A 205,944-nucleotide genomic window follows, 5' to 3' on the forward strand; every position below is an offset into this window, starting at 1 on the left:
AGGGAAATTGCATACTTTTTATAAACAGTATGCTGATATACTACAGTAAACACTTAGTACCGCAATATACTTTTTTCCGCTTAAAATTCAGTTTATACACTACAAAATGACTCCCAAAAGCCCAAAAGTCTCCCGAGTTTCGCGGGCTAAAAAATACCGCCCCCACTAATCTTTGGCCGTGACGTCATAGTTCAGTAGGAGTCCAAGATCCAAGTCCAGTGTCTGCAGGTTTGGACGAGCCACGTTGCGTTTAAAGGAGAACATGGGTGAAGTAAGGAAAAATTACAAGTGGTGCATTGTTCCTCTGTGCAATAACACCCCAGAAAAATTTTCGTCTGCATTCCCACGGAGGAAATTAGAAGAAAAGCCTCGATGTATGCCGTCTGTCGGGATGAGCGTTACGGAAAAATAAGAGTATAATAATCGGAATGATATACCCGTGTGCTATGTGAGCGAAGATAACTTTAATATAAATGATATTTCCATATTTAATTGACTGAATAACTTGAAACTGAGATTTTTCGATAATTCGGCCGCCGTAGAATAAAAACTCAACTTCCCAACAAAAATCGAGATAGGCGTTTCTCGATGGACTAATTATTTATGGCACTTGTTCAATTTCAATTACGGAAGGACATAGAAAATTCCATGATGCTTAAAATCAAGGGAGGAAATATGAAAATATAGAGCAACGTTGATCCTCATGCATTCGAGTGCTAGCCAAGAAGACAGCGTTTTCTTCTACTGTCGGCGTCAAAATGATGTGCCGCTGTACTTTGCAAATTTATATCCTGGCTTCACTGCATGCTATAATAATGAACTATACGTCATTTTAAAGGAAATTTTATCCTAAATTCTGATTTATTTTATTACAAAAAAATTGAAAAATGTAGACACGGTCAGTGCAATAAATGACTCCGCGCACCGAAAAATTAGCCGTTTTGTCAACTTCATGAACTTTGCAACTCAACCTAAGGAAAACTACTACGTTTACAGCATTCATCTTCCACATTAATTTACACTCATCAGTGCGGATTAATAAAATGGCTTTTGGGTATTTTTCGAACTTATATTTTGTTATAAATTAATGAAAATATTTAAACATTATCTTGTCCCACGGTTTACCCCGAAAGATAAAGGAAGTTGTAGATGGAAAAAGAATGGAATCCAGAGGTGGTCACAAAAAATGAATCGCAGCATTCTTTGATTTTATTCTACGCCGTTGCTTGCTTTCCAGAAAAAGTTGAGTCACAAGAGGAATGTTCCGCGGCCCTTGATTTGGAAACTGTGGAGATAGAGGAAGACGTGTGGATCAGCAATTTCCATTTAGTTGGTTGTCAGGATAAACCAAGGATCCATTTAAAGGTTGTCAGGCCATCATATGAAGATAGGACTAATGTGCACCATAGGGGAAATGGGGTGTTTGAGGGAAAGTCAAACCCAAAGTTGCCCAAAGAATGTGCAGTTCTATGTTGCTCTTTCCCCAGTTAAAACCAAATAGAAATTGGATTGGGATGATATTTTCACCACGGGTTCCAGTGATAGTGAGAGTGCAGGTGATCATGGTCATCGTCGAAGGTCATCCCTCTAGGATTTCCGATACGGAATTTTTAAGTGACAACCGATCGCAATGACGATGAGCTCGCCTTTAGAGTAGGTTTCAGATATCGTGAGAAAAGCTCCCAAAATGTATTAAAGACTCTGTTTGGAAAACATTCAAATTTTAATGCTAATTTAGGAATGATTTCATTACAAAAGTAACTTATTAACACCTGAAGACGTTGCGTTTATTATATTGATCGAAGTGCGATTGACCGATTCTTTCTGCAGAATAGGAAGTGGCTTCGGGGTTTTTGAGTCACAAGATGGTAGATTGTGTTGGAAGTTCGTCTATATTATCGCTACTAAATTGAAGCATTAATATTCTGGCTTCCTGTCGCCCTCCAGGCAAGGTATTTTTAAGTTGAAAGTATCATCGACAGCTTCGAGGTGGAAATAAGTTCACCATAAGACTCTACCGGACTGCCAAAAGAATACACATTTCACATGAGTATACGCTTTCGCCAATATTATACGCAAGTCTCACTTTGTTATGAACTATAAAACATTTCAGATGCACATCAGCTACCTTTCCATTTCTCGACATCGACTTTCCGCGCCGACGAAGTCTACAGTTTCACTAAAATACCCTGTTATATGGTTATTCTTAGTCTGATCCTAGCAAGCTTCCTGTTACTGATTCCATCATGATAACAGGGTATTTTAGGAATAACGTGGACATAAGGAAGTGGAATAACGTGGACACACGAGTTGGGCAAAAGAATGTATAGGGAACTTAATAATCGATGACAGCGTGAAACTAAGAGGGCAAGGGAGGAAGAGGCAGCGTGAGGAAATGACGTTCCAGAAGGAAGGATAGGTAGGCGCGTTGTACCCCAAAGTTAAGTCGCTATCGGGCGGCAAAACAGGACAAGCTATGTCAAAAATTAAGGCTGAAGATTCTAACCGAGCGAGAAGAGGTACAGAGTAGATGGAAGGAATACGTGGAAGATCTGTGTGACGGAAGAAACATGCTGGAGAGATTGATTTTGAAGGAGGAAAGTGCAGTGGAGGAGGACGATCTTGGGCCGGGGATATTAGATTCGGAAATAGGGAGAGCACTTCGTGTTATGAAGGCTAGGAAAGCAGTGGTCGTGGAATATATCCCGTGTGAGCTCCCAAAGAATCAAGGGAAGGATATGGTCAGAAAAGGTTTATCGATCTAGTACGCAGGATCTATGAGTAGGGATGCTGGCCGGAGGATATCGTGAAGACGGTTTTAATTCCGCTTCCGAAAAAGAAGAAAGCTGTGGAATGCGGAGAGTATAGGGCTATTAATCTAATAACGCACGCGGCGAAAGTGGTACTGCGGATATTGAACGGACGAATGGAGGCGAGGGCAAACGAGTATTTGGGCGAAGATCAGTTTGGTTTTAGAAAAGGGAAGTCAACTCGTGACGCAATAGCAATGATGAGGTCCCTCGTGGAGATGAACCTAATTTGACTAAGTCATGTGTGCCTGTTTCGTGGATTTTGAAAATGCATTTGATTGGGTGAACTGGGTAAATTTAATGGATATACTCAGGAGAATAGGTGTAGATTGGAGGAATAGGCGATAGGAAGGAACTTCTGAGAAGTAGGTTATGTACGAGTTCAAAGAAAAGGTTAGTGAAGAGTTTGCTCTGGAGTGTAGCTCTCTACGGCGCAGAAACGTGGACACTGAGGAAAGAAGACGAGAGAAGATTGGAGGCATTCGAGATGTGGGTATGGAGAAGAATGGAGAGGGTGAAATGGACGGAGAGGAAAAGGAACGACGAAGTGCTGGACATGGTGGGTGAGGAGAGGCAGCTATTGAATGAGATACGGAGGAGACAGGAGGTATACATGGAGCGAGTACTTAGAGGGGAGGGGATGTTGAAAACGGTGCTAGAGGGTAGAATGTTGGGTAAACGGGGGAGGGGAAGAATAGAATAGGATTTTTAGATAAATTGAAAGGGAGTAGGCCTTACAGTGAATTGAAGAGGGCAGTACTGAAAGGAAAGGGAGGCTCCCAGAATACATCTTGAATACTCTATGGAGTTTTTTAATTATAGTATTCTACCTTAATCGGTAGAATGCTATAATTAAAAAAAAATTAAATCGTCTGGACTTCGAGTAAATGATACGGTTTTCTCAGCTTACAGCCATAAAAAACTAAACTATGTAAAACTTTATCCATGCTGTCAAATGCCATCAACTATTTAAAAAGTTTGAATACATGGAGAGAAAATTGATAAAAATACCATACTTCCTATTGGACAGCGTTACGAAGAGGCGTTGGAAGCCTGGCCCAAAGATGTAAGAAGACATCGAGTAAAACACATTAGGAAAGTTTCTAGGATTGCCACAAACCATGGCTTCTTCCCACAGGCTTCTCTAACACCGGATTCTTTTATTACTTGTTCTGTAGGGGTTCCCCGCGCTGGGTGTAAAAACTACCAAGGGGGGTGAAAAATGTTCTGGTAAATAGCGAAATATTTTAGCATATGAGGAATCTTCATCTTCTGACTTCATCTCTGGTAGTTTCCTTCATTAAAGAAAAAGAAAGGCATTGATTGCGATTTTTAAACCCACTATTAGTGTATTCATAATATCATAATATACAAATTATTTGGTTTTAGAAATCCCAGTTTAGACGAATGGCAATAGTCAATTTTATCCTCATTTGAAAAGGCCAAATTTGCGCCCATGCGATGCTACTCCACGTGACGCCACAGGGACCTAGTTTCTACACGAGAGGATAGGAGTTTTACATCGTCTGAGATTACCAATGCATGCAGGAGGCACAGAGCTCAGGAAAACATGTCTTAATAATCACCTATTAAAATTGCCTGTTGTAGGGAAGTTTCCTTCGTTTGATGGGGTATTAATAATCCTCATTAAAGCCAAGCGCTACCTGCTATAGAGCGTTCCACATTTAGTTGACAGTATGGGCTCTTATGGAGAATCGTTTCCCATGTTAATCTCCATAAGGCCAGGAGCGCGGTGTTGTCAACAACAGCACGAAAATTAAAGTTGCGTTATGCACTGATTAAAAATTTTATTCTAATGTAGAAAAAGGTGCTGCATTCATTGGCGCCAATAGTTTTTCGATAAAAATTATAACAAAAGCTATAAAAAACATTTCCGTAAATTTCCGTCAGAAACGTGTATTTTTTTACTTTATCTTCTTCTCGCAATTTCTGCCTGACCGTTGACTGTATTGAATTGAATTTTTTTGCAAAAAATTCTTCACACTATTTTCTGCTTGAAGATCTTCACCAATTGTACAAATATTGAGTTTTAATGTTGTTATGCCGACGTAACACACTTTAGGACAAGAAAATTTTGATTTTTGCAAGGTAAAAAGTAGTCGCTTACTAACTTACGTTTCTTACGTCGTAGGTCCCTATATGCTGCGTACCAAATGTGGAGAAAACTACAAGGTTATTTTTGGTGAAAAAATCATTGACTTACATCAATTCTGAAGCGAGTTACAAGGTTTTGATCTTAAGAAAAAATATTACAGTGCCGCTGGGCGGGCTTCTTGCTTTTTCTTGCGCGCAGAGGGAAAATTCTCGGGCGGAAAAGGAGTTTTTTGTCAATGCATACTATGAAATGTATTTATGTATTCGTTTGATATCCTAAGTACCTACTTATACGTCGTAACAGCAGTGTTTTTATCTGAATACATTGATACACGAAAGTAAGCAAGCGGCTTGGAAGTAAGACTCTTTCACCTTGGGTGTTTAGGTCCCATCGGGGAAACCAAGAAAAAGAATATCTCATAATCTGTACCAAACACTACCCCATCCAGTGCACGCATTTACAAAAGGGGGCTTGGGTTTTTTCTGAGTTCCTTTCATAGGGTACCATAAAACCTGCCCCAAAAGCGACCCAGGCCGAAGGGGCCGAGGGAAGAATTTACGAAGGCGTTCAGTTTGTCATTGCATTTTTTTGGAGTGAACAAGTGTTGTGTGGTGTATTGAACTTGAGAATTGTGAAGTGTGTTTTACACTTATCTCTGCTGTAACACGCCCAATCAATATGTCCGATACAAAGAAGAGGAGAAAAGGTGAGAAGCTCATAAGCCACGAAAGACAGTTGGTGCTCAAAGTCTTCTCGTACATAAGGAAATCTCTCAGCATTAGTGAGGCCTGCCGAGAAGCTTCGAAGGCTACTGGGTGCTAGGAGTTCACTATTTACAGAGTGAGAAAGGAAAGCTCCCGTGGTCCATTGGTAACTCCTTCAAAAACTAAAGAAATTAGACAGCCTTACAAAAATTCGAGGGCAGTGATTTTCGACGGTTTGGTGAGATCGGGAATTAGAAGGAAGGTACATGAATCCTTCGTGAAAATTATTCCTCCGACTTTAAAATCCATCTGAAACCCGGTGAATATGGATAGTATTCTCCCAGATTACAAAAGGACAACACTATATCGTCTTCTTTTGGACATAGGCTTCGTGTACGAACGCAGGGGGAAAAGAATCATCCTTATCGAAAGGGATGATATTATTCGTTGGTGGCACAATTAATTATTATTTAAGGCAGCTAAAAAAATATCGTCGCGAACACAGGACGAGAGTATTAACAGGCGAAAGTTGGATTAATGTTGGACAAATAGTGAACATTAGTTTGCGAAACAAACAATTAGAAAATCCGCGTCAAGCTTTCCTTGCTGGACTAAATACTGGGCTTGGCCCCCACTTCCCGAGGAGGACGATTTGCAATTATACACGCAGGAACGGAAAATGGGTTCATAAAAGGAGCATCGCATGTGTTTCTGTACAAAAAGAACTCAATGGATGAGCATGAAGAAGTGGGTGGCGAGTGTTACGAGAGATGGTTTGAGCACTCACTTCTTGCAAACTTACCCGAAGGATCAATTATAGTTGTAGATAATTCCTCTTATTACTCAAGGAAATTGGAATCCTTGCCTACTACAAGGTGAAAGAAAGAGAACATCAAGGAAATTAGCTTTGAAGATGTCAGCTTGAAAAGAGATCTTTAATTAACAATAAACCAAGTACGGGAAAATTTAGAAAAATTAAAGATTGATGATGTCTTATACAAAATCGCCTTTCATGTAATACTAGCTAGAGCCAACAAATATTGCATAATATGGAAGGAATAGAAATTTTGTCTCATTCAGGAGCGGCTATATTTTTTATTATCCTTCAATTTATTGTTATTTTTTACATTACAGATTATTCATTATTCAGTTTGTGCATTGAATAAGTACGTACATGAAATAACAAAAGACTTTTCCTTTTATACTGCCGCAAAGGTATTGTAATATACGCTAAAACATTCCTTAATTTACGCAGTCTTTCGTGCGATCCCTAACTCCTTTTTGAACTAAACCGTTTTGGCGCCATATTATGTGTGGTTGCATACGCTGTTAGGATGCCTGCCGGCGGAGCGGAAGCTCGGCAACACTGTTATCCATAAGGCCCGTACTGTCAACTAAATGTGGAACGCTCTATAGCAGTAGACGCTACCGCCTTGCTCGGAAGCAAGCAGCCTACATCGTAGCGGTGTCCATAGCCTTGCATCCAGGTGGCCTCACACAGCAGCAGCCAGACGTTACACGGGCTTTTCCCAGCATTCACACTTAGCCGTTGCGTTTTCGCGCGCTTAAAAATTTACACTTTTCATAATATCGGGAAAAAATGGATATTGTCAATTAAAAATCTAAAAGCTTGAAATACGTTCTCCGGGAGTAATAATCTTTCGATTTAGGAAAATAATCTTTCGATTAAAAATAGGAAACCAACCACCCTATTGATTTTGAAGTGTTAATGCTTTATTTTTGGGCAATTAGCAATAAAAATATTTGTTAATGGTATTATTTTATATTATTACGCTTCAATGACCAAAATTTCAAGTTTAACAGACTCAATAGCAATTTTCAATCATCACTTACCTTGTGGAAAGCTTTAGCTTAAACTTCGTTAACAAAAGAAGAATGTTAGCGGAGGCCTCCGCGGTGATATTAATGATTGGTAGGCCTCCTTGATTTTCGCGAACGCGAAATTTCGCGAATTTTGGAGCTTTTTCTGTTTTTACCCGAATTTCAATGTTTTTGACTATTTTGCAAATTTTCCACGATTTTGAAAGGATTTTTGATCATTTCGCCACATTTTAAATTTCAAACGACTAAAACGCGCCTCCGTATTTTTTAAACAAATCCGCGAATAAAGTTGATGCCGTGGCTTTAAACTACGAGCTCTCGACGCCGCCGCATTTCCCCATCCCAAAAACTTCAATAGGGTAGTTTCCTTCATCAAAGAAAAGGAAAGGCATTGATTGCGATTCGTTACCCACGATTAATGTATTCATAATATACAAATTATTTGGTTATAGAAATCCCAGTTTAGACGAATGGCAATGGTCCCTCATTTGAAAAAGGCCAGATTGGCGCCAATGCGATTCCACTCCACGTGACGTCACAGGGACCAAGTATTTACTCGAGAGGATAGGAGTTTTACATCGTCTGAGATTACCAAAGCACGCATGAGGCACAGAGCTCTGGGAAACATCTCTTAATAATCACACATTAAAAATACCTAAGTTCGGAAAGTTTCCTTCGCTTGATAGGGTAATAATAATCCTTATTTAAGCCAAGCGCTACCTGCTAACAGGGTACTCAGCTACCTGGTGGCAGCCTGCATCTTATCAGCGCTCAAAGCCTCGCCCCAAGGTCACCTCACTTGCGGCAGCGGGAACCAGAACGACGTCACACGGGGTTTTCCCATCATTCATACTTAGTCGTCGCGTTTTCGCGCGCTTGAAAATTTATCTTTTCATTTAACCGCGAAAAATAGATATCGTCGTCCGAAAATCTAAGAGCATGAAATGCGTACTCCAGGAGTACGCATTTCATGTTCTTAGATTTTCGGTCTTTTCTATCTTTCGATTTAGGCAATAAAAAATAATGGGAAACCACCCTATTCCTCAAAGTTCACTTTTTATTACTTTTACTGCTTGCTCTAAACAGAATGAGGTTTCATCACATTTTTACACAAAATAAATTCAGAAGTCTCTAAAAAATCATCATTATCTAGGCACATAATTACACCGCGGTCTTCATAGACCGTAGTCTCCTTTCCTGCGTGCGCAGGTCTAAAAATATTTCATCACTTCTCTGAAAGTTGGTAACATCTATTTGTTTAACGCCGACGAGGCGCCAAATAAGGGACAAGTCGTCTCACTACGCATCGCGTTTTACCTTATACCATCTTCTGATTTATATTATCAAAGATAAACGACCTCCTAGCAGCATGCGCGGGATGAATTTTGCTGCATTAGAGGCGCGGGAGGGGGAGAAGCGAGCGTGGAGGGGAAGGGATCGGCCTGCGGCTCTGGTATCCGCGACGCTGCGTGGGCGTTGGAATATTTTCTTCGCGGACGCGGACTCAAAATAGGCATTTTGTGGCTAAACGGTGGCAGATACGTCAAAATGCACGAAATATTTGCCCTAAAAGGGCAGTAACTCGGCAAAATCTATAGGGAATGACCATAAAATACTATATTTTTCGAATTTTGACCCTCCCCCCCTAAATTGCATTTGAGCGAGGGTCAGGGGTTCACGTACAGGTCTCAAATTTTTCAGGCCTTATTTTTGATCGGTCCCACAACTTTATTTCATTGGGCCAGATGGATTTGAAAAAAATCGATTTTTGCGATCCGCCCTAATGTACGCATCTCGTTTGTGCACTCACCTTCAAATATTCACGAAGCCAATGAAGGCCGGTTGTCATGCTCTTAATGACAAAACTTATGAGTGATCAGAAGCGACTACATAAGTCACTATGTGAGAAACTTAGAGTAACCACTATATGTTTTTCTCTGAACAACTTTCCTCATATTTTTTATAAAGCAAAGATCCCTTACATGCTGTACAGCGTTGTCAGCACGTTCTTCCGCAATAAGGTCTTGGCGCAAATATTCGTCTAAACCACCAAGGGTGCATGAATCTTGCAAGTGCATTTTTAATAATAACGTAATGAGGATGACCGCCTCCCTCACCATGACCATTGCATGGATGTGGTGAATTTTTCCCATTCAGTTTTACTTATTGATTTTCTTGGTGAACAAGTGCTGTGCTCCGAACTGAGTTAACAACGCTAACTCGAGAAACTTCTCCTGTCCAGATAATTAAAGCACTTGGTTTGCCTATGTTTGGCATTCAAATTTCAGGATACGCCAGAAACTCAGAGGCAAGTCTATATAAGCTTCTATTCAATGTCAACTCATAATTTCCTGTTTTTGATTGGTTAAAAATAGAAAACTTTTTGAAATCACATTCATCGTTTCAGCCGTAAATTCACCTGTTAAATTTGAAGTATTAAAATGTTGAATTGACATGTTAAATTTGAAATGGATGTCGCAAATTTTTCGTACCTTGCGGTGTACAATAAAAATACAGAGAGAAAAGAGTATTTATAAGCGAAGAAGAAGCGAAGAAGCGAATATGTCGTGGAATATTTGGAAACAATATTTCGACTGAATGAAATAAAGCATGCCAAAAAATATTCTGACGCGCTTTATGCGAAGAATATTTTCCCGAAATACCTGAGAAAGTGGAATCAAAGGTAAAGGGCAGATGAGCATTTCAAAGAGACGTTCAAAAGCTGGTTGCAGAAGGAATTGATATTCCCTCCTGAAGTATATCAATCTCCCATCTACTGAGTGCAAATGATTACCGTGCATGCATGCACAATCGGCGAATATATGCAGTGTGTAAAAATGACCATTCATTAACCTCAATCATCAAATTTTTTAAAGTGGAGTTTCAATTCAGGATTTCATTCCAGACAAGATGAAATTACGTGTAATTTTAAAATTATAACAAATTAGTAAGAAATATTGGGCCTAAACAGATGCTTAAGATGCATGAAATGCAATTATTAATGTGATTTGCAAATTTCATGACAGGTATCAATGAAAGACTTATCCTTCGACTTTCAGTGATATTTAAATCCCTTTCCTGCGGCTACGAGATGAATAATGAAACCTTCAGCCAATATAGTATGGAAATAGCTGAGCTGTACATCGAGCTTCATGGCTGTATTATATGCTGCCCATGGTACATAAAGTGCTGATACATGGAACAGCAATTGCCAAATAATCCTTTCTTACAATTGAATTTTTAACGGAGGAAGCATTGGAGATCAGGAACATACCAATGAGGAAATTCCGAGAGCATTGTACAAGAAAATACCCAAGAATGTTAAATTATGAAGGTATCTTTCGAAGACTCCTTTAAATATCTGAACTATACATTTCATTTACACCAGAAGTTCCAAAAAAAAAAGGTCATCCTTTTAGGTGAGGTGAAAATCTGCTAATTTTAAATGATTCGCAGAGCGACAAACAGTCAGCTAGGGTGACATCGGACGATGATTCTTTTAAAACTCGTTTTTTTGGGATACATAAAAGTGAATTTATTGAAATTTAAACATAATTATCCTCAATTTCCTTAATGTCAGTCAATTTATTTAATATAATGTGACTTTTCAAATACATGGAAGCCAAAAATGTATAAGTGTGAATAGTTTTTTTTTTCCGATTTCGGTATCTCGCCGACTACGCTGATGCTCGCGGGTTCGAATCTCGACAATTTCATGTCGTAAGTTCTATCATGGCTTTTAACTACAATTTATATATCTTTTACTTTATAATGATACTGTTTTGAGTTCTCCATTAACAGAACGTTATCGCCAATCGCAATGACATCTATATCGAGATTTTGAAAAAATTGTTTAAATAATAACAGCTCAAAAAATGCTAAAATAGATAGAGTAAAAATAATGCCAAAATCAGATTCAGGCGATCAAAATCTTCATAGAACTTCCCTTTTTGGTTCTAATTTAGGTAAAATTATGACGTTATTAATTTTGGCCTTCTTTTTGGGATTTGGGACCACTGCGCGTCGTTCTATGAAGCTTCTGCATTGTGGATCTAAAGTAAAACCTTGCACCAACTTGCAACCCCGAATTTTAAATCGTTTTTTCGAGCGTGCGGTCGACTCCGGTTCTGGCCAGCGGCGGCGGAGAGTACGGCGACGCGGCAAGCGTGTGGATGCAATATGATCTCATTCACTTTTATATATGGATAACAGATATAATAGTGATAGAAAATAATCACCATAAAGTAAAATTAATAAATATTGCTACGAATGACTCTTATTATGCAATCGCTGGGCAATGCAAGAGGTGCACTGAAAGGTTTCTTTCTTTGAGTGCATTCCATGTACTACTATGGAGAATGGACTTAAATCGTGTGCTTAAAGTGGGGAAACGGACTATTTTATTAACTAACAAACTCTATAACAATAACAAATAATATATTCCTAAAAACGTGATGGAAAATGGCTCAAGACAGTACTTGATTTTGCCGAAAAATCAAGCACTGTCATGGTGCTTGAAGAGTACATTATTCTTCTCCAGTAAGTTTATTTCGTTTATATCCTTCATTTAAAGAAATTAACAACTATTCCTTATGCATAATAATGTACAAGTTGCTTTATTTTAGCCAGTACAGGTGGACGTCAAGTCGTATGTTTTCAGGGTTGTATCGAGAGAACGAAAAGGAGGAAAACGAATGCAAAAGGAAGATACGGTGACCATCCTCGGAGGCAAGAAGGACCCTTGCCAAGTGGATAAAATGCAACCCCGAGTATTATGTGGTGTCAGAGTAAGAGGCCCTCTCATCAAGTAATTGTGTCCATGCAGCTCACAAAATTTCATTACATGGGTCTTCGATAATCTGAAATGCCAGAACCGGAGTCGACCGCACGCTCGAAAAAACGATTTAAAATTCGGGTTTGCCAGTTGGTGCCAGGTTTTAGTTTAGAGCCACAATGTAGAAGCTTTATAGAACGATGGTATCAGTCACTTGGCGGAAGTCCGGGGTAATGTCTACTTTTTCTCTACATTTATGTAAAAAAAAGGGCTGAAAATAGGCTCCGCCATTTTGTTATATATCTATGGTTATTGATGAAACAAAATCTTTCAAACCCTTCAAATAAAAGAAAAAAAAGTGTCAATTAAGATGGTATAACAGTTTTGTCGATAAAACTATTCATGAAACCACTGCACGAGGATAAATTCGGCAATTTTCAGAAAAAATCGAGGGTGGTCGTTTTTCGCTAAATTTGTTCAGCTTTGGCCTCACATATATTGTTAACGTGAAAACACAGAAATAAATAATCTGGAAAGATATGCACAATTTACTTTGAAAATATGTATGCGAAGTTTCAACTTCCTAGCTCAAAAAAAATCGATTTTGAGGTTTTGGCCAGCTTTTTTCGATTCTAGCCCACTGTGAGTCGGCATGAAGAATACAACGTTCAAGAAGACTGAATTGGAAAAACGGATAGCAGAAAGCTTTGATACTATTACTTCGAACAACTGGAAAAATAATTTTGAGCACGTCAAGAAAGTGGAAGAAGACATGTGGCATGCAGAAAATTTGCAGGATGTATAGAGGAGTTGATTGTTCGTCTGACATCGTCTTCATCGTGTCAGTTGACATCGTCTTCATCCGAAGAGCCAGCCAGGGCCACAGCCGAGCACATCCCGCTACATGGAGGGAGTGGAAAGTCTGTCGGACTCCTAAACCAGATGGTATGGAGGGACTATCACCATTTATTTCATTTTTTGTGTATCTGCTGATTACGACGCTCGTGTACTATTAATCCTCAGGCAAGGAGTATTTAATGAGATTTGATGGTATGGTATTTGGAGGAGGCGACCGACAGCTGAGGTCATTTGCGCCATGAGGAAAGGGTAGGTAAGGAAGGATGAAGAGAAACCTGGCGTTGGCATTAGCCTGCTATTAACGAAAGGCGCAAAGGGGACCACGGCTTAACGTCCCATCCGACGGACGGAGTGTTGCGCTTGAAATGTCCTCCACACAACACTCAAGCAGGGATCGGCCAGTCTCTGAAAATTCTCTGCCACTGCCAGGATTTGAACCCGAGCCCGCCGGGTGGGAAGCCAACACTCTCGCCGCCACACCAACCCGATCCCCTTGAGATTTGAAAAATTATTGCTATTCATAATTTATCTGCGTCACAAATTGCATCATAACGCTGGCCAAACGATAGCCAACAAATTGAAGAAGAGAACTAAGCTTAAAAAACATTAGCACTAGCCCTAATAGGTGCGTGTGTGTGTGTAGGCAATGCGTTAAAATACTTGTATTAAATGTTGTCAGTATAATGTTCTTTACTTACCTCGTCCTAAACCTTTGCTGGGTGAAAATAATTCTGGTGGTAGTGAATTATTTTACTAACATAATTACGTATACATTTATCATAGTTTCGTTTTCATCGAGGTTATTGCGTTTTATCTCCTTGCATGAGTCGATAATGTTTGGATCCACACTCATGTGAGAGAAATATTCAAATAGATTATGGATGGTTTTTCAAGTTGGACGTTCCATGGTTAATCTTTGGAGTAAAGGAGAAGAGTAGTAGTAAGAATCGGCTACTACTTATTCCTGACGGTCTATTGTCTATTCGATTTATCCTTGAGTTTTTATTGGCCTTCTCCGAAAATTAAGGCACGAATGACGGCTTAGAAGCAAGGTATCAATAAGGTCATCTTTCTTACGGCACACGTCTTACAACTTACGTCAGTGGAAATAGACGTTTCGCTTACAGTAAATGTTAATAATATCATTTAAAAGCCAATTATCTGTCTGATATAACCATCTTTGTCTTTTACAACATCGCCTTTCTTGTAATACTGGTTAGAGCAAAAAATATTGAATAATATGTAAGGAATAGAAATTTTGTCGCATCCAGAAGTGGCGATAAATTTTATTATCCACACCTTTATTGTTATTTTTTACATTACAGATTATTAATAATTCAGCTTGTGCATTGAATAAGTACATACATAAAATAACAAAAGGCTTTTCCTTTTATATCGAAGCAAAGGTATTTTAGTTACGCTAAAACATTTCTTAATTTACGCCGTCTTTCGTGCGATCCCAAACTCCTTTTTGAACTGCACCATTTTGGCGCTCCATTATGTGTAGTTGCATATGCAGTCAGGATGCCTGTCGGCGGAGCGGAAGCTTGGCAACACTGACATTTTAAGACTTTTTCCCTCAGCAATTGTGATTACATAAATAGTGGGTGTGAAACTAGCTTTCTCTGCACACGATGAGACATGTTTGCAGTAGGAATAATATGACAATACCCAGCAGGTATGACACCGCAAGTATGCAGGTATGGCACGAGTACTTTGTAAGATTATTTTGATGTCCTATTTACGGGAAGGTTTTTTCAGTCATTTGTCGAAGAAGTAAACATATTTGCGGATGAACTCTGCCATAGTCGTCCCCGAAAGAGCTCTTATGAAGGGCTGGAAAAATCCTATCAGCAGAGGAACTGATGCGAAATTTATGCATAATTATTTATCTCGTAACATTCCTGACAAAAATAAACTCCTCCATTGTGGGGAGGTCTACCCTCCAATGAGGGTAAGCGAAGGATAGGTCTAACCTTCCTATACCATTCAACAAGGGTAGAAGAGCGTATTTTAGAACATTGGCGGGTAGGCCCATAGGCGGATCCAGGAGGCGTGCCCCCCCCCCCCCCCAGACCCATTAAAATATGCTAGATTTTTAATACGGTCCCATTATCATTTCGTTCGTTTTGTATGACGAGGTATCCTTGTGCCCCCCCCCTGAACAAAATCCTGGATACGGCCTTGCTTGTGCCCCTCCCAGAAAGAAATCCTGGATCCGCCACTGGGTAGGCCCTATCCTTCCTGGAGTGTAGGGGAAGGGTAGAGAAAGGTTGGGCTAGCCCCAATGAAGGGTAAAGGAAGGGTAGGATTAAAATGAAAACTAAAAATCCATAAACTAATATGAAAATTAAAAAAATCGCCAAGCAACTGAATTAAACGAATGGGGATGAGTTGTAACAGTGATTTCTAAAAGAATAAGACGGAAAAAAATCAGCCTTCACATGGACTTAAACAAGGAATCACCCATTGGGAGGTGATGAATTGCGCCTCAACAACCTCGGCTATCGAGGTACTTGTGGGTTGATGCTTACTCAATGGAATTTATCGCGTCCAAAATCTTTACATGAACATATCTTTCGAACCCGGGCCTATGTGGAAGAAAGCCGTAAATTTTTTCTACCATACCTATTTAGTTTCAGAAAATAACATCGGCATTCAAATCCCGAACATCACTCTCGCGATGTCTCCTTGTCAGCCACACACATACGTTTAGTCCTAAATATGCGAATAAAAGTTCTTCTAAAATAGCTTTTTTTCACACAATTATAGCAACTATATTGTGTATATTATTCCTTTCCTTTGGGGACTTTTAAAGATAGTGGTGCAGCCCGTCTATCTTTGCTATCTAAGGCTGCTTATGTTCTTTTACAGAACTCAATACCTTTGAGCAGATGAAAATAGCTGAGGAGATACTTTTAGGATATGTTTTCCCCTTCCATAAATGCTGAGGGACCCATTGGCCCCTTTAAAGAAATGGAGCTTAATTTGTGTGTCAAGTGTATAAAGTGTTGTGCTACACTTCCCTTGCCCCGATTGGAACGGATGGCACGGGAAAATTTTCCAAGGAACGGTAGACGAAGAGTAGTCTGAGACTTGCCTTACTAGACGAAGTTAGACGGATGGTAAGGGAAGGAGCCCCAAGGAAGGGTATACGAAGCATAGCCCTACTCTTCCCTTACCCTTAATAGTTGCTGGACGAAGGACAGACGAATGGTAAGCAAATTGGTTCTCAGGAAGGGTAGATGAAGTGTAGGACTACCCTTCCCTAAATGCAGGGTAGATATAGTGTAGACGGATGGTAAGCGGAGAAGTTCCCAGGAAGGGTAAAAGAAGGTTTGTCCTTCCCTCACCCTCAACGGTGTGTTGAGCGTGGGTTGAACGAGTGGCGGATACAGATGGGGGCCGCCCCCCCCCCCCCCCATTTGCGGGGCCACCCGTATTGCCAAACATTGCCGAATCACAATTGTAACTTTTTTAATCATAAGATGGCATTGTCTTGAATATGTGTGTAATCACTTTAATTAAAAATTTCTTAAGGTCTGCATGTGACTTGATTAATTTTTATTACGATAAAATTAAAGTTAACTCAAGATATCTTTTGCGCCCCCCCTTGAGTTTTATCTGTATCTGCTACTGGGTGGACAAGGGTAACTACCCACCATGATGGGTACTAACCTTCCTTTACCCACCATGGGGAAGTTTATTTTTATCAGGGATATCGCGTGATCCGGGACATGATGGTGAGACATGTTCTGCATCGCCAGAAATCCGGTGGATAGATCATCTATGGACCCCATTTTCAAGATTAGGCCTATTGTGTAGCACTTTCACCATATTATAGAAACAGAGCATTACATTCGACAGAATCTGTGCATAGTTGAAGAATCTATGGTGGCCAGTGGCGCAGCGAGGGGGAGTTTTGGGGGTTAAACTCCTCCCCCCCCTCCCCCCGCAGAGCTCAGAGAATTTTTTTAAATTTAATCCATTTTACTTAATGGATAAGTATTACTTGTATACGAGGTGTGTTCAAAAAATATCGCGACTTTTGTGTTTTTTCAAAAATTATTTATTTATTCATGAATATCTATTTTGTCCCCTTCAAAGTAATCCCCATGAGATATTATACACTTGTGCCAACGGTTTTTCCAATCTTCGAAGCACTTCAAAAAATCATTTTTTTTATCTTGTTCAGCTCCTCCTTCGATGCCGTCTTTATCTCGTCAATCGTAGCGTAACGTCGTCCTTTCATGGGTCTCTTCAGTTTAGGGAACAAGAAAAAGTCACAGGGGACCAGATCTGGGGAATACGGTGGCTGCGGCATCATTAGTGTGTTGTTTTTGGCCAAAAAGTCGCGCACAAGCAACGATGTGTGAGCAGGGGCGTTATCGTGGTGCAAAAGCCAATTTTTCTTCTTCCACAAATCCGGGCGTTTCTGGCGGATTGCTTCGCGCAAATTGCGCATAACTTGCAGGTAATATTCGCTTATTGACCGTTCTACCCTGTGGCAACGAACTCATAGATATTCATGAATAAATAAATAATTTTTGAAAAAACACAAAAGTCGCGATATTTTTTGAACACACCTCGTAAAAGTCTTAGGATTGGTCAAATATCCTTCGTAAAGCCGTAAAATTCGCCATTTGGAACCATCAATCTTTAAACTTTTCTGGAGGAGTGCCCCCGCAACTCCCACTTAACCTGGCGGGTATGCAATACCCCAAAACCCCAAAGTATTAGTTGCGCCTAAAACCCACCCCCCAGCCTTAATTTTTGGCTGCGCCCATGATGGTGGCTATATAGGAGAGGGCTTTCGTTCCGACAGTACATAAAATTGAAGCTCGTATTTCATTTGTTTTCTTCGACTAATTCCGAATCTGGAAAAGTTTTAAGTACTTGTAAATCAAGGTAACAGCGGTGGAAATCAATTCATTCTCATGTATAACGAAACCATATTTTATCGTAAGTCCAGCATAAGTTATTCTTGCCGAATAAACTTCGTTTCATTTGATCCGGTTCGCGTCGTCGTATGTTGAGTGCATAACTCAGAGCAGTGTGGCCCTATATCACAGTCAATGTGTTTTTTTTTACTTACGATGCCCGACACCAATGACGAAAATACAGCGCCAAAGGAACACAAATAGCTTCACTGCAAACTTCGTAAACATTTGGATTTATCCTGAAATATGGTCAACACGCTAATTTTTTAGGCCTGGTGATATTAAATACTGAGCACTTGGTGGTGGGACGTGGTGCCAGTTTTTGCAAAAATAATTTAAAATTTTGCTTAAATCATAGATGAACATGCATAAGGAACTGAACTAAATACAAACTGAGCAAAAAAGCTTCTTTAATCGGTCAATACTGATAAGAATTCTGGATATTGCATTGAATTTGATAGGAATACGTTGACTATTCATTCGGTAATAACAGTCGGTCTATAACTAATTATCCCAGGAAGGACTTCCGAAGACCTAACAATTAATGATCACAAAGGAAAAAAGCAAGCGGAAAATAGACAAACCCGAAATGCGTAGGTTTAATGCCTTTAATTCTCGAGAATTAATTGATAATCATAACAAACTAACAAGCGATTTTCAATGACCTGGATATGGCCCACCTTCAGAAGATTTTCACAAATTCAACAATTGTTGGACAATAATAAGGAATGAGCAGTCACAGCGCACATCCGGTTCCATTCAGTTCAACGCATAGATCTTTCAGATCTGTATAAAAGATCTATGGTTCAACGCAGCTGGTGGAGGGGGGCGGAAGCGACGAGTGGCGAGAGTGTTCTTGAAATGAGTTTCCCATTCTCGACTGTAGCGGGCGCGGTGTGCCATCTCCGCTACTGAGGAGTGTTCCGAAATGGGCACTAAGCATTTGATTTTATCTTGAATTGGAATGGAAACATCCGAAAGTTTATTCCCTAAATTGTAACTGTGAGTACAGACTAAAAATATGAACATGGACGCACCAACCTATCTCTGGTCTTTTTACGGCCGGCAGGTGTCGATTATTCTCTGACCTATATTGAGGCAATTTGCTCATTTCTCACCCAAATTAATATCGTTTGAAAGAGAATACATGTCCTCACTCCTCATATCTTTTTGTGATGTTCTTTTTGACGCTATACCTTTCTATATCTGATCGAAATGAGCAATGCTACGTTGAGCATTCAATGGCAGTAATCTAGATTGAAATCGTGCGTTTATTTTTTCGTTTAACTTGTATCGTCATGTATATCGTAGGTCCATAATTCCTACTCCTCATCCAAGCTCTGGTTAAATTAACATAATGGTCAAGTACTTCGAAAATTCCTTCATATTCCAATTTAAGTGGGACCAGGTGGTTCAGGGTTTCTGGAAAAGATACCCGAATCCAGAAAGGTGAGATAAAGTATATTCGATTCTCGTCTATTACGTTTTGTGATCCAAATACATTTTCTCCCTTTGTAAACACGTGTATATATTGTATTTCAGCACTCACGTCTTGACCGAAGACACTATTTTCCGGGAAGTTCGAGGATATAAGCTATTTTCTAAGAGGCTTCTGACCAAAACTAACCGCGTTCCGAAATGGGGAGAGCATTTTGTCGGCTCCCGGATAGTAAGAATTATTGAAGAATCAATAGTTGATCCAAAAAACAAAGTAATGGTCACTTATACGAGAAACATAGGGTACACACGAGTAATGGTAAGTGAGTTTTCAAATATCAAAAGGCTTTTATCTTGTAATTTTGAACAACTATGGAAATTACTTTGATTGTGTTTCGATTCCAGAGTGTGGTGGAGAAAGTGGTGTATCAAGAGAGTCGAGAGAATCCGCAATGGACTGTTGCCCGGCGATGTGCTTGGGTAGATTCCCAACTATATGGATTCAGAAGCGCCATAGAGGCATTTGGACTGGAAAGGCTGAGGAAAAATTGCAGCAAAATGAATTCCGGTTTCGAGTACATTTTGAAGACTCTTTTCCTAGGAACGAATGCAATTAAGAATGGTGTGCTTTCAACCGATGGCATTTCCCTAGCTGAAGGAACAGCGAAGGTCGCAGCAACGACCGACGATAGGAAAGGCAGACTGAAAGATGCTGCTCGTGAAACAGCCAAGAAGGCCGCTGAGCTCGCCAAATCGAAAGCGAGGCCTGTTTTCGCGCAATGCCAGCCTAGTGATCCTAGTTAACATCTTCAAGTTCAGAATTATTTGAACTGCATTTGTTGTATTCCATTTCTTTGATATTCTGTAGCATCACTTTTGGAATTATAGGATGAATCTGAGGGATTTAGGAACTATATTAAAACAATTCCACATAATGCGATTAAGTTCAAAATTATCATTGTGAATATAATCGTGTATTGAGCGACTTATTTTAAGTTGATCTCTTTCAGTGAAATGCTACACTTGCTTCTGCAAGTGTACCAACTATATTCTTGTGTAATAAAATAACTTTCAGATGTTTCAAATCCATTGCTGTTGAGTGTTTCCTTTTAACAATCTGATTAATAGTTCTTTTGGAATAGAGGGATGATGGCTCTTGATCTTCTGAATCCGAAAGAGATTATCCAAGGAGCAAATGTTTGTCAGTGTAAAGTGAATAAATTCATTAATTTTGTTAAGTTCAGGGATGAGTTTTAAGAATTGCAGAAATTATTGGTGTTTGATGACTAATAATTATAATGATAAAATTATCTAGATAATTGAATCACTGCATACTTGTAATGCAAATACCTATGATTGGCCTACCTAAGTATAAAGTTTCAACGCTTGGATACCGCAAACTGGGATGAAAATCTCAATTGTTGGTTTTTATTATATTAAATACATGCTCAAGCAAACCTCAAATTCTACTCTATATAGTAAAATACTTTCTACATACTTATCTATATATAGAGATGTGGTACAACTCCTATAGCCACTAAATATTTTTATTTTTTCTGGATGCCTTTTACTTTCAAGGGGGTTAATCTCTACATGGGGTAACTTCTTTCCTCCTGTCAAGGCATTTTATTTTTTATGAACTTGAGTTAATGCCCATATTCAGTATTCAATGATCACTGTATGTGATTTAGAGTACTTATATAGTTGAAAACCCTTTTGTGGAGAATATTTCAGGAGTGGTGTAACTATTAGGGGGACAGATCTCCCCCAAAGCCTCATAGAAATAAAAAAAAAGTGTATAAAACTATTTTCTAGTTTTGACATGTAACAATTGCATCTGCTTAGAGTTAAATCTTTATTGCCAAAATGATGTAAAATGAATTTCCAGGCATGCCATTTTTCAAAAAAATTTCCCTGGACCCCGTCGCATTGGGGGGAGAAGGGAGAGAGTGCTAATCACAACCCCCAAATCATATTCCTAGTTATGACACTATTTCACCATGATTATATTTTTTAGTATTTTCATTTGGTAAGTTTTTTATGGCTCATTTAATGCACCTTAAATTTCATTTACTTTGAAAAGGTCAGATGACATACATTATAGAACATTGCACAAAATCTCTTTATTTAATTTAAATGTGGAACTAAAAATAGGTGTATATCTTAGGAGAAATGTGTCTCATGGGATGAAATTTCCTTGTGACATTTTTTAGTCATAACTCCTCTTGGATCAATGCCTATATTCCTTCGGACCCTGAACAGTCCATATTTGGTCCATTCTAATCAGTTTTAAATATTGCTTGTTGTCAAAATTAAAAATTCTCGTTTATAAAAATACTTTGTGAAAGTTGGAGCTTATATAATTAGCTACTATTCACCTGATGTAGATTAAGTGACTTGTCTTTGTTTTTGAATGTCTTAGAGTGAATATGATTCCCTCATATGTAAAATTCTTGTACCACTACGTTCTGACAGCAGAACTGTGTTAAGGTCTGTTTACACAATATATTAACACATACGAGTTTATGTCTGTTTGCATGAATGATTTTTGTGGACCGGAACAGAACATGTACGAAAGCATGAACAAAATTAAAACAGGTTCTATTTTCTGTGCATGCATTCGCACAAGTTGGGTGGTTACACGGTGCATTGTGGCGTTCATACATTAGACATTAACCTGCACATGTTAATGTACCGTGTAAACAGGCCTTAAGAATAGCTGTACATGAAGATAATATTCATATGGTTCTTGGCCGTAATTATAAAAATAACTCAGGATTCCATCTCAAGAGAGAGTGCATAAACTCCTAAAAGACGTGTGGAATAAATTGGTCTTAATATCAGCTCTGTTGAATAAAGTAGAAATTAACTGTGAAGGCAAAATCAAGTTCATTCACCTTGTGCTAAGTGAACTTTTTCATGCGCTTTGCTTTATTTTGTTTTAGGTTGTAACTCTGAGTGACCCGCTCAATATTTATTCATTTGCATGAACTCCTTCACAATTTGTCTTTTACTTATGTTAATCGCGATGCACTCTAAATTACAGACACCTGTATTTTTCCATTTCTCGGCCCGTTGCTTTATTCTCAAATTATACATGGTATAAAATGGAGGGCTTTAACTTTTGCAGTGAAGTGGATGACATGACAGACTCATCCTGTTACTGCTTCTCAGCTACTCCTCAGCCTCAAGTATTGTCCTCCCATGGCTTGAGATATTTGCACTTGTGAGTGATTCCTTCCATCAACGAAAGGTTCTCCCTGTTAACAAGTTAATGAATCAGAACTTATGACATCTCAAACTCACAGATAGTAGGGAGCAACTATCGCAATTTTTAATTTAAACTTTTGAGAGAATGGCTGAATGAGTAAGATTTTTTCATTACCTCTTCCATCTTGTGAATTCTTTTTATGCATTGAGTGAACAAGACCATAACTGAGTTATGTTACTGCCTCACCATCACCAGTGGCGTAGCCTGGGGGGTCTGGACCCCCCCCCCCCCCCGAAATATTAAAGCACAATTAATTTTCTCCATGAAAGATAACAAAATATTGTAAAATCATGAATTTTCAAAATTTTTTTAGCAAATGAAGTTTTTTTCGATTATGAAAAGCGTTTAAATTAGTTTAAAGCCCTCTACTTAGTACCCTGTTTTTCAAAAATGTTTGCCCCAGATTTTGGACCCACCCGAACGAAATTCCTGGCTAAGCCTCTGATCATCTCTCATCCATATCAATCCTAAGATTGGTTTGATGCCATACTCCACTCAATTCTCCTATCAGCTAATCTTTTCACACCTAAGTATTTCTTCTCTTTCACATCCTTCTTTACCTGTTCCATATATTTTATTCGAGATCTTCCTACGGCTCTTCATCCTCTCTGACATACTTATAAAGAATGTACGATGTTCCTTCAGAGTAACTTGGAAGGAAAAGATAAGTCACGATAAACAAATTTTCCTTGTTCAGTCATCCTCTCATTAGAAAAATCATAAAATTGCAAAAGTTGCCATCCACTTTTGATGGCGTCATTAGAGTTCTGGTTTATCACTTCTGTCAGGGAGAATTGCTCTCAAAGATCAGTTATTTAAGTTTTGCGCTGATTTCTTTACTTTTAATTGGAATTCAGGAGAAAAAGTTTCCACTTACATTAATTTATGAGCTTACGGAATGAAATGAATGCGATGATGTCTTAGAGCCAGCAGTGAGAATGAGATGTCTTATTTAAGTTTTCTACATAAAATTTTGCTTCTTCGAAACACAAGTATTATTATTCATTGTGATAGACTTCCATAAGTATAGTTGGATGGTTACCAAGTACGAGGTAAAGAGTGATGAATTGTCAATGTAGCTTTGATTGTTCGAGAGAGACTTTCAGAAGAGTGCAAACATTGAGAAATTCAGTAAAGAGGCCTTCATTGATTGCAAGGAAATAGACCATTGGGAGAGGGATTACAGAAAATGGACTGCTGATGGAAAACCCGCAAAGAAAAGCACTGCAAATACTGCACTCAGCTGTCTGTGATCAGAGTTTTTAATGCAGTTAAGTATCAGTGGTGGCTCGTGGGTCAAATGCTGGGAGGGGCACACTCCACCGGGAGGGTCTAAATTTTTGAATATTTTAGCGAGTTTTTAAGGCAATCTAGAGACCATTATGACTCACTAACATTAAATAACTCGATTAACTCAACTACAACTAGGCCTATTTGCGTTAAAACAATTTACACATAATAAGTCAACTAGTCACCAAAACGAGGCATTCTGCAACACCAAGATTATACGGTCACTGGCCGGCGTGGCCATGTCAACTCACTAGATATGTCGCTCTGCACATGCTCGGGTGGTGTCCCAAGCCAAGGCGCAACCTTAGTTGCGTCATGGCACCAGCAGCCCCCACCACTACCACTATTTCACACAACTGCATGTTAATATGGATTGGGATGTTCTGACCAGCGCCCCACGGCTACAAGTGCAAACTTCTCGTGCTATTTTTGCGTGTTTTTCCTACATTTACGATGTATACGATTAAAAAAAAACACCTTGGCTAATAGATGTATAATTACAATTGATCTACAAAAAATTCTTAGCTTTCTTTGATTTCTCCTTCCCTGTAACTAGAAGGAAAATTAAACCCACTTCTTGTAATCCTTGGATAACCGATGAAATTCGTTATTTCTCTCGCCTCCTTAGAGACACTGCATACACCTGCAAAAACTCTGACAACCCTGAACTCAAATCTCAGTACATTGAGCTGAAAAAACAATACAGAAAAATGATCTCAGAGGCTAAACATAACTTTAATGACCAACGAATTTCTTCTGCTGATAATAAGTCCAAAGTCATCTGGAAAATTATAAATAGTTCTAAAATGAAGCAGAAACCCACCCACCTCCAGTTAAAAGATGAATCTGGTAATTTAATTAATGATCCAACGAAATTAGCTGCAGCATTTAACGATCATTTCTCGCAACCCAATGGTTCAACTCCCACCCCTGGACGTCCATCTCACCAACCCAACTGTTCAACAGCTTCATTATTCCTTTACCCCTGCTCTGAAACTGAGTTAACCTCTATTATCCGAAAGTCTTGCTCTAAATTTTGTGCAGGTACTGACGAAATACCATATCACTTAATACGCCTGTCTTATGATTATATTAAATCACCTCTTCTTTTCCTTGTTAATGCCTCATTACAACAAGGAGCCTTTCCTGATTCTCTAAAGGAGTCTAAAGTAATACCACTCTATAAGAAGAAGGGCTCTATCCACGATTTCAGCTCCTATCGACCCATTTCACTTATAAATCAGTTTGGCAAGGTTTTTGAATTAACTTTTTATAGAAGACTGACCTCTTATTTAGAGTCAAACAACTTCCTATCACCTTTTCAATATGGCTTCCGTAAGTACAGATCTACCAGTCTTGCTATTGCCCAGGTAGTCGACAAAATTTTAACAGCACTAGACCGCAAAACGGAAGTACTTGGCATATTTTATGACTTCTCCAAGGCTTTCGACAGTGTCAACCACCGTATCTTGCTGAATAAGTTACCCTCTTTTGGCATAAGAGGTATTCCCTATCACTGGGTAGAATCATATCTCTCCAATAGATCTCAAATTGTCTCAGTGGTGTCGAATGGTCATAAGTTCAATTCTCTTCCGAAATTTCTGACCCAAGGTGTTCCTCAAGGATCTATTCTTGGCCCAATTCTATTTTTATTATACATAAATGACCTCACCAACTTTGTATCCTCTGCAACTGGTATTCACCCAGTATTATATGCAGATGATGCCAACTTTATTATAACGTCCTCAACTGTCAAAGGGTTACATACAGCAGCCAACTTTGTCTCCGATCAGGTTCTTACTTGGTGTAAATTGAATTGTCTTAATCTCAATGTCACAAAATCCCAACTTATTTACTTCTCTAATTTCAATAAAACCCCTAGTTTGCTTAATGTTGACCTAAATGGAACATGTATTCCTCAGGTTGACGACACCATGTTTCTGGGAATGAATATCGATGCGCATCTTTCCTGGGAAAAACTTGTCTCTAATCTAGCTGGTCATCTTAGCTCTAAGTGTTTCCTAATCAGATCAATTAGATCCACTGTATCCATTGATGTTCTTCTAATTATTTACTATGGGGAATTCTACCCCCATTTACTATACACCATTCTACACTGGGGCTCTTCACCCCATGCAGTGACCATTTTTAAAATCCAAAAAAGAGCTATACGTTTGATTGCAAACAAACCATGTAGAACCCCATGTCGCCCTTTGTTTAAATGTCTTCGCGTGCTACCCATTCCCTGTGTCTACATACTTTCTGTTTTATTATATGCCAAGTCAAACTTTAAGGACTTTGCACTAAACTCGGATATTCATAACCAGGGTACTAGGCAGCAGGGTGACTTGCATATCCCATTTGTACGCACTAAGAAAGCTATCTGTGGCTTTAAAACAATGACTCTAAGGCTTTATAACAAGCTTCCGAAGAACCTAAAAGCTCCTATGAGTTTGTCGACATTCAAAACTAAGTGTAAAAACTTTTTATTATCCAATTGTTTCTACTCAGTTGATGAATATTTATCTTTGTAACTGCCTTTGTATTTAAACTGCCATTTTGTAAATAACTTGATTTTGTATACATGACGTGCCATATACAATGTATGTACAATACTTGTCGTCTGGCAAATTAATAAATTATTATTATTATTATTAATTTTTTTCCTTTTTCAAATCTTTGGGAGGGGTGGCGTCCGAGAGTCCTTACGGGGAAACCGCCACTGGTAAGCGTATGAAACAGATTCATCAGATTGTTGGTGGATTGGCAATGGAGCTGCAAAGCATGCAACCGATTCCTCAGCTTATTTTACTGAATTCCAGGAATTTGTGTGTTCAGTCCAGGCTGCCAGCAAGTAGAAGCTATTTGCTATTGGAAAAGGGACTTGGAGGATTTTGCTTGAAGTAAATGAAACTAAAGACTGAGACTAAAAGATGTTTGGTATGTTCCACTTAAGGCTGGATGGCAATACATTGTGGAACTTGGTGATGGGAAACATAATAAAGATACACTGTATGTACCAGATATTTCAAAAATTTATTTTCTGTTCTTGCTACTCGTGACAGAAGTGAGAAAAGTCAGCTGTACTCAACCATAGTGAATTGCTGGTTCCAAGTCATCAATAAATGGCCATTTTTTTTTCAAAGTGTAATGTCAGAGGTACACTTAGCAAGACTGAAATCACAACGATACTTCCAGAAATGGAGCTCGGAGTAAAAGTAACATTGGCTGATAGTTCATTCTTTCAGCTGAGGGATAGCATCATCAGGACAAGAGATAGGAAAGAATTCTGTAAGAGTAAGGAAGCACACACAAGCTGACAGCACCAGAACAAATTGGTGGTAGTGAATGCAAAAATTGCACATTGGTGGAGTTCACGAGGACGTTCAAGTTCTCCAATCCAGAAGTTCAGTTTCCAGCTGCGATATGGGCGGAACTAGTAAGTACTAGAGTTCATGTATATAATAGGAGTGGTAAATCAGTTGAAGGTTGCAGTCTGTACGAATTTTGGTTTGGAGAAGAAAAAAAGTTAGAATGAAACACCTTTGCATCATCAGATCGTCGTGTGATACTCACATACCCATTCAGATGAAGAGGAACATGGACGTAACAAGTAAAGGGCTCCCTCGTTGGTTACAGTGGAGAGGAGAGGTGCAAAGTCAATGAGTGTCGATGGAGCATAATATCATTCTTTCGAGAGATGTCGAATTTCAAGGAAAGTTCACAGTTGGTGCTGAGAGAGTGAAGTTGCCACCTTGAAACAAAGAGGTGGATGATCAGGGAAGTGAACAGGAGCAAGTTGAAGAACAAGTAGGAATATTTGGAAGAGACCTAAGCACACGAGAAAAGAGTGAGTCACACGTAATCGCAGGGAGACAGAGGAATCACTTGACACTGAAACCAATAACCTACAGCCAGAGCATCATAGTGCCAGAGGCAGGAGTCAACAAACTTTTGATTCAGGAACTGTGGAAGAAGCATTGAACAGAAAGGATTCAATCAGGAAATGTCATGGACAGTGAAATGGCATCACACTAAAAGAATCAGGTGTGCGAATGAATGGCTTTGTCGAAAGGAACAAAATGAATTCCTTGTGAGTGGCTGTTTGTGTAAAGATGTATCCAGATGGAACATTGACAACTATAAGGCAAGACTCATTGTCATGGGCTACAGTCAGCATCTAGGTGTTGACTATAGTCAAACTTATAGTTCAGTAGCCAGGATGGGGGATATAAGATCCATTGTCAGCATTACTGTGATTGAGAAGACAGAATAGGCACAATTTGATGGCTAGTATGGCAAATGAGAAGAGGAAATGCTGATGCATCAACCAGAGGTGTATCATGATTAGTGTGGATGAGTATGTTGTTTGAAGAGGAACCTTCATTCGTTTGAAGCATCCAATTTTGAAGGGTCCGCTGACGATAAGAATCAGGGAAAGAAGCAAATGACCAGACATTTCCTTACCAACAGGTAGTAGGCGCACTGCAGATAATTGTCATGAGACCAGATTTGGCATAGTGTGCAGGATTTCTTTCAAAGTTGCATGAAAATCAGAGACACAGTGAGCGTGAAGAGGGCATTTCAGTGGGACGCTTGATTTGGGTGTAACCACAGTTTGAATTCTAGTGGAGGGATTCTACTATGTATTTAGTGACAAAGATTTCAGAGGCTGTCTCAAAACAGGCAGGTCAACTTCAGGCACAGTTCTACCTCGTGATGGAGGGTCCACATATTGGCTGAGCCAAAGGCAATCGGTGGTTGCTACCTCAACTACAGAAGCCGAGACTTATTGTGGTTGTGATCAAGGCTCAAGGTTTTTTAAAATAGGTATGCATCATTTCTTTAAATTATCTTTTTATGGAATTACTTTCAGTATCTAAAATCCCGTCATTTTTGAAGGCTAAGCATTAGTCATACTTTCATAGAAAAGACATATTCTAGACATCTAGTAGATATTTAATATATCCAAGGCGTTGCAGACATGCTCCAGATGTCTATAAGATATTTTGTGCTAAGTGGGTGATTATATTATGGGGAAGGAAATTCAAAATATTTATAAAATAGAAATATAAAATGAAAGAATAATTAAGTAGTGAATTTCCAGCAGGAGTGTAGCGGATATAAAAATAAAATCGGCTTATTATGCAAATGCTTAAAACCACTATTTTACACATAATACAGAAGATTCCGGTTAATTGGGATGGGCGCATTTTGCCCCAATTAGTCGAACTCCCCCGCACGTGGGCATGAGTGGTTCTTCACGACTCAGGGTATGGGAGTGCATAAATTTGAACTGGTCCACTCCCTGAAAGCACAGACCACAAACTTTAGGGTTCCACGGGCACAACTAGCCTGGTACGGAATCATCACATCATAAAAAAACAAGGTTTCCATTAGGAGAGCAAGGAGTATTGGAGTGAAAACGACTCATTTGGAACATTAATAATTGATTGAAGCAGCAGGGTAAAATTTTAAGAAAAAACTAAGTTGGTAATAGCTTCAGTTCCACAACCTTACTCAAAGCCCATATTTCATTCATTTCTAAAACAGGTGGTGTTATGGTATGGTACATTTTTATTTTGTTTTCATCGAAAGTATCTCTCTTTGACTAGGCAAATTCTCATCTTCCAAGGTGCTGATAAATCTCAGGCTTTTAATTGTAATTTCCTCTATTGTCTGCAGTTACTTTAAAAGCTGAATATTAAAATTATGACAATTTGGAATTCCATTTCATTACTCTTTCAAGACAACACGTTAAACAATCAATTCTATGTTATTTTTAGCACAGAAGCTTCCTTAAAATTTTGTCGATTGAGAAAAACCTCAAAGTTATTGATATTTCTAACCCTCCATGCGAATGTCGATGAAGTCACCATTTTCATGAAAAAAGTTTCCTGTAGACCAGGAATTGAAGCACAGAAGATGATTGCCTTTCCAGGCCACACCAGCATAATATTTCGGTTCACATCTGCCACCACTACAGGTTCACCTCCGGCAGTGGCATCTCGGAAATCAATATTTCCCTGCATCGCCATTCTCGAAAGTGCCTGGCACCCAGCACTATGGACTTTGATTAGTTGTGACAGGAAGTTGGGGACTTGGATAGCAGTGTGGTTTGCACGGTGGTAGGCCTAAGGTCTGTGGTTTGACTCTCAGAATATTTTCCCATGGCAATTAATGTGAATCTCTATAGCCGGCATACAAGTGAACAAGTTATGTAAGAAATTCGGGCCACTAACGTTCATCACTCATCCTCATTTCCCGTTTCATCTGGCTATGTTCCTCTGGTGCTACTCTCTCCTGGATATAAGAAGCCATCCGCATGTCTGAGTGTGGAATTGTGCAAGTGACTGTTTTACTGAGTGCTTGTCCACATTATCAGGTATCCTCCCATCATCACAGCCCTGTGAACAACCCCATCAGGTTATCAACCCACGAGGCTTTAGTGGGCTCCCATCAGCCCTTACTATGGGGATCATGAGTGGTGTCTTTGTGAGGCAATTGCAGTCGAGGGGGGGAGGCAGAGGGGCTTCTGCCTCGCACTCCCATCCCCACACTCTCACTCATTTATTACATTTTCGGGAACGAGCGTTAGGGGGAGAGAGAATTTTTACAGACAAGTTCATATTGAGCGTTAAGAGATTAGGGAAATACTCTTGAAGAAAACATCAACAATCGAGGTTCACTCATTCTTTTATTTACAACCTGTGTACATAGACGCTGTACAAAGTCAAAGGAATGTTGGCCAAAGGAAAAATTCGATCATTAGCATTTCACATATCAAATAAGAGATGTGAAAATGTTGCGTACAAGTGGCCGAATAGCCAATAATAGACTAATAACCCTCATGCTCTCTCTACCAATTAAATGAGCAATGCACTCCTCTCAGCCACAGAGATTAGATGCCTCTAACCGGCTACACAATTAAGTTTTACGAGGTAAAACAATGCAAACTTACCCAAGGGAGTATTTGCATTTTTGCTTGCTTTCTCTTTACATACATTTTGGATAACCATTAGATTTACATGATAAGCATCAAATTTTGTTAGGTTATCATTAGACAACAATTTACACTGCACTGCCCACTACAGCAATGCATTAAAAATCACCTTGTACCTTGAGGCAGTTGCCATTGAATTCTCAGTTCAAGAATAACAATGATTTGTGCACCAGGATGACGGAAAATTTGAGCCTCACCAAACAAATGTCCACCAATAAGATAATTTCACCATAATGATTGGACAAAAGGCAAAGCAAAACATAACAACAACAACAACAATGATGTGAATGTTCACAAGGGGCACTGCCCACTTCCAATGTCCAAACCCAAAATGATATCCTTAAAATACGAAAAATCACAACCAGTTTTCTTGAGAAGGTAAATTTATGCTCTACATATTTTCTCATAAAAATTAGAGGGTAATAAACACACTGCTCTAGTTCTATGAAACATAACTAAGATGCTGTTTTCATCACATAGACTAGATTATCAACTTGAATAACTATCCTTAGATATAATAATTAATCAAGTGTTTTTCTAATCAGAAGAGTGGTTATTAGTCTTATAAAGCTGTGTCTGATTGTGCAGAAAATCATTCTTTTTTCATTTTTTACATATATTTCTCTCACAATGAGATGTGGTTTTTTTACATTTTCTCACCAACCTGATATCTACAATAAATGAGGAGATGTATGGAATGAAGCAAAAAACAAAGGACAACCCAAAGAAGAATACTCTGCCACTAACGTGCCACGAGTGGAGAGATGAGGGCTGCCAAAGCGATAGAACCTAAAAGTGAGATTCTCAACTGACTGCAGATGTGATGGCCGCACACGCTTGTGTGTGCATGTTCACATGTTGACATTTTCACCAATGCATACTCAAGGGTCTTTCGTCTGCATGTACGCACGGCATTATGGGAATGTGGATGAAGTGCACATGCCAGACGTACCAATGGGATGGATGAATGGATGGAATAGGTAGGAAGTACGAAGAGGAGGGACATATTGAAAACTCAATATTGGATTGTAATCGATTGATGGCAAACATCCATAATTGGCAAAAACTACATCTATTGTCAGAACAATAAATATTGGGCCTGATATTTTTTTATTAGGCCTAATATGTCAGACAATCCTTTATCGCCATTTTCAAAACTCAATATTGGGTTCCCAATAAATTTAAATATCATGGCATTCCACAACATATAGATATATCGCCACCGGCCTAGGTGTCAGCGTGGTTAGCCATGAATATCGGCCTGGCCACCTTTGCAACAGAACACTCTTCAGTGGCCTCGGCTGGCACGTGGGCAGGACAGGGGGAAGGAGGGCTACGACTAGATGCCATGCGGTTGTCTGTGATGCAATTATGCAGAGAGACAGAATTATTGCGGTCATTCACGTGGTCCTGCAAAAAAGTGTACATGGGGAGAGAGAAATCTACCGGTTGCATGTCTGCAAAAACCTTTTTTCTACTCAAAGGAACACCCTAAATCACAATAAAATTAATATTTTTCAACAATTGGACCTTCTCTCCGTAATGTTGTGGAGTTCAATGAGTGATATATGCGCAAATATGTTATTCAAATACAAACTGACCACACACACACATATGTGTGCATGTCAAGTGACTTTTTCCATACAACCATTGGGTAAATGCTGTCTGCAGAGACTGTTTTTAGGAAAGGATTGATCTGAAAAATATAACAATCTGTGCATTTAGTGGTTTCATATAAAAAGTTATATTATATTAGTGAAATGAATACCTTTTTAAGTGCAAAATGACCACATTTTTCGACCAATGTGTCTTTTTCAAAATCAATACAGTAATTAATGATAATAATAATTCAAGAGTGAAAATGCTTAAAGGGGAAGGAGAATGGCCCACAGCTATTTGAGAGCCAAAAACAGGAGAGATGCAGACTTTACCAAATGTGGAGTGAGAGAGAGAGGGGAATGATAGGAATGCATGAATCCATTCACTCCACATTCTTTGGTTTGCCCACGACAAGCTTACGGCTTTCCACGACTTGAAGGAGGAGGGGAGGGGAGGGGGTTGAGAGAGACTAGAGGGGAGGGAGGGTGGGGGACGATGGAAGAGCAAGCATAAACCCATTCTTGCCACTCGGACTGGATTCATTTACAAAGTCTCCATGTGCAAGAGACAAACATATTTACAACCAAAACATCTCAACAGCAACCTCCTCGTCAAACATTATTGTCCGCAAACTATTTTATACACTTTTACACACACATGCCACAATTTGGGGATGATGCGTAAACTCAGCACAACTGAAAGCATACCAAGCTTCATACCACCATCGTAAAGCCCTGCTCCAGCTTCTTTCAACAGCAGCAGAGTGGACTCTGGGGTTGGCACCACTCCTCACAGACACACGATGTCGCCCAACAGCCGAGAGGAGCACGTCAGCCAACTTGGGGACAGCAAGCCTCACTCCCTGCGAGCGAGCATCTCATTCAATTCTGAGACGGAGGACAGAAAACTGTGGGGCAACAAGACTGTGTGCACATTAAATTTTCCCATGCCAGCATCGTCATCGTCTGCTGTGGATTCTACTCTTCTGGTTTGTCTGCATGAACGGATGAGTGAAGAATTCCTGTGAAGCAGTCAAAAGGAGTGGAGCAAGTGGATGGATAAATATATTTATATACCTTAAGATATTTATATAAGTATATGTTATGTATATATCAAGTCTTAGTCATTCCTTCACGAAGAGAGAGAGAGAGAGAGAGGGGGGGGGGACAGGTGGCGTGTCCAGTGCACTAGTGGTCCTCGCGATGGTCCACCTCGGTGACTAGAGAGAGGCTTGGAGACGAATGAGATCATGAGGTGGTGGGGAGGCACGTGTGTGTCACGGATACAGATTTCAAACAACGTCTGCTCTCCCCACGACGAGACGTGTGGAGCAACTATGGAACCCTGGAATGACGAGCCATCATCAGGCAGATGTGTGCTTGATTGATCAATCGCAAGTGGACTTACTGCATGTGGCAGCACACACCAACCATGATGCAGGAAGAGGGTGCCAGTCCACTGCTGGTGCCAGCGGCGGAGGGGCAGGAGGGAGGGGTAAGGAGGGGAGAGAGAGAAGAGGGGACGGGGCAACTTCCCTCCCGCCCCCACACACCAAAGCAAAACAAAGAGGGGAGAGGAGTGGCGTTGGCCCTCAGAATCAGCCCTCGCTTGCTTTGCCCCCCTGCGCCTCCCTCCCCCCCTCTCAGCTGGGGTGAGGGGCCGACCACAGCTCTCCCCTTCACTTGCGCAGGCTGTCCTTGCTGCTCGCAAGCGATGTCCCCGCACTGCTGCTTCCCCCGCTCTGCTCCCCGTCCGCTCCGTTGATGCATGCCGTGCCTCCGCCGCGCCTCGCGCCCCCTCCCGCCTCTGAGGACCCCCCTGCGCCCCCCATCATCCCCCTGCTGCTCCCCCCCACGCCCATCCGACTGCCTCCGCTCTCGGAGCCGGCGTGGCTTCCTCCGGCGCGCGACCGCCTCGACATGGGCAGCTCCTCGACGGACGTAGGTGTGGTGGCAGCCGTGTTGCCGCTGTTGTCCACGCCTCCCTGCCGCCCCTTGAGTCGCCCCAGCACCTTGTCCAGCCGGTGCACAAACAAGTCCACGTCAGACTTGCGCATGCCAATGGCGGCTGCAGCCGTCAGATACGGCATTGAGCAGTTGGCGTTGTGAGCGCCCCAACCTGAGGAGATGACCAGACAGACTTGCATTTTAACTGACAAGCATCTTCCAATTTCATATTCATCGCCTGATGATGCAAACTGCAATGGCTACGAAAGCTCGCGTGACAAAGCACATTACGCAGCTTCTCCAAAAGCCGTTGACATCAGTGATTTATCTACCTTGGAAATTTACAGATGAAGAACTTTTTCTAATGTTTTGAATCTTTTTCTAAAAATTCATAACCACAAATTCATGAATTTTAATGGAATTTTCTCGCGACTTGAGCTCTTAGCCAACAATGAATCATTTCTACTGATGCCAATGAATGTATTAAAAAAATCCATTTTGTAGCATTGCCTGCATCCCAGAAACTGATCAATTCACAGGAAATATCACTAATCAGAGGGACAGAAGCACACTGTACGCTAGGGTGGGCCGAAAAAAGGTTTTTTTTCCTGATCAAATTTGCCCTATGCGTGAAAGTTGCGAAATGATATAAGGATCTCGCACACCAAATTTTTTTCAAATCGGATAATATTAACCACTGCCGCCCGAGCTTTAAAGTTTAAAATTTTGCGAAAAATCAGGCTGATTTCAGAATCAAACGGCTATGAAGACGAATTTTATGAAAATATGGGATAATGGATAATATCAAAGAGTGGATACATGTTTATGGTTTATGCAAATGAAATTTGAAGTTTTTTTGACAAAATCTATGGTTAAAAAAATGTCTATGAATTAACAACAAAATTATAGTATAGACCACCCGCACAACACAACTCATTTTTGCCAACATTTCTAAAACTCCATTTTGGGGGCTAAATTTCAGGTAAAATAATATTTTTTTCGATTGATTTTCATTTCTTATCAAATAAGTCATCATATGGTAGTAAATTATCCCACAAAAAGTAATAATAAGGTAAATTATTTGAAATTAACATCAATCATAATGACGAATAACGTACCTGTGGAGCTATTTTCAACAAGAAATTCAGCCAAGGCTGAGAAAAAACAGAACCTTAACACCAAGCATTTCACTAAGTAGCTCTCTGCTAGTTTCGTAAAGAAACTACCCAGAACTCACCACGGGGAAGAGGCTACCATCGAGTTCCACCCGTGTCCCCCCCAGCCAACCTTCCAAAGGATTACGGGAGGATTGACGCAATGGTTAGAATAGAGGGAAAGCGTACCAGGTGCGGAGTGAAGTGCGTGATATTTGTTGCACCCGAAAATTTCATGGGTAATGATTTGCCCACTTATGAAGAGGTGATGAAAATGTTTTTGTACTCTCGGTACATTGAAGAAGAAAGTTAAAATACCATTATTTCTCTGTCGGGAATCGCGGAGACAGTGGCTTATGCCATTGAAGGCATTTGGCATAGATCCTCTATCCCAATTGTTGGATATAGGCAAATTTTTTGACAAATTATTCAATATCAAGGAAATAATCGAAATATTCTTCGATCTGTCAACAAGAATGCTTTCATTGATCTGAAGCAAGACTTTCTTCGTCAAGCACGTCCGCTTTTTGATGTTGCGGCATCTAAATTGCTTTAGTGAGACTGATTCTGTTTGTCATATTCTTTCGAAAATGCCTTGTTTAGAATGTGAATTCCCTAAGGACAGAGAATTGGCAGGAAAATGAAGATAGGCGCCATCGATGTGCAGGAGACCAAAAATAGGAAGACGAGGCTTTGCTGGTTAGAAGGAACAAAGGTACACCCGAATGCTCCACCCTATTTTGTCATAACACTTCTGTTCGGAAGACTCAGGTGATGAAATGGCATTGAACGGAGAGTTATGTGATGCAAGTGAAGGAGAGGATTTCATGGAAAAAGGTTAGTGTAAGTAATTTGAAATTGCCAAGGTTTGCATCATCCTGTGAATAATTCTGCATGTCAAACCATACCTCTGCAGCACTTGCATCTGCGCACCTAATAGATATGGGTTTGGTTACTCAAGGAGTCAATGTACTTTTTGTTGACAAGAACAAAGTTAGAAGGGAAAGAGAAAGATTGCGCACGTGTCTTCGGAGGAATGTGGGAACTGTTAAACTGCAAGCGCTTTACTTCGACGAGAGGAAAGACTGTGCTTTCGTTTATAGTCAATCAAAGTGAAAAACAATAGGTGAGGAGCATGCAACTCTCGTTCAAGAGCCCGGTTCACGCTACTTATGGCATGTCACCCCATATGTCAGAAAAGCTATTGGACTTTAAGATTCCATAACGAATTTTCTAGGGGAGGAAATGATCATTATCGATGGACTCCAAGCAATTGTGCGCGATGGAACTGAGGTTAACACCGGAAGCCATAATAATAGAATAGAATAGAATAATTTTCTCAGAGTAATTGATGTGCTTTCACAATCGTGTCCTTCGGAAGGTTGGCTGGGGGGGACACGGGTGGAACTCGATGGTAGCCTCTTCCCCGTGGTGAGTTCTGGGTAGTTTCTTTACGAAACTAGCAGAGAGCTACTTAGTGAAATGCTTGGTGTTAAGGTTCTGTTTTTTCTCAGCCTTGGCTGAATTTCTTGTTGAAAATAGCTCCACAGGTACGTTATTCGTCATTATGATTGATGTTAATTTCAAATAATTTACCTTATTATTACTTTTTGTGGGATAATTTACTACCATATGATGACTTATTTGATAAGAAATGAAAATCAATCGAAAAAAATATTATTTTACCTGAAATTTAGCCCCCAAAATGGAGTTTTAGAAATGTTGGCAAAAATGAGTTGTGTTGTGCGGGTGGTCTATACTATAATTTTGTTGTTAATTCATAGACATTTTTTTAACCATAGATTTTGTCAAAAAAACTTCAAATTTCATTTGCATAAACCATAAACATGTATCCACTCTTTGATATTATCCATTATCCCATATTTTCATAAAATTCGTCTTCATAGCCGTTTGATTCTGAAATCAGCCTGATTTTTCACAAAATTTTAAACTTTAGAGCTCGGGCGGCAGTGGTTAATATTATCTGATTTGAAAAAAATTTGGTGTGCGAGATCCTTATATCATTTCGCAACTTTCCCGCTGAGGGCAAATTTGATCAGGAAAAAAAACCTATTTTCGGCCCACCCTACTGTACGCAGCATTAAATGATTTAGGGTTGCCTAAGAAGTTAATCAGACTGGTAAGAATGACCATGCAGCAAACCGTAGCTAAGATTAAAGTCAGCAATAAAATAGGAAGCCCTTTCCCATTTAACGTGGGAGTCAAGCACGGAAATGGTTTGTCTGCAACATTGTTCTATTGGCCTCGCACTGCGCAGTGAGGGGAGTTAACCCTGGTAGATCAATATTCTATCAGAGCAGTCAAACACTGGCGCATGCAGATGATGTAGTTATTGTAGCCAGATCTCCAAGGAAGTTGAAAGAAATATTTGGCCCACAAATTGAAAGTGCAGGAAGTATTGGACACTATGTTAACTGCGACCAAACATAATACATGTGTTCGAGCACATCTCAGGCTCGCAGACAAACTCAGATGTTTGATATCGATGGTGAAAAATTTGAGGGTGTCTCATCCTTTAAATAGCTACGAGAATTGGTGGCTATGGATAACTCAATAAGCACTTGCATAAAATACTAAACCATTGCTGGCAACAGAACGTACTTTGCAAATCATAAACTGGTGAAAAGTGGACTGGCCAGAAGAAATACTACATGAAAAATATTTATATAAAACTTTAATAAGACCTATTGTCACTTATAGATATACGTAAATGCTGAACATTATCAACTGCAGAGGCACATGCAATCAGATGTTTTGGGAAGAGGATACTAAGGAAAATGCTTGGATCCATACAAAAAAATGAAGTTTTTGAAGATAATGGAATGAAGAACTTGACAATCTCATTGACGGCCAAGACATAGTGAGATGCGTCAAGTCACAGAGAGTCAAATGGATGGGACATTAGATTAAAATGCCAGAGGAGAGAGTGACCAAAAGAGTTTGAGAGGGTAAGTTATTCAATGTAAAAAGGAAGGAGACAGCCTTGCCTAAGGACGAGTGGAGGGAGTTGTGGCTGCTTTGAGGGCGAGACGATGGAAAGAAGAAGGCCGTCAAGAAGGAAGAGAGAGAGAGAGAGAGGAAGGGAGAGTTGCAATGGAGGCCAAAGCGGACCAAAGTGCGGAGGGAGAAGAAGATCTCGTCATTCGCTTTACCATTCACTTGACATCAATGGTGAAATGCGCTCATGGAAAAAAAGATCCTTTAATGGTAATAAGGCTGAAATCAAGTTGATCTCAGAGGAGACACAGGGGGTATTTTGAAATAATAGACAGCACCTGAGTGCATTGACAGCCAAAAATGAAGTATATTGGCTGTCACAGTATGAAGAGGAAAAATTCAAATAGAATCCATGAATAAATTGAAGAACAAGGTGGTGGAGATCTCCTAGGGTAAGGATGGAACAAGGATGGGGCACTAAAAAGGGATTACATGTCGTATGACATCCCCATGGGCTACTTTTTATTCTCAACTAGCTCCTTTATAAATGATTTTTAAGCAATCATGCATTTGGACTCCTAAAAGTTGAATTGCTATTCCTTAGATTTTTGATTGGGCACAAGAACATGTAAAATCCAAATGAGCATTCATTTGCACACTTGCTCTCCACTACTACCCACAACTTCCATTGAAGTGCTAGTAATATCGATTATTCTTTATCAATGATTTTTTATCATATATCGTTAGCTGTAAGTTTATTATTCCATTATCATGCTCCCTGGAACCTTGATGAAGTGAGATGCTTCCTGTTCCAGGTGGTACTTGAGGGACAATGGCTCAGTGAAAGAAATCAGATACACATGCACCCATCAGTCTATTCTCTAGCAAGAAATAGCATGCAGTAAAACATTCCCATCGTCATCCTGTGAACTGTGAGCACACTGGTTTGTGGGTAGCAGACAGTTCTCACCTTCAAACTTGTGTCCCACAACGTCCTTGACATCCGTCCCCGTGACGACCCGAGTGCCCGATACACACCTCAGGAACAGCATCGACCCAAGCATCGTCAAATTCTTACTGTCAAGGCCCGACATGCTACCCAGAGTCATGGCTAGCAGAAAGTGAGAAGAAGAAAAAAACACTTCAATCAACTAGCAAATGAATTGGCTATGCTGGCTGCAAGAGTTCACAATCAATGAAAAATCAATCACTGATAAACTCCACCTTTCAACAGACAAAACATATTGGACCTCATCTGGAACATGCTGATGTACGTAGTCCAAAAAGACATAATGCTCTCAATTGCAACCAACATTTAAGGGATACATCAGTCCCACTCAACTGGGAAAATTTCACTTCCTTTCAAGATGCATCACTTGCTATAAACTTACTCCATCATCTAGAAATTCCCACTTATTTATATGTTCTATTTTATGTTTGCAGCTTTACTCTGCTGAACCACCAATTAGGAATTAAGAAAATTCACTCCTTACATTCCTCACTCATTGGCACTTGATTTCCCACCATGCCTTTGACACTTAAGTAATTAACAAGGTACAAATCCATAAAAATCAATTGCAACCACAATTTAGACATTGTTATGACATCTTGACAATGACATAATAGCATCAAAACCAAGGCCAGAAATGAAATGTCACTTTGGAACACACAAAGGTAATTCTTTTGTCTTTCTTCCTATCACTTGTCCTTCGACAATGGCCTTCATCAAGCCATTATGTCTCATTAAGTGGCCTATCAAGTTGCCCCGTCATCTTCTTAAGAGTTTTTATAAGACTTTTCTTTTCTCTCTTCTTCTTCGAACTTCCTCATCACTTACTGTGTTGATCTGTCTTCATCATGCCTTGGTAGCACTGCATTTTGATGCTTCCACTCTTTCACTTATCTCCCGCTGTCAATGTCCTCACCTCGCCACCATACAATAACATGCTCCTAAAGTAGCATCTGATGAATTGTTTCCTTCCTCACATGCTTGTAGTATCAGCTGAATATAGAATCGTCTTTAAACCCTCTGTGCTTGTTCTAAAGTGGACAAAAGGGTGAGATGAGTGAAGCTCTCCAGATGAAGTCCTATCCAGATAGAAAATGACAGATGATGTAGGTCAGGCATGGTCACCTTCCTGTGAACTGGTCAGTCTCATTGAGTCAAGATCCTTTGAGAATGAGATCATAGCATCTTCATACACTGGAAGAAATATGCTCAACACTTCCAATGAATACAGGCTGATCATTTGTTGAACTTATAGCAGGGCTCAGAGAGCTTGGAACGAAGACATTGTTTCAAACAAAATTGTCTCTTTCACAAAAATACCAAAAGCAATTGTTGGCACTATGTGATATGTATCATTATAATTAAGAAGGAGTTCTTAATTGGGAGGAATTGGCCATCAAAACCGCTTAAGCTGTTTGATAAAAGGAGAGAGACATATGGGCCCTAGCTTAGTACACATTCATTGCTGACATTACCCTTTATGTACAGTTGAATTTTAAAGTATTGCAACGAATTGAGCAGCACCACTTTTGCTGCAGTTTGGAAATGAAGCTTCGGTACTTTCTTTGGTGCCAGCAGGAAGAACATTTGAACAATATTCCCATCTCCTGCAGTATTTTTGTAGCTACATTATTACAGGGAAATCTAAATGGGATGTGTGTACATAATTTTTAATACCACAAGCATTGTGCAGCCCATGATAGATAATAAATCCAACCCAGAACTTCCATTTACTTTCTCTCATAAATTGGCCGATTGGCCAACAGCATCAATTATGGCTCTATTTCAGTAGGAGATACTTCAGTATGTATGAAACATCATATAATAAGGTTTATTCCCATGGAATCATGGTCACCCACTCATTACCGCTCGTAAATTGGCCGTACACTGAGTCCTCTTCTTACGCATATTCAATTTACAAAATTTCAAAGATACAAACATTCGAAAAATTCCAGTGTGCCCAAAATTTCAATTGGGCACCTTTGGAGAGGACCGATGCGATGGGTTTGTGGTGTTGAGGAACTCACACTATGAGTAGAGTCTGACCAAAGCATCAATTAATCTGTTGTGAAGTGAGGAACTGTTCAGTGTTTTGCCCATTCTTCCTTCCTGCGGATACTAAAATTTTTTTGGTTTCAGCTGCTGGCTCAGTTTATCACGATCGTGAGTTAATGCAAAATTGTGATGCAGTGATACACTACCCAGGATAACCACACTTTTCAATGCCTTGCATAGGTTTATCAACTTACGAACAAGTTCTCGGAACGTATTTTGTTCGTACGTCAAAGAATGTTTGCCATTGTTCACTTGATTTTTACTCGGTATTGTAACGATTCAAACCGCGAGAGCCGCCCGCTCGCCTCCCGTTCGATCTCCACCGGATATGTGAACATAAATTCCCCATTCCCCAAATATAAAATAATGCCCCTACTTTGGCTTACCTTTTCAGGGCCCCAAATCAGGTCCCCCACTCGAACGCGCCCACGCACACACTCCCTTACAAATGGACTGAAGGCACTTGTGGAAATGGCAAATAACAGCAAATTCCATAAAATCCTTTTTACAACTGATTTTAATGAACTAAATTCCATCGATCCAAAAATTTACACACAGAAAAAAATACCCCAATCACAAATAACAACTCTTCGTCAATAATTCAACGGCGTCACCTCCGACATGAAATTTAACCACACGTCTTCTCCTTCAAAATACCAATAGCACTTAACCAATAATTATTACATAAAAACAATTATCTTTCCCAATGGCAAATTCACTAATTCGCATTGGTCAATGAACAAATATGATGGTGTTAAGTGAAACTCACAAGAGTTGCGTTTCATGGCAATTATGAAATCAAAATAAGTTAGTTCAAATGGCCACCCGTCTCAAATCAGGGCTCAACGATAAGCCAAGTAACTACCAAAGATTCATAATTATTGCTCAATCTTCTCAACGCGAGCACCCAAATCTTGCAGGGCCGTGACGGAAAGACTAGTCGTTCGCCCGTCATTTACGGAGCGAAGGTAAACAGCGAATTCACTAGGGCCTTTAATGGAGAGTTCACTAGGAACACTTTCGGAGGGGGGCAATCTGGATTGCAAAGGAATTTTCTTAGGGCGTCGGGAAATTCCAAGCTTACGTCCTTCCTTGATTTCCAATCCACCCCTCGCCAGCCGTCCATGCGCGTGAAACTCCTTCCACCTGCCGAAGTTAGGGCTGCGACTGCCTGTCACTGCACTAACACAATTCAACTCGATAAGTGAGAGAGCATATGAGAGAGAGAGCTAGATCTGGTGTCTCCGCTTTTATCTCTTCTCCTCTACCCATGATCACCTCTGATTCACCCACTAACGCCCTCTTTCAAACAATTTATAGGCGGGTTTTTGAATGCTTTCCGGGAGAGAACCACTGCGTCGCCTCTCCCGGAAATCCCACTTAACACTTTTTCACTTTTGTAACACCCTTAACAAATAAAAATTAACACTAGGAACAAATCTTTTGTGCCACTTTTCACTGAATTTGACAAATATAATATATTTTCAACATAAAATCAACACTACACACAAATCTTTTTGTGCCACTTTTCACTCCCCGCTGCCAAAATGCGAGTGTGCGCGCGGACGTAACACAGCCGCGATTAAATGAATTTACGTGTCGGGCCGACTCCGATCCGTACTGTAACAGTATGGCTCTATCAAAATCACCTTCTACAGCTGAACAACTGCCGCACTGTATTCCTGAGACACAGAGGGCCTACTGCTGCTGGGAAGGAATGAAGCCACTGTGTTTGAGACTCTCTCTCAGACGCTTTTATGCATTGATGCTATTCATATGCAACAGGGCCTCCGCTCCCCGATGACCTTGAAGGCTGGACAGGTGGACCCTTTACGTGGTAGTCAATTCGCCCGATAACTTATGATGGCAAAAATGACGTCTCAAACCATATTGCTTAAAAAAACTCATTTCCACTAGCTCCAAACATAATTAATGATCGAAATTAACTGATGTTATTCAAGAGGTCTGTGTACAGTGAATATAAAAACAGTTTATAATTTGACATTCGCCACAAAGTAGTAGTATGTAAATATATAGTATTAATAATAAAATATATATGGTGTGGACGACAAAAGGTTTCATGCCTGTACCTCGCTCGTAAACACCATTCAAGATATGTTTGGTTACTATTAGTGATGGGTCGGTTCGATTCCTCAATTCTTCGATTCCTTGATTCTCGGCCAAGAACCGGAATCGAAAACGAGTACTTGCAAAGGCGAAAAATCGATTCCGATTCCAGTAGTACTTCAAACAACAAAATATACGACCGCGTTTCCAATAGTCATTTGAATTTTCGCGTCACGTAATCGTAATGACAAAACACATATCTTCTTGGGATGTACGAGTGCTCGAAAATTCAAGTCGATCGAGTAGTTGGTACTCGACTCGAGCGTTTCGAGTAGCATTACGAATGTCAAGTCGAGTAGTTAAGGCATAGTTAAGGTTACAGAGCTTTTGAGGCTAGTAGGGCCAGCAATCTGCCAACAGGAAGCGCTATCATGAAACTCATGTAATAATGCAGTTTTTAAAGCCGATAAGTCATTCTAATGCCTTGGCCTGGTAGTTTCAGCTTGCCGAATACACTATAGTTGTCGGCGTGGGCGCCGAATACCTTTACGCCAGCTGCGGCGGCCGATCGTCTTCCTACCCCGCGCACACTGGTCCGAAATCGGAAAAAGCTGGAATAAAGTCCAAAATGACCTTTTTGGGGATAGAGACTTGAAACTCAGCGTAAATACTCATAAATCATTACCAAATATTGATTTACATGCCTTTTTTCATAAATACGAACCTTTAGTGAGATAAAGAGGCGCAAACATGACCAATTTTTCAATGCCACACGAGATATCGTTTTTCCTCAAAAAATCTTTGAATTTATCCACGTGGTTTTGCGTTGGTATGAGTTTTGTGGAATAAAAAACGCAATATTCCTTTGATCTGGTGCTTTGCCTATACTTTTAATGACTTTTGAAGATTTTGGCTCTCATCTGTCTGGTTTTACAACGCAAAATGGCCGACCCGTTTTTCACGTGAAATTTGACATAAAGTAGACATTATCTCTCGTTTACGAAAAATATAACTCGGAAAATTTTAACCACAATATAAAGTAGAGATTTCTAAAGAGTACTAAGAAGAAATCTTGAAAAAAAGTTTGCGACGAAGGAAATAAGAGTGATTTTTCAATCGCGCGTCAAAGCTGAGCTACACGCTGCGGAACTTTAAATGCCGTTTTACACGGTACACGGAATTGCGCAGTCTGACGCACGTGTGAAGGCGCAATCAAAATTGCGTCGTGTAAAACGATGAATTGCTAGAACACATGCGAGAATGCGTGGATGCGAGACGGCAAAATAGCCCCTGTTCTAATTTCGTTCATGCATTCGCGCAATTCCACGCCATTTTAGAAATTAATGCAGCTCTAACCTGCGCAATTCCGTGTACCGTGTAAAACGGCCTTAAGGCTCGGTAACTGAGGCCGATTTTTCAGGTTTTTTAAAACATTAGTCTTGAAAATCATCATTTAAAGCATGGACAATCGTCTTCATTGACTTAAAACACTAAACTGAGGATGTTTAAAAGGATTATGTATAGATCGACTAGACCATTTAGCGCATTACTCGAGTGAAAATACTAAGGATTAGATATTTTTCGGAACCATCCCACGCGTAAGAAATATGCCTCGGGTATTGAAGTAAAGTGAAGAGATTAAGTCAGCATGCTTAAGAGAGAGAAAAATGAACTGTTTCCGTGAAAGGCAACAACCGATACCCTTTTTCCCTTTCCACCTTCGCCGAGGTGAGTCGCGCGGTAGGGGGAGTTTTCACACCACAAGGCTCTTTTAGCCTTTTTTATTACTGCGTCCGTCCGATGTGATATTCATTTGTAGCGTTTAGTTTCTTTCTTGAACTTAAAAAAAGGAAGAGATTTTAAGGTTGATTAAATGACGTGAGAAGTATAGCATTTTTTTTTCTCTACAAAACTAAAGTTTAGTTCTATAGTTGTTCGCTTCGTCCACTTGACTTCCATGAAGATTCAAGATACAAAAAAATCGTTGATATAATTTTTAATAAAAATTCCAAAGTCTCCGAAATCTTGCAATTTTGGTGGGAAAGTACTTGCCCAATAACTAACATGTGTAGCAAAAGGCAATTTTCTGCAGGCAGTAATACTATAACATGGAGACGTCAAAACCTGCTGGCTGAGCATGTAGAATAATTGGTTTTTCTGCTTGATAATTTGAAAGGGCCAAATATTACATGATTCATATACGTAGTATGTAATCTTTATTACAGCTATGAAAATTTCTGTACTCAGGGCTCTCCCTTATAGTTTGGATATATATATATATATGTACAGTAGAACCCCGTATTTGCGTTATCGGAATTTACGTTTTCCCGCAAATAGCAAGTTTTTTTCTGGGTCCCGTCATATTTCCTATCTCTCCAATGTAAATAGAACCCTGTATTTACGCCGTTTTTTTTTCGTTTTCCCGCCATGTGCATCACGACGTGCCGGCTAAAAAAAATTATTTGCCTACTAAAACAATAAATCGTGCATATCAGCTCTTAAAAACTATCTTTCGGCTTCCTTTCGCGCATTTGTATTTAAAAATCCAAGAGAAAGAGACGCGAATGAGAACTATTTTCGGGAAGAATAGGGTTGTTCAAGCCTATCAGAACGGTCTAAAAAAACGAATGTATATCACTTCTGATGTAATTTCATTTTGATTGGGATGAATGATAGATGCGTTGAAAAAGTAATGATGGAGTTATTAGCAATCAAAATTCGAACAATTTTAAACGCCGCCAAAAACGGTCGGCCATCTTGAAATAGAGGTGATGACGAAACAAGCCTGTACGGCTGGCCTGTACCCTCGATCGCTCGATGCCAAGCTGAGCACTCTGCATGCCGACTGGACATTTGCCAAGGTTATTCCTTATTTTGAAATGGCCTATGTTGTGCATGAAGCTTCCGGATGGATCAAGGCGACATAAAATCCATTCTTCAAGTTAGGCAGGCAACGTATGTAGTGTAATTGTTGACAGGAATTGAAAGTTTTGTATAGCTGCATTTGCAAGGAAACTACCTACGTGCAGTGAACTTTCATTTTGCCGCTAGTGCAAGTGAACAAAATTTGTGCCCTTAATGTACCCCTGAGTGAATTGATTGCATATAGACGATGAAGTAAAGAGTGAAGCGACAAGTGAAGTGAGTTGTGAATGTAACATCTTCGACGAAATTATTTATTTCTTCCATGCTGGTTCAATCAACCCTATACATTTCGATCTAAGGTATCTAACTATTGCGAAGGATATGTTTCATATTTGAGCTAGTTGTACTTAGAGGATACATCGAACGTATATTAATTTTCATTCGTTTGTTCGCCTCTAAGTTCTGTTTGATTTTAATACCTGTTGCCAATTCATTTGGAGCATTCGTCAGTGTTTACATTTCACGAATTTCGTTGCGCTGTTGTTTGTTTTGGTCATATTTTGGTTACGGTAATAGTGAAAGTGAAATTCGAAGTTTTTTGATGTTACAATAACTGGTTTAGCTAGTTTAATAATTTGTTTCAGCCTATTCATTTCATTGTCTTCGTAATGTCAATGTAAAAGAACGTAAACTGATTCTAAGTCGTTAGTGATGAGTGGTAAGTGAGGTGTGTAGAATCCTTACGAACTTCAAGGAGTGCAAATTCTTTTGTGTGTGCAGAGTGATTGGAAAACCGATTGTCATGTTTAATAATAATAATAATAATAATAATAATATTTAATTTCCTGTTGGCTATACAAGTATAACATAGGATTTAGTCAAAAAAGAAGAAAGTTTATACAAAAGTTACATAGAAATTACAATAAAAGATAAGCAGTTAAATACATACATAATTATATTAATTTGTCATTTAGATACTCATCAATGCTATAATAGCATTTCTTAAGTAGCAGTTCTTTTAGCTTATTTTTAAAAGTATTATTACTCACTGCACATTTTATTGCATTTGGAACTTTATTGTAAACCATAGAGGCTGAGTGGTGAGGACCTTTTCTGCTTACATTATAAGGCTGATTGTTCAGATGGACATTGTCTTTACTACGTGTCCCGTGGTTATGGATTGACGAGTTGGGCATAAACAGGTGCCTATTGTTTCTCACAAAAGTACAGCAATTCAAGATATAAATACAGGGGAGAGTAAGTATTTTAAGTTCTTTGAATAGGGGTCTTCCTGGGGTCCTAATTGAGACCCTTAGCATACTCTTAATAGCCCTCTTTTGTATTGAAAATGCCTTTATTGCAGCACTACTATTACCCCAGAATACAATTCCATAAACTAAAAAAGAATGGATTTTGGCGAAGTAGATGAGACTTAGAATCTGAGTTGAGGTAGTTTGGGCAAGTTTCCTGATCATATAGATCCCAGTATTCATTTTATTGATTAATTTGGTTATGTGAGGCTGCCAGTCAAGGTTCATATTGAGATATAAACCGAGAAATTTAGTGGTGTCACAGTGAAGTATAGTGATATTTGAGTCTGTTCTGAGAAGAGGGCTTTGAATTGGTGGGTTTGTTTTATTATGAAAATGAACGAAGCATGTTTTGTTTTCATTAAGAAGTAGGTTGTTTGACCGGCACCATTTGGACATAGTTGTTAAGGTTTGACGGGCAGCACTGCTAGCATCTAGGAAATTGTCACTTATGTTCAGTGTGGATGTATCATCAGCATATAATATAACTTCATTGTTTGGAAAGTTATTATGTAGATCATTAATGAAAATGATGAATAAAAGAGGTCCTAATATAGAGCCTTGTGGTACACCACAATTGGTTGAGGCCACATCAGATCTGAAAGAACGAGCATTTGAATTGAGGTTGAGGTTTACCTGCACAAATTGTTTACGGTCTGAGAGATAAGACTTTAACCAAGATAAGGCATTGCCATTGATCCCAATTTTCCTGAGTTTGGAGTAAAGTATGGTGTGGTCAATAGAGTCGAAAGCTTTTGACAGGTCAAAAAAGATTCCTATGGTCTCTTTCTTATTGGATAGTCCCCAGATTATCTTATTAATGAGGTGAAAGGCAGCGGTTGTGGTTGACTTTCCTTTTATGAAGCCATGCTGGGAAGGGTGTAGAAGGTTATAACTGTTTAGGTAGCTAAAAATACGGTTGTAAAATAGCTTTTCAAAGACCTTGGAAAAAACAGGGAGAATAGCAATGGGTCTATAATTTTCTGAATCACTATGCGACCCTTTTTTATGGATTGGCAGGATTAAAGATGTTTTGAGAGCTGTAGGAAAATGTCCATTCAAGAGAGAGAGATTGAATATATGACAGAGAGACTGGGATATAAATTTTGAAGCCTGTTTAACAATTGGCATAGGTATTCCATCCAAGCCAGCAGACCATTTATTGTCAAATGTTCGAATCACATTTTCGACTTCAATGGGATCAGAGGGAGCAAGAAATATAGAGTTGGAACAGTTTATCGAAGTGAGAATTGGGTTAGTATTGAGATTTGCAGATTGGCAGAACTGTTCATTGAAGCGATTGGCAATTTCCAAAGGCTCAGAAACTGGGATATTATTGAAATTGATTGGTGAAGGAATACCTTTGTTCATGTCATTATTTGTTTGTTGCTTGATAGCATGCCATGCAGCTTTTGTGTGGTTATTAGATTTAAGGATACGCTGGCTGAAATAATTTTTTTTAAATTCATTTACTCTAGATTTGTATTCTTTGAGGAGTCTGACGTAACTGTCATGAAGTTTGGGGTCACAGTATTTCCACTCATTATGAAGGCGTCTTACATCAGCACCCATATTCACCAGGTCATGAGAAAATTTGATATTCCTGTGGTTATGCCTAGAGGTAATACACTTCACCGGGAAAGCACGGTTAAATATCAACATAAACTTGTTTAAGAAGGAGGAAAAACAGGCATCTACATCACTAGAATTTCCACTGTCGTCCCAAGTTTCGGCAGCTAGACAAGCCAAGAATTCTTCGATGTTCACAGGATTATAGAGCCTTTTAAAGACATGGTTGGTTTTGTTGGGATTTGGATCAGGCAATTTCATCTCGATGCTGATTGCACAATGATCAGAGAGTAGGTGAGAAATAGTTTCGCAAGCAATATTGCTGGTTGATATGTCAGTCACCACAAGATCAATGAGAGTGGAGGATTGAGAAGTTACTCTTGTAGGATTACTATTAATAATGACTAAACCAAAAGACTGGAAGAGAGCAAGTAAGTCATCACATCGTGTAGAAGTACTAAAGAAGTCAGTATTAAAATCACCAAATAGTATCAATTTATCAATTTTACCACTAATCACATGCTGAATGGTGTCACTAAGTTCGGTCATAAAGGAATGGAAACAAGCACTCGGAGATCTATAGATGACTAAAATGCCCAAACGAATTTTTTTGAACTTAAGTATCACAGCAGCACTTTCACAGACCATTTCAATATTGTTTTTGATTGAAATAGGTAAAGCTGACATAGAGGATTTCACATAGACAGCAACACCTCCACCTCTACTCTTGGATCTGCAGAATGATGACACTAATTTCATGCCATTTATGGCACAACACTGAATTTCGTCTTTGACAAGCCAGTGCTCAGTCAATAGAAGAATATCACACTTTTTTTCTTGCATAAAAACTTCAAGTTCCGAAATCTTATTTCTGACAGATTGAACATTTAAGTACAGGAACTTAACAAAACCACCACAATCAGAGCCTAGTTCGCGGACTAGTCACGAATCCTGAGTGTCATTGGTTGCGTCATGGTTTCTTACGAGATTTGTCTTTTTAATAACATCACTTTGGGCGAATCTGAATCTCTCAATGCCAGTATCATCTGGCCATAACGTAGCGTCGTATAGTTTATCAACTAGTCTACGGTCCACCTCTATTTTAAAGGAAGCATAGGGACCTCTGGCTTGTAAAGATTCAATATTAACTGAAGCCTTCAGTTTGGCGTCTAAATATGTTTTCAACTCACTCGGGTCGGTCTCTGGATCCATTCTCCAGACATGGACGTAAGCTTTCCTTGGCACAGCTTTAAAAGGACACGCGTCGTCCGTTTTGGCCGTGCCGTATAGCCGCGTTCGGCGATGTTTTTTCCGATAAGATACCTCCTTGAATCCAGCATTTGAGGCGTTGAGGTCCTTTGCCAGCTCCGGTTGGCTTGACGAAAGAAGTGGATCCGGCGACCCATTATCCCTTTGCGTCATTGGAGACGTAGTTTCACGATGAGAAGTAGGCTCCATGAATTTAGCTGCTTGCAACGACGTCTTATTAAAAGACATCGTTTCCTGTTTGGGATTCCCGGCTGAAGTTCGGCGTGTTACAGGTTTCTCGTAGGGAGCAGCGGCGGGTAACGTAGTTTTAGGTGATGTAGATGCCGAGGTCTTAGTCACCTCAGTTTTTCGCACTGAATCAGCAAATGACACCGATTTCTGTTGTTTGGTCAGAATAGAGTCTTTTAAGAGAACTATCTCTCGTTTCAGCGTCTCAATGTCTGACGCCATACTTGAAATCATGTACTTCGTTGAACGACAAGAGGCACATTTCCAAAATATATCTCTGCACTCAGTTACTGCTTTTAATATCAGCTCGTTGAGGCCTGAACATTTATGATGAAACATACGTGGGCAAAGTTCACACGTGATGACTTTTTCCGAGGATGTTAGAGAATTATTGCAGGAGCCACACAAGTTCGCATACAGGTCGGCCATTTTGGACGCACACGCTCCAATTTATTTGTGTCCACGCTCCGTTTTATTAGTGTTACATAATAGTGTTTTATATTTATTGTGAGCCAAGTTTTTTATTGAATCAGTTGATTTGGAATATACTGATTATACGTATCAAAAAGACAGCTCGTGAAATGTGTGCGTTGTAGTGCTATTTGTGATATGATGAGCAATAAATATGTACAAGTAAGGGTAATTTTGCTTATTATTACTCTTATTAAAGGATAAATTTGGATTTTCTTTAAACACTGATCTGGCGGCAGACGCTGGAGATCTTTAAAAAAAGTGGAATAACCCTGCTGAGCCACTTCAAACACTGCAGTAGGGCATCTACAGGCTTGTGACGTCACACACCAATTCAAGATGGAAGTAGGGCTTTTTGGCGTCACGTAAAATTTGTCACTGTTTAAAGCCTTCTCTAAACATGTACAATGAAGAAAATAGCATAATATTATTGTCATTGCTCCTTCTGAAGCACGATCTTTCGATTTCTTAAATAAAAAAAATATGGTGAACAACCCTATTTGAATGTGGCGGGACAGAACGCCACTAACGTCGGAAAGTTGAACTACGTCATCTCGTTTTTTGTCAGCGGCGGAAAGATTCACGATATGAAAGTAGGTGTTTTGAGCAATCGAGCTATGTAATAATTATAATGCAAGAACTCCTGAAGCAATGTTGACAATAATTATGTAGCCTATAATTTGATACGAGAGTTTAAGAGAAAACCAGACGTGCTGAAACGTGATAAATGCCGGAACTATAAAACTTGTTATCATTTGCGCTGACTTCATTCAACAGTTGCGTAGCGTAGATGGGTTAATTAAATACTTAAAAAAACTTATTTAAACTTGAATTATCCCATTCACATAGCAGCGTATCGCAAACAACTGTAACTTTAAAAAATTATGAAGTCGCACGACCGTTTGTACTACGCACTTGATCGCCGAGGAGTAGTTCAGACACTCGTGTGTTGGCAAGTTATTCTCAATTAGTACGGGAAATAGAATTTATCCTGCTTGAAAATGGAAATTCGAGGTGAAAAACGGACATTTTTAATTGACGAGAAAATGAAAATTTTAGAGCTAGTTGATTCCCACACCGGAACACGCATCGATTCAAACAAATTCGTGGTGAAAAATCGCGATGCCATTGTAAAATATGCAAACCAGTGCGGAAATTTATCAAAAAAGAGAGTATATGTGAAGAATTCTAGGTAAGAAGAAATAGAACGAATTCTAAAAGAGTAATTTTTAGGTGCAAGATCATCAAATGTTCCTGCAAATGGTGTCATCTAAAGGCCTGTTTACATAGTAAATTAACCCGTACAAGTTAATGTCTAAATTATGAACATGAAAATGCACCGTGTATAATTCACCCAACTTGTGCGTATGCATGAACAGAAAATAGAACCTGTTAAAATTGGTTCATGCATTCATAGCCGTATTTAGGGGTCTGTGCCCCACCCAGATGCTTAAAAAATAGACAAAATTTGAATACGGTTATCACAGGAGGATCTATGGGGGGGCATGTGCCCTCCCAGACACTTTAAAAATATGCAAGATTTTTAATACGGTCCAGTTATCATTGCGTTCGTTTTGTATAACGTGGTATCATTGTGCCCCCCTCCAGAACAAAATCCTGGATATGTCCTTGCTTGTGCCCCCCAGAAAGAAATCCTGGATCCGTTCCTGATGGTCATCATTACGTTCGCTTTATTTTGTGTTTTACTCAAGGAGGCTCAATCATTTAATTCAATGAGAATAACTTTGATATAAAAATAAAGAGAATTTAGTAAAGTCATTGTTATATGTTATATCTTGTTTTTAATCTCAATTAATACAAGATCTTTTGCCTGTCAGACCCTCTGTGCTCCTCCCAGAAAGAAAAATCCTGGATCTGCCCTTGCCTACATTCGTACATTTCCTGTCCCGTTCCGGTCCACAAAAATCATTCATGCAAGCAGACATTAATGTATCGTGTAAACAGGCCCAAAGGCCCTTGAGAAAAAGTATTTCCCCAGAAGATTGGGAATCAAAGATTCCACGGCATCTATAATGGTTTGTTGGATAGATTCAAAAATAGGTACAGTCTTGTATACAAGATGGTGAGTGGTGAAAGCAAAGATGTTAACTTAGAGACAGCAACTCAGTGGAAAGAATCTGAATATATATTAGACTTCTGGAAGGTTACAGCCCAAAAGATGTTTTTAATGCAGACAAAACAGGATTATTTTTTAATTTTTGTTGCCAGCTGTGCTTCGGAGGGAAGCAATGTTATGGAATAATGCTTAGTGAACAATTGAAAAATTAACATTTCCAAAGCCAGTATGTGAATAAAAGTGAAAATTCTCTATTTCCCACAATTTGCATTTTCCCGCAATTTACACTTTTTTTCTTGGGTCCCTAGAAAAGTGTAAATAAGGGGTTTTACTGTATATATATATACATATTGTAATGGTTCAAGCCCCATTACAATACATTTTACTCGGCGCATTTTCTTCCCTACCTGTTTACCCGCTCGTTCCACGACCTTTCCAAAACCCCACCCCCAAACCATGGCCCGTGGAGGAAGGCGTGGGTTGAGTCAGAGGGGATGAATGTGTTTTCCGTCGATTTTTGTATGGTTGTGTGTGAGTGTGTGTGTGTGGGAGGAGGGGAGCTCGGGTTTTCCCTGAATGAGTGGCGTATTGCTCCTCCCTCCCTTCATTGTGCATTACCCCCACCCCTAGTTGAGGTATGATAAAAAGGTGGTGCACGAAAGAGAACGAGAGAATTCCAAAGTGACTGTCGGGCGGAGCCTATGCCCAAAATCAGTGCGACGCACGGCAGGAGGAGACAAGGGGCCCAAGCGTTTCCAGAAAGATTGATCCGGAAGAATCCCCCCCCCCCCCCCGTCCGAAGGAGCAAAGGACCAGCTGAAGAGGACGCATTATCTCCGTTCCGGATGCAGCTTCCTCCAACAAGGGAGAAAGGAGTGCAGTAAATGGAACGAGAGAGTGTTGGATCCGACCTGGTCGAGACTCGGACTACGACAAAGTAAGATTGCAGCTATCCCCCCCCCCCAAAGCCCCCTTGTGTCTCCTGCCAAGCCAAGTTAAGACAAACAGTCACGGAACGCACCCATTACATTAGTGAAAGTGAAATCAGTCACCAAGTACAATTAACGTTCGCACCCCAAATTTACAAGAGACGGGATGGACTATCATTTACCTCCCCAGTCAACAAATCACTGAATTTGTATCATATTTACGTGTTCACCACTGAACTTTTATTTGTTATCATCATTCTCTATATCGATTTTCATCTAGAAACCAAGTTATATTGTTGTTTTTTTTTTATTGTAATTTATCATCGATGTTTCATAAGTGGCTTTCACCAATTCATATTTCATTAGCGTATAAGAGGGTTCATTTTGTTTGTTTTGTCATATGCAATCTTATTTGTGTGAATTATATTTTGTTTAATTGAAAGTGTTTTGAGAGAGTGTTTTTGTTCTGGTTCCTCCACGGGTCACCCCATTGAAAATATCCTTCGTCCTTCCTTTCACCCCGTCTGATTTCCTTCCCGTAAATGCGTGTTGGACGAGTGCATCAGCGCCTGAACGTCACCCATCAGTTTGAATCGGGAACCCCCCACCCGCAATCATCTTCACAGAAGGGGAATATTTTCTTTATTTATTTGAATTACGAGAAGTGAGTGGCATAGTTTTGTCCCGTAGGTCCTATGCGGGAGGGATCTTCGCGGATTTGTATTTTTTTTATTTTTTTGTGCGATGTCTCCCCCCGGTTCTATTGTGGTATCCGGGCGAGTCGGGGGTGGGATGCCACAATATATATATATATTGTCGGCCATATTATGAGTGCCAATATTCTAAAGTAATACCTATCATGTAACACCACTTTTCAGGTATGTTCTGTTTTGAAATTTAGCTATTATATTTTAATTACATAGTAATGATATGAAAGATGCTTTTGTCAACTGACTCTTTCACAGAGTAATATTTTTAAAAGTGGTTTTCTTGTTGCCTGGAATTAAGTGATATTTTTCTCGGAGACTATGGCATCAGAATCGATGGAATCGGTATCGGTAGAATCGGAATCGAAATGTCAGAATCGGAATCGGGATCGGAATCGATAAAATTTTGGAATTGACCCATCACTAGTTACTATGTATGTATATTAATCTGATTTTTAGTTATTTTCAATTTTATTAGCCAAAATATGTATTTTTGATGTTTCATCAAGTGTTTTTTGATGTACTTTCATTCATATGGGTTTCATGCGATATTTTTTGCACATTTCAATATAACAAAATTTCAGTTATCGAATATATTTCAGCGGTCCGTAGGATTTCGTTATATTTCACTGTACGAACAAGATGCATTCGGAGACCTTGTTTATAAGTTGATAAAGCTATGCAAGGCATTGAAAAGTGTGTTAACCTGCGGAGTGCATCACTGCATTACAATTTTGCGTTAACTCACGATCGTGATAAACTGATCCAGCGGCTGAAGCCAAAAAAATTTTAGTATCCGCAGGAAGGAAGAATGGGCAAAACACTGAACAGTTCCTCACTTCACAACAGATTAATTGATGCTTTGGTCAGACTCTACTCAAAGTGTGAGTTCCTCTACACCACAAACCCATCGCATCGGTCCACTCCAAAGGTGCCCAATTGAAATTTGGGGCACGCTTGAATTTTTGGGACGAGAAAAATTACTTCAGTGGGATGTGCCCGGACACATGACGAGTAATGTTTTTGCTCATTGCACAGCCATGGATTTCGACGAATATATAAACAAAGAATAAAATATGAGGCAAGCAATATGATTAATATGCATAAAATGAGTTGAATTTTGTGAGCACTTAGTGCAATTTCACATTTTATCAAGAGAGTATTAAAAGTGTTTGATTAGGCTAAGCAGTGTTTGAATGTTTCCCTGAGGAAGGAATATGCAATATATAGAAATTGCTCTAATCGAAATTGCACTTAGCGAGGCATGGGTGTATTGTCATAATTATTAATGCTGGTTATCAAACTTTTAATGACAGTTGTTTTAATGTCAATTTGTTCCTTAAATGAGCAGGAACAATTCATAGCGTCACTCAAGCATAACCATGAGTCACAATGGCACTCACCCATTGAGATAGGGTTGTTCTTTGTCTCGAGGATTCTCTCGCCGTGCTTGGAGGCCACTTTGCTGAGTTCATCCTTGAGGTACGAGTACATTTCCTTGCGCTGAGCAATTAGGTTCTTGAAGCCATTCACGCCGAGCGAGAGGAGCGTGATGAACACATCCATCGCTGGGCTGGCAGACGCCCTCCCTGCAAACACAACCCCAAGTATCACCCACCATCTGAACGCCCACCAACAAACACAAATGAAAACCTGCATTCATGGGCAAGGGACGCTGTTACACCCACAAAGAATTCAAGGAGGAGGAGGAGGAGGAGGACATGGTGAACCACACTCGACTGCCACCCGTCTTCCCCACACTCATTCCTCCTCGCCTCATAATATTCTTCTCTCACTGTAATCATTCACCAAACTTGCGATTCCCAGACAAAAAAAAACTAAATGTGAACTACACACCTTTCCTTTCCACCCCACTCTTTTTCCCTTTGCATTCCCCTACCAACCTTTAATCAATTTCATCAGTTTTGGACAATGTTTGTGGTGCCAACTAGGCTCATGATACACACGATAGAAACCAACAGTGAAAAACAGGGAGAGTAAGCAGTAAATGCACATGAAGAAGCAGAAATGGCACCACAAACTTTGTCCGAAACTCTTGAAAAGTGACTGTGCATTGTACATTTGAATTAAAAAGTAATGCAATGAACTGACCAACACCACTTCTGCCACAGTTCAGTAACGAGTTTGCGTATATTTAACAGTCTCGGATGGAGAGGGAAATATAAACTAATGTAAGAATGTAAAATATGATGCCACTATCTCTTACAAATACCAAACAACTTTATATAATTATACTTATGCAATACACTTTATACAGTACATTTATAAAAGCCAAGGATGCAATTGCCATTAAAAAAATCAGCAATCAGGAGATCCAGGTTCAAATCCCGCCTGAGGCTAATCATGGCTAATTTCATCCTTGCCCCATATTAACTTTTCCCTACTAAAGACGTAAATATGCGTCTGGACGTTTCTTGACCCGGGAGATGAAAGCCACATATTTTTGTTGGAGATTTTCCTACTCAGGTGAATGAATGCCGAATATATATACGTCTTTGTTTCAGGACTGCGGGGCTTAGGCCATACCCTTGAAATCCGGGGGCAGGTACCCCTGGACCCCTCGTCTTATATTATCCCTCTTAGCGGTTAGGGACCGCAGTCATACAATTGTTTATCCAGTCATTTTGCGAAATAAATATTTGTTCCTTTCTCAAAAAATATAAACTAAGAATTGAATTATTTGCCTTTTGAGCAGCGTTTACAATTTTTAAACGAAATTCTATGATAAATACTAACTTATATCTCTATTTCAGTATAACATCAACATGGAAATTGTTGCTGCATTAAATGCGTTCATATTGACTGCAGAGCTTTGTTCAAAATTTGACAGTTATCAGAATAAAACGAGGAATTCAATTCGAAGTCTGCAATTTACTTTCAAGCAACAATTATCCATACAGCTAATTCATATAAATTAGGGATGGGTTGAATAGTAGATTTCTCGAATTCGAATATCGAATTCGAATATCAAATCATTGCTCGAATATTCGAATACCTCGAATTTCGAATACTAAACGATGAATGTGAAAATGTTTGACTAGGTCGCCTATGCAGCAGGAAACCCGAGATTTTGGCGAGTAATTGTGATTGCCTTTAAAGGATTCAAACAAGAATTTAGCTGATTAATGGAATATTTTAATTTTATGCAAACAATAGGGTAGTTTCCTTCATTAAAGAATACGAAAGGCATTGATTGTGATTCGTTAACCACCATTGGTGTATTCATAATATACATATTATTTGGTTCTAGAAATACCGGTTTAGATCAATGGCAATGGTCAATTTCATCCTCATTTGAAAAAGGCCAGATTGGCGCCCATGCGATGCCACTCCTCGTGACATCACAGGGACCTTGTTTATACACGAGAGGATAGGAGTTTTACATTGTCTGAGGTTACCAATGCATGCATGAGGCACAGAGCTAAGGGAAACATGTCTTAATAATCACTTATTAAAACTGACTAAGTTCGGAAAGTTTTCTTCGTTTGATAAGGTATTAATAATCCTTATTTAAGCCAAGCGCTACCTGCTAGCATGGTACTCGGCTACCTGCTAGCATCCTGCGTCGTATTAGCGCTCAGAGCCTCGCTCCAAGGTCACCTCACTCGCGGCAGCGGGAAGCAGAACTTTAAGAACTTTCCCCACATTAAGAACGCGATTTAAGTCCATTCTCCATGGAATGCACTCAAAGAAAGAAACCTTTCAGTGCACCTCTTGCAGTGCCCAACGATTGCATAATGAGAGTCATTCGTAGCAATATTTATAAATTTTACTTTCTGGTGATTATTTTCTGTCACTAATGTATCTGTTATCCACACATAAAAGTGAATGAGACCATCCATATTGCATCCACCCGCTTGCCACGTCGCCGTACTCTCCGCCGCCGCCGGCCAGAACCGGAGTCGTCCGTGCGTTCGAAAAAACGATTTAAAATTCGGGGTTGCAAATTGGTGCAAGGTTTGACTTTAGATTCACAATGTAGAAGCTTCAAAGAACGACATGATATAAGTTACTTAGTGTAAGCCGGTGACAATGTCTACTTTTTTCTACGTTTATGTAAAAAAATGGGTGGGGCGAACGCTGAATGGAGGGGGATAGCGGATCGTGGGAAATGCGCCAATGTCACTATCCCACGGCACTGAGTTTCTCCCTATGGTGGTTTCATCTCCTGGGGAAGATTCAAAAGTGCCTGTAGTTATTAGCCACAAAGTGCACATGGTAAACACCTCGTCTTATTTTTATCAAAAGATGGATGCGGGAAAATGGTCAGTGGGGCAGAAAGAGTGAAGGGTGACACGCGATTCTATTACTTTCCGGTAACTTGATATTTGTTCGAAGCTAAGGTCTTCGTAATACGATCCCTGCACGAGCTGGGACCTTTTTTTTGATTTCGGAGAAGCTGAAATCTTGAGAGTGGCTGAGGCGAATGCTGAATGGAGGGGGATAGCGGATCGTGGGAAATACGCCAATGTTGCTATCCCACGGCACTGAGGTTCTCCTGATGGGGGACACCTGGGATTTTCGGATTTTTTTACCCGATCAATTTCGGTTCCCCACGTCGAAATCTTTTCGCCGCTCTAACCCGCAAATTTGATGTAGTTCGTCAACTTGCCTAAAACGGCGCTGCATGCACTAAAAGAATAGAGTTCTCTCTAGAGATGGGCGAAATTCCGCCGTAATCGATTAATCGTATCAAATGATTATCGGATCCGAAGCATCGATTCAGTGTAAAAATCGGGATGGCATAATCGATTATTTTGATAATCGGAAGAATCATATGATTTTTTGCTGGCTTCGAATCATATGATTTTACCGATTATGTGCAGGCATCGAATCATACGATTCTACCGATTATGTGCAGGTAACGAGTAACGAATCATATGATATTTTGCTGGCATCGAATCATACGATTCTACCGATTCTGTGCAGGTAACGATTAACGAATCATATGATATTTTGCTGGCATCGAATCATACGATTCTACCGATTATGTGCAGGTAACGATTAATGAATCATATGATATTTTGCTGGCATCGCATCATACGATTCTACCGATTATGTGCAGGCAACGAATCATATGATTTTTTTTGCAGGCATCGAATCATATGATTTTTAGTAGGCATCGAATCATATGATTCTACCGATTATGTGCAGGCAACGAATCATACGATTATACCGATTCTCTGTTGGATAATGGCGATGATATCATACGATTTTTTATTAGAAAATCATTTGAAACTTTTTCTGTGGGGTATCGGTTGATGTATCATATGATTTTCTCAAGAAAATCAGAAGTAAGATCATATGATTCTCATGTTTAGAATCGGTAGACATCGTATGATTTTTCTAAATTGAATCGAGTTATGCCATCATGTGATTCTTTTAATTGTAACATCTGTACCAACAAAATAATCATGATTCATGCGGATCATCGTGGATAAACGTTAACAGTCGTCAGGTGAATGCTGACTGTTGAATAAATCGGTTAATTTTTTTGTTTTAATTATTTAAAATAAGGAGTCTCTACATTAATATAAATTCTATATGAAACTAACCCTGAGGAAAGTGGTGAAGAAGAAATCAGTGTTTGGAAACAATGTTTTATTTTTTGGTCTGGCGAAAATATGATGCTAATTGTTATGCAAGTATTAAGATTGGAAATCCGGTGTGCAATATCGGGGTCATGAACATGTACACAATGAAATATAACTGGAAAAATTATATTTATTTCTTGGTCAGGGTTGATATTCGAATCGGTTTCTCTAGAATTGGGATCCTAAGTATCTACCTGTCCAGTATAGGTTTTCTGTGCATTAGGTGCATTAATTAATGTTACTTTACTAATACTAATTAATTAAAGTTAACTTCATCACCATCCAGGGATTCAGTTAGTCCCCCTGTTCATTGTCTTGATTATGCACATTGATGAGTGAGGGATTCATGACAATTACCATTGTGGTAAATAATATCCTTTGTTTTGATGTGAAAGTGCTTCATTTTTTAAATTAAAAAAAACTTCCTCTCATGTGATTAAACCATGCAACATGATTTAATTTATATTCATTTAATAACACATGTTTAATAAGTTATATAAGTCATACCATTTTTAGGTTGTTGCATTTTTCAGAGAAAAAAAGGTTTTTTATGTAATCTTTCCTATTTAGATTATCAATTTGAAACATATTAGTCACTGTGAGCCATTGCATTTAAAGTCCCCATTGTGATTCAGTGATAGAATTTAAAAATATTAATTTTGTTAACCTCTTTCCAGTCAGTCGGTTCCTCTTTTCAGTTATTATATTCCCTGCCTTTGAAAATAACCGTTCCGATGGCACAGACGTTGCCACAACTGGCAAGTACTTCATTGCTATTTTGTGCAAGGTAGGATAGAGTACTTTTAATTTATCCCATTGGGTCACTTTCTAATGGGGAAATAGGGGACACAAAGTACTGAGTGAGTTCATTTGGAACTTCAGTATTATCCATTATCGATGCATGGATTCTTGTGGCTACCAGTTGTTTGTGGTGGCTCCACAAGTCAAATTTTTCATTTTGTGAAATATTTACTTCCAAGTTATCTGCGGCAGCGATTGAAATGCCTTCATCTTCATTTAGTTCTCTCATCATGGATGCTATGTTTTTGATGGCCTGAGAGCATAGAAGTGGGTCCTTGAAATGAAGCTTTTTGAAGCGAGGGTCTAGTAAGGTGGCGGTAGCTAAGATGGTTACCCCCTCGATCTTGCTGAATCTCTTATGGACTTCTTCCTGCAGTTTTCTCTTTAGGTTAATACTGATCTCAAAGGTGGGGTTTGCTGCATCAAGGTGGGACTCCAAGCAGTGGACAAGTGGAATGATTTTGCTGCATGTAATATATTTGGAGCCAGAAGTTTCGGTTGTGGTGGACTCTATTGGTCTCAGCAATGCAATTATTTCAATCACCTCTTGCAGCTGAGAAGCTGTTAGCATAGGTGGTGCTTGGGGGAACTTGATCACCACATTATTGACATGGGCACTCAATTTCACAAATTGGTCCAGCATATAAAATGTGGAATTCCAGCGTGTTGCTATGTCCTGCTTCAGCCGCAGTATTTGCCCTTCTGATTTACCCATGTCTAGTTGCAATTTGCGCAGCATATCCGCTCCTGCAACGCACTGCCTAAACCAGGTGACCAGAGACTTAATTTGAGTGATTATCTCCGGTAGACCAACTGTTGACTCGATTGCCTTGCTTGGCACCAAATTCAATGTATGTGCAAAGCATGGCAAGTGCTTTTTCTTTGTGAATGTGTCAGTTACACTTTTCACCATGTTTGCTGCATTGTCAGTCACAACAGCAGTAACATTTTCGGGTGCAATGTTCCATTCTGCACAAACACTCAAAAGCATTCTGGCTAAATACTCTGAAGAGTGACTTTCTCGCAATTCTACGACACCCATTGTTATAATAATAATAATAATAATAATAATTTTTATTGTTCCTAGAGATCACATGTTCCGGTGACATTGGAAGTCCTCAAAATAAAGTAAATAATTAAAGTAATAGTTACAAATAAATGAAGTGATACAACATTTACAATTTTTACAGATAAAAGAAAAAAGTTACAATTTTAGTGGTTGATGGGCAAAGATTACTCCGAGCCCAACATAAAATCCTTCAGGCTATAATAGTTATTTTCCATTAAATATTTCTTCAAAGCATTCTTGAATGGTGTAGGTGGAAGACATTTAATATCATACGGTAGCCTGTTGTATATTTTTGATAGGGAGAAAAGGGGTCCTTTTTGGCAGAAAGTGCTATGGTAGTCTTTGAGGTGAATGTCATTGGAGGTTCTGGTAGCGTGATTATGGAGAGAACTATTTTTTGGAAAGTATTCAGGGTTATTCTTAACAAAAGAGGCACAGTTGAGTATGTACAGTGATGGGAATGTTAGTATTTTCAGATCATTGTAAAGAGGTAAGCCAGGTGCTCGCATAGAAACTCTGGCCATGGCTTTCACTGCACGTTTCTGCATAGAGAAAACTTTGTGGCAGCAGCTAGCATTACCCCAAAAGATGATGCCATAAGTTAGGTGAGGATATATTTTGGCATAATATATCATCTTCAGAGTATCAATGGTAGTTACTTCAGCCAGCTTTCTTATAATAAATATGCCAGTGGATAGTTTATTCATTACATAATCAATATGTGATGACCAGTCAAGGTTGTCAGTGAGGATAACACCTAATAATTTTGTTGAATGTGCCCGGGAAATCACGTGAGGACCAACATTTAAGATCATACTTGAGGTACATGGAGACCGGTTGCCATGGAACTGAAGAAAAACTGTTTTGTCAATGTTGACTTGAAGGGCGTTATCATGACACCATTCTGACATGCTGTTGATACTGCTTTGTGTGGTATTAAGTAGGTCGCTCCTATTTACCTCACTTGAAATGATTGAGGTGTCATCTGCATATAGAATGGCATTTTGGAGGAGGGGTTTGTCTGGCAAGTCATTAATGAAAATTAGGAATAGCAATGGCCCTAGTATAGAACCCTGTGGTACTCCTGCTTTCACAGTAAGGGGATTTGACTTAACTACTGTAATGCTTTTTGCTGTTCTGGAGGTATATTTGACAAATTGCTGACGGTCAGTTAGGTATGATGACAACCAGGAGAGAGCTTTCCCCAAGATGCCCACCGACTGCAGTTTAGAGAGGAGAATTTCATGATTAATTCGATCAAAGGCTTTGCTTAGATCAAAGAAAACACCAGCTGCTAATTTGCGTTCCTGAAAAGCTGTGCATAGTTGGTTTAATAACTGAAAGATGGCTGTACTTGTGGATTTGGATTTACAGAAACCGTGTTGGGCATTTTTCAGTATTTTAAAGGTTTTGAGATAACTCATTACACGATGGTAAAAGAGTTTTTCAAATATCTTTGAGAAGGCAGACAGTACAGATATAGGTCTGTAGTTTGCCGAGTCATTTAGAGGGCCCTCCTTATGAATTGGGGTAATTGAAGCATATTTGAAAAGGTCTGGGAAGACTCCAGAGCATATGGAGGTATTAAATATGTCAGAAAGGGGACCAGCAATGACTTTGGCAACATGCTTAATTATAGGCATGGGTATACCATCAGTACCTGCTGACCAACTATTTTTGAAGGAGTGAATAATGTGAATAATTTCAGTTTGCGTGCTTGGGAAGAGATTGTTGCAGAGACTAGATCATTGTTGTTTAAGTAATGCACTGTTATGCCTAGGAAGCTTCTAGTGTTTTTTGTCTCACACCAGATATCTGTTGTGAGTGTTATATTTTTCATTGAAGCCAATGTGTCTTTGTACATGTTTGCTATAAATTCATATTTTTTATCAATCATTAAGGTTACTTTTCTTCTACTTGGAATTGTATACAAAGGCACTGCTACTTTCATCAAGTACTTAAACCCTTCATCTTCCACATGAGAAAATGGCAAAAGGTCTTTGCAGATCATATACAAAATGGCATTCGTTATTTTATCATTTTTACTGCCACCATCTGTGTAAGAAAGAAGAATATTTTATAAGTTGACCTTGGTAATCAATAAATAACTCATCGAAATTTAAACATCACTTTGAACTATTTTCAGGTGGAAAGGTTGTTTATGAAATACAGTAGAACCTCACTTATGAAACTTTCAGCGGAAAACCAAAAAAAGTCTCATAAGTGAGGAAGTTTCATATGTGAGGTTTTTTGGTATTTAGCATGAAATCCTTTCCTATAGGGGCTGGTTTGTCTCCAGGATGCAATTACTCATTTGGAGGCAAGAAATTGAAGCCTAATGATCTTATTTTCTCAAAAGTAACACCCGAGATGATGTGTTACTTTAAGAGAAATATAATTTTACATTCCTGAACAACTTTACCGACGGTTGAACAACTAGCATTTCTGGTACTAAGCTGCAAGGCTATCACACTGGAGAGATTTCGGAATGATGACACTAAATGTTCACAGAGAAGCCAATTTTTTTAAAAAGTTGACTCATAAAAAGCTGTTTTCAGGAAATTCATTTTACCACCTATAGGCAAACCCCAGATTGGAGATTGAAGAAATGAAATACCTGAGAAAAGTCATCCAAATTAACCCCGTAATTATACCATTTTTCTGAACTGACGGCGGCTGACCTTTAGCGTGCTCGAAACCCACCCACTCTTCTAGCCAATCACAGAAGAGCGACAGGAGAAAGTGTGGAAGAGCCCGCAGTCTCTCTCCGAACTCCGAGCAGTGCACATCGCTCTCCAGCTAGCAGTGTTGCCAAGCCGAATCTTTGGAGATCGCACAGCACTCGTTCTGCCGGCCCCAAAAGTACCGTTATTACCAAGGATGGCAACGCCGGTCGGCCGGATGGAGGGGAAAAGGGAAGGGGATGGAGGGGTGGAAGGGGCAGCGCTTCTCATTGGCTAGTTTCTATTTTCCACCCAGCCGCCGTCAGTTCGGAAAAATGGTATAGGGAGCAAAATTTCACTAATGCATCACGAAGGCTTCACACCCTATGGACCTGGGTTAACGGCAGAGGCAGAAAGTTTTCAGAGATGGCTCTATCCCTGCTTGAGAGTAATGTGGACGGAACTTCCAGTGCAACACACTATCCGGCAGATGGGACATTAAGCCCTGGTTAAGCCTATCGTTACAACCTGGCTAATTCCAACACAGGGTTTCTATACTCCCTCTCTTACCTCATGGCACAAATGACCCCAGCTGTCGGTTTTCTCCCTCTAAATACCATGCTATAGATAATATGGAGCACCTGGCAGTGGCGTAATTATGGTTGGGGGATGAGGGGATGGATTCCACTCCAAAGCCTCAGAGAAATTTAAAAAAAATGTAAACACAAGTCTAGCTTTGATAAACAGCAACTGCATCTACTTAAAGTTATTTTATGTGCCAAAATGATGTAGAACATATTTACAGGCATGCCATTTTTTTAAATTTTACGGGAATCCCCATTGCCTCCGAGGGGTGGGGGGTGAAGCCGCCCCCCCCCCCCCCCCGGTACTACCGTCACCCCCAAAGCATATTCCTAGTTACGCCACTGGTACCCCGGATATTCCGTGACTAAGTTCACTTTTCCGGTGCTTAGAAAACTTTTAAGTGAGCATTTGAAATAATCGCGCAACTGCTGTCAGTGATGAATGGACAAAAATAGATTAAGAGCCCGGAAAAATCTCCCCTCTCAATAATGTTTACGCACTAAAAAAGAATTTTCCCATGACATTTTAGTAATAATAGATTGAATCTACCGGGTATAGCTTCTCTGCCGGCATTCTTCCGCGAATTCAGCGCCGGGAACTTCGACTCACAAGCCGTGTGACTCATCTTCACGTAATATTTTGCTTCCCCATATCTGAAAACAACACCAGACTGATTTTGTACTTCGATATAATGCTTATAAGTCATTCCTGAGTCGAAAGGAACTGCCTTATCTCTCGCGTTTTGAATTTGACTTTAATGATTACGTTACTACTGACGACGCGAGTTATTCTCCGAGGGCTTTCGTACTAACTCTCGTTCAGTTACAAAATAAACGCTTGCCACCAGGCAGTCAAGGTCAAACTATATTTCATTTAAACCCGCAGATACAAGTTGGGTCAGTTTTGATCTGCGCGCCGCGTAAGCAACTTTCCTCCGGCTCAATTCGTCCCGCGGATGAGGGATTAGCCCGCGGAATGAGTCCACGCATGCTGTTTTCGCCATCGTGTTGAATCACCAACGGCTTACGTCCATACTACAAATTCGATAATCTTTTTTGGATGACCTTGGAAGCCAAAATTTTGATACGCGAGGATTTTTAACGGCTCATTTAGGTGTTATTTCGCTGGGCGACGGGAAGCATAACCTTGGAAAATTCTACACAATCTTCCGTTAGAGATAGATATTCCGGATTAACGATCATCTACTGCAGTTAAAATTAATATCTAATAAACAGCATCGCTCATAATTAAAACTTATTATTCTTCATTGACATATCTATGTAATGAGCGCATACTACCCCCGCTCCTGTGACTAAAATCGGCGCGCCTACCGCAATCTTCTCGTAGATCAGTTCTCTGACAAGTCGTACAAGTGAGGTATTTTATCACATTGGACTGGAAAAATACGTTTCATAACCGAGGTCGTCGTATAGGTGAAGAGTTTCATAACTGGGGTTGGAAATACATGGGTTCATATGGGGTTATTCACCGGACCAAGAAAAATCGGCGTATAAGTGAGGTCATCGTATAACTGAGGGTCGTATAACCGAGGTTCTACTGTACTTCCAAAACTCATAAATAAAATACTGAGTCTTGGGGAGACTCAGTTAAGTTTATTAGTCCTTCTATGGCAATGATGTCATGGAAACTTTTTAATATCTGTTGGACGGATTGATACTGAGGCTAATCAGATAACAAATTTGTACGCAGTGCATTTACCTGCATAGGATCTGATTTACTTGAACGAGTCTCTAATTTGCAGTTGATGTGGCTGAGTGTCAGCCAGAGAGAGCATTTCAACAGTATTTGATTCACTCCTACTTGCATGATCACTTTTGTTTTGGTCTGTGTTTGCAGATGGGCTCACCATCTGCTAAAAAATGAATGAATTAAATTTGTGATATACATATATGCTTTCTAGATAAGTGTGTCACTGCTTACACATCATATATGATCTAAAGCGTTGGGATCATATTACAGATGCTTACAGAAAACTAAAATGGCTTAAAGTCAAGGAAAGGCGCCTCTATTTGTCTATGGTTTCTGCCTTTAAAACTTTTAAATCCAGCTGTCCTCAGTACCTATTCAACTCTTTCACTTTTAAAAAGAACATAATAAGTCGCTTAACGCGCTCCCAGCATATTGATCTACAGATTCCCCAGCACAAAACTGAAATATATCATAAATCTTACGTAGCTACAGTATCAAGGCATTGGAATGCACTCCCGGAAGATATTAAATCAAGTCAATCTTTAACTAGTTTCAAAATTAAATTATTCAAACACTTAATTCTAAAAACTGAAGAATCTTCCTAAGCACATTGTATCCTAAATTTAGTTTTAATTTAGCTCATTGTTATTAATAATATGTACGATATGTCAATTCCTCCTGTGTATGAGTGTAAATTTATATATTTCCTGTAATTAGTAATCAGACTTAGGATGTCCCAATTGTATGCTACTATGTACCACGGTACAGTCACTTGTTCTTTTATACTTTGTGAACTTACTCTATGTTTTTCAAAAAATTCATTTTGCCCCAGATCAACACTGTTTCATGTTTCATGCCTTGTTATGTATCGAGTGGAAGTTATTGTTGCTATGGGGAAGATACTATTTTTTTCTATTCTATGTAATATTTCTGCTGTACCTAAGTCTTTGTTATTTTTTTATTTATTTATTACTGTCTTCTTATCATATAAAAAAAAGCTAAATTTTTATTTCTGTAAAGTCTTTAGGACCTTGAAGGTCTACGATAATAAACGTTTATTATTATTATTATTTAAGTAGATGACAGGAGAAGTATCAGACATAGGTATATGACATTGAAATATTACCAAAGGCATTGAACAAGGAGCAGACGAAGGCCCAGATTCATCATCTAATGCATGTATGCTCACTGTATTAGAAGGAACTCTGGTGACTCTGCCACTTTGGCTTCGAATGACCTTAAAAGTAGTAGAATTTGTGTTTAACAAATTGACGTACACCTTCTTTAATAAGAATGCAGCTATAAGGTGATTAATTATGTGATAAATCATTAGATTGTTTCCCTAGCTTCTTCTTCATAATTCTCAAATACTAAACACGATTATTTTCAAGAAAAAATTGAGCTTTCTTTTGCCTAATAAGTTGGATATTTATAAAATAAATATTTTGCAATTAAAATGCTCTATTAAATTAAGATAAATGCCAAACTAATGGTAAGCTCTACCTCATCTCTCATCATATCGGAATGCATCCGCATGATATGATTTTTTTAAATTAGTGGTATTCCCACACGTAATGATTACTTTACCACAAGTACGACATGTCGCACTCTTTCCAGAGTTTTTATGAAAAAATTTCCATAAATGACTTTTTAAGGGAGGCATTATGAATGTTTTTTATCACAAGCAATTCAGATCTACTGCGATAAAATTGCAAAATACGAATATAGCCACTGGTTCTTGATTCTCACGCGATTAGAGATATATTCAAAAACGACAAGTGCCGCCGATTTTTTCAAGTGAGGATCGAGCTTAAATAATCGATTCAACGATTAAATCGACACCCCATAATCGATTACATAATCGAAATAATCGGAACCAAATAATCGATTATTTTCGCCCATCACTAGTTCTCTCCATTTTTCCGAGTCACTACCAACGACGTGCGAGCGACAGTGAATGACGCGAAATTCAAAGTATTCGAGGTATTCGAGACGGCACCTTTGGCATAACTATTCGAGATCTCGAATATCGAATACTTTCTAGTATTCGAGGTATTCGAGTATTCGCGGATACTATTCGCACATCTCTAATATAAATAAAGCATGATTGACCGTGAACCAATGCCACTGGTAGGGTTATAAACCCCGAAAGGAAGGAGACCAACTACGCTCGCAGTCCGAGATAATGTGGAGTCCCCACAAGGAAGGGTGCTGAGAGTGTGTCATTATCTGCGACACCCTTCTTCACGAATGTCCTGCAAAAATGCTCCTTACAGAGGGGACGGAAGAATCTCTCGGGGCTCCGTGCAGCAGTCATGCTCTCCTGAGCCCCATCTCCAAAGGGTTAAACTTCACCATCTCATAAGTCAAGTAAGGATGAGTCAATGAGTTCTTAAATTTTTTCAGTTCTCAGTACCAGTCCAGTTCTCCCCCATCGGTTCTCGATTCTCGACAATTGGTTCGAAGGATGAACTCTTATTATCTGAATTAATGGCAAGTTTAAATGAACAACCACAAGAAACATAATTTCACTAAAGATGAAAATTATCAGGAAAGCTCTGTAAAAAAAAACTTGAAATCCAAGAGAAGGTAATGAAAGGCATGCTACCAATTAAAACATGACTTCTCCATTCCCCTTCACGATGGCTGTTGCAGAGTCGCTGCTCTTCAGATTGCCCCCCAGTTGTTTTCTGAAAAACAACAACTATACAACAGCGATCCCAAAGGCAAAATGTGCCAGCCGACTACTTGTTGGGTAAACCTCAATACAAACATTTATAGGATGATTACTCGATAGGCAGATGGACAGGGTAAAGTTTAATAGCTACTCACCAGGATACATGCGAGATATTCGCTCAACAAGGCCCTTGTCAAAGCCAGCAATTATTGCACCACCAACGGGGACCAAGAAGTTCTTATCTGTGCTCTGAACAAATGCGTCCACCCTGCCTCTCCTGCAACGCAAACGGAAATGGTAATAAATGCAAAGACACTCACAGCAAGGTTAGAATGGAATAAGATATACTTGAAGAGGTGTAGCTGTGCTTTCGTGCCACACTTAAGATGAGGGATGTATAGAGATCCAGGACTATTTTCAGACCTGGATCCCATTAGGATCCTTGATTTTTGGAGCCGGATCTTCGGATATTTGCATTTGCATTTGGATCCAAATGCATTTTCATGCTCAAGCAATAAAACGAAGTCTTCAAGTTTCTTCTGGGTGCACACAATCAAAGAGATGCTTTTCAGATTTACATACACATTTTAATATTTTTACTGATTGAAAATCATTTTTTTTTGCTTTCAAGTTATTTTTTAAAAACGATAAAATCTTTACAAGCTCAGGATCTAAACTGTTACACTTGCATTTGAAAATGAAAATAGGTTTTAATCTTTGGATAAACCATTTTCTGAATTTTAATATTCCACACATAAGTTTCCCCCAAATGTTGTCATTTTTCATTGCATATTGACTTGTGTTTCACTTGCAAATGCTTCAGTTGCTGTGAGGTGGATTTTGCACTTCCTCGTGACAGTTTCACATCACAGTGCACTCTCATAGTCCTCTTTATGTGAATAAAAATGTTTCCACACAATTAAAAACATTTTTATCGGTATGTCATCAAATTTAATTGCAACTGCACAATCTGCAACACAATTAACAATGTTTAGAACAACACTATCTCCACAGAAATTGGAATCAGAATGCCACCATCTCAGGAACTACTTTAAGATATCTGTCTTCCAAAATTTTGTCGTAGTAATGGTCTCACACAACATGGAACTTTTTAAATACATCCCTGGAAAATGCGAGCCACAGATATTCAATCATAGCCATCACAATATGACAGTGCACACAGTTACGAATTCTTCCTCCATTATTTTTTTTTTAATTTTGCTTTCGCTCAAATTTCATCGGTGGTGGTGGAGAATTTAGAAGAGAAATTTATCTCGGCTAATTACCTACCAGTAGAAACAGTGCTACTTCACGCGATTACATCAATGAGGTATTCAATACATTGAAAATGAAATAGAGGCAACCAGCCAAGGAAAAAAACTCAGCAACTCCCAATTGGGGTGTGTTTCTAATGAACTCTAGCTCACAAAAATGTCACACGGCTATAATAATTTTTGAGATTGAGGTATATTGAGATAGTACTCTTTCGTACGTTTGCACCATGGCGCTATAACTACGGTAGGTACTCAATTTCCACAGGCTCCAAGCATTTAATGATGAATGTGCAGTTTCACCTCCGCCTAAGGCTTAATTTACATGGATATGTAAATTACAATTATTGATTGATTTAGCGTTAAAACGATGCCTGTCAAAAGGAAAACATACAACAATGAAGAATAGTTGGGAATAATCGACAGAGTTAAACGCGGTGATCAAAAATCAAGTTTATTTCGGGAGTGTGGTCTTCCTGAAGGTACAATTCATGGTTGGATGAAAGAAGACAAATGACCATTGCAAATGACCTTAGTTGTCGAGGCACCCTAAACACAAATACTACTACTATGAAAAACGAAGATAAATTACAATCATATAAATGAGTCAGGCATTAATGGGTTAAGAGTTTCAATGGTGGTCCTTGCTGTTCTCACCTTGCTGCCTCTTGTATTAGGTGCATGCATCGTGCACTCTGCAAGCCATACGCATTGTTCACGAGGTGGGGCACTCCGTGGCGAGCACAGAGCACTGCCACTTGGTCTACGGAATCAGCAGCTCGTGGTGCAAAGCAGCTTGTGGTAGTGAGGATGCACGCAATGCTGCTGGCACCCAGCGCCTCGATGCGCTCCTCAATGCTCGCCACGTCCGTCCTCAGCTCATCACCAACGCTTATCGTCTCAATCACCACAGGTTCCAACCCTAACGCCAAGGAAATAGACAATAATAATAATATTTAATTGCCTAGAGATCTTGGTACATTCATGTTCCATAATATACGTCACATAATAATAATAATAATAATAATTTTTTTTTTATTCACCGAACTGGCAATATACATTGCATGGTTTCGTCACAAAAATCACTATGATACAAATTACATAAATACAATAATACAAATTACATAGAATCATTTAAATAATCGCTAATATCATAATAGGCTTTACCTGCTAAAAAATTACATAATTTAACTTTGAATAGGGAAGGGGGACAGCTTTTCAATTCAGATGGAAGTTTATTAAAAATGATGGATGGAGTGTGATGAGGTCCCTTGAGAGCTAGAGATAGATGGTGACTTTTGAGGTGAAAGTCACATTTTGAGCGAGTGTGGTAGTCATGCCATTCATGATTCCTTGGAAAATGCTCAGGATGCATTTTAACAAAAGTGGCACAATTCAAGATAAAAATGGAGGGAAGTGTTAATATTTTTAGGTCCAAAAAGATTGGTTTACCAGGAGTCCTCTTAGGCACTTGAACCATAGCTTTCAATGCTTGCTTTTGTAGAGAAAATAATTTTTTTGCATGGTGTGAAATTCCCCAGAACATAATACCATAAGATATATGAGCATGAACATTAGCATGGTAGATAAGTTTGAGGGTAGAAAGAGATAGAAATGGGGCCAGCCTTCTAAGCATAAAAATACCAGTGCTAACTCGATTCATGATGGCTTCAATGTGTGGTGTCCCTTTAAGGTCGTCTGAAACCAGAAGACCTAAAAATTTAACACAGTTACTTTGGGTAATGGGCTCATTCATCAGATTAAGTTGGTGATTAATTATAGGTGTGACACTCTTAGGGCGGAAATCCAAGAAAACAGTTTTGTTAATGTTAATTGATAAATGGTTGGTATTGCACCACTCAGCCATCCTGGAAATTGAAGTATTGACAGAATTTACCAGATCAGAAATATTTCTAGAATGTGACAGACATAAAGTATCATCAGCATATAACACAACATCCTGTTGAGGAAACAGGTTTGGTAGGTCATTAACAAAAATAATAAACAGGAGGGGGCCAAGTATGGAACCTTGGGGGACCCCAGTATTAATATCTGAAGGAGAAGAGAATGAGATATCATTACTATACTGTGACCGGCACGTATATTTCACAATTTGTTTTCTACCTGTTAAATACATGATCTTATCCAGTCCAAGGTTTTTCCTCTCATTCCAATGTTGGCCAGCTTAAGTAAGAGAATATCATGATTGAGTCTATCAAAAGCTTTTGACAAGTCATAAAACACTCCAAGTGAGTGTAAATTTTTGTCTCGGGCATTATAGATAGAATTTAACAATTGATATGCGGCAGTAATTGTCGATCTTGCTTTTCTGAAGCCATGCTGTGAATCATGTAAGATATCTTTTGATTCAAGATAAGAAATGATACGGGAATAGAACACTTTTTCGAAAATTTTGGAAAAATCCGTAAGGACAGAAATCTATTGGTCTATAATTGTTGGGGTCTGAAGATGAGCCTTTTTTTGGGATAGGAGATACTATGGCTAGTTTCATGCGAGAGGGAAATTCACCATTAGGAAAGAGGTGTTAATAATATTAACTAGTGGACTTGCTATATAATGGATTACAGTTTTAATGATCGGCATAGGGATGTCATCAATTCCAGAGGACCAATTGTTGGGGAAGGAGTTAACAATCTTAATGACTTCATGTGCATCAGTGGGCTGTAAGTACATTGAGCAGGGAAAAGGGGTGCGAGATGTGAAGGCCGCAGAATTTATGGTGGGGCTTCGAGGAGAATTACAAAAGAGTTCATTAAAACAATTAGCAATAACATGGGGATCAGATGTGGACTGATGATTGAAATTGATAGTTGTGTTGTTGACACCTCAATGTTTAGTTATATAAAAACATCAATGTTTAGTTATATAAAATAAAAAAATACCCACACAGAACATATATACATTGTCAAATATTCATCAACAGAATATAATAAGTGTACGATTAAGAACTCCTTCACCTATAATTCCAAATTAGACATTTTTCTATACTCTTAATGTTTCTAGGTAGCTTGTTATATAGAAGGGTTCCCAGGTTATGGGGGGAAAAGCTGGTTTTACTGGTTCTGATGTAGTTCACATGTAGATTGCCACATGTAGGTGATTTATGTGTTATTCCCTCTTTACTAACACACACACACACTGTTGTCTGTTGTTCAGAAATGATTTTATCAAATTAAATGGAGTACCTCTAATGCCAAGTTGCTGAAGTTTCGACAGTGATGCGTGGTGATTGACACAATCAAAGGGGAGAAATCAAATAATGAAACAATAGATTCTAGTTTACTGTCTAAGTCAGACAGTAATTTGTTAATATGTACTATGGTAGGTAGTAGTGGCAGTGACATGGATTTTCTAAATCCATGCTGGGAGGTGGATAAAAAAGGTTGTGAGATTCCAGGAATGTTATCAATTGGTAGAGGTCCGTCAAAGTGGTTTTATTTTTTGCTAAAATTCGTTTTAAAACTATGAGATTTCGGTGTTATAGAAAATCTTGGTGGTGTTATTATAATGCTACAATTTTCCATGTTTATAGGCATTTTATTATTTTATGGTACACGTTTCATGAATACTTATACTTTTATTAAGCATTTTACATAACATTTAACACAATTTTGATTGTACAAAATTTCAGATAAAATTAAATGAAGGAAATGGTTCAACTTATATTGGTTCAAGGTATATGAATAGTTCAAGTATGTAGTCTTGGTGAATACAATCGGCAAACGGCAAATCCCCACTACCTTATACATATGTGTATATGTACTTCAAGAGCCATTCCAGAATTTTTGGGTTGCCAAGTTTCTCTACACTAAATAAAGCCTTAAAAAATGCTTCAGTAGTAGCAACAACAAGCTCCTCCTTACATACATAAATAGTTACATACATATTTACCTGTATCCAACCACAATATCCCTGCTACTCACATTTGTGCACAAATATGTATGAATGTTAATACGTGAGAATTTCGAATGCAAAAACAGTTTCATATTACCACCATATCATCGTGAACAGTGGGTTGTTCTCCACAACTTTCACAACGTTGCAGATATTCTTCATCCAAATTTTGCTAGCTTCTCCACCTATGTGTCAAATTTCAGTCACCATTTCCTTGCTGTTCAGTGTTCCTCCTTCGGTTTCTACTATCTTGAATTTTGTTTTTTTCTCCTATGGGTAAGAACTTCCAAGATTTCATCTGCAATCCAAGGATTTTTCTTTAAAGCTTATCCTCTCGAAAGAACTTCTTAGTAGTAGAGTAGCCTCCTGTAGTCAGCTTTTAATGTCTTTCCAGCGATTTTTCACTGATTTCTCGGTAACTTCAGTAAATAAGTCTTTTATTTTACACTCTACAGCTTCTTGAAGATCTTCTCACCCCTCCTGCATTTCCACATGCGTACATCTTTTTTGGTTATGATTTTTAAATAAAGTGCTTGTAACCAGTAGATTCTACTCTGTACAGAATTTCAGTAAACTTTCTTCTCTTTCATTATTTTTGCCTAATCCATATTCTCTGGTAATTCTTCCTTCTTGAACTACTTCTAAAACTGTGTTCCAATCTCATAAAATTATAAGATTCTGTTCCCCTCATACCTGTTCGATTATTTTCGCAATATATATTCATGCACGTACTCTGCCTCTTCTTCTTCAAAGTTTGACACTGGCATGTAAAACTCTTCTACAACAGTGTCTACTGGTTTGGTCTTCATATTAACCATGATTTTCCTTTCAATATACTGCAGAAAGCTTTTCACTCTCATTCCCTCTCTTCTCTTTTTTTTCCCATTGACTCCCGCATTGCCTTTTACAGATGCAAAGTGTTTAATTAATTCTGATTGCTTCCACCCCATGAGTCTCCCCCTTCTCATTTTCACTTAATTTTCTTGATTCCTGGAATGCCTAGCTTCATTCTTTGTTTTTCCACCTTCTAATTCTCCAGTCATCTGCATCTTCAAAGTGATTTGACACTCCACGTTAGTATATCCTTAAAATCTCATCACCTTTGACCAATGTAACCTCTTGTACGAATGGGGGACTAGTTTACCTCCAGAATATTTTACTCAAGACAAAAGTCATCATGTCTTTTATGTTAATGATTGGAGCAGCTGTAACTCCTCAGGATAATAATGAGATGGTTTTCCCTTGCTTTCCACATAATATCCACATAATATTCCACATAATATCGCCAAGCAACTCGTTGTACTTGTTTCCTTGTACTGAATCTGAACAGACCAATATTGTTAACAAATTGCCCAGTAAATAAAAATAGTCATGGATAGATGGTATACCAGGGAGAGTTGTAAAAAGATCTGTCCTTGTTATCAAGGATCAAGTTCTATTCCTCATTGATTAATCTTTAAGGCTGCGAGTTTTCCCGGACTCTATCAAGACTGCCAAAGTTGTTCCTCTCTACAAAGGCAAAGGAAGCAAACAGGACATGAATACATACCCTCCGATTTCCCTGTTGAACCAGCTCAGTAAAAATTTTTGAAAAGGTCTTTTACAACCGTCTGGTATCATACCTTGAGTCATTCAGTCTCTTGTCCCTTTCTCAGAATGGGTTCAGGAAATCTAAATCCACATCCACAGCCACCTATGAAGTGGTGGCCCATATACTCTTAAATCTGGACAAAAGTACGGAGACTCTGGGTCTTTTCTTTGACTTTTCTAAAGCCTTTGATCTTGTCAATCACCAACTACTCCTGCTGAAACTGGGTTATTATGGTATACGAGGTACTCCTTATATGTGGATTGAATTGTACCTGAGTGGACGTCACCAAGATGTTGTATTATACAAAAATGGCACTCAGTTTATCTCCCCTGGTAAAGAAGTCCTACTTGGTGTGCCACAGGGCTCCGCCTTGGGCCCTGTTCTATTTCTGCTGTATATAAATGATCTACCAGGTACTCTTAAATCTGTCACAGGTGTCAAACCTATACTCTGACGATACTAATGTTATTGTATCAGCCCCATCATTGAATAGCTTGTCCCTTACAGCAGTCACTGCCACTTAACTCCTATATGAATGGTGTCAAAATAATATTCTTAAACTGAACCTCGACAAGTCTGGCCTTATTTATTTTTGTAACAAAATAAAGCACCTGAAGCAATACCAATTGTTGTAGAGGGGAAACAACTCCCACAAATTTCCAGTTCACAGTTCCTACGAGTTACCCTGAACAAAGATATAACATGGGTCGAGCACATCAGTAAATTGTGCAACAAGCTTAGTTCAACATGCTTTCTCATAAGAAGCATCAGGCACACTGTAAATAATGATGACTTATCGTCTATTTACCACAGTGAATTTTATTCTCACATTATTTTCAGTATCCTGTTTTGGAGTTCCTCTCCCCTTGCTACTGAAATCTTCAAAATTCAGAAGCGCATTATAAGGCTGATGTGCAATGCCCCCTATGATGCACCCCCCTTTTCTTCCACTTTTCAAAAAAATGTGTATCCTGCCACTTTCATGCATATACCGTATAAGCGCGTGTAAGAGGCGCACCTTTTTTCCCAGAAATTGCAGCCGAAAATGAGGGTGCGCCTCTTACACAAACTTCTTATCTTCCCCACTCCCCTTCACTGGTCGCAAGTCTAAGGGGAACTGAGTGGCCTTGGTTTTAGTGTGAGTCATCTGTAATCCTGGGTCAAAAACAAGTGGCAGGCAGGGGAGTTTCTCCCTTAGTGATGTATTTTTAAAATGCTCCTGTTTGCTTTTCTTGTAAGCATCGCGCCGTCACGTCGGTACCCCAGAGGTGAACACGGAAGGGATCGCGCGGGGTTTTTCGCTCCGGAGGGTGCGCTAAATTTACTGCCACAAGTGGGCATCCCGCGGCATTTATACTGCATATAGTAATCACTTATCAAACGTAGAGAAACGCATAGTTTTGAAGGACATACCTGGTTAATAGTCAATATCTGTCTTGCCAAGTAATTTCCATTATGCTGAGGACCTGATTTTCCAAAAATCATCTTCAGATGTTAATATGAAGATGAATGCAACTGAAAATTATATTGGTGTCAAAACCTGCGCTTTAAAAAATTCGAACGAATGTGTTCATTGTTGGACTAAATTGTGGATGGAAGAAATCAGAAATGCTTAGAAGTGAAGAGCGCGGAAGGAGAGGTCCAGGGGGAGGAGCGCGATCCCGTCTTCGAAGCAAGCAACGAAATACGGAGGGGAGGGAGCGCAATGCTTAGAAGTGAAGAGCGCGGAAGGAGAGTTCCAGGGGGAGGAGCGCGATCCCGTCTTCGAAGCAAGCAACAAAATACGGAGGGGAAGGAGCGCGCTCCCTCCCCTCCGTATTTCAAGCTACGAGGCTATGAGCGAAGGAGCACGGGAAGAACACGTCTGATCTTGCACGTGACGTCGTTGCCTTCAAAGCGAAGGGGCGAAGGCGCAGCAATCTGATATACGCAGTTTGCGTTGCCTAAAGTTTCCAGTCCGTCTCGTCTTGTTTGAATGCGCTTATGCTATGCTTGTTTCTTCCGAAATTGTCCTGTTTGGACTATTTTGAATATTAGTGGCCTTGTTGTAACTATAAATCTTTGTGTCAAACAATTAGAGCTTAAAAAACTTAAATTTTGTCAGATATGCGTTCCGTTAGATCTCTTTCTTTTTTTGAACCTCGTGCGTGTCATACAATTATTGAAAGCTATTGAGATATCTTCGGGCTCAGTAGATGACTCACCTAGCATTAGGCCTCCATAAACTGGGAGATCGATCAAGGTCAGTTGGTGAGACGGGGTAGGGATGAAACACGTTTCCATTGTTCCCCTGTAACTTGATGTTTTCCTATTTTCCTGTGGGGTCTCGGAAAGGAAAAAAACGGCAGAGGCATTGGCTGATGGAGGACTGAGTCTGGTTCCGTTAAATCTACGACGTGGTTATTATCCTATGGCGCTGAGATTGCCCCGATTGTTGTCCAAGCTCTTGGGAAGGCTCATGCTATGTGCCTGTCGTGTTTTGCCTTAAAATTTTCCACGGCTGCAATTCTATTGCAATACTCCTGCGAGAGCATTTTAACAAAATTCTTCGTGAATAGGACAAGCATCGTAGAGCAACGGCGTATGCGAAGAGAGGATCGGAACTCTTTCTACTCCCTCTTGTGCCGCTATTACCGCCGCAGTTATCAAAATTTCCTCCTTCAATATTAATTGAAAGAGGAAAGTTCGATAACTGTCGAAATTCCAGGCGTACGTCTGCAACACCGCGCAATAGTATAAAAAAAAAAGCAGCAAAATTTTTTTCTTCATAGCTCCAATGCTCAAAATAGGGGTGTGCCTCTTACACACGCTTATACGGTATATCTATGTCATTAGAATGCATGTAAAATATAACATTCTTCAGTACACATCAAATGACCTATACCACGGCCACAACACTAGAACTTGCAAAGACCTGCATCAAAACTTTATCAGGACTCAAAATACTGCCCTAGGTACTAGGACCTATGGGCGTGAAGATTTTTAATGGTTTGCCTCCAGAGGCGGAAAATGACCTCGGTCTTTAAGAAGAAACTTCTGAAGTTTCTGAAAAAAATCTATTTTATTCGGTTAATGATCTTCTGCATTTGTAACATATAATTTATATATTCCAATTTAATTTTTATTGATTATGTATCTAAGGAAAGGATGGAAGGAATATCTGGAAGATTTGTACAATGGAAGCAGCCTCAGAAGGAATGCTATCGAAAACGATGACATGGGAGCCCCAATTTTAAGATCGGAATTTGATGCGGCTGTAAGAGACCTCAGGATAAATAAAGCGTCTGGCATTGATGACATTCCTGCAGAACTAATTAAAAATTCAGGAGAGAAGACGTTGAACCAGCTATACAAAATCATTTGTGAAATGTATACGATAGGTGAGATACCAAAGGACTTTGAGAGGAACATTATAATCCCTATCCCTAAGAAGAAAAGAGCGGAGAAGTGCGAAGATTTTAGGACCATAAGCCTTACTACACATGCGTCAAAGGTACTGACAAGGATCATCTATAGAAGAATAGAACGAAAAGCAGAAGAGTACTTGGATGAGGACCAATTTGGATTCAGAAAAAACAAAGGCACAAGAGAAGCAATATTGGCCCTAAGACTGCTCATAGAGAAGAGAATGGAAAAGAACAAGCCAACGTTCATTGCGTTTGTGGACATAGAGAAAGCATTTGACAACGTGGATTGGAGCACAATGCTCGGAATCCTAAAGGAAATCGGGGTTCTTTATAATGACAGAAGAATCATCCACAGTTTATACAAAAACCAAGTAGCCGTGATAAAATCAGGGCCCAGCTGTGAAGAAGCAAGAATTAGGAAAGGAGTGCGACAAGGCTGTACATTGTCACCCGTAATTTTCAACGTTTACATTGAGAAAGCCATTAATGAAATCAAAGAAAATGCATTGGGAGTGAATATTCATGGAGAAAAAATTAGCATGCTAAGATTTGCCGATGACATAGCCGTTATAGCAGAAACAGAGACGGATTTGAAAAATATTCTAGTTAATATGGGTAGGGTAATGGGTAGATATCAACTGAAAATAAGCACAAAGAAAACCAAGATCTTAGTATGCAGCAGAAGAGAAGAAGTCAAGACTAACATTAAAATAGGGAAGCAAAAACTGATAGAGGTGGATGAATTCTGTTATTTGGCAAGCAAGATAACTAGTGACGGGAGAAGTAAGAAAGAAATTATCAGCAGAATAGCCCAGGCGAAGAGAGCATTCCACCAAAAGAGAGACCTGCTTACAGCAGGAAACTTAAGTATGGAAGTAAAGAAACAATTTATAAGATCCTACATCTGGAGTATGCTCCTATACGGAAGTGAGGCATGGACAATGACCGCAGCGGAGAAAGCAAGGATAGAGGCCTTCGAAATGTGGTGCTACAGAAGAATGATGAAAATCAAATGGATCGACAGAGTTAGTAACAAAGAAGTCCTAAGAAGAGTAGGAGAGAAGAGAAGCCTCATGAAAACCTTAATAAGAAGACGGAACAACCTTATAGGCCACATCCTGAGACATGATGGCCTGATGAAGACAATCGTCGAAGGACAAGTGGAAGGTAAGAATGGAAAAGGAAGACCTCGAACAAAATATATGGAACAAGTGAAGAGAGATGTGAAAGAGAAGAAATACGTAGGTGTGAAAAGATTAGCTGAAAGGAGAATAGAGTGGAGAGCTGCGTCAAACCAATCCTAGGATTGTTGACCAATGATGATGATGATGTATCTAAGTAGGCGTGTCCTATATTTGAATTTAGTGTACAACCTACAGATCTCTGGACATATAAAAAATATTATTATTATTATTATATCATTTGGATTATCCAGAAAAAAATTCTAGATCATTCTTCAAATAATATGATCACCCATTTCTTTGCAAACAGTGAATCTGATTTTGATAGTGGTGGCCCACGTCGCCCTGATGGATGGACTGTACGACTGATATTCTTCAATGCTTTGCCTTCCGCACTGAAACCAATGCCAAGATTAGGCGTTGGCCTTTACCACAGTGGCACCACCTCCTCCTCCCTCTTTCCTTCCCCTCACCCTGCCTTGACGTCACAGACTCGTGAGCCCCAAACAGAGCATCCCCACGAGCCCGCCCACGCTTTTGTTCCACTCAACAAATGGTCGTTGCTTTATTACCAATTAATTATTTCACTGATACCCAGCATAACCACAGTTTGTTTTCTTTGAACTTTCGCATTTTCAAAGGGTCCCCAATTAATTCATGTCCACTCTCCCCTTTCATTGAATCCATCAAATAGGCCTAACCTTGTTAGTGCCCACATTTTGACTCCACCCCCATTCTAAATCCTTACATTCATAGTTTGAACCACACACATCAGCAATCGAATTTCCCCTGCACTCACCTGCAGTGACAATGCACTTGAAGCATGCCTTTTGGTCAATACGTGACCACAAGACGTACTTTGCCTGCGGCCTTTCTTGCCGGATGGTGAGCATGCAAAGCACTAAACTCATGCCAGTCGCCATGGGCACCACAAAGCATCCAGCCGATGTCTTAACACCTAACGAGAGAAAGCCACAAGAAATCAATAAAAGTCACAACAATGATGCAGAATGGTATTTCATGAATAAATATTTCTCAACCTTTTTTAAATTCATATTTGCCTTAGAGGAGAATGTGGATAATGGAGGTGAATGTCAAATTAATGTTTTTCTAAATCAACCAATTATTTTGCATATGTTTCGTAAATTCATTTATATGCATCAACATCATCATCATCAGGGCTGTTTGCAAGTGAAATTCAGCAAAATGATGACTGACCGAGTGATGGAAAAAATTGTTTGGTTGTCATGACAAATCTATACCTCTCCATCAGCATGTTTGTTTCTAAAAATTGCCATGGTGATTGTATATTTTGTTTGCTTTTGATTATGCTATTGCATGGGTTCCTTTAAATATAACATAATAAATATGTCACTAATAGACCTGATGATGTAAAAATAAAACAGGCAAAACATTAGCAAGAGGATTAGTTGATTTTTTTTTTAAATACTACCCTATATCGAATAATGCCAACACAGATGATATTCCCTCACCCACCAAGAGAATGGATAAGAAATTAGAGTAACAGGAGCACCATGATTGATAATAATGAATCAGAATGAACATTAACAATAAGAACTGGATAGCCATCAAATTTTACTAAATCAAAGACAGTAAATATTTTTAACTATCCGGTAATTTATGGTGAACATGGATGACCACCAAGTCACTAAAGACCATGCAGAGGAGTCAACTTACAACAAACTCCTGCTTTCAACAAAGTGAAAGCCATTCCTCATCAAAATGGCATTTTCACCATGAAAAATAAATACCGCTTTTCCTCCTAACATACGGTATGGCAGTGACAATCAGGGCAGCAGTTACGTGATTTGTCGAGGAATTCCCCCCTTTCCCTAGACTAGTCTGCTTCTCAGGAATTGCCAGTTTCTGAAGACTTGATCATTGTCAAGCAATTACTCAGCGATTTTCCATCATTTGAAGTTTCTAACACTGAGAATTAGTTTAATTTCATGTTGAAGATTAATGAAATCGTTACTTTATCATTGGTTCCTCCATCAACGTTATTGTATCTTGTAGTTTCTAAACTTCCTGCCAGTTCACTTCATTTCTTATCAATGTTAAACTTGAATCTCTTGTGGCCTCAAATCACAGAAAGAGTTTGTGCTAGAATTGTTAAGGAGATAGAGTTTGATCATCTAATTACAACCAAAGTTAAGCATTTACAATTTCCTAGCGAGACGCCCCACGATTTCATGCGTTCTATATGAATGCTATTCAAGAGTTAGTCCTGCATTGTATGACTCATCATTCACGGGCTGAATCCTGTAACTACATCTGCCATTATGTTCCTAAATCAGCCCAACATGTTTTAGGAATTGGACACTGTTATCATGCAGGCATCCAAGCATTTGATGGGTTGTACTGAATATTCCAACATGTTTCATCGTACCTCTCAAAATATCTCTTCTGTTCCCTCTTCTAGTGTGTCTAGTGAAGTGCCACTTCCTATTTAATGTTCTTACTGTCAAACTTGGCCACAGAGTGAACGAGTGTCGCAAAAGATGACGATTAAGCCAGCCTGCCTTGAGCTTGATGAGTATCCCTGACAAGTGTGTGAATAGATTGCCAATATTATCCATTAATCTTCATTTATTGTTATGCCAGGCTTAAATCAATATTAGGTGTTCAGTTTCTCTTTGTGATGAAGATTTCTTTGCTACTCTGAAATGTTTTTGGAGAAAGATAAATCGAAAGAATGTAGGCATCGAGTTAATTACGGTACCAGGCCAGCCATTTCATATTAATTCATCTGTCTCTCTCAAGGTCCAAATCAGGAAGTTTTCTTGGAACCATACATTTTACTCAGCAAAAAAAAATCCGTTTCCTGTGTGGCGTGGATTTCATTCGTTAATCAAACATGATTGTCCATGCAACAAATGTGAGTTTTTAAAATGCACAGCATTTTTTGTTTTCTTTTTCGGACAAATGCAAAGCATTTAGCCCAGCACCAGACAGTAACTCATCCGAATCACCTGTGGGGCTGTCCACAAAAAATGCATTTAAAGGTAATTTAAAGGGCTTAATGTCAAAGCATCCCAACATTATTTCTCATGATTTGGGTGTCACGTCTGTATTGACTTATGAAATTGAACCATTAGATTCAACTCCAATATGATCTCATCTAAAACTACTCTTATGAAGAAACATATCTAGTTACTACTTGATAAGAAGGTGATTGAGGTTTCTAATTCGAACTGGTGTTTGCTAGCTTTTCTAGTGCCTAAAAATGATGGATCTGAAAGACTAGTGGTTGAATATCATAAGTTAAACAAGGTTGCTAAGTCGGATGGCTTTTCAACTCCTTCGGTTGAACATACCTTTCAATATCTTGCTGATGCAAAATATTTCACTGTTCTTGATCTCAGTGCCGCATTTCATTCCGCATCATCATTTTATCTGAGAATTCTAAGAAATTAACTGCCTTCGTTACATCTTTCGGAATATATCAGTATACTTGATTGCTGTTTGGTTCTCCACAGGTTTTCACTCGTCTCATCAATGAGGTCCTAGGTGATCTGAAACATTCTCGTGTTTATCCATATATTGATGACTTATGTATTTATTTCAAGTCTGCTGAAGACCTTATTTCTTATGTCCTTCTTTCTTATTACTTCTTAGCGGGCAGTCACTTATATTTTTTGGGCCTCCTCATCATAAATTGAACCCTTCGAGTTGATCCTGAGAGAGTGAGACCTAACCATATCAAACATAAAAATGTTCCTTTTCAATGGACAGCTGTTGAAAATTTCTGGCTTTCTGTCAGTTGAAGAAAGCCCTCACAAATCTGCCAGTGTTGATTTTCCCTCAATTTGACGAGGAATTTCATTTGTTTGTCGAAGCTAGTAAACTGGCTGTTGGTGCTGTTTTAATTTACAAAGTAAATGGTGATTCTGTCACTGTGGCTTTTGCCAGTAAGGCTTTGTTGGAACATGAATGTAAATTTTCTTCTTATGAATTGGAGTGCCATGCTATTCACTTCTGAATTCAAAAATTCACTGTTTTCTTACAATTCAAACCATTTTCCTTGCACACTGATAATGGTGCCTTGACATGGTTGTTCTCTCATCCTCTCAATGGCGCACACGCTTCGAAAGAGGGAAGCTTACTCATGGCCATGCACACGATTGGAAGACTCAGAAGTGGATATTAGTCACATACGGAGGCGGAGAAAGGGCTCCCAGACCGACTGGCAGAGAATGTCAATTCACGCGCCCCGTATCTCGGCTTGGACAGGACCACGTCAATTGACATGCCCCGTGCTGAATGTGTTAGTGGGTCCACCAGTTACTTGGAACAGCCGTTTAAATGGAGAAGATCTTGAAGAACAGAACCCAATAGAATAATAATATACTAGAGTTTTTTCCGCTTAACTGGGATAGCATACTGCTTTATTGGGCCATGAATCGCTGCCACTCACTCTACACTCGCAACGAAATTAAATCTTTTTCATATCATAATACTGTTTTTTAACATTCTCCTCCTTTAAACTAGTCTTATTTTTCACAAACGTATCTATTCTTGCCTCATTCTTAAAGCTCTTGTGGTTAATCTATCTGTTAAGAGGATTCAGGTTCCGTTTTCCGACCATGGGACCTCATTCAATGTAGTGTTGTGTTTAAGAGGAGAGGACGGTAGCTAGGCTATGGATGGTAGAATAAACTCGGGATAATGAGAAAGAAGTGGCGGCACCCATGATGAGGGTTTACGAGTGAGTACGGGTGAATTTCTAGGGATTATTGGCTGATATCAAGCAGAGGAGACTGGTTGAGGTGAACAATGTTGCTTATCAAAAGCTTTTTGTTTGTGGCATCTAGCACAAAATTTAACTTACTCCTGTGGTCTCATTCCCTCTCCCCTTTTCTTTTCAGCTATGCAACTGAGCTATCGCCATTGGAGGATTACCATGTCTCTATACGTTCCTTTCTCTTTTTTCCATCCCCATCTCAGTAGTTGACGCATGCACAGAAGTCACTTTTCTCTTCACTTGCAACCAGTCATTTGAGAGCTATATCAAGTCAAAATATCAGTGCCAATGGTGCACATGTTTGGTGGGATTTATCGTGTGTTTTATGATCTAATTAAACCTTGAATAATTCGACTGTCTACAGTTTGTATGCATATAGAGTACTTTTGCACATGAAAGATAACCTCCAGTCTTTTGCAATAAGATCAGACATACATGACCATGACACTCGAAATAATAATCACCTCTTTGCAGGTCAAAAGAGGCTAAAAATAACATTAAATTCCTTTTCAAACATGGGCATAAAGGTCTTTAACCATTTACCTGTGTCTGCAAGAGGAGGTAGTACTACAAAATTCAAATCTGTTGTACACTCTTGGCTGGCATCAAAATCGTTATACTCCATGAATGAGTTTTTCACTCATGCAGCAGACATGGTTTTCTGAACTATCCTGTACTTTACTTAAGTTGTAAATAGTAATTATATGTATGTCCAGTGAACTGACGAGGTCAATTGTAAACCATTTACTTAACGCCCAATAAACCTATTACATATAATTATTATTTCTTTCCATTCACAAATGAATGACTTACCCGTAAATCTAATTACATCCAAGACCAAAGCATTGGTAAGTTTGTTCATCAGACTGGAGCCAGCAGCCTTGGGTTGAACTTCTCCAAGATCGCCAGAACGTCCAATCCCATGACCCAGGCGGTAGTGACGTCTTGCCACAAGGGCTGCAAAGAAAATGCATAGCAGTTAACAACACCAAGGATGCAAGCCAACTGAGGATGACTCAAGAACTGACATAAATTATGACAAGAGAACACACAAATGCTGGATATTGGGAGTCACTATTACAGCTACACCGGAGGATTTACCACCACCATGTCTCATTGCATAGACATATCAGGACAGCCACCTAGGGCCACATGCTGGATGGCCAGAAATTCAATATCAACTAATAATCGTCGGGCCGCACCTCAACTACCCAGCCAGTAGATACTGAGCAGAAAGACTTAACCCATGAAGTTAATAATAACACAAAGAGAAGCTGCACCATTCGACAAAAACTGCCACGAGCAAACAGAGAGTGATTGATGCACATACTTTACATGAATTAAGTTGGGAGCTGCAGGAGACCCAGAGGCTTCAATTGCTTATGTAATTAAGAACAGAAATCTTTCAGAGCAACATGCAGGACATAATATAACATCTACATTATATTTCCAGGTCTTATTTAAATGATAAAAGAAGACATATTTTTGGCAGAAACATAGTGGAGTATGGCAGCATTTTGAGTACACAATTTGCTTACTTTTCATCTGCTGCTGTCCATGCACAAAGTTGGTCAAAGGTGGTGCTGACAAGGTGAAGAGGATATAAAGGGCATTCATGCAGTGAAAGGTCATTTCTTTTTCTTTCTGTTTCATTTACTTTGTGTTTTAAATGCTGACATTAAGAAAATGTGTTCCAGTTTCTCTCATCAGTGAATCAATCTTTCCCACAGAAGTGGATAAGTACTGTACTTTCATTCCATTAATGAACACATTATTTAAAAAAAAATCAAATTTAACGAGAGTGAGTACATCACAATCTTTGTGCTAAGCCTGCAGTGATCCCCATTGTCTCCCGTCCTTTTCATATTCTACGCGTTTCTTACCACAACTTCTCTACATAAGGGAATTTTTTTCCCAAACAGTGAAGGACTTTGATAGATCTTACTCAGGCAATCAAATCTCCCACATAGGTACCTAAATATTTTTTGCATTCTCTCAGAGGTAAACATCTGCGGTCCAAACACCTGCTGCCATTGGCTATTTGAGGAACATAGCTTCAAGGGTAGTACATACGTAGGTGAACAAAAATGTGATTATATCCGCAGCAAATGAACACGGATGAAAACAACAAAGACTTTACCTGAGGCAATCCTGGCCTCTCTCTCACCAATTCCGCAGTTACCAGGGAAATTATTGCTGTCCATTTGGGCGAGGTCGGCCAGGAACAGCTCAATCGTGGTGTCATCCCAGCCCTCTTCCGGCCATTTCCTCTGAAAAGGACACAACCACACACATTGAGTCACAGTAGAGGTGGCTTCGTGCAATCGTTTGTTTGTTATAAAGGAGACTGAAAGTGGCATTGCTTTCAAAGGGTGCATTCCTGTTTGAAAGAGACATGATATCTATGGATATATTTGATCACAGTTTTCAGACTTCATAGCTCTACGTGTATCACATCCATACACAACAGAAGACTGGAAACAAAATTAATGTATCCAGAATTTTGAACTTCTTAAAAAAAATTATTAGGAAGAGTAAACTATAGACAAAGGTTGAATTACACAATTGTAACCACTCCTTACTTGTGTTACTCTCCTAAATTATCAATCCATATGGATCCTTATACCTCTTTTAATTATGAAAAAAACTGTTTAAATACTAAATTAAAATTCAATTGCACTTATACACAATCATTATCATGTGCACAATGTGTTTTGGCTCATCAAGAGTCATCATATAGTACAAGATGGCTGTGAGCAAACACGTGTCATACACATTAAAATAATCATGGAAGTGTGCAATTATATTTTTCTTTTAATACGGTGAACTCCCACAATATGATGCATGGATAAGTTAAATTTAAAACAGCCGTCCCCTATCATTTTATGTTGTAAAAATTAATTAAGTCCCTCACTCTGCACCATGGTTGATTACTGATCCTTTATCACATGGGAGAGACGCACTGCCAATAAGATACTTCTAGATGAGAGCACTTTAGTTTTATTTCATGGCAGTGGTGCAGAGTGTTAAGTGCGGCTGGTAGAGGGAGTGTGCAGAACAGAGAGGGTGCCTGCCGCTTCAACCACTGCATATGACATGTACGCTTGCAAGAGTAGAAGTATGCCAAAGTCTGGGTGCATCTCACCCTTCACTTTGCAATTACTTACTTCGAAAATTAGGCTTGAAACACTCAATATTACTTCATAATTAAAAATCCACCCCATTGCATTACCTATGTCTTCGTGTCCTACCAGTTCCCTCAGTGAGCTTAGTACATTGGGCAGGAAGCATGAAAATAAATGTTTTTGACCACAAAGCAGCGCTTCACAGTATTTGGTGATAGTATGTAATGAGTATAAATTCTGTAAAAACAACTATGTAAATATGTGTTGATATCTTGGCTCCAACATATTATCATTATAATACGCTCCAGGATGGCTCGCTTCTCCAGATACAAACAGAAAGATTTGGTAATGAGAACAAAATGAATGCAATGATTTAAATATAAATACCAAATGGCAAAAGAGCCGTAGGATGTATGGTGTTTTTTCAATGCGAAATAAGGATAAATTTTGTCCTTCCAGATTCTCACTCTGGCCCACCGTGCAATGCCTTAGATCCCACCCTCGTGAATTCAGGTGCAGTTTAATCTACACCATGATATGCCAGATCATGGCTTGTGCAAGGTTCATGTCACACTGGCCATAAATCCTTTAGCTTCAAACAAAACTATCAGGTCCGTTAAAAAAAATGGGAAACCCTCCTTCCTTCAGCGACTGATCTTCAATCATACTTCCACAAACTTCATTTCCATGGAAGGGCAGCAGCACATATGTAGTTGATATTTTGCACCAGCCGTCACGACTACAAATTTTGACTTGACCGCTCCAACCCTTTATAATTTTGTCCGTTTCACATTAATAACATCATAAACTGATTGGAAATCATGTTAAGGTGTTTTAAAGTATCAATTAACATTAAGTTAAAATTAGTTGAAACTTCTTTATAAAGGAGAAAAGCCTGGGTTCCTTTAGTGAAAATTAAGTCAGCTTAAGCTTAATAATTACAAGTATGGTGTACACCCATGTCTCGTATAGCACAATTTCGATTAGCGCAATTTCGATATAGCGCAAATTTGTTCCTCGGGGAAACATTGCAACGCAGTGTAGCCAAAAATCTTAAACGCTCTCGTGATAAAACGTGAACTTGCGCTAAGTACACACGAAATTTCTATCATTTTATGCATAATAATATTATTGCTTGCCTCAAATTTTCTTTTTTGTTTATATATTAATCGAAATCCATTGCTGTGCAATGGCCAAAAGTATTACTCGTCATTGGGTCCAGATAACCGGCCTACCGAAGTAATTTATCTCGTCTCCTTAACAGAATGAGTTAATTTAGATCATTAATTAAGCGTGGGACTAGTGGACATGATTTTTTTTAAGCAATACTGGTTGAGACGTAACTTTTACCGCCATAGGTTATGGGGCGATTGACTTCCAGGTAGAGGGTCTATGCTAAAGCCTTCAAGGTCATCGGTATTCACGGGGGAGAAATGGAGCGGTGGCCGAGTTGCACATGAATAGCATCAACATGTAAGAGGGTCCGCCATAGAGTCTCAAACACAATAGCTTCGTTCCCTCCCCGCAGTCATAGGCGTCTCAAGAATACAGTTCAGCAGTAGAAGGTGATTTTGATGGAGCCATGCAGAGTAAAAACCAAGAGAAAATGACAAAAAATAGGAATGCGGGTAGAAAAATCAAGAATTTATCAAGAAAAACTATAAACCTTGAAGAGAAATTGATATAGGTCAATTGCTTTGAAAATGGAGAACGTCAAAGCGATATTGCGCGGAAGTTTAAACGCACGATGCCTTATTCTGAATAAAGACGAAGTTAAAACATCAGTGACCTCAGCCGCACCAACTTCAACCAAGCGGTCTACACATACGGAAAGTTCATAGTGAATCAGTACAAAAAGACGAGAGTGGTAACACTCCGAGACAGTTAGTGAAAGCTCCGATTGGTTCCAGAATTTAAACGGCAAGCAGGCATTTTCAGTGCGGCGATATCAGGTGAATCTGCAAGTGTTGATAGCGCAGTCACCACAACATTTTCTGATGAACTCCAAGCTGTGATTGAAAGTGGCTCCTTTTCCCCTCAACTAGTTTTTTGTGTTGACGAGACAACATTCTTTTAGAAAAGAATGCATTCTCGTTCATTCATTTTCAGGGAAGGAAAACCTGGGTCAGGTTTCAAGGCATTTAAAGACTGTTTCACGTAGCTGCTAAAGACTCGGAGGACTTCAAATTAAAATGATTTATCATTCATAAACTCCGCTAGCTATAAAATGGCATTCAAAGTAGCATTTGCCTGTCATTTCGATGAGCGACAAAAGGGCCTGGGTGAGACAATAGTTGTTTTTAGACTGGTTTGAAAAATCGTCAACTGCCGGCAATGCATTACGAACCCCTGAGATAGCAGATGTTAGCCCACCCGCACGACAGGAGGGAATTTCAAAAGCACGTAAGAATTATTTTTAACGTGAATAAAAGTCTTCAAATGCGTGCATACTATCTTTAAAGATGTTTTAAACTATAAACATTTATATAAATAATGTTTTCTAAGGCTATTTATGGGAATACATATGTTTTAGAGGAAATTCAATACCCAAGACCTATGCTACCAGGAATGCATCCCTATCTTCCCAATGTTAAAACGATCTCGTATAACGCAAATTCGTATAGCGCAAAGACCCCAAGGAACGCATCCCTTGCGCTATACGAAACATGGGTGCACTTAAAAATTTTCAAATGGCAATAAATCATGAAAGTTGCAAGTCATAACACCACCCATCATTAAAGTAGATTACCTTATTAATTTGCGATTAACTTTTTCTGTCTCTCTTTTTTAATATTCTCTTGAGATGGTCCCCAGATAACTAACAAAAATAAACAGTAAAACAAAGTGTAACACCCTGATTCCATATTAAACTCGGCTGGCAGTGGAACAATGGATCCTTGGAAATTCTATGTGCCCTTGTGACTGAGAGTCAAGATATTAGAGATCAAAATTGGTCCCAACGCAACCCACATGACACAGTCACTTCACGTTCACCTTCTCCGACAGTGACTATTTGCAGAGGAGTCAGGAGAGGGGTGGGGGGGGGGGGAAGAGCTACTTATACTCCTTGCTGCTGGTTCAAGGGAGAAGAGGCACGCGCGTGCTCATGCTGATGATGAGGCTCAGCACACCACCACCAGGTGTGTGACAACATGTCCACCTTGACCACAAATAAGCCAAGTCCAAAAGTGGATATGTGAAACTATTTCCTCCTTCAGAATGTGTTTCTTTGGAGTAACGCAATGGATATGACGCTTGTTTTCTGCATTAAAAGGTTAGCTCCCTCAGGTAGTATTTGCAAACAACTTGGTTTCATAACCATTTATACCTTCCCTTTAATTTGATCAAATTTGATTTTGAGATTTGATTTATTTAGTGTGTGATTATAATGAATGGATATAAACCCTTACACTTTGTGTTACCATCCAGGATGCAATGCGCAATGCAGAAATTCATCTCAGAGCATATGATTTCTTCCTCTTATTTCATATATCCAGAATTTCAAATATTTGCAATAGGAAGTCAAGAAATTCTCAGAACTTTCACTTTACCCCTGAAGCCTTGCATTAAAAATGCATATATTGATGAAATACCTGTGGATCTCTCAGGGACACATATTGAATAAAAGTAACCTCTCATCCGGTCTGGTTAACTGGTAACTTCACTGATCCACCAAAAACTGGTGAAGTTTTTTGTCAATACAAAATGGAGAAGGTTAACTTGTATTGACATGCATTCTGTATTTTGATGTGTTTTATATAGCAACAATCAAGTTTTCCCCAGCAATGATGGGTAAGTGCAATGAATTCCTTAAAATATTATATTTCAAAAATATATTTTTCTTATCGGAAGAAAAACAACCTGCACATAAAAAATATTTTAATTTTTGAACGTATTATGTACTAGATTCATGTTGTAAATATTTGCTTAGATATAGAAAACAGTTAACACAAGCATTTCATCACACTTGAAGGAGGACCCAGCACTGACTACCAGAGGCATGAAAAGGGATTTTTTTTGCATAAATTTTTTTTAACAACAAAGCAAGCAAAAAGCCATGAATTTTATTTTTACAGGTGGTGGGTCATTCCTTAAGGGATATCAGAAAATATATTGCCTCAGGTCAAAATTTGATGTTTTATAGAACCATGTTTTTGACGCAAAATTTTCTAAAATCTTATGAAACATATGAGTTTAGAGAATTTCCAATATTCCTTAGGATATTTTTCAATTAGTTTTTGGAATCCTCATGACTTCCTTAGTAAACCTGAAAATTTTCATAAGAATCAGATGAAAACCATGGCTGAGACAAATTATTTCCCTCTGGAGGTACAAGTGCCTCTGGAGACCGCATCCATTGAAAAACTGCAGTTTCACCCAAACTTCAAATGGTCGTGAAAAAAAAACTATTAGAGATAGCCAAGAAATATTTTACACAGTTTCATTCCTGCATGGAAGGATGAAAATTGGCAAGTTTCATCAAAATCCGAGTCGGTGGGTGTCATGCCTGGATGAACTGACATGGAATGACCCACCATAATTATAAGGAGGGAAACCTCTGACACAAATTCCCAGACACAGAAACATAATTTGATTTTAGACTACACCATAAACGTTTGCATAAATCACAATACACAAAAATGTGAAACTATTTGTGAAACTCGATGAAGATAAATTTCACTTAGTTCATAACAAATTACCATTAAGTTCAGGATAAGGCTTTCACTTCTTTAATCAACTTACATGAACAATCTTTGAGAGAAAAATAATCAATTATTTTGCTGAACAGCTCAAACAAGAAGCACTCAGGACATACTCAGCCTTGAGGTCAACTCATCGGCCACCATGAGCTGAAGTATCCAACGTTATTTTAAAAAATCACACTCATATTTTAAGGTAATATAAAAAACCTCTCCTCAAAATTATTTTGAAATACATTCCGAAAGGAATTCCTGAGACAAGTAATGCAATCTGTAAATAGCTATACTCTCATCAAAACTTGGTAGATCAAGCCATGCATAAACATCAAAAAGGATAACTTTAACACATTCACGTTCAATTACATATGTACATAAGGATTATGTAATTTAAGATATGACACTTCTAGGGAAAGTTTTAGACAAATTTTCATCTGGCATTCATTTAGGTCAATGTCTCGACGGTCACTGTTATTGCAAAGAATGACATGGCCGTAAGAGCAATTTAATTGACTGACATTAATGGCCTCTACAGCAATCCTATTAAAGTTATCCTATGTAACAAATTAGATAGAGTAATGACCAATATAATCGCCCATATATAACAAAATCAACAATGCAGACTAAACACACACAAGAAAAGTAATACAATAATATTAAACAAACCTAAGACAATGACAGGTATTGTAATATAAATTGAGCTCAAATACATTAAAGTTTGATCTTGGGAGGCATGACAAATTAAATTCCATCACAAAAGGATCTCATTAGAATAAAATATTTCCTCATTTAAACAATAGAAGCTGTTACAAGTAGCATTTATACTAATATTTCTCGTCTCTCGAATAAAACGACTATGTTTTTCTTGAGAAAAACGCCAGAAGCTCACAACAATATGCACAAAAAATAGAAAATCTTAATCGATAGGACACAATACGACGCACAAACGTAGCTTATTAACGCCTACTCTACTGAGATCACAGAGGCAGTCATCGGCTTTAGAAACACATATTTTTATCCGTCAGTCGCCTTCAAAACAAGAGGGAAGGGAATGAATACTAGTGTATACCTGTTCAATTAGTTGTCTGATGAGACTCTCCCTTGATTTCTTCGCAGCTGCTGCCTGCTGAAGGTATGTGGCAGGAATCAATCTTTCAGCCAACGTAAAGCTGTGGCTATTCATTGTGGGGGCAGGAGCCTTTCCAACCAACTCAAATCTCAGTTATAACTACTCATGCCTGGATTGAAGAGCAAAATCATACACTCATAGTCACTGGTATAAATCCACAGACGCATCGAAAAACGGATATACATTGAGACATTGGCAATGGCCAGTTTTACATCCTCGAAAAAAGTCCAACATCAACATATACGAGTTAATTAAACATATTATGGTGATTAACGGCTTCAAATACGAGACAAATGATCAATGAGCCAGTTATCAAACTATAATCCTCATTCAATCACATCGTTCAAAAGTATTAAGGGACAGAAAAACAAAATATGAAAGAAGAATTAACACCACGTTTATAAAGTACTTTCCTTCATAAACCATTTAGTTAACAAGAAAATAAAAATAACAACAAAACTAAATTATATCCACACCACAAATTCATTGGTCAGCAAGTGCGTTGTCTGCAAGTACATCTATGTCTACACCAAGATGTAAGCAACGGCATGCCCTTTTTCATTGCAAATAATGATACGTCAAGAGTGAATGTATGTTCCACTGGAAAAAGCGGTGATGCAATAAAGCAAAATTACTTTAAGGAAAAAGACCATAAATGTTAAATAATTGATATTTACAATATAAAATACCTTAACTCACCGTGATTTTGCCCGAACAACACGCAGACGATACCTCAATTCAGTTTTCCCTTATTTTCATCTTTCAATTGTTTTCTGAAAAAAACGAAGCGTAAATGTTCATTCTGCCGATTCGTGTGTTCGTTGATAAGAAGAAAACTCTGCTGGTGTGGTTTGATCCTTGTGTATATTGCGTCATGGCCTTAAGAAGTTTTCAGCGATGTTTACGATTAGGGTTAAACTACCCTAAAAGTGCTACCAATATGTGTTGCTCTGGAAAGTTGAGGTATTATTACAATTGCCTTTAATGCAAATAATATCTCGATATCTAGTACAATTTTTGTTAAAATAAAATCACTACTGTTGTGGTAGAACTATCACGTTAACATACTGCGAAATGCTTCTTGAAGTGAATTTAAATAAGGTATTTTCACTATATTTCGACTAAAATAGTAGCCAATTCATTCCATCTAGCTGGGTTAATAATCATCAGACGTTTACTACATCGAAAACAATAAGCCGGGAAAATTCCACTGATGCCTCCGGTGAACCTCTGAAGAAGGAAGTCGAATCTCCATTGGAAACAGACAGCGAGCGCAAACTGAAGCTGGAAATAGAAAAGTTAAATGAAGATATTGGAATTATTACAAAAAAAAGTCAAGAACTTGAGGTAGGTACCATTCCTTGTTTCTTGGACTTGCCACTTACTTACCCTTCGAAGATGCTGAAATGTGCTTTTACATCCACAGGATAAATATAAAAGAGCTTTAGCAGATGGAGAGAATCTTAGGAAAAGGCTCACCAAGCAAATCGATGATGCCAAAATATTTGGCATTCAAAACTTTTGTAAGGATCTTTTAGAGGTAAGTATCATTACCCTCTATAAATTCATATTTATGAAATATCACGCGTTGAATTTCGCTGTAGAACATTGCTTATATCTCAAATTCTTACGCTCTCTTTCATCCAATCGTGACTCTTACTAACATGTCTTTTAGTCAGAGTCACGATGTATACATGTCATGTTGCGCGCTATCTAACTCAAAGTTAACATGACTGCAATCACCTCATTTACGGCGACAAATAACACGTCTTTTTCACTTTTTCCTTCAAGTACATAGACGCACAAACTTTTCAGTTCCCACGACCTCTGCTTTTGTTAGTGTCTCGGAACATTCCTCTTCCTCTGCAGATCCCGTAGTCTCTGCTGTCTGTTGGCTTTGAAGTGTCTCGGGTCACCACATATGAAGCACCCTGCTGACTTACTGGCTGTGAAAGTGCAATTATCTTTTTCTCTTCCATTTCTTTGGGGACCAGTATTTTTCATTTTTAGTTCAGCAGTCTGCTCTCGACAAATTCCAGAGTGATCCATGTCGTCATGGTTTATATTGCTGTAGTCATTGCGCCATACTCTTCTGGTATGGTTTACTGCAAACTTTGTCACTCTCATCAACATTTGGAAGTGACTGCATCATCTCTTTTGTGGTTTTTGCTTCCTTGATAATTTCCACATGCTGATATGTGATTCAGTGTTCAATGACGCACTTTGTCTTCTTGTTTCTGACTGATAAGTTGCTTTTTCTATGGAAAATAATCCTGTTTAATTAACGATTCACTCTCAATAATTCCTTTGCTTCTAGGCTCAGTCCACATACACTCAATTTATATAAGGTTAAAAGGATGGTCCAAAGAATCCTCACACATTCTAACCCATCCATCAAATCCTCTGAGAATTTTCATCCAGTGGTCTTTAGGGCTTTATCCAATTACTCATTGATTCAAAAGCTTCGTGACCTTTCTCACTACATATTAAAAAATGACTTATTCCCATTATCTTGAAAACATGCTCTCTTTTTTAACCTCTTCCCCGTGCAGGGCGTGATTTCACGGCCTGAATTTTCTGATGCTAAAGAAGGAAGGCCGGCTTTTCACGGCTTGAATTTTTCGAAGCATAAGGCCAAAGCCCGTGTTTTCACGGTTTCGCGGTCAAGAATGCCAAGTGGGTCCCAACGGCCATTAGGGTCCCTCGGCGCAAGAGGTCCGACCCTCTCCTATTGTCCGTGTGGGGATTACCTCGGCCCATTCCGGCTCTCAGTGTCCCACTCAAGGAAGGTGCTCGTGGTCACTTATTTGTTTATAAGTTAAAATAACTAAAAAGTTCATGTTGCATTTATTGAAAATCAATGCGAGGAATTTCATTCTGTATGTTCTGCTGATTGGTTCCAAATTTTAAACGGAATTCTAGCGTTCATATTAACGGAGTTGATCATCACCTAGAACAATTTTTGGAGACGCTAAGGTTAGATGTTTAATTGTTATTTTTATAACTTACTAGCAAGTTTATAGGAGCGATATTGTAATGATTTACATCTAAAAATATACGTTACTCTGTTAGCTACATTCTAAGTGTACATTTGCGGTGAAATTCGATAGAATATCCGATTTCACTTCTATGAAAAAAAGCCCTCGTAATGTAATAAAATATGATTCTCTCAGTTCTTTGTCGTGAGCCAAAATTACAGCGGCTATTTTTAATAACCTCTTACCAACCTTTGAATACAAAGGTATTGTAAACGAATTTCGCTATAAATACTGATTAATGCATATCTTAAAAATTCGTAAATTTAATGTACCAATAGGGAATGTTTTACGTAGACATGTTGTGAGAAGCATTCCATACCATTGCAAGAATAAGAACTGCTCTACCCAGGTAATTACTCTCATATCTTGGTTCTCTGGTCAGGATCCATTAAGGTGGTCTGCTCTGTGCACCTCACAGGCTTATTTCGGGACACATTAGCGCATTAACGTTTTCTTGGAAAAACTTATTATCCTCCAACTGGCACACCTACGAGTATATTGGTGTAAGTATTCTCCTACTGAAATATGTACGTGGAAGATGATAACCTAACTCTTCTTGGAATAGCTCATTTTCTTTTCAAAAATTTCTTGGCGTGTATTCAAATTTAGCCGTTAACTATCTGTACGTATTCCGCTACCTATACCAGGGATGGTTTCTGTAGAACCCTGCTGTGCGATGCAGCCCATACCATGAATGAAAGAGAACTGCTCTACCCAGGTAATTACTCTCATATCTTGGTTCTCTGGTCAAGATCCAGGTGGTTTGCCCTGTGCCCCTAACGGGCTTATTTCGGGATACATTAGAACGTTAATGTTTTCTTGGAAAAACTTATTATCCTCCAACTGGAACACCCAAGAGTATATTGGTGTAGGTATTCTCCTACTGAAATATGTACGTGGAAGATGATAACCTCACTATTCTCGGAAAAGCTCATTTGGCTATGATATAGTGCCGTTTTGCTGAAAACCCTATAAATAACCGTAGAACTTCGTTTCAAGTTCTACAGACATTGCGAAATGAAAGGAATACATTGATGAACTGACATTTAATGCAACAGTAACAATTAAAAAAATTAAAATTGCACTGGCAACAATAAACTGACCGCAAAGGTACGCCGGGATGGGCTGCCATCGGGGAAAAGGGTCGAGGATTATATTTGCCCAGTTGCCGGGGAAAGGGTCCGGGACCCCGCTAGGAAAGGTCATTAAGGGGAGGAAGCGACTACCTGCACAGTCCCAAGCCGTGAAAAAACTCCGTACGGGGCGAAAAATAAATTCTCAAACCCTTCGTAGAGCCAAAAGCAACTTCCTGTAAAGGAGCTCGGCGCGAAAAGGTTAAAGTAAATAAGCATTATCCAACTGTAATATTTATCTGTCCTCTCTGAGGAAATAATAATATTTGACCAGCTCCTGGGCATGTGGATAACATTTAAAGAACAAGTCAGTTATTATAAACAACAATAAGGTTTGAAGAGGAAAGTGGGTAGTTTGTACAAACATTGGAAAGAGAAAAGAGACGAGATACAGATGTAAAAACTGCCCAGGAACACTCTGCTTAAGACCCTGTTTTGAGCAGCATCACGCACAAGTCTAATACAAAGGGTAGGAAGGGGTAGGAAAAAGTAATTTGCTCTGAAAATTTCAAGTAGAGTGGCAGGAAAAATTAATGCAAAGCTCATTGGGATCTGAAAGCAGCCATTTCAGGATCTACTTGACGACTACTGTCTTCCAATATTTTGCTCTCATACAACCAGGGATTTTGAAAACTATATACCCTTTATGCCAGTGAAAATAATATTCATTGCATTATGACAACGCGAGAAAAGCTGCGAATTCTTCCCCATATCCTTATGTGTATGAAGCATGCTTTGCCTACACTCACATAGAATGGAGTTTACTCTCGTTGGAACATCTATGAACACAGCAGACTTATTGGGTACCGAAACTGCCTCAGTTGTTCCAGTGGTGTAGTGGGTAAGTATTGTGCAACGAACCAGAGGTTCCACGGATCAAGTCTCTATGACAGATGATTTGGTACTGCACACACAATGGACATTTTTCTAATCTTAAAACTTTGCAAAAACCTATCATGAGGTCCAGAGGATGTTGCATGGCTATTGAATTTTTACACACTTCTAAATTTGTTAAAATTCAACTCCTATCTTGCATAATCATTAGGGCAGTTGAATGTGGAATGAATTTTGTCTACCTTTTTCACGTCATTCAGCCGCGCTTCATGGCCCCAAACCATAAGCTGCATGTGTGATGTGTCACGGCCTACTCCTGCTCCCTCATTTCAAGGAGAAAAAAGTGAAGGCACAATATGGAGTTGCCGAAACTCAATAGTTTTCAATTGGGAAATTTTGGGCGTCTGTGAATGTACTTCATCAGAAACATTGAGCAAATGATTAAGCCGACAGAATATTAGGCCTGCAATTAAATTTTCGGACAAAATGTTCATTACACAATAAAAAAAAACAAAAGGTTGAAATTGAAAGCAGGATATCGGAGCACAATGCTGCATACCTTCTTAACTTGCATAACTTGGATACCTGGAGAATTCTGCCGTAGCCGACCACTGTATTGAATAAGATCATGTCCTTCAGTTCAATGAAACCAAAATCCTCTGCTAGGCAAATGGATGTTGGGATCGGCTTACCAAAGAGGCGATTGAACCGAGACTTGCTAAGAAGGAGACATCGCCAAAGTGATGTTCGGGATCAGGATGCGGATGTTATTTTCTAAAACTATATAGGTAAGATAGAAAAAGTGTCACGGCTTTCTTCCACATAGGCCCAGGTTCGAGAGATATTCGCATGTACAGATTTCACGCAGGATCACATCCCTTGAGAAAGCGTTCCCTCTCATCTACGGCCGTGGCAGTGTGGTTTAAGGCGTTGTTCCCCCAACCTGAAGTTGGAGTCCCGGGTTTGAGTCCCAGTGTCGGCAGAATTTTTTTCTCCTCTAATTTTTGAAATCACTGTTACATTTTATCCCCATTCGTTATATTTAGTTACTTCGCAAATTTTTTAATTTAATATCAATTTATGGATTTTAAACAAAACTCCGAATTGTGCCTTACGACGCGAATTAGAGGACGTATATAATTACTTACCCGCAAATTTCCAGGAAATTTTATCATCCTCACCCTAGCCATGGCTCCCACAGCCTCTTCGTATATGTATTCGTAATCTCAAGTCTTTCTTCTCTACAAATAAACACAATTGCCTATCCTCACATTCAGTTACTGACCCTAGCCAGTTTCCCCTCCTACCCATCCAGTACAATTCCAGCAGCCTACTCAAGCCGCTTTTGAGGTCTTCTTTGTTTACCTTTCGCACCCGTTTTCACACAATTGGGCGCCTTATTCAGGGATTATCGAGGGTCAGCTGTGGACGGAGGGTTGTTGGGACGGAAGTCTTTGAAGGACGCTAGAAGGCAGGTCATAAGGGAGGCATGGTGAGTGGAAGGACATTCTGTTGTAGGGATTGAGATTTGTTGGGAAGACAGTGGGTGGGCTACAAAGTAGATCTAATGGAGGGAATGCCTTGTGGAAATGACATTTTGAGTAAAAAAACGTTGAAGCCGGAAAATACTGGTGCTTCAGAAATGGAAAAAAGACATTGAAAGTGGAGACACACACGTCAAAAACCGGGGAACGATTCATGAATAGATGTACAATCGGTTAATTGATGCGAGGCGGAGGTCTGCATCGGTGCACGTGATTTTCACGTGCAAGGAATTATATACGTCCTCTAATTCGCGTGGTAGGGCACAATTCGGAGTTTCGTTTAAAATCCATAAATTGATACTCTCGTTAACATGAATTGGGACTCGAACCCGGGACTCCAACTACAGGTTGGGGGAACAACGCCTTAAACCACACCGCCACGGCCGTAGATGAAAGGGAGCGCTTACTCAAGGGCTATAATGCTGCGCAAAACCTTTACATGCGAATATCTCTCGAACCCGGGCCTATGTGGAAGAAAGCTGTGACACTTTTTCTACCTTACCTATATAGTTTAAGAAAATAACATCCGCATCCAGATCCCGAACATCACTTTGGCGATGTCTCCTTCTAAGAATGCAATGAATAGAGACGTGGGTTTCAACATGAGCAAAACCTGGAATCCCACCATCAAACGAATGAGTAAGTTAAGAGGAAGAAGGTCACCAAAAATGGACCAATCAGAGAAGACTTGACCGCCCAAACTGTGTATATAAAACCGGCACTAACCAGGTGGTCATTCCCCCTGATGACAATGGCAGAGAAGGCTGTCAAAAAATTGGCAGCTATGTCCATCCTGACCCAGATGATTACCCCAATAGAGTTCATCAGCAAGATTCAGCATGAAAACCATCGGTTAATTACCAAATTGATCAATTGTTTTGGATATCCACATGAAAGAAATTATTGAAGCTTGAATTGGACACTAAATTTTCCCTAGCCTAAATCAATTCGGCTTAGCATTTATTTTCAATTGCAGTTTCTTAACTTGGTCCAATGTAATCCTCAGAAAGCTATTGTTGGACATGGAATATTGTGCCGGGCATTGCAAATCTGGGGCCGTATTCTGTATTTCGTCGGTACCGCACCGGTCGGTTTCCCTTCCCAGCCCACCGACAGCACATCATTCCGTACCGACGACGGTTTCCATACCGACGACGGCTAATTCAGCGATTCAGTATGTTCGTCGGTATCAAACCAGTCGGTACGGTTCCCTCTCCATCTCAAACAGGGAAAATCCGAATATATCCGAAGTTAGAAGTCATCTAACGTGTCTCCACCAATGAAAGAAGGGCAAAAACAAGTGAGGACCCATTGGCACAGTTTGTTGTCGTCATTCTCAATCTTTTTATTTGCGGAAATTACGACTTATTGCTAGATTAAGATAAACGATATTGAATAAGTTGTTAACAATGCTTATATAATGTGTGGTAGTAATGCTGTACATACAGAATCGAAAGAAACAATATTACAACATCACAATAAAGTTTGTATATGATGGAGATTGTTGTTGCTGGAATGAATTATTGAAACTATCCTTGAGATCGTAGTTTCTTTTTTTAAATATTGGTTCCGTATATTGCTATTTATTCATGATTTGGTAATATAGTTGTCATTAAGTAAGTTCCGTCTAAATGTTATCAACGGAAGGTTATGCCATTGGCACCGAAGCAGACGAAAATAACATACCATGGTACGTGAACGTAGGATTCAAAAGCAAGTGTAAATGTCATATTAGAGGAACAAGTTAGGAAATTGTTATAAAAATATGGAACTGGGTGTAATTAAAAGAAGTGTAATGACGAGGAAGTAAAGAAATTGTGATTGGGTGAAATACATATGTTTAAGTTGCGCATTCCAAGTGAGAGAAAATGATAATATTGCGGTAAACCTCATACTTATTAACAAATATCTTCTTTCATCGTCAAGGGAATCAATGGCTGACTATAAAATGAAATATAGTTGCCTGTTACAGATGAAAGAAACTGATACCGTTGTGGCAAACTTCATACTTAAATAAAAAGATCTTATTTCTATGCCGAGAGAAACTCCAAATGATGATTGAGTGAAATAATAGTTGCCTATTGCCCGGCTAGTCCCGGTATACTTAAATTCGTCAAAGAGAGAACACCTATATGTGTTCAAAGTTCGGACTTTACTCTCCGGCTGTGGCGCCATGCGCACGATTTGGACTGCTCGTCGCATAACATGCTCAGCAGTCCATACCACCTTGTCCGGTATAGTCCACAAATTTCCACAGGGAAGAATGACGCCTCGGTAGCTTAACTGGCTAAAGCACTCGGCCGGAAATCGAGGGATCCGGGTTCAAATCCCGGTCAAGGCGAATGATTTTTTCTCTGTGGATTTTTCGCATTCTTACCGGGAGTCGGTGTGACGTCGCACCCGACGAATCGGTGCCGCACCGATCGGTTTGGAGTTACAGAATACGGCCCCTGAATGGAAAACAGACAACCCATTTCATATCTCCCAAATTTGTTCTTCTCTGTAACAGTCCTGGACAAGTAATCATTTCTAATGGGTGTGTGTGTGATGCTTTATTTCCTCAGGTGGCTGACATCTTGGCCAAGGCCACAGAGAGTGTTCCGAAAGAGGAGGTCAGCGACAGCAATCCACACCTCAAGAGCCTTTATGAGGGTTTGGTCATGACCGAGCTGCAGCTACAGAAGGTGAGCTAATCTGAGGCACTTAATAAAATTTTGCTCTGGTTTTGCATCAGGTAAGGCTGTAGAGGTCTGAGATTTTGATAAGTAACTAACTCCCTCATTGTCTTCATAAGGGTTGAGACAAACTGCTGAGTTGGGTCCATGGTTTTTTTATGCTTCCTCAGCTGAAGAGGATGGCGGGGACTGTTGAGGCTACATAGTAAAGTGTAAAAAACCCAACATGGACCAATGTTAGGATGTAGTCTCAGCCGTGATGAAGTTGATGAGGGATGTTACTCGTCTCATATATGGCTTATATTTGTTTATCAATTATTGAACTGTTATTTTTTTGTGATTGCAACACTACTTGGATACTCTCATTATTGACAGGTTTTCAAAAAGCACGGCCTTGTTCCTATGAATCCTATCGAGGAGAAATTTGATCCGAATCTTCATGAGGCACTCTTCCAACAGGTTAAGTCACCCTCCACACCTCAGTGCTGGACCTCGTTTCCATTTTTAATATAAGTGATGCAGTGGCTCAAATTTCAACTGAATTATCCTCTCCCTCTCTCTTGCAGGAAGTCCAAGGGAAATCAGCAGGCACAATAGTGGTGGTATCCAAAATAGGCTACAAACTCCACGAGCGAGTCATACGACCAGCCCTTGTAGGAGTAGCCAAAGGTCCTTAGGTGGCAGTAGTCCTGTGTTACCATATGGATATTAAATTTGTAGAGGAGGAAATGACTGGGAGAACTTAATTAAGTCTACTGATATTGTTTCTCTGTTCATTTACTTTCACAATGTACAGCTGTAAGATGCCAATCTACCATTCCTTTTTATACATCAGAGGTAACATGATTTCCCCTTTCATGCACTCATGGACACCTAGAGAGAAAAAAGGCAAATTATGTTGGACAAAGGTTGCTATTTTAATACAATGCAATTGCCCTACTTCATGTGTGCATAAAGGCTGATTTTTAGACCTGGGGGCCCAAGTCTCATTTCGAGTTGTTTCAAATCTCTGTAAATTTTAAAGTAAATAGAACTTTATTAATAAAAACTCAACTTCATTTCTTCAAATACTTTCAAGTGTTCACAAGTGTGGTTCAAAGCAAAATATATACTCCTGGAAATTGACATATTCAATCAGAGGAACTGCATTCCTTTTAAGATCCTAAGTCACATTTCGTTCCGTTTTGGGCAACTGTCTCCTCAAAGCACCCGTAGTTTGGATACAGTTTTATAGTTTCTGAATTTACACTCACTTATCTGCTACCATGCTTTCGTGGAAATATAACGAATGATTATCACAATCAATATTCCAGCGGCTTTAAAACAGATTGCATTAAAAACATCTGGAGGAATTGATTTTTCTATGTACCACCAAAACAGTTGAGATCTTATATAAAACAAGCCATTGCCACCAAATGAGGAGCCTTAACAAAGAGGTACGAAGAAACAACTGCAATTAAAATCATTGCAGGTCACTAAAAAATTGGGATAATTACAAAATTCTTCATGGCTTATATGAAAGAGCTACAGCATCGCTGGTGTGTCAAGTTTGCCCTCATGCATTGCGAACAGTCTGCTGCTGGCATTGTTCCACAGGTGGTCACCTATCCATCTGACCAAGCCGCTTGCGTAGGCATGCAATCTCACACACATCACCGCACAAACTCCTTCCTATCAAAACTCCTTCCCACTTTCACTCCACAAATAAATTGATCCCGAGAAGATGAGTCACTGATGTCCACAATTACTGTTCCTAATTAGTCCTCTGCTCACTCACAAGTGACGAGAGGAGAAAAAAGGTCGTTGGAAGTTTTTAAGCAAGTCGAATGCTATTCCACCACTGAATCAGAATCCTTCCTTGTACTGGCGAGACTCCATCTTTGCTTGCAACAGTTCCAGCTGTCTCTTGGCCTCGCACTGAGGGAAGTTAGCCATATCATAGTACTGGGGTGCTATCTTTATTAACCACTCAGCTGAAAAGACCAAGAAGAAAGGAGAAATGGAGTAAAATTATGCATTGACACCATAGGTGAAGTGAAATAATGTTTATATTAGCCATGATTCAAACTCAGACTTTCTGATTGCCAATGTGATATGCTGCCACTTAAAATACTGTGGCAACTTCTTCCAGATAAATGTAAGATGGGTTGGCAAACAAGTTGTTAGCATCCTAAGTCCACATTGCATCATGAGACAGAGGTTGTGCTCACTAAGCAACTATCAGAAAGGAAATCCCACCTGCTCGCTATTCATTGACGGATATTTTCCAAAGCATTGCATGTAACAAGTAACTTAGTACAGTTACGAGCACAGGTGCAAAGTTCTTTCACTTTTCAATTAAATTACTTTTCACTGATGTGCATGACTGGGAACAAAGTCACTTTTTATTTGCAAGGCTTTGCAAAATCAAACAGAAATTATTGACTGGGATGTAGTAATTGTAATAAGAACATTGTTTGTACATTGAACAATGGTTGAAAGGCAAATAAGTAAGAGAAAATCATTGCATTACCTCACAATAATTAATGATAATGACAAAAAATTTCACAGGATTACATCAGCACTTAACACCTTTGCTGCAACGTGACCCAATGGTGGATCACACCCGATGACTTCCTCTCTGTCAAACAGGAAATCTACCATTTTTCTTCATATTGCAGATTTTGCCATAGAGGCAAATCAGGAAGTTACATTCATACCATTACATGTGTTGATACTATACATGGTAACCTGCGTGTTGCAAATGGAGGTGTAGTGCAACCCCACCACTGGTCACGCTGCTCAGGATGAAACTCGTTTAATGCAGGAGCGATAACGACCCACGCGTGGATCCCATTTTAGCCTGGCACCACGCAAAATGGCCAAACGTCCGCATCCTGGCATTTATGAGTGAAACATGCAGATTCTGCATGCTACATGACCCCACTCCCTCATGTCTTTTCAGAATTGAGTTTTAAAATTCAAGTTGAAAAAATGGGATAGACGTGGGTCGGATACTAGCCTCAGTCCAACACCGAGGTGGCAAAAGCCCAGAAATTAGCAGCCCCACCACTGCCACTCTAGAGGCCGTGCACTTGGGATGGCCTCGGGCGTAGTCCCTAGCTGCAGTGGGCCCAAATGGTGGCACTTGGTCTTTACCACCAGCAGAGTGCAACGCCACCTCCAGTCAGAGGTCAGAAGATGAAACTACAAGTGACCCACCAGTGAATTATAGTGGAGAGTGAGTGGAGTATACCTGCAATGCATTGCAGTCTGAACCCAGGAAGATCCACAGTGACCATGTTAAATTAAATGAGGCATTATTATGCATAGTAATTGAGATGGTGTGCACTCTGATTCGAGGGAATATCAACTAGCACCAACATTAACCCTTTTAATGCTAGCCTCCCTTCCTTGGTACACTCAAAGAATACCTTGGCCAGCAGTATAATTTCATACGGAGTTTTGTAAAAATTCCTTTCTGAATGCGTCGTGGATTATATTTTTCTTGACACTTCTATTACTAGTCCTATTGATGAGAAAAATTAATCTACCTTGTTACCTCTTCATTGCAATAAGAAAAATATATAGATTGTAAATAAATCAAATAAAACCAGGCACATGGATCAGCCTGTGGCTTTCTTTGCACTTCAATAGGAGACAGATTAGCCTCTTCCAAAGGTGAATAAACAGCCACTCACGTTTTATGTCAGTGACTGTCCGTATGTAGTTCTTGGTTGTCAGCACAAACTCATTGTAAATGACCCACTCAGGCTTGTGGTCCAGGCAAGTTGATGGATGCAGCTGCACCACCTGATTATCTTTGATGGTGAGGTAATGACCCGTCCTCTCCAAATGAGCCACCTGCACAACAAACAGAAAACAACAATCACGCACACACTACAAGACTTAAAACAAGAAGTTTCATCCTGGAGGAAGGACCATAGATGGATTTAGGGGTTGGGCATGGGGGCACGTTCCCCCCCCCCCCCCCAAAATATTAGAAAATTGACAAAATTTTTAATAAATCATTATTACATTCATTTTGTTTTGTGTAATGCGGAGCCTCAATCATTTGATTTAATATTACGTTATAACCTTCGTATTAAAATAAAGAGAATATTTCATACAGTAATTGTCGTATATCATTTTTAATCTCAAATATGAGAAGACCGTTTGGATGTAAGACCCTTGTACTCCGGAAATCGAGGGATCCAGGTTCGAATCCCAGTCAAGGCGAATGATTTTTTCTCTGTGGATTTTTCGCACAATTTGTGCATTGCGGGTGACTCCCGTAAAGTTATCACCGTGGCTGGTCCCGGTATACTTAAACCCTTGTACTCCCTCAGAAAAAATCCTGAATTCACCCCTGGGAAGGACTCTGCATAAATGGAAAACTGCAAGTCCTACGCTGATTGCATTTGAAAAAATCACTATTTTGAAGAAGCAAAATTATGACAAGCCAGGTGAGACATATGTACTACACATTCAGAAATAAATAAATGATAAAAGAACTTTGTTTATGAAAGAACTATGAAGGATTAAAAAAAATGTACAAAGTAGAGAGTTTTTCTATTACAGTAGACTCCGGTTAATTGGGACACATCGGGACAGGCAAACTTTGCCCCAATTAAGCAGCTGCCCCAATTAAGCGAACTATCCTATACATGTACATAAACAAACTTTGAAATGATAGAAAGAAGACTAAAGAATGGTTATAATGCAAACAACGTTTATTAAACAATTAATTTGTTCAATAAATCAGTGAGATTAGTTAATTTATTAACATTTTTAAGAATGATATTAATCTTAGTTGAAAATATTTTTCACAGTCTCAGGCGATGCTGGATGAATGTCATTTACTAACTCCTATTGAAGAAAAATTCACGGTTAATTAGTTAATAATATGTGATTCCTTAAATTCCTAAATAAGCAAGTACTTTCATTTCAAATCGTATCTCCTCGTCCAAGGAATTTGTCTAATGTTCTCTGCAGCATTCTCGTCATCCTCGTCGTACGACCCAAGTCGGCATGGAAATCCAATGACGACCTTGGGCTATCTTCATTGCCTTTTTCAGGAAGAAGAGTCGTAAACCCTCAATGAACCTCCTTGCATTCAGAGTTATCACTTAGCTACGTTCAGGTGCGATTTAATCTCCATCACCATCCTCACCTTCAGCTTCACTGTTGCCTCTGTAATATGGTTTCAGCAATATCAAGTTCACAGTTTTCATTGGTCCAAATTGCAGTGAATATTATCGAGCTCTTCATGGCTTGTTATGTGGCACAGTTTGGAGTTGAATACATTTACAGATTCTGCTGTAATGTTGAACACTGCACTGAAACTTTAGAAACCGCAATGAAAAAACAATTTTGAATTATTTGACATCGGGCCAGCTTTTAGCCAGAAACAATAGTAATGCTTGCTGAATGTTCACCTTCGAGCTTAGCGCGTTGGCGGTGGATGATGATATCCGAAGGTTATCTTCTATAGATTCTAGAATATTATCTACTTATTTCCCACGGTAAAGTGTTCTCAAATTTTTAATGATCCCCATATCCATTGGTTGCTCCAAGGACGTTATGTTTCCAAGCAGAAATTCCAACTGATAATTTTTTAACACACATTTTGGCAATTAGCATGTGCTGTACAGTTGTCAAGTACAAGAAGAACCTTTCTTGATTTCCATGCTAATTCTATATCCCCCCTGGGGCGGAATTCTGTACACGGATACCGACGATCGTCTGTGTCGGTAGCTACCGACGATCGTCGGTAGCACCGATAGAAATGTGATTCACAAAACGCCGCTACCGACAGATTGTCAGTGCAACCGACAAATTCGTGACGTAATGCTTTTGTCGGTACGAAAGTGGCACCCGCACGCGAGGCTAGGCGCCTCGACCAATCATATTTCTCCTTTGTTTGCATTAAACAAATGAGGCTCCGAAAACGCCATCTGTTATTCGTCAGCCCGCGAAGAAGTTAAAAAGAGTTGATCACTGCTTTGTGAGATATTTACGATGTTTAATCACTCTGCGAACACAATTTCTTACTCCCGTTGGTGCGATGTGGCTTGTATTCCGAGATTTTGCTTTATTTACCATCGGATTTTTTCTAGCCCAAGTAAAAAAGCCTTTATATTCAAGGATTCAACGGTCGTTGATAGAAGAACACCGGCAACATTTGGTGCTCAATGTATTGGAATTTTCAAGTATAATTGTCTTGAAGAGGACTTTGTCTGCTACATAATTGTTCACCTACGCTTATTATAATTGTATTCTTGGGATTAGCAGTGACGAAATTATTTTTATTAGTATTATAACAATGTACCTACCTTCATCTTGAGCCATGGCTTGTTTACATCGTTTGCCTCATTGTTCGCCGTAAGTCCGATACTTCCACAAGGGTAATTATTTAATTAGAAAACATTTTTGTCGCTTGAATTCACATTTTGGGCTATTTAAAATACATTCGTAGAGAAAAACACCGAGATTCCGCGGATGTCACGGAAGGTATCATCAGTATCATCGCGTCAAGTGCTGTGATTGTGAACTTGAGTGACATACTTTACGCTATCTATTTGGAAGTGTTAACTTTTGCATTTTGATACCATTTGTGTGTTATTTCAAACTTTGCGTTGATATGACTTTGACTAAATATGCTTGATCAGTGTTAATTTGTGATATACCGTTGGAAGTATGAAGGTTTTCTCGTGTTGAAATTAAATTTTTGTAGTTTTATGATGAATAATTCATTAAATGTTTCCTTGTTTCGTGCAATCATTCTTTTTATTTGCCCCATTCTACCGATGGAATACACGGTACGTACCTACTCAGTGCTCTTATAGTAATAATGAAAATCTATCTTGAAGTCTCGTACGGTGTTAGGTTAGTATGGTGAAGTAAATTCAGCATTAATTTTACGGGAAGTTTTGTGCACCGGTAACGACGTCAAAGAGTGAGAGGAGTTAAGTGATGCCATTTATATTCTTCTAAAATATAGTAGCAATATGCTAGAAAAAGCTATTTCGTCGTTGCTGTCTGATGCTCTCAAGAGTACTTACGAAGGTAGGAGAGTTATTTTCATTATAAACCCCATTCTCAGACGCTCACATAGGGTATTGAAGTTAATATAAAAGTGAACGAAATGTCCACGTATATATTTCATTGGAAGTGCATCAATAGGCATTCGTTTTTATTGAAAATATAAATTAATTTCGGATCCAAACTTTACGAATCAACAATAGATACCTATCGTGTCTTGTTGTGAGTAATTTAAAAGCAAAGCAATACGTTATATACTTAAAATTACGGAATATTTATAATGTATAATACCTTACGCTATTGGAACGCATAATGTAATATACGTGTAACATTGGTTAAGTTAAATACTGCTCCCACTATGTAAATTTTACGTTTCAAGTGTTTAATCAATCATTTTTATTATAAATAACATACAATTAGAGCGCTTCCACGGATCTAGCGTCGTAGTTTATGATTTAAAATCGTCAGCTTAGGCCGAAAAGTGTAAACAAAAGTCCGCCATGTTGCTAAAAATTTGTCGGTAGGTCCTACCGAGCGTTTTGAAATCGTCGGTATGTACCGACGGGTTTACCGACAACTGTCGGTGGGATAACGACAATCGTCGGTAAAACGTGTCTCCTGAATCGCTCGTACCGAGACTTATCGGTAGGACCGGCTTACCGACACCGACAATCGTCGGTACGGTGTACAGAATTCCGCCCCTGGTCAATCATTGCGTAAAGAGGCTCACTGCCATCGCTACCTTGCTATTCTTGGCTTGGTACTCTAATGGTAAACTGCTTATTCTAAACCCTTTAAAGCATTGAGGCTTAGCACTTTCCAGAATTGCCAGAAGAGTTTTTTTATCAGTTCCCGAAACATTTAAACAATACTAAACAGTGATGCGATCCATCGTTTTTTTGAACCCCGTTGGTCCTACATGACTGTAATAAGAAGAGCCATTAGGTGTTGCTCGTGTTGCCTTAAAATGGTCATGACCAAGTTTCAAAGCTAGTTCCTCTGACTTCTTATTTAAAATTGGACCGCTTACACAAATCCCTCGATCGCTTACAATGGAATACCATTGATTTAAAGAGTCCTCAACATCTGGATCCTTATGTGGACGCTTGCGTTTTATAGACGATGCTTGCTTTCCTTTGTGACTCCATTCCTCTCTTAGTTTATCCTGTTGCTTCAATAACTGAGCTATCGTCAATTTCGGCACCCCGGTAATCTCAGCCAAACGGAGATGACTGGATTGAGGATAATCTTTATTTTTGTCGAGTATAGCAAATTTCAGCGAATAAAAGGTCTTAACGTGGCATATAATTCAAGAAATGGAGCGTCACTGAACTCTCAGAACTAAAACAATACCACTTATCCTAGGTTCACTTAGATCGTAGAGCACGAGATAAATCCCACCAAATATGCGCACCATTGAAACTGGTTTTAGACTGTTAGTTCACAGATGACTAGGTACAAGTGAAGAGAAAAATGTCTTTTGTGCATGCATAGACTACTGGGAGAGTGATGGGAAAAAGAGAAAGGAACGAAGAAACGTAATTTTCCAATAGTGACTACTCAGTTGTATAGAGGAAAAGGAATTAAAATGATAGATTTCATGAGTAATTTGAATTTTGTTCAAGATGCTGCAAACAAAAAGCTCTTTGTAAGCGAAATTGTTCGCCTCGAACTGTCTCCTCTGCTCAAAATCAGCCTGTAATTCCTAGAAATTGGCCCGTACTCACTCTTACACCCTCACCACGGGTGTCATCAGTTCTTTCTAACTATCCCGGACTCATTCTATCACCTATAGCCTGCCACAGTAGTCCTCTCCTCTTGAACACATCACTACGTTGAATGAGGTCTCATGGTCGGGAAACGGAATCCTATTCCTCACACGGATGGTATAAGAACAAGAGTTTTAAGATTAAGGCAAGAATAGGTACACTTGAGAAAAATAAGACTAAATTAAAGAAGGAAAATATAAAAAACGGTATTCTGATACGAAAAAATTTTAATTTCGTCGCGAGCATAGAGTCAATGTCGCCGACTCATGGCCCAATAAAGCGGCATGCTGTCCCAATTAAGCGGAGAAAACTCTGGGATATCCTTCAATTGGATTCGGTTCTTCAAGATTTGCCCCTATTAAGTGGCTGCCCCAAGTAACCGGTGGACCCATTAACCGGAATCTACTGTATTACATATTGTGTATGGCCAGGACTTAGCTATCATTTACAGTAAAACCCCATATTTGCGTTATCGGAATTTACGTTTTCCGGCAAATTGCAAGTTTTTTTCTGGGTCCCGTCATATTTCCTATCCCTCCAATGTAAATAGAACCCGGTATTTACGCCGTGTTTTTTTCGTTTTCCCGCCATGTGCATCACGAGGTGCCAACTAAAAAAAATTATTTGCGTAGTAAAACAATTAATAGCGCATATCAGCCCTTAAAAACTGTCTTTTGGCTTCCTTTCGCGCATTTTTATTTAAAAATCCAAGAGAGAGAGACGTAATGAGAACTATTTTCGGGAAGAATTTGAATGTGGCGGGACAGAACGCCACTAACGTCGGAAAGTTGGGGTGCGTTCCGAATCACGCATCATGTGCATCGATGCGCATCAGGCCGTTCCGAATCAAGCATTGATGCGCATTGATGCGGCCCTGCATCGAGCATATTTCGAGGTTTCGGAAGCATCAACTCGCATCGGTTCGCATCAGAAATTCTTGATGCAGTTGATGCGAAGGCGAAAATGGGCGCAACCTTTAAAATTGTGACTGTGTGTTTGGTGTTTGCATAGAGTGTTTACACGACTCTATTGTGCTTCTACGATCAGAGGAAATAGTTGAAGGAGTCATAGTTATTAGTTTTTGAAATAATAAGTCCATATAAAATGGAAAATGGGGAAATCTATATCCGATGCGTTGAAGTGTGAGTGTATGTAACTTGTTTACAACCGTTATTAATTTCATTGGTGGTAAAAATGCAAAATACGATCTATAATTTCACACATTGAAATGCAGGCGTGGTATTTTTAACCGTAATTTTGCTTCTGTACACTAACTTGTGGAAATTTTCGACACTTTAACGTTATATTGTGAAAAGATAAGTTCAAAAGCTACATCAGGGAGTGTTTAAAGCACAGAGACTGTGGTTTATAGTATAATAGTATCTTCAAAATAACAATATAAGACTTTGTTCGTCGGAATATTAGAATTGCTTACGCTTTGCATCATCTCACTGGTCTGTCATTTGAAGGCATATATGTTGCAAATTATTGCTATTTTGCCAAACGTTTATTAGCTATATAATATGCGAAACTATACATTCATTGCAAGTGAATTTGCTCGGTAGGTACAAAAATTATTTTCCCCTGCTGAAGAGCTCTTTAGATCTAGATTTGTTCACGTTATGGTACCACAAGTAAAGGGACATTCAGGGTAGTGATGCCGTGATAAATAACATCATCAATTAATTTATTTATGCAAGGATCATGGATGTGTGCTTGATTTACAGTGATGTGTGCTTGAAGAACCCCATCGAGTTGATTGAGTATTCTGTGCAATTAATTTTTTCATAGCGTGTGATTTGGTAAGCCCGGTTAAATACGTATTGCAGTAGTGCAGTTAGGTTATAAATTGGCTCCAAATACTCTTTAATCGACGCATTGATGACGCGGCCAACTTATTTTCAGTGTCCTCCTAATTATGCTATCCAACTAAAGGCACACTTCTATCAATGTTATCAAAAGTAATGGGTTTCCAAAATGGTTCTCAGTTGAACTTGGGTATTTGTCTTAAGATACTGCATCATCAAACATTGAAAAGTAAACAAAAACATTGAAAATCAGAAATCACCATAACTATAGTGATTTCCGGTTTTCAATGTTTACGTTCAATTTTCAGTCATATTTACACCGTATAAAATTTTGTAAGTTCAGAAGGAAATGCTAAATTCTATTTGATGAATGTCACTCTAAGTAAATGGACAATGCCCAACTATCCAATCCACAAAATGTACTTAATCTTATTGTGATTTAGGCTTTTTTATGGACTTGGAACAGTAAAATATGTACCTATGTTGAAAAATGAGACATTGACCTATACTCCAAGAACTATTTTAACATGTTGTAGCTATTTATTTCTTAACTTTGCAACTATAGGTTAGAAGCACAACAACCTCCCTTCAACTAGTTGCTTCCATCAGCTACAAAATCCGATTCATTAATGCAGTTCAAATTCTTACCATTGTTAAGCCCATTTGGAAGCACATTTGCTACCGTATTTTGTTGACATGTAATCAGCAATTATTTTTTCCTTTGGCAACAGAGTTTTTAACAAAATGATGTCTAACCTCTGTTCTTTGACCTTCCATCTCCACAATTTGCATTTTTTACTGCAGACTGGTCATCATTGCATACATGCACCACATCAGTACCAAGTTTTTTAATGCAGTTCCCTCCAACGATTTCTTTTATAATTCTGGAGAGTACAATACCATTTTTTGCTCCAGCTGCCTAACTTACATACTCGCCTTCTATTGTATACATAGCCACTGCACAGCACTGCTTTTTGTTTTCCCAAGCTACTGCTCCATTATCTAACTTGTCATGTATCCAGTACAGGATACTCAATCTATTTTGTCAATGGCAAAGTCAGCATTTGTGTATCCCTCCAGAAACGTTCCTGACTAAGAATAAGAAATAAGATAATTTATAGTTCCCATCAAATATCTTAATATACTCTTTGCATATGCCCAGTATTGCATTGTAAAATCATCAATAAACCTTCTTAACTTTGACACTGCAAAGACGAGATCTGGCCTTGTACAAATCATTGCATACATAAGACAACCAATCAAAACTAGAAATGGAACATCAGGAAAAGTTTTTGGGTCACTGCAGGAGCTATACATTCAAACCTGCTTCTATGAGACAAAGGTTGATTGCAGGTTAAGTTAGTAGATGACAAGGAGATTATGTGATCTGGTAATTTTCGAGCCACTCCATTTTTTAAAGAAAACGTCTCTTCTGTTTCTCCTCCCTCGCTTCCAAACACTGACTCATTTTCTTGATTACTCTCAAAACTAGTGTCTACATTAGTTGGAACTTTGTCATTACCCTCACAACTTGATTCAGGGATGGAGTCTTCATTACTTGATATTCTGATATTCCCCTCACTACCTTTGTGAGTTCAGCACTGCCATTCTCTCCACTGTCAGGTTGAGGCTAGTAACTAATTATCCCTTATCCCCCTAAGAGCCTAGGTAGAATAAAATAGTTACCAAGAGATATTTGGACAGGTTTGAGCTCCCTAAATATATTTACAAAGAATACTGCATCACATGCTTCGATGAATCCCTTGTTATGCCTGACCCATATATATTCACCCCCATAATCTGTATGCAGGCATTTCATATTGTTCCCTGTCTCATTCTCCATGCTTGCCTTAAAAATTGTATAGCATTGTAGGACTAAATGAGACTCCTTACTTTAAATAAAGAAAACAAAAACCTTTAAAGCCATAAATTGATGTCTAGCAGCTAAATCTACGTACTATTGATCGTAAAAATCGTCTCTTCAAAACAATTTGACCCGTAAAACTCACTGATGGCTGAGATATACTATACACTACGCTTCCTCCCTTCAACTAGTTGCTTCCATCAGCTACAAAATTCTATTCATTAATGCAGTTCAAATGCTTGCCATTGTTAAAGCCCATTTGGAAGCACATTTGCTACCATATTTTGTTGACATGTAATCAGCAATTATTTTTTCCTTTGGCAACAGAGTTTTTAACAAAATGATGTCCAACCTCTGTTCTTTGACCTTCCATGCACCACACCAGTACCAAGTTTTTAATGCAGTTCTTTCCAATGATTTCTTTTACAATTCTGGAGAGTACAATACCATTTTTTGCTCCAGTTACCTAACTTACATACTCGCCTTCTATTGTATACATAGCCACTGCACAGCACTGCTTTTTGTTTTCCCAAGCCACTGCTCCATTAACTAACTTGTCATGTATCCAGTACAGGACACTCAATCTATTTTGTCAATGGCAAAGTCAGCATTTTTGTATCCCTCCAGAAATGTTCCTGACTAAGAATAAGACATAAGATAATTTATAGTTCCCATCAAATATCTTAATATACTATTTGCATATGCCCAGTATTGCATTGTAAAATCATCAATAAACCTTCTTAACTTTGACACTGCAAAGACACGATCTGGCCTTGTAAAAATCATTGCATACATAAGACAACCAATCAAAACTAGAAATGGAACATCAGGAAAAGTTTTTGGGTCACTGCAGGAGCTACATTCAAACCTGCGTCTATGAGACAAAGGTTGATTGCAGGTCAAGTTAGTAGATGACAAGGAGATTATGTGATCTGGTAGTTTTCGAGCCACTCCATTTTTTAAAGAAAACGTCTCTTCTGCTTCTCCTCCCTCGCTTCCAAACACTGACTCATCTTCTTGATTACTCTCAAAACTACTGTCTACATTAGTTGGAACTTTGTCATTACCCTCACAACTTGATTCAGGGATGGAGTCTTCATTACTTGATATTCTGATATTCCCCTCACTACCTTTGTGAGTTCAGCACTGCCATTCTCTCCACTGTCAGGTTGAGGCTAGTAACTAATTATCCCTTATCCCCCTAAGAGCCTAGGTAGAATTAAAGAGTTACCAAGAGATATTTGGACTGGTTTGAGCTCCCCAAACATATTTACAAAGGATACTACATCACATACTTCGATGAATCTTCCCGCAATATCAGGGTCAGTCAAAAAATACCATTTTTGACTCCTCACAATTGCTAATACTTTTTGCATTTGGCATCCAGCATCTTTCATTGCTCTTTAGCCACATAAGCATAGAAAATACATCCAAATACTTTTAGATGTCTTCGATTAAATTTTCGTTCAAACCATCTCTCCTCAGGTAATGCATTCCCTCCTGCTTTGGATGGTACTGTTTCGAGATATACAGCTTCTCAACAAGCTTCAACCCAATAATATTTTAGTAAATTGATGCCAGAGAGTTTGTACCTAGCTTTCTATTGGCTCAGCTAATCATTTCTGCTTGAAGATTATAAGATTTTGTAGTTAAATATTTTAGCGCACATGCCCTTAACCTCCCCTGTTATGCCTGACCCATATATTCACCCCCATAATCTGTATGCAGGCATTTCATATTGTTCCCTGTCTCATTCTCCATCCTTGCCTTAAAAATTGTATAGCATTGTAGGACTAAATGAGACTTCTTAATTTTAATAAAGAAAACAAAAACCTTTCTTGTGCAGTCATCAGTGAAGGTGAGCATACATTGTCCTCGTCCTTTTTCTATTCCATGTTCCTATCCCTTTCTTTCCTTACCCCTGAATTTATATGTATATTTTACATAAATAATATAAATATATTTTCACCTAAAATACCATCAGACCACACAATTCTGAGAGGATCAGACTTAATTTATTACATACAGCTTCCATTCTAGCGCTTATCTCGAATCATTTCTTTGCTAACTTGCCATCAACATATGCTATACAAGGCTGAAATTTATTATTAGGGGGACAATCCACACCACTGTCAACCACATTATAACCTGCATGTTACTCTGTCACAAGTCTGCTACTCTTGTGCAACAGACTTAGTAAACAGTCCTCTACTGCTTTGACAGTCAATCCTACATAACAAGTTGCATTACTTTTACTTTCTGAATTATATTTTTTCAAATCTTGACAACATATGCCATTTTCTTCAAAACTAGTGGCTAAATCATTCCTATTTCTTCCAAAGATCTGGCATCAAATAAGCTGTACCTAAATTCATTACACAAGACAGCTGTGTCTTTTTAACTAGCTTGCTTACAGACGGTACATTGGTTGATAAATTTGTAACATTTTGATCTGGAATATAGCACTTCACAGTGTGGGAACATGGGCACTTAGGGAGGAGAATGGGAGAGGCTGGAGGTGTTCGAGATGTGGGTAAGGAGAAAGTGAAGTGGACTGAGAAAAGAAAGAAGGTCAAAGTGCGAGACATGTTGAGTGAGGAGAGGCAGCTACTGGATAGAATAGACAAAGGAGATAGGAGGTATGGATTAGGCGAGTGCTGAGCTTGGAGTGGATGTTGAAAACACTATTAGAGGATAGAATGTTGGGTAAACAAAGGAGAGAATAGGATTTTTAGATAGCATGAAAAGGGTGAAGTTGTGAATTCAGGAGGGAAGTCCATGAGGGCAAGAGGGACTTTTGGAATGCTCCATGCAAACCTACCTTAATACCAAGCGGTAGAATACTTAAATAAAAATGTCTTGGAGTTTATTTTTAAGCATTATATATGCAGTATGAAAAGTATTTGTGAAAATTTTATCAAGGTTTTAAGTATTCATTCCCGATTTTTATGAAAAAAAATTGTTTTCAAGTCGTATATCTTATCGGAAAGCCATAAATTGATGTCTAGCAGCTAAATCTACGTACTATTGATCGTAAAAATCTTATCTTCAAAACAATTTGACCCGTAAAACTCAATGATGGCTGAGATATACTATACACTACGCTTCCTTATTGACCGTTTTTCGAGTTAGCTGCACAAATTCCCGTCAATTCGCTCAGTCTATCACTATTTTACGTAAATATGAGTTGCAAGTTACGGCTTGGAACTTTCGAACGACCGTAATGAATATAATTCAGTTTTAATATACGCATCAATAAACGTTGTTCGTCATCATGAGTACTATGCATATTAAATTTCGGCATAGCAATCATTGTGTTATCGCTTAACCCGAACTATCTTCCAGCACTGCTGCCTGCGGGTATTTTGAACGGGGGAATACTTCCCGCTCATATCGCATCAAGCCGTTCCGAATCACGCATCAGCATAAGCGCATCAATGCCTTGATGCAATTTCGGAACGGCTGCATCAAGGTCATGCGTTGATGCGCATGATGCGTGATTCGGAACGCACCCTTGAACTACGTCATCTCGTTTTCTGTCAGCGGCGAAAAGATTCACGATATGAAAGTAGGTGTTTTTAGCAATCGAGCTATGTATTAATTATAATGCAAGAACTCCTGAAGGAATGTTGACAATAATCATGTAGTCGATAATTTGATACGAGAGTTTGAAAGGAAACCAGACGTGATGAAACGTGATAAATGCCGGAACTATAAAAACTTGACCGACAACTGGGATCATTTGCGCTGACTTCATTCAACAGTTGCGTAGCAATTATGGGTGAATTAAATACTTAAAAAAAAACTTATTTAAACTTGAATTATCCCATTTAAATAGCATTGTATCGCAAACTATTGTAACCTTCAAAAATTATGAAGTCCCATGACAGTTTGTACTACGCACTTGATCGCCGAGGAGTAGTTCAGATACTCGCGTATTGCCGAGTTACCCTCAATTCGTACGGGAAATAGAATTGATCCGGCTTGAAAATGGTAATTCGAGGTGAAAAACAGACATTTTTAATTGACGAGGAAATGAAAATTTTAGAGATAGATGATTCCCACACCGGAACCCGCATCGATTCAAACGCTGGCGAAGCAACTCGAATGTTGGGACTGGCAATCCGATCGGATTCCCAGTCTCAACATTCAATACCGTGGTGAAAAATCGCGATGCCATTGTAAAATATGAAAACTAGTGCGGACATTTATAGAAAAAGAGAATATATGTGAAGAATTCCAGGTAAGAATAAATAGAACGAATTCTAAAAGAGTACCCACCCAGTCAACACAACAATTATGGCCACAGTGTGGCCGAACTGTGGTTTACCAGTGGCAACTATGGCTATGGCTAGCCACAGCTTGCCATACTATGGCCAGACTGTGGTTGCCATGTGGCAAGCCATAGTGTGGCTTGCCAAACACATATGCAACTATGGCCACACTTTGGAAAGCCACAGCTGCCACAGATGATGGGCGCGTTCCGAAATTCACTGGCAGTACTGACAGTGCTACCAAACCGTTCCAAAATCAACTGGCAGTACGGTACAGTAACCGATGACGTCAGTCATTTGATGACGTTTCCTACTGTGAACTCTACTGTGGCTACTGCAAGCCTAGAGCAGCAGTAGCGGCAGTAAGCAGATGGAAGCCGATGTTCACCTGTTTTTGGAACACAGCAACCGCTTTGTTTAATAACATTTGGTACGCAAGTAAATGAAGTATAACGGACATAATTCATAATATATTCACGTAAACTGAGAAAAAGAACTCCAATTTTCAATTGTAAATATGTATTGGATGTGAAAATGGCAAGTTGTGCGCGAATGAGTGTTTGATTACCTATATGAAATATTTGTTGTGCTAACTTCGTGTGATTTACCGATGGTGTCTTGAATAATGTCTTGTAAATTCCAGTGGTACATAAGAAGAAATTCCTGAAAACGTCAACGCAAGAAACTTTTATTATTAAAATTACGTCCTCAATGTATTTATGGGTATCGTGTGTTACATAAATGCATGCATAAACTTGGTTGATTTCTTTCATCAATGCAATGCATTGATACATAGACTTTCTTGTTCCTCCGTACCGTTTAATGTGTGAGCATAATAAAAACATAAGTAATGGCAAAAGCAATTTTTATTACACGTTGGAAATTCGTCTCTCTATACTACATTATTCTACCATATTAACTGTACGTATGTTATTATCGTCAATCGGCAATTAGCGGCAATCGTCTGCTTAACCTTCAGGATACTGACCTAACTGTTTTGTGCCATTGCATGAAGTACGAATATGTGAAGTGTATTGCGTTTAAATTTTCTTCAAACATGAATATTGAGGTACACCTAATTAATTCCTGTATTGGTGCCTTGTAAATTGTTATTGATTCTGTTTACGCACTGCTTGAAGGCATTTGTCAACCTGAGATTGAAGTACTTTTAATTTTAAGTCTATCCTCAATTGCAATGGATATTTTTAACAATACATATTTATTTAGGCCGCAATCCATCAATTTCGAACTTTCATGCTTACAACATATATATTCAATTTACTTAGAAAATGGTATTTGCACGATTCATTCCCTACAAACACAGAAAGTATTAAATCTGTATTAAACCCGTATTATGAAATCCATAAAATCCCAATTATATCTAGAATGTTAACTCTATCTTGAATGTTATCTCTTTCAAAGGGGTTGCTATGTTCACAATTTCCCGCGAAATTATCAACAGCAGCTACTGTTGACCGTTCCGAAATCACTACTTTGCTTACAGTGGCAGTACTGTTTTCCGTTCCGTTTTGCAGCAGCAGTAGCAGTACTGCCAGTGAATTATGGAACGCGCCCGATAAAGTTTGTTTACGGTTGCTATAGATGCAGACTTGTTGATGAGTTATCAAAATGAGAGTTGGTTGATTTCATTGATATAAAGAAAGTGTGTTAAAGAAAGAATAATATGTATTAAAGGCTTCCACATTATTTATTGATTTAATCTATTTCGGCGTCTTTCCGTGAGTACTGTGATGTTGAAATGTGGGGAAGATTAGATAGACTACCGTAAATGTCGTAATGACTAAATATGTGATTTTACCTGTAACAGATTGGTCCATAAGCCTAGCTAAAATAACTTGAGGTGGATGTGTAACATGTTACTGTCTCAAATCTAAGGCAATATTGTAATACTAGCTTATCTGCAATGTTGTTATGTTTTTTTAGTGGCTAACCTAGGCGATCATTAATGGTTATATTATGTTATTTATGGTGAATTTACTGCAATAATAAAGTGCTTACAAATATCATTTACTAAGTAGGAACTTTTATTTGCATTTACCTTTCTGATACTCTATATCGCAAAGTGCTACTTGGGGTATGGGGTGCCAACCAGAGGGCATTTTATCGAATTTATTATTTAAATTGATGGTAAATTAAAATTTTTGGTTTGCATCTAATTTTCCAAAAAGTCATTATTTTTGCATTGATGGGCATAGCTAGGATTGAAGGAGGCATAATAATACTAGTAAAAAGGAATTATTATATGCATAAATATTAATATATTAGTGGTGGAGCATTGTGGCTAGCCAAAATGTGGCCATAGTGTGGCTATCCACACTAAAGCCACATTATGGCTAGCCACACTTTGGCCACAGTGTGGCCGGGGGTCAAAACCATTATGGCGCCATAATGGCAACCCACTATGGCCATAATGCCTTGCCACAGTACGGCCACTGTGTGGCCACATTGTGGCCATAATTGTTGTGTTGACTGGGTTAGGTACAAGATCATAAAATGTCCCAGCAAATGGTGTCATCTAAAGGCCTGTTTACGTAGTACATTAACCCGTACAAGTTAATGTCTAAATTATGAACACGAAAATGCACCCTGTATTCACCCAACTTGTGCGTATGCATGAACAGAAAATAGAACCTGTTCAAATTTGGTTCATGCATTCATAGTCGGATTTAGGGGCAGGGGACGTGCCCCCCCAGATGCTTAAAAAAAGAGACAAAATTTGAATATGGTTATCATAGGAGGCTCTATGGGGGGGGGGGGGCACGTGCCCCTCCAGACACTTAAAAATATGCAAGATTTTTAATACGGTCCGGTTATCATTGCGTTCATTTTGTATAACGTGGTATCATTGTTCCCCCCCTCCCTCCCCTCCAGAACAAAATCCTGGATACGGCATTGCTTGTGCCCCCCAGAAAGAAATCCTGGATCCCCCCCTGATGGACATCATTATATTCGCTTTGTTTTGTGTATTACTCAGGGAGGCTCAATCATTTAATTCAATAAGAATAACTTTGATATAAAAATAAAGAGAATTTTGTAAAGTCATTGTTATATCTTGTTTTTAATCTCAATTAAGACAAGATCTTTTGCCTGTCAGGCCCTCTGTGCCCCTCCCAGAAAAAAATCCTGGATCTGCACCTGCCTACATTCGTGCATGTCCCGTTCCGGTCCACAAAAATCATTCATGCAAGGAGAAATTAACTCGTTCATGCTAATGTATCGTGTAAACAGGCCCAAAGGCCCTTGAGAGAAAGTATTTCCCCACAAGATTGGGAATCGAAGATTCCACGGCATCTATAATGGTTGGTTGGATAGATTCAAAAATAGGCACAGTCTTGTATATAAGATGGTGAGTGGTGAAAGCAAATATGTTAACATAGAGACAGCAACTCAGTGGAGGGAATCTGAATATATTAGAGTTCTGGAAGGTTACAGCCCAAAAGATGTTTTCAGTGCAGACAAAACAGGATTATCTTTTAATTTTTTCTGCCAGCAAAAACACTGTGCTTCAGAGGGAAACAGTGTTGTGGAATAATGCTTAGTGAACAATTAAAAAATTAACATTTCCAAAGCCAGTATATGAATAAAAGGGAAAATTCTCCATTTCCCACTATTTGCATTTTCCCGCAATTTACACTTTTTTTTCTTGGGTCCCTAGAAAAGTGTAAATAAGGGGTTTTACTGTATAAGAAATAGCGGTGGAATGGATGTGTGTGCATACCTGCATGAAGAATCCACCCACCAGGGCTTTTCGGATATTTATGTAGTAATCTTTTGAATTGAAATCTGTAGAAGTTCTCTTCAAGTTAAATCGATCCATGATTCTAGAGAGCTGTTGTCTCACATTATCCCCAGACTTGAGTGATCGATAGTTGACGAAATTGTCGTAGCACCACTGAGGGTCCTCCATATCTGAAATTATAAGATTAGCCAATCACATATTTTTTTTAATAGGTACTCACTGAAAGAAGAAAGTGGCAATTTCAATAAAACTAAAACAGAAAAGCAGTGTGACACATTCCTATTACAACAGTTATTTAATGAATGCATTTCTCAACCTCTACGTAAACAGGCACATTTTTAGTTTGGAGGGGTGGCAAGTGACCGAAATTTTATGCGGTTACTCGATTAAATGATCAACTAAGATGGAGTTTGCAATTTATGAGTAAGTAGTAATGCCTCTATAGTTGATAAGGAAGATTCAGTCCTTCATATCTCTAGTTAAGTCTGGTTACAGATAGTTCTGCAGGGGCCATCCCATCATAAGTCAGCCAAAACTCATGGAATCCTGGCACCTCAACCCTTTCACGACAATAGAATCCAAAGCAGCAAGCCAGTCCCCATTACCGGCCTGAGAAATATTATTGCCTTTACTCTCATTTCCTTTTTTTAAAATCACTCTTAGACCTGCCATATGCCTGCAAGTAGACCCACAGAACCAATCAAGTTTTATTTAATTCATTATTACAATAATGTAACAGGAAATCATGGGCATCATTATCATCATCAATTTCGCAGCCACTTATAATATGTACACACCCAACTTGTACAATATGTACAAACAAATTTTTGTAGAGAAGAAAGCATGTTACGTATTTAAAATATGGTACTGATCCCTGGACTGAAGACTACTGCACATAGTCCATTGGCAGTCTATATATTATCATTAATATTACTAGGGTGGTAAGGTTCATTTTTTTCAATTAAATCATTTCTTTCATCAATAACAGTACGAACTTGCATCAGAGTCGCACCCCCAATTAGAGCATCGGAGTTAAAGAAAAAACTTTTTGGTGCATTTTTCTTTATCCCATCGCATGTTGTGTTGCAGACATATGCCTGGACTTTTGACAGTTATCAAAATTACCACTTTCAATTCTAAAAATTTACGTAGCATTTTTCATCTAAATTTACACTATGTGCATGGTGCTTGGAGATATGTGGGTATTCACTTGTAGTCTTAACCTTATTAGGGATGGTCCGATCAGATACCTCAAATACAAATATCTGCGGATAATGCCCTTCTCCGGATACTTTGGATTCAAATTCGCTGAAGAAATAGAATCTGAATACTAAATTTTAAATCACTGCTTTCGTGAATGCAGCATCCCATAAGAGGGAGTAGGAAGAGTTCAATCCTCTCTTTGCGTACGCTGTTGCACTGTGATGCTTGTCCTAATCATGAATAATTTTGTTTAAAAGCTCTCATAGGATTATTGCAGCAGAATTTCAGCCATGGAAATTTTTAAGGCAAAATACGACAGGCACATCGCGTGAATCTTCCCAAGAGATTGTCAGCACCGTAGGATAATAACCATGTCGTAAGTAACAACATCGCACATTTCACAAAATCACTAACCCCATGCCCCTTAGCTTTTTTTAGCTTTCCGAGACCACACAGACCATAAATCATTATCTCCAAAGGAAAATATCAAGTTACACGTGAACAATGGAAACGACGTCCATCCCTACCCCATCTCACCAACTGACCTTTTTCTGTCTAACAGCTTCAATTCTCCCAGTCTAACCTGACTCCCACACCAGAATAATTATTTCTACGTAAGCTGGTTGGGGGTGAGATCAGATAAGATATTCACGTAAGAGGGGCGTCCTCATTTTCAGCTGCAATTTCTGGGAAAAAGAGGTGCGTCTCTTGCAAGAATTTATACGGTATTTCATTATTATAGTTTATTACATAAGTCATCATCACATTTCATCCGTTGCACCGCACCCTTAAGGTGGCACCATGCATGGGGGAGGTCCACCAAAGTGGATAAATTCAAATACATATGCACATTCTCTGCAACAATACGTATGAACATTCTCTGAGGCAATTTCTATCTCACCTCCTGTAGTCACAGCAAAAAGTTTGCCACAAGAAATTCCACCAATTTTGTGCTGAAGAACGATTTGAAAAGAACTGACACGAAAGCAAAGGCTAGAATAATGATTTTTACATAGGTGGGATCTACATATTTGAAATGAAGGATTCTTTCATCCAGAAGTTGTTCGACAACAACAAAACCATCACTTTGCATTAGAATTTTTTCTTTGAATTTTTGAATTCCTTTATTCAAAATTGGAGGGGTGAAAACAACAAATAAAAACATTCTAAAATTCTACTAAAAATCCTAAATCCCCTTGTGAAAAGCTGTTCTGGTATTCCATTAATATTTGGGACAATCATTTCATGGGTAATCAGTTTACATCAACCCCACCCCGATGGAAAGCAAAACTCCCAGTTTTCAAAATGCGCCATCAGAAACGGTCTCATTGACGCAGCGAAAAACCCAAACCGCCTTCCGTGATGCTTAACGGTGCCATAGAGATTATTTCATCATGAGTTTAGCCTTTCAAAAGGACAGGCATAGGAAAACACTACCTTCCATTAAGGCATTTTTCTACCATGGTGTGAGGAGCACAATGATCAAGCCACTTGTGCTCAAATGCTCCTCCAATGTCACTTCTTGATACATAGAGTCAAAACAGAACATTTGAAGATAGCATAAGGCAAATCTAAATTGCCATATCACCAGTCATCGTGAACAGTTACATAGCAATGCACAGATTGGTTAATTTGCAGCTCTCCATTCCATTTTCCTATTAGCTCACTCTCAACTCTGTCATAAATTGTCCACTTAACACCCTTCCTGCTCTACGTATTTCATCTCTTTTCGGCCGCCCTTCCCTTCCAGAATAATCGCCACCATGTGGCCCACCTTCTGCCCAAGGTCTTTCCTCCACACATTGGCCCCAATCAATTGCTCACGCTAATACGTACCCACATATTCCCACCAGCTCCTCTCTTTTTTAAGCAAGCCCTCATAGCTCACACTACTTTTTATAAGCAGGTTTATTTTAATATGTAATACACACTTACTCAGCCATGAGTTATTTTACTGCAAACCAATTGACTTTCACGCATACCACTGAATTTCAATTTCTCCCCTTTGCTCACACACGACAATAGGGTAGTTTCCTTCATCAAAGAAAACGAAAGGCATTGATTGCGATTCGTTACCCACCATTAGTGTATTCATAAAACACAAATTACTTGGTTTTTGAAATATCGGTTTAGACGAATGGCAAGGGTCAAATTTTATCATTTGAAAAAGGCCAGATTGGGGCCCATGCGATTCCACTCCACGTGACGTCACAGGGACCTAGTTTCTACACGAGAGGATAGGAGTTATACATCGTCTGAGGTTACCAATGCATGCATGAGGCACAGAGCTCAGGGAAACATGTCTTAATAATCACCTATTAAAACTGGCTAAGGTCGGAAAGTTTTCCTCGTTTGATAAGGTATTAATAATCCTTATTTAAGCCAAGCGCTACCAGCCAGCAAGGTACTCAGCTACCCGCTAGCATCCTGCGTCCTATCAGTGCTCAGAGCCTCGATCGAGGTCACCTCACAAGGCGGGAGGGGGAACCAGAAATGCGTCTCACGGACTTTTTCCCATCATTCCTACTTAAGCATTTTCGCGCGCTTGAAATTTTTCACTTTTCATTTAATCGCGAAAAATAGATATCGTCATTTAAAAATATATAAGCGTGAAATACGTACTCCAGGAGTAATAATCTTTCGATTTAGGCAATAAAACAATAATAGGAAACCACCCTATTGTACTATGGCCATTTCCTTTAAAATTGAATTTGTATGGTCAAATCTAGAGGGTTAACTTACCTGCTGAGAAATCTCCACACAAAATGACATCAGGAGAGTTTATGAGAAAACAATCAACATGAAATAATATGCATCCAAAACAGCCATACAGGGTTAACCAAAGAAAGAATAAGCTCTAAAATAACAAAAAATGCAGCATAATAATTAATTTGGACACTAATTCTGTTGAAAATTTAGCAACATTAAATTATACGCCCGATTTTAAATAAATAAATAAATTTTCAATATGTTAAGTAATTTAAGATACGATGCTTAGTCATTTCACAAGAGCCTGTAAATATTTAATGCCTTTGTTCAAGAGAAAAGTCCAATTTCTTTTCATAGATACATTCAGGGACCCCATAATATTCATACTAAAAATTTTCAAGAATAATTCCACGTTTTCTCAAAGGCTCAACAATTTCCATAATATGTAAATGCACATTTCACTCAATGCGATGAGTAATTTTGTTCCTTAGGCAGCAGAAAGCAGTCGACATCATACCCGCACGTCCGTGAGTTGCGTGAATAGAGAGCATTTTAAGGTAGACACTATGTCCAAAAAAACGTAAAACTTGTCCAAGCAAGAAAATGAAAATAATAGAAGAATACGAGAGTGGAGTAATTAATTAATTTATCTTCCTTTTCGCTCTTCACAATTAAAAAAAAAACAGAGAAGATTAGGTCTGCCAAACCATCTGCCAATTGGTCGGTCCGGAGGGCAAACCATCACAGCAGAAGCATCCAAAGATTGCAGAACATAAAGAGTTAAAAGCTTAGCTTAGCTTTGTCCGGGTGGTTTTGCCAACTTCAGTCTGCGGTAACTATGTATGTATACAGAGAAAGAGACCATGCTTAAGGCTGAAGCTGAGTATTTCAGTGATAGATTGAGAATCAAGAACTTCAAATGTTCAGAAGGTTGGTTATACTAATTGGAAGCATGAAAGCGTTAACTCCCTTCATAATTACTGGTGATGCCTGCAGTGTGAACTCGAAGCTGTGGAACAAAGGACTTGATCCTGGCAGAATACCTTAAGAAGTATTCCCCTCGTGATATAACACGCACGAAACGAACACTTTTACAACCTACTCCCCGACGAAACCCTCGCAGTACCGGGTGTTTCTTGCAATGATACTTCTAGAGGCAGGCATCATTGCAAGACAGTACTTTACGTAATGTGCTGTTAAGGGTGACATCTGTGAAAATCAGATGTTGTGCTTTAAGTTAACTTTAATAAATAAATGTATTTAATTAAAGAAATTCTGCTTTCTTTTTCATGTTTTTCGGACATAATTGAGTATGCTAAATCAATAAATTCATACTAGTAAGTTATTTTGGACACAGGGTCCATCAGACACGCATGCTTTTTTATTTCTTTGTTGCATATATTACTCATACATTTTACATTAGTCGCAGTTTCTTGCAGATTGTTTTCATTTTACTGAAGTGACATCAGCATAATACCTGCATTATATTTTCCGTGAAATAATATCAAGTTTATATCTTTTCTAGCATTACAAATTTTAATTCTAATTATTGTTGCAGTGCCGTGGATATACTCAATGTATTACTTCAATGACATCGCAGGCGTGACACAATAGAACTTATTATGAAACACCAGCTATTTGAATAGCATTATTACGAATACTTATTTTTTCATTTAGACAGGGAAGATTTTACATTGAATGAAAGAAAAAGTCTTCTGAGGAATCTTTCTACCACCGTTTTCATTTGCAGAAACCAATGCGATACATTATTTCACATAACTTCCACGTAACATACAGGAACAATAAACATACACCAATGGAAGCATTGTAAATAACTTCGATACAGTTGTATCAGTCATTGTTTCAATTTTCAGCAGAAGATACCAGAATAATAGAATAATTACGTAAATCCACTAAGTGCATTGAGTAGTGATTTGATCGGTTGTACATTGGGAAAATAATTGACAAAGTACACCCATGTCTCGTATAGCGCAATTTCGATTAGCGCAATTTCGATATAGCGCAAATTCGTTCCTCGGGGAAATATTGCAACGCAGTGTAGCCAAAAATCTTAAACGCTCTCGTGATAAAACGTGAACTTGCTCTAAGTACACACGAAATTTCTATCATTTTATGCATACAAATATTATTGCTTGCCACAAATCTTTTTTGTTTATAGATTAATCGAAATCCATTGCTATGCAATGGCCAAAAGGATTACTCGTCATTGGGTCCTGATAGCCGGCCTACCGAAGTAATTTATCTCGTCTTCTTAAACAGAATGAGTTAATTTAGATCATTAATTAAACGCGGGGCTAGTGGAAATGAGTTTTTTTTAAGCAATACTGGTTGAGATGTAATTTTTGCCGTCATAGGTTATCGGGCGATTGACTTCCAGGTAGAGGGTCTACGCTAAAGCCATCAAGGTCATTGGTATTCACGGGGGAGAAATGGAGCGGTGGCCGGGTTGCGCATGAATAGCATCAACATATAAGAGGGTCCCCTATAGAGTCTAAAACATAACAGCTTCGTTCCCTCCCCGCAGTCATAGGCCCTCTGCGTCTCAAGAACACAGTTCAGCAGTAGAAGGTGATTTCAATAGAGCCATGCAGAGTAAAAACCAAGAGAAAATGGCAAAAAATAGGAATGCGGGTAGAAAAATCAAGAATTTATCAATAAAAACCATAAACCTAGAAGAGAAATTGATATAGGTCAATTGCTTTGAAAATGGAGAACGTCAAAGCGATATTGCGCGGAAGTTTAAACGCACGAAGCCTTATTCTGAATAAAGACGAAGTTAAAACATCAGTGACCTCAGCCGCACCAACTTCAACCAAGCGGTCTACACATACGGAAAGTTCATAGTGAATCAGTACAAAAAGACGAGAGTGGTAATCGCTCCGAGACATTTAGTGAAAGCTCCGGTTGGTTCCAGAATTTAAACGGCGAGCAGGTATTTTCAGTGCGTCGATATCAGGTGAATCTGCAAGTGTTGATAGCGCAGTCACCACAACATTTTCTGATGAACTTCAAGCTGTGATTGAAAGTGGCTCCTTTCCCCCTCAACTAGTTGTTAGTGTTGACGAGACGATATCCTATTGGAAAAGAATGCTTTCTCGTTCATTCATATTCAGGGAAGGAAAACCTGGGAAGGCTTAAAGACATTTAAAGACTGTTTCACGTAGCCGCTAATGAATCGGAGGACTTCAAATTAAAATGATTTATCATTCATAAACTCCGCTAGCTATGACATTCAAAGTAGTGTTTGCCTGTCACTTCGATGAGCGACAAAAGGGCCTGGGTGACACAATAGTTGTTTTTAGACTGGTTTGAAAAATCGTCCACTGCCGGCAATGCATTACGAACCCCTGAGATAGCAGATGTTAGCCCACCCGCACGACAGGAGGGAATTTCAAAAGCACGTAAGAATTATTTTTAACGTGAATAAAAGTCTTCAAATGCGTGCATACTATCTTTAAAGATGTTTTAAACTATAAAAAATTATATAAATAATGTTTTCTAAGGCTATTTATGGGAATACATATGTTTTAGAGGAAATTCAATGCCCAAGACCTATGCTACCAGGAACGCATCCCTATCTTCCCAATGTTAAAACGCTCTCGTATAACGCAAATTAGTATAGCGCAAAGACCCCAAGGAACGCATCCCTTGCGCTATACGAGACATGGGTGTAATGCTTTGCATGATTTTGATTTGGTTCGGGACTTATAAATTGAATGGCCAGTTTGTTATTGAGGTAAGGAAATTTAGAGATGTAACATAAACATCGCCTTTCTTCTGGATTTATGCTTAAGTTTATCGGGTCGAAATGCCTCCATCGCCACACCAATCCTTTTCCTACATACCTAAGTGTTGACAATAGGTTTATTGGCCATTACTTGCTCCACCTTCGGTAAAGCGACTGTAGCGAGCAATTCGCTATAGCTAGTGTTTATCAGAGCACCGTGGGGTCTCATTTTATCAACATTGCAGTGTAAATGAAATATGTAAAACATGAATTTCACCATACAACGGGGAGTCAGAAAAGGAACAGCCAATCACGCGGGCATTTGAACGTATAAGGCACACATCCTTCGTAGTGGGATTCTCGTGGAGGGTTCTGCATTATTTTTTATTTTTACTTTGAGTTTTACCTCGAAGGAAAATATTGAAAACTGCTGGATATCAGCAGGTAGAAGACATCATGGCTGAGGAGACCATATCTAGTCCTCCTTCATAACAGAGCAACTTGCTAATGAACTTGAACAGTTCAATCAAGTTTTCCCAATAAATTCAGCTGTTTAATCAATTACCTACCATGGGAAAGATGAAGATTAAGCTACAAATGAAGAAACAGTGAGGGTAGAAACAGCTTCAGCACTGAGGTGAAATACATACTCCAGGAGTAATTATCTTTCGATTTAGGCAATAAAAAAATAATAAGAAACCACCCTATTTGAATTTAAAGGTAATAGGTATCCCACCCATTACACAGGAGGGTAATCATAGGAGTCTGAAGGCAATTTCTAAATCACAATAGACCAACGTATCAAACAAAGAAACTTGTCTTTTCTTTTTCCATTGTATTTAAAATACATTCTATACAAGACATTGAGGCTGGCCAGCGATAACCACTCATGATGGTGGGTCAGGGAAATGCAAATTAACAAAATACAATAAAAAAAACATCAGAATAATCCATCATGATAAGCAGCCCCTCTTGGGACGATGGAGAGTACTCACTTTGCTTGAAGGCATGGTAGACGTTGAGCAGGGTCAGGTGGTCCCCGTCGATGTGAGCAAACCTCATCTTGGCGTCGTCGGCCGCCTTCTTGGCCTCATTGGGTCGGACAAAGCACTGTGGGACTAGAAGGTGGATGGGGAGGGGGAAGGGAGGGGGCAGGAGAGGGGGCAAAGGCCACCCCACAGGGTCCCCAAAAGGAGACCCCAAGGGCAGCGCCCCCCACGCCCACCCACATCCAACCAAAGCCCCGTTTAGTGGCGGACCCAGCAGGGTGGTGGTGGTGGTGGTTGGTGGTGTTTGGTGTCGGTTGCCGTGACTCTAGTGGGGCGTGCATCATCGTCATCCGAGGCACGCATGCACACCTCCTGAAGGGGGGGAGGCAACCACACTGCCATCCAATTAGACATCTCCCACAACGAAACCCCCCACCCCACTCGGAGACACCCTAGCGCACAATACAAGGTTGCCACAACCCTGGAACCACAAGCATCGCAACCTGTCTACACATGTCCACGGGAGAACAAACAATTCCGATACCCTGCTGTCAATACAGTGCTACAATTTACAGCCTCCAAAGGTTAACAAGTAAGAAAGGAATTTATACACTAAAATATGTTCGTTAATAAAATACAATATCATCATCATTTTCTACTAGAGAGGCAAAGTGCCCCATCTCAGTACACATCACAGCTGGCCTAGAAACGATTCATTTCAATTATTTCACTTTCATGAGATAATCAATTTTCTTGTTGATGCATCTATCCTTAATTATGGACCTCAATGTTCCCAATTTACTATCTACAACGAAGGCAGTAGCCTGAGACCTCCAATGCTCTAACTAACCTAATTTCCAGGAATTGTAGCAACCATGCAGAAACATAGGAGAGCGCATTTTACATTGCAACAACAAATGAGAGGATTAAAAGGAAAATACACTCCCAACAGGAATGACCAATGTCACAAGCAACCACCAACTTGGGACAAGAACAAAGACATACTGAAAAAAGGCCAGCTTCACCTGCACACACATACCACGCGTCACTAACTTTGACAATCTGTTTTGATGCTCTTCAAGATAATCGTGTGGAAATACGGGTAATATTGACAGGATGACATAAAGGATGTCTCAAGCTCTACATGCACTTCACCGCACCGAATGTGAGTCAAACTTTTACAGTCGTAGTCTAGATGGATATCTATGAAGGATAGCTGTACCTTTCCCTTCAACCATTAACATCAATGTGAGAGCATAGTTATGATGTAAATTCAAACGCAATGAAAATAATAATAATGACTGCTTGATTTAAAACAAGAGTGAATGATTGAATATGGGAACAATTTAAAGCAGGTTGTTCATTTCTTGGTGAAAGGTGCACGAGAAGGTGTTTTACAGACAGCATTGAAGATACCAAAACATAAAAATAATCAATAGCTAATTTTCCTGAAAAGTATGTTTTTTGTTGACTTGACTACATCATGGAAAGTTAAATATAGCTTCGGTATAAAATGAAAGTTCACAGAAGTGTGGGGTCGTGGGCCGAATTCCAATCCACATCCATCCATTAGTGACCAGTGGGCCACGGAAGTAAATGCAAGCGCCTGATGAGCCACCACTTAGATCTAGAGAAAACCACTTCACATTCTTTATCTTTAGTTGACAATGCTTTCCGAAGCCGACACAGCAAGAGAACTACAAGGCATAGTTGGGAAGGATACGTGGACAAGGGAAATTCAAGAGTAAGATCGAGGGGTTTACTGTCAAGTGGATATCGCATGGAACTTACTTGCTTCTAACGAAGGAACTTAAAGTTTCTGCTATGCACGGATAATCTAGGCAGTTCATCACCTCCTTGGATCGTTGACACAATTTTTCCTGTGATAAAGGCAAAGGTATTGCTTCCATTATATCTAGAGATACTCGCCACTAAATCCCTATTATGCAATTGGCAGTCGGATAGGGAAATCTTGTGGATTTGAACCTAAATTTACATTCATTTCATGAAACCCTATTCGTGGTAGTTGTAAAAAAACATTAGAAAAAAAATATACCCGAGGGATCATAGCTAGAGATAGGTATTAATTAAGGAAGAGTCGGTTCTTAAATTTTTTCAGTTCTCAGTACCGGTTCTTCCCCATCGGTTCTCAATACTCCATTCCAAGGATACTCTTATTATCTGAATTAATGGCAAATTTAAATGAACAACCGCAAGAAGTGAATGAAAATAATTTCACTTAAGATGTAAATTAGCAGGAAAGTTCTGTAAAAAAATACTTAGGATTGTCTCTATAATTTTATTTGCCAAGCAAAAAAGTTTAAATAACACGTTAAAAAATGCATGATCGACCAATATGTCACATTACATCAGGCAGCCACCGGTTCTTTCTCCAGATTTTGATTTTAAAAATTCAACATTTCTACCCTATCTGGGTCTAATCTATTCTTTTCGGTGGCAAGTTGAAAGAAGGTGCCGTGCCGTGTACGACGGCAGGCAAAAAGTCAGCTCCTTCGAAAGCGGCCATGGCTACGGCAATGTTACAATGTTGGTGAGAGCGACAAACTGACGAACCCTTAAATGCGGTTAGTGAGTAACTCTCAAAAGAAAGAAAAAAAAAAAGTGGAAGCCATGCAATTGTAAAGAAATGTACGCATTTTTTAATCTCTTTTCACTTTTTGGCCTTGAATACGCTGCAGACCATTTTGGCTTTGGGCACCACATTCAAAACCTCGCCACTGTTCCGAGCCGGTTCCAAAGTACCGACTTTATGCAACCAGTTCTTGATACTGGTTCCATAGCCAAGAACCAGCAGTACCGAGAACCAGGTACCGGAACCTTTATCTCTAGTATTAATCCAGAAGGACTGCAAAAAGGGAGAGCCAAGAGAGAATTCCAGACAAACATTGCAGGATTGGATCTTGATTCTCTTCAATTGAAGTGTGCACGGCTTTGGACCCTTAAGAAACCCTCGACCCACTCACAACAATTTGCTCCGACTCGTCAGGAGGAAATCGGTTCTAAGTTGCATTTCACCACGCTTAGTCTAAGGACATTTGGAGGGTCATACTTTTGCATTATGACGTCCATATGCAACAAAAACTATCAGTTCCTTCCATGCAATGCCCAATTGACCGGGCAGGCTATACCCTACGTTCTAACATCCGAATCTCTTCCGACAATCACTTCTCCATCCCAATCCTCCTAATCCTCATTCTCCCCTTCCCTCATCTGCATCCAAAAGCAAAGCCAACTGAAGATAAGGAATTTGAAACAATTTAATCTGGCTCCAAGTGGCGACTCGTCAGAGGAGCATACTTAATTTTGTGCCTCACGGAACATATATTTCCCCTGACATATCTGAAAGTGACATCACGCTCATGCCTCTGATCAAGTTTCACAACCAAAACAAGACTAAGGACAAGAGGGCGACTAAAGGCTTACGATGGATCTGTGCTCAAGAAACATGTCAGAGACAGGCCCCCAACAGAAAACTTACAACCAATTCATATGACCAGTCAGTATCATTCGCAAGCGCGAGAACTTCAAATTTTTCACTGGAGATGAGATTTTGCATAAAGGCCTTTTTACACAGGGCACGTCATTGCGCAATCTGGGGCACGATCACAATTGCGTGAAAAAGCAGTGAATTGGTAGAACACATGCCAGAATGTGCAAGATAGCAAATAGCCCCTGCTCAAATTCCAGCTTGCATACTCGCAATTTTCAACAATTTTTTTCTGATATATGTCGCAATGGTAACCATGAATATTATTCAGAATATTCTAGTGAACTGAGCAAAAATGCCCCTAATTTCTACTTAAAAATAAGAACCAGATGTGAAAATGACAAGTTGTGATGGAATAAATGTCTGAGTACCTATATGAAATATTTGGTTCGCTAACTTTTGAGTGATTTGCCGATAATGGTGCCTTGATTAATGTCTTACCATACTCCAGTGGTAGAAGATAAGTAAACACAAGGAAATATCATTAGATCGTCTTCTGAACATTTATGTATATATGTTACATTGAGTATTGAACTATAGGAAGGTTTGCAACACACAAACTTTCTTACTCTGCCATACCAGTTTGTTTAATGAGTGAATGATTCATTGATTCATTTGGAGTGTACATTCTGTGAACATATATATTAATTTGAGTTCATGGTAAGTTCCATTACATTTATGAGAGATATGAGATTCACTATGTACATATATGTCACAATAATCTAAAACATTGCATGAAATTGACAGACATGAAAAATTTGTGATTTTCGATAATGATTTTCATGTTATTCTGATTAGTGCACGTCATGGAAAAGTATGAATTCTAGGTAGTGGCAAAAGCAATCTAAGCCATGCGTGGGGTCTTCGTCTCCCTCTTTGCCTAATTAATTGTACACATAGTGTCAGTGCATTTACACGAAACAGACCAGTATGTCAACAATGTTGCGCACTTATTTTCGCTTGTTCCTTATTCTAACATGTAACATCATTTCGTGCACTCATCAGATGATGAAATTTCATGAACGAATGCTTCATTGCATGTTCCATATGAAGTGGTAATGCATTCGTCTGCACAATTATTATGGCACGCAAGATTGAGAAATGAATGCAGTGCTAACCTGCGCAATGGCGTGCCCCGTGTAAAACGGCCTTAAAAAAAGTTAGGAAACTTCACAAATATATATAATTTTGGATGAACGATTTCGTCATATTGACCCATCACTACATTCATTTAACTTTTTTATTGAAAATGAAGCAATTCCATCACATGATGACGTGTTGATTACAGAGATGCGGCATTTGTTGAATTTCATGTTTTTTACTTTTAGCACCAGCAGAAGCAGGTACACGTAGTTAGAAGCAGTAGCAGGTACGTTATATGTTTCACTTTCCTAGTACACCTTGAGAAGTCTTGGATTTGTGCACATGGCAAATATAAAACAATATACTTTGAAATTGGAATTTGGTCTAGGAATCAGTAGAAATTTCACTCATAAAGAGCAAACACCTCTATAAACAAGCACATCCTTTGATCTGAATGAGGTGTGAGTGTGCAAATAAATTTACAGCAACACCTATGCAGAAATACCAAAGGTGTGCTCTCTTCACAAACACAGTTCCCAAGGAGAAGCAGCAGTGCAAAGGGAGGCGGAGTGGATTTTAATGGGAAATCCCAATGACAATGAAAGCGTACGTGAGTAACGGAAGGCGAAGCTAGGAGAGAGGTGGCCAGCAGGAGTGAGTGAGTGCGTGTGAAGCATCACTCCCCAGAGTCTATGGCAATCACCACTCGTTTTTCACGGCATATTAACAGAAGAACAGGATTTCAATTGGTCCCACACTGAGTGAATAATTCTAGATGATAGTAATGGGTCACTTAGTGCGGCAAAGGTAATTGATTAATTGGAGACATGGGACACCCAATTTGAACATCTAAAAGACAAGTACTAACCAAGAGTGACATTTATACAGTTTCCAAAGAGATTGAGGCTAATATCATCAAAGGGGTGAGTTTACTTCACGTGACAACGAATTAAGTTACAAATTAGGTGTTCTAAACTCCAAACATATGACTCTAGGAGTTCCAAGTTTTCCTTTGCATATCGCTTTCCTGACAACATTTGGTTATAAATCGAAGTTACTGGTGGTTTAATTTTGAAGCAAGTGTCAGACTGGAGATGCTAGCAAGTGTATCCTACATCAGAATACAGTGAGTCCTCTTTTAACGTTACTTACCATTCCTGAAAAATGTGACGATAAACGAAATGACGTTAATCGAAACATAATATCCCATAAGAAACAATGTTAAAAGTGAATATCGGCTCCTGGACCTCACAATTCTTATGCGAAAAAATTTTAGCGTATCATATCTGGGGCATTTTTTACGATGGGAATGCCAAACTATGGCATGAATACAAGTTCCTGTCTTCATCGACGACAATAGCAGCAGTGACGTAAATCCTTCTCCATTTTCGTATCTTCCCACATTTGCTTTTCGGCTTCGCTATGGTGGTCGCCCGGGCATCATTATCGCTGAAACATCGTCGCAGTTACAAGAACCAAAATTATTGTGAACACGGCGAAAAAAGTGATGACAAAAACTCAGTTCTACACGGAAAAATGCCTTGAAATCACTTTTTAGTTTCCTGAAAACCATTATGTCAAGTAAAACCTTGCGCACCTACCAAAGAATTCATTTTGCAGAAAATTTGCTAAAACTGTAATCGCAATTAACAATAAACACACCGTTTTACACTTTGTTTAGACTGACTGTATTACTGCCCACGAAACGAACAACCAGCAACGCCCGCCACTTCGCCTTTTTTCTCGCGCGAAATTTAAAAGACTTGACGTTATTGCGAAGCGAAGGTGCGATAAAGGAATGACGATCTCAAATTTTTTTTGACGTTATCGCGAAATGACGTTAAACGGGGTGACGTAGAATGAGGACTCACAGTAATGTTATTTGCCATTTTCTACTGTTATCAATTATTCAGCATTACAACAGGTAGGGACTACTTCAGTGGGGAATGCCAGTGCATAAGAATCTACACCACTACCATTTTCCAATTTCCTATTACTTAGAATGTGTTGAAGTCTCATCTTGTTTAACGGTACATAATGTGCCTACTCGCACACTGTAAAAGTGAATTGTAAACTTTGCAAAATGGACATTTATTATAAATGGGATTATCCAATGAACCTTTGGGCAAAGGTAAAAGATTTTTTCAATGACTTATACTGACTGCATTACATACCAAACAAAGATTGAAAAAGTTTGTATGAAGCGGACTGCACTATATTCAAAGCAGTAGTTTTACTGGCGTAATGTCTGCTTTTTCCCAGCAAACAAGTGACAGTGACAGTGACAAATGACAGTGAAGATACCTTGGATCTGACACTGGGTAAGATCCTTCATTTCTCCTCACGATGTTTCAGTGAGCGAGTTGCTCATCGAAACATCGGAAGGAGATATGGAGGACCTTACCTGGTATGAGACCTAAGAAATCTTCACTGCCAGTAGTTTGACAGTTCAAAGATGGGCAAAGAAGGAATTATGTAGGGATAATGATGACCTCGATTTTAATAATGCTTCTCTTTAAAATGCAAGACCTTGAGATATGGGATATCCTCATCATCCAACCATTCATTTCAGAAATGAAGCTTCAGTTTTGGGAGGGATTTGTGCGCAGTCAGCAAAGTGTATGTGCATGAGGGGAGATTTCAGGGCAAACTCATTCACAGATCTCAGGCGAAGTGAACGTGAATGAGTGAGCTCAGCAGACATACCTGAGAGCATGGCAGTGATCGAGAGGATTTCGTTAGAGCAGTTGTGGTTGCACGATGCAATCAGCATCTTGGCCAGCTGTGGGTCCAGTGGGAATTCTGCCATTATTGCCCCTAAGTCAGTCAAGTTCCCATCGTCATCCAAGGCGGCCAGGTAGTTGAGAAGCTCGAGTGCCCTCATCAGGGTCTCAGGTGCTGCAATACACACGCACAAGCCTCCACTCTTATTCAACTCACGGGCTGCATCAATTTGCAATCGAAATTATAGAACTGGTTTTCAATCAATAGCATTATCGAAGAGTGACAGCTTATGAAAATATGGAGGGGTAAACCTGCAAAAAGGTAAATTGGGAAAAAAAGACTTGCCCAAATTCCCAACAATTAAAGAAATATCATGGTATCCCCGAACTTGTTTAATACATTCCAGAAGGGGCCACAAAAATTGAATGTGTTACCCAGGAGAAGGTGCTAACCAGGGGGGTAAATACTACCATTTGGGGTAATTGCAATCCATGGAAAAGTCATCATGATTATAATTACTTTTGGAAGTTCCCACATTCACATTTTAAATCAAGTAAATGAGCAATTCATTGCCAAAATAATGCCATGTGAATGAAAATCACAATGTTTCATAGACTTCACTGAGACAACTACAAAAAAGCATATAAAGAGGTGAAGTTAGGCTAACTTATTTCTCCTTTCTCTCACTTTACTTAGAGATTACAACAATAACCCTGAATATGTTGATTGGTTGTTCTGAAAGCATCATAAAAATTGGGCAACATTTTATTTACCTTAAATCCTGGGAACAGCTGTACACATTTGCTCTCGGTATGAAACCATAAAAATTGTTAAAACAATTAATATATCGATAATGATATGACGATTAACAACACACTTAAAGATTCTTACAAGCAGGTTTTTATATTCTCCAGTTTTAATCCACATAAAAAATTTGTCTGATGTAGTCTGCATTCTATTTCTTGCGCCAAGATCAAGTATTTTGCGTAAAGCTTTGTGTGGAGATCCAAAGCATCCAGTGATCCCACAACACTCATCAAGCAATGACGCACGTTCTCCTCGCATTGAGAAATGCACGTGGATGCAACTTGGTCATAGAGAGAAAGATGAGGGATGGATGCACGAAGGTCACTGGCTGATAATAATAAAACAACTTATGAATTCGGAGGTTTACACTCTTTCAGAAGATACTAGGGAATGACTTGCGGGTTGCTTCGTGGCATATAATTTAGCGAACTACCCCCAGGAAAGTGCCAATATTTAAAACATACTAACCAAATGGCTTTACCTCTATTTTGTTCGGATGGTCCTGAGACCGAGGGAAATCACCATGGTAAGGAGGATTGCACTAATCAAGTTCCACTGCAACCTTAAAGCATGAAGCCCACAATGAAATGAACCAATCATGAAATGTTCTATGTGACAAATACAAACCAGGAGGGTCCATGAAGTCAAAGTGCACCAGGTCATCAATTCCCAGCTTCTTCAATTGCAACACAACAGAGCCCAAGTTCGACCGAAGAATCTCAGGGTACGTGTTTTCTTGCATCTCCTGTTTGTATGCCTTCTCTGTGTACAGCCTAGAACATTTAAAGCACTAAATTAGAAGGTTAAGGACAGAGCACTAAAAGGCAGAATAACCTTTAAGTTGCAGAGGGAGGATTTCTCCTTTCAAACATTTTGCAACAGAAAAAATTAGTTACACACCATGCTAAGAAAAATATCGTCCTGATAAACTTTTTGGGATGGTGGTGGTGGGATTAAAAGTAAGCATATCCCTCGTTTCATAGTTTTTGAATTAGTGCTCAACAGCAGCATCACTTTCTCACGTAACAACCTGGAATCATTACTCCATACGCCTATCCCTAGACTATCCCTCCTTAAGCGCTCACTCCAACACCGCCTTTGCTCCTTGCTCAATTCATTACCAGACAATATTGATCCGTTTTTTTCTGCCCTTAAACTCATTTATCAAACTTGTCATGTCCCATTCCTTGGCTAATAAATAAACCTCCCTCTCCACCTCCCTTTCCTCGTGCCTTCTATATTGTTCATTACTATCTTATGCCACTGCTCTCTGTTCAAATTTTTCATGTTAAAATTTTATGTTTGTTACTGCGTCACTATAAATTGGCAGAAATGCTGTAAGTGAGCAACTCCTTAAATAAATAAATAAAATACAGATAGCCTAGAGAATTACAAAAGTAGAGATATTTGTAACTATACCAGCTGCAAACAAATACCCTAAACCCATGGCTGATTGATAATAAACAAGCTGAGTTGAGCATTTGTTCAAAAAAGCAAATCGTTTCATCTCATATGAGACTAGTTTAGGCAATAATATCACTTTGAAGCTCAAGGATAGAACACTAGAGGAGAAACAATAGGTAATGTGACAGTTCATGAAATGCAGGAAAGTTTGCCTATTCCTTCATAATACTCGTAACTATAGAGGGCTGATATCCTTACTTTCAAGCCTGCGTGTCCGCTTTCAAGTTGTAACATTCCAAAAGTTGTTGAGCTGCAACAAACCTCAGAAAACATCCAATATTCCAACATTAGGGTGCTAGCATTTGAATCATCATATTTCAGACCAAGAATAACATACAGCAATAGAGTACGGAGGTGGTGCCTCTCCATTTCTGGGATAGCCTTCACACCGCTAGTACTTCCAAAGACAAATTGACTTGAGTCCATCAAAGTCACAGATGCAAACACACAGTCAGCCAACAGCAAGGAGGTCCTTTCGATTTTCTCTTCAAGACGTCCCAATGCCATGGACAAGATTCCCTGATTTCTCCGTTCCATTGTGGCCCTTTCACTGATGAGTAGGGCACCTTGATTTTCGTGAATGCAAAATTTTCCAGTTTTTCGTAAATTTTGGCACACTTCCAGTTTCAACGCGAATTTTGATGTTTCTGGCTCTTTTGCGATTTTTTTTCACAATTTTGAAAGTATTTGTGATCATTTCACTAGTTTTTTAAATTTCAAGCAGCCAAAAAGCACTCATTTTTTAAAAACAAATCTGCAAATTTAAAATTCGGACTCTCGACGCCACCACATTACCTCAACCCAAAAACTGTCTTTCGAAGCGGAAGAGGCAAAGCATTATCATCCACATCCCTGCGCTGCCAAAAAGTTCTTTCACCAAACCAACTAAACACTGCTTATCCCAACAAGTGTCGTGAAGAAGAGCTCGCAAAGCGGCTGTTGGTACATTGAAGACATGGGTGCATGCAGGAGGAGTGAGAGCAAGGCCTCGAATCGAATTGGAGCCGGCCGCCACGGGAACCTCACTTACTGCATCAGCAATTTGGCAGGGCACCAAAGTTTTGACTTTTATACCTCATAGCAACACGCCCCTAGCACAAAGGATAAATTCAGCAAAAACGAATGCTAGGGCAATAAGGGGCCTCAAAGAATGTTCCGAAAAATGACTCCACCCTCATAGCAAACACGTTCAGGGCCGTGGCTACTACTGTTGCGCTCAGGGAGCCCCTAACCGCTGACTGTGTGCAAACAAGGTGGTATGGTGGCATGTTTGCAATCAAATGCACACGTGCTGCGATAATTTCAACTAAGATCGAGTATTTTAATTCGTTTTCAACACAATTTTTTTCAAGATGGCTTGATTTTTGTTAACGATCAAGAGGTTAACACGTGGGTCAAAAATGAAATTCATATTACTAAGGGTGATATTTTTGCCGTTGGGATTGCCGAAATTTGTTAACGTGTTTACGAGTACGCTGGCGAAGGATTTTATGTTTTTTGACAGACAAAACCCAATTGTCATGCAAGAATTCTGCAATGCAAGAATTGATTGCATCCTGAGGATTCCTGGCAAAGCACCTAGCCACAGTTTTTCACAAAAAGCAAGAAGGAGTCACATGAAGCTGGACCATTGGCACGACAGGTTATACTGAAAGGCTTTTAGGATAAATCAAAGACAACCAAGCTGGATAAACAGTTCAACAATGATCTAACAGAAGCATTTATAAAGGCTGTTATACTACTTGAAAAAAAAATAGAAAATCTTGCTCTAAGAGGTTTCTGCCCTGGTTAGGTTTTTCTCAGGAGTTAAAAGAGGCTGTTAAAGATAGGCCAGTTAGAATAAAGTGCGAGGGAACTACTGACCGAACTGGGAAATGCATCTTCATAATTATTATAAAGCCACTTAATTGCCCAAGTAAGCCGTGTACATATTTACGTAGGTGGAGTTAGGGTTTTGGAGAACGCAAGAGTAGCAGTATATTCCAGAGCAATACTGAAAGTGGTTACTGAGGTCACTAAGACAGGCAATAAGTTTGAAAATTTTTGACTCTTTAACACTTTGAAGCCCGTGGTATTTTCATGTGCAGGAAGCGAGAATCCCAGGGTTTTCATTGTTTTTTTTATAAAATGTTTTCCTAATCTGAAAAATTATATTTAGGAGCCAGTAAATGACAGCACCTGCCATACAAGGTGACCAGATAGCTCGAGAGAGAGGATAAGTAGTTCAGGCCCAAGAGATACGCACGGGATATTTTTCCCGGAATTAAATACAAAAGCCCGAGCTCTACTCAGATCCGTGGCAGAAAATATACAACCTGAGGAATATTTAGGCTTAGGCTTCTAAGTGTTAATGGTACCATTTAATGAAGACATGGTACATACACAATGCTGGGCCCAACTTGGTAGCCAGCATATATGGTCTATGCAACTTCAGGCACTGAACAAGTGTTACACTATGCAAACTTTTGTTCTTGAAGAAAGCATTGATATCTTTCACACCTTAGGAACATGTACGCTAATGGAGAAAAATATGCCAACTTGTTCCCTATGCCTGTACTAACAAGGGCAGCGGAACACATTAAATAATATTGTGAGGACTCAAGAATTTTTGCCAACTTGGGATGAAGAGATTAGTTATATGCTATCAATTTGCATGCATAAGTAGACTGTTCATTATTTTTCATGCTAGGAAGTTGCTACGTTAAGGTGGAAGTTTCCACTAATATTTTTCTGTTGATGTCATTTAAGCATCAACATTGTGCATTAGCTTATCAGTATTTCCCACATCGAAATGTGTTGCTTAAGAGATTTGGCTCAATAAAAGTTTATTTTTGTTCTTGGAAAAGGATATTTTAATCAACGATTTTTTTTACAGCCTTTATTGCAAAATAGATCTTTTTACCGACTTTATATTCTGAATTTTGGTCCATTTTCACACCATTTAAGTGAAGTTTTACAGTGGAACCCTGATCTATCATTCGGATATCATTCGATCTATCATTTATCGTTTTCCCACATTCATTGTTCGCCGCTACTGGTCCCAAATTAAGTTCCATAAAGACAAAGTTTTTTTTTCTCTCATCTATCAAGTATCGTTTTCCCAAATTGATTGTTTGAAGATCACAGTCCCATTGTATAATTTTCCCGCATCCATCGTGTGACGAAAATAAGACAAAGTGTTTACAACGTGTTATTTATGGCTAATAACGATAGACTCACAGTTTGAATCTTCCCCAGGAGATTGAAATACGATAGGGAGAAGCTGAGTGCTGTGGGATAGTAACATTAGCACATTTCCCAAGATCCGCTATCCCCCTCCATTCAGCACTCACCTCCCTCTTCTCCGAAGGAGAAAAAAAAAAAAACGGTCCCAGCTCACGCTGTGATATTATTACGAAGGCCTTTGCTTCGAAAGAAAATATCAAGTTACACGAGAACAATAGAAACGTGTCTCCAATTCTCGCCCACTGAATTTTTTCAGCCTTCCTCCTTCAAAGTTCCAAGTTTCTGGCGGTCAACTGCTGCATGAATCACCTATTAGCCCAAAAGGTGTCTAACAATGAGTTCGGCAATTAGTATTATACTTTTATTAGAATTAAATAATGGTAACATGCACGTAATTAAAAAAAGAATGATACCAAACACGACGTATTTCTAACGTTATTTAAGCATTTTAAGCAAAGCAATAGTTGGAATAATACTATGGTGATTTCTGGGGAATATCAATATCCTCAGCTGACAGTGAGCTTCACGGCAGTTGATGCGATTTTTTTTCGAGGGCGTCTGGGTACAATTTATGAGTTATGCTACAAGTCTCACTTGTCTGAGTTGCTAACGAAGCGATGTATTCTCAGTAGTGATGGGTCGGTTCGATTCCTCGATTCTCAGCCAAGAACCGGAATCGAAAACGAGTACTTGCCAAGGCGAAAAATCGATTCCGATTCCAGTAGTACTTCAAACAACAAAATATATGACCGCGTTTCCAATAGTCATTTGAATTTTTGCGCCACGTAATCGTGATAACAAACCACATATCTTCTAGGGATGAGCGAGTACTCAAAAATTCAAGTCGATCGAGTTGTTGGTACTTGACTCGAGCGTTTCGAGTAGCATTACGAATAGTTAGTTAAGTAGTTAAGGTTACATAGTTTTCAAGGCTAGTAGGTCAAGCAATCTGCCGACAGGAAGCGCTATCATGAAACTCATGTAATAATGCAGTTTTTAAAGCCAATAAGTCATTTTAATGCCTTGGCCTGGTAGTTTCAGCTTGCCGAATACACTATAGTTGTCGACGTGGGCGCCGAATACCTTTACGCCAGCCGCGGCGGCCGATCGTCTTCCTACCCCACGCACACTGGTCCGAAATCGGAAAAAGCTGGGATAAAGTCCAAAATGACCTTTTTGGGGATAGAGACTTGAAACTCAGCGTAAATACTCATAAATCATTACCAAATATTGATTTATATGCCATTTTACATAAATACGGACCTTTAGTGAGATACAGAGGCCCAAACATGACCAATTTTTCAATGCCACGCGAGATTTTGTTTTTCCTAAAAAAATCTTTGAATTTATCCACGTGGTTTTGAGTTGGTATGAGTTTTGTGGAATAAAAAACGCAATATTCCTTTGATCTGGTGCTTTGCCTATACTTACAATGACTTTTGAAGATTTTGGCTGTTTCATCTGTCTGGTTTTACAACGCAAAATGGCCGACCCGTTTTTCACGTGAAATTTGACATAAAGTAGACATTATCAATCGTATACGAAAAATATAACTCAGAAATTTTGAACCAAAATATAAAGTAGAGATTTCTAAAGAGTACTAAGCAGAAATCTTGAAAAAAAGTTTGCGACGAAGGAAATAAGAGCGATTTTTCAATCGCGCGTCAAGGCTGAGCTACACGCTGCGGAACTTTAAGGCTCTGTAACTGAGGCCGATTTTTCAAGTTTTTTAAAAGATTAGTCTTGAAAATCGTCATTTAAAGCATGGATAATCGTCTTCATTGACTTAAAACACTAAACTGAGAATATTAAAAAGGATTATGTATATATCGACTGGACCATTTAGCGCATTACTAGAGTGAAAATACTAATGATTGGATATTTTTCGGAACCATCCCACGGGTAAGAAATATGCCTCGGGTATTGAAGTAAAGTGAAGAGATTGAGTCAGCATGCTTAAGAGAGAGAAAAATGAACTGCTTCCGTGAAAGGCAACAACCGATACCTTTTTTCCCTTTCCACCTTCGCCGAGGTGAGTCGCGCGGTAGGGGGAGTTTTCACACCACAAGGCTCTTTTAGCCTTTTTTATTACTGCGTCCGTCCGATGTGATATTCATTTGTAGCGTTTAGTTTCTTTCTTGAACTTAAAAAAAGCAAGAGATTTTAAGGTTGATTAAATGACATGAGAAGTATAGCATTTTTTTTGGCTCTACAAAATTAAAGTTTAGTTCTTTAGTTCGTTTGCTTCGTCCACTTGAATTCCATGAAGATTCAAGATCCAAAAAAATCGTTGATATAATTTTTAATAAAAATTCCAAAGTCTCCGAAATCTTGCAATTTTGGCTTAAGTAATACCTATCATGTAACACCACTTTTCAGGTATGTTCTGTTTTGAAATTTAGCAATTATATTTTAATTACATTGTAATGATATGAAAGATGCTTTTGTCAACTGACTCTTTCACAGAGTAATATTTTTAAAAGTGGTTTTCTTGTTGCCTGGAATTAAGTGATATTTTTCTTGGAGCCTATGGCATCAGAATCGATGGAATCGGTATCGGTAGAATCGGAATCGAAATGTCAGAATCGGAATCGGGATCGGAATCGATAAAATTTTGGAATCGACCCATCACTAATTCTCAGGATATTTTGTTTCTCTCTACTAGCAATCTGAATTCATCTGCTCATCTGGAGCTACTCTACTTATTTTTAGAAATGAGTGGGTAAGTTGCCTCCTCTATAGGATAAAAAAAATTCATTGCGCAGTCATATGGTCACGCTTCACCCTCTGCAGTAAGCTCCGCTTACGCCGTACGCGATTGCATTAGTGCCGAACTTCACCTCGTACAAATGGTTCCGTACTTTCCAGGGTGGGTTGACTTAAAACCAGCAAGTGTTTTCCATGTGGGTTCAATAAAGTCCGGTTTCATTTTTATTAGTTTTATTTTTATTCACCTTCGGACCATGGCTCTTCCGAAGAAACAAGTGAGAACTTTAAAAGATGGACTGAAAATAATTAAAGATGAAGAAAAGAATCCGGGCTAGAAGCGCGTGAATATTGCAGAATGCCTCGGTATGTCCGCTAGCACATGACGGCAGGGGTGAGGGTAGAGCGAGATCCCTGGTGAAAACAAGAAGTGGGATGAAGTCGAGGATCAGGTGGGCGTGCCACTGACAATTATCGCAACATTGCCTCAATCATATTAAAATTTTAATAGCTATAAAGGAACATTTCAAATAATAAACTATTTTTGGCCTTCTTGATCCATCTCATAACCAATCACAGCATCAGCAAAAGCAGTTGTTTGAGGCATAACACGCACATTCCTCTCCTAAAAACGTGTACTTCAAATGGCATTTGATGGATAAGAATTTTTACATCAGACAGAAATGCATAATAGCAGTGAAAATGCCGAGTGGAGTGCAAAAGTGGAGAGCATTATTTAGCAAGGCAGCGTGTTCCTTTAGGATATTTGAAAGAGATATAAGTCGAATAAACAAAATGACAATTGAAAAAACAAAAAAAAAGTGTTTTGATTAAGTAATAATGTTCCTGCAATCAGCTAAAATCTTGATTGAATCCATTAATGAATATCATAATTCGCAAAAATCCAGCGTTACCCGGGACATAGGCAACCTGGTCAAACATTCCCGCATTGATTGTTTTCCCACATTCATCGTTTTTCATCCATCCCCCTGAAAAACGATAGATCGAGGTTCCACTGTACTTACTATAGTCTGGGAGCCCTACTGATGAGTCTGGTATTGCCCTTTTATTAGTCATTTCAAAGAAGAAAAAAATTTCAAACTAACACGTAGCATTCTGTAGCACCAATGTACTTAGCAATCACCTGTCATGACAACAAATCTTTTGTCTTGCCAACACAAACACATTGAATCATAACATCACCACTAAAAATATTAAAATATAGGATTCTCCAGTCAAAACTAGGTGTGCCGCTTGACTTAAAATGGGTTTACAAATGTAGTGGCTAGCATCACTCAAGGTAGAGATATCCAAATTTCATAAACCTAATGATTTCATACCTATTTCATGCTATCCCTCATGACCGCACATACTCTACCCAACTACAAATCTTGAGCCTAAAGAGATTGCTCCGCACATATCACCGATCTGCAGGCATTTTTAAAAACTGATTAATGTAGCCCCAACTGAATAAAATAGCCCCAACCGAATAAAAGTGCCAACATACATGAGGCTACAATTAGGGCCTCCTCTAAGCAGCCTTCTTGATCAATCACATCTGAGAATATCTCACTTAAGAGTGGAGTCAAAATGCATTTGCAAAAGATTTGGGCATGCCAAAAGCTAGTACTTGCCTGAAACACTTCCCAGGCTTAGTACGTCCAGCACGACCTGCTCGCTGCTGCGCTGAAGCTTTGCTTATTGGGGACACCAACAGAGATTCAACACGGATACGGGGATTATAAACCTGTAAAAGCACACAAGTTTTGATATACAATAGACCACAACACAAATGATGATGGAATAAGAATTTTTCATTTATTTCCATACCACCCTTTACCACCACGGCCTTTTACATCGGGGTTATTAACAGGTTAACAGTTTAACGTACACAAACAACCATACCCTGGATAGGGGTGACTTACCCAGGCACGACTCTAAACCCACGATCTCCTGTTTGGTGGGCGAGGGCTTTACCCCACCACAAACCGAGGCCGGCAAAACTGATATTCCAAATTATTACTACATACTACTATTCCAAAATGTCATCTAAGTCTCCAACAAAGATATACGACATTACTCCAAAATATTACTCTGATGCTGATTTTCCAGCTAACGTCATCGTAATACAAAACTTCTGCAAGAAAATCCCTGATTTATTTCAAACTCAAAATAATAATGAGCAGCAGAAGTTGATCAGCAAGAAAATGAGCTTTTTTTCGAAAATATGCCATTAATAAAAGAAGGAAACAAAGCAATTAAATAGTAAAAGTCATGAGTTAACTTCATTTTTCTCGTCACATTCACATCTCTAGTGCAGTGCCATCTAGCCATCAATTTATCTGTCCAAGTGGGAGAGGAGTGAAAAGTGCCGCAAGCAGATTTATTTGCAGGGTGTTTTTTAAATAATTTTTTCCAATTTGTGAACAAGGGATGGCAACATAGGTAAAATTTAGCATCAATGACACTAGTATTAGATGTGTAATCAAGAAAAATCAGTTTCAACAGATTCACATTAAAAAAGTTAGAAAACACTACAATAAATCAAAAAAATTAGTTTAAAAACCCTGGAATTCCTGGGGTATATCAAGTTATACAGGCTGGCACTATAGGAATTACTCAGGATATGGGATGAGAGAACGAGATAAAAAAGGATGATTGTACCTTTTGCTTGGCAAAACCAGGATCAATGACAAACACCACACCGTCAATGGTTAGGGAGGTCTCGGCAATGTTTGTCGACACCACCACTTTGCGTCCGATGCCACCGTTTGGCTTGTTGGGGGGCGGGGGCTCAAAGATCCTCTGCTGCAGGTTGGGCGGCAGCGTCGAGTAGAGGGGGATGCACTTGAGCTCCCCCACCTCGGGGCCCAAGTTGTCCACCTCACGCTTTATCCGCTTGCAAGCCTCCTCAATTTCCTGATTCCCACAACAGACACAAAAAGAGAGAGAGGGAAAAGTGAGCAAGACAATCTGCCGACGCCCACCCACTAACAAGTCATCAGACATGGATCAAACACCTTTATTTACTAATTCAAACACTGTTGTCCACAAAATTTTACCTCAAACATCGGAAATTAATATTGAATAACCAAACTTATGTCTTATAACAGCTCAAGACCCTTGATTAAGATGTTTTCCCCATTTTTCAAGATATTGGATTATGTCATTCTGTACATTCACCTATTTAGATAGATAGATAGATGGAGTGCGACAACTCCATTGCCTGCTCCACTGAAATAGAATAAAACCAACGCTGGCATTAATGATTTAAAAATTTAACTTTTATTCAATAAAATTCCACATTCATAACTGTTTCAAAATTAACTCCAGTTAATTTTATTCGTTAAATTTTATTGAATGCCAATCTCTTTGAATTTGGGATCAAAGTGCAATGGTTTGAGGCGTAACTTGATGTGACTCCTTCCTGCCTGTCAGGATAGAATAAAACTTGACTAGTTCCACAATAATTTATTCACTTGCGACCAGTTTCAAACCAGGGTATCATCTTCTGGCAAAGTTTTACTCTTTCCTGACAGTTAGGAACAAGGATTGTCAAACAGACAGAGGGGAAAATACAATATGTACTTCCGTGCCTCGCTTAGAGTAGTTTCATTATAGCGAAACTGCCTTCATCAGGGAAACACCTCAACACTGCTTAACCATCAAAAAACTTTAACAATCCCTTGATAAAGCGTGAACTTGCCACATGTACACTCAAAATTTCTCTTATTTTACTCAGATTAATGGTATTTATTGCCTCAAATCTTCTTTGTTTATATGTTCATTAAAATCCATTGCTGTGCAATGACCAAAAACATTACCTACTCATCATGCTGTCTGGATAACCGACCTACCGTAGTAATTTATCTCATCTCCTTAACTGAATGAAATCAGTAAATTTAGACCATCAATTAAGTTTGGAGCCAGTGGAAATGAGTTTTTTGAAAGCAGTACGGCCTGAGAAGTAATTTTTGTCATGATAGGCTATCAGGCAAATTGACTGCCACATAAAGGGTCCACCCTACAACCTTAAAGGTCATCAGTGATCATGGGGGAAAAATGGATGTGAGCAGTGGCCGAGTTGTGTATGAACCGCATTAACACATAAAAGGGTCCGTGAGAGAGTCTCAAACACTTAGACTTCTTTCCCTCCAAGCAGTCATAGGCCCTCTGCATCTCAGGAATACAGTGCGGCAGTTGTATAGCAGTAGAAGGATATTTTGATATAACCATAACAAGTAAAAACCACATGAACAATGGAAGATTAGTGTATGCTGCTAATATGGTTATAATTATTATAAAAACAGTAGAACCCCTTATTTACACTTCTCTAGGGACCCCAGGAAAAAAGTGCAAATAGATGGAAAATCCAAATGGTGGGAAATGGATAACTTTCACTTTTACTTACTTATTTACTTTACTGTCCTTGAGCGGCTGAGAGTTCTGCTGATGTCAGCGTCGCCCTCCTCCCCCACTACTCCGGTGGATGGGGGAGGGTGGTGGACGAGTATATTAACTGACAACCTTTTTCCAAATTTTCATTCATCGCCCGATGATGCCCCCTGTAATGGACGCGAAAGCTCGCACCACTAAGTACAACGCGCAGCTGCTCCCGAAAGCTGTTAGCAACAATCCCTTAAATTAGTTTAAATGAATGGATTAACTTAGATGTGGGTTACCCTCAAGGACTATGTATTATGCGAGCACAATTAAAAATAACTATTTCCTACACAAGATCCTTTGAATCTCTTGGCAATGATTAAAAGCTCGTACATGCATACTCTTATGTCAAAAATAATATTCCTCTCTGAATTTTACAATGCAGTACATGCATCCTCGCTAATCCATTCCCAAGCAGTGTTTTTATCGTAGCTATGTAAAACGCAAAGGGTTATTTTTTTTTTATCGTAGCTATGTAAAACGCAAAGGGTTATTTTTTTTCGGAGGAACTGAAGATTTTGTACATTAACTAAAATATTTATATCATCACCATCGCTCTCCAGAAAACCCATTAACTAATGGCCAGCTGGCGAGAGTTGTCCAATGACAGCCAAAAAGGAGGGGTGGAGAACCCTCCGCCAGCACGGAATGCAGACAATCACTGCTCCAAACATGCACCTTACTCCCTCACCTAGTCATACAGAATTCTCACAGGCATATGAAGCAAAGAAACAAGCCTGAGTAACCAAACAAGCCATTTCTTCAAATCACCAAAACAAGGGATTGTTCATTTGGGTCCGTCATCCCTTCCACTCCTTTCTTCACGGAAGCATTATGTTTACATGTAATGTGGGTGCTTCCCGTTCTTACCTGGCAACCTTACCCCCTCCCCTGAACAATTCTCGGCGGCTGGACTGTATAGAGGGTTGAACTCAATGCACCCAACCGTTTGAGCACGACCCAAGTAAGAGGGATGATTGATGGGGCCTCAGCATTCAGCAGAAGAGAGTGATAGAAAAACTTCTACCATCCCGTCGATTGGATGTGCCCATTCACACGACAACGAAGAGTTGGGGTGCAGGTAAGGGGTGGAGTTTACTCGGTTGGAGGGGCGGAGTGTACTCAGTCTCAGGGGTGTAGTAGTGTCAGATGGCTTATGAGAGTGCGTTATATTCAGGAAACATAAATATTTGGGCCTTAATAACAATATAAGATTATAGACGAGTGCGAAAGTAGGTGGACTTTAAAGACTGATATTGGGAGGCAGTTTGGTGTCTCGTCATTTACATTGTTCACAATATTACAGAAAGATAAAATTCGTGCAGTAAAGAACGAACCAGGAGCACTTAACAGCCAAAAACATTAGCGGCATGGGACCGCAAATAGAATCTGCACTATTCAAATGGTTTTGTCAACAAAGGTCTGCAGGACTGCCCATAAACGGAGCAACATTAAAGATGAAAGCTGACAACATTTTCCAATGGGGCGAAATACCTTTGACCATTGAATCATGCCGTATTTAAGTGAACCTTTCGGCCAATTTTCTAAACTGACTGACGCATTGGTTAAATATTCAAAAACTCTACAAAACTGATATTGTTGGCACGATATATTCACAAAATTATCTAAAAACTTTCACTGCATACCAAACATATTGATTCAGACTAGTTACAACGTTTTTACAGCTTTCTTTGGCGATCAAAATGTACAAGAATGGGAATGAAATCACTGAAACTGGGGAATTAATATTTCATAAAATTGAAAATCCCCAGTTTCTTTTTTTAATTATGTTGATATTCAACTAGAATTTGCCTGATAATGACTCTTAAGCTGTTTAACTTCGTTGAGTACAGTGGAAACAAAAGGAAAACTGTAAATACGAACATTTATGAGACTTCGGTGGGTTTATTCAACAACTTCGGATACAATGAGCACTTGGTTTTCAGAGTAATTTCCGAGGGATTATTAGCACTTGCTAAACTTGGCTTCTACAGTATGTGATTAACTTATTTACAACTGGATTGTTCATAGTAGCTGTTTTAAATTCTTATTTTATACATTCTGAGATGCTTCATTCCTCAACATATTTTTTCATTAATTAAAACAAACAAACTTTGAATTAATCCACCAATTTATTCTCGTGGTAAGACTAGTTTCGACGCAGCGGCATCATCCTAAGGTACAAAGGTTACAAGCAATGAAATATCCTTATATTTCATGTGGTTTCCGTGGGGGAGGAAGAAGGTAGGTGGAAGGGGTGGCTGGGAAATCTCAAGGATGTAATGTGGTGTTGTGGGCGGGTGGTGAGTGTTGGAGAGGGGTGGGGTGTGGAAGACCGTTGGTTGGGAGTTTCGGGGAACTATTTCACAAATTTATCAACCACTCGCATTTACATTTCTTTTTTGTCAATATTTGGGAATTAATTTTCTTTCAACTTTTTTGTCATCCTCACGTGGATTGAGGAGCAAAAATTGTCATTACACATCGTTGGGTAGAACTGATACTAAGTACATATTTGTACAGCAATCACTTGATACACTTTGAATATACCTATATTATAAGGTTTCTCCAAATATAAGGATGTATTTAATCAAATAATTCAGTAGCTGAGCATTTGGGGAAATATTCTTTCCACGTTTTTTAAGATGCTATGGAGACATTAAGGCATTGATATTCGGTTCTGATACTCTGGGTAGAATTTTCATCAGAGTACTAAAATTTGGAGAAAAGAGGCCAGAGGAAGAATGGCTAGAAAAGAGGCATGTCCTGACTCACCTCTTGTCCCGTGAGAAAGAGCAGAACGTCGCCAGCAATCTCTTCACACATGTGTATCTGGATGACGGTGCGAATTGCTGCCTCCAAGTAGTCCCTCTCAGGCTCAGGTGTGTAGAAGATCTCAACAGGGTGCGTCCGCCCAGGCACGTTCATCAGGGGTGCATTGTCAAAGTAATGCTGCAAAGACATTCCAACACTCAATCACTCACAGCAGCATGTATTCTCACCCTCCCTCCCTCCCTCACGTGGCATGGCAAAGTTCCACATGTGTATGTACCCATTTCCATTTCAAAGCCGACCATTTTATTCAACTCCTGCGTCCTCACACATCCAATTTTCAATAACAGAGGCGTAATTATACCGGAGTCATTATACACCTACGTTTCCATAGTGACATCGAAAATAGTAAAATGACTCCGAGAGGACACAACACATTTCACTTGCTTTGCTGATTCCAATGATAGATGGCATTGTCAATCACATAACAGTTAAATTCACAGGGTAGTGTAAATACAGTACTAGATCAATAATCTGGAATGCCTGGGACCAGACAATTTCTGGACTTATGATATTTCGGGTGAATAGATCAGTTACCTGGATGCAAGAAACACAGAAAATATTTCCTTTTGCAACCAGAGTTGAGGTCAGTAGAAATGATGAATTGTAGCGTATGGGATCAAGGAATGAGAAAAGCCCATTGAAATTCATAAAATTTATGATATAAGACAGGATGTAAAGAGAAACAGAACATTTGAAAAGTTATACGTGCAGAAAATGCAAGTATTTCAGAAAAACTATTTGGCATAAACTTCATAAAAAATACATTCCCGAAGCAATATCAATTCCACAAAATTGAAATAATTGCTTATAATTACGTCCAACAGATATTCACTGGCAATGGGTGGACTGGTATGCAGTACATGTGGCATCATCACAATACGCACTTAACAAGGAACATTCATGAAGTGCCTTCCTCCAAATTCATTCAAATTTGGTAGGATGGCAGTGTTTGCTAGTAAAAGCACATTTGCAAAATTTCCCAAGCCCTGAAGACCTGTCAGCAGATATATCCGAAGATGCACGCCTGCCTCCCATTTTGTGGCTAGGGGCCTAAAGTGAGGCATGCCTGGTGGCAAGCACTAGGGGGAAGGCCCTCAGGTGTACCATCTTCACTCCCAGTGACAAGAGAAGCAGTGAGTGATTCGAGGACCAAACAATGAGACATGTTTTGGAGGAATTTTGGAAAGGGCCTCAATTGGAACACTTGGTACGTCTCCTCCTTCCTGCTTCCAGTCAAGACTCGTTCAGAAAGGTTTGAATGGAGTCATAGAACCCATCCCTTCCACCTTTCCAACTATTGTTATCTAAATGGGAAAACCAAAAGGGCTTCTCCATCTGGCGAATGACGCGAGGGCCTTCAGTGCCTCCATTTAAATCAGAGAAAATGGTTTCCTGCAACATTTGCACAGTTAAAATCGAACAATGATGAACGAATTAGAGATTTTTAACACGCACAGAGTGCCACAGACGAACCAACCGATTATGAAATTGAGGTGGAGGAAAAATTAGCAGGTAAGTTTCCTTCATTTTTTTATTATTTTGAACTACGGTAAAGTTATTCGCATCCCATTACACGCTTCAATTTTCACTGTTATAATACAATTTTCCCATTTTTAGATTCCATGAATTCCCGTTGGAAAGCAAAGAATCATCATGCCTGCTAGAGGAGGATTCAATTTTCGGCTTCAAAGAGAGGAGGGGGTAAGAAGTGGTGGTAAATATGACAGTGCAGATGGAAATGGAGGTGATGTTTTTCCTATATCTAGTACGAGCTTCTCTAATGAAGGGGAACAAAGAGGGTGAGATAACTGTGTCACAGAAGACAATGGCAGAAGAATACCAGTGGTTTGGAAAATAAGGGCCACTGCAGGTAGGAACTGCTAGACATTGTTTTAGGTTTGTGACCTTGAAGATGAGCAGATTAATCAGGCTGATTCTCTGAGGAAAGACTTTGCATAAAATTTCTGAATTCTTTACGGAAATATTTCAAAGAGCAAAAGAAGAAAATAGCATATTGAAGAATACATTAAAATTTTTTTCTGCTTCAACAGGATGGTAGTGGAAGTTTAAAAAATCAAATAATATACATTTTATCTAGGAAGTTAGCAAGTTATTTATTGGAAACATAACTGGCAAAATACAACTGAAAAGGTGCATGATTTCGTTATTGATGCCCAGGAATTATTGGTCCAGAAGTTTAATAATTTTCTCATAAATACTGACCAGAATGGGTTTAAAAAAGAATTACACTCAGGATAAACACTCAATTTCCAAGGAGTGAAAATGGTGGAATAATCGGTAGACTCCCTCAGTGCTACAACACATTCCTATGCCTTACAGCCGACGATTCAACCTTCCGGTTTGCTGACTAAAACCATTTTACTCGAGTATTTTGGTGTAGTGCTTTCTACAAATAAAAAAATGGATATGGAATTCTTTCTATGAAGACAGAGACATTTCAATTTGAATACAATACAAAAAATACCGCCAAACACCACTAGCATTATGCATCCTTAAGACATTTTTTTCCCGAATGTCAAAAAATTTTAAAAGAAGATTTTAAACTGTTTGTTGCTGGATCAGGTAGACTTAGAATTACTTAAAAGAAATAACATCTTGAACCTACAATATCTGACTCATACAAAATTCTCTGCTCCTTTGTTCAAAAATTTCTTACGCTATTCTTGGTTTTGGGTGGGATACATAGAAGAGAGACCAGAAGTGGACTTGTCACACCTGTGGAATACTGTTTCAATACTAATATCATGAAGGATCTATGCATTTTATACTCAAAGAAAAAGGGTGCAACTATTTGACATTCATCACATGTACTTTCTGTGCAAAGAAATGATGTTTTCATAAATTTTTCAATGAATATTACCATTGTGAAAAATAAAATAGAATAGATCGGCATTATTTTTGTTTTAATTTTTCCCCATCAAAATGATGCTTGATTAATACTGGTTACTGAGTTACAAGGTTGCAACCATTTTTCAATGAAAAAAGAGGATATTCAAGCCATAGCAAATCAATGAACAATAAAAGTTATGCATCACATTAAACTATCAGAGAATTTCAATGGAAAATTTATTGGTACTTTTGCGTTCTGTAGAATGTGAGTAATGCAAGTACGTAGATCATACACGGTAATGTCAACAGTATATTCAATATTATTTGATATTTATTTTTGTTTTGAGCTCTGGTAGTCGCTCTTTCTCTGCCTAGCAAGGCAGGCCAAAACAAAGCAACAGAAAAGATGCCATATCGTGTCTCTCCATGCCATGCGCAGTTGCCATATCGTGAATCATGACGCATAGTACCCTGTGTAAGCGGAACATCTTGAGTTCGCGGAGACGAGAGACTGGATGGTAATGTTATTCTGATCCCATGCATAGGCACTCATGAGAGTGCGTGGGAGTGATGCTGCCATCAGCATCTTCCAGGAAGCTGTGGCCACGTGGGTAAGGGAACGGCGGATGACGCCGTAGGCAGCGGCAGTCGGCGGAAAGACTCAGGTGCAAAAGGTGTGCAAAGAGGGCGTGTGCGCGATGCAATATGTTTTGTTGTCAATAAATACCTTCACTAAATGACTTGTTCTAATAATTCCTCTGGAGTGCCAGCCCAACAGAAACCCCGCGCTTACACCTGGCAGTTTATGAATAATCCACTGCCTGCTTCTGCCCACTCAGTGGCTACCACGTGCCTCTTTTCTCCTCCCTCTCTCATGACAGATCTGCTGGCATTCAAGTAGGAACATTTAGATAAATATTAAGTGATATTGACTTTTTTAGCGATATTTAATGTAAATGTAATAAATGCTAATCCTCAATTCATCCTGAAGCATCCAACGGTAAAAATCGATTTTCAATTGATCCATTGATTTTGAAGTCAGCAAAGATTAGCATTGTTGACAACAAATCAGTCTTTTTTGTGGTATAAACAATGAATTTTCCAAGTTATTGGAACAAAATATATGGAAATACCAAGAGCTCAAAGTTGGGCAACTTAATTTTACGTGCAAAAAACGGGTACTTTTTTCTGAAAAAATTAAGTACAGGAAATACGATGGGATGGAAATTTTTTTCATGTAAATGATCCAATGTAGAAAATAAATTCTATTTCGTATGCTTTCTGTTGTATTGAAATTAATTACCTACCGGCGAAGCCGGATCCAGGGTTTCTAAGGGGCGGAGCCCCTTACCGAGCGCGCGCAGCGCAGCGAGTCCCTAATAGACACAGCCCTTGTGGTGACTGACTCACTCATGGATACAAATTCCCGACCACTTCCAGACCTGCTGGAGAGCTGAAATTTGGCACGCGTGCGGGGAACCGGAAATGATTTGGAGGAAAAGTCTGAAAACCAGAAGTTTCCGCCACGTGTCGTCACTAGGACGACAAAATGGCCGAAATCGCGCTTTTTCCGGGGATCCTCTTTCGATTTTAATTTTACTGCGCGCAAACTGTGCGTGTAACATGGGTCGTTAATGCTTTTTTTGAAAGCTTATGAACGTGGGCACGTAATTAAGTAAATTTATTAGTTTCCATTTGAGAAAATTGCAGCCAAAATGGCGTCCAAAAATTGATTTTTCGAAAAAAATTTCATACCTTCCCCTACCCTCGACTTAATTTAAGGTTTTAGATAACGAAAATGATTATTATATATGCTCATAACATTGTCTACGAAATATAGGTAACAATTTTCTTTCATCCTGCTTGGTTACTCAGAAAAAAATTAAAATATTCCGAAAATCACCGAAAATGACGATTTCCAAAAGATTAACACAGGATTTTGTCAATTTTAACCTGACCGATTTCTTTCAAACTTTGTAGTTATACATAGCTATGCATTATCTTTTAGAAAACATAAACATGTAATAAATGATTTCATGTATTTAACCGCGAAAAAATAAAAATGGCTGGCACTACCAACTTTTTTCGGGTATTGGTTTGCTTTTTATTGTACTACTTTCGAAATATGGATGTCATAGGGCACACTTCTGTTGGATATGAAAGTAAATGAATGTGACCATATAGTATCGTCATCTTTAAACCCCCCGAAACCCCCTAAAAAATTAAAATTTGCACATAAGTAACCTTTTCGGGTACTTTACGTCACAATTCCGCCGCTTTCCCAAGCCTTACCACTCATCGCTACGGAATTAATGTGGACGATTGATGACCCCTGGCAGTACAAAGCTATAAACCCCCGGTAAACCCACATACACCCCCCAAAAAATAAAAAAATTCATAAAAGTCTCCTATTTGGGAACTTCTCGCAAACAATACGCCGCACTACCCGTACCCTCTGAGCTCTAGATCCAGAATATTTGATGAGGGCGGGCCACCGTAAACCATACGGGAAAATATACCAGAAAACCCCCGATCACCTCCTGGAACCTCGCCGAAAAAAAAATGTTAAAGGCGCTTTTCCGAGTAGTTTTCGTCACTATTTACTCTACTACTGTCTGGTGCCTCTACTACTTATTAAAAACCCCGATAACCCGGTGAAACCTCCCAGAAAATTTTTCTAATAAATCGCCTCCCCGGGTAAAAGAATCGTCAGAATTCCGCCACTGTTCCGGACCCCTAGGACTTATCCGCACGGAATTTATGAGAACGATTTGTGACCACTGGTTTTCACACGTATAAAACCCCCGGTATTCCGTTGGAACCCCCCGCAAAAAATGAAAACTTGCCATTAAGTCTTCTTTTATGGGTACTTGTCGCCACTATTACGCCGCATTGCACTACCCTTTAAAATCATCGCCACATGATCACTGTGGATGATTGATGACCGCATGTATAACACATGAAAACCCCCTAATCCCCCTGGGCACCTCTCTCGGTGGAGAGGAACATTTATGAGGACTACGTGGAGCAGCCGCGGGATCTCATTATCCCCAAGGCGGCGAAGCCGCCCCACAACGAGGACCGGTGAAGCCGTTCCGAGGAGTAACTGGCGTAGGCGAGGGGGAGCTTCAGTAACCCTTCCCGATGTTAAAGCGGCGCAGCCGCTGTGGGCTCCCTCCGCCACTGGGCGGCGAAGCCGCCCCTTAAACGAATGATGGTGAAACAGTTCCAAAATGCCCTTGCCCTCTGGGCGGCTATGCTGACCCCTGACGAGGAATGGCAAAGCCGTTCCGAGTATTAAGCAGGGTAGCCCGGGGGGGCACACTCAACCCCTGGGCGGCGAAGCCGCCTCTCAATGAGGAACGGCGTAGCCATTCCGAGGAACGAGTGGGGCGCTTCCCTACCCCCTGGCTGAGGTGAGATTATTCGAACTAAAATTCTTCGAAGAACCACAAATGTAGACGGCGAAGCCGGACCCGGGGCTTTTAAGGGGCGGAGCCCCTTAACGAGCGCGCGCAGCGCAGCGAGTTGCCTATTATTACAGACCATAATTAGAAGTACAAAATACATACATCATCATACATGAAGACACAGTTGTGTGAAAGGAGGAAGTAGTCTGTTTGTCTCAAGAGGCATAGGCCTGCACTACTCCTAGGCAAGAGGCATAGGCCTGCTCCCAGGGCCAGCAAGATGTACTCAGCAATATGGCAGTGAATTCACTATCCACATTGTTCAAAGAAAATCACAGTGATGCCAGAATGAAGTGACATGCAACGACAGCTACTCGAGGCCCTGTGGGTCTGAGGGGAGTGAACACACCTGGAACTTGCCCGCATCAAGGGTAGCTGACATGATGACGAGCTTCAGGTCTGACCTCTGTTTGGTCACTTCCTTGAGCACACCCATGAGGATGTCCGTGGCAAGAGTGCGCTCGTGAGCCTCGTCAAGCAACACCACCAAGTAGTTCTCGAGCATTGGGTCCGACATGGCCTCCCTCAGCAACATACCATCAGTCATGTACCTGCAACAACCCAAGCATGCCATCACAACAAAAAATTCATCAAGATATATATAATCATCCTCCACTATGGAGCAGTTAAACCTCACTGGCCATTCGCCACGTGACATGATAAGTGCCATTTCACCTTTATTTTCAGAGAATATAAGCGAATGTCCATTTTGTCTAAGGATGTAATTCTAAGTAAGAAATGCATTCCCTCATTTCTCTACCCAAAAAATATAGCCAACAGTAAGCATATCATATCAGATCTGGATCCTTCTGGGAGGTATTAACTGGATGTATTTTTTGCGTTTTCTACACCATGGGTGCCAGAATTCAATGGGACATGTCCAAAGCATATAAACCACCACCAACACAACCAAGGACTTAATGCCCTGAGTATATTGGCAGACTTGGTCATTGAAAAGCTGGCCATGCCAAGCCAACCCACCTGGTAGAATACCAGAGAAAACTTCACCCACATGATTAAATTGTTTCAGAAAATTACACTGTTTCAAAGACTTCAAAGAAAAGAAAAAACTTTAAAAGTTACACCACGGTAATTTTCTCTAAAAAAATCCAGCTATTACTTATCAGAAGATATGCTATAGAAAATGCCAGATGGATTTCCAGAAGTGTTCCAGAGGAGAGTGTGCGCCACTTACTTGAGAATAGTTTTTGGAGAGGAGCAGTCCTCAAATCGAATGCTGTAACCAACTTCCTGTCCCAGTGCCACATCCATCTCCTCCGAGACCCTCTGCGCCACCGACATGGCTGCCACTCGCCTAGGCTGCGTGCACGCAACTCCCTTGGTGCCCCTCGCCCGAGTATACTCCACACACCTGCAACAGTCAACCAACATTCAACACACAAGCCACACCTAAACTCAAAGTTTCCCTAACAGCACGTTTCTCTGGAGTGCTTTCATTTGTACATGTACTGTACTATATTGTTTCTAATCATTTTCTTAAGTTGTACATTACAGCATTGCATCTTAGTACTTTCACTGTATCTAAATATTACCATTATACAGTTAGTATCGGTATTTCTTTCCCACAACTCCATATCTGGAGGTGAGGGGGCAGGATCGGCTAATGTGGCTTATGTGAGATGTGTGCCAATTTGCAAATTCTCGCCTCAATGGTGGCATTTTGGGAAGTATTTCTATTAAAGCTAGGGAAACACGTTGGTCAAAAGTGCTCTTGTGGGAGGCAGCGTGTTGGGGAACAGGATCAACAAATGGAGGTAAATCGGTGAAGTGGCCGTGATTATTCATCTATTCATTCGGATGGATACTGGTGTGGCGTGTTCTTCAATGCAATAGGCAGGGCAAAAGTTTGTGAGCTAATGAGAATACAGTGAAGATTTAACATACATACTCCTTCGCTCATTCATCGAATGCAATACGCATCAACATACAAATAAATTCAAAGGATAGGGAAGAAATGGAGAGGGACAAAAAACGAAACGAAAAAGGTCGATGACAACAGTGTGCAAGGGAATTCCAATCCACATCTATTGTTCCCCAAAGTTTCCTTTGTAAATCACGGTCCTCATGTATCATTTTCCCACATCCCTCATTTGACAAAAATTAAACTAATCATTTCCACCAACCACAGCACCTGTGTCCTCATCCTTTCGTCTGTTATGTGTTCTTATCCCTTTTTTTCGAATCTTACGATTTGATAGCTAAGCTACGACACGTGAGTGAAGGTCTCCACTCTTCCCTACACTTCAGCTGACAGTGATGAAGCAAGAGATGGGGGGCACACTAGGCCGAGAAACGTCATCCGCTACTATAGCCACTGCATGCTAGGAGACGCAGCAATTTAGCACTCCCACCAGCATCACTTGTGCTTCAACAACTCATCTGAATTCTTCTGCCTGCCACCAATCAATTAGTGTGCATTTTTGACTGCAACTCCTATCTCTTCATGTCACAATTTATCAGTTAAAAACTCCTTTCACTAAATGGAATGCCGAAGAAAACGGACTTCACTGAAAGTGATAAATCTTATCCTAAATTAGACTTCCAGGCCAACAATGTTGACAGCAGCAAGCATAGAGATTAACACCTGGTAATCTCCATGTACATAAGCTGGATGTATTACTATAGGGACTTTAGTTAGATGAGTTACTTCATGAATACTTTTGCTTCGAGGTCTGAAATGCTCCTTTTTTTTCTTAAAATCCCATGCAATCTTAATTCCAGAATGCTCTGTACAGGCTCTGCATCAGATATATGATCAAAATCATGTTCAGCAATACTTGCTCAAGCTCAGCAAGACTTAAAAGAATTGAAAATTGAAGGAGAGTAGCAATTATGCTACACAAGTGGAAGATGGACATACACCATGCCTTGAGGTGGAACAGGCTGTGGTCAGCAATTGAGTCTGGAAAACTAATGCGAAAAATGTTCAGGATGAAGAGGCGATGAAAAATCAACAATGGATATATTTTCGTAAATCTGGAGTGAGGCCAAATTTACACTTCTGAACAAACCCAGAGGCCCCTAAAACTGTACGGACTTACTTATTGTCGCCACTAAGGCATTTGTATTTATTTAAAGTACTTAAATTTTTTTTTGCCACAAGTGGAAATATGCCGAGTGGATGTGACAAATATAAATATAATTTAAGGAGTGAGTTATTTCTAGTAGCAAACAGACCTAAGTTAACATTATATAAACGCTGTTTTCTTTACATGGTGTCAAAGTTATTAAATTTACTGCCCGCTAGAGTAAAAAAAAATAAATCCTCAAATATAACATTAAGACTTGCTGAAGACTGGCAAGAAATAACTGAAAATTTATTTCAATATTATTTATTTAAAACGCTCATGTATTATTTACTGCATTAATATTTTTTTATTGGCATACATCTGGTATACATTCTGGTCCTATGACCTTGGAGTTGGAGAGACAATTGGGTAGTTTCCTTCATCAAAGAAAACGAAATGCATTGATTGCTATTCGTTGCCCACCATTAGGGTTATTTTTATTTAGTGTTAGAAATCCCAGTTTAGACGAATGGCAATGGTCAATTTTAACCTCATTTGAAAAAGGCCATATTGGCGCCCAAGCAATGCCACTCTACGTGACGTCACAGGGACCTAGTTTCTATACGAGTAGATAGGAGTTTTACATCGTCTGAGATTACCAATGCATGCATGAGGCACAGAGCTCAGGGAAACATCTCTTAATAATCACTTATTAAAACTGTCTAAGGTCGGAAAGCTTCCTTCGTTTGATAAGGTAGTAATAATCCATACTTAAGCTAAGCCCTACTGCTAGCAGCCTGCGTCGTATCAGCGCTCAAGTCTCGCCTCAAGGTCACCTCACAGGGCGGTAGCGGGAACCAGAAATACGTCACACAGACTCTTCCCATCATTCCTACTTAGCCGTCGCATTTTCGTGAGCTTGAAAATTTTCACTTTTCATTCAATCGCAAAAAAATAGATATCGTCATTCCAAAATCTAAGAGCGTGAAATGGGTACTCCAGGAGTAATAATCTTTCGATTTAGGCAATAAAAAAATAATAGGAAACCACCCTATTCGATTTTAAAAGTGAAGGTCTTCTTCTTCCTGCACCACCTGTCCTCTATCAGCTGCTGTTGAGCCTCCTCCCAAGCCTGCCAGCGCAGTCAAATTCTTTGAGTACCTCTTGCTCAAAAGTCTGCAATGCTGCAAGAACCACCACCAACCTCAGCCATCAGTTTCATCTTTGCCCCCTCAATCTCCTTCAGTTTGCGTGTTATAACTCCCCCCTCTTCCAAATGTGCCACTCTTCCAGCAATCTCTGGCACACTTAGCGGGATACTCCCCTCGTTGAGGCCACACACTGCACCCACCCAACCTCCCCCTCCACAAAATAACACACACGCACTGCTTTGCCTCACTAACTTCAGGTAAGTCATTCATGTGTCAAAATCTGTCATGCCACAATTGAACTCTGAAATATTTTGCTGCAACTTTTTCAACTGCAACATTTTCTCTTCCTGCTTTGCTTTCATAAGCACCTCCGAAGGGCAGACATGAACAGTTCTTCGTCATCACAGATTTCCTCCTCTCCCTTTACAGTAAAGCGTGAGAACGTGAAAGTTCAAAATGTTGGCATGGCTTACCTAATTTTAAATATGATTGAATGTCTTTGACAAACAGTAAAAAGTAAGGTAAATGAAAGGCAATATCCATGATTAGAGGATGTATCCCGTAACATTGAGCAGAAGGAAATGCAATCAGAGGATTGAGGCATAAACAAGGAAAGCGATTGTTTGGCTGACTGCTCTGCCTGGTAAGTCAATGTAGTCAAAACTTTTTGTTTTCATAAATACATGACATTTACCCACAAAAAATAGTTTGAAAACATTTTTTCCCAATCAAATTGGCCCTTGAAATGACAATTGATACAACACATGGTCTGACTCTTCAGAGAGCTGGATTGTACCTTCCAGAACCCATTTCTTCGCATGGACAGACGTTTGTAGATTTTTCTTGAATTCACAATATTAATTAATTAAATATTTATTAATAATTGAATTCACGATATTAATGTATTAAAAAAGTTCATAACAAAAAGTTACTGATGACATAATTTGTTACTTCTAATATTGTCTTTAAAGAAGTTTTGTAAATTGGGTGCCATTATTCAGTAACAGACGTCATGATTGTTCCTATTGGTACCAAACTCTCTTGCCAGTATTGTATTCATATGATTTGTATAGTTTTGCAAGAAAATAAGTGTATAGAAAATCCTTCATGATACACCTTCTCTATCTAAATCACAATTACACCTCCTCCTTTTTCCTCAACATGCTTATTCACTGGTGGCATGAAAGGGCGAAATTTCCGCACGAGTTACATCGTATAAAATATAATTGGAAGTCTTTGACAAAAGGTGAAAATTAAGGAAAATGAACGGCAATATCTATGATTAAAGGATGTATCCCGTAAATTGAGCAAAGGAAATGCAATCAGAGGATTGCATAAACAAGCGAAGGGGTTTGTGTAGCTGACTCGATCGATCCACACGTCGATGGAACCATATCTTATAATTTATGCCATGTATTAAAGAAGCCGCCATTCACAGCATAGTTGAATTGATCACACCTCTTTCTTTTAACATTTAAGCCGCTAATTGCGGACTGCCTAGGCATACGCGCAGGCCAATCGCTACGGAAGTCTGTACTCACCACTGAGGAATCTGCGTAGTTTTCCCAGATCCTGTCTCACCAACTAAAACTATGCACTGGTTTGTGTCCAAGAGATTCATGAAGTTTTCTCGGTACTCCCAAACAGGCAACTGAACTCTCTTTCGGAAGAACTCGTAGTATCTTTAATAAAAATAAATGTAATCAGTAATGGCAACCTACACATACAAGGCAACGATAAGTCAAATAATAAAAACATACCTCTGGGTGTAAAGACCGCCTGTAAAGGGATTCACCTGCATTGCTGGTTTGTTTGTTGTAGGGGTAGGAGCCGGTTTCGCCTCCTTCTCCCTGCAAAAGGAAATTAACTTCATTCGCTCAATTCTAACAATCGGCACATGGTAATACGATTATACTAAACCCACTTTTCCTGTATCCGATCGCTGCTATCATCCTGTTCACCCTCATAGTCACGACTGCGGGAAAATGAAATAGGCGAAGCGAATTAAGCTTAACGATCACTAAATTTGGGATTCCAGACATTAATTTATTTTCAAATGCGGCTAATACCGCCTTTGAAACAAATTTGGTAAAACAAAACGAATTATATACATTATAATCACAAAACAGGACACTCGACAGGCTTTTGTTAGTATTTATACATATTCCGAAACACAAAGTATAAGGAAAAAGTGCGTTATACCACCTCTTCTTCTTGACATAGGGATCGCCAACATCTATTCTTCGTTTAGACATACTTTATAAACAAGGAATTGCTCCGGCTAGATGTGCTGAGCGAACACGCTAAAATTTACAACCACCAAACCACCACAATGGCGTCGTCATTAATTGCGTATTTGGATATTCATCTTTTTTCGAAGAACAAGGTAAACTTATATAAGATAAAATTTTTTGCGCGCCATTTCGAAAATTTTAATTCAAAAAACCTTCGGAAGTTCGATTCAATAGGTAAATGTGATTTTAAGGGCACATATATATTCTGCAGTATATTTTGACGCACTGACAACTGAAATACTATTGGTATTCATAATATTTAATTCTACACAAATAATATTTGATTCTGCATAAGGATTAGAATAGTAGGTTCTCACAAAATCCACCAGGTGTCTCACTTTGATTGCGTTCTTCATAATTCTGTCTTCCACAATATTCTATGAAATTCATGAGCATGAGAGCATGTGTTGCGGTTGTGAATGTTAGTGAAAACTGATAAACACGAGTTTCCTGCGTATTCGTGATTGTATCTTGTGGGATATCACTTTTTTGTACTGATTATCAAATTTAGGCATAGATCAAAAATCTAAGGAACCTCGGAGGATCAGCGAACACCGTATTCGCTTGTGTTGGTGTGTTTCAGGTTTGTGTACGGAAGTTGATTCGAGTAGCATTGGAAGTATTTGACATTTATCAGCTTTGGTGTAATATGCCTGCAGTATCGATCATATCTTTAATACTGTGGAAGCAATAAAGGTTCTTATTTTTCAGCAATTTACGAAGTCATAAGATTTTATTAATGACTTCCTTCATCTCCTGGAGTATGGGTTGACAACCCGAAATAAGCATTATTAACAGTGACTGCTACTTTTTGAGGGATAATTTTTTCCTTTAAGAAACAGATATTCAAAAAATGGCTGAGGAAACTCCACAGAGTGAAGATACGAAATGTTATTTCCACGACATGGAACTTGATGATAGAATACTAAAGGTGGTCACGCTGGTGTTTTTCCTCCCTCGTTGTTATTGCTTGAAATAGTTGTATGAAATGATGATTTTCGTTGTTTTCAGGCAATTGCGAAACAAGGATGGCAGGAGCCCACTCTGATCCAGGAAAAAGCGATTCCATTGCTTCTCGAAGGGAAGGATGTACTAATTAAAGCCCGCACAGGATCCGGGAAAACGGCTGCATTTGCTATTCCTGTCGTGCAAAAAGTCCTACTTTCTAAAAATGTTCGTATATCAGTGTCGCATTGTGTCGAATGATGAGATTCGTTGTCGATAATATAATATCTTTCATTGCAGATTGCCAAGGAACAGGCAGTGAAAGCTCTTGTTCTGTCACCAAGTAAAGAGTTGTGCCAGCAAATACACTCTAACTTTATGGATTTGAGCGGCAAATGTTCGAGGGAAGTTCGTTGTGTCGATGTATCCCCTCAGGTGAGTTAATAATATATGTTAATTGAACGGTGAAAGGAACAGGTGAGCACTCCAATACAATTTTAGAACAAGGAAATAAATATTTTAACCAATTCAATGATGGATACGTGCTTTCACGCAAATTAAGGCTGGAATGAGTGTGTATAAAGTGAGGTAGTGTGTATTGAGTGGTCTGAGTTTTCAGAGGAATTAAACCATCTTGGCCTCCTCCTTTATCCCACATAGCACAAAATATCTTCTAGATATTTGAATGTCCGCTTTTCTACAAGATATGTTGAGAAGATATTTTCTAGACATATTCAAATTGGACCCCCCGCAAAAATTCAGGATAAATGACTTGAATATAATATATTTCGGCATTAGAAGAGTTTATTTTTCAACTGACAGCCTGCTGGTGAAGCAGGAGGATTCTTCAGGAACCTCTCTGGCTTTCGCTTCTTTTTAATTGGGGCTACCTCCTCCAATTCCAAATTTGAAGTTTCCAAAGCAACTTACAATTTCCTTTAGTTTTCTCAAAGGAGTCTGCAACATTATCAATGCATGTTGATCCAGTGTCTTACGGTATAGGTCTTGAAGAATTTTTAATGCAAGTTTTTGCCAACGTGTTTAAGCACCTTCATCAGGGCTATGGGCTATGAATGAATTCCAGGCGAAACTGAAGCGTTGATGAAGTGTTGGGGAAGCATCGGACGGAGGGTCCTGCTAAGTAGCGGTCAAGTGTTGCGGGAGCGTTGAGGAAGTGTGTGGGAAGCAGATAATGGTCCACTGGGAGTGTCTCCGGAAGCGTAAGGGGAGTGTCCATCTGATGCTACCACAGTGCAGAAAAAGATTTCCACATAGAAAAATAAAGTTTTTATTGAAAATAATTATGAACAGTTGGCTTTGGTAAAATGAAAGGTAGAAACAATTCCAAGTCCAAGAATCGGACCCAAGACCTTCGGGTAGCAGTGGGATACGGTACCGCCCGTCTATCACTCTTAGATGGTACACATTACGTGATGGTAATTCTAAGACATGATAAATAAATAGAGCAGCTGCGACGCTCGCTGGCAGCGGTGGGGCTCAGGAAGTCTACGGCAGCACGTCCATCCTCTTCACTACCTACCATAAATTACACTGTGTCAAGCGGCCTAATCTAACTGTTCTTAGTGTACTGCCGTTACAACATTTAAAATGCTTTCACAACACTCAACCCCTACTTCCTCTCCCGCAACATTTCATCAAGGCTCCCATTTCTCCTGGGTTGTTTGTGAATTCTCTCAAATGCAACTTCAACTGTCTTTTGCCCTTTCCATCATACATTATACATTACAAATTAGCAATCCTTTGAAGAAGTCCTATGACCAAAATAGGCCAATCCTATTCACGAAAGTGCAAGGGAAGCGTTCAGAAACGAGTAAAAAAAACTGGGGAGGTTTCGGAGAGCGTTTGGTTCACTCCAACCAAAGGTTTGGTTTGGTTTTGGAGTGTTTGGAAGCGTCGTGCGAGCGTCCTGGGAGCAATTCAACTCTGGAGTGGAAGAAAGCGTCAGGTAAGCCGAAGTGTTGACAGTCAGGTAGTGCTTTGGAAGTGTTCAGAGAGCTGCCAGGGAACGTCCACATGCCGTTAAACGCTTCCAGCACACTCCTGCAACACTTCTAGCACACACTTCCGTTTCAACTGGTACAACTGTGGTAGTACATAACTGTGGTACATAAAATTTTTATGACAATGTTTGTTACAGCAGTAAAAAAATTTAGTTATAAAATAATTATAAACAGAGACTAGAATTTTGACGTACTTTTTATTCCACGGAATTAGATTTGTTTACTCAGGGTAACTAAGCAGAGACAGTTCATAGTTACATATCAATTTTGATTAATTAAATAATAATAAATTTTGTTTGAATTGTCAATGTCTGTTCCTTCATTACAAACATTTTTTTTAATATGCATCATTTCTTCAAATAATTGTTTTGTTAAATTACTTTCAGTATCTAAAACTCTGGTATTTTTTGAAGGCGAGGCAGTAGCCATGCATTCATAGAATAGACATATTCTTGACTTTTAGTAGATATTCAAAAAAAGAAGCTACTGTAACTTTAAATTGCTTTTATAAATATTTGCCAGATGAGTTGTCTTTGCTTTTAGTGCATGTGCATACAACGTGACTTCATCTATTCGTCCACCAAAAAGCGTAGCAGTTACAGTTTTTTCAAGAAGTGGAGGCTTTTAGGCTAATTTCACTGGATGTACAATAACAGTCTCCACTCAAAAAAGGCATATTCTAGACATCAAGTATATTTTTAAAATATGAGAGACATCTAGAAGATATTTAAGATACCCAAGACATTGAAGATATTTTGTGCTATGTGGGATATTCTAGTCTACTTAATAGCCATTTTCTAAAAAAAAAATTTTGAATGCGCTCGAGTTTATTTGACTCACCTTGATAAAGTCTACACTGGCTGAAATTGATATTATGGTTGGTAATATGTATCTCATAAGTACATTACACTCCGTACCGTACACAGATTATCCTAGTGGGCTAATGATGGGGAGAAAGGGCACGAATAATCGGAAATCACGGATAAGCCAAAATTTCTCTTAAATATCTAGCAATGTTCTTCATTTATGTAAAAAAACAAGATATTATTTTTTTATGCAGGTATTCTGTTATTTTAGAGTGCCTCCTGGACTCAATGAGACCTTTCTTCGCCAGTTCGCAATCTTTTTAGTGGCGATAACATGGTTGTACTCGTATTATTAATGCTCCAATAAAGGAATGGTTTCGAAAACCACACATCCGTGGCTGTGTGATCACAGATACAGAAAAGTGATTTACGCAAATGCTTCAAAACCACTGCTTGGCATTGGAAACTACACTGAGAGGCACCACACACCAGGTTGTTGCATCTCGCGCAACTGCTGTGGGACGTGTATCCGTGATCATGGAGTGCGGTCCCACACTGCGAGGCTTGGAAAACAAGAGCACGGTGCTCCCATGAAATCATCTAGCTCGTGATCGCTTCTGTATTACGAAGGGGATTCCAACGGATAATATTAGCCTGGTGTATCACTAGCATTAATGCCATAATTACGATGATTTTGCGTACAAATTTTTTTTTGTAAAGATCACGGAAAAAAATTGAGCAAGAGTGAAAATCATTCACGGATAATCCTCAGCGCGGTTAACCCGGCAGTGGTCGCGTGGGGTGTCCCAGACACCCCAGCCTTATATAAGCGCTATTTTTTCTTGCAATTGTGACTGCAATGACCTGAAACCTCCTCTAGCTGATTTTTTAAGCTTTCTGAGTATACATGTAAAATATTATTTTAAAATCAATGCAAGTTTTTAAGAAAAATTACTTTTGTCAAAGCTCTGCAGAGTGGGGTGCGCCAGACACCCCACGCGACCGTTCTCGTTATGGTTTGCCGCCTAGTATTCAAAGTCGCCTTAAATGTTTTTCATCTATTTTCATCACATTTGATAGCTACTTTTCTGAAACTGGCCATGAAAGTTGTCTTTTTACGTTTACATCAATAAATATTTATTTATTGGTATATTTTTTTGTCTAAATTTATGTAAACAAAAAGAAAGTTAGTAATTTCTTATAATGTTACAGTGATTTTTCTCGAAGTGAGCCACGAAAAATCGATCATGTAATGCCTACAGCACGTTCATTCAGTACACTATGGATTCCCGCAGTCTTTGTAAAAAAAGGAAAAAGCTAATATACTTTGACTTATGATTGAAAATTTGGATGAGAAATTATTTGTTTCTGACGTCAACTTTTGTAGAAAATGCGATTTTTTAGAAGTGATTTTTTGAAGACTTCGTTCAATTACGTTAGTGCAGTAGTTATGCAAAAAAGTCATTATTTACATGTTTCTGTGAATTTATCAGTGAAGGTTGGCCTTAAAATACTTACATTCATCGTTTTCAATTCATACTATATGTCAGCTACCTCTAGAGTAAAAGAAAGAGTCTTTGTCTTTTGAATAAATCTTTGAGGGAAGAAGATTGATTCAGATGAAAAAGAAGATGGGTGTCATATAGCTGCGCATGACACTTACACTGAACAACAGTGCAGAGATGATGAACTTTTGTAAAAGGGAAGGGAGCTTATGTACGTTGGGAAGTATGGAGTTGCAACGTGTAATACGCAGGGATCAAGACCAAACATAAAATTGTAGCAGTGTTACTGAGACGAGTGGACTTATTAGCAAAATAAATTGGATTCAGAACACGAATGGTTTGTTTTCGTATGATGTTCATTGAAAGAATGGTAGAGAAAATTGTAAATTGCACTAATATTCAGGTAGAGAAAGTCACTGAAAATTATTCTCGTAAAAGAGATAGTGAAACAGACGGGAAAGACTTAGTGTTCCTGAATAGTATTTTACTTTTAGCCAGGGCAAATAAAACTGAGTAGGTAACAGAATTTTTGGAACCACAATGGATAAGGAGTGGAAATATGTTATTCCTCTATGAGCCATAATATATTTCTCTTTTCCCCTTTGCCTTTTCGTTTCGACAACGTGACTGCTAGAGTAGAGAAAATGAAAAAAGGCAAATTAGCACAAAGTAGAGATGTATTTGAGATGTTTGCTCGCAATACACGGTAACATTATAGAATTGGGCCATGAGAAAAAGCTGATGAGCAATTGATTCCTTTCCAAAGAAGATGTTCATATAGGCAATATTTACCTTCCAACCCCGCAAAATATAACATCAAAATTCTGGCATTGGCAAATTCGATTGTATTTGAAGATGTACCTACTCAGGGTGGCAACCAGAGGGTCCATTTTTTGTAGATAACAGTCCAAAAGAGGAGTTAAAGCGAATGTTTTCTTTTGTAAACAGAAACGGGAGGAACATAATTTGAACTACTGGTTCTATAATATTCCACAAGCAGATGAAATTCTAAGCAATAACTTGACGGTTGCGGGAACAGTGCGCAAAAAATATAAGACACTTAGCACTGAAAGTCGTATATGTAAAAGAAAGAAGAAAATAGCAGCTTATTTTGGTTTAGGAAGAAAGTAGCTCTAGTTTCCTGCATTGTAAAATTGTCAAAGAATGTAATTCTTTCGCCAACAATTCACAAAGCTATTTCTGTCAATGAATCTAAGACGAACAGATAATAAAAGAAAACCGGAAATATTGACCTTTTATAACTGCACTGAAGGAGGTCTAGCCACATTAGACAAAATAGGCAGCACCTATCATACAAACAGAAACATCAGGAGATGGTCCATAGCCATTTTCTTTCATTTGCCAAACACTGCTGACATCAGTGCATTTGTTATACCTAGGTATTCCAATTCACTATCACATTGCAAAGAAGTTTTCTTCGTGAGATAACCCGATCGTTAACTTTTCCATACAGTAAAATTAGATCGATATTGAACACGATCTCTAGAGACTTGAAAAATGGAAGAATATGCGTAAAATGAGCCTGAGAAAAGGATGAGGAGAAAAAAATAAAAAAGAAGATGAGTTTTTTTCCAACAGATATAAAAACAAAAATATACTTTGAACTGTGTTAGAAACTAATGTGTGGTACACATTTGCTGAAAATTTTGAGAAGTGATTAGAAGAATATAAATAGTTTACATGATTTATTTTCTACATTCTTTAGATTCATTAAAACTTTTCAATAGCCCAAAATTGAACTTCTGTTGAGGACTACATATTTGTTAGTTTACCTTTCCAAAGCTGTATATAATTTGTGACAGGAGTATTTTAATATTTATAAGTGACCGTAATATCATCGTAAATCTTTCCTCAATAATACATTTTGGGAAATCGATTCAATATCGATAAGTAAATTAATTTAGTACATTTATTAGTATTTACGTAAGGCAAATAGAGGTCGACGCTGAAAATATGATGAGATTCAGTGATTGATGCTTATAAAAGTATTTGCCATGTATTTATATCTCAACATTTCATCTTTGTTCTTTGGCTGAAAAAAAAAATTGGCAATTTTTCCGGAAGAACTGGGACTGCCTACTGGAAAATAGGGTTTTCAAAAATATTTTCTGAAAAAAATAAAAAATGAATTTATGGTTTGAAATATATAGTATAGCCATTCCTAAATAAACAAAGGATACGTCGAGATGTGAAATTTTTAAATAATATATACTATTTGAAAGAAATTGAAGAAAATCTTTTGGGGTGTCAGAGACACCCCACGTTTATGTTCGGAAAATGGGCGCGACTACCGCCGGGTTAAACCGCAGCCGGATAAAGGGGAGTCTGCTGTGGTTCAGTTATTGTGCCATGGTATCCAGTGCCCCTGCTTCTTCCCTTGTCTAAGTACACTTCGCATCTCCGTTAAGGTATGGACTTCTTCTCAGCCAGCTGAATATTCAGGGCCGGATTTACCCAAAATTGCGCCACGGGCACCTCTCCATTGAGCGCCCCTCCTCATTTGAGCCCCCACCCCCTCCCCGATTTTTATGATAAGGCATAGCCTCTGGCACGAGGTGACAGAAGGCACCCCTTGAACTGTGATGCCCCTGGGCTCATGCCAATTTTGCCTACGGTAAATCCGGTCATGAGTACATTTAAGGTATTTTACTGGTCAGCTGAGTGGGCATTACGATTGTCTCAGGATCGAATGGCCTTCAAAATAAAATGGGCTTAGAATGATCCAGTGAGTGATTTTCTCATCGCTCACTTGAATGCATTTCATGGCATATCACTGAGCATTATTTGATTGCTAACCATAGCAGCATGCCTTGAATAATTCTTAATTTATTATTACAATCAAATCCTTAGCTTAATCCATAAATTGTGTAAAAGTAGGAAGTATTCTACTATTACTTCATAAAAAATTCAACATATTTTTATCATTGTTTCTAAAAAGCACCCATCCTACGAAGTTTGATTATGTAAATATCTAATTTTTTGGTCCTGTGAACTTCATAATAATGATAGTGTACATTAATCTCAGGATGGCAGGTGATGAAACTGGTTTGTGATGTACGAGCTGATTTATTTGAAACGATGTGGAGAAGATGTTAGTCTTTAAGTTAATTCTGTGTAATGAATATCTATTCTATTACTCTGTATATGCTATGGATTTGTAATATGCTTCCAGGTGGAAATGGCTTGTCAGAGACCTCTCCTCATGGAACTTCCAGACATTGTTATTGGCACACCTTCCCGAGTCCTGGCTCACCTGAAGGCTAAAAACCTGTCGCTTAAGAATTCTTTGGAGATTTTAGTCATAGATGAAGCAGACCTTGTGTTTTCCTTTGGATATGAAAATGATCTGAAAGAAGTTCTCTCGTAAGTGTTATAGTTAATGGAGTTTGCTGTTTGGCTGAAATTATAATTAGTACTTGTAAAACTCAAAAGCCTTTCTTATGAGAAATAATTTGGTAAGTGGTGTAGGTGGGTCGGGCTGTTCTTTATAATCCTTTTCTGTGAAAAGAACCTGTTATTGAGAATCACTATCAAGGAACGTTCATAAAGAATGATTTTATTGAAATTTTGTTGCATGGGAATGTATGATGACATAGGCATTAATTCTAATTTCATTATTCTAAGTAATCGAGGTATTTGCTTCCAAAGTTCTGTGCTCAAATCTCATATTTTGGTGAGGGGAGCCTCATTTATAGGATCACAGGGAGGCATCTGTTGGAGAAAGGGAAATAGCCATGGGCGGGCCAGAAATGGACCAAGCTTCACAAAGGGTTATCATGAACTATGCATGGCATGCCAATGGCCACCTGTTCCAAATTCAGCAATGCTGAACTATTTGATTTCTTATCGCCTGTGTGGAGATTAGAATTGTGCATTTATCACTTTGTCCTTCAATTTAACTATTTTGTTTGAGGTATTTATCAAAAATTCAATAGAGAATATCTACTAATCTTGAATCTAATCAATGTTCTCAATTACAGTATTCCTCATTCAACCGTTCTCTCGAAAATTATTCCTCTTTCAGCGTCACAGTCATTCTTCCTCTGTTCGTGTAACAAAAAAATAACGAAAAGCGTAAGTGGCCAGCCACTTCTAAGGAGTTGGTAACATCATGGCATTTTTAGGTTATCCACTCATTTCATAGGCATAACTGCTAATTGAGGGAAAAAATGCTTACAGTAAACAACAACATCAAAGTAAGCTAGGCTCCTGTGGGAATGGGAAGAGTTATTGAAACAAGATGACCCACCTACTCGGCTGGATGTCATCACCTGGGTGTAATATGATTGTGCAAGTGCCTTGATAAGTTGGTGCTGGATTGAAAACCATAAAATTAAGACGAGACGCAGGTGTTAGCCCAAGAAAATTCTATCATCGACGACTAATTCAGGAGGCTATTGAAATTGAAAAATGCCCCCAAAATTTCAACAGAGTGGAGCGTTAAACTCAGTCAGATGTGGTAAACGATTTTCCGAAAGAGAAGACGGCGAATATGTTACCAACAAGGTTATTCGCTAGATAAGAAGAGTCCGCTCGCCGCTCAAGGACAGGGGTGAGAGTTGTGCTGACGTCAGCTCCGCCCTCCTCCCCCTCTACTCCGGTGGATGGGGGAGGTTGGACAAGTATATTAATTGACCACCAATTTCCGTAATTTCATTCATCACCTGACGATGCGTCCTGCAACGGTCGCGAAAGCTTGCACGACAAAGCGCAACACGCAGCTGCACCCGGAAGCCGTTAGCAACATAAAATTAAGAGCCCCTTAATTTTTTCACGTCCAATCGCAATAGCCGACATAATAAAGAATCTGGTGAACAATATGATTTGGACGGCTAAAAGGAGAGGAGTCTTTTCATTGTTTTGTCTAGCCACATGTTTGTGTTATTTGCTTGCAGACACCTTCCGAAAGTTTACCAAGCTATTCTGGCGAGTGCCACCCTCTCGCAGGACGTCAACAAACTCAAGCGCCTCACTCTGCGCAATCCCGTTGTGTTGAAATTGGAGGAGCCAGAGGTGGCACCACCCTCTCAGCTTGCGCATTACCATCTGGCTGCGGAGGAAAACGACAAGGCTGCCATCCTCTACGTCCTACTCAAGTTGCGGCTTGTTCGAGGCAAGACAATCGTATTTGTGAGCACAGTGGACAGGTGTTATAAGTGAGTTTTAACCTAGTCTTCTGCATTTCTAGATATTTGTAGATCTCTTTCATATGTACAGAATGAACGACAGGTACAGAAGCATACATTTTACCTTTGTGTAGCAAAGCAGCCTTCAAACTAGTTTTGGATGAATCAATAAACAGCCTCCAGTCTTCTTTTTTTTACTCAATTTCAAACTCATTCATTAGACCGGGAATGTCTGAGCAGTACACCTAACCACCCTCTTGTTCAAAATACTTTGAAAATTTCTGTTTTCTCAGCAACCTAAAAACATACAATTAAGGTATTTTCAGTAAAAAAAGTTTTTGCATCGTTGGCCTGTGTTATTTCTCTGTGGTTTTTTTGCTGAATTTGTGCATTGTGGGTGACTCCCATAAAGTTATCACTGCACATGGCTAGTCCACGTATACCTAACATTAATTGATTGTATTATCGTTGCACTACTGATTCATGTAAGATTTGTGCCTTGTTAGTCTGTGTGTAAAATGTATCTTTGCACTAATGTCTTTGTATTTGTCTGTTATGTCCTCTCCTTAAATTTTGATTAAACTATGACACTGTAAGAGCCATCGGCAAAATCAAAATTTAGTATTACTTTATCTTTGGCAGATTGAAGCTCTTTCTAGAGCAGTTCAAAATACCAACCTGTGTGTTGAATTCGGAGCTGCCTTCATCTGTGCGGTGCCACTCGGTGCACCAGTTCAATCAAGGTCTTTACGACATCATCATAGCTTCTGATGAGAAAGCATTGGATGACCCTAAAATGCCTGGAACATCTGGCAGGTAGGCCCTCCGTTAATGATGTTCAACGCTACTTAATGTATATTTTGATTGTTGATTATTGGTCTCACCATTGTTAGTGACTATCCAAGATCCGATGCTCTCATTTTGGGCTTTGTGTTGCAGCAAACGCAAGAAGGATCGAGAGTCGGGAGTGGCTCGTGGGATTGATTTCCAATTTGTGTCCAATGTTATCAACTTTGATTTCCCAAAGGATGTGTGCTCGTATGTGCATCGAGCCGGGCGCACTGCTCGTGGCAACAACCAGGTAATGAGACCTAATGCATAATGAGAGCTAACGACTAGCAATGACCCTTGTGGATTGGAAGGTTTTTCTGTTGAGATTGGATTTATTTTCAGTCTACTTTAACCATTTACTTTTGACTTTGGTGTGACCACAAGTTAGATTTTAGATTTTTGTTTAACATTTTGCTAGACCTTTAATACATTTTTTTTCACAGCTTTACAATGATAGGTTTTAGATAATGCTGAATAGCGTAAATTCACGGTGTGAACTAAATATTTGGGGAAAATACTTGTAAACTCAATAAAATTTATCAACCCATAAGCGACGTCAGCATTAATTCTGATTTACTGTCTCTTCCTTTGAAGTATAATGCAAACTAAATTTTTTCAAAAGTCGTATCCCCTCTCATTTGCACAAAAATTTTGGTTCCTCTTACGTTCCATGGGTATGCTATAATACAGTAAACTCTCGATTATACGAACTAGGATGTTACAAAGTTTTCGATTATACGAAGTGAAATTGTGGTCCCGTCGAATAGCCTATGGTAAATACATGCCGTTTTTCGATAATATGGAGTTTGGATAATATACATTTTTTTAGAAAACACGGGCTTTGGGCTCAGTCCCCAGGAGCAAAGGGCATTCGTTTATACGAACTATGGCAAAATATTAGTCAACAAAACTAGTTATTCCTGTGAAAATAGCAAAAAAATCAATGCTTCTGACTGTGGTGCATCAGTGTGAAATCTTAAATTATAGTGCAGCTTCGGAGGGAAACATTTTGCCTAAAAAACTTATGGTAGGAATCGAGGAGAAGTAGATATCCAGTAAAAATATTGTGGCTGAACAATTTCCCTACTTACATGCATACTCGTAAACATCGCGTCAACAATACTTCATAGTTTAACATATGAAGAAGTTTGCGTGGGGTATTTCTTACACTCCCAGTAAAACCGTACATAATTTAATCATACCAAGAAAATGCTGCAAGTCCTTAAAATTGCTCAAATTTCAACGTTCTTGCCGTTAAATATGTGAACTCGTGCCACCACTTTTCAAATCAACAGTTTGGAAACACGAGGAAGGAAGTGAATCAAGTCACTCAATCATTGAATAAATATTTTTTCTCTTTGAGACAATGTTACATTTTGGAGGGGGGGAAAGGTCGCGGAAATACTGCGGTTGTCAACGACTAGGTGAGGAGGTGTATTAAGGATATCACAGATGCTGTAATACGTACTTTACACGCGAGCCGATATTAAGGGCGAAATGGCTCCTTCATTGCCAAATGTAACGAGGATTTGACGATTCTGTGCATTAAGTTTTCACAAAATTACCTTGCTATCTGTCCACGAGGGAGGCTGGCTGGCTGCCTTTCGTCCTGGAAGCACTGAATCGTAAGGAATGGGCTTGAACTAAATTCATGAGGGAATGTGCCAGTCAAAGTCAAGTAAAAGGTGTGAATTGGGAACGTGCGAAAGTGTGAATTGTACGTAAGTCGAGGACTGCCTGTACCTTCATGCTAACTCCATCCACGGCATATGCATAGGAATAGTTGGATGCCCTATGCAAGAATTACAATATGTATGCTTACATGTTTAAAGTTTCTGTTGCTTCATGTAGAAGTGCATAAACTCTTAGTGTCTTAAGAGTCCTTGGCTGGTGATCGTGGGTTGAAATGCAAGCAAAGCCTTTGGACAAATCAAAATCCTTTAGAAGTGTGAGGTGGCCAAGGGAAAGGAACCCTACCCTCAATGTATCAATGCCTGTGGGCTTGTGCAGGCTGAGCTGTACCCTCACCCTTTCAAATCGACTGTTGGTCTTGAATGACTGAGTGAGTTATAATTGGTTGCAGGGCACTGCACTGTCTTTTGTGAACATTGGCGAGCGTCCCTTGATGGCTGAGGTGGAGGAGCACCTGAGGCAAATGACGGGAGACGAAAGCATGGCGCTCAAGTGAGTAATGAATGTCACCCTCTCCCCTTCACCAAAGTGTTGACAATTTGCATAGTGCTAGGGAAGTGCAAGGATTTGCTCTCGGTGGAACGTCCTCGATTATCAGGTGATTCCTGTGGCTGTGCCTTCAAACAAAGCTTGGTCCTTCTGTTCATCGAAATGCAAGAAATTGGTTGATACATTAGAGAGCCTTAAATTTAAAACGTCAAAGAAAACCATATTTTTAAACTTCATGAGCCAGTGGTTTTGTGTATGGGAGGTTGTATTCATGTGTTGCAAGGTGGATGCATTTGCCACCAGGGAGGTGAGATATTGCTTTCATAAAGATCATGCCACTCACTTTCACTTGTCCAGGGCCAATGGAGTTTGGGTAAAAATAGGTCAGGATTCATTACGCATTGATGGTGTTATGCATTACATCACATCAAAGGTATTAGCTGTGCATACTGCTTCTCCTGTGACTAATTTACTCCTGCCTCAGGCAATATTTAATGTAAATGTTTTCCTTGTGTGGAATTACAATCTAAGACAATCTCTTGTCTGGTGTCTTCTGTGGCTTTTTCATAATTATGACCATACTTGGTTTAAGTTATTTTGCAAGCATTTATTCAAGGTTCATTTGAAATATACTCTTAATTTTTAACTTTGATGAGATTGTAATTGATACGAAATGAAGAATTCAATATGCAGGGTTGATTGATTTAAATCACTTGATTTTTATTTTTAAAAATCAGGTGATTTAAATCATAATGTGATCTATATGTTTGATTTTTAGAGAGTCAAGAAAAGGAAGATGTAAGTGTACAATTTTGATTTTTATTTCTTAATTAATACAAAGAATCGACAGTTATCAGCACAATGGTGGCTCTTAAATAGAAATGATACTGTAGGAATGCATGTAACATGAACATTTTAAAAAATCTTACGTTTCAGTTTTTTAATAGAAAATACAATTAGCACAAAGAAAATCATCAGTAAAATTGACAGATAATAAATTGAGCCACATTTAATTCTTAGAAAAATTCCATGACCCACGCCAATTTTTAATGTTAGAAGTGAGTAGTCGGTCTGTCAGGTCAAAGTACATGTGGGATCAAGGAAAAAATTATGTTTTTTCTGCTAATTACAAGTGGAAGGCAGTGCACTATGTCACATGAATGAAGGCACATTAAAGGAAGAAGACAACATTCTATAATTAGATTAAACAAAAAATTTAAAACAAATTTGCATATTTTACATCATGAAGAGCAAATACAAGTTGTCATGCATAATAATGATTTAGCCAATTACAGACAAAGTGAGTGGTATTACATATTAATAAATACCTCATATCACTCACCAGTCACGGTTAACAAGTGTTTTTATATTGAGAAGTTCATATATACACGAAAGAAAACCATGTAATTATCATATACTATTGCTATCAACACTGTAAATAATGAATGAGGACACCTACATTGGATGGCTATCATTTAAGTGCTTGTATAAGAAAACTAATTTTGCAGCTTCTTTATTGTGTCCTAATTTATTCCGCGATTTTGAATGAACTCAGTTAAAAGTGGAAAAGACTCTTTCCACTCCAGCTGATGATGCTGGGCAGATGAAAAGCTGTTCAATTATTCTTACGATAGAATTTCCTTGGTTTTTATTCATGGTATTCTCCTGGGACCACCACCACTGCAATGCTGATACGTTATTGTTATTGATAACCTCATCTAAAAACATATATTTTTGAAATGGATCACTCCTGGCCAAGTATTCAACTATTATTGGAATAAATCCCTTTCCTGCATATACTTCCTCAGCAAAATCCATGGACAAATTCTTTTCCTTTTCAGTTAAGCTATAGTTATTTTGCTTTGGATCTAAAAGATAAGCCAAGTAGTGCGCAGGAGTCATATAGCTTAGCGATATCTTTCATTCAGTTTTAACAATACATTGGAATTTACTTTCTGCTTCGCCAGGTTGTCATGGAGTTCTTTCCATACTCCAATGCACATCCCTATAGTACAGCTGTCTCGTTGAACTTTGTCTAAAGCTATGGCAATGGGCTTCATTACGGAAAGTAAGTCTTCTATGTTGCATTTGATGCCTATGTTCGATACTTTCATTTGAACCAGCTTATCTATTTTAGCTAGAGATGGGTCGAATAGCAGATTTCTCGAATTCGAATATTAAATCATAGCTCGAATATTCGAATAACTCGAATTTCGAATACCTCGAATACTAAATGATGAATGCTGGAATGTTTGACTCGGTTGCCTATGCAGCAGGCAACACAAGATTTTGGGGAGTAATTTTGATTTCCTTAAAATGATTCAAACAGGAATTTAGCTGATTAATGAATAATTTAATTTTATGGAAACAATTGGGCATATAATTAATTCAACTAACATCGCTTTACCCCCACTCCTGCTGCCAAGTGCTAGCTGACAATCAGAGGCATTTTGCAAAATACAAACTCTTTTCCACCGGATTTTCTTCAATTATTTTCAGTCCATCTTTGGGAGTTCTCACGAGATAAGAAGATGAATTGGAATTGCTATCAGGGAGAAACCAAATATTCTGAGAAAATATCCTTTTGTCTGTGACTGTAACAATAAAGATTTATAGCACCACTCATAAATTGTAACTTGATATATGTTTTCCGAAAAAAATACCGCATCAACTTCCGAGAAGCTCTGCTGCTCATATCGAGTTTCGCCAGAATGCTAAGTCTCCGTCGTGTTTTGACATTTATTTCTTTGCGTAAAATGCTTAAATAAACTCAGAAATACGTCGTGTTTGGTCTTATTCTTTTTGAAATTACGCGCACATTACTAATATTTCAATTCAATAAAGGTGTAACATCAATTGACGAAAGTCATTCTTAGACACCCTTTGTGCTAATAGATGACTCATGCAGCGGTTGACCTCCAAAGAAATGGGGAACTTCGAAGCTGGTAGGAAAAAAAAGGTCAGTGGGGGAGGAAAGGGAGGGCCCGAAACACGTTTCTATTGTTCTCGCGTATTTTTTCGAAGCTAAGGTCTTCGTAATATGATCCCTGCGCAAGCTGTGACCTTTTTTTTATTTTGAAGAAGAGGAAAGCCTCAGAGGGGGGGGGGGGCTAGTGCTAAATGGAGAGGGATACCGGATGTTGGGAAATGCGCTAATGTAAGTATCCCACGGTACTCACACAGCAGTTGACCTCCAGAAATGGGGAACTTCGAAGCAGGTAGCCAGAAAAAGGTCAGTGGGTGAGAAAAGGGGGGAGGGCGTGAAACATGTTTTTATTGTTCTCGTAACTCGATATTTTTTTCGAAGCAGGGGTCTTCGTAATGCGATCCCTGCGCGAGCTGGGACCTTTTGTTTGATTTCGGAGAAGAGGAAAGCGTCAGAGTGGTTGAGGCGAGTGCTGAATGGAGGGGGATAGAGGATCGTGGGAAATGCCCTAAGGTTGCTATCCCACGGCACTGAGTTTCTCCTGGTGGGGGGAATCGGGGATTTTCGGATTTTTTCACCCGACTATTTTCGGTTCCCCTCGTCGAACACTTTTCACCGCTAAAATCCACGAATTTGATGCAATTCGTCAACTTGCGTAAAACGGCGCTGCGAGCACTAAATGACTACAGTTCTCTACATTTTTCCGAGTCACTACCAACGACGTGCGTGCGACAGTGTATGACGCGAAATTCAAAGTATTCGAGGTATTCGAGGCGGTACTTTTCGCATAACTATTCGAAATCTCGAATATCGAATACTTTCTAGTATTCGAGGTATTCGAGTATTCGCGGATACTATTCGCACATCTCTAATTTTAGCCTTTTTTCTTCACAAATCTTCATCAAAGTTGCCCAGTTTTTTACATTACACTCTAGAGTATCTGCAATTGTGTTCCATCGAACCTCTGTGAGAATAACATGACTAGACACTGCTTTCCCAGTTTCTAATTTAAATTGTGATGATAAAAGTGATTGTTCCTGAAGTACTTATAAACAAATGTGACATGTTCTGATACATTATTCCTATGAAGATATTTACTTAGCAAATTAAGAATATGAGCCGAGCAGCCATATGCAATAATATATACCGATTTACCATCTAGCAAAGCTTTTCTCATTCTATTCATGTTGGCTGCATTGTCAGAGAAAAAACTTCCGACATGACAGCCAACTTCATTTTCCAACTTATCAATCGTTGTTGAAACTAAATATTTCAAATACTCCCAAGAATATGACTACTGAATTTTGTATTATGCTGGCGTAATTTTTAATTTGATACCATTCGCATTTCCATAGTTCTCTCCCCTGATTGACTAAATGTTGTATCAAGTTTAGAGTATGTTGCCTCTTATTGTTTCTGCAAATGATCATTCTCCAATATGCTGCCCAATTAGTTAGTTTTGCAAATAACTGAATTTTTGATGAATGGAGAATCATAAAAATCTCATTTAAATCAATAAAATCCGATTCAAATCAATGAAATCATATTTAAATCAATAAAATCTGATTGAAATAAAAAAAATCAACAATGATTTTTATCAACCCTGTCAATATGTGACAAGCATAATTTACTGGCTTGAATTTAGCCTTGCAAGCAAAGAATCGCTGCACGAGGTACATTTCAAAAAAGAAGTCCCAATTTTTGGCATGTGATAATGAGCTTATTATACATTCGATAAAAAAAATATTTGCATCACTGAGTTTGACATAAAATTACAAACATTTTAAGTATCCACATGATCAATTTTTCTTAAAAATGCATGTGTAAGAGATGCCCTATTTTGAGCATCGAAGCTAAAGAAAAATTTTTTTATCCTATCGCGCAGTGTAGCAGACTTGAGCCCGGATTTTCAGCAGTCATCAAATTTTCCACTTTCATTACTAATAATTCACGCACCGTTTTTCAGCTAAATTTACATGATATGTATGGCGCTCGGAGATTAGTAGGTATTCACTTGTAGCCTTAAGCTTATGATGCTTACTAGGGACGGTCGGATTGGATACCTCAGATCCAAATATCCACGAATAATGCCCTTCACCTAATTGTACTTCGGATCCAAATTCGTCGAAGAAATTGAATCTCAATCGGAAATTTTCAAGCATTGCTTTCGTGAATGCAACGTCCCATTAGAGGGAGTAGAAAGAGTTCCAATCATCTCTTCGCATACGCCGTTGCACTACGATGTTTGTCCTACTGACATGCATTTTTTTTAAGCTCTCGTAGGAGTATTGCAATAGAATTGCAGCCATGGAAAATTTTAAATCAAAACACGACGGGCACATAGGGTGGATCTTCCCAAGAGATTGGACAACATCCGGGGGAATCTCAGCACCGTTAGAAGATAACCACGTTGTAGATTTCACAAAATACCCCCGGCCCTCCATCAGCCCATGCCTATGACGTTTTCTTTCCTTTCCAAGACCCCATGGACCATAAATCACTTGCCTCATCAAAGGAAAATATCAAGTCACGCGGGAACAATCGAAACTTGTCTCATCCCATCCCCATCTCACCAACTGACCTTGATCGATCACCCAGTTTCTGGAGGCCAAATGCTAGGTGAGTCATTTACTGAGCCCAAAGATATCTCGATAGCTTTCAATAATTATATAAAACGCACGAGGTTCAAAAAAGAAAGAAATTTAACGCTACGCATATCTGACAGAATTTAAGTTTTTTGAGCTCTAATTTACTGACCAAAAGATTTATAGTTACAACAAGGCTACTAATATTCAAAATAGTCCAAAGGGCACAATTTCAGAAGAAACAAGTGTAGCATGAGCACATTCAAACAGGACAAGATGGACTGGAAACTTCAGGCAACTCAAACTGCGTATATAACATTGCTGTGCCTTCGCCCCTTCACCATGAAGACAACGAAGTCAGATGCAAGAACTTCCTCCCTTTCTCCTTCGCCCTTGGTTGCGGACGAAAGATGGAGGGAGCGAGCGAGCTCCTCCCAATCTTCCTCTCCTTCAGTGCTCTTCACTTATAAGCATTTCTCATTTCTTCTATACACCATTTAGTCCAACAATGTACAGGCGGTCCTCGACTTTCGTACACTCGACTTTCGTACAATTCGCACTTTCGTACATTCAAAATTGACACCTTTTACTTGACTTTCGTACGCTAAATTCGGACTTTCGGACGTTGGTCTGTAATTTTTTTTAAATTCCCGCGGTGTTTATTGCGCATCTTAACATGCAATTATTTCAAATGGCAGTATATGCGAACAATACGAACGTATATAATGAAGGGAATTGTTGGTAGTTGACTCTAATCTAGGTGATTTATTTGGGAGAGGGACTGCCTGCTATAGGCTCCTTTATCAAAAGAAGAAGAAAGCCTTCATTGAAGATATTTTTCAAAAGAAGTTGACTAGACATCATCAAATAGCTTTCAATAAAACTGGTAAGATCTTTTTTCTAATTGTTTTTTTTTTCGTTTGAGTGCTGTTTAATTCATGTAACACCTTCAGCAACGATATTGCACGAAATATAACCCGAATTCAGTTTGTCTTTTGTCTTTTTTGAATAACATGCGAAATATAGGCGATCACGAATATGTCACCTGCCAAATGTCGAATTTTGGTATAAAAATTAAAAGGTATCCAGAGTGCGGGTTCAACAACTCCATTTTGTTATGCTTCTTGATATGTCTTTTTATTTATAGTGGACGTAATAAGTGGAATGTCAAATTAAACGCCAAGAGGAAGTTTCACTCGATAGCCAACGGCGTTCTTGTTTTTTAAACTTTTATTTTCATTTTCTGCATATTTTCGAAAGAAATTAGATGATTTGAGGAGTTTTATTAACATATTATTAATTTTAAGTCAATTTAAATGAATTCTGTGAAAAAAAAGGTTTTAGTACATATATTCCGCTCTTTTGGAACGTAACCCCTAAATAGTATGGAAGTCAATGGTTCGACTTTCGTACATTCGACTTTCGTACAAGTTTTTGGGAACGCATTGTGTACGAAAGTTGGGGACCGCCTGTACAGTCATTTGTATTTATTAAACCCCAGGTTTTGACAACAATATAATTTTCAGTTGCAATAATCCTCACATTTGCGTCTTAAGTTGATTTTTGAAAAACCAAGTCCTTAGCATGATAGAAATTACTCGGCAAGACAGATGTTGACTATTAACCAGGTATTGTCCTTCAAAAGTATGCGTTTCTCTGCGTTTGATTTGCAATTACTATTTCAGTATAAATTCCACGGGATGCCCACTCGTGGCAGTAAATTTTGCTCGGCCTCAGGAGCAAGAAACCCTGCGTGATCTTTTCCATGTTCACCTCTGAGGTACCGACATGACGGCATGATGCTTACAAGTAAGGAAAGCAAACCAGAGCATTTAAAAAATTTCACTAGGGGAGAAACTCCCCTGCCTGCAGCTAATTTTTGACCTAGGGTTTCAGAGGATGGACTCACGCTGAAAACACACTCACAAGGGGACACTCAGTTCCCCTTGGACTTGCGTCAGGTGAAGGGGAGGGGAGGGGGGATGGTAAGAAGTTTGTGTAAGAGACGCACTCCCATTTTTGGCTGCAATTTCTGGGAATAATAAAGGTGCGCCTCTTACACGTGCTTATACAGTAATTTGCCAGCTTTTCTGCCACAAAAAGTATCATTTTGTGATTCAGGGCATTGTTCTTTTACAAGAAATTCCCTCATCCTACATTTAATATTCTTCTCTCTCTCCATGGAGATCGTTATAACTCTATAATCTTCGCAGGATCTTGTGAATTAAAAGTTGAATTAAAAGTAAAAATTAATGTTCCACTCCTCTCATTTCTTTCTCTGCACGCCCTCAAATTGCACATGTGCAAAGGCGAAGTTTTCACTCATTTTATTCATATGATCATCACGTACTTTTTATTTACCCTCATCCTGTGAGTCTCATCTGGAGTAATGTAATAATTTACTAAAACAACTCACTACTGTACCTATTTATGTTGAGAGGAACTTCAGAAATTTACAATGGCAGTTCTCTTTAGAATACAATTGATTACAAACAATTCCATGGTCTTGGACACGTTCTTACTAAAATAAACTTAGTACCTTTGATGCAGGCAGTGAAAACAGCTTTTCTTCAAAGGGCTATTTTCCCGGTGAACGTCTTTGCTACAAGCATTTTCATTGGCTGCCGCCCCAACATCAGATTCGCCTTCGAAATTTTTCACACTACTCATCGGAGCAAGTTTTCTATAGAGAGGTGAGAAAAAACAGTTTTCTCTACCCAGTTACAAACTTGGGTCAGGAGAAAACTTTGGGCAAGAACTCTTTGCCTGAAGTTGCAGTCTTACTCTCCAGGAAAGAAGTTCATAAACTCAATTTGTAGAGTGGTTATAGCTTTAGGGTCTCCCACCAGGTCTATGGCCTGATTTTCTCATTTTGATATTTTGAGGGTGTGGTCTGCCATTGTCATCAAAACTGATTTGTTCCAATTTAACGAGAGCATTGCCTGCAGTTGCTCACCCCACAGTGCTCCTTCATATTGATAATGCCCTCAAGATGGTGGTCGGAGATTACATTAAAAGTGGGTGTTTTACAAATAGGCTCAACTGTATATTTTTTTAGCTTCATAATTCATTGAAGGTTAGCTGGAGGAAAAATAATGTTTTTCTGTGTGACACTTCTTCAGGCTCACCGCTCATCCACCAGCTCACATTTATTGTTAGAAAGATAGTTACTGATGGAGCAGTGTAGTTAGAGATAGGCATAATACAGTCTGATCCGGATTTAATGTCCTCGCATTTAACGTTTTTCCGCAGTTAGCGTTTATTTTTTTGGGTCCCGATTCATTCCCTATTAGGACAATGTAAAAATTATCCGTATGTAGTGTTTCCGCATTTTGTGTTTTTCCGCATTTATGGTCGTAAAAATTTGTCCCGCTCAAGATTTTTTTGCCCGATTTAACGTTTTTTCATGACGGTTCATCCAAATCTTTGAATTTATGCTCATCAACAAGAACTGTCTCATGAAAGTTTACCAAGAGTCGATAGAATCTACTGGGGAACGCTTCTTCAACTGCTTTCTTCCGCGAGCGCAGTGCTGCGACCTTCAACTCGCAAGTTGGGTGATTTGTCTTCTCGTAATGTTTCGCTCCCCTTCTGATCCAAACACCAGGCACTTTTTGTATCAGATCGGATCTAATGGAGCAAAGTCATCTCTTAATAAGCTCGAACTACCTTATCCTTCACTTCTTGAACTTGACTTCTGTTAGGTTGTGAATTTCCCAGAAAAAGTCGAGCCTCGCCACCTGTTGGCGATGACACGAATTGTCGGGTTTTCGTTTTGGTTTTGTTTTTGGTTTGTCACTCCGAGAATGGGAGTGAATAGGCAGTCGTCCAGTGAACTTCGCAAGCGTATGAGCAACCCCAGGAGAAGGAGCCATGTCGCGCCCCCGACAGGAACAACAGCAGCGGTGAGTGGTATGCCACTGGCCCGGCTCGACTTTGATTTAAACAATATGCAGTCCACATTTATTATCAACGTTCGGAAATGATCAACTTCGATGTTACGTGACGACTGATGACACGAGTTATCCTCCGAGGGCCACGACAATAATGGTTTTCTCGTTTAGTTTTCAATTGATGGCTCATGCCCCTTTCAACTCTACTACCTACGGGCAGTCGATTATTAGCCCAATATGTTTTCAGTCGGCTACTTTCTCTTACCAAATGAGGAGGCCCAATATCAATTGTGCAGTTCACTAGAAGATTCTATCTATAATCCATTCCAAGGTCAGTTTCCACGGAGGAACAGCGAAAGAACAGAGGAAGTGTTTCCCCTGTCATGACCGTGAGTGAGAGCATTCTTTCCCTACGGAACAACATTATTTTACATCGTAATTTAGATATCCCGGAGCCAATTTATCGACATGCGGCTGGTTGATATCGCTGTCAATTCGAAAATATTTATCCGGTGCTAATTAATGTCAAAAGAGAATGACAATCGGAGTTTTGACGAACTATCACGGTCCATGACTCAAAATAAATCGCTCATGCTGGAAAAAAAATCACCGCGTACTCACGGTAGAATAGATGAGCGCGGAAAAATACGAAAATCCGGCAGGTATCCCTTGGTGGTTGACTTCGACATCATAACCCTGACGAAATTGCCAAACTCCAGAGGCACTGACAATTTTTCGGATGAAATCCAGTTCTGTTGAAGATTAAACCTTTTCACTTAACAGAGTTTAGCTAATCGTTATTCAAGGTCCAACCAAATTTTATTAAAAGCTGCCGAGAAACAAGGGGAGTCGGAGTCAAGGTGATCAGCGCGCTGCGTAAGCAACTTCTCCCGGCTCCATTCGACCTGCATAAGGCCGTGGATATATGACAACGAATCTGGTGTTATCATCAAGTTGAATCACCATCGACTGGTACGCATACTAAAATAAGATTCTACTTTCTTGGATGACCTCGAAATCCAAAATGTTCGCATAGGAGGCTTTTTAAAGGCTCATAAATCCCTTTTTTCGCCGAGGCAACAGAAAACATTGAGTTGGCAAAATTCCAGAAAACCTCCCTTTTACTAGATATTCGGTAGTTGAGAATTCGGGGTTAGCGATCTTCTGCTGTCCCTTTATTTCACTCATTCCTCATGATTTTACGAGTACCTACTTACACCTTTTCTTATTATATTAGAAATGCTATTGTCACCTACATGTCACTTTTACAGAAAAAATTCTAAATTTCATCGAGACCACTGAAATATGTATAAAAATGGAATCACTAATGTCCATAATAATAATCTGTGTGGGAATGCTTTTAAGTTGATGTTTATTAGAATTTTCTTACAATATTTCATTAAAACAATTGTCATCTTCTCATTACTTATTTTTACTACCCATTTTTTTAGCTGATTCCTGAAAAGTATTATCCAACCTTCATAGGGCAGAGAACATTTCATTAAAGAATTTTTTGCTGCATTCAGCACCTTTTAGTTACTTAAAATAATATTTTTTATTCATAAAAAGCCATTCCAATCATTACAGACCCTAAAACCTGAAAAAAATGGCAGGTCCTCATTTAGTGTTTTTCCGCATTTAGTGTTTTAAATTTTGTCCCCCCTGAAAAACCTTAAATCAGGATTCTACTGTATTATTCAATTGTATTTTCTATTCAAAATAGTTGTAATTTCAAAATACTTTCTAATACTAATGTACATTTTACGTTTGACTGTGAATGCATTAAAAATTTTCAATTAGCAACTTTTTTATTAACATTAAGCTCCTTTTGTTGGGCATAATTAGAAGACCTAGTGTTGAATAATAGGTGTTTTAAATGTATAGAATGTTCTTCGTAACCCTTGCTCAAGGTGAGGTAAAATTTATAAATTGTGAAAATTTCTAAGCCATAGTTGGTGCTGAAGTTGTTCTATAGCATGCATTAAATAGAGTGTGAAATGTGTGTGTTCTCAATGATTTGTGTGGCCTTGTTTTACCAGAGCGTATCAGTTCAAACTGGAGGAAGTGGAGGGCTTCCGGTATCGCGCAAATGATGCATGGAGGGCCGTCACGAGAATAGCAGTGAGAGAAGCCCGCCTCAAGGAAATCAAACAGGAGATTTTCAACAATGAAAAATTAAAGGTTTGTGTAGACTGGTGTGGCTGGCAGTACATAATCTTTTACATATTACATATAATGCTTCTTTAATTTCCATTGTATTGGCTACTTTGTATGGGTGTATGTGCATCTATTGTTATTAATCATGTTAAACCATTTTAATACTTTTTTATATACATATCTATAGATTTCGTCTTTTCTCTGTGCCTTATATTAATAAGTAATTCATGGATTTCTAGCCAAGTAAGAAATTTTTGGCTGATGTTTTGATGGAAAGTCTTTCATTGCCTCAGGGCTGTAATGAATTGTAGGTCTTCCCTCCTGCGCTTATACATCCACTCATTCTGGAGGGCCTTGTCTCCTTCTTTACATTGTTTTTCCAATTAATTATTTCCATTCCAAACTTGAGCTTAGTATAACCCCAGAGTCACGATTATAGTTAATTATATACTCAAGCCTGATCTCAAAGACTTCTTTAAAGAGATGATTTCAATACATATGTGCCTTAAGGACCACTTGAGCGATATCAAAGGAAGTGTTGTAGTCTTCTGAGAAGCTATGTTCAGCCAGGGTAGATTTCTCTGGGTGGAACAACCTTGCACACCTTCTGTGCTATTTTTATTCAGGTCTCTCATGTACTGCTGGTTTCTGAGATACAATGTAACCTCAATCTAATGATTTTGAAGTGCATGGACGTTAAAAACGATGAATGCTGGAAAACGATTAATGCAGTAATGCTTGAATAAGTTGCCAATGTAGCAGGAATTGCAGGATTTTTGCAAGTAATTGTGATGGAACAGGTATAGTGAGCTCTCAATTGTGAAACAAATAGTGTGCAATGACTGTAATGTAGGGATCAGAGGTGCAAAACAAATACTGTGTTTTGGATTGCTGGGAAGGGAGAATTCGCAGTAGTGACCGACCCCAGCCTATAAACCAGGAACCTTTTGCAATTATTCAATCAACTCGGAGGAAGCCTTTGCTAGGGTTGAAGGTGCCTTGCTAAGGTTTCTTCAGTTGTCACATGCACTCACTCAACCCAAAGGAAACTTAGCAAGGGTTACTAGGGACGTTGCTAAGTTTACGTTGGTTGAGACACACGCATTCAATCAACGCAAAGGAAACTTTGAGAGGGTTGCAAGGGGCCTGGCTGGAGATAAGACTAATTAACATGCACACTTGTACAAACCTCACTCACTCCTTGGGTTATACTCCAGGAGAAAATACTTAGGCACGAGCGATGGTAAGGTAATCCTGGACTAGCAAAGTGCACTGCTTTCAAAATAAAAATTTCCCTTTTAACACGGTTGAGGGTTTGATCCTCACATAAACAAAATGTAGAACAGTGATGGTGAACAGTGGAATATATGTATATGTTCGAATATATACAGGTAGAGGGAGGAGGTGAATGTAACGTGTGGGGGAAGGGAAATTTAGCATTGTAAGTAATTACTGCACACTGTCGATTATCCAGGCTAATGATGGGAAGGGGTGGCACTAATAATTGGAAAACACGAATAATCCAAACTTCACTTCAATTTCTTGTAATTTTCATAATTTTCTTACAGTGGAACCCCGATCTATCGTTCCCGCATTGATCATTTTCCCACATTCATCGTTCGCCCTTCCTGGTCCCAAATATAGTTCCATGAAGGCGATATAATTTTTCCCGCATCTATCGTTCCCCGAAGTATTGTTTTCCTGCATCTCTCGTTTAATGGAAATGAGACGATGTGTTATATGTGGCTTATGACAACAGACATTTAGTTTGAATCTTCCCCAGGAGATTGAACTTACATTGGGAGAAACTGAGTGCCGTGGGATAGTAACATTAGCGCATTTCCCAAGATCTGCTATCCCCCTCCATTCAACGCTCGCCTCCCCCCTCTGACGCTTTCCTCTTCTCCAAAATCAAACAGAAGGTCCCAGCTCACGCAGGGATCGTATTATGATGATCTTAGCTTCGAAAGAAAATATCAAGTTACACTAGGACAATAGAAAAGTGTTTCGCGCCTCTCCGATTCTCGCCCACTGAATTTTTTCAGCCTTCCTCCTTCAAAGTTCCCAGTTTCTGGCGGTCAACTGCTGCATGAATCACCTATTAGCCCAAAAGGTGTCTTACAATAATTTTCAGCAATTGGTATTATACTTTTATTAGATCGAATTATTAGTAATAGGCACATAATTAAAAGAAGAATGGGATGAAACAAGACGTATTTCTAACCTTATTTAAGCATGGAAATAATAGGAAAATACGATGGTCATATCTGGTGAAACTCGACATACTCGCAGCTGAGCTTCTCGGCAGTTGATATAACATTATTTTCCGAAAACAGGACATCAGGTTACAATTTACAAGTTATTCTACAAGTCTCATTTGTCAGAGTTACTCACAAAGGTATTTCTTCTCAGAATATTTTGTTTTTCCCTACAAACAATCCGAATTTATCAGCTCATCTGGCGGTATGCTAATTAGAAAAGAATGGGTTAGTTGTCTTCTCTAAAGGTCAAAAAATTTCATGGCACAGTCATATGGTCATGCTTCACCCTCCGCAGTATGCTCTGCGTACGCCGAACGTTATCTCAGGGTAAAGCAGGCAAACTCACAGACACGGCAGAAGTGCGCCAGGCGACTGATCAGCGCACACAGAATCTTTGCCTCCTGCCAAAAAAATGGTAAATTTTTTTTTACCTAAATGCAAAATTAAATGACTGTTCATCTATTTTGAACGTAGGTTTTTCGTTGCATAAGGTGGCAAACTCTGGTATCCATAATTCCAAACGGCGTACGATGAATGAAGGAAAACGATCAATGCAAGAACGATAGATCAAGGTTCATCTGTAATTTTTTCCCACATGGGATGTCGCAAACTCCAGGTGTTCTGAATCCAAATTCATATTAACATTTTTTCTCACTACTAAGACATTGTTGAAGCAAATTCCTCTGCTCGTAGCTCAGCCTTGTGTTATTAGAAAATTAAGTGGTAAAGCAAGCTTTTCCTACCAGACTTTGAAAGAATTGTGATATGAAAGTATTCCCTGGCAAACATAGGTGAAGTTGGATGTGAATGGCTCAGCTGAGTGAAAATATTGCGTAGTGATCTAAAGCAAAGAGTGGAAAACTCTAGGGAAATAAAGATTTTTGTCAGGGAATTAAGATTTTGGGAATTCTTTTATAACTCATTCGATTAAAAACATTTGATCAAACAACCTGGAAATTTTTGAGAACAGTCTGTAAAAAAGATTGGAATATCATATTGATTTTGTTTGTGCGGTAAACCTTGCAATTTTTGTCAACTACATATTTGATGACTTTGATTTCAGAGCTACTTTGAGGACAATCCAAATGACTTGAGGGTGCTGCGTCACGACAAGGCACTTCACACCGTCAAGATACAGCCTCAATTGGCCGACGTGCCCGACTATATTGTGCCCCCCACTCTACGTCAGTTGGTTGGAGGGGGTGGGGTGGGGAGGCGCAGGAAGGGAGGGGGGAGGCCACAGCGCAGCAGTGACCACGGACCACAGCACTCCAAGGCCAAGGCGCGCTACAAGGTTAGTCTCTCACCAGTCTCTTATCTTAGGCATATCTTACCAGAAGATGCGAGGGGATGACTTTAATTTTGATGCTTTCTCATGCATCCAATATCTTTATTTTGAAGTTTTCATTTGTAATGTTGACTGCATTTCTCAGGTGTCACAGTGTCATCGTCGATTGTTTGTTTCTCCTACTATCTATGAGACACTTTCAGTTCGAAGTACTTGGTGAAGTGTTTTGACCACCGTTATGTATCCAGCCGATTGAGAAGTCTTTTTTCTGTGATAGGTCTGAGAGTTTGCATTTCTGCAAGCAGTAACTTGCAAGTTGAGGTTAAACAATAATATTTAATATCCTTGTCATTTCACTCATAAAATTAGGACTATAAAGATCCCTCTTACAATAAGCAAGTTGGATACTCACATTTCATGCACTTATCCATGTGCTGTATGGTCAGCCAGTTGGGAAGTGAACTTGTGGGCTGGTAAGTGAGGACGTACGTTTCCCAGCCGCCACCAAGGGGTAATCTCTTTAAGATTTTAATTAGGTTAGAAGTGTGACTATTTGATCCCAATTCCCATTTTATTACTCAAAATATAAATAGAACTTTATTTGGGACCAGGAATGGCATACGATGAATGAAGGAAAACGATTGATGCGGGAAAGATAGATCAAAGTTTCTCTGTATTTTGTTTCTCTGTATTTTGTTTCTCTGTAATTGTTTACCTTTTCCATTCGAAGGCAATAATCTATGGTCTGTGTGAGTTTACGTACTTACTTACTTGGAAACGAAAAAAAAAAAATCATAAGCACGGTCTGATGGAGGCCCGAGGGTGGTTTTCTATAACCTGCTTACTTTTGAGGTGGTTATTATCTTATGATGTTGAAATTCCCCCAATTATGGTTCAATCTACTTGGAAGAGTCTCACTGTGTGCCTGTTGCACATTGCCTTTAAATTTTTCACGGCTGTCATTTTGTTGCATTAACCTACGAGAGATTTTAAACAAAATTGTTCATGAGTATTCAAGTATACCAGGACTAGCCGTGGGGATAATTTTTATGGAGTCACCCGCAATGCACAATTGTGCGAAAAATCCACAGAGAAAAAATCATTCGCCATGCGAATGATTTTTCCCCCGTGGAGTGTTCATGAGTAGGTGAGCATTGCAGTGCGACGGTGCATTCGAAGAGAGAATTGGAACTCTTTCCTTTCTTATGGTGCATTGCATTCGCTGGGGCTGTAATTTTGAATTTTGGATATAGATCTGATGTCTTCTGCGATTTACGATCCGATTTATCCAATAAAGGGCAATATCGGTGGATATTTGGATCTGAGGTATCTGATCCGATCATCCCTACTTAGACACATTCCCACACAGGAATTAATATTTTATCCATTGTAATGCATTACTCAGTGGTCTCAATGAAATTTAAAAATATTATTCTGTAAAAGTGGAATGTGGGTGACTCTAACATATTGTTGGGTCTCCTCTGGTGGACAGCTCAACAAGGGGCGAGTCAGACTAGCGATCATGACTGATGCTGAGGGTTTCCGGGCTGCGAATGTGGTCCTCTTGGAGGGACAGTATTGGTGAGAAATGAAAGATACGCATGCCGTAAGGAGTGTATTTGATTGTTGATTCTTGCACAAGAGTGATCTCCTCCCTCGGCTTCTACGAGTCAATTGTAGAGCTTCCCTTCCACGGACCTTTGGGCACCCGCTACGAGTACTAAAACGCTTGACGAAAAAGACCTTGAGTGAATGATGCGTGCAGCTTTTAAAGCATCGCGGCATCCGACCACCCCCCCCCCCCTCCATGCATTCTAGAACTTTCCACTCTTGCGCCATTTTTTTCTGAAAAGTGCAAACGCACCGGCAATCAAAAATGCTCTTCCCACTCTCAGCAAAATCAGCATAGTACGGATATAGCGTGGCTTTCATTTCAGAAAAGCACACACACACTCACCGTCTATCAAAATTGCATTCCCCACTATCAGCACAATCAGCACCACACATGAAGGGAAGTTCCAGAGAAGGGAAGACACGAAGGGAAGTTCCAGAGACTCACGCAAGAGAGGTGAATAAACGGATGAAGAGGACGCATAGACCAGAAATGGAATCGACCAAAAGAATAGACTCAAAGCATTAAAAAAAAAAGTGTGAGAACTTAATCGATTGAAAAAATGAAGTCAGGATGTAACAATATCTAATATAATAAGAATAGGTATAGGTACTTGAAAAATCGTCATGGCATCAATAAGGATCAGTGAAATAAAGGGACAGCAGAAGATGGCTAATCCGGAATTCTAAACTACCAAATATTCATTTAACGGAAGGTTTTCAGGAATCTTTCCAACTTGATGTTTTCTGGTACCTTGGTGATATGAGCCTTTAAAAAGCCTCCTGTGTGCACATTTTGGATTCTGAGGTCATCCAAAAAAAGGAGAATCTTAATTTTAGTATGCATACAAGTTGATGGTGATTCAACACGATAGTAGCACCAGATTCGTTGTCATATATCCGCAGCCTCATGTAGGTTGAAAAGAGCTGGAAGAAGTTGCTCACGCGGCACGCTGATCACCTTGACTCACCCTGTTTCTCCGCTGCTTTCGATAAAATTTGGTTGGACCTTGATTAATGATGAGCCAAACTCTGTGAAGTGAAACGGTTTAATCTTCAACAGAACTGGATTTAATCTGAAAAATTGTAGTAATAGTAGCGCTAGTAATATTGGGCCTCCTCTTAGAGTTCAAGAAGTGAAAGATAAGGTAGTTGGAGGTTATTTAGGCATGACTTAGCTTCATTAGACCGAATTTGATACAAAAAGTGCCTGGTGTTTGGATCAGAAGGGGAGCGAAACATTATGAGAGACATCATCTAGCTTGCGAGTTGAAGATCCCATCGCCGCATTCGTGGAAGAATGCAGATGAAGAAGCATTCCCCGGTAGATTCTATTTGCTAAAATTTCATGAGAATTAACATTCGGATGAGCAGGAATTCATAGATTTGGATAATCTTTTGCGTGAACCATCATGAAAAAACATTAAATTGGGCAAAAAATCTGGTGCAGGAAAAATTTTTACAACATAAATGCAGAAAAACGCTGGAATGCTGGAACACTAAATAAGGATAATTTTTACATTGCTCTCATTGAGAATGAATTGGGACCCCAAAAAATAAATGCTAAATGTGGAAAAACATTTAATGCAAAGATGTTAAATCCAGATCCAACTGTATTTAGTTTTTTTATAGGTACTAACAGACATGTTGTAGGCATACATTTATATTGTCATTGTAAAGCACCGGCATAAGTATTTCTATAATAAAGCAAAAAAACCATTTGGTAGGATTTTTTTATCCACCCTGTTTGAGCCCACTTAAAATAAACTCTAACTTAATGATGTTCGGATCAGAAAAGGCCTTTCCACTTGGTTGAAAGTACCCCTTCACCAAATGGTTTTATGACAGAGTCCTTTTTTTCATTCAAGGAAACTGTATTCATTATATTCTTAATGTTTAATGTTTACTTTTATTCCAGTGATATCCCTTGATTGTCCGAATTCCCATGGAGAACACATCAAATGAACACTGTGCTCCAATTTCTACTGAAAAGAGTTGAAAAGTAACTATAGGAAATTCTTTAGGGTATTCATGATGGAACAATCATTTTAATTAATGGATAATATAAATGTGATATAGGTATTTTAGAAATTTTGGAGGTAGTAACATACAAAGTATTGGAAAAGTAAATAAACTTTTTGCAACTAATAATGCATAAAGTAATGAGTTGTACGAGGTTGCATTAAAAATCCAAGTTAGTGGGTTATGTGGTATGGTTCAACTGGTATGGAATGACCAAGTAAACGTCTTTGTATAAGTTGAATTTCTTAAAATAATGACAGTGATTTTTTTCAACTACGAATTTAAGGAAAAAATGATTTTTGTGGCCTCAATTAACTGATATTCCTTTTCTTGGCCAGGCACTCTCCTCCAACCCACTGCTACGAATGGATGTGATGAGCAAGAAAAAGAAAAGGTGATCATCAACTTGAGTGAATCTGATTGTGAAGTGTTGTGGGGGGAACGTGCCATGCCACATTATTACAGGGAATAATGCATGTGATAGTGCATGGTCACAAGGAGAACAGATGGACTAGTTAACTGATGGCAACGCTACAGATTCTCTGCTGCCATTGCGTGTTGGCATGTTTTGTGATTGAAATTTTTTCTATTGTATTCAATTAAATGGAAATACACTACATAATGTTGAATACACAGTCTATATCTTTATTGGATAAATACAATAATTACTCTTATGGGTCTATTTACCTCAATTCGACAAACAGTTGACCATTAGGGGATTTTAGCATATTTTTATTTGATAAATTAAGTATCTTAGTGGCTGCATATTTTGCCAAAAATGAATACATACCACAATGGGATCACGTTGGCTTCCCACCCCATGGGCTTGCGTTCAAATCCTGGTGGTGGCAAAGTATTTTCAGAGACTGACTGATACCCACTTGTATGATGTGTGGAGGACATTTCAAGCACAATATTCCATCCGTCGGGTGGAATGTTACGGGCCTTTCATTAAGAGCAGACTAATGCTGATGCTGGGTTTTTCTCCACCCATCCCTACCTTGAAAATAACTTGGTGTGTGCATGTTTGAATTTTTTCCCATCTTTGTTTGAAAAGATAATTATTGTAATTAAATTTTTTACATAAAGATACAGTAAACTCTTGATTTTACGAAGCAGGATTTTACGAAGTTTTCGATTTTACGAAGTGATATTGCGGTCCCGGTGAAAAGCCTATGCTAAATACATGGCGCTATTCGATTATACGAAGTTTCGATTATACGAAATTTTTTGAATTTACGAACCTCGGCTCGGTCCCTAGGAACAAATGGCATTCGTTTATACGAACTACGGCGAAAAATTTGTCAACAAAACTAGTTACGCCGGCGTAAGTAGCTAAGAAATCAGCGCTTCGAACTGTGGTCCATCAAAAGTGCGAAATCGTAAATGATAATGCAACTTTGGATAGAAATGGGTCGCCAAAAACCTCACTGTGGAAATTTAGGGGGAGTAGGAGTTCAGTTAAAATATCGCGGCTGATATTATGCCCCTATTTACGTGCCTGTTTGTAAACATAGCATCGACAATAATTCGTAGTTTAACATGTCAGGAAGGTCGCGCGGAGTATTTCGTACACCCCTAATTAACCCTTTGCACTGCTGTGAACGTACTTCGAAGACTACTTGACTACTTTTCGCCGAAACACTTCGAAGGGTCCCTAATCCGGGACCCTTTCCTCGACGAGCTTGCCCTCGCTGGCCCCTGAAACTGGGCTATTTTTTAATGCATTACCTGACGCAACCCTGGGTTTCAAAGGGCAAAGGTGCCGTGGGGGGAAAAAGAGTAAAGTGCGTGTTACTGTGGGGCTGTGCGTCAACCAAACTGGCACGGACAAAATAAGCCCGTTGTCATTTGGAAATTTGAAAGGCCACGGTGCTTAATACATGTAAAATTGGAAGCCCTCCCCGTTTTTTACCATGCAAATAAAAACAGCTGGATGACCCGAGAAATTTTCCAGCAAACGGTTGTACGTCTACAGAGAAAAACTGCTGGAGAGAACAGCAAAATTGTTTTAATAATGGATAATGCCACCGTTCATAAATACGTGGAAGACCTAAAATTGGCTAATGTTCGAGTCCTCTTTTTACCCCCGAACTCGACTAGCAAGTCCCAGCCCTTGGACCAAGGCATTATCCAAGATTTTAAAGTCCTGTACCGGAAGAAGCTTGAGCGGCATTACTTGCGATGGATCGGTATGTATACATTCATCTATTTTGCTCATGTGCGTTTGGATATCGATTTAGATATTTTTATTCATGATTATCATTCTTTCAAATCTATTTGCTACTTTTATAAATGGGAACAGAAATTAATAACATCCCGAAATGGACGTTGATACATGCAATCCGCGCCATAATATCTTTTCGTGTATATATTGGCCTTTGTGAATGAACAACTTAAATATCTTAGGTATTGGACTCTATTTACCGCCAATTTATGTTTCAGGCTTCTCGTAATGAAGACGCACTTCCAAGTCTAACCATGAACTTTCTTCTCACGCGCTTCCCCGTTCTCCCATGCTGGGGTTCTGCCTTTCCAAAGCCTTCCCTTCCCTCCTGCCGCCTTTGGCTGATCTTGCTGACACCCACCTTACGCATCCCAAACCCCTCCTTCCCCAGCATTTCCCATTCACTCCCTCCCTAAGGTGACTGAGCTTGTGTGCGTCGCAAAAAAATACGGCCCCCAGAAGTAGACTTGAGGCAGAGCTGAAGGCCATTTCCCCACCCTTCTTTGTCTCGCCCCCTTCACCAGTCCTTGTGATGACCACACTTCTTCCCTCAGGCAATCCCCATCCCACTCTTATTCACCCCACCCACTGGGAACGTTCCCCGATTGTGGAGAAGGGCATGGTTCATCTTTACCTGCAACGGGGGGAAGTTATTAACCGGAGAGAGGCGGAAGAAGTATCTTCCACTATCGGGAAAATGGTGCCGCGCTTATAATTGTCTCTCTTCTTCTCAGCTGACTTTTCAATTGAAATTATTTTCTTTGCTCTTTCCACACTATATTTATTTACGATTATGGCGCGACTATTTTTTAGTGCTAAAACTAAGAAAATCTTTTCTCTATGTCAATGATCCTTTGCATAACTTTCAATGCGGCGGAGAAAAGAACACGAAAACTAAATGAGGTGACGGTACAGGTTTTTGCGTGTCATTTTTTGGGAATTCACGCTAGTGAACCAATACTTAACCACGTTGAGAAATGATACAACGTCTCTTGTAGGAAAACAATCAATGTGGATAATAACGTTTCTATCTATATTTCTCCGATACTGTAAGATGTTTCTCCTGTCGTTTTCCGGTTGGAACCTTGCTCCTGTCGGCATAAAAGGAGAGAAACATACCATATGAACAGGTCACCTCACACCCGGTATGAAGAATACAGTCCTGATGAAGAATTAAGTCTTTTATGGCAACGTCTGCGAAGATGATGGAACACAGTAGTCGGACGGAGAACTCAAACAGAATTTACTTCAAATATTCACCAGAAGATAATCACATCCTACGTTATTTATGATCGTAATTGAATCTCAGTGAAAATAGAGCACATTCTGCTGAAAATACGAAGTAACTAGAAATATTAACTTACGAAAGTTATTTTGGAAACGGGCTAAGACCCTTGTTTTTCTTTTTTTCTCGTCACTGAGCGATAGAGGGCGACATAAATGGCGGTTATGCCGGCTGCCGCTAAAATTCCGTGGGTGTCAGAAACAAATATCTATCTTTTGCATATTTAATAGTAGCTATTGGCTCCTAACCACAAATTTATTACTGTAAATTCTTATAATAAACATTGCAATTCATTATTTGATTACGTTTTCTAAACTGGTCGGGAATTTCTTTAGCGATCGTTGATGTTGAAGTATGAACAAGAAATGAGAATTTTATGGTGGTATAATTATTTAACGATTTTTCACATAATAAATCGATAGCAAAAAGCCTTTTCTATGAATTATACCGAGAATAACCACCGAAAACATTTAAACAAGACCACTAAAGACAAAAAACGGCGGAAGAAACAAAAGCGAACTTTTTTTCGTGACTTATGAAAAAGGTTTGAATTTACGAAACTCGATTTTACGAAGTGCCAATTTTCCGGTCCCACTGACTTCGTAAAATCAAGAGTTTACTGTAGATGATAAAATTAAAAATTATAACCATTAAATCCTTTTAAACTGTAGAGCTGTGACTTTGTCTCATTTTAAAGAGAAGACCTACCTTGAGTCAATGCACTATTTTATATTATTGAAGGGCTCCCAGTCAACCGTGAAAACCTTAAAATCATGAATAAGCCGTGAATTTTGTCATAAAACCGTAAAAATCTCTCAAACTTGACTGTAGAAC

General features: G+C 39.1%; 5 protein-coding genes across 10 annotated transcripts; 3 read left to right on the plus strand and 2 right to left on the minus strand.

The window, feature by feature from the left end:
- Positions 1–18,875: 18,875 nt before the first annotated feature.
- On the plus strand, positions 18,876–20,570 carry LOC124155364 (protein preli-like). Of its 2 annotated transcripts, XM_046529115.1 has the most exons (4): positions 18,878–19,046; positions 19,356–19,493; positions 19,587–19,800; positions 19,887–20,570. In XM_046529115.1, the coding sequence occupies exons 2-4, from the start codon at positions 19,402–19,404 to the stop codon at positions 20,283–20,285; spliced, it is 705 nt and encodes a 234-aa protein (XP_046385071.1). In that variant the 5' UTR covers positions 18,878–19,046; positions 19,356–19,401; the 3' UTR covers positions 20,286–20,570. The 2 variants fall into 2 exon arrangements, with proteins under 2 accessions (XP_046385072.1, XP_046385071.1); XM_046529116.1 differs by having other exon boundaries at positions 18,876–19,493.
- Positions 20,571–30,720: 10,150 nt separating this feature from the next.
- Positions 30,721–96,215, minus strand: LOC124155366 (O-phosphoseryl-tRNA(Sec) selenium transferase). Of its 2 annotated transcripts, XM_046529120.1 has the most exons (11): positions 96,159–96,207; positions 95,936–96,059; positions 95,400–95,568; positions 88,649–88,778; positions 87,322–87,465; positions 82,543–82,701; positions 72,307–72,571; positions 70,534–70,655; positions 56,662–56,847; positions 39,673–39,813; positions 30,721–34,762 (listed from the first exon to the last, which is right to left on the minus strand). In XM_046529120.1, the coding sequence occupies exons 3-11, from the start codon at positions 95,511–95,513 to the stop codon at positions 34,323–34,325; spliced, it is 1,701 nt and encodes a 566-aa protein (XP_046385076.1). In that variant the 5' UTR covers positions 95,514–95,568; positions 95,936–96,059; positions 96,159–96,207; the 3' UTR covers positions 30,721–34,322. The 2 variants fall into 2 exon arrangements, with proteins under 2 accessions (XP_046385076.1, XP_046385075.1); XM_046529119.1 differs by lacking the exon at positions 95,936–96,059 and having other exon boundaries at positions 96,159–96,215.
- Positions 96,216–96,239: 24 nt separating this feature from the next.
- On the plus strand, positions 96,240–105,741 carry LOC124155367 (grpE protein homolog 1, mitochondrial). 2 transcript variants are annotated; one of them, XM_046529123.1, is made up of 6 exons: positions 96,240–96,422; positions 96,611–96,806; positions 96,886–96,999; positions 104,573–104,692; positions 105,059–105,142; positions 105,250–105,741. In XM_046529123.1, the coding sequence occupies exons 1-6, from the start codon at positions 96,253–96,255 to the stop codon at positions 105,358–105,360; spliced, it is 795 nt and encodes a 264-aa protein (XP_046385079.1). In that variant the 5' UTR covers positions 96,240–96,252; the 3' UTR covers positions 105,361–105,741. The 2 variants fall into 2 exon arrangements, with proteins under 2 accessions (XP_046385079.1, XP_046385077.1); XM_046529121.1 differs by having other exon boundaries at positions 96,255–96,422; positions 96,593–96,806.
- Positions 105,445–169,471, minus strand: LOC124155365 (putative pre-mRNA-splicing factor ATP-dependent RNA helicase PRP1). Of its 2 annotated transcripts, none has more exons than XM_046529118.1 (15): positions 169,331–169,471; positions 169,050–169,100; positions 168,886–168,975; positions 168,667–168,807; positions 164,141–164,317; positions 163,295–163,496; positions 156,566–156,742; positions 152,012–152,266; positions 150,982–151,094; positions 142,580–142,725; positions 141,128–141,319; positions 133,837–133,959; positions 125,161–125,351; positions 108,364–108,526; positions 105,445–106,656 (listed from the first exon to the last, which is right to left on the minus strand). In XM_046529118.1, the coding sequence occupies exons 1-15, from the start codon at positions 169,378–169,380 to the stop codon at positions 106,529–106,531; spliced, it is 2,199 nt and encodes a 732-aa protein (XP_046385074.1). In that variant the 5' UTR covers positions 169,381–169,471; the 3' UTR covers positions 105,445–106,528. The 2 variants fall into 2 exon arrangements, with proteins under 2 accessions (XP_046385074.1, XP_046385073.1); XM_046529117.1 differs by having other exon boundaries at positions 169,328–169,471.
- A 323-nt stretch (positions 169,472–169,794) lies between these two features.
- LOC124155368 (probable ATP-dependent RNA helicase DDX56) lies at positions 169,795–202,229 on the plus strand. 2 transcript variants are annotated; one of them, XM_046529124.1, is made up of 12 exons: positions 169,795–170,002; positions 170,131–170,350; positions 170,431–170,592; positions 170,665–170,799; positions 177,890–178,080; positions 179,613–179,873; positions 180,486–180,659; positions 180,783–180,924; positions 182,758–182,858; positions 194,299–194,440; positions 197,741–197,971; positions 201,937–202,229. In XM_046529124.1, exons 2-12 carry the CDS (start codon positions 170,273–170,275, stop codon positions 201,994–201,996), a joined length of 1,677 nt encoding a protein of 558 aa, XP_046385080.1. In that variant the 5' UTR covers positions 169,795–170,002; positions 170,131–170,272; the 3' UTR covers positions 201,997–202,229. The 2 variants fall into 2 exon arrangements, with proteins under 2 accessions (XP_046385080.1, XP_046385081.1); XM_046529125.1 differs by having other exon boundaries at positions 169,795–169,991.
- Positions 202,230–205,944: the final 3,715 nt, after the last annotated feature.

The sequence above is a fragment of the Ischnura elegans genome, chromosome 3, assembly GCF_921293095.1.
Source record: "Ischnura elegans chromosome 3, ioIscEleg1.1, whole genome shotgun sequence".
Lineage (NCBI taxonomy): Eukaryota > Metazoa > Arthropoda > Insecta > Odonata > Coenagrionidae > Ischnura > Ischnura elegans.

What these genes read in the sequence shown, in the direction of transcription:
- LOC124155364 (XM_046529116.1), top strand. Translation starts at nt 19,402, where the DNA reads ATGGTCAAGTACTTCGAAAATTCCTTCATATTCCAATTTAAGTGGGAC. An exon ending in AGATACCCGAATCCAGAAAG is followed by an intron (nt 19,494 to 19,586) that starts GTGAGATAAAGT and finishes ATTGTATTTCAG; the next exon opens with CACTCACGTCTTGACCGAAG. An exon ending in TAGGGTACACACGAGTAATG is followed by an intron (nt 19,801 to 19,886) that starts GTAAGTGAGTTT and finishes TTTCGATTCCAG; the next exon opens with AGTGTGGTGGAGAAAGTGGT.
- LOC124155366 (XM_046529119.1), bottom strand. Translation starts at nt 95,513, where the DNA reads ATGAATAGCCACAGCTTTACGTTGGCTGAAAGATTGATTCCTGCCACA. An exon ending in CAAGTGCATTGTCACTGCAG is followed by an intron (nt 72,572 to 82,542) that starts GTGAGTGCAGGG and finishes CCTTGGCGTTAG; the next exon opens with GGTTGGAACCTGTGGTGATT. An exon ending in AATATCTCGCATGTATCCTG is followed by an intron (nt 56,848 to 70,533) that starts GTGAGTAGCTAT and finishes TTGTGTTTGCAG; the next exon opens with GGAGGGCGTCTGCCAGCCCA.
- LOC124155367 (XM_046529123.1), top strand. Translation starts at nt 96,253, where the DNA reads ATGTTCATTCTGCCGATTCGTGTGTTCGTTGATAAGAAGAAAACTCTG. An exon ending in TGTTGCTCTGGAAAGTTGAG is followed by an intron (nt 96,423 to 96,610) that starts GTATTATTACAA and finishes CATTCCATCTAG; the next exon opens with CTGGGTTAATAATCATCAGA. An exon ending in CCGAGCTGCAGCTACAGAAG is followed by an intron (nt 104,693 to 105,058) that starts GTGAGCTAATCT and finishes CATTATTGACAG; the next exon opens with GTTTTCAAAAAGCACGGCCT.
- LOC124155365 (XM_046529117.1), bottom strand. Translation starts at nt 169,380, where the DNA reads ATGTCTAAACGAAGAATAGATGTTGGCGATCCCTATGTCAAGAAGAAG. An exon ending in TCTCCAAAAACTATTCTCAA is followed by an intron (nt 163,497 to 164,140) that starts GTAAGTGGCGCA and finishes GGGTTGTTGCAG; the next exon opens with GTACATGACTGATGGTATGT. An exon ending in TGGGTGGATTCTTCATGCAG is followed by an intron (nt 108,527 to 125,160) that starts GTATGCACACAC and finishes TTTGTTGTGCAG; the next exon opens with GTGGCTCATTTGGAGAGGAC.
- LOC124155368 (XM_046529124.1), top strand. Translation starts at nt 170,273, where the DNA reads ATGGCTGAGGAAACTCCACAGAGTGAAGATACGAAATGTTATTTCCAC. An exon ending in CTGCTCGTGGCAACAACCAG is followed by an intron (nt 180,925 to 182,757) that starts GTAATGAGACCT and finishes AATTGGTTGCAG; the next exon opens with GGCACTGCACTGTCTTTTGT. An exon ending in AGGCCAAGGCGCGCTACAAG is followed by an intron (nt 197,972 to 201,936) that starts GTTAGTCTCTCA and finishes TTTCTTGGCCAG; the next exon opens with GCACTCTCCTCCAACCCACT.